Source organism: Capricornis sumatraensis, chromosome 6 (assembly GCF_032405125.1).
Source record: "Capricornis sumatraensis isolate serow.1 chromosome 6, serow.2, whole genome shotgun sequence".
Lineage (NCBI taxonomy): Eukaryota > Metazoa > Chordata > Mammalia > Artiodactyla > Bovidae > Capricornis > Capricornis sumatraensis.
In genome coordinates, this window is record NC_091074.1 from 46,787,563 (window position 1) to 47,057,749 (window position 270,187).

Genomic DNA, 270,187 nt, shown 5'->3' on the forward strand with positions numbered 1-270,187 from the left:
CCCTCAATCTTTTCCAGCATCAAGGTATTTTCTAATGAGTTAGCTTTTCACATCAGGGGGCCAAAGTATTGGAGCTTTGGCTTCAGCATCAGTCCTGCCAATGAATACACAGGGTTGATTTTCTTTAGGATTGATTGGTTTGATCTCCTTGCAGTCCCAGGGGACTCTCAAGAGTCTTCCCCAACACCACAGTTCAAAAGCATCAGTTTTTTGGCCCTCAGCCTTCTTTATGGTCCAACTCTCACATCCATACATGACTACTGGAAAACCCATAGCTTTGACTAGATGGACCTTTGTCAGCAAAGTGATGTCTCTGCTTTTTAATACATTATCTAGGTTTGTCATAGCGTTTCTTCCAAGGAGCAAGCATCTTTTAATTTCATGGCTGCAGTTACAATCTGCAGTGGTTTTGGAGACCAAGAAATGAAATTTGTCACTGTTTCCACTTTTTCCCCATCTATTTGCCATGAATGATGGGACCATATGCCATGATCTTAATTTTTTGAATGTTGAGTTTTAAGCTAGCTTTTTCATAAACTATTATCTTTCACCCTCATCAAGAGGCTCTTTAGTTCCCCCTCACTTTCTGCCATTAGTGTGGTATCAATTGCATATCTGAGGTTGTTGATATTTCTCCCAGCAACCTTGATTCCAGCTTGTGCTTCATCCAGCCCAGCATTTTGCATGATGTACTCTGCATATAGGGGCTTCCCTGATAACTTGGTTGGTAAAGCATCTGCTTGCAATGCAGAAGACCCTGGTTAGACTCCTGGGTTGGGAAGATCTGCTGGAGAAGGAATAGGCTACCACTCCAGTATTCTTAGGCTTCCCTTGTGGCTCAGCTGGTAAAGAATCCGCTTGCAATGTGGGAGACCTGGATTCAATCCCTGGGTTGTGAGGATCCCCTGGAGAAGGGAAAGGCTACCCGCTCCAGCCCAGCATTTTGAATGATGTACTCTGCATATAAGTTAAATAAGCAAGGTGACAATATACAGCCTTGACAACTCCTTTCTCAATTTGGAACCAGTCCATTGTTCCATGTCTGCTTCTAACTGTTGCTTCTTGACCTGTATACAGGTTTCTCAGGAGGCAAGTAAGGTGGTCTGGTATTCTCATCTCTTTAAGAATTTTCCACAGTTTGTTGCAATTCACACAGTCAAAGACTTTAGCATAGTTAATAAAAGAGATGTTTGGAATTCCCTTGCTTTTTCTGTGATCCAGTAGGTGTTGGAAATTTGATCTCTGGTTCCTCTGCCTTTTCTAAATCCAGCTTCTACATCTAGAAGTTCTCAGCTCATGTATCATTGAAACCTAGCTTGAAGGATTTTGAGCATTACCTTGCTAGTATGTGAAATGAGGGCAATTGTGTAGTAGTTTGAACCTTTTTAAGCATTGCCCTTCTTTGGGATTGGAATGAAAACTGACCTTTTCCAGTCCTGTGGCCACTGCTGAGTTTTCCAAATTTGCTGGCATATTTAGAGCAGCACTTTCACAGAATCGTCTTTTAGGATTTGAAATAGTTCAGCTGGAATTCACTAGCTTTGTTCATAGTAATACTTCCTAAGGCCCGCTTGACTTCACATTCCAGGATATCTGACTCTAGGTGAGTGACCACATCATCATGGTTATCTGGGTCATTAAGAACTATATTGTATAGTTCTTTTGTGTGTTTTTGCACAGAATCTCTTCTGCTTCTGTTAGGTCCTTGCCATTTCTGTATCTCTAATTTTCTTAAAGAGATTTCTAGTCTTTCCTATTCTACTGTTTTCCTCCATTTCTTTGCATTGTTCACTTAAGAAGGCTTTCTTATTTCTCCTTGCTATTCTCTCAAACTCTGCATTCAGTTGGGTATATATTTTCCTTTGTCCTTTGCCTTTCATTATTTGTAAGACCTCAGACAATCACTTTGCCTTCTTCCATTTCTTTTTCTTGGGGATGGTTTTAGTCACCACTTCCTGTACAATTTTACAAACCTCCATCCATAGTTCTTCAGGCATTCTGCCTACCAGACTTAGTCCCTTGAATCTATCTGTCACCTCTACTGTATGACATAAGGGATTTTTAGGTCATACCTCAGTGGCCTCGTGGTTTTCCCTACTTTCTTCAATATAAGTCTGAATTTTGCAGTAAGGAGCTCATGGTCTGAGCTACAGTCAGCTCCTGGTCTTATTTTTGCTGAATGTATACAACTTCTCCATCTTTAGCTACAAATAATAGAATCAATCTGATTTTGGTATTGACCATCTGGTGATGTCCATGTGTAGAGGCATCTCTTCTGTTGTTGGAAGAGGGTGTTTGCTATAACCAGTGTGTTCTCTTGGCAAAACTCCGTTAGCTTTTAACCTGCTTCATTTTGTACTCCAAGGCCAAACTTCCCTTTTACTCCAGGTATCTCTTGACTTCTTAATTTTGCATTCCAGTCCCCAGTGATGAAAAGGACGTATTTCTTTGGTGTTAGTTCTAGGAGGTCTTGTGATTCTTCGTAGAATCGTTCTAAATCTACTTCAGCTTCGACATTAGTGGTTGGGATATGGATTTGGATTCGGCAGGCATCAGTGGCCATGGGATCCAGGAGCGGCTCTGGGAGCTTGTCCAGTGCGTCCGGTGGGGGCTGGGTGGCTCACAGGATTGACACTGGCTGCCTTCTCACCCCTGCTCCTGGTTGAGCCCTGCGTTCTGGGCCTCCGTATGATTTGGCTCTGGTATCTGCATCCCTAGATGCTCCAGGAACTGGCAGTGCTGTGCATGGGTGTGACTGCTTGGTTCTGGCAGGCTCAGGGGGCAGCTGCGGGCCAGCTGGATGGCGGCAGTTTTCTGGAAGACAAACAGTAGCTCAGCGAGGTGTCCCAGGATAACCAAGAGGCCGGACAGTGGAACCGCTTCTGAGACGATGATTATTTCTGCACTTGAAGTCCAGGAAAGATTTCTATCAGGCTAAAGGATGAAATGTAGTTGCCACGAAGTGTGCATCGTTCAAGGTTCTCACACCGCAGTCTGCAGTTGATCATCAGAGGCTCACGCACAGTATGAAAGATTTGGGAGTTGGGCATAAGCCCTGGAAGGGCCCCCTCCATCCACCTGCAGGTAGTGCTGTGGGCTGTCTACCAGACCCGTCTGTGGTTCAGATGGACAAACATACACTTCTTAGTGCAAACTAGAATATCAAGCATGTGTCTTAGGAAAACAGATCTCAGTAAGTGTGAAGGTCATTGCCCATGCCCCTCATATACAACCATGAGCTCAAGCAGGAATATGAAGAGAGAGTCCACTTATAAGGGCAGCCAGTGTAGAGGAGAGGCCTATGTGCTCTCTGCTCCTGGGTGCCGTCGAACATTTCCTCCAGCCTTTCTCAGATCCCCTTCTGGGGGGGACTCCAGCAGGGCCTCTGCCTTGGCTCACTGGTGGCACGTTGACCAAAATTCAATGGCTGGTGAAGATTTATACACTCAAGGAGGACCAGCAGTGGGACAACCAGGGCACCAGCTATGTGGAGCTACTGAAGGACCTGTCCTCCTAGGCAGGGTTTGACAAAATGTGGTCCACTGGAGAGGGGAATGGCAAACCACTCCAGTATTCTTGCCTGGAGAACTCCAGAAACAGTATGAAAAGGCAAAAAAAAAAAAAAAAGATACCAGAAAGTGAGCCACCCAGGGAGGAAGGTGTCCAATATGTTACTGGAGAAGAGCTGAGAAATAGCTCCAGAAGGAATGTAGAAGCTGAGCCAAAGCGGAAATGATGCCAAGTTATGGTTGTGTCTGGTGGTGAAAGTAAAGTCCAATGCTGTAAAGAACAATATTACATTGGAACCTGGAATGTTAGGTCCATGAATCAAGGTAAATTGGATGTGGTCAAACAGGAGACAGCAAGAGTGAACATCAACATTTTAGGAATCAGTGAACTAAAATGGACTGGAATGGGTGAATTTAATTCAGATGACCATTATATCTACTACTGTGGACAAGAATCTCTTAGAAGGAATGGACTCAACAAGAGTCCAAAATGCAATACCTGGGTGCTTGATTCTACTTGTGTGTTAATAGTCCCATAAAAACTTTAATATTAAATCACCCAGTTATTAGTCAGTGCCTAGTCAGAAAAGCAGAAGTGCTCTAGGCAGTTCAGATAAAGGGAATAAAATCCAAAGAGGCCAAAATGGGCATATGTACCCAGAGCTCACAAGAGTCATAGTACTGAGGCTATGCTATTGGGACCCTTCTGTATTTGTTGATACTTCTAGGAGCTGAGAATTTGCACTCTTACTGAAGCTGAAAGAACATGGAAGCCCACAGTTCCACTGGTGTTACTGGAGTAGCCAGAACTTCTGGGGCTTATGGTTGCTTGTTTCCACTGATCCAGATGTAGCAAATGGTAAAGACACCTTCTCTCTTCTCTTGCCTAGTCTTTCTCTAGGCCTGTGTTTGGTGGAATCTCACTGGAAACTACCTGGCAAGGAAACCTAGAAAATCTAGTTTGCAGATTTCCAGCACCCTTCAATATAAAGAATGCTAAAAAGCGTGAATGAAACTAAAAATCAGCTTTCCCAAGGAGTGATATCATAATATTCACTTGATCATCTTCTTACTTTTAGAGCTCTCTTTTCTTGTAAATTGTGTTGTAATTCAGTGCCATCACTGAGCAACTGGATTTTCATCTCTCATGTACTTAAGCAGAAAAGAGATTCATTGGAAAGATAATTGGGTGCTAACAGAAGTGAGGGGAAAGCTGGAACTGGAAAACAGAAACTGATGGGGGTAGGGTAAGGGTAGGAACTCTGCTAGGCACTCCCGTCTAGAGGAATTCATTGTATCCATTTTTCATTTTAAAATCAAAGTTCAAGAAAAGATAATTAAGTTGATCAGTCTTTGAAAGGATGGCAACTTTATTGTTGTTGTTGTTCAGTCACCCAGTCATGTCTGCCTCTTTGCGACCCCATGGACTGCAGCACGCCAAGCCTCCCTGTCCCTCACCATCTCCCAAAGTTTGCCCAAGTTCGTGTCCATCCAGCTATCTTATCCTCTGACACCCTCTTCTCCTGCCCTCAATCTTTCTAAGCATCAGGGACTGTTCCAATGAGTCAGCTCTTGCATCAGATGACCAAAATACTGAAGTTTAAGCTTCAACATCAGTTCTTCCAACAAGTATTCAGGGTTGATTTTCCTTAAGATTGATTGGTTTGATCTCCTTGCTCTCCAGAGGACTTTCAGGAATCTTCTCCAGCACCACAAACTCAAAAAGATCAATTCTTTGGCACTCTGTCTTCTTTATGGTCCAGCTCTCACAACTGTACCTAACCACTGGGAAGACCATAGCCTTCACTATATGGACCTTTGTCGGCAGAGTAATGTCTCTGCTTTTCAATGCACTGTCTAGGTTTGTCATAGCTTTCCTGCCAAGAAGCAGTCATCTTCTGATTTTATGGCTGCAGTTACCATCTGCAGTGATTTTAGAGCCCAAGAAGGGGAAATCTGTCACTACTTCCACCTTTTCCCTTTCTATTTGCCATGAAGTAATGGGGCCACTTTCACTCTCCTCCTTCACCTTCATCGAGAGGCTCTTTAGTTTGTCTTTGCTTTAGTTCCTCCTTTGCAACTTCATTAGGAAAGATAATCTTCCCAAAGTAAAATAGGGACCTCTCACTCAGATACAGAAATGGCTCTTGGGCAGAAAATATAAATCAAACAGACATGGAGACAAATAATACCAGCTACACTTGCAGATCCCATTCCCAGGTATTTTCTCTAGTGTTTTCCCTATAGGCTGATTCTATTGTTGAGTCCTCTGGGATGATGATATCCATTTCACTTCCCTGAAAATCACAACCCTGTCTCTAATTAGAATTTTTTTCTTAGAAATTTTTGTTTGAATGCAAAAAGAAGTATTAGTGAACTTTTGCTTCTCTTTTTTGAACTGGTGAACCTTTATTCATATGCTTTTCATCTAGGACAGCTTCCCAAGTGACCCTCCCACACTTAGATTGTCCCTTCCTGTTTCCCTGAGAAGTGGATAAAAGGTCATGAGATTCTCTTCCCGTTCTGTCTACTCCTTTCCTTTCTTTCTTCCTTTCAAGAAATGTTTTCTGTGCCCACTCCATTCTTCTCTCTGGTTTAACCCTCCATAGTAAATATCATCATGACTTCCATTTGTTGGGTACCTACTGTGTTCCTGAGGCTTTATACATATTATTTCATTTAATTGACACAGGACCCCAGTGAAATTATCATTACATAGATAGAAAAATTAAGGCTCATAGAGTTTAAGTGGTTGATCCAAGGTCACAAATCTACTTAGTAGTGAAGCTCAACGTTGAGCCCAAGATTGCTTAATTCCAAAACTTACGTTTTTTTCATAGAACTGTGGGGCCTGTGCTGCCTCTCATATGGAGACACAGAAATTAGAAGAGGGGTTAGAAAGAAATTAGATACTCAGGTATCTTGCCAAGTCTTTGTTTTTAAAGAATGCTTTTAAACATAACAAAAGAATAGTTCATTATAAACAGGATGAAAATCAGGAAATCCCCATCTTTATCAGATTGATTTAATTTCAACCTTTCAAGATGAATTATACACAGTGACCCTTATATTTCCTGATACTTAGGAATTAGACTTCTGCTTGGTTTGGCTTGCCAATAGGAAATGGAAAAAAAAAAAAAAAGAAAGATTTCAAGAAATTATTCTGCAGTTTTATTCAGAGGCATGGTGCCTGCTCCCTGAGAAAAGGGTTTAGTCAGGTTTGGTTTAGAGGTAGTACTCTTTACTGATTAGGAGAAATTATTTGTGAACCAAATAGTATAAATAATCATTTACACTACTGATGTAAATGTACAGAACACATTATTCCAAGAACTATATTACCTGCAGTTGTGAAGGCAGCTACTTTCATTTAGGAACAGCTTGCCATTAACCATGTGCTTTAATCAGCTCTTTGGATTTCTATCAACTCTGAGGGACATGGAGTTCAGAGAAAGGGCTCACATTTACTGAGTATCTACAGTGTTCCAAGCTCATTCATAAATGCTTTAATTTTCTCATATCATTTGATATAGAATGCTATGAAGTAAGCAATATTATTATCCCTGTCTTCAAAGAAAGAAAAACTCAAGAGTTGAACTCTAAATTCTGGCTATTCCTTTGCTCTTTGGAGAGACTCAAAATACAGGGAGGTCAGGATTGTGTGAATTCATGGAAAGCTTGACTGGGTCCATCATCCTCCAACTCCCCGAGAAGAGTGAGCCAGGGCATAATTTAGAGTTATGGGGGCAGGGAAGGCAATGTGGAGGCCAGAGGAGAGTAGGAATGATGAGACTGACTCTAAATTTTGGTGCTCTGTTGTAATCTGCTATATCTACTTTATTCAGTAAGTTTAAGAAGGGTATTGCTAGATTCATAGACAAATATATTGTTAGATAATTTCTCTAAAGAATCCCAAAAGGTCAGCTTTAAGAAAGGACCATTGTAGGCTTTAGTCTCAGACCATCTCTTCTTCCTCTGTATTCTCCCAGGACCATTTTATCCATGTCCATAGCTACAAAAACCTTTTATAAACCAGTGACTCTCAAATCTATACCACAATCCAGACCTCTCCCCTAAATTTCTTTTCACATATCCAACTCCCTTGTGCAGATCTAACTTGGATGACCCACAGACCTCGAATGGAAATATCTCCCTGCTGCTCTTCTCTTGCTCCTTGTTTCACATTCCAGTGAATGACAGCTCTATCCACTCAGTTGTCCAAATGAGAAAACTAAGCAACTTCCTTGGCTTTATGTTTTCCCTTACTGCTCTTCATCCACTTCACTCTGAATCTAGTCAATAACTGAACCTGTCATCTCTGTCTTCCAGTTATCCCTGGAATCCACATACTTCTGTCTGTCGGGAGCTCAAGTGAGCCAGAGAACATTTAGCTGTCAGGTGTTGGAGTTGCTGATTAACGAGCTAAAAGTAATAGTCAAGTCTTTGATCATTTAACTACAATAGTACAAGGAAGAGGATAAAAGCAAACTAAGTGTTGACACCGTCCATTTCATTTTCTGCTGTGGAATTATGAACAGATGAAGTTGACTCACTGTTGAGTGAACCCCAAACAAGAGGCTCCTACAATTTTATGAACTGTGGAGCCAAAGGAGAGGAAGATGGAGAAGGGCTAGAAGTGGAAAAATACTGAGTATTGTGTTGGAATGGGGAAAGCATTTTCTAGGGTCCCTGATAAGGAGACCTCCTAGTGGAGATATCTGGACAAGGATACAGAGTATATAAGAGATGGCTGCAACTCCCTTTAGAGACTGCAGTGCATTGGCTAGTGTGGGAGAGAGGCTTTTCCCGGTGCGGCCTGCCTGGTAAAGCCTTTGTAATTGCCTATTGTAGGACCTGAAAAGCCACAGACAGAATTTTGGCAAGAAGCTGGACTCCTTGTTCCCTATTCCTTGTTCTGCAACCTTAGTCCAAGCCACTGTCTTCTCTTACCTCTGAAACAGCCTCCTTACTCATCTCCTTGAAGACAGGCTTGCCATCCTCCAGGTTGTTTTCCATAAAGCTGCCTAAAGTATCTTTGTAAAATAGAAATATCATCTAATCATTCCTATATCAGTCAGATTCTCTAAAGGAAATAGACTTTAATTGAGATGGTTCAGATGAAAACTTTCCATAGAAAAGTTTCTTACAAGAGATGTGAGCAAAATTAAGGAGACTAGGAACAGGGGAAGTCATATCCATCTTTAAGGCCTATAGGGTCAAGAAATAGTTACTCCGTGAGAGCTGGAGACCCAAGAGAGATAAATAGTCACTGACAGATACAGCAGTGAAGCAAGAGGGCATGAGGCATAGACAACTCATTGGCCAAACTGAACCAAAAGCCAGCAGGCAAGAGAAACTGGGTGGTGGACCCTGTGGGGATCAGCTTTCCATGGCAAGATCAAGGCAAAGAATAGGTTTTCATGTAAGGGAAGCAGAGAAGAACCAACACAATACCCCTGCTTAAACCTCACCAGTGTCTTCACTGTGCTTATAGGATAAAGTCCAAGATCCTTGATATGGTTCTAGCTGTTTCCTGATCTAGACTGGGTCTTCTTCACCAATTTTATCACATATTTCCCTCTCTTCCTGCTCTATACTTCACTCACGTCAACTTTGGGTCTTTCATATCCAGGCCTTTTAAGAACTATTCTCTCTTTCAGAAATATTTTCTCCACTCTACCTTTTTCTTCAGTTTCATTGAAATATAATTGACATACAACACTGTGTAAGTTAAAGTTGTACGGCATAATGATTTGACTTACATGCATTATGAAATGATTATTACAGTAAGTTTAGAACCTCTATCATTTCATAGAGATGCCAAACTTAAAGACAAAATTCCTTATAATTTAAATTCTTAGGATTTACTCTCTTAGCAACTTTCGTATATAAAATGCAATTACATTTATCATGTTGTATACTACAATCAGTCACTCTCACTTTAATCTAGATGCAGTGAGCTCACTTCTTCAATCTCATTAAATGTTACTTCCTGCAATAAGTCTATTCTTACGTGACCCTGATTAGGTTTAGTGGTTTCTCATGAATTCCCATATCCTACTTCCACATCAAAACCTTAAGTGAACTTCTTGTCACTCCCACTATACTGTAAGCTTTAGGGAGCACAGATTTTATCTATCATGTTCACCATTGTCTCCTTGGTGTGCCTGGTACTGGTAAGTACTTACTGAATGAATGAGCATTTATTAGATTTCATGTACTTGTCATTCACTACCTTTTCCATTGATTTCTTTTTGTATCTATTTTACGGAGAGAGTTTATTAGGAGAGGCTGCTAGATTTTATCAGTGTCTTTTCAGCAAGTGTTCATGTGGTCATATGGTTTTTCTCTTTAATTTTCTGTTGTAATAAATTATTGATTTTAGACCATACACTTGGATTCCTAAAAGTTTTACCATCTAGTAATAATACATGTAATTCATTTTATTAGATGCTAAATTTTGTTTGCTGATAACTTACTTAGAATTTTTATATCTAGATTCATTAGTGAAAGTGGCCTGAAAGTTTTGCTTTTTCATGCTCTTTAATTGGTTTCAGCAAAAGGATTATGCTGGCTTATAAAATAGAGGAGCTTAAATTGCATCAGAATTACCTGTTATTTAAGAGTTAGAGCACAGTTATGAAAAATCAATCCTTGTTTTATTTTTTTAATATAAATTTATTTATTTTAATTGGAGGTTAATTACTTTACAATATTGTATTGGTTTGTGATCCTTGTTTTAATGGCTTTAATAATCACCTGCATTAGTTTCCTATTGCTACTGTAACAAAGTAGCACAAAATTAGTAAAACAACACAAACTGATTCGCTCATAGTTATGGAGGTCGAATAAGCAAAATCAGCTTACTGGCTAAAGTCATTAGGGCTGCACCTCCTCTGAGGGCTCTAGAGAAGACTCTAGTTCCTTGTATTTTCCAGCTTCTAGAGACCACTTACATTTTTTTGCTCCTGGTCTTTTCTTGCATCTTCAAGCTAGTAGTGTAGCATCTTCAAATCTCTGCTTCCCAGTCACACTGTCTTCATTTATGGTCAGATCACCTTCTACCTCTATCTTATAAAGATACTTGTTATTACATTTGGGGCAACCTAGATAATTAAATAAAATGCTGAAGTTACACCTGCAAAAATCTCTTTGCTACAAAGGGTAATGTTCACAAATTCCAGGTAATAGAACCTGAGTATACTTGAGGGTCATTACTTATCCTACTACTCTTCTTATTATGTACAAACCCTTGGGATTGCAGGAGGAGAAGGGGACAACAGAGCATAAGATGGTTGGATGGCATCACCAACTCAATGGACATGAGTTTGAGTAAACTCCGGGAGTTGGCGATGGACAGGGAGGCCTGGCCTGCTGCAGTACATGGGGTCACAAAGAGTTGGACACAACTGAGTGACTGAACTGAACTGAGATTGCATCATTTGGACCAACCAGATAATGTAGGATAATCTCTTTATCTTCCAAACATAATCCTTTGACCATATAAAACAACTTGTTCACAGATTCAGGGACAAGCACACAGACCTCTTTGGGGGATCATTTTTCAGTCTACCATATTACCTTTCAAATCTTTCCTGTGGAAATTGGTCTTTTGATGTTTTATACTTCTTTAGATCCGGTCTAGCCATTTCCATTGTGGAAGGAAATAATCAATTTCTCTCTACTCCTAAAATTTGCTCCTGTAGATTTGTATAAAATATTCTCATAATTTTTATTTATTTTTAATTAATTTATTTATTTTAACTTGGGAATAATTACTTTATAATATTGCGATGGCCACAGGTAAATCCCTTTTCATTCCTCATCTGGTGTAATTTGTTTTTTTACAATGTTTTGCTAGAATTAGGTTTGTGAAGGATATTTTTATTGATATTTTCAAAGGAGTAGCTTTTAAATCAACATTTTTTTCTGCATTTTTTTCTGTTTAATCCTTCAATTTTAGGTTATATTTTATTTTCCTAGTTTGAGTACTCATTTGTTCTAATTTTTTTTATCAAGTTTTTAATTTTTCTTCACAATTTGGAAATGCTGCTAAAATGTTTATACATTTCTTGTCTTACTAAACAAATAAGCCTAACAACCATTCTCATAGTTAAAATTCATTATTAAAAGCAGCAGTTCTAATTCAGCAATGAAAAAATACCCTTGAGGTAGGCAAAGTCATTACTCCTAAACTAAGTGGGTCAAGATTGACTTCTGTTCCTTCTAATTTTTAAGATCATCTTTATATTATATATTTCTGATTTTATTGGATTATAATGAGTGTCTGGTTTGAAAAGCCTTTGTTGTTTTATTTTTTAATTTTTTCCACCAAATATTAATTTTTATAAATAAATAATGCTCAGGTAAAATACATGTTATCAATTCTAAATATATAGGTTCTATATGTATCTATTAAGTCATTTTATTTACATGTTTAATTTTCTGTATTATTTGTTATTCATTGTTTAGAAAATTAATTCTTGAAGAAGCATATTAATATACATGATAGTTATATTGCTATTAGTGCTTTCTTTGTTTATAACAGCTTTTGCTGCATGCAGATTTATTTATTTATTTTTGAATCCGCCATGTGTTCCCCATCCTGAACTTCCCTCCCACCTCCCTCCCCATCCCATCCCTCTGGGTCATCCCAGTGCACCAGCCCCAAGAACCCTGTCTCATGCATCAAACCTGGACTGGTGATTTGTTTCACATATGATAATATACATGTTTCAATGCCATTCTCCCAAATCATCCCACCCTCGCCCTCTCCCACAGAATCCAAAAGACTGTTCTATACATCTGTGTCTCTTTTGCTGTCTCGCATACAGGGTTATGTTTACCATCTTTCTAAATTCCATATATATGTGTTAGTATACTGTATTGGTGTTTTTCTTTCTGGCTTACTTCACTCTGTATAATCGGCTCCAGTTTCATCCATCTCATTAGAACTGATTCAAATGTATTCTTTTTAATGGCTGAGTAATACTCCATTGTGTATATGTACCACAGCTTTCTTATCCATTCGTCTGCTGATGGACATCTAAGTTGCTTTCATGTCTTGGCTATTATAAACAGTGCTGCGATGAACATTGGAGTACACGTGTCTCTTTCAATTCTGGTTTCCTCGGTGTGTATGCCCAGCAGTGGGATTGCTGGGTTATATGGTCAGTTTTAAGGAATCTCCACACTGTTCTCCATAGTGGCTGTACTAGTTTGCTTTCCCACCAACAGTGTAAGAGGGTTCCCTTTTCTCCACACCCACTCTAGCATTTATTGCTTGTAGACTTTTGGATAGCAGCCATTCTGACTGGTGTGAAATGGTACCTCATTGTGGTTTTGATTTGCATTTCTCTGATATTGAGTAATGTTAAGCATCTTTTCATGTGTTTGTTAACCATCCGTATGTCTTCTTTGGAGAAATGTCTGTTTAGTTCTTTGGCCCATTTTTTGATTGCATTGTTTATATTTCTGGAATTGAGCTGCAGGAGTTGGTTGTATATTTTTGAGATTAATTCTTTGTCAGTTACTTCATTTGTTATTTTCTCCCATTCTGAAGGCTGTCTTTTCACCTTGTTAATAGTTTCCTTTGTTGCGCAAATGCTTTTAAGTTTAATTGGGTCCCATTTGTTTATTTTTGCTTTTATTTCCAATACTCTGGGATGTGCATGCAGATTTATGAGAGTTGTATTTACTTTGTAAATTGTACCTTTTAAAATAACTTAATGCTCTTTTTCATGTGCAATTTTTTTCATCTTAAATTCAATTTTAACTAATATTAATATTGATATTCCTGCTTTCTTTTTTGCTTAAAATTACCTATTGTCTTTCTGTTTATTCATTTTCAAGCTTGATCATTTTGTTTTAAATGTTAATTGTAAGCACAGTATATCTCATTCCTTTAAACAGATCTAGTTTTATTTTTGATGTACAATATTATATTAGTTTCAGGTATGTAAGATATTCAGTATTTTTATACATTACAAAATGATAATCTGCCAGGGTCCAGCCCTGGTGGATCCAGGGTAATTCAAAGGGGAGACGGAGTAGGCATCCTGGGAAAGAACTTATTTAATTACAGATATAAAGAGAGATTAGAAAAGGATAGTGTAGTAGGAAATATCAGTGGAGAAAAAGATGCTGAATAACTTGGTTTATGTGGAACACCAATAAAACTCCAAGACAAGGAGTTTGCACCACCTATGTAGGCCACAGGTGTCTTTCTGTTCTCCCGAAGGAGAGGAGACACTGAGGCCTCCCCGGTCAGATCTTAGAAGCCCAGGCAAAATTAGCAGGCTTGGCGAGTATCCACGCTCCAGATGGGAATTCAGCCAGAAGGGGAAAGAAAGAACGACATGGGGGAATCAGTCTTTCCAGAAACTGATCCATTTTCTTTATTTTCAGGTTTGCTTATATACTTTTTGTTATACATAGGGATGAATACAGAGTCATGCAGGATCAGCAGACCTGACCTTTATCAAAATCAGGTGCTTCATATAAAAGTGTACAAAGGTCTTAGGGATTTTACATCATCTTCTGGCCATGAGGCCTGCTGACATTTTATGGCCCTTTCTGATAATGGTCAGTCAACCAGAAAACTTATTTTTTCCAAGGGTGATTTTTTCTTAAACTAGGTGCCACCCTCTGAAGGTACCAGATAAAGTTGCATTCCTATAGGGTGAGAGTGCAGGGGGTTATAATCAAGAAAAGGAATTTACTTAGCCTAAGGTTTAACATGATTAATATCAAAGGTTAATACTTATTTCTCCCATATGCTAGTTATATTCATTATAAGGGCAGGGAATATGGAGATTTAGCAGCACATATTGGCTCAACAAATGAAAAACCCTTCACCAATATAATTTCTAATCAACCCACTATACTATGCTAATAATTTTCTAATTTCTCAAAAGAATCTGTATTTAGAAAGTTTAAAGCATCTTGTGCCCCCCATGGTTGGGAGGCTATAAACAATCACATGTGGCCAGACGAACCTGCTCAGGCAGGCTAGAGAACCTTCAGAGGAGTTTGTAAGTTGAAACACTCTTGTCATGCCCAGGAATTTTTATTGACTGGAGCTGCAAGTTAACTCCTTCTCTGGGGGGAGGGGGGGGGCGGGGGAGGCAGCCCCCTGTAAAGTCAGAGGTGTAGGTGAGAGCATAAAACAGTAAAGTAGGCAGATTCTGGTTTTGGGGGTAGATGCTCGCGAACAGGGGGTCTCCTGAGGTTCGATCCCACCTTTGTATAATGCCGAGCCTCCTTCCTCATGACCTTTGCCATGGGCGGAGTTCCTCACGCTGGCTCCCGGCAATAATCATGAAAAGTCTAGTTACCATCTATCACCATGTGAAGTTATTAACAATATTATTGACTATGTTTCCAATTCTGTACATTATATCTTCATGATTTTCAATTTTATAACTAGAAGTTTGCACCTCTTAATCTCCCTCAACTATTTCACTCATCCTCCTACCCTTCTCCCCAAAATCACCAGTTTGTTTTCTCTATTTTTGAGTATGTTCTATTTTATGTTTCTTCATTTGTTTTGTTTTTTAGCTTCCACATATATGTAAGTAAGTAACCAAGTTAGACGTCTAACTCAATGAAAATATGAGCCAAGGCGTGTAGGGCCACCCATGACAGATGGGTCATGGTGGAGAGTCCTGACAAAATGTGATCCACTAGAGAAGGGAATGGCAAACCACTTCAGTATTCTCGCCTTGAGAACCCCATGAACAGCATGAAAAGACAATAAGATAGGACACCAAAAGATGAACACCCCAGGTTGGTAGGTGCCCAATATGCTATGGGAGATCAGTGGAGAAATAACTCCAGAAAGAATGAAGAGATGGAGCCAAGGCAAAAACAACACCCAGTTATGTGACAGGTGGTGGAAGTAAAGCCTGATGCTATAAAGAGCAATATTGCATAGCAACCTGAAATGTTACCTCCATGAATCAAGGCAAATTGGAAGTGGTCAAACAGGAGTTGGCAAGAGTGAACATTGACATTTTAGGAATCAGTGAACTAAAATTGATTGGAATGGGTGAATTTAACTCAGATGACCATTATATCTACTACTGTGGGCAAGAATCCCTTAGAAGAAATAGAGCAGCCATCACAGTCAACAAAAGGGTCTGAATTGCAGTACTTGGATGCAATCTCAAAAATGACAGAATGATCTCTGTTCATTTCCAAGGCAAACCATTCAATATCACAGTAATCCCAGTCTATGCCCCTACCAATAATGTTGAAGAAGCTGAAGTTGAATGGTTCTATGAAGACCGATAAGACCTTCTAGAACTAACACCCCAAAAAAGATGTCCTTTTCATTATAGGGGACTGGAATGCAAAAGTAGGAAGCCAAGAAATACCTGGAGTAACAGGCATAGTTGGCCTTGGAATACAAAATGAAGCAGGTCAAAGGCTATCAGAGTTTTGCCAAGAGAATGCACTGATCATAGCAAACAACTTCTTCCAACACAAAAGAAGACTCTACACATGGACATCACCAGATGGTCAGTACTGAAGCCAGATTGATTATATTCTTTGCAGCCAAAGATGGAGAAGCTCTATATAGTCAGCAAAAACAAGAACGGGAGCTGACTGTGGCTCAGATCATGATCACCTTATGCCAAATTCAGACTTAAATTGAAGAAAGTAGGGAAAACCACTAGACCTAAACTAAACAAACCATTTAGGTGTGACCTAAATCAAATCCCTTACAATTATACAGTGGAAGTGACAAATAGATTCAAGGGCTTAGATCTGATAGACAGAGTGCCTGAAGAACTATGGACAGAGGTTTGTGACATTGTACAAGAGGCAGTGATCAAGACCATCTCCAAGAAAAAGAAATGCAAAAAGGCAAAATAGTTGTCTGAAGAGGCCTTACAAATAGCTGAGAAAAGAAGAGAAGCTAAAGGCAAAGGAGAAAAGGAAAGATATACCCATTTGAATTCAGAGTTCCAAAGAATAGCAAGGAGAGATAAGAAAGCCTTCCTCTGTGATCAATGCAAAGAAATGAAAGAAAATAATAGAATGGGAAAGACTAGAGAACTCTTCAAGAAAACTAGAGATACCAAAGGAACATTTCATGCAATGATGGACACTATAAAGGACAGAAATGGTATGGACCTAACAGAAGCAGAAGATATTAAGAAGAGGTGGCAAAAATACAAAGAAGAACTATATAAAAAAAATCTTCATGACCCATATAATCACAATGGTGTGATTACTCAACTAGAGCCAGATATCCTGGAATGTGAAGTCAAGTGGGCCTTAAGAAGCATCACTATGAACAAAGCTAGTGGAGGTGATGGAATTCCAGCTGAGCTATATCAAATCCTGAAAGATGATGCTGTGAAAGTGCTGCACTCAATATGCCAGCAAATTTGGAAAACTCAGCAGTAGCCACAGGACTGGAAAAGATCAGTTTTCATCCCAATCCCAAAAAAAGGCAATGCCAAAGAATGTTCAAACTATTGCACATTTGCACTCATCTCACACACTAGCAAAGTAATGTTCAAAATTCTCCAAGCCAGGCTTCAAGAGTACTTGAACTGTGAACTTCCAGATGTTCAAGCTGGATTTAGAAAAGGCAGAGGAACCAGAGATCAAGCTGCCAACATCTGTTGGATCATTGAAAAAGCAAGAGAGTACCAGAAAAACATCTACCTCTGCTTTATCGACTATGCCAATGTCTTTGACCATGTTGATCACAACAAACTGTGGAAATTTCTTTAAGAGATGGGAATACCAGACCACCTGACCGGCCTCCTGAGAAATCTATATGCAGGTCAAGAGGCAACAGTTAGAACTGGACATAGGACAACAAACTGGTTCCAAATCGGGAAAGGAGTACATCAAGGCTGTGTTTAACATATATGCAGAGTACATCACGCAAAATGCTGGGCTGGATGAAACACAGGGTAGACTCAAGACTGCTGGGAGAAATATCAATAACCTCAGACATGCAGATGACACCACCCTTATGGCAGAAAGTGAAGAAGAACTAAAGAGCCTCTTGATGAAAGTGAAAGAGGAGAGTGAAAAAGTTGGCTTAATACTCAACATTCACAAAACGAAGATCATGGCATCTGGTCCCATCATTTGATGGCAAATGGAGAAACGATGGAAACAGTGACAAACTTTATTTTTTGGGGCTCCAAAGTCCCTGCAGATGGTGACTGCAGCCATGAAATTAAAACATGCTTGCTCCTTGGAAGAAAAGCTATGACCAACCTGCTGCTGCTGCTTCTAAGTCGCTTCAGTCATGTCCGACTCTGTGCGACCCCATAGATGGCAGCCCACCAGGCTCCCCTATCCCTGGGATTCTCCAGGCAAGAACATTGGAGTGGGTTGCCATTTCCTTCTCCAACCTAGACAGCATATTAAAAAGCAGAGACATTACTTTGCCAACAACGGTCCATCTAGTCAAAGCTATGGTTTTTCCAGTAGTCATGTATGGATGTGAGAATTGGACCATAAAGAAAGCTGAGGAATGGAGAATTGATGCTTTTGAACTGTGGTGTTGGAGAAGACTCTTGAGAGTACTTTGGACTGCAAGGAGATCCAACCAGTCAATCGTAAAGGAAATCTGTCCTGACAATTCATTGGAAGGACTGATGATGTAGCTGAAACTCCAATACTTTGGCCACATGATGTGAAGAACTGACTCACTGGAAAAGACCCTGATGCTGGGAAATATTGAAGGTGGGAGGATAAGGGGACAACAGAGGATGAGATGATTGGATGGCATCACTGACTCACTGGACATTAGTTTGAATAAGCTCCAGGAGTTGATGATGGACAGGAAAGCCTGGCATGCTGTGGTCCATGGGGTTGCAGAGAATCAGCACAACTGAGCAACTGAACTGAACTATGAGCACTTTTATGGAATATGAGATTTAAACCTTGACAAGGACTCTTGAGCATAGGACAAACTGGGTGACTCTAAGTTACCTTCTAGGGTGACTCTTTAACAGTTGGAAAGAATCATGACTAATGCCAAGTTTCCCAGAAGATAACAGAGTAGGGAATAAAGAGGCCAAGGAAATAGCCAAGCTGAAACAAATATGTTATGTGAAACCAAAGACTCTCAGATGATGATGTGCCAAATAAGGGCTCAGAGTACATGTCGTTTCTTCAGATATTAGGAATGCACTGGTTAAAAGGATATCAGGATCATTAAGAAGTTCAGTGGCAGGTCTTTTCTGCTTACTCAGGCTGTTGGTAGGAGATGCAGTCACAGAGCCAGGTTCATTCATGTCATGTGGATAATAGAGCCCTTGAAGTAGTAGAAGTCAGGTGGTAGTACTTGACTACTTAAAGCCAAAGTGTCATAGTTTTCACAGTGACCAGCAAAATCAGAGAGGCTGCCAAGAAAGCTTGATCTTCAGGAGGTTATTGAGATATTAATGGAGTTTGAGACCCCTATAGGCAAAATACACAGGCAGTTATTTTGGCAGGCACTCAAGAGAATTGTGCAACCAAAAAAAGAAAGGGAGGAGGCAATCATGGAATACATAGAAGTTGAACACAGAAGTCCTAGTAGAGTTATGGTACCTTGCTCAGTTCTTAGATCTAAACCAATTTTTGTACAGAGAACCCTTTGACTGAAAATGAAGCTAGGTCGTGAGTAGGAGGGACCCTGAAACATGATGGCAAGCATATACTAGAATGATTTTTTCAGTTCTTCCTTATGACCATTTACTCAGATGAGTGTATACTGGAGAAAAAGCAGTGCCCAGTTCCTTTGACCTAAAGAAAAGAGCTCTAGTAGTAGGAAAAGCCAAGTAGAAACTTTGGAAACTGCCTTCCCCTAGCTGGCCAACATATGAAGTCAAACACAGTATCACATCCTTGCGGCAGATGGGAGGGCAGTGCTGGTGGAAATTTGTGCCATTTGTAAAGACTTAAAGTCATAGCAGTGATGGTCCTTATAGTATCTCCATTTAATTTATAAGTCTGTTCCCTGTATAAACTGACTAGATTCGGAAGGATGACTGTAGCTACTGCAAGCTCAACCAAGTAATAGCCTACTAACATCTTCTGTGCCAGACATGGTATACTTACTAGAATAGATGGATAAGGCCTTCAGTAAATAGTATGCAAACAATTTGGTAAATGTATTCTTTTCTATTCTGATCAGGAACAGTATGATCTGGCATAAAAAACAGACTCATAGAATAATGGAACAAAATAGACAGCATGGAAATAAACCTAAACATATATTGTAACTAATTTTCAACAGGGCCACCAAGAACACACACTGGAAAAAGGATAATCTCCTCAGTAAATGGTATTGGGAAACGGGACAGCCACATGCAAAATAATGAAATTGGAACTATATTTTACACCATGTATAAAAGTCAACTCAAAATGCATTAAAGACTTAAGGATAAGACCTGAAATCAGTATCCTCCCAGAAGAAAAAACAAGTAAGCCAAACAATCAGCACCCACTTTTAAAAAATGGGTAAATGACGCAAATAGACATTTTTCTGAAGGAGGTGCACAAGTGATCAACAGATATATGAAAAAGGTGCCAAAAAATATACATGAAAATACAAATCAAAACTATAGTAAGATATCACCTCACACCTGTTAGGATGACTATTATTTAAAAATTAAAAAATAACAAATGCTGGTAAGGATGTGGACAAAAGGAAATCCTTTGTACAATGTTGGTGGGCTTGTGAAATAGTTCAGCCATTATGGGAAACAGTACAGCAACTTCTCAAAAAATTAAAAATAGAACTACAATATGATTCAGCAGTCCCAATATATATTGTTCGCTGGGTATATATTCAAAGAAAATGAAATTGTCTTGAAAAGGCATTTGTACTCTCATGTTTGTTGCAACATTATTCACAGTAGAAAAGACATGGAATAACCTAATTGACAGTGGATGAATGGGTGTAGAAAATATGGATGTGTATTCACATGTAAATACAAACATACACAAACACAGAGAATTCGAGGTTTGGGGTGGCACAAGCCACCCATCTCCTTTCATGGCCTTGCAATAAACTTTTCTCTGCTCCAAACTGACGTTTCATTTTGTTTAACCTCACTGTGCATCAGGCACAAGAACTTGCACAAACACAGAGAGAAACATTATTCAGCCATTAAAAAGAAGAGATCCTATCATTTATGGCAATATAGATGAACCTAGAGGAATTATGCTAAGTGTAATAAACCAGACATGGAAATAAAAACATTGCATGATCTTGCTTATATGTGAAATATGAAAAAAAAATTGAGCTTGCAGAAACAGAGAGTTGAGTGGTAGTTATCAGGAGAGAGGACGGGGGAAGTGGAGAGGTGTTGCTCAAGGGTACGAACTTTCAGTTATGAAATGAGTAAGTCCTGGAATTCTAATGTGGCATGGTTACTGTACTTAAAGTAAGGAAAACTTTAAATTTGTTTTTCAAAGACTCTTTCAAAGAAAAAGTTTGATCGTTGTTATTTTTGTAACAGTATCACATTGTTTTAATTATTATAGCTTTATTTTTTCACTGTATGTAATTGAATATTCATTCTGTATCATATCTAAGAATATCTATCTAAGATTTTTTTTAAATCTTTTTCATTTGTAATTTCTCTCTTGTGTATTTGTCTTGCTTAATAGTAAGAAACTTGAGAAGTTAAATTATCTGCATGATTGCTTAAAGCAGAGCTTGTCAAACCTTTTGACCTAGGACATATAGAACAATTGCATTTGCACAACAACCTGGAGTAAGCAAAAAAGGCATCTCAAATTCAGACTGATCTGGAGGGTTTGGGCTCTCAAAGAAAGGAATGCAAAGGGATAAAGCAGACGGGTTTCAATTTAACATAGGAAGGTGAGGGAGGGTAGGCTTCATTGAGAAGGTGTCATTTAAGCAAATTCATCAAGAATATTAAGAAGTAATCATACAGGTATCTGGGGGAAAACTGTTCCAGTGTGAGGAAACAGCAGAGACAAAGGTCACAAGGCTAGGGTGACACATTTGGCCTTGAGAAATAGCAAGAATTCCTTTGAGGAAGGAAGAGAGTAAAGGGACATGCTGTGGGTTTGTTTAAAGAGGTGACTGTGGCATGTTAGATAGGACCTTAAGGCTCAAAGAAAGGACTTGACTTTTTATTCAGAGACAAATGGGGAGCCACCACAGGCATTTAACAGAAGAGTGGCTTAATCTGAATAGACTGTAGGGTGTCTAGGGTCAAAACAGGGAGACTTGAAAAGAGGCTATAGCCATAATCCCATTAAGAGGTGAGGGTGATGTAGACCAGGTAAGAGCAATGGAAGTGGTAACAAATGATTAAATTCTGGATCTTATGAAGGTTGACTTGGGTCAGTTGCTTAACATCTCTGAACATTAGTTATAAATCAGTAACATGAAGATAAATAGTGCTGGGGTCCTTTAATGGACCGGGACCTGGCGGTCCAGAGTCCACGATAAGAAAGTGAAAGAGACAGCCAGAGAGAGAGAAAGAAAGAAAGACATGGGGACCCAAGCTCTGATGGAGCAAAGGTGCTTTAATGATTTTTATGTGTGTATATATAGGCTGTTGTATAAGAAATTTCTTTCGACAATGATAAAGATCAGAAAACCAAACGTATAGTAACCGTTACCAAGGGAACAAGAGATAATAATGGTCACAAGGTCAGGAGGCAATCCATATCTCAAGAAAAAGGGGGGCAAGACTAAGCAGTCTTGTTATAAAGAGAATGTTTACTAAAGGAGACCCAAGCCTGTCTCATACAATGACCTCAGTCCTGAGAGCTGCGTGCAGTTCTACTCACCTCCAACAGAGGCTGATAAGGAACAGAGGATTTATGAGAAACAGCATGTAGGAATCCTCCCGTTAAACATTCCCTGACAAAATAGTATCTACCTTTTATAGGTATTATGGGACTAAGCGAGATAGTACATGTAAGGTGTTTAATATGGTGCATGGCTCAAAGTAAGCAACAGGGCATGGAAGCAAAAAGTCTTATTAAAAGAATTCAGAAAATCATCTACTCATTCACTTATGCCCTCCAAAAGTACTAATTGAAATAAATATTTGTATTTTGAATGCAAGTTCAGATTTGAAGGGGTTATGGTTAAAATTCCTTGGGGAAGCCACTCAGATAAAACTGAGACTATAGAAACTTTTTTGAAGTATAAAGTACTTTGATGTTGGCTAGAAATGCCCAGTCACAATGACTGTAGGAGATTCCAACCATAAATCTTATTTACTAAAATGTCTCTTGAGGAGGACACACTTGTGAGTCTCTTTATTTTGCCACTCTCGCAAATTCATCTTTCTGCATCTATGAAGAATCAGATTACCCAATAAGAGCTTTTAAGTCAAGAGAAAACTGGAGGGGAGAATTAGTTATAGCTGAGTCAACATTTTGGGTTAAACTTTCAGCCTTTCTATCCTGACTGGCCTCAGTATTTTGGGTTCTATTGTTTAACTTCAGTAGAAGATCAACCTTTCAATAATCCTGGTTTGTATGTAATTGAAGAAGAGTGGGAACTAAGAGCTACAGACTTATGATGAAGCATTTACTACTTGGGCAAGCACATTGTTTTACTCACACCATACTCTGCTCAACAGACATTATGACAATAGGGGAGAAAACCTTTCAGATTAATTATTAAGAGATTATCCAGTTGGTCTTGAGTAATATGATTCTCTGAAATTCGTGCAGCAGAAATAAGTGGCTTTATATGCACTCAGCACCTATGTGTTTATTATGTCTCTACTATGTCTCCATGAGCAGGTATTGGGCACAGAGGATACAAAGAAGAATGAGACATTAGGAACTGCATCTAGGAGGGGCTGTCAATCTGAGAAGATACCCAGGGACCATACTGCCAGTTCTGCCCCGACTAGACCCCTGGTCCTCTGGCAGAGATGTCTGCCCCAGGAAGATGCCTAGAGATGGGGATCTCAGGCCTTTGAGCTGGATGCCTTTGGTGTGCCTCTCGAGGTCCAGTCTCCACTCTCCACAACCCTTCTGATGATTATAGAGGCTGACATTATGGGTTGCTCCCCTTGGTAACTTTGCCCAGATTAGTTTCAAACAAATACCTGTTTCTCTGTCATGTGACACAAGGACTGAGAGTTGATAACACCTCTGTGACTCAACTGTGGATATGGGGCACTAAAAATCTGTTCCACATATCTGTCTTCAAATCCAGGGCCCCTAGTTAAAGGATCAGTCGCTCTTGGGACATACAGGAAGAGAGTGACATCAGGGATTTTCGATCCTGGGCTCCCTCCTTAACCAAGTTTCTGTGCATTGGTGGATTCCCTGTACTGAACCCTCAGCTGCCACCTGACAATCCCTTCCTAGAGCTACACTTTCTGGGCCCAGCCCTTCTCCTCCTTCATGACCCTTCCAGCACAAAAAACAGCACTGTGCTTGGTTCCCCTTCACACTGCCCAGCCTTTTAAAACTGGTTCTTTTGTTAACCCTCCTTGGATTCCCTGTTTTTAGTGCCACGGTTTTCCTGCTAGGACCCATCTGACAGAGCCTTGTTACAGAGTTAGAGACTGCACTGATGCAGTTGTTCTCTGCAGGTGGATTAGGGTGCAGCAGAGATCTGGGTGCCCTGAGACAGAAGAAATTAAATTCCAAGCCAGGAAAGAGTCCATCTAGCTAGCAGCTTTACTGCAGCCTCTGGGGTCTATTTTTCCCTTCTCTCTGGTTCCACTCTGGGAATGTAAGTAAAAAAAAAAAAAGAAAGAAAGAAAGAAAGCTTGATATTTGAGAGAAGTCATTCACAATGCATTGGTGTCTGGACATTGATAAAGTTCAGAAGCACCTAGATGGGTCCAATGTTCAGCTAGGTGTTCTAGATAATGACCCTGGCAGGTAATTTTTTGGGAGATGTTGGGATAAAAGGGGTATAGGCACAGTGTCCAAGGTAGTCTCTCTGTGGAACATCAGAACCCTCAACCACTTCAGAGTCCTCAAACCATGTGTGAAGGGTTTGTGATGGTTGGGACCTGGCATCTCTGAAGCACATGAGGCTGGAGTCTCATGCCAGTGCTCTTTGCTCTACGGTGGCCCTTTCCTGCAGTTCTCTTTCTTTCTGCTATTCCATGATAGGTTAGTCTGACAACCTAGGCTGCTGGCTTTGCATTCACTCCCTTATACTGTACCACACTGTATACAACCGGCTATATTCCTTGTGTTCTGTGCTCAGTCATTCAGTCCTGTCTGACTCTTTGCAGCCCTATGGACTGTAAGCCCACCAGGCTCTTCTGTCCATGGAATTTTCCAGCCAAGAATATGTTGTAGCTAATTTATTTGTACATAATAGTTTGTATCTCTTAATCCCCTACCTCTACCTTGCCCTCGCCCACTTTCCTCTCTCCAGTGGTAATGATTAGTTTGTTCTCTGTAACTGTGAGTCTGTTTCTCTTTAAAAAAATTTTTTTTGCAGTTTGATTTACATTGTTGTTCATTTCTGCTATTCAACAAAGTTATTTGATTGTATATATGTGTGTGTATATATTATTTTTCATATTATTTTCCATTAGCTTATCACAAGATATTGAATATACTTCCTTGTGCTATACAGTAGTAGTTGGTTGTTTATCCATATTATATATAACAGTTTGTATCTACTAATCCAGACTCCCAGTACTTCTTGCCCTGTCACCCTCACCCTTGGCAACCACAGGTCTGTTCTCTATTATCTATGAGTCTGTTTCTAGATATGTTCATAGATATGTTCATTTGTGTCATATTTTAGACTCCATTACAAGTAATATTTTATGATATCTTTCTTTTTCTGACTTACTTCACTTAAGTAATCTTACTTATTTACTTCACTTAATGATAATTTCTGGGTCCATCCATGTTGCTGCAAATGTCGCTATTTTGTTCTTTTTATGGCTGAGTAATATTCCATTATATATATATATACACACAGAAATAAATACATACAATTGTATATGTAGATACACTACATCTTCTTTATCCCTTCATCTGTTGATAGACGTTTAGGTTGTTTCCATGTCTTGGTTATTGTAAAAAAAAAAAAAAGTGCTGCTATGAACAGAGGGGTGCATGCAACTTTTTGCATTATAGTTTTGTCTGAGTGTATGTCCAGGAATGGAAATCCTGGATCGTATGACGGCTGTATTTTTAGTTTTTTGAGGAGCCTCCATACTACTTTCCATAGTGGCTACACCAATTTTCATTCATAACAAGAGGGTAAGAGGGTTCCCATTTTATGGTGTCTTGTCTTATATTTAAGGCTTTAAGTCATTTTGAGTTTATTTTTATGTACGGTGTGAGGGTGTGTTCCAACTTCATTGATTTGCCTGTGGGTGTCCAACTTTTCCAAAACCACTTTTTGAAGAGACTGGGATTAGGGTGTTAAAGTCTCTTACCATTATTGTATTCCTGTCAGTTTCTCCCTTTTTGGCTGTTTTATTTGTTTATGTATTTGGATACTCCTACTTCCAGATATTCAAGCTGGTTTTAGAAAAGGCAGAGGAACAAGAAATCAAATTGCCAACATCTGCTGGATCATTGAAAAAGCAACAGAGTTCCAGAAAAATATCTATTTCTGCTTTATTGAGTATGCCAAAGCCTTTGACTGTGTGGATCACAACAAACTGTGGAAAATTCTGGAAGAGATGGGAATACCAGATCACATGACCTGCCTCTTGAGAGATCTGTATGTAGGTCAGGAAGCAACAGTTAGAACTGGACATGGAACAACAGACTAGTTCCAAATAGGAAAAGGAGTACGTCAAGGCTGTATATTGTCGCCCTGCTTATTTAACTTATATGCAGAGTACATCATGAGAACCGCTGGACTGGAAGAAGCACAGGCTGAAATCAAGATTGCTGGGAGAAATATCAATAACCTCAGATATGCAGATGACACCACCCTTATGGCAGAAAGTGAAGAGGAACTAAAAACTCTTGATGAAAGTGAAAGAGGAGAGTGAAAAAGTTGGCTTAAAGCCAACATTCAGAAAACGAAGATCATGGCATCTGGTTCCATCACTTCATGGGAAATAGATGGGGAAACAGTGGAAACAGTGTCAGACTTTATTTTTTGGGCTCCAAAATCACTGCAGATGGTAATTGCAGCCATGAAATTAAAAGATGCTTACCCCTTGGAAGGAAAGTTATGACCAACCTAGATAGCATATTCAAAAGCAGAGATGTTACTTTGCCAACAAAGGTCCATCTAGTCAAGGTTATGGTTTTTCCTGTGGTCATGTATGGATGTGAGAGTTGGACTGTAAAGAAGGCTGAGCGCCGAAGAATTGATGCTTTTGAACTGTGTTGTTGAAGAAGACTCTTGAGAGTCCCTTGGACTGCAAGGAGATGCAACCAGTCCATTCTGAAGGAGATCAACCCTGGGATTTCTTTGGAAGGAATGATGCTAAAGCTGAAACTCCAGTACTTTGGCCACCTCATGTGAAGAGTTGACTCATTGGAAATGACCCTGATGCTGGGAGGGATTGGGGGCAGGAGGAGAAGGGGACGACAGAGGATGAGATGGCTGGATGGCATCACGGACTCAATGGATGTGAGTCTGAGTGAACTCCGGGAGTTGGTGATGGACAGGGAGGCCTGGCGTGCTGTGATTCATGGGGTCTCAAAGAGTCGGACACAACTGAGCGACTGAACTGAACTAACTGAGCGACTGAACTGAACTGAACTGATGTTGGGTGTATACATGTTAGCGATATCCTCTACTTGTGTTGATCCTTTTGTCATCATAAATATAGTGTACTTCTGTATCTTTCTTTATAGCCTTTGTTTTAAAGTCCGTTTTGTCTGATGTGACTATTGTGACCCCTGGTTTGTTATCTTTTCCATTTGCATGAAATGTATTTTTTCTATCCCCTCACTTTCAATCTATGTGGATCCTTCACCCTTAAGTGGATGTCTTGTAAGCAGCATATTATGGGCTCTTGTTCTTTTATCCAATCTGCCACTCTATGTCATTTGATTAGAGCAGTTAGATCATTGGCATTTAAGGTAGTTACTGAGAGATATGTATTTGTTGCCATCTTAAACCTTGTTTGTCCATTAATTTTGTATTTCTTTTTTGTCCCTTTCTTTTTCTTTTTTCTCTTGTGGTTTTATAATTTTATTTTGTATTATGCTTCTGTTCTCTTCTTTCAGTTTTTGTGAATCTATTGTGCATTTTTGATTCACAGTTACTCCATTTTTCATGTATGTTAGGCTCCTCCGATATCTATTTGCTTTTAACTGGTAGTTATATAGGCTCAAACACATTCAGGGCATGGCAGGGGCAGTGTGGAATCTGCATTTTCTTACTCCCTTCACCTGCATTTTATGATGTTCTCTTTTACACATTCATATTTACCCTTTTGCTGTTTATTGTGGTTATCATTGCTTTCATAAAATATTTTTTATTAAAAAGATTTTTATACTGGTTTATATAAGTGATTTACTTTGGGAATTTTCTCTTTCCTAGATTCTTGCTTCTTTTTAATTTACAGAAGGCTTTTCAATATTTTTTAAGGATAGGTTTAGTATTATTGTATTCTTTTAGTTTTTAATTTCTGAGAAATTCTTTGTCTCTTCTTCTATTCTAAATGGTAATCTTGCTGGGTAGAGTATCCTAGGTTGCATATTTTTCCCTTTCCGAACTTTGAATATATCTTATCACTCCCTTCTGGCCTGCAATCTTTCTGTAGAGAAACCAGCAAATAGCCTTATGGAGGTTCCATTGTAATTACCTCTGTTTTTATCTTGCTGCCCTTAGAATTCTCTCTTTATCTTTAAATTTTGTCATTTTAATTATTATATGTCTTGGTGTAGTTCTGTTTCAGTTTAACTTACTTGGGACCCCTCTGCTTCTTGTAACTGGATATCTGTTTTCTTCTTTAAGTATGGGAATTTTTCAGCATAAATACATTTTTAATCTCCTTGACATCTAGAATGTGAAGTCAACTGGGCCTTTTAGAAAGCATCACTACGAACAAAGCTAGTGGAGGTGATGGAATTCCAGTTGAGCTATTTCAAATCCTGAAAGACGATGCTGTGAAAGTGCTGCACTCAATATGCCAGCAAATTTGGAAAACTCAGCAGTAGCCACAGAAATGGAAAAGGTCAGTTTTCATTCCAATCCCAAAGAAAGGCAATGCCAAAGAATGCTCAAACTACCACACAATTGCACTCATCTCACATGCTAGTAAAGTGATGCTCAAAATTCTCCAAGCCAGGCTTCAGCAATACGTGAACTGTGAACTTCCTGATGTTCAAGCTGGGTTTAGAAAAGGCAGAGGAACCAGAGATCAAATTGCCAACATCCCCTGGATCATGGAAAAAGCAAGAGAGTTCCAGAAAAACATCTATTTCTGCTTTATTGACTATGCCAAAGCCTTTGACTATGTGGGTCACAATAAACTGTGAAAGAGATGGGAATACCAGACCACCTGATCTGCCTCTTGAGAAACCTGTGTGCAGGTCAGGAAGCAACAGTTCGAACTGGACATAGAACAACAGACTGGTTCCAAATAGGAAAGGGAGTATGTCAAGGCTGTATATTGTCACCCTGCTTATTTAACTTATATAGAGAGTAAATCATGAGAAACGCTGGGCTGGAAGAAGCACAGGCTGCAATCCAGATTGCTGGGAGAAATATCAATAACCTCAGATATGTAGATGACACCCTTATGGCAGAAAGTGAAGAGGAGCTAAAAAGCCTCTTGATGAAAGTGAAAGAGGAGAGCAAAAAAGTTGGCTTAAAGCTCAACATTCAGAAAACGAAGATCATGGCATCTGGTTCCATCACTTCATGGGAAATAGATGGGGAAACAGTGGAAACGGTGTCAGACTTTACTTTTGGGGGCTCCAAAATCACTGCAAATAGTGAGTGCAGCCATGAAATTAAAAGACGTTTACTCTTTGGAAGGAAAGTTATGACCAACCTAGATAGCATATTCAAAAGCAGAGACATTACTTTACAAACAAAGGTCCGTCTAGTCAAGGCAATGGTTTTTCCAGTAGTCATGTATGGATGTGAGAGTTGGACTGTGAAGAAAGCTGAGCAACTGAAGAATTGATGTTTTTGAACTATGGTGTTGGAAAAGACTATTGAGAGTCCCTTGGAGTGCTAGGAGGTCCAACCAGTCCATCCTAAAGGAGACCAGTCCTGGGTGTTCATTGCAAGGACTGATGCTAAAGCTGAAACTCCCATTCTTTGGCCACATCATGTGGAGAGTTGACCATTGGAAAAGACCCTCATGCTGGGAGGGATTGGGGGCAGGAGGAGAAGGGGACGACAGAGGATGAGATGGCTGGATGGCATCACCGACTCTATGCACGTGAGTTTGAGTGAACTCCGGGAGTTGATGATGGACAGGGAGGCCCTGCGTGCTGCAATTCATGGAGTCGCAAAGAGTCAGACATGACTGAGCAACTGAACTAAACTGAACTCTTTATTCTCCTTCTGAGATATCTATTACGCATAGATTGGCAAACTTTATATTATTCCATTGGTCTTGTGTATTGCTTTTTTTTTTTTAATTTGACTTTCTATCTGCTGTTCCTAGCAGCAGCATCTTTTGGGATTTGAAATAGCTCATCTGGAATGCCTTCACTTTCACTAGTTTTGCTTGTAGTAATGCTTCCTAAGGCCCTCTTGACTTCACACTTCAGGATTTCTGGCTCTAGGTGAGTGATCACACCATCTGGTTATCCAGGTCATCAGGAGCTTTTTTGTACAGTTCTTCTGTGTATTTTGCCACTTCTTAATATCTTTTGCTTCTGTTAGGTCCATACGATTTCTGTTCCTTGTTGTGCCTATTGTTATTCCATTGAAAAGGGGGCATGCACACACCCACAAAGTCCACAGCTAAGGCCGGACCCACCCTAGCCAACGTTCCACTTCAGAGCTCATAGAGACAGAGCTAAGAAAGAGGCTGCTGCGGCAGGCCCTACCCCTCCCTTTGCACATAGTTTAGCAATGATACTTTGTTTCAAAGGCAGACCTGAGCTGCTTCTGTGTATACCTCCTCCTCCCTCATTTTTGGCCCATAGTACACCCACTTCTGGCTGTCTTCCAGCCACCAACCCCAGTCATCTCCCTGGGTCTGTCTTCTGAAACTGCCATTTCAGCACCCTGCCCACATACATACTAGCAGGCACACATCTTGGGCTGGGGATTGCAGCAAGGTAGCATGGATTCTCTCTGCCACTCTCTCTGTACTGCCTGCTGACAGCCGGCTGTTGCACTCTCTGAGCCTCTGAAGCTCCCTTTCTGTCCTGGCTGATCTTCCCACTGGTGTAAGGTCTTCCCAGAGTGTGGGAATCTTTCCTCTTTCACAGCTCCCTTCCCAGTGTGCAAGTCTGGTCCTAATTCCCTTCTTTTTTCTTTCACCCTACCATTAAATGAAGATCTTTCTCGCACTTCTGGGCATCTGGTATCTTTTGCCAGCGTTCAGTAAGGTATTCTGTGGAAATTTTTCCACATGTAGATGAATTTTTGATATATTTGTGGGGGGAGGTGAGTTCCACATCCTTCTATTACATCTTGATTCCTCCTTGTTTCTTTTTTGTTATGTTCATTAGTTTGTTTTATTTCTTAGATTCCACACGTAATATCAAACAGTGTTTGTCTTTCTCTGTCTTATTTCACTTAGCACAATATCCTCCAAGTCCACTCCATTCATGTTGTTGCAAATGGCAAAATGTCATTCTTTTTTTTGGGTAAGTAATATTCTGTTGTGTGTGTGTATACTGCACCTTTATCCATTCTTCCATCGGTGCAAGTTTAGGTTGCTTCCATATCTTGGCAGTTGTAGATAATGTGCTATGAACATTGGGGTGCATGTGTCTTTTCAGATTAATGTTTTCTTTTTTTCTTTTGGATATATACCCAGGAGTACAATTGCTGGCTCATGTGGTAGTTCTATTTTTAGCTTTTTGAGAAACCTCTATAGCATTTTTCACAGTGGTTGCACTAATTTATGTTTCCACCAACAGTATATGAGGATTCCCTTTTCTTCACATTCTCACCAACATTTATTACTTGTGTTCTTTTTGAAGATAATCATTCTGACAGGTGTGATGTGATTATCTCTTTGTAGTTTTAATTTGCATTCCTCTGATGATTAATAGTGGTTAGCATCTTTTCACTTGCCTGTTGACCATCTATATATCTTCTTTGGAAAAATGTCTATTCAGGTCTTCTGCCCATTTAAAAAATCAGATTGTTTTTGTTTTTGATATTGAGTTGTATGAGCTGTTTATGTATTTTGGATTTAACTTTTATTGGTCACCTCACTTGTGTATATTTTCTTCCATTCAGTAGGTTGTCTTTTTATTTTGTCAATGGTTTCCTTTGCTGTACAAAAATTTTTAAACTTAATTAGGTCCCATGTGTTATTTTTGCTTTTATGTCCTTTGCTTTACTAGACAGATCCAAAAGAGTATTGCTACAATTTATGTTATACAGTATTCTGTCTATGTTTTTCTTCTAGGAATTTTGTGATTTCTAGTTTTACGCATCTTTTTGTTACACAGTAACTGGCCCCTTTGGCTGGCCTCAAGAACTTTCTGGTAATGATGGTCAGGTTATATCCAATGAGCCACGTCTAGTATCTTGGCTTCCCTCCACTCCCTCCTCCCTAAGTCTGGTTTTGGGGTACTGGACCCCTGCTTAGTGCAATTTTCTAGTCAAAAAATCCAAAGTGATTTAGCCAGTGTTATAGGTTAGGAAATGGTGAAAGGGGCAGGACTGAGTGGTTGATTCTAAGAGGATAACCAGGGTCTCCTGTACACAAGGATTCTATGTAGCTAACCTGTGTAAAATAGCAGTAACATTTTTCTGTAAATCTAAAACTTTTAAAAAATAAAGTTAAAAAAAAAAAAAAGCAGCAACAACCACAACTGACAGTAATGAGTCCTCACTTTGTTGACCTCATCAGGTGCTTACTACAGCCAAGTTTGCAGCTGATGAATATATATTAAAATTAAAATCGAGAAAATTTACAGGTATGTATTAACATAAAGCACTAATAAATATTAAGATAGTTAAGCCTTTGAGATTCATATCTATAGAATTCCTCTCCAGCCATTTTTTAGCAAAGAATTTTGAGCCCTGAGTGGCACATTCCAGGGATACGTCTAAAAGAAAGAAACCATGAATTCTACCAGGTAGCTTAGCACCTACTAAAATAGAAATTCCCCAAAAAAGGACTCTCGCATACATGATAAGCTGTTCTAAACCTGGTCAAGAAAAAATGAACTATCCAGTTCTTGGAAATAAGGAAATTGGCAGACCTTTTGTAAAATATGACCTACTTTGGTATGAGACTCACTAGTGAATCAGGTTTTAATCACCAGTGAATAAACTTTCTGTACTAGGAAAACTGGAATGTGGCCATGAATGGGGACAGCCTCAGTGAGAAATGCTCTGCGTAGGTGCATAGAATAAGCAAACAATCGTAATGGGCAAGAGTAGAATGGATTCCACAGAGGTGATGAAGTTGTGCAAAGTACTGTCACCAACAATAGGAGATCTGAAATAAAAGGACTGCTGGCTATCACAGAAGCTGTATCCAAAGCCTGACTCTGGAACTCGATTTTATCTTCTCTCCTCTCATTTCTCACTATGCTCAGTCCAGCAACATTTTTAGGATGAGCCCTATATAATATAATAGTGTGTAAGTTTAAAATGTACAATATGATTATTTGACACATACATATTGTGAAAAGACTACCAAAATAAGCTTAGTTAACACATCCATCACCTCACATAATTACCTTTTTTTTTTTTTTTTTTGAGGTGGTGGTGGTGAGAGCCATTAAGGTCCACTCTCCTGGCAATTTTAAGTATATAACAAAGCACTGTTAACTATAGTCACTATGCTATACCTTGGATCCCCAGAACTTACTCATCTTGTAACTGGAAGTTTATACCCTTTGTCCAATATCTCCACATTCCCCTCACTCCCACTCCTCAGCCCCTGGCAACCACCATTCTACTGTTTCTACAAGTTCAAATTTTTTAGGGTCCACATATAAGTGATCTCATTCTGTATTTGTCTTTCTCTGACTCTTTTTTAAAACATGAAAACACAATGCACATCTAAAAAATGACATTAATTCTTTAATATTATTAAGTTATAATATTAATGTTATAGTTTATAGTGCAGATCCCCTTGTTTGTCTCAGACTTTTTTAACCTTTTGCTTATTTACATGAGGATCCAAACATTTCTCATATGTCTCTTAAGTCTCTCTGGTTTTCTGCAGTTCACCTTCTACTTTTTTCCCTTGCTATCTATTTGTTAAAGAAACAAGATTAGAATATTTTTTTAATTTTAAGGCTTTGAACACAGCAAAAGAGCATTCTGCCTGTTTGAATCATTGTCTTCTGTAAGAAATAACTAAAAATTTGCTAGTGGTTATGGACCTCATGTGAAAACTCTATCAGTTCAATTAAACTCTTCTTGTATGCCAGGCACAAGCAATCTGAAGTAAATCATGTTTGATCAGAATTATTTTAATTGAAACAATATACACAGAAGTGTAGTAATAAATATGTTCAGAAATAGCTCCAGTTTTCCACATTCTGCACACAGAATCTTTTAAAAATGTTTTTAATGTTATTGAAGTATAGTTGATTTACAGATTTGCATTAGTTTCTGCTGTACAACAAATTGATAGTTATACACATATATGTATATTTTTTTTCACATTATTTTCAATTAGTTTATCACGGGATATTAAGTATAGTTCCCTGCACTGTATGGTAGGATCTTGTTTATCCACCCTATATATAATAATTTGTGTCTGCTAATCTCAATCTCTTAATCTTTCCCTCCCCCAACCTCCCTCCCCCTTGACAGCCACAAGTCTGTTCTCTGTGTGAGTCTGTTTCTATTTCATAAATATGTTCATTTGTGTTGTATTTTATATTCCCGATATAACTGATATCATATGGTATTTCTCTTTCCCTTTCTGACTTCCTTCACTTAGTATGATAATCTCACGTTGCTGCAAATGGGATTATTTCATTCTTTTTATGGCTGAGTAATAGTCGTGTATATATTTACACACACACACCATATCTTTTTTATCCATTCATCTGTTAATGAATATTTAGGCTGTTTCCATATCTTTGCTGCTGTAAATAGTGCAGCTATGAACATAGGAGTGCATATATCTTTTCAAATTATAGTTTTCTCTGTGGGTCATGGGGAGGGAGGTGGGAGGGGCGTTCATGTTTGGGAACGCATGTACAAGTGTGGTGGATTCATGTCAATGTATGGCAAAACCAATAAAGTATTGTAAAGTAAAATAAAGTAAAAATAAAAATTAAAAACAACAACAACAACAACAAAAATAACAAAAAACAAATTATAGTTTTGTCTGGATATATGCCCAAAAATGGGATTGCTGAATCATATGGAAACTCTGTTTTTAGTTTTTTTGAGGAACCTCCACACTGTTTTCCATCATGGATACACCAACTCACATTCCTACCAACAGCATGAGGGTTCCTTTTTCTCCACATTCCCCTCAAGCATTTATTAGACTTTTTAAATGATGGCCATTCTGACTGATGTGAAATGGTACTTCACTGTAGTTTTTATTTGTATTTCTCTAATAATTAGCAATGATGAGCATCTTTTCATGTGCCTATTGGCCATCTGCATATAGAAAAATCTTTGATAACTCTGAGTCTACTTATTCAGTAATTCCTTCAACCACTTGACAATATTTAGACATGGGTTAGATTCTCTATTTATTGCAGTGTTCATATGTGCATAAGAAAATATTTGACCAGAAAAGGGCAGTATCAAGTGGACATCCAGGTGTGCAATTTGGGTAACAAGGTGGATGGTGGGGCCTGCCTGAAATTGAGGAATCCAGGAGGAAGTGTTGAAGTCAGGCAGAGTTGGAAAAGAGATGATACGTTGGCCGCAGAAGATAAGAAGAAGATAACTGTCAGTGGTTCTGTTCCTGCCCCATTTCTACCAGTGCTATTAAATCGAAGTTTTCTGAGAACCATGGTGCTTCTTCCCTAAAGAAAGAATTTGCAGATGGACCGGTTATTCTACCAACCCTTAGAAAGAATGACCTCTACATGGTTTAACCCTCAAGCAGCCACCCAGTTACTCCAAGTTAAAGGCTACTCCTTGGAAGGAATCACCAGGAAGAAAGTGGGTAGCAGAAGAGAGATGATCTTATCTAGCGCTTTCCTCTGATGCAGCCCCAGGATCTGATAAGGGACTCCAATATTTCAATTGTAACATTAGATAGATGTCCTGACCTTCCCCTGTATCTCCTGCCCTACCACATCTAGATCCTAAACCCAGGGTAGTCTTAGTTCCCCTTTTTTGATGGAGAATCTTAAACCCAGTGTCCAGGGCCTGACCATGGTCAAAGTCTCCTTCATTTCTTCTGCTAGGTAGTTTAACATGGCCATTACTAATATCATACTTTTGAAAAATTTGAAACAACTATATTAGCTTCAAATTGAAAAATTTGTAAGTAAAATATGTGTAAAATATAGAACAATCTGTTATGAAGCTTTGAAAGTAATAGTGTTATACATGGGGTAAGTTAAAGTAGCTGGATAAAGTGGAAAAGTTGGCTTAAAGCTCAACATTCAGAAAACGAAGATCATGGCATCTGGTCCCGTCACTTTATGGGAAATAGATGGGGAAACAGTGGAAACAGTGTCAGATTTTATTTTGGGGGGCTCCAAAATCACTGCACATGGTGATTGCAGGCATGAAATTAAAAGACACTTACTCCTTAGAAGAAAAGTTATGACCAACCTAGATAGCATATTCAAAAGCAGAGACGTTACTTTGCCAACTAAGCTCTGTCTAGTCAAGGCTGTTTTTCCTGTATGGATGTGAGAGTTGGACTGTGAAGAAAGCTGCGTGCCGAAGAATTGATGCTTTTAAACTGTGGTGTTGGAGAAGACTCTTGAGAGTCCCTTGGTCTGCAAGGAGATCCAACCAGTCCATTCTGAAGGAGATCAACCCTGGGATTTCTTTGGAAGGAATGATGCTAAAGCTGAAACTCCAGTACTTTGGCCACCTCATGGGAAGAGTTGACTCATTGGAAAAGACTGTGATGCTGGGAGGGATTGGGGGCAGGAGGAGAAGGGGACGACCGAGGATGAGATGGCTGGATGGCAACACCGACTCAATGGACATGAGTCTGAGTGAACTCCGGGAGTTGGTGATGGACAGGGAGGCCTGGCGTGCTGCAATTCACGGGATCGCAAAGAGTTGGACAGGACTGAGCGACTGAACTGAACTGAGCTGATGCTTGATAATGTGTTTCAGCAGCTCTTTGGAGTTTTATGGTCACATGGAATTGCCATTTAGTCATCTTTTTGTTGGAGGAGGCATGGCCTATTTGGATACATTTTGGATGCACTTCTGTCTTTCAATGATACATGCAGGTTTCAGTGTTACTAGATTAATTTTCAGATTATTTTGATAATCACAGTCAACTATGACCACTGATGTTTTCTTATCTCCAGGAAAGTTTCCTTACTGCTGCTGCTGCTGCTAAGTCGCTTCAGTCATGTCTGACTCTGTGCGACCCCATAGATGGCAGCCCACCGGGCTCTGCCGTCCCTGGGATTCTCCAGGCAAGAACACTGGAGTGGGGTGCCATTGCATTCTCCGTCCTTACTCACTGCCTTCCTCTAATTAAATGGAAGGCTGGTGACTATACTGTAAGGAAGCTAGTGAATATTTCTTAGGAGATAATAGTTTTGGGTGCTTAATTTTAAGTCATTGTTTGAATAAAGTTCCAGTCGTTTTTAGTAATTCTGACTCATGCTCCCAGTGGCCACAGTGATTGGCTTCTTATGCATGTGTGCTCAGTTGCTTCAGTCACGTCCAGCTCTTGGCTCCTTAGCCTCTGGAATTCTACAGGCAAGAGTACTGGAGTGCATTGCCATGCCCTCCTCCAGGGGATCTTCCCTACTTAGGGATCAAACCTGCCTCTCCTATGTCCCCTGCATTGGCAGGTAGATTCTTTATCACTAGTGTCACCTGGGAAGCCCAGAGAAACAGTATAACCAGAGAGAAAAAGGTGAGATATACTTACCTTAAGGAGACTTAAGTGAACAATGCAAAGAAATAGAAGAAAACAATAGAATGGGAAAGACTAGAGATCTCTTCAAGAAAATTGGAGATACCAAACGAACATTTCATGCAAAGATGGGCATGATGAAAGACCGAAACAGTGGGCCTTAGGAAGCGTTACTGCAAACAAAGCTAATGGAAGTGATGGAATAACAGCTGATGCTGTGAAAGTGCTGCACTCAATATGCCAGCAAATTTGGAAAACTCAGCATTAGTCACAGGACTAGAAAAGGCCAGTTTTCATTTCAGTCCTAAAGAAAGGCAATGCCAAAGAATGTTTAAACTACCATACAATTGTTCTCATTTCACATGCTAGCAAGGTAACACTCAAAATCCTTCAAGCTATGCTTCAGCAGTATGTGAAATGAGAACTTCCAGATGTAGAAGCTGGAATTAGAAAAGGCAGAGGAACCAGGGATCAAATTGCCAACATCCTCTGGATCATAGAAAAAACAAGGGAATTCCAGAAAAACATCTACTTCTGCTTCATTGACTATGCTAAAGCCTTTGACTGTGTAGATCACAATAAACTGTGAAAACTTCTTAAAGAGATGGAAATACAAGACCACCTTATGTGTATCCTGAGAAACCTGTGTACAGATCAAAAAGCAACAGTTAGAACCAGCCATGGAACAATGGACTGGTTCAAAATTGGGAAAGGAGTACATCAGTGCTGTACATTGTCACTCTGCTTATTTAACTCATATGCAGAGTACATCATGAGATATGCCAGGCTGGATGAACCACACTGGAATCAAGATTTTCAGGAGAAATATCAACAAACTCAGATGTGCAGGTGATACCACTCTAATGGCAGAAAGCAAAGAGGAACTAAAGAGCCTCTTGATAAAGGTGAAAGAGGAGAGTGAAAAAGTTGGCTTGAAACTCAACATTCAAAAAACCAAGATCATGGCATCCAGTCCCATCATGTCATGGCAAATAGAGTGGAAATAATGGAAACAGTGACAGACTTTATTTTCTTGGGCTCCAAAATCACTGCAGGTGGTAACTGCAGCCATGAAATTGAAAGATGCTTGCTCCTTGGAAGAAAAGCTATGACAAACCTAGACAGAGTATTAAAATCCAGACATTTTGCCATGAAAGGTAGGTCCTTATAGTCAAAGCTATGGTTTTTCCTGTAGTCATGTATGGATATGAGAGTTGGACCATAAAGAAGGTTGAGTACTGAAGAGTTGATGCTTTTGAACTGTGGTGCTGGAGAAGACTCCTGAGAGTTCCTTGGACAAAAAAGAAATCAAACCAGTCAATCCTAAAGGAAATCATTCCTGAATATTCATTGGAAGGACTGATTCTGAAGCTGAAGCTGCAATACTTTGGCCACTTGATGGGAAGAGTCAACTCATTGGAAAAGTCCCTGATGCTGGGAAAAATTGAAGGCAAAAATAAAAGGGGGAAGCAGAGGATAAATTGATTAAATAGCATCACTGACTCAATGGATATGAATTTGAGCAAACTTCAGGAGATAGATGGAGGACAGAGGAGCCTGGTGTGCTATAGTCCATGGGTCACAAATAGTCAGACATGACTTAGTGACTGAACAACAACAACAATGCTTATCTGAGGCAGAAACTGCTGGAACCATAAAATGGTAAAAACAAGTAACTGGTAATTTTGATGAATTTCTGGAGGCTATGTGGACTAATGGACTGGTGTGTAACGAGAAACTGGAGAAGAGAATGACCACCCACTCCAGTATTCTTGCCTGGAGAATCCCAGCAACGGAGGAGCTTGACAGGCTACAGTCCATGGGATCACAAATAGTGGGACATGACTGAGTTACTGAGCACACACACTTGTAATGAGAAACTATCGAAGGCCAGTACACTTTTGTGGCTTTTGCTTTCAGGAACAACATCAGGTTCTCAAAAAGATTCTTTGTGGCTCTGATAAGGTAAGGTAAAGAGTGACCATTGTGAAATATGCCCGGTATCTTCTCCATGACAACGACCCACTCTCCAGGTGAAAGTACATTGTCAGAGCCTTATAACAGCTGGGAAAGGCATTCTTTCTACAATACTTCAGTCTCCTTTAACTTTCCTGTCTCACCTAATTTGAGGAAAAAAGCATAATCAACAGGCATGAAGTCTTCAATAAAATAGACTCGGAAAGCAGAAACCAAGTAAAGAAGTGGAAAGTAGGATGGGAAAGCCATATCACTGAAGAAACACTTGTAAAGATCACAGCCTGAAGACATAGACCTACTAAAAGACTGAGATGCAATCAGATGATGGTAAAAGCTCCCCCTCCCCTATGCCACACTGATGGGACTGGACTGCACTGTAACAACCATGGACCACAGCTGAAAGAGATGAAAGGTACAAATTTTCTGAAGAGAAGTACTGAGGGAAGCCCAAAGTCAAGAGGTGAGAAAAAATAAAGACACTGCAGGCAAAGTCTCTGGCACCAGTGTCTATAGAAAATATTTAAAACATCTGAATTTCTAACCAGTTTAAAATTAATCCTCTAAAGGCAAGAAAAGACACAGTCTAAAGAGACAAATCAGCAGAATCAGACCCAGCTATGAAATACATATTGGAATTATCAGACAGTGAATTTAAATAACTATGATTATTATTAAGTGCTATAATGGAAAAGGTAGACTACATGCAAAAACAGGTGGAGGATACAACAAAGTGATACCTTCGATGGACTCATCAGTAGACTCAGCATGACTGACAAAAAAGAATCAGTGAGCTTGAATATATGTCAGTAGAAAATTCACAACCTGAAATGCAAACAGAAAAAAAGGAAGACAAGAAAATTGGAATATAACATTTAAGAGCTGTAGAACATCCCCAAAGGGGTAGTAGGCATATAATTAGAATGTCAGAGGGAGAAGAAAGTGAGAGGAAACAGAAGGATACGTACAGTAGCAATGATTAAGACTTTGCAAAATTAATGCCAGACAAACTACAGATCCAGGAAGCTCAGAGAACATCAAGAAGGAGAAATAATAAAATCAAACAACAACCCCAAACTCCCACTTCAGAACCCAAAACCAAAAAAGATAATCTTAAAATAATCTTTGGAAAAAAATAATACATTATCTAATAGGACAACAGGGATAAGAATTTTAATAGACTTTTTGTCAGAAACCATGCAAAGAAGAAGAAAGTGGAATGAAATATTTAAAGTGTTGGGGGAAATAAAATAAAACCCACCAACCCAGAATTCTATATCCACTGAACTTACTCTCCAAAACTAAGGGATAAATAAAGACTTTCTCAGACAAAATCAAAACAAAACACGAAACCCATAACAACAAGAGAATTCACCACCAGAAGAAATGTTTTAAAAATTCTGTAACTATCCCTTTCCTCCACCCTTCCCTCCTGGTAACGAGAAATGTGTTCTTTAAGTCTCTGAGTCTGTTTCTGTATTGTAAATAAGTCTGTTTCTGTTTTATAAATAAGTTCATTTGTATAATTTTTCTGCATATAAGCACTATCATGCAATATTTCTCTTTGTCTATCTGACTTCACTCAGTATGACAATTTCTAGGTTCATCCAGTGAACAATACCAAATGGTATTGTTTCATTCTTTTGAATGGCTGAGTCATATTCCATTGTATATATGTACCACAACTTCTTTTTCCATTCTTCTGTTGGTGAATAGTTAGGAAATTTGGGATTGACATGTGCACACTGCTATATTTAAAATTAATAACCAATAAAGACCTACTGTATTCTGAAAAAATGGAGAGGGGACAAGAGCATGCTGTAGATGTGATGAGGTTGGTCATGTGTTGATAATTCTTGAAGCTGATAGATTCCTGAGGATTTATTACACTAATCCTTCCACTTTTGTGTGTGTTTGAAATTTTCAATAATAAAAAAGCTTAAAAAAATAAAATAGAACATAGGCATGCCAAACTCAAAGGAGCCCATACCCCAAGCAATCAGTACTATATATTCTTACTAATGGTGATTTTAGTGAAATAAAATCTAGCATATTGAATTAATATTACTAATTTTTAAATTCTATTTTATATTGTGTTTTGATTTCAAAGTTGGTTTGGATTTTATAATGGTAACAATGTCATGAGATTAAGAAATTTTTATGTAGTATTAATTTTATATTGCTAAGCAAAATTATAATAAATTATTTTAACCAAAAAGAATGTTCTGTAGGCAGAAGAAAAATAAGGCAGCTCAGAAACCTGCTTTGTTAAAAAAAAAAAAAAGGAATAGAATCAGGGAATAAATAAAAGTAAAATAAAAATTTATTAATCTTAGTTGATTTAAGGTATAACTTTTTAAAGCAATAACAGTAACAAGGTAATAGATCATTCCGAGGAGGCAATGGCAACCCACTCCAGTACTCTTGCCTGAAGAATCCCATGGACGGGGAGCCTCATAGGCTGCAGTCCATGGGGTTGCGAAGAGTCGGACATGACTAAAGCGACTTAGCAGCAGCAGCAGCAGGTCATTATAGCATGTGGATAAATGAATGACAGCAGTGTCACAAAGGATGAGAGAGAGGAATTAGAAGTACTCTGTTTTACAGCATCTGCCCATGTGAAGTGGCATAGTGTTATCTGAAAGGGGCTTAGACTAGTTAAAAATTATGTTGTAAATTTCATTACAGTTTTTACACAGAATAATTGTTAACAGAGGAGATGTTAAATGGATCCATATAAAATGTTCTTTCAATTAAAACAAAAGAAGGCAAAAAAGATGGGAGCAAAGAAGAAACAAAAAATAAATGCAATGAATAGAAAACAGTTAAAAACATGGTAGGTATTAATATACCTATATCAATAATCACTTTAAACGTGAATCTTCTAAATATGCCAATTAAAAGAAAGACTATCAGAGTGAAAAAAGACCTAACTGTATGTTGTTTACAAGAAACCAACTTGGAAAATTCCAGAAAGCATCATTCTAACACTAGACATGCTCACTATGAAGATAGATGAGCCTAAAGGCTATCTCCCTGAAGACATCTATAATCTGGCGATCCTGAATGTCCTGGTCACTGTTGAAGAAGATTGCACCATCTTGGAGGAATCAGTAGTGAATCGTGGCAAAAAAAAAAAAAAATTGCTTAAAATATCATTCCCTGAAAAAAAAAGAATCCCACTTTAAAGATGAAGGCTTTATTAAGTTAATAGTAAAGGAACAGAGCAGCTCAAAATAAAGCTAAAGTATCTGTACTAATACCTGACAAAACAGACTTGGAAACAAGAAAGGTTATCAGGGTTAAAGAAGAGCATTGCATAATAATAAAGGCAGTACACAATGATAAATTTTCAGAGGAAACATAACAATATTAAATGTGTATGCAACTAACAAGAAGGTGCCAAAATATGTGACAAAACCTGATAGACAAATTCACTTTATTTAAACATGGCCTTCAATAGCCTCCTGTTAGTAATAAAAGCAGAAAAACAATAAGGATATAGAGCAACATTATCAATTACATCTAATTGATATTTATAGTACACTCCTCCCAATGACAGCAGAATACACATTCTTCTCAACCTCACATGTACACTCATCATGATAGGCCACATTCTGGCCTATAAACAAAACTTTAAGAGATGTAGAAAGATAAAAATCATACAAAGGATGTCCTTGTACCACAATGAAATAGAACTAGAAATAAGTAAGAGAAAGATAGCTGGAAAATTCACAAATATCTGGAAATTAAACAATGCATTTCTAAATAATCCATTGGTCAAATAACAGGTCTCAAGAGAAAATAAAAAATACTTTGAACTAAGTGAAAATGAAATACAACTTCTCAAAATTTGTGAGAAGCATCAACAGCAGAGACAAAGAGATGACCAACAGACACATGAAAAAAATGATCAGTGTCACTAATTATTAGGAAACTGCAAATCAAAACCACAATGAGGTATCACTTCACCTCTGCCAGAATGGCTGTTATCAAAAGTACAACAAATCATAGGTGTCGGCAAGGGTTTGGAGAGAAAGGAACCCTTGTGCACTGTTGGTAGGAATGTAAATTGGTGCATACTTTATGGAAAACAATATAGAAGTTTCTCAAAAAAATTAAAAATAGAAGTACTGCCGGGGTCCAGCCCCGGTGGATCCAGGGTGATTCGAAGGTGGGGACGGAGTCGGCGTCTTTGGAAAAATACATATTTAATCACAGATATAGAGAGATTAGAAATGGATAGTGTAGTCGGAAGATTAGTGGAGAAAAAGAGGCTGAATAACTTGGATTATGTGGAATAGCATCCATGCTCCAGATGGGAATTCAGCCAGAAAAACGGGAGCAAGAAAGAAGCGACATGGGGGAATCAGTCTTTCCGGAAACTGATCCAATTTCTTTATTTTTGGGTTTGCTTATATACCTTTTGTTACACATAGGGATGAATACAGAGTCACGCGGGGGTCAGCAGTCCTGACCTTTATCAAAATCAGGTGCTTCACATAAATGTATAAAGAAAGGTACATCATCATCTGGCCATGAGTGAGACCTGCTGACATTTTATGATCCTTTCTTTCTGATAACCAAAAAACTTATTTCTTCCAAGGGTGTTTTTTCTTAAACCAGGAACCACCCTCCAAATAAAGTTACATTCCTATAGGGTGAGGGTGTAGTGAGTTACAATCAAGAAAGGAATTTATTTAACCCAAGGTTAACAAGATTAATCTTAAAGGTTAATACTTATTTCTCCTATATGCTTAAAGGTTAATACTTATTTCTTCCTATATGCTAGTTATATTCATTATAAGTGTAGGGAACATGGAGATTTAGCAGCAAACATCAGCCCAACAAATGAAAATCCTTTCACCAATGCTCCTCTTAAGATCTGTTTAGTCTTAAGATATGATAAAGTTACATTCTTACATAGCAAGGACACAGTGATTTATAACAAAGTACAGTGATCTATTACAAAAGAGAAAATCCATTAACTCAAAAAGTCTAGTATTGCTAACATCAAAAACTACTATATTTCCTTTGCTATATTCCAAATACATTGATTAATATATTCCCAGGTGCCTAAGGATACAGAGGCCTGGCGGCAATCATTGACTCAACAAGAAGAAAAAGCCCTATGCTAAATAAGACTCAAAATACTCCAAAACTCTCTGTGCTGTTTATGGTTGAGAGGTAGTAAACAATCATGTGGCAGGAGTATGGATAATCCTGTCACACAAGCTAGTCTGTCAGCAGAGAGGTTTGACCTGAGACATCCTTGTCCCACCCAGAGCAGGGAATTAGCAGCAATTATTGACACAACAAATGAAAAAACCTTCACCAATATAATTCCTAACCAACCCATCATACTAATAATTTCTAACTCCCCAAAAGAATTTGCCTTTAGTAAGTCTAAAACATCTCATGCCTCTCAGGTTGGGAGGCTGTAAACAATCACATGTGGCCGGACGAACCTATACAGGTGGGCTAGATAACCTTCAGAGGAGTCTGTAAGCTGAAACACTCTTGTCACGCCCAAGAATTTTTATTGCCTTGGAGCTGCACGTTTACTACTTCTCTGAGAGAAATGGTTATGGGGGAGAGCCCCCCGTAAAGTCAGAGGTGTAGGTGAGAGCATAAAACAGACTCTGGTTTTGGGGTTAGATGCTTGGGAACAGGGGGTTTCCTGAGGCTTGATCACGCCTTTGCGTATGCCAAGCCTCCTTCCTCATGACCTTTGCCATGGGCGGAATTCCTCACGCTGGCCCCTGGCAAAGTACCATATGATACATCAATTCCACTTCTGGGTAAATATCAAAGAAAATGAAAACACTAACTCAAACACTATATGAACCCCTACTATGTTCCTTGCATTATTTACACAAGTCAAGATTTGAAAGCAACCTATGTGTCTGTCAATAGATGACTGGTTAAAGGAGATGTGGTATATATACACAATAGAATCTTACGCTGCCATTAAAAAAGAATAAAATCTTGCCATTTGCAACAACATGAATGGACCTACAGGGTATTATGCTTAGTGAAATAAGTCAAACAGAGGAAGACAAATATTATATGACTTCACTTACATTTGGAATCCCCCAAATCCCAAATGAATAAACATAATAAAGCAGAAACATACTCACGGAGAATAAACATGTGATTGCAAGAAAGGAGTTCAGTTCAGTTCAGTCGCTCAGCTGTGTCCGACTCTTTGCAACCCCATGGACTGCAGCACCCCAGGCCTCCCTGTCCATCACCAACTCCTGGAGTATACCCAAACTCATGTCCATTGAGTTGGTGATGCCATCCAACCATCTCATCCTGTCGTCCCCTGCTCCTCCTGCCCTCAATCTTTCCCAGCATCAGGGTCTTTTCAAATGAGTCAGCTCGTCGCATCAGGTGGCCAAAGTATTGGAGTTTCAGCTTCAGCATCAGTCCTTCCAATGAACACCCAGGACTGATCTCCATTAGGATGGACTGGTTGGATCTCCTTGCAGTCCAAGGGATGCCTAAGAGTCTTTTCCAACACCACAGTTCAAAAGCATCAATTTTTCTGTGCTCAGCTTTCTTTACAGTCCAACTCTCACATCCATACATGACTACTGGAAAAACCATACCCTTGACTAGATGGACCTTTGTTGGCAAAGACCTTACTTTGCTCTCTAGATTGGTCATAACTTTCCTTCCAAGGAGTAAGCATCTTTCAATTTCATGGCTTCAGTCACCATTTACAGTGATTTTGGAGCCCCCAAAAATGAAGTCTGACACTGTTTCCCCATCTACTTGTTATGAAGTGATAGGACCGATGCTATGATCTTAGTTTTCTGAATGTTGAGCTTTAAGCCAACTTTTTTGCTCTCCTCTTTCACTTTCATCAAGAGGCTTTTTAGTTCCTCTTCACTTTCTGCCATAAGGGTGGTGTCATCTGCATATCTGAGGTTATTGATATTTCTCCCAGCAATCTTAATTTCAGCTTGTGCTTCATCCAGCCCAGCACTCCTCATGATGTACTCTGCATATAAGTTAAATAAGCAGGGTGACAATATACAGCCTTGACATACTCCTTTCCCTATCTGGAACCAGTCTGTTGTTCCATGTCCAGTTATACTGTTGCTTCTTGACCTGCATACAGATTTCTTAAGAGGTAGGTCAGGTGGTCTGATATTCATAACTCTTTCAGAATTTTCCACAGTTTCTGGTGATCCACACAGTCAAAGGTTTGGGCATAGTCAATAAGCAGAAAAGGAGAGGGTGGAGGCAATGACTGAAATAGGTAAGAGAGTTTACAAAATACAAGCTTTCAGTTACAAAAGAAATGGGTCACAGGGATGAAATGTACAGCATGAGAAATACAGTGATATCATAATATCTTTGTATGGTGTCAGTAACTGGACTTATTGTAATGATCATTTTACAGTGTATAAAAATGTTGAGTCACTATGGTGTACATCTGAAGCTAATGTAATATTGTAAGTTAATTATACACCAATAAAAAGTAAAATAAGGTTTAACACTAAAACCATCTTGAAAATAAAAATCATAGCTGGAGGAACACAGATTCCAATCTTAAAGCTTACTACAGAGTTTCAGTAATCAAGACAGTGTGGTACTTACATAAGGATATACATATAGATAAATGAAATAGATTAGAGAGCCCAGAAGTAAACCCATGTGTCTATAGTCAACTGATTTTCTACAAGGATGCCAAGCACCTGTTGACTATTTGTAAGTCTTCTTTGGAAAAATGTCTGTCCATTATTAATTGGATTGTTTGGATTTTTGCTATTGGATTATGTGAATTCTTTATATGTTTTGGACATTAACCCCTTATCAGACCTATTATTTCCCAAAGTATTTAATCCATCTCAAGTTAATTTTTGTGAGTGGTAAAAGATAGTGGTCCAAATTAAGATCTTTCTTTTTTCTTAATATAAGCATTGGTTTCTATAACTTACCTCTTAGTGCTGCTTTTATTATACACCATATATGCTAGTATGTTGTATTTGCATTTCATTTGATTCAAGGTATTTTTTATTTCCCTTTTGATATTTCCTTAACTCTTGGCTGTTCAGGAGTGTATCATTTATTTAATTTCCACATTTTTTGAATTTTCCAGTCTTCTTAAATTTGCTTAGACATGTTTTATGACCTAACATTTGATCTATCCTAGAAAATATTCTGGGTGTACCTTAGAAGAATGTATATTCTGTTCTGTTCAATGTAATGTTTTCTATATGTCTGTTAGACATTCGGGCTAAAGTATAATTTAAATCCAAAGTTTCATTTTTGATTTTTGGTGTGGAATATTTGTCCATTCTTGAAAGTGGTGTATTGAAATTTCCCACCATTATTGTGTTTTTGTCTATTTTGCCCTTCAGATCTGTTATTATTTGTGCTATATATTTACATACTCTAATAATGGATGCATAATACATATATTTATTATTGTCACATCTTTTTATAATTTTTAAATTAATGAATTTATTTTTGGCTGTGCTGAGTCTTTGTTGCTGTATGCTGGCTTCCTCTAGTTATGGCAAGTGGCGGGTACTCTCTAATTGCAGTGCTCAAGTTTCTCATTGCAGCGGCATCTCTTATTGCCGAGCACAGGCTCTAGGGCATACTAGCTTCAGCAAATGCAGCACACAGGCTCAGTAGTTGCATTCTGCAACTTCATGCTGAAGGCTCTAGAGCAAGAGCTCAACAGTGGTGGTACACAGGTTTAGGTGCCCCGCAGCACGTGGGATCTTCGCAGACCAGGGATTGAACTCATGTCTTCTGCATTCGCAGGTAGATTCTTAACCACGGGACCGCCATGGAAGTCCTGGTACATCTTCTTACTTAATTAACCCTTTTATCATTATGTATGACCTCCTTTGTCTTTTGCTACTGTTTTTGGTCTAAAATCTATTTTGTCTGATATAAACAAAGCTATTCCTGCTCACGTTTGGTTTTGCTTTCTAGGAATATCTCTTGCCTTGCCTTCATTTTAAGCTTTGATGTGTCCTTAAAGCTGGAATGAATCTGTTGTAGGCAGTATATGACCAACTCTTAAGTCCATCACCCACTTTATACATTTTGATTGGAGAACTCAATCCATTTACTTTTAGAGTAATTGTTGATAGGTTAGAACTTACTAATGTCATCTTATTAATTTTTTTCTGGATGTGTTATACTTTCCTTGTTCATTTTTTCATATATTGCTACCTTCCTTTGTAAATTACTGATTTCTCATAGTGGTTGCCTATGCATCTGGTCCCATCACTTCATGGGAAATAGATGGGGAAACAGTGGAAACAGTGTCAGACTTTATTTTTGGGGGCGCCAAAATCACTGCAGATGGTGACTGCAGCCATGAAATTAAAAGACGCTTACTCCTTGGAAGAAAAGTTATGACCAACCTAGATAGTATATTCAAAAACAGAGACATTACTTTGCCGACTAAGGTCCGTCTAGTCAAGGCTATGGTTTTTCCTGTGGTTATGTATGGATGTGAGAGTTGGACTGTGAAGAAGGCTGAGCGCCGAAGAATTGATGCTTTTGAAGTGTGGTGTTGGAGAAGACTCTTGAGAGTCCCTTGGACTGCAAGGAGATCCAACCAGTCCATTCTGAAGGAGATCAACCCTGGGATTTCTTTGGAAGGAATGATGCTAAAGCTGAAACTCCAGTACTTTGGCCACCTCATGTGAAGAGTTGACTCATTGGAAAAGACCCTGATGCTGGGAGGGATTGGGGGCAGGAGGAGAAGGGGACGACAGAGGAAGAGATGGCTGGATGGCATCATGGACTTGATGGATGTGAATCTGAGTGAACTCCGGGAGTTGTTGATGGACAGGGAGGCCTGGTGTGCTGCGATTCATGGGGTCGCAAAGAGTCGGACATGACTGAGTGACTGAACTGAACTGAATTGATGCCTTGAATACCTTCTTATCTGTTTGTGAATTCACTATAGGTTTGTTTTATTGTTTATGGTTACCGTGAAACTTACATAAAACATAACACTCATAATGCTCTATTTTAAGATGTTAACAACTTAACTTAGATCACATATGTTTTTGATGTCACAACTTACCTCTTTTTATATTGTGTGTTCATTATCAGATTATTGTGGTTTTAGTTATTTTTAATACTCTTTTAAGCTTTATATTAAAGTTAAGTGGTTAGCGCTCCACCATATTATAGAATTCAGTTCAGTTCAGTCACTCAGTCGTGTCCGACTCTTTGTGACCCCATGAATCGCAGTACGCCAGGCCTCCCTGTACATCACCAACTCCCAGAGTCTACCCAAACTCATGTCAATTGAGTCGGTGATGCCATCCAGCCATCTCATCCTCTGTCATCCCCTTCTCCTCCTGCCCCCAATCCCTCCCAGCATCAGGGTCTTTTCAAATGAGTCAGTTCTTCTCATCAGGTGGCCAAAGTATTGGAGCTTCAGCTTCAGCATCAGTCCTTCCAGTGAATACCCAGGACTGATCTCCTTTAGGATGGACTGGTTGTATCTCCTTGCAGTCCAAGGGACTCTCAAGAGTCTTCTCCAAAACCACAGTTTAAAAGCATCAATTCTTCAGCACTCAGTTAAGGTATTCTAAATTTGTCTCTACTTTCCTTTACTATTGTGCTTTATATTTTCATAGCATTTATGTTACTAATTGGTGACCTATCACTTCTGCTTGAAGATCTCCTTTCAGCATTTCTTGTAAGATAGATCTAGTAGTAATGAATTCCCTTAACTTTTGTTTGTCTGAGAAAGTCTTTATTGCTCCTTCATTTCTGATGGGCAGCTTTATAGGTAAAGCATTTTTGGTTGGCAGCTTTTTTTCTTTCAGCACTTTGAATATATGATTCCACTTCCTCTGGTTGCAAGATCCATGCTGAAAAATCTGCTGATAGCCTTAGGGAGTTCCCTTGTAAGTCTCAAGCTCTTTTTCTTTTGCTGCTTTTAAGTTTCTCTGTTTTTGATATTTGAAAGTTTTATTATGCTGTATCTTGGAAGGGATCTCTTTAACTTAATTTTGTTTGATGACCTGTGAGCTTCATGAACTTAGATATCCAAATCTCTCCCCAGTTTGGAACGTTTTCAGCCATTATTTCCTTATAAAATCTTTCTGCCATCTTCTCCCTCTCTGTTTCTTCTGGAACTCCAGTAATCCACATATTAGTTCTTTAAATGGTATCCCATAAATCTTCATTCTTTTTTATTCTTTTTTCTTTATTCTCTTCTGTCTTCTGTCTCACATATTCGTTTTTTTTTTTTTTTTGCTTGATATCTGGTGCTACTGATGCTTTCTATTGTATTTCATTCACTGTATTCTTCAGCTCCAGAATTTCTGCTTGATTGTTGTTAATTATTTTTTATCTCTGTTGAACTCATTTTGTTTATACATTGTTTTCCTAATTTCATTGAATTTTCTTTCAGTGTTTTCTTGTAACCCATTGAGTTTCCTCAAAACGGCTATTTTAAATTATTTAAATTATAGATCTCCATGTCTTTTGGGTCAGTGACTAGAAGATTATTGTGATTCTTGATGGGATCATGTTTCCTTGATTTTTCATGTTCCTTAAAGTTGTGCATAGCTATCTTTGCATATGAAGTAGCAGCTGCTTCCTCCAGTCTTTACCCTCTGCCTTCAGCAAGATACTTTTTTTAACCCTGGTAAGGATTCTGAGGCTTTCTCAGGACTTCTGTGGATACACCTGCTCCATGGTTCTTGCTTCCTCTTATAGCAGAATTCTTAAGCTTGTATGCTTTCTCTCAATCCTATAACACGCTAGGCCAAGTGCTGACAACCTCCTTTTTGTTTTTCCAAAGGTGAAACTAAGTCTTAAATTTGTTATCTCCTGCTGAACCTCAGATCCAGATTGGCTTTATGTGCATGCTCATTAGCTGTCTGCCAAAGGTCACTCTCACTACTGCCCTTAGGAGAATACAGAGGGTTGAGGTAGAAGTGGGTATGGTTGAGGTTCATGGAATTCTGGGAATGCCTGTGGGCCAGTTAAAGGTATCCATGGGTGTGACATTCCCAGTGGCTCATGCGTGTGCTTTTTGATGGAGTTCACACTGCAATTAATAGGATCTTTGCCCCTTAAGCTCTCCAGTAGTCCTATATGCTATCCTCCCAGACTCTTTCCATCTCCCAGGCTTGCAGCTCATGATTAAGTACTCTGGATGAGGTGAGAGAGAAATGAGCCCCTTTGGCAATGTCCCACACAATTGGGGAAGCTGGGTGCTCACTCACAGACTCTCCTTTTCACCTACAGGATAAATCGTAGGCTAAGGAAGATCATTCCTGGCCCTGAGCTGTGCAACCTTGGGGGAGGGATGATGTGGGTAAAGTCAAGTTGTTCTTTTACCCAGTCCAATGTTTCAAACTCACTTTTTTTTCTTCTTGGCTCCAACAATTTCCTAGGACTTCTCTGGAAACCTGGGCTTCCACAAAGTCTTTTGCATCTGTGGGTAATTGTCTAAGACAGTCTTCTAGGGGTTCCCAGACTGAGGCAGAGAAGGACTGCAGCTGGTTCGTGAACGCTGCAGGGTCCAAAGCCAGGACCTAGGTTTGTATGCCTATTACCTGGAAGGTATGACTCCTCCTGGGTCTCCTGGTGTATAGTACTGGATCCATAGCTCTCACAAAGAACTTGTGTCTGTGGATAAATGCCAGATTACTGTTGGCAGTAGAAGGAGGGGACAAAAATAAGGGATGTCTTATTCCACTGTGATGCTGACATTGCTCTCCTCGAGCCATCTTTTCTTTTGGTTTTGTTATACTTTTATGATGCTGCTTAGCATACTGCAAAGCCCTCTCTAAAGACAGCTCTGCTGAGGAAAAAAATAAAAATTTGGACACAGATATTGATATAAGAAAAATTTCTAAAAACACCTTTTCTCTGACAACATTTGGAGAACAGGAGAAAAGAAAAAGGTTAATGAAAAGTGTCCATGCTGGAAACCTTGTGAATGAGGATGAAGAAGATACAGAGACACCAGGGCTAAGTGAATAAGCATTTGTCAGTTCCTCATTCCCAGAAGTGCTTAAGGAAAACTGGTCTTGCCTAAAGAAGAAAAGGGATTTCAGAAGAAATGTGATTTCTTAATCTGTAATTTATTTCACTTGTTGAGTTTGGCTAGGTCAGTGATTTTTGGTAAACCTGATCTGATGACTGATTTTGCACTAATATAGAGGGGATGAAGTAAATGTAATAGCATACCAAAAGCAGAGATATTACTTTGCCAACAAAGGTCTGTCTAGTCAAGGCTGTGGTTTTTCTAGTAGTCATGTATGGATGTGAGAATTGGACTGTGAAGAAAGCTGAACGCCAAAGAATTGATGCTTTTGAACTGTGGTGTTGGAGAAGACTCTTGAGAGTCCCTTGGACTGCAAGGAGATCCCACCAGTCCATTCTAAAAGAGATCTAGTCCTGGATGTTCTTTGGAAGGAATGATGCTAAGGCTGAAACTCCAGTACTTTGGCCACCTCATGCGAAGAGTTGACTCATTGGAAAAGACTGTGATGCTGGGAGGGATTGGGGGCAGGAGAAGAGGACGACAGAGGATGAGATGGCTGGATGGCATCACTGACTCGATGGACATGTGAGTTTGAGGCTTGGCGTGCTGCAATTCATGGGGTCGCAGAGTCGGACACGACTGAGCGACTGAACTGAACCGAACTGAACTGAAGTAGATGTAGAGAGGAATCTATACCCTGATGCAAGAAATAATTTCTTACCAGGTTCCCAGGAAGGATCGTCTGTTGCCAATTTAATTTTATCTCAAGCATGATCTTTACCTCAGGAGGCCAGCCTAAGATGAGACTTCTGAAATAAGCAGCACTCATTCTTGTTATTTCTCTGCCCTTCTCTTCAGGTAGCCATTGTCCTCAGGTTTCCTTCTGACTATGAGACCACCACACTCAAACGTTGCCTCTTGTCCCACACTAAGTCTTCCCTACCTCAACTGTCATGTGCACTTGACACATATTCATTGAAAGCATAATGTGCACAAGTTAGTAAATTCCTGGGGATATAGGAGAACATTCAGGAAAGGGGCTTATATGCTACTTATGGATACTTACAATGTTCCATGTTCCAATATAACTTACTAATCTATAAATGACACCATATTGTACCCTCCGAGGAGAATCAGCATTTTAAGAGGATCGCTAGAGATCCTAGAGGATCTCTAGAGAGATCCTCAGTCTCTAGAGATCCTCTTAAAACTCATCCTAAAAAGGATGATTTTCATAATACTGGAAATTTTAGTAGGCAACAGTCTCCTATGGGAGATATGCTGGGGCCATAAAGTATATTTCAAACCATACCAGGAAGAGAATTTTGTACACCAAGTCAGACTGTCAAGTGATCTCCACAAAATATGTAAAATTCTTGATAAAAATGTACTGACTAGCTAAGTAGAAAGATAATAAGATAAACAGAGAGAGATAGATAATAAATAAATGCACAGATAGTCTGGATAGTTTGCTGAAAATAACTTAGATGACATCTTGTCACACGTTGATATAGAGAATTATATTGTTAAACAGATATTAGAGAATTGGCAAGGTAAACAGGGAACACTGAAGATATGATGGAAATGGATATTAAAGAAAGTGACTATCACAGCTGGGACTGGGGAAATTAAGAAAAAAGTTAGGAAAGTAAATCTTAGAAGCTTGAAGGAGGAGCCTTTTGGGGCTACGACTCAGACTTCTGAGGAGGGATGCTGCTGTACAATGATTGGGGCTCCAGGCGTTTGAATGAGGGACTCCAGAGCTGGACTGAGACCTCTGAGGAAGGAACATGAGCTAGTTGGGGCTGGTGTCTCTGGAGAGGTGCAATGGACCTGGTTCTAGAAGTGCTGGGAAAATTGCAAACTAGAATCAGCTCTGGCTAACAGAAGGCATGACACTCAAGGTGAAGAGTCTTTGCTGGGGTGATGGGAGAGGGATGAGAAGCACACAGGAAGGAGTCAGATTCTTCCATTCACTCCAGCTTTCCAGTCTCCCTCTAGCACCTGTATTAAGGGAGCCTAACAGGGTCCAAATGGCAAAGAAGGACGTAATGGGGTTTGTAGAATTCTGTCCCCACCTTTATAGAGGCAAACAGAGGATAGATTTGAAGCTGAGGGATAGTAGCTTAATAACAAACACATATCTTATCTTAATTTTAGTGTTTTTCACAAAGCTTTAGTTTTTCAGAAATTATATTTTAAGAAGTTGCTTCTGGCTGATGTAACATTCAGTCTATCAGTCATTATCTTTCCATATGAAAATTAAACCTTTATTTATTGAAAAATATATCCAGTTATTAGGAGATGTTATTCCCTCTTAAGCAAAGTAAATATCATGTCCAGGGAGTTGCAACTTCATCATAAAGTTTGAAAGAGACCTTTTTTCCCATAGGGACATGATCAAGAATTTGAATTGCATAATAAGAATATAGAGATTTCTCAAAAATAGACAAATCAAAGCACTAGAATATATAAAAGTGAAATTTCCAAAAAAATGACTGTGCCAAAGATTTTGAGGACTCCTGTATACATCCTTAATGATCTTCTGGGTATATTTATGTGAGAGCAGGCAAAACACTACTTCAACAATGTAAATAACAGCATCAGTAGAAACTTACTGAGAGGTTACCACTTGCCAAGTATTATTCTAAATACTTAGCACAGCTTAACGTATTCAATTCTTACAATGACTTAGAAAACATCCCTATTTTACAGACTAATTGACTTGCCCAGGATCACACAGCTAGTTAGTGGCACAGCCAAGATGCAAACCCTGCAATCTGGTTCTAGGAATCATATGTTTAACTTCTATTCCATCACTCCTCCTATGAAGGAGCGATACTAAATTAACTAATTTAGTGAAAGAAACATATTCAACCTCTCTTTCAGTCATACATCACCTAATTAATGGACACAGAGACATGAGCTTGGACTCAGAATTCTGTAGTGGTTTCTGTGCAGTAGTCTGGTGCCACCATCTGGTTCCTATAGTAACACCAAGCACAGAAACATCCAGCACAAGCCTAAAGTGTGGGTAGAGATACTCACAAGTCATAGCATTACATAGAGATAACAAAACTTGCACAAAAAAAGAAACTACAAATCATTATTTCTAAAACAATGCGCAGAGTAAAAGAAGTCAAATTCAATACAGTACCTGTTGTGTGATCCCTATATGAAACATTAGGGGAGGCTGATCTAATCTATACAGACAGCACATCAGTGATTGCCCAGGCCTGGAATTACTGATTGAGAAGGGATACAAGGGAATATTTTGAGGTGATGGAATTGTTCTATATCTTGATCATCATGGTGGTTACATGAGTACAATCATTTGTCAAAACTCATGGAATTATATACTTAAAATAGATATAATTTACTTTATGTAAATTATACCTCAGTAAACTTGATAAGAAAACATTATTGCACATTATTTCCAGAGAAGGGATTTTTTTCATCCAAAAAATATTTATTAAGTACCTACTGTGTTCCAGCTCTCTTCTCTAAGTTTTATATCATCAGTGAACAAAACAGGTAAAGATCCCTGCCCCCATGGAGCATATATTCTAGCAAGTGGAAAGAAAAATAAACAACAAATAGGGAAAAATAAGAACATTATAAGACTAAATGGTTCAAAGTAGCATTTGACAATACTAGCTCCAAAGAAAATTGTTGATTTTTGATCTTGAGTAAAATACCTAATTCATTGACTCAATAAATATTTAATAAAAGACCTATCATGTGTTAGGCATTTCTAATAGCAACCACAGTTACAAAAATATGTTTGACATAATCCTTACTCAAAAAGAGTCTCCACAGAATTCAATTTGGAAAGGCAGTTTTGAACCTCAGTGTAGTAAAGACTGTGATAGCTGTAAGCACAGGGTTCTTTAAGACCTGTAACTGAGTCTTAGGTGAGAGAAGACTTCATAGAGGAAATAACTCTTAATCTAGAGCTACAGTGAATAGAAGTTATGGGCAAAACAGAAGGAAGAAACATCGAGTGGAACAGTGTATGCAGAGACTCACCGGAGAAGAAGATCGTGGCTTGGTATGGAAACTGAAAGGGAATCAGTATGATTGCAGCAAGTGGGTTGGAAAAGAGGAAGGCAGAAAGAAAGAGGTAAGAGAGGCACCAAAACCTTCTTGAAAACCTTCCAAGAATCTTGGAAGACCTGTAGAACAGGTTCATTGTTTTCCTGGAAGCCGAGAGAAAATCTGAAGCATTTTAAACAGAGAAAAGATATAAAAAGATTTATACTTTTTTTTTAAGTAAGCTTTTTTTTTTTTTAATACACACAAGCATTGGCATACAGTCCCACCACCTCAGACAAGCCCTAATGATATACTGATACTAATGGTTAAAAGTGATATACAGCCATGGTTTAAAGCCTTTTTAAACACTCAAACTATATAGGTTGATATAAAGTGAAAAATCATAGATCATCAACAGATTTCAGTTCAGTCCAGTCGCTCAGTCATGTCTGATTGTGATCCCATGGACTGCAGCACGCCAGTCTTCCCTGTCCATTACCAACTCCGGGAGCTTACTCAACTTCATGTCCATGAAGTCGGTGATGCCATCCAACCATCTCATCCTCTGTCATCGCCTTATCCTCCCACCTTCAATCTTTCCCAGCATCAGGGTCTTTTCCAATGAGTCAGTTCTTCGCATCAGGTGGCCAAAGGATCTGAGTTTCAGCTTCAGCATTAGTCTTTCCAATGAATATTCAGGACTGATTTCCTTTAGGATTGACTGGTTCAATATCCTTGCAGTTCAAGGGACTCTCAAGAATCTTCTCCAACACCACAGTTCAAAAGCATCGATTCTTCAGCACTCAGCTTTCTTTATAGTCCAACTCTCACATCCATACATGACTACTGGAAAACCCATAGCTTTGACTAGACGGACCTTTGTTGGCAAAGTAACGTCTCTGCTTTTAAATATTCTGTCTAGGTTGGTCATAGCTTTTCTTCCAAGGAGCAAGCATCTTTTAATTTCATGGCTGCATCTCCAGTGATTTTAGAAACCAAGAACATAAAGTCTGTCACTGTTTCCATTGATTCCCCATCTATTTGCCACCAAGTGATGGGACCAGATACCATGATCTTAATTTTCTGAATGTTGAGTTTTAAGCCAAGTTTTTCACTCTCCTCTTTTACTTTCATCAAGAGGTTCTTAGTTCTTCTTCACTTTCTGCCATAAGGGTGGTGTCATCTGCATATCTGAGGTTATTGATATTTCTCCCACCAATCTTGTTTCTAGCCTGTGCTTCATCCAGCCCAGTATTTCACTTGATGTACTCTGCATATAAGTTAAATAAGCAGGGTGACAATATACAGCCTTGACATACTCCTTTCCCGATTTGGAAGCAGTCTGTTTTTCCATGTCCAGTTCTAATTGTTGCTTCTTGGGCTGCATACAGATTTCTCAGGAGGCAGGTCAGGTGGTCTGGTATTCCCATCTATTTAAGAATCTTCAACAGTTTGTTGTGATCCACACAAAGACTTTAGTGTCGTCAATAAAGCAGAAGTAGATGTTTTTCTGGAACTCTCTTGCTTTTTTGATGATCCAGTGCATGTTGGTAATTTGATCTCCGGTTCCTCTGCCTATTCTAAATCCAACTTGGACATCAGGGAGTTCTCAGTTCATGTACTGTTGAAGCCTGGCTTGGAGAATTCTGAGCATTACTTTGTTAGCTTGTGAGATGAGTGCAATTGTGCAGTAGTTTGAACATTCTTTGGCATTGCCTCTCTTCAGGACTGGAATGAAAACTGACCTTTTCCAGTCCTGTGGCCACTGCTGAGTTTCCCAAATTTGCTGGCATGTTGAGAGCAGCACTTTACAGAATCATCTTTTTGGATTTGAAATAGCTCAGCTGAAATTCCATCACCTCCACTAGCTTTGTTTGTAGTGATGCTTCCTAAGGCCCATTTGACTTTGCATTCCAAGATGTCTGGTTCTAGGTTAGTGCTCACACCATCGTGGTTATCTGGGTCATGAAAATCTTTTGTATAGTTCTTCTGTGTATTCTTGCCACCTCTTAATATCTTCTGCTTCTGTTAGGTCCATACCATTTCTGTCCTTTATTGTACTCATCTTTGCATAAAATTTTCCCTTGGCATCTCTAATTTTCTTGAAGAGATCTCTAGTCTTTCCCATTCTATTGTTTTCCTCTATTTCTTTGCACTGAACACTGAGAAAGGCTTTCTTATCTCTCCTTGCTATTCTTTGGAACTCCGCATTCAGATGGATATATGTTTCCTTTTCTCCTTTCCCTTTAGCTTCTCTTCTTTTCTCAGCTATTCATAAGGCATCCTCAGATAACCGTTTTGCCTTTTTGCATTTCTTTTTCTTGGGGATGGTCTTGATCCCTGCATCTTCTACAATGTCACGAACCTCCGTCCATAGTTCTTCAGGCAGTCTGTCTATCAGATCTAATCCCTTGAATCTATTTGTCATTTCCACTGTATAATCGTGAGGGATTTGATTTAGGTCATACCTGAATGGTATAGTGGTTTTCCCTACTTTCTTCAATTTAGATTAAGACAACTTGAGATATATCAACCCAGCTATAAAGTGTTTGGCTTTAGATTCAAACAAATTAACTGTAAAAGAACAATTATAATATATCTGGGGATATTTGAGCCCTGGCATTTCAAATCTGATGATGTTAAAGTAGTAGTAATTTTTAATGTGATGTATAGCAATTATGTTTTTTAAAAAGAGCCTATATATCTAGAGCAGTGCTATTCAAGATGGTAACCACCAGCTACATGTAGCTATTTAAATTTAGATTTAGGTCAATTAAAATTTTAAAGTTAAAATGTTTAGTTTCTCAGGCACATCAGCCACATTTCAATGCTTGGTAGCCATGTATGATTAGCTATGTATTGGACAGTACATGTGTAGAATATTTCTATCATTGCCGACAGTTCTATTGGACAGCTCTGTCTTAGCCACAAATACTGAATTATTTACTAATTAAATAATATAATGTCTGGAACTTGCTTTAAAATAATCCAGTGTAGATAAAAGTAGAGTGGGTAGGAATATAAACAAATCGAACTGATCATTATTGAAGCTGGATCACGGGGAAGGAAGAAACGATCTATTCTTCCTACATATATGTATGTTTGAAATTTTCCATAGTAGAAAATTAATAGAGTCTCCATACTTCTGCCTTTACCACTCCAGCCCTTAGTACTTCTCGTAAGTAGCCATTTTATTTGGAATAGTTAGAAAAATAATAAAAATAATCTATACACACATATCACAACATTTTTTATACTTTATAATTAGCTTGCCTAAAAGGATGATATCATAGATACTGTTCAGTAGTTTGCATTTTTATTAAGCAAAATATTCTAGAAAACTTTCTATTTGTCACATACAAATCTGCTTTATTCTTTCTAAAGGCTATTCAATAATACACTGTACAGGTATATCGTAATCTATTACAATTTATTTAAGTAGTCATCCATGGACTAATGGGCTTCCCAGGTGGTGCTGTTAGGAAAGAACTCATCTGCCAATGCAGGAGACGTAAGAGACATGGGTTTGATCCCTTGGTTGGGAAGGGCCCCTGGAGGATGGCATGGCAACTCACTCCAGTATTCTTGATTGGAGAATCCCATGGACAGAGGAGCCTAGCAGGCTACAGTCTATAGGGTTTCAAGGAGTCAGACACAACTGAAGTGACTCAGCACACATGCACACACTCCATGGACAAATACGGACTACAGAATGGATTGGTTTGGTGGAGGTGAGGGGTGGAGCACTAGAGTAGGTGGGGAGGACCTGTAAGTGACTTACCTGAGAGAAATGGATTAGAATAAGGTAAATTCGGTGGGACAGAAAAAAGAGTTTAGATTAAAAAATATTTAAGAAGCAGGATTAAGAGAACTTGGTGATTTCTTGAATATGAATGAGGAAGTAGGAGAGGTCAGGGAGGACCCCAAGCTTTTTGACCTGGACAAGTGGTAGTAACAGTCTTTAAAGAAAGAAATTGAATCACTCTCACAGGAAAGAAAAGCTAATGAGCTTTGCTTTAGACATGTTCAGATTCAGCTGTCTGTAAGTCTTCACAGTTGCCTATATGCATCCTAAGGTCAGGAGAAGGTGGAGTGAAGCAGAGGTCTTCAGCATATACTTGGTGATGCAAGCCAAAAGAGTGAATTAAATCACCCAGCCTCTCTGAGATGCAGTTCCCTTCTAAAGCGTATGACAATGCTCCTCTCTCAGCCTCCAGCACATGCACGCAGAGAGGGTACCGTTCCCTTCTTAAAGGGTATGACAATGCTTCTCTCTCAGCCTCCAGCACATGCACGCAGAGAGGGTGCAGTTCCCTTCTTAAAGGGTATGACAATGCTCCTCTCTCAGCCTCCAGAGCATGTACGCAGAGAGGGTGCAGTTCCCTTCTTAAAGGGTATGACAATGCTCCTCTCTCAGCCTCCAGCGCGTGTACGCAGAGAGGGTAGAACCATTCTGGAGCCAACACTATGATTTACTGTTGTATGATGTGCCAGTGCTCACATGTGCATTATTTATGAACAGAGTGACAAGATTTGTGTTTTAGAAAGGTTACATGAAGGATGACTGAAATTTTGGAAGGTATAAATTATTATTCTAGTCACCTATGTGAGTAAGAATGAAAGCCTGAGCTAAGCATGGCAGTACACTTAGAAATGCTGCTGCTGCTGCTGCTGCAGTCGCTTCAGTCGTGTCTGACTCTGTGCGACCCCATAGAAGGCAGCCCCCCAGGCTCCCCCGTCCCTGGGATTCTCCAGGCAAGAACACTGGCATGGGTTGCCATTTCCTTCTCCAATGCATGAAAGTGAAAAGTGAAAGGGAAGAAGTGAGGAAACAGATTGAGGAAATGCTTATGCTAATTTCTCTTCCAAGTTGCAAGGCACATTGACTCACTCAGATGATCTCAGATAATAGATTGGAAAGATGGATGAGGAAATAAGAAATATGAAGCTAAGTATTCTCAGCAGGTTTTGTAGAGAAATAAATCATTATCAGGACATAATACAACTCATGCAATTTGATATTATTTCAATTGACTCATGGTTTCTATTCACTTATGATTTCCCCACCTCCTGGTTTTGGCTTTTTTCAGTTTTCTCCATGTTACTGTTTCTGTGTTTCTCAACCACTTGTGTCCTTCTGTCTATGTCTTACATTCAAATTCTCTAGAGAAAATCTGATTGGTTAAATAAATTGTTAGCCAATATAGCATCACCTTGTGAAGAAATCTTTTATGCCTTCTCATGGATGGCCTCTGAGCAGATTCCATTCCTTGTTCAGTGGAATGTTATGTATATCAGTACAAATACAGAGGATACATAATCTACTGATGTTCAGAAGAAATGTTTAATGTATTTAGGATGTTGCCTGGGAAGGCTGGTGGTGTCTTAAAGCCTAAGAAGCTTCACAGAAAGTGATGAATTTCTCAGTCTCTTTCTCACTCTTGCAGTCTTGGGTTTATCTCTCAAGGTAAAATCCAATTAAATAGGCCCACTGAGTCTGATGTACAAACCTGAATACTAATTTATCAACTTACAATGAGAAATTTTAAATTGTGGGGACTTAAATTACTAAGTCTATGTAACATATATTTTCTCCGGGTGGGAAGACTCATAGCTTCATTCATACAGGAAGAAAGGGAAAGACAAAGGGCACAATGTGCACGCCTATACCCCTACATTCTTTTTTTTTTTAAGTTTTTTTCTTACATTGCTTTCTTTTTAAATCATTTATTTATTAGTGGCTCAGCTGAGTCTTCACTGCTTGTACACGGGCTTTCTCTGGTTGTGGGGCATGGGTTTCTCACTGCGTTGGCTTCTCTTGCTGCAGAGCATGGGCTCTAGAGCACCCAGGCTCCAGTAGTCACAGTTCACAGGCTCTAGAGTGCTGTCTCGTTGGTTGTGGCACACAGGCTTAGTTGCTCTGTGGCATGTGGAACATTCTTGGACCAGGGATTGAACCCATGTCCCCTCCACTGGCAGGAGGGTTCTCAACCACTGGACCACCAGGGAAGTCCTACCCTAACTTTCTTAAGAGAAGTTTTAAGGAAGCCTCATCCAAAAACTTCTGCTTCTATTACACCGACTGGAACCATGTTTCATGACCTGTTTATCTACAAGGTCAGTAAGAAATATGGATTTTTGTTGGACAGATTGCCACCCTCAAATAAAGCAGGATTCTGGTTGGAAATAGGGGATAATTAATATTAAGTAGGCAAGCAACCATCATTCTCTTCATAAAGAGTAAATGAAACAAAGTAGAAAACATAGTACCCAGGAACTATGCAGTCTATAAAGGAGAAAAAGAGGAATTTTCCATATTGACAGTGAAAAGAACACTAAGCAAATAAAAACAAAGACAGGTATTACTACAGGAAACATAACAGATTTATGAGTCACAAAATGCTATAGGGACATTCTGAAAATATAGCAGTAATAGCATAATTTTTGAATCTCTCTTAATCCCCACATAGAACAGGGCAGGTAAATAGTGAACAAAAACCTCTTAGACAACACATAGAAAACTAGGTGACAGGTTATTCCCATGAACCTGAAATGTAACTAGCTATAAAATTCTTAAAAGAAAACATAGGAGAAAATCTTTTCAATCTTTGGGATAGATAAAGGTTTTTCAAATGGGTCACAAAAGGCACAAACCATAAAAGAAACCACTATGCCCTGTGCAGAAGTTGTATCTTCTATTTGAACTTTCTATCTGCATCTAATAAATGTTTAGATCTAGCTGGAATTCAGTGCATGTTAAATATGATGTCTGTGGTTCAAATGGTTAAGAACATTGATGAGGGTGAAAGAGGAGAGTGAAAAAGCTGGCTTCAAACTCAACATTCAAAAAATCAAAGATCATGGAATCTCCTACAATGCAGGAGACCAGCGTTCAATCCCTGGGCCAGGAAGATCCTCTGGAGAAGGGCAACGGCAGTCCACTCCAGTGTTCTTGCCTGGAGAATTCCATGGACAGAGAAGCCTGGTGGGCTACAGTCCATGGGGTTGCAAAGAGTCAGACACAACTGAGTGACTAACACACACACATACTACATAGAGTGGGAAAAATAAAACCCAGAGACATTCTGTGTGCTGAAAAGAATCTATAATATTGTGTACAATAAATGTTTAGGGAACTTGTTAGCCAATAGATCCTTAAAACCTTGTGGTTCTGTGTTACATACTATTTTAAAACAGCAAAATCCAATCAGATTGTATATATTAAATCACATAAAGATATTAGATCCTGATATCTTAGTTAATGGATTTGCATTTTATCTGCTAAGAATTTGAAACTTTCTTGAAAGACTAAGACTATTGTGACTTTCTGTGACCACGTCACACCCTTTTTTCTCAAGTTTCTCTGAAGTAAGTTGTATGCCTGTTCAAGGAGCTTGCCTTAGTCTCCCTGTTCTTAAAGCAATAGCACCACCCTGTGGTGAGATTAAAATGTTCAGTTACTAGGTCCTGTCCAACTCTTTGCTACCCCCATGAACTGCAGCACTCCAGGCTCCTCTGTCCTTCCACTATCTCCTGGTGTTTGCTCAAATTCATGTCAACTGAGTCGGTAATGCTATCTAACCATCTCAACCTCTGCCGCCCCCTTCTCCTTTTGCTTTCAATCTTTCCCAGCATGGGGATCTTTTCTAATAAGGCAACCTTGCATAAGGTGGCCAGTATATTGGAATTTCAGCTTCAGCATTAGTCCTTCCAGTGAATATTCAGGATTGATTTTCTTGAGGGTTGAGTGGTTTGATCTTGCCATCCAAGGAACTCTCAAGAGTCTTCTCCAGCATAATTCAAAAGCATCAATTCTTCGGTCCTCAACCTTCTTTATGGTCCAACTCTCACATCCATACATGGCTACTGGAAAAACCACAGTTTTGATTAGACTGATCTTTGTTGGCAAAGTGATGTATCTGCTTTGTAAAATGCTGTCTATGTTTGTCATAATTTTCCTCCCAAGGAGCAAGTATCTTTTAATTTCATGGTTGCAGTCACTGTCAGCAGTGATTTTGGAGCCCAAGAAAATAAAATCTATCACTACTTCCACTTTTTCCCCTTCCATTTGCCATGAAGTGATGGGACCAGATGCCATGATCTTCGTTTTTTGAATGTTGAGTTTCGAGCCAGCTTTTTCACTTTCCTGTTTCACCCTCATCAAGGAGCTCCTTAGTTCCTCTTCACTTTCTGCCATTAGAGTGGTTTTGTCTGCATATCTGAGGTTGTTGAAACTTCTGGCAATCTAGATTCCAGCTTGGGATTCATCCAGCTTGGCATTTTGAGTGATGTACTCTGCATGTAAGTTAAATAAGCAGATTATTCTATTATTCTAAACAATAAGATTATTCTGTCATTTTTGAAATTACACCAAGTACTGCATCTTGGACTCTTTTGTTGACCATTTCTTCTAGGGAATACTTATTAACGGTAGTAGATATAATGGTCATCTGAACTAAATTATTTCATTCTCGTCCATTTTAGTTCACTGATTCCTAAGGGACGACAGAGGATGAGATGGTTGGATGGCATCACTGACTGGATGGACATGAGTCTGAGTGAACTCCGGGAGCTGGTGATGGACAGGGAGGCCTGGCATGCTGCAGTTCATGGGGTCACAAAGAGTCGGACACAAATGAGCAAATGAACTGACTGAAGATGTCGATGTTCACTCTTGGCATCTCCTGCTTGACCACATCCAATTCACCTTGATTCATGGACCTAACATACCAGGTTGCAATGCAGTATTGTTCTTTACAGCATTGGACTTTACTTTCACCACCAGACACATCCGCTGAGCAGTTGATCCCACTTTGACCCAACTGCTTCATCTTTACTGGAGCTATTAGTAATTGCTCTCTGCTCTTCCCCAGTAACATATTGAACACCTTCCAACCTGGAGAGCTTATCTTCTGATGTCATATCTTTTTTTGCCTTTCATGCTGTCCATGGGGTTCTCTAGGCAAGAATACTGTAGTAGGTTGCCATTTCCTTCACCAGTAGACTACGTTTTGTCAGAACTCTTTGCTATGACCTGACTGTCTTGAGTCACCATGCACGGCATGACTCATAGCTTCATTGAGTCTTGCAAGCCTTCCTCACAGAAGTACATACAAATTTTTACAGCTGTTCTTTGTGTTTGCCAATTTATTTTTAAAATTTATTTATTTGTGTGAGTGTGAAGTGTGAACTTCCAGATGTTCAAGCTGGTTTTAGAAAAGGTAGAGGAACCAGAGATCAAATTGCCAACATCCCCTGGATCATGGAAAAAACAAGAGAGTTCCAGAAAAACATCTATTTCTGCTTTATTGACTATGCCAAAGCCTTTGACTGTGTGGGTCACAATAAACTGTGGAAAATTCTGAAAGAGATGGGAATACCAGACCACCTGACCTGCCTCTTGAGAAACCTATATGCAGGTCAGGAAGCAACAGAACTGGACATGGAACAACAGACTGGTTCCAAATAGGAAAAGGAGAACGTCAAGGCTGTATATTGTCACCCTGCTTATTTAACATATATGCAGAGTACATCATGAGAAACGCTGGGCTGGAAGAAGCACAAGCTGGAATCAAGATTGCCAGGAGAAATATCAATAAACTCAGATATGCAGATGACACCACCCTTATGGCATAAAGTGAAGAGGAACTAACAAGCCTCTTGACGAAAGTGAAAGAGGAGAGTGAAAAAGTTGGCTTAAAGCTCAACATTCAGAAAACGAAGATCACAGCATCTGATCCCATCACTTTATGGGAAATAGATGGGGAAACAGTGTCAGACTTTATTTTGGGGGGGCTCCAAAATCACTGCAGATGGTGATTGCAGCCATGAAATTAAAAGACGCTTACCCCTTGGAAGAAAAGTTATGACCAACCTAGACAACATATTCAAAAGAAGAGACATTACTTTGCCAACAAAGGTCCATCTAGTCAAGGCTATGGTTTTTCCAGTAGTCATGTATGGATGTGAGAGTTGGACTGTGAAGAAAGCTGAGTGCCGAAGAATCGATGCTTTTAAACTGTGGTGTTGGAGAAAACTCTTGAGAGTCCCTTGGACTGCAAGGAGATCCAACCAGTCCATTCTGAAGGAGATCAGCCCTGGGATTTCTTTGGAAGGAATGATGCTAAAGCTGAAACTCCAATACTTTGGACACCTCATGTGAAGAGTTGACTCATTGGAAAAGACTGATGCTGGGAGGGATTGGGGGTGGGAGGAGAAGGGGATAACAGAGGATGAGGTGCCTGGATGGCATCACTGACTCGATGGGCATGGGTCTGAGTGAACTCCGGGAGTTGGTGATGGACAGGGAGGCCTGGTGTGCTGCAATTCATGGGGTCACAAAGAGTCAGACACAACTGAGCGATTGAACTGAACTGAACTGAACTGAAGTGTGAAAGTCTCTCAGTTGTGTCTGACTCTTTGTGACCCCATGGACTGTAGCCTGCTCCGTTCCTCTGTCCATGGAACTCTCCAGGCAAGAATACTGGAGTGGATTGCCGTTTCCTTTTCCAGGGGAACTTCCCAACCCAGGAATTGAACCCGGGTCTCCTGCATTATGCAGATTCTTTACCATCGGAGCCACCAAGGAGTTGTTTTACAATGTGGTGTTGGATTCTGCCATGCATCAACATGAATCAGCATAGGTATACTTACGTCCCCTCCTTATTGAACCTCCTTTCCACATCCCACCCCATTTCACTCTAGATTGTCACAGAGCACTAGTTTGAACTCCCTGCCACATACAGCAAATTCCCACTGGCTATCTATTTTACATATGGTGATGTATATGTTTTAATGCTACTCTCTCAATTCATCCTACACTCTCCTTCCACCTACAATTTGTCCTACATTCTCCTTCCACCTCCATGTCCACAAGTCTCTTCTCTATGTCTGTGCCTCTATTGGTGTCCTGCAGATAGGTTCATCAGATCTTTTTTCTAGATTCCATATATGTGCATTAATATTTGTTAACGATATTTGTTTTTCTCTTTCTGACCTGCTTCATTCTGTACAACAGGCTCTAAGATCATCCACCTCACTAAAACTGACTTAAATTCATTCCTTTGTACGGCTGAGTAATATTCCATTGAATGTATGTACCACGACTTCTTTAGCCATTCATCTGTTGGTGGACATCTACATTGCTTCCATGTCCTAGCTATCGTAAATAGTGCTGCAATGAACACTGGGATACATGTGTCTTTTAGAATTGTAGTTTTCTCAGGTTTTCTCAGGTGGGATTGCTGGGTCATATGGTAGTTTTATTCCTAGTTTTTTTGGTTTTTTTTTTTTTTTTAAGAAATCTCTGTATTGTTCTGCATAGTGGCTGTATCCATTTATATTCCTACCAACAGTGCAAGAGGGCTTCCTTTTCTCCACATTCTCTCCAGCATTTATTGTTTGTAGATTTTTTGATGGCGGCCTTCCTGACTAGAGTGAGGTGAGACCTCATTGTACTTTTAATTTGCATTTCTCTAATAATTAGTGATGTTGAGCATCTTTTCATGTACCTATTGGCCATCTGTATATCTTCTTTGGAGAAATGTCTGTTTAGGTCTTCTGCTCAGTTTTTTATTAGGTTGTTCATTTTTCTGATGTTAACTGTATGAGCTGCTTATATATTTTGGACATTAATCCTTTGTCAGTTGCTTCATTTGCAATTATTTTCTCCTATTCTGAGTGTTGTCTTTTCATCCTGTTTGTGGTTTGCTTTGCTGTGTGAAAGCATTTATGTTTAATTAGTTCCCATTTGTTTATTTTTGCTTTTATTTCCATTATTGTAGGTGATGGGTCATAGAAGATCTTGCTATGATTTATGTTGAAGGGTGTTCTGCTCATGTTTTTTTCTAAGAGTTTTATAGTTTCTGATCTTACATTTAGGTCTTTAATCCATTTAGAGTTTATCTTTGTCAATGGTGTTAAGAAGTATTCTAATTTCATTCTTTTACATGTATTTACAGCTGTTCTTAACATGACAAATAACTCTTTAGCACTGTGATAAAGCTTTGGATGCCTTCTCAGATTAATATTTGTAAATACACAAAATACAGTACCTAGAATTACAAACAGAACTACTCATGTAAAAACAGTATGAGTAGTTATGTTTGTAATTCTAGGTACTATAATACTGTTGTATTTTTATACAAGAAGCCAGAATAGGAGACTCAGTTCAGTTCAGTTCAGTCGCTCAGTCATGTCCAATTCTTTGCGACCCATGAATTGCAGCACGCCAGGCCTCCTTGTCCATCACCAACTCCCAGAGTCCACCCAAACCCACGTCCATCAAGTCGGTGATGCCATCCAGCCATCTCATCCTCTGTCGTCCCCTTCTCCTCCTGCCCCCAATCCCTCCCAGCATCAGGGTCTTTTCCAATGAGTCAGCTCTTCACATGAGGTGGCCAAAGTACTGGAGTTTCAGCCTTAGCATCATTCCTTCCAAAGAACGCCCAGGACTGATCTCCTTTAGGATGGACTGGTTGGATCTCCTTACAGTCCAAGGGACTCTCAAGAGTCTTCTACAACACCACACTTGAGCAGCATCAACTCGTCGGCGCTCAGCTTTCTTCACAGTCCAACTCTCACATCCATACATGACTACTGGAAAAACCATAGCCTTGACTAGATGGACCTTTGTTGGCAAAGTAATGTCTCTGCTTTTTAATATGCTATCTAGGTTGGTCATAACTTTTCTTCCAAGAAGTGTCTTTTAATTTCATGGATGCAATCACCATCTGCAGTGATTTTGGAGCCCCAAAAAATAAAGTCTGACATTGTTTCTACTGTTTCTCCATCTATTTCCCATGAAGTGATGGGACCAGATGCCATGATCTTCGTTTTCTGAATGTTGAGCTTTAAGCCAACTTTTTCACTCTCCTCTTTCACTTTCATCAAGAGGCTTGTTAGTTCCTCTTCACTTTATGCCATAAGGGTGGTGTCATCTGCATATCTGAGGTTATTGATATTTCTCCTGGCAATCTTGATTCCAGCTCGTGCTTCTTCCAGCCCAGCGTTTCTCATGATGTACTCTGCATAGATGTTAAAGAAGCAGGGTGACAATACACAGCCTTGACGTACTCCTTTTCCTATTTGGAACCAGTCTGTTGTTCCATGTCCAGTTCTAACTGTTGCTTCCTGACCTGCATATAGGTTTCTCAAGAGGCAGGTCAGGTGGTCTGGTATTCCCATCTCTTTCAGAATTTTCCACAGTTTATTGTGACCCACACAGTCAAAGGCTTTGGCATAGTCAATAAAGCAGAAATAGATGTTTTTCTGGAACTCTCTTGCTTTTTCCATGATCCAGGGGATGTTGGCAATTTGATCTCTGGTTCCTCTACCTTTTCTAAAACCAACTTGAACATCTAGAATAGGAGACTAGGAACATGAAATTATTTTTCCTTCAGAAGTATCTCTTCTCTATTATTTTTGTAATTTTGGATTGTAATTTTAGTTGTGTTTGCAGGTAGGTCTTTAGGAATCATATAATGGTTTTTCCCTAATCTTTATGAATATTTATATGCTTTATAAGAATGAGCAGGATTGTAGTCTGAACTGTGAAAAAATTTTGGGTTTTATATCCAGGTCCTCTAAATACTTGAAATTTAGTTACCCTTGCCAAGAAGAAAGGATGGATTTCACAGGGTGCTTCTGAAGGGGTGGACTTGGAGAATAAGGGCTCACCCTGTGTGCCTTCATGAGACCCATGAAGTGAGGCAGACTGAGCAGCTGATGCTCTGATACAGCTCTGCTCGGTGATTCTGCTCAGAATTAATTTGTTGCTCACAGGGCTATTGAAGTAACTCTGGGTACCATTAGAGAGCATTGCGAGGACTCTGATGCCAGTCAGAGGGGGGGCTATTGGTCAGTTTCTTGGAGGTTCAGAGCCAAATGCTAATGTCACACAGGTGCAAACTCATAATGGAATCACAACACTTATTAATATATTTTCCTCTTATTTTAGAAAAAGCTGTATATATATATATATGTTTTGTGTGTGCCTATGTATATTCATGTGTGATTAGACGATGGTAACTAATCTTTTTTTGTTTGTGTCATTGAGTATATTTTTAGTGCCTGTTTTGTTAGGCATTGTGCTACTATGGCAGGTTTAAATTTTAGACCCCAACTAAGGATATATCAGAAAGGCGATAATTGTATTTAATCAAATTAAGTTAGAGTCTACTCCAAAAATACACATTACCTTTTTATCAGGAGGAAAATAAATTTTAAAAATCTCTATGCCCATATTGCTCAGTCATTATTGACCCTTTCTCTGTATCAGACATCTGGAGCCCCACTTCACATTCTCAAACTTTCAACTCCAATGGCTGTGACAAACAGGTTCCTGCAGGCTTCCTCTCTCTTAGTATGAAAGCACCTCCCTTCAAGCTGTGCCTACTTTTCCTCGCTTCCTGCCTCAGGGCTTTTCTGATTCCTTATTGTAAGTGCCCATAGGTGCCTGCTCAGCTCTCATATATACATGAAAGCAAGAGCGTTTTATGTCCAAACTGATTACAGGCAGGAGTAGAAGAATAAATGCTTCCTCCTCTTTCTCCTAGTCTTCACTGGGGGAACAATTCTGATTTGAACCCATGCCAGTAACCAGCTCAATAATACAACTTGATATTGATTTCTCCTCATTCTGTGCTGAACTCTTGTTCCATGGGATTACGTCTCAGATTATCTATGCCCCAGCTTTTGTCTCAAGCTGTCATCTCAAGGAAATACAGGCAAAGACCCACTCCCATCCAACTGAGTTATACAGAAGGTTCAATGGGTCTTATAAAAAACAAAGTAAATGGAGAAACCACTCCAGGCTTTGGTCCCCACTTTGCGCCACCAACTGAGATAGATATTCATTACTTGAGCTCAAATAGTCCTTTGGAAGTTTGCAAGTATGGAAGCATGCCCCTTTTGGTCACAGATCTGGGAATCAGGTACTAGCATGTAGTCTCACCTGGTCACTACACACCTGTGGAGATCCAACCTCCAGAAGAACAGTAGTTCCCCCATCTTAATAGAATATCCTCCATCCTTTCCTTAATTTGAGCAGAAATGTCCACTTCCTCTCCTACTTCATTCTGCTCCTATTTCATTCCCTATAAGAATACCCACTCCCCCCTCCCAAACCACTCATACCTAAAACAATCTCCTTGATGAGTTTAAGTTTTCACAAAACACAAGAAAAGCAACTTTGTTTTCAAACAACAGCTTTCTTCCTTAACTCCCAAGGAAGGGATGCACAAATGACCTTCTTGGAAAATGAAGAAGGCAAAAAAATAGGGGGGGAAAACTCACATGAATTAATACTGCAAAACAAATTTCAACATTTATATTTTGTCTCATTTGGATGTTAGAATTACCCAGTGAACTAGATCTTATTATTCCCCATTGAAGATGAGCAGATAGCTTGAAGTTTAGTAATTCTCCCCAGAGTCTCAAAGTGGTGAAGCACAAATTTGAATCTAGCTCTGTCTACCTTCCAAGTATTTTCCAGTATTAGTGCTGTGTTATCGGGATGAACAGTTTTGTTTTGATTTTTGGCCTTCAATCCTCAATTTCTGTTTTCTTTATCACAAAAAGAATCTTGCTTAATTGAATGTTCTTCTATTTGTCACTGCTATCTCTCATTTGTCTTATTTTATAGAATTAATCTTCATAAGAAGACTGCATTGACTAGACATATTTCAAAAAATTAACTTGTGTTGCTTTAGGTGTATCTTGACATACAAATATAAATAGAAAAGCACTCACAATCTGGACCAGCCATGGAATTGCTGCAGTTGTCACTCATCACAAGTGCCAAAACAGAATCTAGAAACCTCTCCCACAAGCAGGAGGAAGATTCCCTATAGGCATAGATTTCAACAGCTGGAAAATATAATTTTATGAACCTTTCCAGATCCTCCCTGAGTCTGACTGCTTTTAATGGACAGATGCAAGCTGTTTGGGAAGCTGGAGTCTTTTACCAGAGCAGCAGTGGGGTTGGATACCACTAATCCTAGAGTACTGGCTCTGGTTTAAGCATTGTGGTTTATGCAGGAGCTATGAACTGTGCTACGAGGCTTCAGGTAGGACTTTTCCTGGCTCTGAAGCTTCAATCACTATACAGTTGCCTCTAGGTGATCACTGTGGAGAAGCAGATATGCTCAGGAGCCTAAAGCCTTTACCAGGCCATCACCATCCCCATTTTTTATACAAGTAATACAGAAATATATTGTTATAAAAATTCAAACCATACTGAAATGTATGGGTAAAAAGTAACCACTGTAACAAATTGGTATATATACTAAACATTTTCCTACACATGTTTCATACACACATGCAGGTGTTTTACAAAGTAGAATTGAACCAATGACACTGAACTCTGCTTTTTTTACTTTAGAGTATAATTAATGGATTGTCGCCACTGTGGGTTCCTGGTTTCTAATCTCAACTGAAGAAAAGTTTGCAATTCTTTTTTTTACCCTGTTTCAATTCCTAAAATTATTTTTGTTCAACGAGGGATACCTCACTCCTCACTCCCATGGCTTCTCCAAAACCTTTGACTTTTTCCTCAAACCCTCACTGCCGTACTTAAGACCAATGGTCTCACCAAGAAAATAGAGACCATGATGATCTTTATTCATCTTTATTCATCATTCACTCATCTTTAGAAAAAAAAAAGTCCTTCAATCACTGCCTACCTACCATCACAACTGCAAGCTTACCTCAGGTGCATTCTCTTTCAGGCTCTCCTTCTTTGCAATAGAAGCATCATTCTTTTCCTTAAAATCTATCCCTCTACTTGTACATTCCCACACCAGGGATGGTGTGAGAGCTAAACAGTCTAAGTTCCAGTCTTGTTCTGCACTTCCTAGCTGTATGACCTCAGACAAGTTACCTAAGTTCTCTGATCCTAGGAAAGGGTCTGTGCTCATTGTCAGTGAATGATTTATAATGACACTAATCTAAAAGGTTTTTTTCTATTGTCCTCTAAGAACACTCGGTGGTGGACAGGGAAGCCTGGCATGCTGCAGTCCATGGGGGTTTCAAACAGTAGGACACAACTTAGCGGCTGAACTAAAAAACTGAAAGAACATTCACTGGTCCAGTCATTATTCTGTCTCTTCGCATAACATTTTCATCAATTTTGTTAATATATCATTTTCTTCATTTTAAAAAAATGCCTAGGTAAAAGACCAAGTAAATGCCACAAACATAGAATGTTGTACTAAATTGCTATGTAAATCAACATCTTTAAAATAAATTAGAAATCTTAGAAACTTTACAGGAAAACAGAAAAGAACCCAAAGAACCTAGACCTATATTTTCTTATCAGCCTGTCACTTATTGTTATTAAAACAACAACGAGGATGGAGGAATAACAGGAAATCTACTGTCAGGCAGTCGACTACTATTTCTGTAAAAGTTTTCCATTAAATGACTCCCAAAACTATAGCATGGGAATTTGAAAAGGACCCTTAAGAAGGTTCACCTAGTCCAAAGCACAGAGTAGCTCTTTCTAATATTGTTGCCATAGTTATGATCATAGGGAGAAAACTCCACATGCAATTCTATCTAGATGATTCTTTTCTTAAAATAGGATTTAAATTTCCTGAGGAAATCTGTTGTCTTGGGTGCTTCATTTTCAAAGAAAGAAACTTATGCTTGAGAAGTCTCCAGGGGAATGAACTTTAAAAAAAAAAAGAAAAAACTTTTTCTTATATTTAAGTTTGTTGTGTTGGCTAATCTCGTGGTAGGTTTCTGCTGTCCGTGACTTGTGATAGCTTAATCAGCACTCTAAGAAGTCTCATCTAAGGTGCTGCACTGCTGCTAAGTCTCTTCAGTCGTGTCTGACTCTGGGTGACCCCATAGACAGCAGCCCACCAGCCTCTGCCGTCCCTGGGATTCTCCAGGCAAGAACACTGGAGTGGGTTGCCATTTCCTTCTCCAGTGCATGAAAGTGAAAAGTGAAAGTGAAAAGTGAAAGTGAAGTCGCTCAGTCGTGTCCAACTCCTATCGACCCCATGGACTGCAGCCTACCAGGTTCCTCCATCCATGGGATTTTCCAGGCAAGAGTACTGGAGTGAGGTGCCATTGCCTTCTCCATCTAAGGTGTTAGAATCGTTGATAGTAGAGTCTACTGTTTAATGATTGGATTATCCAGAGGTTCACCTGCTATGGGATATTATGCAAAACTTGCCACATGCTTTTATGCATAACATTCCTCTCACCATGATGTTTCACCACTTTTCTGAGAACTGAGATTATTGCTATGTGCCTTTAAGCTTAAGGTGCTTTCTTTCATGTCACATCTCCCCATAGATTCCGGTAGGAAGTTGTGGTGCATAAATGAGTCTGGATGTCCTTAATGGAAGTAAAGTCTGGGAGCAGTTCCCTCACTCCTGTCCAGGATATGTGCTGCTGCCATCTAACCCCACCTGTGTCACCCTGGGCCAAGACACAGACTTCAGATGCCTTGTTTTCATAGCCACAGCCTAAGGGGAAAGCCTGCAATTAAACACACATCTAAGGGCTGACTGTAATCCTCTCCAGAGACCCCAGAGGACAGATACTATCTTCCTGCTGATACTATATTCCTGCTTTTCTCTGTCATGCTCCAAGGCACAAGATACCTGATTTTACAATACTCTAAAGTATATCTATGGGCCTCCCAGGTGGCTCAGTGGTAAAGAATCCGCCTGCCAATGCAGGATACATAGATTTGATCCCTGGGACAAGAATATCCCCTCGAGGAGGAAATGGAAACCCACTCCAGTATTCTTGTCGGGAGAATCCCATGAGGAGCTTGGCAGGCCACAGTTCATGGGGTCACAAAGAGGCAGACACGACTAAGCAGCTGAGCATGCACACGCACCCAGGGGACACTTCTAGAGTGTTTGGTTAATGGCCAGAAAAGCCTGCACTCATGAGTCTCCTGGGACTGCAACAAATAGAGAGACAGCTTTTGGTAGCCCACTATCCCAGGGCATATCACAAAAGATGGACAGAAGTACACCACTGCCCTGTGAGAAAGAGACCTATCTGCTTGTCCTGGAGCATGACCTAAGGGGAAGACCCCAGGCCTGGCACACAACTTGGGGCCCACTAAGATGCCCTCTGTGGAGGAAGTCTCTCCCTCTGCCTCACTCCAGGCCCACAGAGCCATATTTTTATACAAAGTATATGTGGTGTGCACATATTATATATCTTCTTTTCCCACAGAACCATTTTAACACATCTTAAAATACCATGGCTTATGCAACAACTATTATTTCCATTGTTTGGTTATTTTCAATTTTTTAATACTCTAATAGCATAGATCTATTGTGGAAACGAACATCCGTCCATAGTTCTTTAGGCACTCTATCTATCAGATCTAATACCTTAAACCTGTTTGTCACTTCCACTATATAATTGTAAGGGATTTGATTTAGGTCATATCCAAACGGTCTAGTGGATTTCCCTACTTTCTTCAACTTAAGTCTAAATTTTGCAATAAGGAGTTCATGATCTGAGCCACAGTCAGCTAAAACCATCCCCCAAAAAAGAAATGCAAAAAAGCAAAACAGCTGTCTGAGGAGGCCTTATGAATAGCTGAGAAAAGAAGAGAAGCTAAAGGCAAAGGAAAAAGGAAACATATATCCATCTGAATGCAGAGTTTCAAAGGATAGCAAGGAGAGATAAGAAAGTCTTCATCAGTGATCAATGCAAAGAAATAGAGGAAAACAATAGAATGGGAAAGCCTAGAGATTTCTTCAAGAAAATTAGATACCAAGAGAACATTTCATGCAAAGATGGGCACAATAAAGGACAGAAATGGTATGGACCTAACAGAAGCAGAAGATATTAAGAAAACGTGGCAAGAATACATAGAAGGACTACATAAAAAAGATTTTCATGACCCAGATAACCACGATGGTGTGAGCACTAACCTAGAAGCAGACATCCTGGAATGTGAAGTCAAGTGGGCCTTAGGAAGTATCTACAAACAAAGCTAGTGGAGGTGATGGAATTCCAGCTGAGCTGTTTCAAATCCTAAAAGGTGACACTGTGAAAGCACTGCACTCAATATGCCAGCAAATTTGGGAAACTCAGCAGGGGCCACAGGACTGGAAAAGGTCAGTTTTCATTCCAATCCCAAAGAAAGACAATGCCAAAGAATGTTCAAACTACAACACAATTACACTCATCCTCACACACTAGCAAAGTAATGCTCAATATTCTCCAAGCAAGGCTTCGATAGTACTTGAACTGAGAACTTTCAGATGTTAAAGCTGGATTTCAAAAAGGCAGAGGAACCAGAGATCAAATTGCCCACATCCACTGGATCATAGAAAAAGCAAGAGAATTCCAGAAGAACATCTACTTCTGCCTTATTAACTATGCCAAAGCCTTTGACTGTGTGGATCACAACAAACTGTGGAAAATTCTTGAAGAGATGGGAATACCAGACCATCTTACCTGCCTCCTGAGAAACCCATATGCAGGTCAAGAAGCAACAGTTAGTACCAGACATAGAACAACAGACTGGTTCCAAATCAGGAAAGGAGTATGTCTGGTTCCAAATCAGGAAAGGACTATGTCAAGGCTGTATATTGTCACCCTGCTTATTTAACTTATATGCAGTGTACATCATGTGAAATGCTGGACTGGATGAATCACAACCTGGAATCAAGATTGCTAGGAGAAATATCAATAACCTCAGATATACAGATGACACCACCTTATGGCAGAGAGTGAAAAGGAACTAAAGAGCCTCTTGATGAAAGTGAAAGAGGAGAGTGAAAAAACTGGAAAAGCCAACATTCAAGAAACTAAGATCATGGCATGCAGTCCCATCACTTCATGGCAAATAGATGGGGAAACAATGGAAACAGTGACAGACTTGATTTTCTTGGGCTCCAAAATCACTGCAGATGGTGACTGCAGCCATGAAATTAAAAGACACTTGCTCCTTAGAAGAAAAGCTGTGACAAACTTAGACAGCATATTAAAAGCAGAGATATTTCTTTACCAGCAAAGGTTCATACAGTCAAAACTATGGTTTTTCCAGTAGTCGTGTACTGATGTGAGAGTTGGACCATAAAGAAGGCTGAGCGCCAAAGAATTGATGCTTTCAAACTGTTGTGCTGGAGAAGACTCTTGAGAGTCCCTTGGACAGCAAGATTAAACTAGTCAATCCTAAAGGAAATTAATACAATGAATATTCATTGGAAGGACTGATGCCGAAATTCCAATATTTTTGCCACCTGATGCAAAGAACCAACTCATTGGAAAAGACCCTGACACTGGGAAAGATTGAGAACATGAGGAAAATGGGGTGACTGAGATGGCATCATTGACCCAATGGACATAAGTCTGAGCAAACGCTAGGAGTTGGTGAAGGACAGGGAAGTCTGGTGTGCTGCAGCCCATGGGGTCGCAGAGAGTCAGACATGACTTAGTGACTGAACAACAACAACAATTGCATGTAAATTATACCTTAATAAACCTGATTTTAAATAAAAATACTTTATAGTTGTGCTCCCTATTGCATCACTTAATGCCTGATATATGAATGAGCCAAGGTCCAGGTGGAAAAATGGAAACCGCACTAATTACTTGAAGAGGAGATTTAAGAGATTGGTTACATAGGTGTGAGAGACCTGAAGGAGTGAATAAACAGCACTGATGTAATAAAAAATGGTAACTGAAGGACCTGCTACCATCCCTAAAGCTGAAGGAACAAAATAGAACTGGCATCTTTGAGCTCAGAGCTCCAGGTGAAACCTCAGAGGAATGAGTGCCCCCAGGTTACTGTGGGTATCTCTGCAGAAACAGGAAGCGATTGGATTAAGAGGAAATTACTGTTACCAGGAGGAGGGGCCACTGCTGGGGCAATCCAGACAAGAAAAGGAAAAACAAGAAGGAGCAATCTTTTTTCTGTCTCTTTTCTGGTGGAAACTCTGAGGGACCACGCTAAGAAAGGAGAAATTTTGCTTCCAGAGCCCAGCCTCAGCATCAGAGAACAAATTAGAGAAAATTTGAATGCGAAACCCAAAGATAACACATAAATGAAACTTCTGGTTTATCCCACTTTTAATAATACTAAGATCAGGAACTTCAGATGGTTTCAGCCTAATCCTTCTATTATCAAATCCCAATCAATGTTTCATTAATGGTTTTAGCATTCACTGGTTATTGCTGCCTACATTCATTATTTCATTTGGGTTACAACACAGTAATTTTCTGATTTTAGCATTTTTGTGCACTTTTTATATGGAATTCTATAGAGAAGAATGTGAATAACTGTTAGGTTATCCTGAAATACAGTTTATACAGAAAAGGCAGGAAAAATAGTGATTATTATTAATTTTCAGTTGCTGACCTAGCATCCAAAGATGACCAATGAGTTGTGACTTTTGTTAGTATTAGACACTTGGAACTTTTGCTGATTATATTTAAAGTCTTTTTAATTCATCAGAAGCATTATTCTTTCTGATATTCTGATTGTTTTAATTTAGGTCGGTAGGAGCCTTCATAGTATTTTTTGTTTTCTATATTTTTATTTATTATGGATTATTCTTGCAAAACTGTCAAGAATGTCCAATTTAATTCTACCTCCTCCCACTTGATTCTAAATCTCTCAGATCTTGGAAGAAATTTGCAACTTACTTTTCACCTTTCTTCACTTAGCAAGGTGCTAATAAATACTTGAATTGTCCACTTCTGAGCCACCTTATACCTTATGGAAATATTTTTAAATGCCCTCTCAACAGTGCAAACAAATTTAAAATCCAATTTTAATTACAAAGTTTAATAAAGTTCTTTAACCAAATCTTCAAGTCCATTCTTGAAATCTTGAATATTTGTGTGCTCCTTAGGGGGTGAGGGGGTAGGAAATAACACTGCAAAAGGTAAATAGAATTGAATTATGCAATCTAGAGAGGAAGTACTTTAAGATTTTAAATCTGTGTATGTTCTTCTAAACTAAGAACATAAATATTTTTCCTAAAATGGATTCCGTTTAGCTCTTACCTTTGTAACAATGACCATCACTATGGAGTGTGGGAGCAACTAGAGAACAAAATATGGATTTGGGGACTCATCTTCTTAAGGAAGACCTACTCCAGTATTCTTGGGCTCCCCTTGTTGCTTAACTGGTAAATAATCTGCCTGCAATGTGGGAGACCTGGGCTTGATCCCTGGGTTGGGAAGATCCCCTGGAGAATGGAAAGACTACCCTATCCAGTATTCTGGCCTGGAAAATTCCATAGACTATAGTTCATGGGGTCGCAAATAGTCGGACATGACTCTCACTTTTGCTTTCACTAGATACTGGAGAGTTTTGATAAGACTGGGAGTAACTCCATCTTTGTTCATAAAATGTCAACTGAGTACCACCTGGTACGTAGCCAGGACTTCCCTGGTGGCTCAGACAGTAAAGAATTTGCATGAAATCTAAAGACCTGGGTCTGACACCTGGGTTGGGAAGGTCCCCTGGAGAAGGGAATGACAACCCACTCCTGTATTCTTGCTTGGGAAATTCCATGGACAGAGGAGCTGTTGGGCTACAGTCCATGGGGTCACAAAGAGCTGGACATAACTGAGGGATTAACACTTTCATTTGTTAGTGAATTCTTCCAGAAAGAGTTAGCAGTCTTTTGGTCTGCATTAATACTGTTCTTTCCTCATGTGTGGGTAAAGAAATAGGTAAATTACAGCATCTCCAACCAGATGCCCAGGTCAAAACTTGGGAAGATTTCCTAGGCTGCTTCTTCCCATGTAAGGTGTTATTGATATGACTTCTTTCAACCTATCTAGTCTTTGCCCTCTTTTCTTTCCTTCCACCACTGCAGTGATTTAGACTTTCAGTTTAACTGAACTAAGGTGTGTGTGTGCTCGGTCCTGTCCAACTCTTTGTGACCCTATAGACTGTAGACTGCCAGGAACCTCTGTCCATGAAAATTTCCAGGCATGAATACTGGAGCAGGTTGCCGTTTTCTACTCCAGGGGATCTTACCAACCCAGGGATCCAACTCATGTCCCCTATGTCTCCTGCATTGGCAGGTGGATTCTTTACCACTCTGCCACCTGGAAAGCCCTAAATGCCTCCAATCTTCACAGTTCAGTTTTTGAATTGCTATCAAAGTAATATTTCTAAATGTGGATCATTTCACAGCACTTGATTAAAATCCTTAAACTGCTCCTGTTTACCTTTGGGGGAAAAAAGCCAAATTTCTTAACATGGAATATGAGACCCTTCATGATCTGGCTTCTATAGAACTTCTGTCTTCCTCCTTCCTGCCTCTATGTCATCCCAAGCCCCCTCAAGTCACATACCCAATGCTCCAGCAAGAAATACTGGCAGAACTCATCACACTAGGCTCTAAGACCTTTCCACATTTGAACACAGCTGTTCCCTTTACTTAGAAACTTCTTCTTTATTCAAATAGTGAATAAAGATTTATCCTTCAAAGGCCAGCCCTGGTGTCATCACCTTTGGGAAGCCTTGCCTGATTTCCCTTAGCTGCCTCCACAAACTCACGTGGTTGCATCACCACAGTGATCACTACACTATATGGTATTTACTGTCTTTCATGGCATCCTCATGTATTTAATGTTTATCCCCAGTACACAGCACCATACTTGAGTATACCCTCAATGAACGTGTGCTGAGAAAATAAATGAATAACTGTGTAATCTTAACCCAGCATTTTCCAAACATTTTTTACAGAGTGGTTCTACCAACTCACTTAAACTACCACCAAAAGTATCATTGAGTTTCCTATTATTCCATATTTTCACTGTCACTTGATATTCTTAGACTTTAATTTAAAACATTGTATTGGGCCTGTGGTGGTATCTCATCCTAGTTTTTGTGTCTTTAATATGCTAATAGATATGGTTTTAAGACAAGCTTTTTCCCCCCAACACGTAATAGTTATTAAGATTTTCTGAAAGAGCGAATGCAAAGGCCCTATAATTAGACTTTTTCAAAGAATGGTGGGAAAGCCATTGACTCTGGAGCAAGATGCAGAACTGTAGTCAAGATCTTGGAATCAGAACCAACATTGATTTCAGCAGTGGTTCTCAAATTTTTGTATTCACATGAAAACCCAGTGTCCTTGTTAAAATTGAACATTCTTAGGTTGTATCACCCAGAAATTCTGATTCAGTAGTTCAGAGATTGAGCCCTAATATCTACATTTTAAAATAAGTTTCTCAAGTGATTCTGATGCAGTTGACTTTCAGTCCACAGAATAAAAAGCACTGTTTAGAGAATAGGTTTCTTCCTAAACGAGCATTTGTTGTTGTTGTTTTTGTTGTTGTTTAGTCACTAAGTCGTGTCTAACTCTTTGTGACTCTGCTGGCTGTAGCCCACCAGGCTCCTTTGTCCATGGGATTTCCCAGGCAAGAATACTGGAGTGAGTTGCCATTTCCTTTTCAAAGGAATCTTCCTGACCCAGGGATCAAACCTGCATCTCCTGCATTGGCAGGCAGATTCTTTATTGATGAACTACCAGGAACAAAATTAAAGTTCAGCCAACTTAGAGAAGTTTAAAATATACCCTGCAACAAGCGAAAACGTCTGATTGTATTGCAAAATCAAGAGTAATTATGGGGAAGTGGTATGGTGAAAGAGCATCGGTGTTGCTTTCAGAAGAGGTAGATTGGAGACTCAGGGTGCGTCATCTTAGGCAAATCCCTTAACCTTCCTGAGTTTCCATTTCTCACCTAAAATTAGTATTATATCTATTCTACCAATCTTGCAAACCTGTGTAATGGTTAAAATGATAGAGTGGCAAGGCCCATACAAAAGTAAGATCTAATCATTGTTAAAGTAATGATGATTTTTTTAATATATAATTTTATTTATGTATTTTACTAATTATTTTTGGTTGTGCTGGGTCTTCCTTGCTGTGCAGGCTTTTCTCTCATTGCAGCAAGCAGGGTCTACTCTTTGTTGCAGTGGGCAGGCTTCTTATTGAACTGGCTTATCTTGTTGCAGAGCACTAGGCTCTAGACACACAGGCTTCAGTAGTTGGATTTGTGGGCTCAGTAGTTGCAGTTCCTATTTACCAGGCTCTAGAAGACAATGGCACTCCACTCCAGTACTCTTGCTTGGAAAATCCCATGGATGGAGGAGCCTGGTAGGCTGCAGTCCATGAAGTCGCTAAGAGTCGGACACGACTGAGCAACTTCACTTTCAGTTTTCACTTTCATGCATTGGAGAAAGAAATGGCAACCCACTCCAGTGTTCTTGCCTGGAGAATCCCAGGGACGGCGGAGCCTGGTGGGCTGCCGTCTATGGGATCGCACAGAGCCGGACACGATTGAAGCGACCTAGCAGCAGCAGAGCACAGCTCAATAGTTGTAGCACAAGGCCTTAGTTGCTCCACAGCATGTGGCATCTTCTAGGACCAGAGATCAAAATTGTGCCCCCTGCACTGGCAGGTGGATTATTTACCGCCTACCCCGTGTAATTAATGCACCTGGTAATTCCAGGGAAGCAACCCTTCCTGAATTAAAGAACAATATTTAGCCTCAGGGGCATTTATTTCTTAGAATAACCTCAGCTGCTCTCTACGGAAAGGAAAACTGTAAAAACATTTTAAGTTTGCAAAAAAAAAAAAAAACTTGAGTGACAAGACCAGGGATTCAAATCAATTTTGAGACAAGACCAGGATTCTAATCTTACTAACCCATGTTACTTTTCATCATACATTACTCAAATACCTTTCTCATTCTTTATTATAATCCACAGAGCAAGTGATTCCGACACACACCTGAATCTGAGCACCTCTGCTCTACTGCATTAGATGTAATAGTGGGGTGCTAATCATTGTCTTTATCTTTTATTGTACTTATTTGAGAAAAAGCTTTATTGAGGTATTATCCACATGCAATACAATTCACCAAACTAAATTGTACAATTCAATGGTTTGAGTATAATCACAGAGTCGTGCAGCTATCTCCACTATCAATTTCACATTTTCATCACCCAGAAAGAATTTTCCTGACAGCAGTTATTCTCTATTCTCTCTTCCCCTCAGCCATTGCCAAACACTAATCTACTTTCTGTATGGATTTTCCATTTTAGACCTTTCACATAAAGGGAATCATAAAACATGTAGCCTTTCGTGATTGTCTTCTTTCACTTAGATTTTCAAGGCGTACGCTGTTTTAAAATTATCATTGTAACAACCGTAGATATAGTTTAGAAATAAAAGACGAAAAAACCCATAATCCCATTCTAATAGTCATTATCATACTTTTATTTTTTCCTCTCTATAGATGCATTTTCATTTTATTGGAAATCAGATGGAGAGCGACCCTCGCTCCCACCACGACCCCACGAGTCCCGCGCCACCGGACTCCAGGCCTCCCAAAGACCGGACCAAGACGAGCCATGGCAGGGGAAGAAGTGGCCCCGCCCCGCCCCGCCCCGCCCCGCCCCTCCGCGCCGGCGCCTCGCTGATGTCACTGCTCCGGGACGCAGACCCCCGCCCTCCTTCCCCGTCGCGGTTGCTTTGACAGAACGCGATGGCGGCGTCCGGGTCTGCCGGAGTACCGGCGACTGTGTCGGGAAAGCAAGAGTTTTACCAGCTTCTGAAGAACCTGATCAATCCAAGCTGTATGGTGCGGCGGCAGGCAGAGGAAATCTATGAAAATATCCCAGGTCTGTGTAAGACTACATTCCTCTTAGATGCCGTCAGAAATAGAAGAGCAGGTTATGAGGTGAGACAAATGGCTGCCGCCCTGCTACGACGGCTTTTGTCCTCTGGGTTTGAGGAAGTCTATCCAAATTTGCCTTCTGATGTTCAGAGGGACGTCAAGATTGAACTGATACTGGCTGTTAAGTTAGAAACACATGCTAGTATGAGGAAAAAACTTTGTGACATTTTTGCAGTCCTGGCCAGGAATTTGATAGATGAGGATGGCACTAACCACTGGCCTGAAGGTCTGAAGTTCCTTGTTGATTCAATCTACTCTAAAAATGTGGTTCTATGGGAAGTTGCACTTCACGTTTTCTGGCACTTTCCGGGGATTTTTGGGAACCAGGAGCGGCACGATTTGGATATCATCAAAAGGTTGTTGGACCAGTGTATTCAAGATCAAGAACATCCAGCAATCAGGACATTATCTGCTAGAGCTGCAGCTGCATTTGTACTTGCTAATGAGAATAATATTGGTCTTTTCAAAGACTTTGCAGACTTGCTTCCTGGAATCTTACAGGCTGTGAATGATTCATGCTACCAGGATGATGATTCAGTGCTAGAGTCCCTTGTCGAGATTGCAGATACTGTACCTAAATATTTGGGTCCTTATTTAGAAGATACTCTGCAACTGAGTCTAAAGTTATGTGGAGACTCTAGACTTAGTAATCTGCAACGCCAGCTGGCACTTGAAGTAATAGTGACCTTGTCTGAAACTGCCACCCCAATGTTGAAAAAACATACAAATATTATTGCACAGGCAGTTCCTCATATATTAGCAATGATGGTTGATCTACAAGATGACGAGGACTGGGTAAATGCTGATGAAATGGAAGAAGATGATTTTGACAGCAATGCAGTTGCTGCTGAGAGTGCATTAGACAGACTGGCTTGTGGGCTCGGTGGAAAACTTGTTTTACCAATGACTAAGGAGCATATCATGCAGATGCTGCAGAGCCCTGACTGGAAATACCGACATGCTGGATTAATGGCCTTATCTGCTATTGGAGAAGGATGCCATCAGCAAATGGAATCAATTTTAGATGAAACAGTTAACTCTGTTTTGCTTTTTCTTCAGGATCCTCATCCAAGGGTGAGGGCTGCAGCCTGTACTACACTTGGACAGATGGCTACAGATTTTGCACCTAACTTCCAAAAGAAATTCCATGAAACTGTGATTGCAGCTCTGTTGCGTACTATGGAAAATCAAGGTAATCAGCGTGTACAGTCACATGCAGCTTCTGCGCTTATTATTTTTATTGAAGACTGTCCCAAATCATTGCTGGTTCTATATTTGGATAGTATGGTAAGAAATCTACATTCCATCTTGGTGATTAAACTTCAAGAGTTGATTCGCAATGGAACTAAGTTGGCCTTAGAACAGCTTGTGACAACCATTGCCTCAGTTGCAGATACAATAGAAGAAAAATTTGTACCATACTATGATATATTTATGCCCTCACTAAAGCATACTGTTGAACTTGCTGTTCAAAAGGAACTCAAACTTCTGAAAGGAAAGACTATTGAATGCATTAGCCATGTTGGTCTTGCTGTTGGTAAGGAAAAATTTATGCAAGATGCATCAAATGTGATGCAGTTATTGTTGAAGACACAATCGGACTTAAATAATATGGAAGATGATGACCCTCAGACCTCTTACATGGTTTCAGCATGGGCTAGAATGTGTAAAATTCTTGGAAGTGATTTTCAACAGTACCTTCCACTGGTTATTGAGCCTCTTATTAAGACTGCTTCAGCTAAACCTGATGTTGCTCTCTTAGACACACAAGATGTGGAGAATATGAGTGATGATGATGGATGGCAATTTGTAAATCTTGGAGACCAGCAAAGTTTTGGAATTAAAACTTCAGGACTTGAAGCAAAAGCAACTGCTTGCCAGATGTTGGTTTATTATGCTAAGGAGTTAAGAGAAGGATTTATGGACTATACAGAACAAGTTGTAAAACTGATGGTTCCTTTACTGAAATTTTATTTCCATGACAATGTTCGAGTGGCAGCTGCAGAGTCCTTGCCTTTTCTCCTGGAATGTGCAAGAATTCGGGGGCCAGAGTATCTTGCACAGATGTGGCAATTCATATGTGATCCCTTAATCAAGGCTATTGGGACCGAACCTGATACAGATGTACTCTCAGAAATAATGAATTCTTTTGCAAAATCCATTGAAGTAATGGGAGATGGGTGCCTTAATGATGAACACTTGGAAGAACTGGGAGAAATACTGAAAGCAAAACTTGAAGGGCACTTTAAAAACCAAGAACTAAGACAGGTCAAAAGACAGGAAGAAAACTATGATCAACAGGTTGAAATGTCTCTGCAAGATGAGGATGAATGTGATGTTTATATTCTGACCAAAGTATCAGATATTTTGCACTCATTATTTAGTACTTACAAGGAAAAGATTTTACCGTGGTTTGAACAGCTACTTCCATTAATTGTAAATCTAATTTGTTCTAATAGGCCATGGCCAGACAGACAGTGGGGATTGTGCATATTTGATGATATCATAGAGCACTGCAGTCCAACTTCATTTAAATATGTTGAATATTTTCGGTGGCCAATGCTACTAAATATGCGTGACAACAACCCTGAAGTCAGGCAAGCTGCTGCTTATGGCCTGGGTGTTATGGCACAGTTTGGTGGAGATGATTATCGTTCTTTATGTTCAGAAGCTGTTCCGCTGCTGGTAAAAGTTATTAAGTGTGCAAATTCCAAAACCAAAAAAAATGTCATTGCTACAGAGAACTGTATCTCAGCAGTAGGGAAGATTTTGAGGTTTAAGCCTAACTGTGTAAATGTAGATGAAGTTCTTCCACACTGGTTGTCATGGCTTCCGCTGCATGAGGATAAAGAGGAAGCTATTCAGACTTTGAGTTTTCTCTGTGACTTAATTGAAAGTAACCACCCAGTTGTACTTGGTCCAAATAATTCCAATCTTCCAAAAATAATTAGTATAATTGCAGAAGGAAAAATTAACGAGACTATTAACTATGAAGATCCTTGTGCCAAACGCCTAGCTAATGTTGTACGTCAGGTACAGACTTCTGAAGAATTATGGTTGGAATGCATTTCCCATCTTGATGATGAGCAGCAGGAAGCCTTACAGGAATTGCTAAATTTTGCTTGAAGCACTTTAATATTACTTGAATATCATCCCCCATAAAAGTAACTCCAAGTAAGTGTTGTGAGTGGATTCCATTATGATTGAGAGAGCTGTTCTCTTCCTGCTAAGCAGTTTATATTCCTTCCCAGTGTTTCTCCATGATTAGTCAGTGTTATAGCCTCTGTTTACCTTGCATGTTTTATCAAATACAGACCTTGGTGATAACCTGTGCTTCTGTTGTCTTAAAATGTTTGTCACCTTTCCTCTATTTGATGTGAAGTATGTACATTGTTGCTATTTGTCTAAATTCCTGATGCTGGGCAAGCAATGTGCTTGGTGTCAGGGTGTCCTGCTGCCTAACACAAGATGTTAAGAGTGCACAAAGATGGGATAGAAGAACTTCCAGGACAAACTCTTTGGAATTGTGAGTGAAGAAGATAGTGGCAGGCTTATTCCTCCTTTATGATACTCCTAGATTTCATAGTAATGGGAGGATGCTGGTATTGGAAAAGTTTTGAGATACTGCAGTGGATGTGGGGAGTTTTCTCCATAATACATAAGAACTTTTTAATAATGTCCTCCTGAGGCTGAGACATATCCATATTCTGCTTCCCAAGGTGTCCAGCTGATAGTTAAGAGAACTTTAAAATCTTAGCCAGATCAGTCTGCCTATTTTAACTTATCCAGGACTCTTAAGGACCACAGTTACTGTAAAGGGTATCCTGGTACATCTAACATTGGTAGCATATAACATACTGTAATACAGTATTTGACAAAGAGTAAATGATTATTTGTGGGAGTCAATCACTGTTACGTGTTTGAGCAGAATATTGCATTGTGTATGTAAGCCATTTTTCCCTGCAAAGCAGTTCAACAAGAGAAGCCCTGATTCAAAATGAGGCTTAAATAGATTTCTATTTTGAAGAAACTCAGTTGTTTAGTAGCATTAAAGAGAGTTCAATTGTGATCATGAAAGGGAAGCAAAATTAATCTTTAAACGTGAAAAAGAAAACAGCTTTGAGATGACCAGTCATGTAGCAGTAAGTGTGAATTCTAAGAAAGCAGTTCTATAAATTTGGGGTAACTTATAATAATTACAATGTTGGTCTTTAATCTCAGGCTTTTTGTAGGGCAGAAAAAAAAAGCTTTCTACTCAGCAAATTATTGATCCAAAATTTAAGAACAAATAAATCTGTAATGGATTTCCTTGGGCTGTTATGAGTACTGTGTATGTATTTAGTGAGTATTTAAGACCTAGTAAGTGCTTAATAAATGGTAGCTGTTACTGCTGTTGGTGTTTGTACCTCCTCTGTGTTCTTTTTTATGGTCTGGAATTCCTTTTATATTAAAATCTCCCTGTTTCCCCTCCTACCAGTTCATGACCAGGCCATCTAGGCCACTGTGGACAGAGATACGAAATTGAGATTTTAAATATGCAATTCCTATACATTCCCTGTAGTTATTTATTGTTAATGAGGGGAAAGAAAGAAAAGGACATTGGTTGGGGTATAGTCATTATTTTAATAAGATTAAATTTAAAAGTATAGATGAATAAATAGAAAAACCCCACCACAAAGTATTAATAGAGGTTTTCTACAGATGGTGGGATTGAAAGGCAGTTTTTCTTCTCATTTATCTATATTTTTTAAAAGTTCAAGGACCTGATTCTACTTTCGTAATAGTTAAGATTGAAGTTAATTGGCCTCTCAGTGACATGTAGCTAACTTTCCTGCTACTCATCCAGGTGTCTATTAATATTCTTTATTTAAGAAGCTTTTGGTAAACATTTCTACCAATTCCATATATTCTTGTGCATGAAAAATTGGAAAACCTACCATATGACTTGGAATTAGGCACCTGGAGAATTTTGAAGACAAACCTAGATTTGAATTTTGGCAAGCTGCTTTTTTAACCTAAACAGTTTTCCATCAGTGAAATAAGCATAAGGCCTAGCTAATTGTGAGAATTAAAGAAGGTAATGAATATAAAGTGATCAGTGGCACAGGGTTCAATAAATGTAAGCTAATATTATCTGAGAGTCATGAAATATGGTTGGTGGCTAAAGAGAAGGAGGTGATATCTGATGGGATGGCTCCAGATTCTTAGGCTTTCACAAAGGAAAGGAAAGATGTCCAGTCAGACACATTTTTGGTTGCCAGTCCCTGAAGTAAGACTGGTCTGTCTTTGTTCCTGATTTAAGGTACATCTGTAGACCTGAGTTCGATTCCTTGGTTGGGAAGAAGGGAAAGGATACGCACTCCAATATTGTGGCCTGGAGAATTCCATGGACTGTATAGTCCATAGGGTCCCAAAGAGTCCACACAGCTAAGCGACTTTCACTCATGGGCTAAGGAGAGAGAATGCTGTAAATGCCTAATAAATTACAAATGTCTGATGAGGTAAGAGGAGATCTAGATAAACTAGATGATGGGTGTGTGTTTATGTGTGGGGGGTTGTCAATACCCTAAAACCTTAAAAGTGTCCCCATTTAACTCTTACCTAAGACTATCTAACATACTAGACACCTCCCAACCCGCAAGAAAAAAGAAAAAGCTTTTTAGTTTCGAATTTTATCAGAGCTTTAAAGGTCCACATTGATGGGAAGTAAAACAGACTTAAGAGTCAATATATCACAATCACTTTGTTACACATCTTTACTTTTAAAATGTTTACTTTCTAAAATTTTGAAAGTAATTTGACGTTTCAAGCAAGAGCAGAAAAAGGAATATGTGCATCTTTGAAAAAGAACCTGAGAAAATAGTATTATCTGCATTAAGGAATGGTTAGTTACTTTCTACTCATTTTTAATTTGAAATATTTGAAGACTAAGTCCCAAGGACTTTAAATGAGGTTCCATTCCCTTCCATGACTCTTCTTCAGTTCAGTTCAGTTCAGTTCAGTTCAGTCTCAGTCGTGTCCAACTCTTTGCGACCCCATGAATCGCAGCACGCCAGGCCTCCCTGTCCATCACCATCTCCCGGAGTTCACTCAGACTGACGTCCATCGAGTCAGTGATGTCATCCAGCCATCTCATCCTCTGTCGTCCCCTTCTCCTCCTGCCCCCAATCTCTCCCAGCATCACAGTCTTTTCCAATGAGTCAACTCTTCGCATGAGGTGGCCAAAGTACTGGAGCTTCAGCTTTAGCATCATTCCTTCCAAAGAAATCCCAGGGTTGATCTCCTTCAGAATGGACTCGTTGGCTCTCCTTGAAGTCCAAGGGACCCTCAAGAGTCTTCTCCAACACCACAGTTCAAAAGCATCAATTCTTCGGCGCTCAGCCTTCTCTTCACAGTCCAACTCTCACATCCATACATGACCACAGGAAAAACCATAGCCTTGACTAGACGGACCTTAGTCGGCAAAGTAATGTCTCTGCTTTTGAATATACAATCTAGGTTGGTCAAAACTTTTCTTCCAAGGAGTAAGCGTCTTTTAATTTCATGGCTGCAGTCACCATCTGCAGTGATTTTGGAGCCAAAGTCTGCCACTGTTTCCACTGTTTCCCCATCTATTTCCCATGAAGTGATGGGACCAGATGCCAGATGTCAAAAATTGAGAAGGTGGGGATGTCTTTTCACTTTAACGGAAAACATGGGATTAACTTCCAAAATAGGAACTGATGTTAAGACGGGGACAGGAGTTTTAGAAATTCGAGTTCTACACATCATCTCTTTTTCTTTTGCATGTGAACATTTGTTCCAATTGATCAAGTCCTTGAACCTTTCTAAACTTTACAAAATTCCAATTCTACGTTGAAAAACTAGCAGTCACGGGGGTGGAGGATGGGAGTGTGCAAAGGGAAACTTTTTACAATAGGATAGGATTTACATTCTATGTCTACTTACAATTCACTTTCCATCAACGAAACTTGTCTAGCAAGCGCCTGCAGGACTAATTTTAGCTTTTATTGCTAACAGGGGTCTCGCGGAACAAATACCCTTTTAGCACAGCCCACTTCTAAAACCCTTTCAGCCTCCCACTCAGGAGGTGGCGAGCAAAGCCCAGCGGCCGCTTTGCTTCTCTCTTCACTCCGCCCCTTCCAGTTGGCTACAAGCTGATGACATCATCGCTCCGCGCAACCTACCAGGCCTCAGGGCCTGAAGCTGAGACGAAGTCCTGGCTTTCACGTAGCGGTACGTGAAGTGGGGGTGGTAGTGTTCTACTACGCATGCTCACCGTCGACGGCGACGGTGCCTCTTTCTTTGCTTCTTTCCACAGCTCGCCCCAACCTGGAGAGCCGGGGCGGGGGGGTTGGGGGGGGGCGCTGAGTGCCCTCCCCCTTCTCTCCCGGCCCCTCCTCTTCCCCCCGCCCAGTAGGGCTTCTAACTGACAGTTGTCGCCAGGCCCCGTCCGCGCGCCACCTCCTCCTGCCTGGGTCCCCCGCAGGTAGAGAGGGGCGGGAGGGAGTGTGAGGGAGAGGAGGAGGAGCCCGAGCCGTGGTGGCCCAGCGTCTCGGCGCCCTCCGGGAAGGCTAGAGAAGAAGCCCACTTTTCTCCTCGCCCCCTCCCTGCCTTCAAGCCGGCCCGGGAGGGGGTGGGGCGCGGAGGCCAAGCCAGGCCTGGCGGGTTAAGAGCGGCCGGGCGGGGCGCGGAGGGGTGAGGCAGGCTAGGGCCGTGCGCGCGCGCCGCCGCCGGGGGGAGGGGAGAGGAGGGCACCTAGGCTCTCCTCTTCTCTCCCCCCTCCCCCGCGCCCCATGTAACCCCGCCCCGCCGGCGGCAAGCTCGAGACCCCCGCGCGCACCGAGCCGAGCCGGCGGCTGAGAAGAGCAAGGCCCGATGCGGCTGAGGCTGCGCGGCGTCCCTGAGCCCTGAGGAAGCGGTCCGCGCTCACGCGTGCCCCGGCGCCTCGAGCGGCCCCTGCCCACCGCCCAAGCTGGGCCTGCCGGAGGCATGAGCGTGCCCGGGAAGCCGGGGGAGATGAAGCCGGTCGGAGAAGAGGAGCGGCCGCCAGCGGCGGCCGAGGAAGAGGACGACGACGAGTTGGTGGCAGCGGCCCCGGCCTCACGGCCGGCCCGAAGGAGTGCCTCCTCTAGGGAGGACGCGGACGAAGACGAAGAGGAGGAGGAGATGGTGGTCGGGGGCGGTGGCTGCAAGGAGCAGGAGCTGACCTACGAGCTGCAGCAGGGCTACCGCATCCTGGGCGAGTTCCTGCAGGAGAAGCACCGAGGCCTCACCGCCCCATTCCTCCAGCCCTTGGGGGGCGTTGCCACGAGGGAAGAAGAGGCGGCCGAGGGGCCGCGCGGCGGAGCCCGGGGCAGTCGCGCCCTCCCGCAGCAGCCGGGTCAGGGCATGTGTCTGCTGAAGATGGAGAAGAAGTTCGCCAGCGGCCAGTACGGGGGCATCACCGAGTTCGTGGCGGACTTCAGGTTGATGCTGGAGACGTGCTACCGCCAGCATGGAGTAGACCACTGGATCTCCAAACAGGCCCAGAAGCTGGAGATGATGCTGGAGCAGAAGTTGGCGCTTCTTTCTCGGTGAGTGAGCCCAGTTCCCGGCGGGACTGATGGACTGACACAAACACACCCTCGCACGTGTCCGAGGATGGGTTGGGCCAGGGGCCGGGGGGCGTCGCTGATAGGTGCTGAGTCAGAACCCGGGAGGAGGAGCAGTGCTGGGCGGGGGCCCGCAGGGGTGTGGTGGGTGTGGGCCGAAAGAACCCCACGCCCAGACGGAAAAGAACCCGAGGAGAAAGCCGGGAACCGAGCGCTGAAGAGCAGGTAAAGTTTGTGGAAGTGAAAAGGTGCTCGTAGGAAGAATTATAGGAGTAGGGAGAGGAAAAGTTTTAGTGGGATGGAAGATGGCCTTGCAACTTTTATTAGACAATTTTGGCAAGAAAATTTTAAACGTTTTTGAAATGAAATATCATTAGAAATTTATGTTGGCTCGTGTAAAAGGTGGTTTCAAACTTAAGGTTATATCGTTTTACTACTCAGCTCGGTCATCGGAGTGTATAGTGTTATTAAATGGTTAACAGTTACTATGGCATATTCTTGGTTTTTTCTCTCAGCTTCCTCTGAGAGGACTGAATTTTTGTATCAACACAAAAATTTTAATACGCTTAGGGTGTTGGTGTTTATTCTCCCAGAAGTCATAGGGAGGTCAGGTGGCTCTACGTGGGTGGGAGGGTGAGTAGGTGTGTGTATGCTCTCGGTACACTCTAGGTGGGTGGGTGTGCTCAGTCGTGTCCGACTCTTTAAGACCCCATTGACTGTACCCCGCCTGGTCCTCTGTCCATGGGGATTCTCCAGGCAAGAATACTGGAGTGGGTTGCCCATGCCCTCCTCACACTCTAGGTATACTCCACCCGTATATCTACTCAATTATTTTTCCTTTGTAATAAGTGATAATGTAACACAGGAGGCTACCAAAATAAACATTAATTTATAATTCTGTGATTGATAGGAGCCAGTTGAATTTCTCTAGCGGAAATTCGTCAGGAATAAAAAAGTAATTGAAAGTTGCTGGAAATTGTGGTTGAAGTGATCCAGTTGTTTGACCCTTTCTTTACTAGTGGAAGTGAACTTGCAAGTCACTCTACCTTTTTGGCCTCAGTTTCCTCATCTATAAAATGAGGATAATGACAGTACCTAGTTAATGGGGTTGCTGTTTCTTAAATGCATTAATAAATGTAAAGTCGAATGTGCCAGTCCCATATAGTTAGCTCAAGATAAGTTTTAACTATTATGATACTAGTAGTGGTAGTTGAATAAAATGAATACTCTCATATCTGAAACTGGGACGTGTGCCAGTGCTTTTATCCAAAAGCTCCTGAAAAGTTGTGTTAACTTTTCTGTCCTTGATTTATAATTGTAATTTTAAAATAATCTTAACTGTTGCTGGCTTCCAATTATGCTGTTTTCAAGGCTACCAGTGACTTCTTTTACTGAAAACAATGGTTACTTAGTGCTCGACTCATTAGGGCGGCTCTGTTTAAACTAAGGAACCTCTTCTTGAATCTTTTCTTAATACTGAATTATTTGGTAATAGAATAATTCACAAATTTGTATATTACTTTTAATACTTTATTTAGTGGCATTTTATTTGTGTGGTGTGTTTGTTACCCTTGTCTTCACGGTGTTTTATAGTTATGACTCACATGAGAAACAGTCCATTCACATTATTTTTAAGTAGTAAAATATATTCCAAGTTGATGTCGCAAGATTTTAGATGTGGAAGAAGCCATAGAGTTTATCTAGTTTTGCAGATTAGAAACAGGGATTTAGAATGAGGCTGGATAATGATTGCATGAAAAGTGCTAAGAAGTTGCAAATAGGTTTGAATATAGGTGTTTTCAGAACCTTTGCGTATGTAAGTCCTGCAAAATAGCAGGGAGACCAGTTCTCTTTTACATAAATGTTAATTTCTGAATGTTTTGAATCATTCCTAATGACTAAAGTTCAAAATACTGTATTACCATATGATCTAATAGCGCCCATACTTAAAACATTCTTTTGTTTATAAACATAATAATGTATTTCTGACGTTCTTAGTCCAGGAGAGATAAAATTCTTGCAGTTTAGTAGTAAATAGTAATATGATGATCTCAAAGAGATAATTAAGGCTTTTTGAGTCCCTCACTTTTTTTGTATTTGATATGTACAAACATTTTGTAAATAATAGGTTCAACAAACCACAGTTGTAGATCTAGGAAATCATTTCTTTTTCTGTACTAGTCTAAAATCCAAGTCATTACTAAATAAATGCTTTGAATGGGCACCACTTCAAGAAAAGCATAGATTATAACTGTTTGGTATGCAGTTAGGATATATAGATGTTCCAGAACAATACTCTATAGACTGTCCGCATGAGTATGATTTTCAGCAAATAGATAATTCAGATACCTTATTTCTAAATAAGTGGTATATCATATTTTAGTAATAAAAAACACTTACATATTAAATTTGTTCTCTTTTGTCTTTTCATATGTATTTGTAAGATACTGAATTAACCCTTATTTTCAAATTTAAGGAGAATTTTACAGCTGCTTCATATATTACTGAGCAAGAAATGAGGTACATCAGATAGAGAGGGTGTCGCATTATTGCAGAGCAGTCCAGTGGCATGTACCTTGGGCAGATTGTATAACTTGAATCTCAGTGTTTTCATCTGTTCTTTGAAAGTATTGATTGCACAAATGTGTATCTGTCTGAACTAGACATTCAGATATCAAAAGAGGTTTTCTACTCTTTTAAGTGGTATATAGTTGAGTAGGGGAAAAGACACTTAAAAAGATTGATGATTCTACAATATAATGGAGTTAAAAGGTATAGAGAAGTTTATACTTGAACTATTTCTTAAACAAATTGAAGATTGCTTCTGGATTTTCTTAGAGGGTTTGAGAGAGACATTCCAGAATATTGAACTACAATGAATGCAAGGCATGGGATAGCAAGGTGTTTCTGGGAACTACAGGTACTTCCTATGGCTACAGTATGGTCTCCAGGGTAGTGTCTGCTTTTCAGCAGGTACGCGGGATGATCAACTGGGGAGAAGGAAGAAAATATTACAACTTTAGTATATTTTATTTTTATTTTATCCTGTTAACATTTCTAAGTTTTTTGGTTTGCGTCTTGTGTTTCTGATAACACTACATGTATATGATCTACAAATGACATTTAATCATATGTAATTATATTAGTAATATATAACAATGTTTTATATATATAATATTTGTGATAGAACTATGACTAAGAGTAGCATATCTAATCTCACAGTTACATATTTTAGAAAGGATCTCATTCATGTATTTGAGGCAACTGAGGGCTTCCCAGGTGGTGCTAGTGGTAAAGAATCCACCTGCCAGTGCAGGAGACGCCAGAGATATGGTTCAGTCCCTGGGCTGGGAAGATCCTCTGGAGTAGGAAATGGCAACCCACTCCAGTGTTCTTGCCTGGAAAATCCAATGGATAGAGGAGCCTGGTGGGCTACAGTCCATGGGGTCACAGAGAATGGGATTTAACTGAACACGCCCACACACCCAGGAGGGAAATAGCAATTAGCATTAAGGAACAGGGAGAAAATCATCGAATAAGTGGAAAGGAATAGAAAATACTTAATAGAAATTATGCCTAATAAGAATTTTTGCCTCTTCTGAATTTTAAATTATATTTTTGAATGCTTTTAAATTTAAACATATTTTTGAAAGCTTTAAGAATATTGCTATGTAGTTTTAATAAGTTGTAATTACAGAATAGGCATCACCCGTGACCCCAACAGAGCTGAACTTGAAGTTTTAGTTTTGGCCATTTAAAATAATATTTTGGTGAAAATAAGCTTGAACATGATATATCTTTGTTGATTTCTGAGTTAAGTTGCTGTTAAAGAGAGGCACATATAAGGGGTTATTTTAAAAAAAGGCTTTCTTAAATATAGGTAAAGATTACTTAGTTTTGTAATTGCTTTTTAGTTGGACGTGAAAATACAAAATCATCATTATGAAGCTTCAGAAATTTAAAAACCGGTTTCCAAGTACAAGTAGTAACTGAACTACATATGGATTTTGTACACTGATTTTAATCTCCTTAGTTAAATTTGAAATTTGTTGGCTTGCTTATTCTCAACTCAGATCAAAACCCAGAAATTAACTGGGGATTTTAACAAGGTGTTTCTTATTCCCTAGTAGTTCAACTCCCAGTGGAATGTGTAATTCTATCTTTTTTATGTAAATCTTTAAAAATTGAGTACCTTTGCTAATAGAATCTGGATTTACTTCTTGTTCAGAATTATAGAATGTTAGTGCTTGATACGCCATGCAATTCTATTTTTTATAGTTGCCATTCTTTAAAAAAAGTGCTATTTAAGAAGATTCAGAAAATGTTTTAAGTGCAGTGATGAAAGGATGGAGGAAGGATTTCAACTAACAAAATGTTTTTTGAGCTCCTGCTTTGTTCTGTGACTTAAGGGACAGTTCTTGGCCCAAGAGGTTTACATACAGTTATGGTAAAGGGTTAAAATATGTTGAAACTGATTTTCAGACTTGATCCATTGTCAAAACACCTGGAAGTCATGGGACTGTTTACAGTGCATCCTGAGATATCGATATATTTAGTTGTATGATTTTTTGCTAGGGGATAAAAAAGGTTTAAAAGAAATTATGGAAGGAAACCCTTAATGATGAGATTCTGCCTAGCTCCTCAGATTTTTCTCCCTACAAACTGGGCAAACATAATCATTTTTGGATTTTTGGTGGTATATGTTGGTTTTGATGCAGTTTAAAATCTGCATCTAACTTTACCCTGCATGCTGCTGCTAAGTCACTTCAGTCATGTCCGACTGTGTGCAACCCCATAGACGGCAGCCCACCAGGCTCCCCCGTCCCTGGGATTCTCCAGGCAAGAACACTGGAGTGGGTTGCCATTTCCTTCTCCAATGCACGAAAGTGAAAAGTCAAAGTGAAGTCGCTCAGTCGTGTCCGACCGTCAGTGACCCCATGGACTGCAGCCTACCAGGCTTTTCCATCCATGGGATTTTCCAGGCACGAGTACTGGAGTGGGGTGCCATTGCCTTCTCCGTTACACTGCATAGACCCTCCATATATTTCATTGTTCTGTTGCTCAGTCGTATCTGACTCTTTGGGACCCTATGGATTGCAGCACGGCAGGCTTCCCTGTCCTTCACCATCTTCCGAAGTTTGCTCAAACTGATGTTCATTGAGTCAATGATGCCATGCCACCATCTCTTCCTCTGTCGTCCCCTTTTCCTCCTGCCCTCAATCTTTCTCAGCATCAGGGTGTTTTCCAATGAGTCAGCTCTTCTCATCAGGTGGCTATAGTATTGGAGCTTCAGCTTCAGCATCAGTCCTTCCAATGAGTATTCAGAGTTGATTTCCTTTAGGATTGATTGATTTGATCTCCTTGCAGTCCAAGGGATTCTCAAGAGTCTTCTCCAACATCACAATTCAAATGCATGTACTTGGTTCTTTCCTATCTGGGGTTCTGAAACTGCAGATTCAACCAGCTGAATCCAACTGAGGACTGTGTAGTGCTGTAGTATTTACTGTTGAAAAAGACCTGTGTTTAAGTGGACTCAAGCAGTTAAAACATCTTTTGTTCAAGGATTAACTATATATTCTAAGGGTGCATTCTTTGAGGACTACTGTGATGAGCTTTATTATAGAGTTTTATGAAAGTACAGGGGAGGGATCAACTACTGGAAGGAGGTGGGAAAGCTGGGATTGAAAAAACTACTTCATTAGATTTTGTTTTAGAGGTCATAATTTTGAAAGGTGAGTAGTCTATTGATAGGTGAAGTTTAAGAGTTCATGAGACAATTATTTGACCTATCCTATGATGGGTAGTTTGTGAAGCTTTGTGGTTACAATGATAAACATGACTTTATCCCTAACTTCAAGGTGGTAAGTAAACAAACAATTACATGTATGGAGGCAGGAGAGGGCATATTGCAGAGGAGTGGTTTATATCCAGTGGTTGGTTAGAATGATGAGATCTTGTAGTGGCAGATAAGTCTAGAAAGATAAGCTGGGACTAATTATGGAGGATTCGTTCAAAAAGACCCTGATGCTGGGAAAGATTGATGGCAAAAGGAGAGGGGGGTGACAGAGGGTGAGATAGTTAGATAGTATCACGGACTCAGTGGGCAAGAATTTGAGCAAACTCAGGGAGATAGTGAAGGACAGGGAAGCCTGGTGTGCTGCAGTCCATGGGGTCACAAAGAGGCAGACACGACTTAGCGACTGAACAACAGCAACAGTAATTACGGAGGGCCTTGATTGCTTGCTAAGGAATTTATAATGTAGGCAGTGTGGGTTCATCACAATTTTTAGCTAAGGGAGTGACATGATTGTACTATTATTTTGAGGTTTGAGGGCTAAAATGGAAGAAGAGAGAATGAAGGAACCCTATTAAAAGGCTCTTGAGTTAATACCATCAAAAAATAATAAGCAGTAGAAATAAATAGGCAGATAAAGCTATAAGAGTAAATTCTGCAAGTAAAAGTAGTACAGTAGCAAGCTACTGGATGTGGGTGTGATGGAGAGGATGATGTCCAAAATAGAATAAATTTGAGCCCAAGTGGTGGTGATGCTGAGGGAATGTGGAAGGAGGCATGCATTTGAAGATAGGCAGCTGAGAATTATTAGAAGGCTGAATATGGAGCCCAGCAGAGTGGCTGGTGCTAGATTAGAGGTGTTTAATTAGGAATTAACCTGCAAAAGGAGAATGGTTGAAGAAATAGGAGGGAAGGCCCAGGATAGAGTCTAGTAAAAATACAAGGGGATCCAAGACAGAACCTTGTGTAAGGATTTGTCTTCAATTTGGAAAGATTAGAAAAATATGATTAAAGTGTGTATAATGTATATTAAAAGTTGAAATGCTTAATTGAGAAAAGGCAGTTAATAAAGCTGAAAAGTTTATTCTGGAGTAAATAAGGGCTTCCCTGGTGTCTCAGTGGTAAAGAATCTGCCTGCCAACGCAAGATAACACAAGTTTAGTCACTGGTCCAGGAAGATCCCACATGCCATGAAGCAGCTAATAAGCCTGCGCACCAAAAAAACAAAAAAAAACATTGTGGAATAAATAAAAAGTATCAGTTGGAATATAGTAAAGTTACAGGCTTTAGTATTTTAGGAGATTTTGTTTCATTTGAAAATGATTTAAATCTAATACAGTAAAAAAAAAAAAAGCCCTAATAGACTGTAAGGTGTTTTGCCTCAAAGTTTGTTTCTCATTGTATTTGTGCCCTTGTAATTATTTTTATTTCTAAGAAAAAAATTAGAGCAAGGAAAAGAAATCACATTTTTGGAGAGAAGATTATGTTCTTTTTGTATTTGTGTTTTAGCCCTCAGATGATCTCTAGGTTCTCTCCACAAGAGTAGAGAACAAATAATAGCTGTTTTCATTTCCAGGGAGCTTCCACAATAATATGAATCTTTAAAATGTATTTTAAATTACTTGAAGAGGTTGTTCTTCTTTTTTAATGGGAAGCACTAATAAACCCCAGTGGTGGTATTATCTTATAACCAAGCTCTTTGTTACATCATCTTCCACTGGGGACCAGTGAATGTTCCACAATTAATTGTGCTTAAAATCAAGATATTAAATATATACACTTTGGGAAAAAAAACTTATGAAAACCAATAAAGTGTTAATAGTGGTTATTCATTTTACTTTTAAATTTTTCTATATGTCAGATTTTCTGTTTTAGTTAGTAAAAGATTATATTTAAAGGAAATTAGAATCTACAACTTTGAGAAAGAATTGGGTTAAAAATATGTATTATCAAAGTTGTAAGACAGTACAGTCATGTTAGATGCTGTAAGTGGGTGGTGTAACTGTGGGTGATTAATTTTCCCATCCACTTTGTATTTTTTATTTTTTTTACAATATATGCATGCATGCTTAGTTGCTTCAGTCATGTCTAATTCTGCAATCCCCTGGACTGCTGCCTGCCAGGCTCCTCTGTCCATGGAATTCGCCAGGCAAGAATATTGGAGTGGGTTGCCATGCCCTCAACCAGGAGATCTTCCAGACCCAGGGATCAAACCTGTGTCTCTTAGGTCTCCTGCACTGGCAGGCAGGTTATTTTACCACTAGCACCACCTGGGAAACCCTGATCATGTGTTATTGTTGTTACTTTTTATAATATCATTCAAAATATAAAATCTTCAGATTTTGTAGGTATGGTTTGAAATGCTTGAAATAGCTAGTATTAAGAACTCATTTCAAGCTTTCATATTTAAAGGTTTTGAGTAGAGCCATCTGAATGTTCAGTTCAGTTCAGTCCAGTCACTCAGTCATGTCCAGCTCTTTGTGACCCCATGAACCACAGCACGCCAGGCCTCCCTGTCCATCACCAACTCCCAGAGTTCATCCAAACCCATGTCCATCGAGTCGGTCCAACCATCTCATCCTCTGTCGTCCCCTTCTCCTCCTGCCCTCAAATCAGGGTCTTTTCAAATGAGTCAGCTCTTTGCATCAGGTGGCCAAAGTATTGGAGTTTCAGCTTCAACATCAGTCCTTCCAATGAACACCCAGGACTGATCTCCTTTAGGATGGACTGGTTGGATCTACTTGCAGTCCAAGGGACTCTCAAGAGTCTTCTCCAACACCACAGTTCAAAAGCATCAATTCTTCGGCGCTCAGCTTTCTTTATAGTTCAATTCTAACATCCATACATGACTACTGGAAAAACCATAGCCTTGACTAGACGGATGTTTGTTGATAAAGTAATGTCTCTGCTTTTGAATATGCTATCTAGGTTGGTCATAAGTTTCCTTCCAAGGAGTAAGCATCTTTTAATTTCATGGCTGCAAATGATGAATGTACCTTCAGACAAAAATAACTCTTCTGATAGCTTGTTTTATATCTCTTCAATGGTAGTATATCTGGAAATTCAAGCTTGTTCATTTCTCTCTAGGCATCCCTCTAAAAGAGAAAAAAAGATGAGAATACAAATTGAGATAAACTAGTTTAAGGTAAAACTATTTACCTCTTGTTCTACCTTGTAAGTACTACTTTACTAATATTGCTCTTTTGTGGAAGTTTAAGCCTTCTAAGTTAGAATCAGTGAAAAAAACTTTGCCCTTAAGTTAGAATCAGTGAAAAAAACTATGCCAAGATAAAATTGCATAAAGTCTTTGAACTGACTATTTAGCACATGAAGTGTTTTGGAGAGCTTCTCTTTCCAAAAGATATCCCCCTTTTTCCTTCAGATATGTTTGAAGGACATATCCTTCAGATATGTCTCATCTGCTAGACATAAGGTTTCTTTCAAATGGTAACATGCCGGTTTATAATTACTACAGTTTAAGTTTGCAAAAGCTTTAAAGGTAAATAGTTTTGTTTCAGTTCTACAATTTATACTAGCCTAGTACATTGACCTTTATGGTAATGATGTATGTATATTTTCAGTTTTTTATGGTTGAGATTAGAAAGAAAATCTCTCTTACAAAATGTGCATGCAAGTAGAATATTGGAATTACTTTCCCTGCAGCATTTCACGTTTTATGTTCTTAAACTTGTTTTCAATTTCAGTGGTACCTTACTTAACAAATGCAGTAAGGTACACCAAGATTCTGCTAAAAATAGAATTCCTAGCGAATTCAGGGTCTGTTCTTGTGTCTTCATAAAATAAGGACAAATCCATTTCATTTGGCGCTAAGGAAAGAAGCAGATCATCTCAAAAACTTACATTACATAGAATCGTTTCCCCATAGACATAAATGTGAACTGTTTCCATGTTCACCCACGAGCCCAATTTTTAACATATCAGTTACTAAAATTGGAAGATAAAAATATTAAAATATAATCAGTAAACAAAATAGAACATATAAAACATATTTTATATCTATCTTCAAATACTTGTGCTTGAGGAAAAGCAGGTTTAAATTTGACTCTTCCCACAGATAAGCTCATTTTCTGTCTTCCTCACTTTCTACTTTGTTGCTACCTTATATGCAAATTTTCCCTCTGTCTGGTCAGTCTCTATCCTTTCTTAACCTTCTTTGTCTTCCTTCAGAGCATTTATTGAAACGTAATATATAATATGATTTAATTATATATCTTTTTCTCCTGTCTCACTAGAATATAAAATCTATGCAGGCAGGGACTTTTTCTGCTTGGCTTGTTGCTATTGACTTCTATAAATTTTTATTAAAAATTAAGTAGTAGGAAGCTATAAGTTGTACTGGTCATTTTAAAAGGTTTTGGGGCTATGCCTCTCAATGTTTCCTAAATAACCATAGTTTGAATTGTGTTAAAGGCAGAGACCTTGGCCCCAGAATAGCATACTTAAATCTGTTAACCCAGTATCTTAGGGTGGGGATAAGGAAGCTACATTTTTAATAAACTCCTAAATGATTTTTATGCAAAATAAAGTTTCAGGACTGATACTTCAGGATATAGTAACAATGTTTCATGATTGATTTCACCTCAGAATTTAATATTTCTTTCATTGAAGTATTTTTTTTAAATTATTCTTTTACACTTGTCAACCTTTAGGCAGAATGAAGGGATGGTAGGAAAGAATTAAGAAGCAGATTTCATATAGTCGTGTTCCTGTGAAATACATACAGCTTGAAGAAGTGGTAACAAGTGAGGGATAGTGTTGGGGAAGGGGTGGGGACACATGATATTGGTGTTTGCATTTCTATTCCTTTGAAAAAAGAATGGAGAGACCTTGAAAGTCACATGTTTACCATAGAATATTACACAGATCAATCTCTAAATTAGAATTAAAATACTCTGAGTAATTCCTGTTACATAGGGCTAATGTGTTAAATAATACCAGAATTTTAAAAAGCTTGAAATTAAAGATCCAAGATTCTGTTCCTGTCACTTTTATGCATTTAAGCCTATTTGTATGATCTTACATCATAAATCAGCTGTGGATAATAATGGTATTCCTTATGTTCCTTATTTGATTTGGGGGAACAATGAAAAGAGATCTAGGTTAGCTCTCATAGCTTTGCTCTGCACTATATCAGGCAAAGTGATGTACTAGTTGACCTCATAGTCTTTTGTTTTTTAAATTTTATGTTTTTCTTTTATAGTTAAGTTTGAGTTCCAAGCCTTTATAATATTTTAAAATTAGAGTTCTAAACCATCCCTACCCCGTAATGTATGCAAAAGTGTGTGTGGTAGTGTGGACTGGTGCCTACATTTTATCTAGGGAAAGGGTACAAAACTTTTTATTAGGTCAGCAGAGGAGCATGGACCCAAAATAAGTTAAGAACCGTAATTTTAAGACACAGAATTAACAAACATTCAATAAGTTATGATGATGTTTGCTTTAAAGTAGAGAAAATTCCAATTAAATGAAGGAAGAATTAGGCTTTTAACAGAAATAACAGAATTTGAATAGTACCTGAAGATAGTCTTACATTATGCCCATGTTTATACTCTTTGGTGTTCAGAGAGACTTTTTACTAAGTAGTAGTTTTGCTCTGCATTAAATTAAGAGGAAAAATGTTTTAGAAATAGCCCCCTTGGTATTCTGGACTCTGAAAGTTAATATATGACTTACTGCACTGAAGATATCTTAACTTTGGAAGTAAAGTGAGTTTAATTCTGGTTTTGACACCGACACTTCTGTTGAACTAGACATTGACTTTCTCTGGAATTCAATTTCCAGTTGTTGCCATTAACTTCATCAAATTCAGAGCAATTTCAAAACATCAGGAGTGTCTTCTTTTCTACTTCTCTTCTTTTTTCTATGTCTAGTGAAATCCTAATTATATCTGAGGCTCAGCTCCGATTTTACCTCTTCTATGAAGTCTGATACAGAATTGTTTTTTCACTGCATTCTGTGATTCTTTGCTTTGCATTTGGTTATAGCATTAAAAATTCTGTGGTAGTTATGTGTCTGTCTGTATTGTGATATTAATTGTTTGGTAATTCTTCAGTTAATGAAATAAATGAGCTTATCAAAATCAAATAAATACTCAGTTATATCAAGTCAGAATTGCTGCTTTTTATAAAATATTCAGCAAAGTTGTTATCTCCTAAGGAGAGTTACACAGTTTCTTCTGCCTTGTTTCAGCTTGGGTTAGGTATATTCCTCTGTTCTTAGCCCACTTTTTGTATTCATATGATTTGTATTGAAGATTTTGAATATCATGATATTGAAGCTATCTGTTTGCCCCCCCCAAGTTTAAGATTTTTTGATGCTTTTGTACTTCTAGAAACCAGCTCTTCAAGGGCAGAGAAACTTAGCATATATTAATTGAGTTCAGATACCATATCCTCTCTTAAAGGATGGATACAATAAATAAAAGCATAATAGAAGGTAGTGTATGGTTAATGTAGAAAGATGGGTAATGTTCCTTATGGTCAAAATATATTTACAATGCTTATTATTTGATCAACAGTGTAGAGGGGTTCAAGATGAAAATGAAAAGACAGAAGCTGATAAACTAAATTGATGTGAAGGTCATTCCAGTCAACAAGAATAGCATACTCACAAGTTCAGAGGCAGGAGAGTCACTATATGTAGTTAGGGAATGGTCAGTAGTTTAGTTTGGCTAGAGTGCTAGTTATATATAGAAAAGTAATGACAGCTGTGACTGGAAGGGCCAGATTATGGAGCCAGAGCTTAAAGGGTCTAATATGCTGTGCTAATAGAAAGTTTGATATTCCTTGTTAGTGAGTTATTAAGTTAAAAGCTTTTAAGCTAGAGAATTACAAGAGACATATAGATGGGATGAATTAGAAGAGAAAACTAACATCAGTTTGATGTTTTGCCATCCCTTAATTTTAAGCTTAGTTAATAGATTTTAATTTTACATTTGACTTTGCTTCTTTTAGCAGATTTGGTGAAGGATTAAATAGAAATGTATCTGTTTACATTATATAAAAGGATTTTTTATTAAAGCAAAAATCTTAGAATAATGCTATAAAGAAGAGACAATGTTTTCTTTTGCTAAATAACTTGGATAATGTGCCATGTTTAAATATCTAGATAATTTAAGTTGGACTTAATTTTGTTTCTATAAGTGGATAATTTCAGTCTTCCAGTTCTCGGGGGAAAAAACTATGTTAAATACAGAATTTTGCCTATTTAAATTACTATATCTTCCAAGTTATTTTCTACAACTTTGTTTACCAGTCACCAAAAAAAAAAAATGAATAGGACAAATATAATTATTATATTGCAAGTACATATTGACAGTATCAGTTAGTTATGCTTAATTTGTCAGCTTGATTTTTATAGACCCAAACCTATATTTGTATCTGATAAGTACTTATAAGAACATAATCTTAAACATCATAACAAGCTAAATAAAAGGTTTTTTAAAAAAAATTAATGTTAAACACGACATTATTTCATGGTGAGCCAGAGAGCACTGAACAAGTATGAGAACCATTAATATCCTCCGGTTTATCTGAATCCCTGATAATGATACAACTGCCTGTATATTAATAACTTCCTCTACTTACTAATTCCATGGTAGGGAATTTGGTTGGTAATGAAATTGAAATCAACTGTTATTTCTAAAGATTTTTTGGCAAGTGTGTAAATGATAGGATAACTATTTTTAATTTTTTCAGTTCAGTCAGTCAGTCATATCCGACTCTTTGCGACCCCATGGACTGCAGCATGCCAGGTCTTCCTGTCTATCACGAAGTCCTGGAGTTCACTCAAACTCATGTCCATTGAGTCGGTGATGCTATCCAACCGTCTCATCCTCTGTCGTCCTCTTCTTCCGCTTTCAGTCTTTCCCAGCATCAGGGTCTTTTCCAATGAATCAGTTCTTTGCATTAGATAGCCCAAATATTGGAGTTTCAGCTTACCATCAGTCCTTCCAATGAATGTATATTCAGGACTGATTTCCTTTAGGATGGACTGGTTGGATCTCCTTGCAGTCCAAGGTACTCGCAAGTGACTCCTCCACCACAATTCAAAAGCATGAATTCTTCGACGTGCTTCTTTCTTTATAGTCCAACTCTCACATCCATACGTGACTACTGGAAAAACCTTAGCTTTGACTAGATGGATCTTTGTTGGCAAAGTAGTGTCTCTGCTTTTTAATATGCTATCTAAGTTGGTAATAACTTTTTTTTTCAAGGAGCAAGTGTCTTTTGATTTAATGGCTGCAGTCACCATCTACAGTGATTTTGGAAGCCCCCCAAATAAAGTTTGTCACTGTTTCCATTCTTCCCCTCATCTGTTTGCCATGAAGTGATGGGACCGGATGCGTGACCTTAGTTTTCTGCATGTTGAGTTTTAAGCCAAATTTTTCACTCTCTTCTTTCACTTTTATCAACAGGATCTTAGTAGTTCTTTGCTTTCTGCCATAAGGGTGGTATCATCTGTGTATCTGAGGTTATTGGTGTTTCTCTTGGAAATCTTGATTCCAGCTTCATCCAGCCTGGCATTTCACATGATGTATTCTGCATATAAGTTAAGTAAGCAGAGTGACAATATACAGCCTCGACGTACTCCTTCCCTGATTTGGAACCAGTCTGTTGTTCCACGTCCAGTTCTAATTGTTGCTTCCTGACGTACATACAGATTTCTCAGCAGGCAGGTCAGGTGGTCTAGTATTCCCACCTCTTTCAGAATTTTCCACAGTTTGTTGTGATCCACACAGTCAAAGGCTTTGGTGTAGTCAATAAAGCAGAAGTAGATGTTCTTCTGGAACTCTCTTGCTTTTCGATGATGCAACGGATGTTGGCAGTTTGATCTCTGGTTCCTCTGCCTTTTCAAAATCCAGCTTGAACATCTGGAAGTCCACGGTTCACGTACTGTTGAAGCCTGGCTTGGAGAATTTTGAGCATTACTTTGTTAGCTTGTGAGATGAGTGTAATTGCGCAACAGTTCGAACATTGTTTGGTATTGCCTTTCTTTGGGATTGGAATGAAAACTGACCTTTTCCAGTCCTGTGGCTACTGCTGCGTTTTCCAAATTTGCCGGCATACTGAGTGCAGCACTTTCACAGAATCACCTTTTAGAATTTGAAATAGCTCAACTGGAATTCCATCATCTCCACTAACTTTGTTCGTAGTGATGCTTCCTAAGACCCACTTGACTTCGCATTCCAGGATATCTGGCTCTAGGTGAGAGATCACACTATCTTGATTATCTGAGTCATGAAGATCTTTTTTGTATAGTTCTTCTGTGTTTTCTTGCCACCTCTTCTTAATATCTTCTGCTTCTGGTAGGTCTGTGTCATTTCTGTCCTTTATTGAGCCCATCTTTGCATAATTTGTTCCTTTGGTATCTCTAGTTTTCTTGAAGAGATCTCTAGTCTTTCCCATTCTATTGTTTTCCTCTATTTCTTTGCATTGATCACCGAGGAAGGCTTTCTTATCTCTTCTTGCTATTCTTTGGAAATCTGCATTCAGATGGATATATCTTTCCTTTTCTCCTTTGCCTTTGCTTCTCTTTCCACAGCTATCAGTAAGGCCTCCTCAGACAACCATTTTGCCTTTTTGCATTTGTTTTTATTGGGGATGGTCTTGATCCCTGCCTCTTCTACAATGTCACGAACCTCCGTCCATAGTTCTTCAGGCACTCTGTCTATCAGATATGAGCCCTTGAACCTATTTGTCACTTCCACTGTATAATTGTAAGGGACTTGATTTAGGTCATACCTGAATGGTGTAGTGGTTTTCCTTACTTTCTTCAATTTAAGTCTGAATTTGGTAATAAGGAGTTCATGATCTGATCTACAGTCAGCTCCCGGTCTTGTTTTTGCTGACTGTATAGAGCTTCTCCATCTTTGGCTGCAAAGAATATAATCAATCTGATTTTGATACTCACCATCTGGTGATGTCCATGTGTAGAGTCTTCTCTTGTGTTGTTGGAAGAGGGTGTTTGCTATGACTAGTGCGTTCTCTTGGCAAAACTCTCTTGGCCTTTGACCTGCTTCATTTTGTACTGCAAGGCCAAATTTCAAATTTGCCTGTTACTCCAGGTATTTCTTGACTTCCTACTTTTGCATTTCAGTCCCCTGTAATGAAAAGGACATCTTTTTTAGGTGTTAGTTCTAGAAGGTCTTGTAGGTCTTCATAGAACTGTTCAGCTTTAGCTTCTTCAACATTACTGGTAGGGGCATAGACTTGGATTACTGTGATACTGAATGGTTTGCCTTGGAGACAGACAGAGATCGTTCTCTCATTTTTGAGATTGCATCCAAGTCCTGCATTTTGGACTCTCTTGTTGACTGTGAGGGTTACTCCATTTCTTATAAGGGATTCTTTCCCACAGTAGTAGATATAATGGTCATCTGAGTTAAATTCACCCATTTCAGTTCATTTGAGTTCGCTGATTCCTAAAATGTTGATGTTCACTCTTGCCATCTCCTGTTTGACCACTTCCAGTTTGCCTTGATTCATGGACCTAACATTCCAGGTTCCTATGCAATATTGCTCTTTACAGCATCAGACCTTACTTCCATCACTAGTCATATCCACAACTGGGTGGTGGTTTTGCTTTGGCTCTGTCTCTTCATTCTTTCTGGAGTTATTTCTCCACGGATCTCCAGTAGCATATTGGGCACCTGCTGACCTGGGGAGTTCATCTTTCAATGAACTCTCTTTTTGCGTTTTCATACTGTTCATGGAGTTCTCAAGGCAAGAATACTGAAATGGTTTGCCCTTCTCCAGTGGACCATGTTTTGTCAGAACTCGCCACCATGACCTGCCCGTTGGGTGGCCCTATACAATATGGCTCATAGTTTCATTGAGTTAGACAAAGCTGTGGTCCATGTGATCAGATTGGTTAGTTTTCTGTGATTGTGGTGTTTCAGTCTGCCTGCCCTCTGATGAAGAAGGATAAGAGGTTATGGAAGCTTCCTGATGGGAAAGACTGACTGAGGGGGAAACTGGTCTTGTTCTGATGGGCAGGGCCAGGCTCAGTACATCTTTAATTCAATTTTCTGTGGATGGGTGGGGCTGTTATTTACCTGGGGCTAAACTATGATGGGGGCTTCTCTGGTGGCTCAGCCCCTTCCAAAGTGGCTCAGAAGGTAAAGCATCTGCCTGCAAGGCAGGAGACCCGGGTTTGATACCTGGGTCAGGAAGATCCCCTGGAGAAGGAAATGGCAACCCACTCCAGTACTCTTGGGTAGAAAATTCCATGGATGGAGAAGCCTGGTGGGCTACAGTCCATGGGGTCGCAAAGAGTTGGACTTGACTGAGCAACTTCACTTTACTTCAAACTATGGTGAAGGTAATGAAGATAATGGTGACCTCCTTCAAAAGGTCCCATGCACCCACTGCTGCACTCAGTGCCTCCAACTCTGCAGCAGACCACCACCGAATTGGCATGCGAATCCTTTTTTACGAATAGTTACAAAATCACCTATCCCATCAGATGTCACTTGTTAGTCATCTTTATCTCATGTATATATGTATCATTTACTCACACAAAAAGTTCAGTACAAAATTTTAATTTACCATATGTAGTTTATGTATTTTGCCATGTATTCTGCTTATCACTTAACTAGATTTGATTTTACTTGTTGTTTGATTGTTATGTGTGTATATTGTTGCATGTCAGATTATCGGATAGCAACAGTAGGACCTTTTCCTTTAGCGATGGTTTTGTTTTGCTTTGTTTTGTTTGACTCTGTAGTTTTTTCTTCTAAGGTTATTTTTTCATCATGTGAATTAGCCATCTTGTGCTTTGTTTGCTGCTGCCGCTAAGTCACTTCAGTCGTGTCCGACTCTGTGCGACCCCATAGACGGCAGCCCACCAGGCTCCCCCATCCCTGGGATTCTCCAGACAAGAACACTGGAGTGGGTTGCCATTTCCTTCTCCAATGCATGAAAGTGAAAAGTGAAAGTGAAGTCACTCAGTCGTGTCCTACTCTTTGCGACCCCATGAACTGCAGTCCACTAGGCTCCTCCATCTACGGAATTTTCCAGACAAGAGTACTGGAGTGGGGTGCCATCGCCTTCTCCGTGTGCTTTGTTTGGCTACCAACAAAAAAATGCAAACTGCTTTTCACTAAAAATTGGCATAACTTATTAAGAAATAGGTTGAAGCCGTCAATGATGGTATGATGAATTTGTGAAATAATAAGAATATACGTTAAAACTATTTTTAAACGTTTTCAGTCACACAAGTTAGTTGCTAATGTTTTCATTACTGTATAGCTATACTTTTAAACAATACGTGTGATTAATTTGCCAGTTTACAACAAGGAGTAGCAGCAACCTGCCTTGGCTGCATTATGCCAGTAATGCCACTCTGTTTGAAAGGCTTTATCTATATTAAATTATTAATCCCCATAACTCTTGAAGTAATTAATGATTTACATAATGTATTTTACAAATGAAGAAGTGAGACACAGGAAAATTAGTTTACCAAGCTAATTAATGGCAGAACCTGGATTTGAATCTGTTTAGCTCCAGAGCCCAGGTGCTTAATCACAGTGCTTACTGCTTATGATCTAGAGCTGTAGAGACTGAGAGAAAGAAGCCTTTCTACCTGAAAGAGAAACTGGAGAGAATAGGATCATTGCAGATTTCAGGGTGGAGGGAGCATTTAGATACTTGTGGTGGTGAGATCAACAATATGTGTTTGCAGTATAAATTATTAAAAACTAAGCATATAAAGTATAACTACTGTGATAATCTAAAGGAAATAGTGTAACTGATGTACACTGACTTTGCTTAACAATTCAGTAGTGTTTGTTTTGTCAGTAGTTTATTAATTTAAAAAATAATATATACATCTTGGTGGCAAAAAATTAAATGGTAGAAGTATTACAGTAAAAATATCTCCTCTTCATTTGCCTGGTCCCCTACTAAAATAGGTTAATACTGTCACTAGTTTCTTGTACTCATTCGGATGTTTCGGGGTTTTTTTTTTTTTTTTTCTGTTTGTGTGAAGTTTTACCATTTTTTTCTTATTGAGGTATAACTTCATTTACAATATTAGTTTCAGGTGTACAACATACTGATTGAAAATTTTTATACATTATACCCCATTTAAAGCTATTATAAAATATAAGCTATATTTCCTATGTTGTATAATATATCCTTGCAGCTTATTTATTTTATGCCTAGTAGTTGGCATCTATTTAATCCCCTGCCCCTATGATTGCCTCTCCCTACTTCCCTGTCTCCACTGGTAAATATGTTTGTTTTCTATGAGTCTGCTTTGTTTGTTTTCTTCATTTATTTTTTAGATTCCACATATAAGTGATATCATACAGTATTTGTCTTTCTCTGTGTGACTTATTTCACTAAGCATAATACCCTTCAGGTCCATCTGTGTTGTTGCAGATGGTAAAATTTATTCTTTTTTATGGCTCAGTACTATTCTGTTGTGTATATTTTATACACATACACACAAACCACATCTTTTTTAATCCACTCATCTGTTGATGTTTTCTTAGGTTGCTGTCATATTTTGGCAATTGTAAATAGTGCTACTATGAACATTGGGATGCATGTATCTTTTTAAATTAGTGTTTTCGTTTTCTTTGAATATATACCCAGGAGTGGAATTGCTAGATCATATGGTTGTTCTATTTTTAGTCTTTTGAGGAGTCTCTGTACTTGTGCCAGTTGACATTCCCACCAGCAGTAGGTAAGGGTTCCCTTTTCTCAGTATCCTTGCCAGTATTTGTTATTTATGGTCTTATTGATAATAGCCATTCTGACAGATATAAGATGATATCGCATTGTGATTTTGATTTCCATTTCTCTGATGATTAGCAGTGTTGAACATCTTTTCATGTGCCTGTTGGTCATCTGTATGTGTTATTTGGAAAAATGTCTTATCAGGGCTTCCACCCATTTTTAAATTAGTATTTGTATTTTGATACTGAGCTGTATGAGCTGTTTGTATATTTTGAAGAGTACTCTCTTGTTATTCGCATTGTTTGCAAGTATTTTTCCCCAGCGTAGGTTGTCTTTTCACTTTATTGGTGGTTTTCTTTGTTGTGCAAAAGCTTTTGGTTTAGTAAGATGTCACTTTAAAATTTTTGCTTTTGTTTCCTTTGCTTTAGTAAAGGAAATACTGCTATAGGAAAGGAAATATTTAAAAAACATTACTATGAATTATGTCAAAGAGTGCTCTTCTTATGTTTTCTTCTGGTAGTTTTATGGTTTTCCATCTTACATTTAGTTTTTTAGTCCATTTTGAGTTTACTTTTGTATATAAGAAAATAATCTAATTTCATTATTTTACTCCATTTGTTGAAGAGACTCCCTTTCTCCATTGCATATTCTTGCCTGCTTTGTAACAGATTAATTAACCATGGGGAGGGGGGTGTTCAGTTCTATTGCATTGGTCTGTGTGTCTGCTTTTGTACTAGTATTGTATTGTTTTCATTATTGTAGCTTTGTAGTAAAGTCGGGAAACCTGATACCTTCATCTGTCTTCTTTTCTCAAGATTGCTTTGTCTCTTCAGTGTCTTTTGTGTTTCCATACACGTTTTCAAATTCTTTATTCTGGTTCTGTGAAAAATACTATTGGTATTTTGATAGGGATTGCATTGACTCTGTAGGTTTTCTCGGGTAGAATAGTTATTTTAACAATATTAATTCTTCCGTTCACTGAACATGGAGTATCTTTCCATCTGTTTATCATTTTTAGTTTCTTTCATTAGTCTTATAATGTACACTGTACCAAGTACAGATCTTTTATTTCCTTAGATTTATTCCTAGATATTTTTCCTAGATATTTTATTCTTTTTGCTTTGATGGTAAATGGGATTTTTAAAAAATTTCTCTTTCTGATAGTTAATTGTTCGTGTATGGAAACTCAACAGATTACTATATATTAATTTTGTATTCTGTAGCTTTACTGAATTCATTGATAAGCTTTAGTAGTTTTTTGGTGGTGTCTTTACAATTTTATATGTATAGTATCATGTCATATGCCAACAGTGACAGTTTTACTTCTTCCTTTCCAATTTTGATTTCTTTTCATTTTCTGGTTGCTGTGATAAGGATTTCCAGTACTGTGTTGAACAAAAGTTAGCTATTCCAAATTTTAGCATGTTCAGAATTGAACTTCAGGAACTTCTCTGGTGATCCAGTAGCTAAGAATCTGTGCTCCCAGTGCCAGGGGTCTGGGTTCAATCCCTGGTCAGGGAACTAGATCCTGCCTGCAGAAAGTAAAAAGGATCCTGAATGCCATAGTGAAGATCAAAGATCCTGAGTGCCACAACTGAGACAGGGCACAGCCAAATAAATAAAGTATTGAAATTAAAAAAAACACACTCACCTTCGGGTTTGTTTTTTTCTTTTCTAAGCCTATTCTGCCTGTTCTTGCGTTCTGAGCAAATGATTCCACTGTCTGTGAAGCTGCTCTGACCAAAAAACTAGCTCTTTTCATTGATTCTTCCTTTTTACTTATTTCTCATTTTAAGTATATCAACAATTTCTGAGTTTTCTTCCTCTGAAGTATATATATATATATTTTTTAATTATATGATATTTATTTATTTATTTATTTTACTTTATTTTACTTTACAATACTGTATTGGTTTTGCCACACATTGACATGAATCCACCACGGGTGTACATGCGTTCCCAAACATGAACCCCCCTCCCACCTCCCTCCCCATAACATCTCTCTGGGTCATCCCCGTGCACCAGCCACAAGCATGCTGTATCCTGCATCAAACATAGACTGGCGATTCGATTCTTTCATGATAGTATACGTGTTTCAATGCCATTCTCCCAAATCATCCCACCCTCTCCCTCTCCCTCTGAGTCCAAAAGTCCACTATACACATCTGTGTCTTTTTTGCTGTCTTGCATACAGGGTTATCATTGCCATCTTTCTAAATTCCATATATATGTGTTAGTATACTGTATTGGTATTTTTCTTTCTGGCTTACTTCACTCTGTATAATCGGCTCCAGTTTCATCCATCTCATCAGAACTGATTCAAATGTATTCTTTTTAACGGCTGAGTAATACTCTATTGTGTATATGTACCACAGCTTTCTTATCCATTCATCTGCTGATGGACATCTAGGTTGTTTCCATGTCCTGGCTATTATAAACAGTGCTGCGATGAACATTGGGGTACATGTGTCTCTTTCAATTCTGGTTTCCTCGGTGTGTATGCCCAGCAGTGGGATTCCTTAAAAATTGCAAGTAGAACTGAAGTATATTTTAAATCTTGCCCATTTCTCTTCACTTTCTCCCCTTAAGTACAGACTATTATTTCTTGACTGGAATACTGCTGTAGTTTGCTGATTTGTTTTTCCTGCTTCTGCTTTTTTCTCTTAGAGTCCATTTTCTACTCAGTAGCCAGGGTAAACTTCAAAAAAAAAATGCGCATTGAGAAGTCAGTACCTTGCATCAGGCACTTCATTTGCACTGAGGCTATAGTGAGGAGTTTGGCTTACTGTTCTTTATATACCTGCCAAGCCATTTCTCACCTCACCTCATCTTTATAAAACTTGCTCTTTCTTTTACCTAGAACACTCTTATCCCCAAAGTTTTCTTCGTTTTTTTTGGTTTGCTTTTTTTGTTTGCTTGTTTTCATCGTGGCTGGCGACTCCTGTCATTTCCTTGGAGAAATCATTCTTGACTGTCTTTCACAGAACTTACAGTGTCTTATAGTTAGGACTTATGTGTATGTATTTGTTTACTCACTTTTTGTGTATCTTCTTACTAGCTTGTAAGCTCAGCAAGGAGGAATTTTGCCTGTAAGTGTTGATGCCAGCACCTAACTCAATATCTGTGAGAACTTAGTATTGAAAAAAGAAATAAATAAATGAGTCTGATCAAGCATTGAAGTTGAAGTTGAGCTTTATTTTTTATCTCACATCCAGCTATTTGTCACAGGATTATTTTTTTCCATTGCTTTGATACACCATTTTGTAATATTAATATATTTAAATATTTGGATCTACTTTTGGACTCTTTTCACTATACTGTTGGTATGTTTTAACTCTTCATCTTCTGGCATTAAAATTCTTTATTACTGTGACTTTTAAAATCCATTTTAATATCTAATCAGATGAGTCCTCTGTCAAATGATTTTTTCTTAGTTTTCCATAAATGAAATTTTTATGTTCTTATTTTTACATAAGGTACTTTTTATATTTTTTTATAGTATTGTGAAATCAACATTTTAACCACTCATTTTTTGGTCAGTTGGCAGAAGAAATAAGTGAGAGATGGAGAGATTAGCTAAGATGACAGAGTAGAAAGACCCCAAGCTCACCTCATCTCACAAGCACACCAAAATCATAACTATTTGCAGAATAGCCATCAGTGAAAAAGACCAGAACCACAATGAGATGGAGTTGAATGATTATTGTCAAAGATAGAGAAGTATCCAAGGAGGGAGAGATTTGGCTTGGGTTTTGAAGAAACAAGGTTACCAGATGGTGAGGGGAAGAAAGAACAGAGAAACTGGTGCAGAGGTGCAGTACCAAGCAGCATATCTGAATGGAAAAATGCAAGAGAGCAGTGAAGTACCTGGAAGACAAAGACCATTGTCTTCTGAATCCCCAGCTCCCAAAGCAGAGCCTGGGACCCAGTAGTGCTCAATAAATGTTTATGGAATAAAGGAGAGACAATACAGCCAGATAGTCCTGTAACACACGCTAAACCTTGCAAAACCCAGAGGGCAGGGTAAAACAACTGAAGATTTTTTAAATCAGAAGAAAAATAATATTCAGAAATGAAAATTTTAAATACTTGTTTTTAGTTACGTGACCTGGTGGAGGTGTTAGCTAACCCTCTGGTAATCATTTTGCAAAATATGTGTGTATCAAATCAACATATCATACACCTTAAACTTACATAGTGGTTTGTGTCAGTTATATCTCCATAAAGGAGGGAAAATAAAATGCTCCTTTTTGAATTAAAAGTATATGAGAGAACAATAGGAATTACTAGTTTGTGGGGAGTAAGAATGACATCCTTCCCATTCTTGAAATGAACAATAGAGAAGTTGGTAGCATTACTTATTTTATATAAACACCATGATATCCACTTTCTACATCTTCCTAATTTCATTTAAGTCTTCAGCTCTTGTCAGGTCCCTACATCTCTTTTTTATTATCTGTTATTTCAGGTAGGTAAAGGCAAGACTCACCCTAGCTTTCCCAGCTTTTTTCTTTGTGTCTTTGTCACATCTGAAAGTATTCTGAATTTACAGTATCCCACTTTAAATCCTCATCAATACTTGGCAGATATTTAGAGGAGTTAGCCAAGAAAAGGAAGCCAAAGTATCTGTCTGCCCACTTTGCAGACTTGTCACAGATTTAGTGTTGTCTAGGGAAAATGAACATAACCAGTCTTTGAAAGATAGTGACCTAGGGAGCCCTCTGTTCTACAGCCCTCTGTTCTCAGCCCTCTGTGCTGAGAACTCTTGATTGCTTCTGTGTGATAAGGAATAGCTGTAAAGTTAGTAAAATGTTCAACAGGGCAGTCCTAACTTATGGAAAATGCATATCAGAGCTATCAAGGTTGGTAAGGCACTTCTCAGCATCCTTCCTATGTAAATAAAAACTTGACATTTACCTTTGTGCCTTCCTTAAATTAGAAAGGCAAAGTCAAGAAACGGAAATTTATTGAGTGAAATGATTGGTTTTCAGTGGTGGTCTTTGATGCCTCTTTGGGGGAGGGGTGTTATCGTCAATTTTTTTGATGTCCGCTTCAGGTATGAGCAAAAATTCTGAGATATTTTTTAACTTACAAAGTTATTTCTAATTATTCCCTTATTGAAGTTGCCCTCTTGAATTTTACTAATGAATGTCTTCTTGTTTAATCCTTGGCTTTTACTTAGTACTTTCTCTATCTACCTGGAGGATTAAGTAGTTTAGATCACTTGATATTAAAACTTTTCTCTTTGTTGGTTATTGTGCTATTTCTTGTCTTAAGAATAACTTATCTTTTGAATCTTCCTCCTCTTTTGCTATGTTTTTCTTTATAATTATGGATGATCCCTAATGTTATGCTTCTAGATCATGTTTCCCTATATTTGTTCCTCTGTGGAGAGATTGTTTTTTATGACTTTATTGCTAAGACTTCCACATCTGTATCTTCAGCCTTTCCTTTTGTTTTAGTTTCCTATTTCTGTCCATAGAACTTTCACAGCTGTTTGTGTAACTGTTATGTGAAAATGTTAAAAACTGAATGTGTTTCTAACCCAGGTCTTCCCAGATTTCCTGTTTTTCTTTTCAACTCTCAACTTTTTTTTTCCAATGGTGTCACCATTGTTTCAACCTGATATGCAAACTGTCAGCATGTCCTTGAGGAATCCCTGTTGCTCAGTAAATATTTTGAATGAATGAATTTGAATACTATGAATGAATATTTTTCTTGTTAATTTGTATTGCTACTCCACTCTTGCCTATCTATCTGAAACTATTCTTTCTGCAAAGTCCATGTTAAGGTCTTGACAGAAGGGTAATTGGATGGTATAGAGAAGTTGAGTGAATAAGAAATGAAAAATTATCATTTGAATTAAGTAGGAGGTCATTTGGGAAGAGGAATTTCAGTGGAGTAGGTGTAGGCAAATGATAGTTTGAAGTGTGAAAAGTGAAATGGACCAAGAGTTTAGATGTGGTACTTCTTGAGGGGAATGGTTTGTATTTAATAAAAACTTGGACATGTTTATATGCTAAAGGCAACTAGCAGGGACAGGCTGAAAATGCAGGAAATAATTAATGAAATACAAACTCTGAAAACCTACTCCTGGATTAGTTTTTGGTAAGCACTTTTTTCACTGCAACTTAAAATCCAGATAAATTTTGTTTGGATTCAGATAATTTTATTTTTTGAGAAACAGAAAGTTAATGGAACTCTTTCTTTAAAACTACCATTTTCTCTGTGAAATTAGTAGTAAGCAAAGTCAGCTACTATGTGATAATGAATAGTGAGGTGAAGCTTTTGAATAATGGTGACATTTGAAGTTGCTGTTATGGAGAACCAAAGAGGGAGTTGACTTCCTTCAGAGCAGTCATCTTAGGTGAGTCCAGTTTAGGTTACAGTTAGACAGTAGACTACAAAGTGGTGATTTTTTTTTTTTTTTCCTACCGTCCTTAGTAGTGAAGATATAGGAGTGAAGGACCTTTCAGCTGAGATGCAAGAGAGAGAGAGGGTGCCTGAGACAGAAAGATATATTGGTCAAGGGAGATGAGATAAAAGAAGAGGTGAGTCATGGGACTTCTCTGGCAGTCCAGTAGTTAAGACTCTGCACTTCCACTGCAAGGGGTACGGGTTCTGTCACTGGGGAGCTACAATCTCGCATGCTGCAGTGTGTGGCCAAAACAAAAACATGAAAAAGAGAGGTTTAGTCATATATGATGGATCAGTGGATCCCAACTAGTTATCTACATGAGGCTGAACTATGTTAGAGTAAATAGAGCAAATAAAGAACTCAAGGAACTGGAGGGTTGGATAAAGAGGAGTTAAAAATGCACAGGGAATAAGAGTAACAACTGGGAGAATAGAAAGTAAAGAAGATCAATTAGGAAACAGATTTAACAGTCTGTGATAAATGTGTGTGTGTGTGTGGATGAAGATTTCTTTGTTCTGAAAACTGGGGTATCAGATATATACCTGCAATGAGAGAAGTGGTCTCCAAATTTTTATGGTCTGGCTCCTCAAGCAGAAAAAGTTTCCAGGTTTCCAATATGTACCCCAATTGTATGCATATTTATTTACAAATTATATATGGATTCTCCTGAACAGTTGTGCTGTATATATTGTAAAACATTATATATAACACATTAAACAAGATAATTGAAATAATAGATTAAGCATATTTCATTTTTTAAAAAAATACCAATATGAAGTTATTTGGGGTAGGATGTTTTGATATTTCATTAGTTTTTCAAAATCTTGTTTTAATCCTTGACTCTAGAGCTATTTGAAAGGTTTGTTTTAAGTTGGGGTTCTTTTGGTACTTGATTTCAAAGACTGTTGTAGTTTGGAGTGGGTAGCCTGCCCCTTCTCCAGGGGATCTTCTAGACCCAGGAATTAAACCAGGGTCTCCCGCGTTGCAGGCAGATTCTTTACCAACTGAGCTATCAAGGAAGCTCATTTCAGAGTTCATAAAGATACACAAATACAGATGGAAAAAGTGCATGACAGGTTAAGCTAACTGCATAATGATTCTTATCTATCACACATGCAAAAGGTTTTGTTCAAATCCACCAGAAAAAGTTCTGCCTTCCCTAATATCAGTCAGTTGCTATTGAAAACCAGTACTGAACTGTTGTGCTGGATAGTCTTCATTCAGTCAGTTCAGTTCAGTCGCTCAGCTGTGTCCAACTCTTTGAGACCCCATGAACCACAGCACGCCAGGCTTCCCTGTCCATTACCAACTCGCGGAGTTTACCCAAACCCATGTCCACTGAGTTGGTGATGCCATCCAACCATCTCATCCTCTGTTGTCCCCTTCTCCTCCTGCCCTCAATCTTTCCCAGCGTCAGGGTCTTTTCAAGTGAGTCAGCTCTTCGCATCAGGTGGCCAGAGTATTGGAGTTTCAGCTTCAACATCAGTCCTACCAATGAACACCTAGGACTGATCTCCTTTAGGATGGACTGGTTGGATCTCCTTGCAGTCTAAGGGACTCTCAAGAGTCTTCTCCAACACCACAGTTCAAAAGCATCAATTCTTCGGCGCTCAGCTTTCTTTATAGTCCAACTCTCACATCCATACATGACTACTGGAAAAACCATAGCCTTGACTAGACCTTTGTTGGCAAAGTAATGTCTCTGCTTTTTAATATGCTGTCTAGGTTGGTCTTAACTTTCCTTCCAAGGAGTAAGCGTCTTTTCATTTCATGGCTGCAGGCACCATCTGCAGTGATTTTGGAGCCCCCCAAAATAAAGTCTGACACTGTTTCTACTGTTTCCCGATCTATTTCCCATGAAGTGATGGGACCGGATGTCATGATCTTAATTTTCTGAATGTTGAGCTGTAAGCCAACTTTTTCACTCTCCTCTTTCACTTTCATCAAGTGGCTCTTTAGTTCTTCTTCACTTTCTGCCATAAGGGTGGTGTTATCTGCATGTCTGAGGTTATTGATACTTCTCCTGGCAATCTTGATTCCAGCTTGTGCTTCATCCAGCCCAGCGTTTCTCATGTACTCTGCATATAAGGTAAATAAGCAGGATGACAATATACAGCCTTGATGTACTCCTTTTCCTATTTGGAACCAGTCTGTTGTTCCATGTCCAGTTCTAACTGTTGCTTCCTGACCTGCATACATTAGCCCCCTTCAAATCTATTCTCTACCCTTTGCACTATGCTGTGTGTCCTGGGAGGCTGATCTCTAAGGACTCCTTCAGTTAGTCTGCCTTGTTCTCTGGCTTCTGATTGGATTCAGTGAATTGGAGGCACTGACAGAGAGATAGAAATATTTACCTAACAGCTTCTTTTTTGCTGTGTTGCAGGTTGTCAGTGACTGTACATCATCATGTGTAAGCTCCCTCCTACAATGGCAGCTTCTTGGTTCCAGTAACTACTCCCTCCCCTCCCCTGATGAATCTAGAGTGATAAAATGCTCTATGGCTGGTCCACGAGTGCTTCTCCATCCCTTCCTAGTTTCCCTGAAGCTTAGCTGCACATTTGTAAATAGATTCTTCATTAAATATCACCTCCTTTTGAGTATTCTCTCTTCCTTGTCAGGACCCTGAGGGCTGTATTGCGTTTAAAATTTTTTAAGTAAATGGGTTTAAAAGAGGTTGAAACTCTCCATTTAGAATATTTTTAAGCAAATTAGATGATTCTGTTTCCAACTTTAAAGTATACAGATAAAAAATTTTATAGGTGTCACTTTTACATTGTTTTAGTAACATAAAGTCATGTAATAGTGGAAACCTTTCCAAATATCTGTATTTAGTAGAGGGTCAGTGTTAGTCCATATGTTAACATTAAATAAAACTTAATGTCAGCTCATTTCCATCTTAATATATATTTTAGTCATTTTAAACAAAATTGAACCTCTGAATTCTGAAATTTGGACTGTATCAACACCACAGAAAAGACCTTTCACACTTTGTGAGTGGCTGGTGCACGGGGATGACTCAGAGAGATGTTATGGTGAGGGAGGTGGGAGGGGGGTTCATATTTGGGAACGCATGTGCACCCGTGGTGGATTCATGTCAATGTATGGCAAAACCAATACAGTATTATAAAGTAAAATAAAGTAAAAATAAAAATTTAATTAAAAAAAAGTCAATGAATCAACTATAATTGTTGCTTAGCTTTTACTTACAGTTAGCAATCTGTTATTTTCAAACTACTACCAGACTGATTTCATAGAATAATTTTCCTAGTAGGAAGGAAAAAGCTTCAGTTTTAGAAAAGGGGAGTTATTTTTTGTATAACGTGAAGGTTGATTAATTATCTAACAGTTCTTATTTGGAAGTGAGACTTATTTTCATCTTATAATATTGCCTTTTATTCTCTGATGAATGAAAATGAAAACTACTAGTTAGTAAGAGATGTTTGATAAAGATTCTTTTACTGTGAACAACAGAATAAATGACTGGAATTTTTCAACTTTATGTGTGTAAATTTAAAATAATATATAGTTTGGCTTGTATCCTTTCAAATGCCATGTACATATAGTATTTGAGGCTCTGAAGGTAATGGCCATTAACAAAACAAAGTCCTTATCCTTCTGGAGCTTTCATTCTGGTAAGGAGATGAATAATTACCAAGTAAATAGATAATTATATCATGTAGTATATGATGAGTAGCATGAAGAAAAAGAAAGTGGAGTAAGGGAATAGAGAATGACAGGGAATCTGTTGCTGGTTGTGGTGGTCAAGAAAGCACTCTCATATATGGTGACATTTTAATAGAGATTTGAATGAAGTGATAATGCCTAGCCCTACAAATATCTAGGGGAAAAGTGCCTTACAGGAGAGAGATCCAGTGCAAAGCGAATGTTGCTGTGACTGAGAATCATAAGGAGACATTCGTGACCAGAACACAAAAAGCTAAAGGCAGAGTCATAGAAGATAGGGTCTGCAGAGGTAAATGAGAACCATATCATACTAGCTCTTGTAGGTCATCGAAACTTAGTGTTGTATTTTAAGTATAACTGGAAGGCTTTAGAGGAGACAGCAGGGCATTGACTTACTCTAATTACCTTTTTAAAAGGATTACTTGGTTTGTTGCCTAAAGGATAGACTGTAGAGAAGTCTGAGTAGAAGCCAGGGGACTGTCACAAAGAGACTGCAGTAATCTAGGTAAGAGTTTGAACATGTACACAAACACACACTACAAACTACTGGATGCCATATGTATGTTTACATATGCATATCTACCATAGAAGGCTCAGTTGTGTCCGACTCTTTGCGACCCCAGGAATCGCAGCACGCCAGGCCTCCCTGTCCATCACCAATTCCTGGAGTTCATTCAGACTCCTGTCCATCGAGTCAGTGATGTCATCCAGCCATCTCATCCTGGGTCGTCCCCTTCTCCTCCTGCCCCCAATCCCTCCCAGCATCAGAGTCTTTTCCAATGAGTCAACTCTTCGCATGAGGTGGCCAAAGTACTGGAGCTTCAGCTTTAACATCATTCCTTCCAAAGAAATCCCAGGGCTGATCTCCTTCAGAATGGACTGGTTGTATCTCCTTGCAGTCCAAGGGACTCTCAAGAGTCTTCTCCAACACCACAGTTCAAAAGCATCAATTCTTCAGCGCTCAGCCTTCTTCACAGTCCAACTCTCACATCCATACATGACCACTGGAAAAACCATAGCCTTGACTAGACAGACCTTAGTCGGCAAAGTAATGTCTCTGCTTTTGAATATACTATCTAGGTTGGTCATAACTTTTCTTCCAAGGAGTAAGCGTCTTTTAATTTCATGGCTGCAGTCACCATCTGCAGTGATTTTGGAGCCCCCCAAAATAAAGTCTGACACTGTTTCTACTGTTTCCCCATCTATTTCCCATGAAGTGATGGGATCAGATGCCATGATCTTCGTTTTCTGAATGTTGAGCTTTAAGCCAACTTTTTCACTCTCCTCTTTCACTTTCATCAAGAAAAGGTCAGTTTTATCTGGCTTTTTAGCTCCTCTTCACTTTCTGCCGTAAGGGTGGTGTCATCTGCATATCTGAGGTTATTGATATTTCTCCTGGCAATCTTGATTCCAGCTTGTGTTTCTTCCAGTCCAATGTTTCTCTTGATGAACTCTGCATATAAGTGTACCCTGCAATAAGCAGGGTGACAATATACAGCCTTGATGTACTCCTTTTCCTATTTGGAACCAGTCTGTTGTTCCATGTCCAGTTCTAACTGTTGCTTCCTGACCTGCATATAGGTTTCTCAAGAGGCAGGTTAGGTGGTCTGGTATTCCCATCTCTTTCAGAATTTTCCACAGTTTGTTGTGATCCACACAGTCAAAGGCTTTGGCATAGTCAATAAAGCAGAAATAGATGTTTTTCTGGAACTCTCTTGCTTTTTCGATGATCCAGCGGATGTTGGCAATTTGATCTCTGGTTCCTCTGCCTTTTCTAAAACCAGCATGAACGTCAGGGAGTTCACGGTTCACGTATTGCTGAAGTCTGGCTTGGAGAATTTTGAGCATTACTTTACTAGCATATAAGATGAGTGCAATTGTGCGGCAGTTTGAGCATTCTTTGGCATTGCCTTTCTTTGGGATTGGAATGAAAACTGACCGTTTCCAGTCCTGTGGCCACTGCTGAGTTTTCCAAATTTGCTGGCATATTGAGTGCAGCACTTTCACAGCGTCCTCTTTCAGGATTTGAAACAGCTCAACTGGAATTCCATCACCTCCACTAGCTTTGTTCGTAGTGAAGCTTTCTAAGGCCCACTTGACTTCACATTCCAAGATGTCTGTCTCTAGATGAGTGATCACATCATCATGATTATCTGGGTCGTGAAGATCTTTTTTGTACGGTTCTTCCGTGTATTCTTGCCACCTCTTGTTAATATCTTCTGCTTCTATTAGGTCCCTACCATTTCTGTCCTTTATCGAGCCCATCTTTGCATGAAATGTTCCCTTGGTATCTCTAATTACTGGAGTGGATTGCCATTTCCTTCTCCAGGGGATCTTCCTGACCTAGGGATCGAACCCAGGTCTCCCACATTGTAGACAGACGCTTAACCGCCTGAGCCACTAGGGAAGTCCTGGTGTACATATGCATATACTTGTATATAATTCCTTTGGGTTAAAAAAATATGTTTTGTCCAGAAATTTCTTTTTTACATTCAGCAATGTAATAAGGACATCTTTTATAGTGAGTACATACAAATTTACCTATTGCTTTTAATAAATGATATTCTGTGGTGTGATGTGCATGCTCACTCATGTCCAACTTTTTGTGACCCCATGGACTATAGTCTACCAGGCTTCTCTCTCCATGAAATTTTCCAGGCAAGAATACTGGAGTGGGTTGCCATTTCCTTCTCCAGTGTGATGTATGTAACTTTATTTGATCTCATACTGAAAGAAGTTTGTTTCCATGTTGTTCTTTTGAATAAAAGACAATATTGTGTGTGTGTATTATTGCTCACAGTCATGGATATATGTCTGTAGGCTAAATTACTAGAAGCATGATTGGTCAAAAGATATGTGCACATTAAATCTTAATGATTATTACCAAAGTGACTTCCGAGAAGGTTGTGACAGTTTTACATACCCACTCACGTTGGATAAGAATTTTTTCCTTAGACCCTTTTATCTTTACGTATTGATACAAGACAAACAGTTTTCTTTGTATTTGAATTATGAACGATAAATATCAAAGCTTATAAATTCTTATTTCTGATGAGTATAAAGGATATTAATTTCTCTTTGAGAAAATAATATTTAAAAAAAGTAGTTTGAAACTTCATCTTCTGTACTTAAATGACTGAAGTTAAAGGGTAAAATTTAGTTTCTGACTTGTTTACATGACAGTTTAAGCATATGACTTAATGTTTCCCTTAACTCTTCTTCTCCCCCGTGCTCCATGCCCTGTGACTTCTGACATGTCTTCATCTTTTAGTGTAATACTGTCCATGAATGTCCTTTTCCATTAGTATTGACAAGGAGATAAATAAAATTATAGAACTAGTCAGTCTGCCAATGTGAACACTCTACTAAAATGAACCCAGATATACCCATTCTGTATCTGTTATTGCCAGTTTATTTTCCTTGGGCCCACATTCCTTACTCCCAGCCCAGTTAACTATTATACAGATGTATGCTGTTGTGATTAAAAGATCACAGCCTGAAATAGTATGGATAGATTAGCTCAAGTTCTTTAGCAACACTGGAAAACCAGTTTAAAAGTTTATGCCCTGCCGAAAGCTGTATTAATTAAAATGTTATCTCCTCATAGTAAACAAAACACGTAACAGTGCCACAGTTCAGTAGACCCTTGCAATCATACTATTCATGGGACCTAGATGGCTTGAGAGTAAGACTGTTATAAAGTTATTCTGACTTAGAGTAATAAACCACTGTCAATATAATCCAAGACATACAGGAGTTTATTTCATGCCATAAAATCTTGTTTTGGTGATCCTTTAGCTTATTTTGTATTAAAGAAAGCTGTGCCTGTAGGACAGTAGGGAAATATAACTACAGGGTCGACTTCTATTCTAATTGATGTACATTCCTTTCCAGCATAATGAATGGTTGCTTTTAAGATTGGTTTGATTTTACCATTGTAGAAACAACCTGTCCAAAGCTTTCAGAGGCTCTGGCATGTTTTGCAAAGATACAACAGCAGTTATTTTCCCTAATGCTTTTCACAATTAATTCATAAATTCAGAAGTCAGTTTTTGGTCTAGGCTTAAAAATTTATAAGATTAATTTAGTGTTTCTTTAGTGTAAATAGTTTTTATTCAATTATGGGTAATTAATCAAACTGCTGAGAAACTTTTTCATCATTATCTTTAAGTGTTAGGTTAATATTGTATTACTAAATATAGGGTAAGGAAGATATTTATGGTGATGTTGAAGAACTCTAGATTAAGTTCTTTATATAGTTTAGTCAGAAAGTTTCTAAATTTACAATTATATATCATAATGCTTACCACTTAATATTTATATATTATAATGCTTCATTTGTTTATAATTACTTCAACATGTTTATGTATCATAAATTTTCTCTCCCAAAATGTTTTATTATTATTATATACGTTCCCATACCAATGATAAGTAGTATGAAATCTATAAAGAGATGTAAAGATGTGCTACATTTAATTTTACAAATTTTTTTCATTAAAGAGATCTTTAATTCTTAATTTAGTGCTTCAGTTTTATATTTTTTAATGTAGGGAAGACACTATCCCTTAGACTGATTTTATGACATGAGTAAGGAAAATTAGAAATTATGTAGCAAGGATAAAAATCTGAAACATAGCTAAGCACGGTTTAACTAAGTTTTATGTAGTTAACAGAAAGGATTCTTCTTAAGATGCTGGTTGAGGGGGTTTATTGCTTACCCAGAAGATTTGACCTGTGAATGACTTATTCTTCTCCAAGGCACTTGAGAGAAAAGACAACGATAGCAGTTACATCTAGAGGCTATTATGGATTGGAGGATGAGAAGGGAACTGCATGTACTTCAACAAGGCGTCGGTCAACACCACGAAGTTTGGCAGGCTTGACAAGTGGAGTTTTTGAATCTGTAATGGTTCAAGTTTTGAGACAGGAAGAACAGCTGAGAGCAAAAGAAGAAAAAAGGTAAATGTTAAAAAAAAACCCACAAAAACAGTTAAGTTTCATGTTGTTTAAATTTTTAAGAACTACATTTCAGAGAGTAGCTGTGTAACTTTTGTGTGCCCATATCAAATTTCTGGGCCCATTTTAGTAGTGTTTCCAAAATGCATTCTCACCTAAATATGAGTTAATACTGAAATAGCAAACTCAAATTTGTTTCAAAGTACAGTTTTAAATGTTAAACCAAATTATTTAAAAACTATACTAAAATAATTTTTATGAAAGATTTCAGGTTGCTTTCTATACTTCTGGAAGTAGTCTCAATTGAATTATAAATTTTAAATGAGAAAAATTTTGAATAGATTTGTAGAACTTTAGAATAGAAGCACAAACCTTTAACATTTAAAATTAGGAGAACCTCTGGAGATAATGTAGTTCAAAATGACATATAAGTTCACTTATGCCAGTTCCTTCACTGGTATTAATTTCCTGAATAATTACGCTTACTCTGGACTCATCAGGAAAGAATGTTGTGCTCAATTAGTATTAACTTTTAGGGTCAGGGAGTACAGAGATTGATGACCTATCTATAAGGTTTTTTTAAATAGCAAGAGTAGGGCCCAGAGAGGTAAGTGATTACTCAGAAAAGACTGATAATTTTTATATTAAATCTTATCCCAAACTATATTAGCAGTTGCTGATGTAATAGAGAACTACTAATGCTAGTCAAAGTCAATTTATAATATATTGTAATAATGAATTTAGCTTGCTTTGTAGGATTAAAATTCACCCTGAGGCTTTCAGTACCACCATACTTTTTAATAATAGTCAGTAGTTGAGAACCCAGAGTGTTCTAAAATAAAAAATAAAAAAAATAAACAAAACCCACTTCTTTTCCTTGTATAGAGCCTCATAAAACTACTCCTGCTATAGAAAAGGGGGTTGTATGGAAGGGGCTAAAGATTAATCTGACAGTAGTATGTAATAGGTTAGTGTAGAGAGAAATTGAAGAAAAGGAAGGCTTATAGGAAGAAGGCTGTAAGGAGTCTAGTGCTCCACTACTGATGACCAGAAATAGAAAGAAGGTCAGATTGTTCTGGAAACAATCAGCAGGACTTAGTACCTTCCTTGATATAGGGGGAACATAGGAAGAGACAGAGAGGAGACTGGAGATAGTTGTAATAGTAGCAATAAGAAGAAAATAAAAAAGAATAGTTAATGTTTACCGTGCAGGGCTATTTGCCAGGTTCAGACTGAAGCAACTTAGCAGCAGCAGCACCTCTAAGTACCTCATATGTATTCAGTATTTGTCCTGAATCAGATAGAGTAACTTTCCCAAAGTCAGGCAGTTTTTGAATGGTAAATTTAAGATTTGAACCAGAGCATTGTGGTTATAGTTTGTACTCCTGAGAAGTATGCTGTCCCTATGACCTAAAAATGACGGAACCATCAAAGACAATAAAAGAACTTGAGTCAGTGGTGTGGAGACAGATCCCGTGAACTGCAGTCTTTAATAAGTTGTTTGAAGTGATGAGGGAAACATTTAAGCAAGTAAGTAGGAATGGCTAGTAAGAATCTGGAAATATGAGAATCCTTTTCTTTTCTCCAGTTTTATATATGTATGTGTGTGTGTCCTGTGCGTAACATCAAATAAACATGGGTGAATTAAGACATGGGGGAAAAACCCTCCTTTAAATGTCTAGTAACTATGATAATTTAATATGAATTAAGCTTGCTCTTTGGGTAAAGCATTAACCTTTTCTTTTTTAACTAGGGATATTTTAAGCATGGAACAAAGAATAAAATCAAAGGCCTTGGTACCCACTACTCAGCAGTTTTTTTTTTTAATAGTTTTAAGTTTTGTTATTTATTATTCTTAAGTTGGAGAAGGCAGTGGCAACCCACTCCAGTTCTCTAGCCTGGAAAATCCCATGGATGGAGGAGCCTGGTAGGCTGCAGTCCATGAGGTCGCTAAGAGTCGGACACAACTAAGCGACTTTGCTTTCACTTTTCATTTCATGATTGGAGAAGGAAATGGCAACCCACTCCAGTGTTCTTGCCTGGAGAATCCCAGGGATGGGGGAGCCTGGTGGGCTGCGGTCTCTGGGGTCGCACAGAGTCGGACACGACTGAAGCGACTTAGAAGCAGCAGCAGCATTCATAAGTTACTTTTGCATCTTTGCTAAAAATCAGTTGAACATATATTTGTGAGTTTTTCTGGACTTTCTGTTCTTACATCTATAGGTCCATCCTTAAGTTATGTTGACTTGATGACTATGGCTTTATAATAAGCTTTGAAATTTGGTAGTGTGAATATTCCAACTTTGTATTTTGTTTCTTTTCCCCCTAAAATTTTTAGGCTACCCTAGGATCTTTGCATATCTGTATAATTTTAGAATCATACTGGAAATCCTTCCAAAAATAAAAACACCTGAGGGAATTTTGATTGAGATTGCATGGAAGTTTTGCTAATCTTTTTTTAATGTAGTGTCTAATCCAGGGAACTTTTTTATTTCAGAGTTTGTATTTTTTCAGTTCCAGAAGTTACATTTGTTTTTTTAATATCTTCATGTCTTATTGTGTTCCTTTTAATGTCCTTTTCTGCTAGCTCCATCATCTTTGTCTTTGCTAAGCCAATTGACCAATTTTTCTCCTTGTTGTAAGTAACATTTTTCTGCTTCTTGACATGTCCAGTAATTTTTTTATTAGAAATTGTATGTTGTGAATGTTACCTTGTTGAGTATTTAGATTTGTATTTACCTTCTTAAAAGAGGACTGAGCTTTGTTCTTCCAGGAAGTTAAGTTCCTTGTGGATCAGTTTGATGATCCTTTCAACTCCAGGCTAAGTTACTTGTGGATCAGTTTGATGATCCTTTCAACTCCAACTTTAAGCTCTTATAGGATGGGTCTAGAATAACCTTCACTCCAGTTCAGCCCTGCTACTAAAGTCTAATGAGCTTTCCTGGTGGCTCAGCAGTAAAGAATCCTCCTTCTATTAAGGAGACACTGGAGACAGAGGTTTGGTTCCTGGTTCTGAAAGATCCCATGGAGAAGGAAATGGCAATCCATTCCAGTATTATTTCTGGAAAAATCCCATGAACAGAGGAGCCTGGCAGGCTACAATCCATAGGGTCGCAAAGAGTTGGACACGACTGAGTGACTAAGCACAGGCTAAGATCTGACCTCTCTGGAGTCTCCACCAAATGCCCCCAAGTGATGACTGAGAACTCCGGACTTCCTCTGGTCTCTCTATTGTGTCTATGGACTCCTTGATCTTACAATTTTCTAGTCATTCTTGTCCTACTTTGTACCCTTGTATAGATTTCTGAAGCTCTTTTCTGCATAGCTTCCTTGTTTTTAGAATTATCTCACAACTTCTAGGTGCCTTACTCCCCTAATGCTGATTTTCATCTCATCTCAACTTAACTCCACTGGACCATTTGGATTTCTGCTGTCTCTGCTCATGGTCTGGAAATTAATTGCTTTTAGTTAGGAGGTCAGTCAATTGTAGGGATCACCTCATTTATTTCACTTCTTGGGGATCACAGTCTTGTACTGTTTGATGTTCAGTGTCTGAAAACATTTGTTTCATGCATCTTATTCAATTTGTAATTGTTTACAGAGTGAGGGTAAGATTGGTTCAGTTACTGCATCATGACCAGGAAAAGGAGGTCATTTCTGGGCATTTTTTATGTATATATTAATAGATAATATATAGCATTGTTTTGTATGTCTTTAACCTTTATATAAATGGCAGTCTTTTGTTTTCAGTCAACATTATGTGTCTTGAGATTTAGCTGTGTTGAATTATTTCATTGTATTTTATTTCCAGTGCTAGTGTATAATATTCCATTATTTGACTGTATTACAGTTTATCTATCTGATAAGATACACATTTTGGATTAGTTCTAGAGTTGCATTATATAGAATGCTACAGTAAACATTCATGTACTTGTCTTATTTAAGGATGGGGATGAGGATATGGATAAATAGATCTGTGGGTGTGTATCCATTCTACTTTGTTTTTAATTTTATTTTTCTTCTTTATGTTTTGACTCACTTAACCTATTTTCCCAACTCTCCCCTTTCTCCTCTGGCAACCACCAATCTGTTCTCTCTCTCTTTTTTTTTTTCAGACTCTACATACAAGAAAGATCATACAGTTTTATCATTCGCTGTCTGACTTTTTTTTTTCACTTAGCGTAATGTCCTCAAAATCCATCCATGCTGTCAGAAGTGGCAATATTTCCTTCTGTTTTGTAGCTATATAGTACTCCATTGTGTGTGAATACCACAATTTCTTTATCCATTCACCCATTGATGGATACTTAGGTTGTTTTTATATCTCGGCTGTTGTGTATAATACTGCAGTAAATATGGGGATACATATTTTCAAGTTAGTGTTTTCATTTTCTTCAGATAAATCCTCAGAGGTGGAATTGCTGGGTTATATTGTAGTTTTATTTTTAATTTTTTGGGGAGCTTCCATACTGTTTTTCATAGTGGTTGCACCAGTTTATATTACCATCAACAGTGCTCAAAGGTTCCCTTGTATCCACATCCTAACCAATGATTTGTTTTTTTGTGTGTGTTTTTGATAGAGGTCATTCTGACAGGTATGAGGTGATATCTCATTGTGGTTTTCATTTGCATTTCCCTCATAATTAGTGATGTTGAGCATTTTCTCATGTACCTGTAGACCCTCTGTGTCTTTGGAAAAATGTACATTCAGATCTGTCCATTTTTTAATCAAATTGTTTTCTACTATTGGATTGTATAAATTTTTAAATATATTTTGGATTTTAGCCTCTTACCAGATACATGATTTGCAGATATTTTCTCCCATTAATAGCTTGCCTTTTCATTTTGTTGATGACTTCCTTTGCTGTAGAGAGCTTTTTACATGTAGCTGTCCAGTTTCCCCAACACCATTTATTGAAGAGATTGCGATTTCCACACTGTATATTCTTGTCTCCTTTGTCATAAAATAGTTGATATATATACATGGGTTTATTTCTGGGCTGTCTGTTCTTTTCCATTGATCTGTGAGTCTGTCTTTATGCCAGTAACCAACTGTCTTGATTACTATAGCTTTGTAATATCACTTGAAGTCAGGGAGCATGATGCATCCAGCTTTGTTTGGTCTTTCACCTTCTAGGTAATTCATTCTTTTCCATTCAATTCTATATTCATTCTGCCTTTAATCTTATGGTCATGGCAAGTTCTTTAGTGCTTTAAAGAGTGTTGCTACACTAATAACTACACTAATATGTTCTTAAAGTTGTTGTAAGGAAGTTATATTGATAAAGTAGTTACCATCATATTAGTTTTGTATAAAGCAGTTAATTAATTATGACAGTAAAGTGTCTTATTATATATATTTAAAGAGTAAATTTAATATACCTATTTTCCTTCCCAAGAACACATGAATATTTAAACTTTTTAACTCTAGATACTCCCCCTCAGTCTTAAGTGCCATCATTGTTCAATATTTTAGTTCTTTCTGGTTCTTAACTGCCCAACTGTTGCCACAGCTCTAGTTTTTAATCTAAGATTCTCTCCTTTCTCATACTTTCTTCATAAGTGATTTCATTCATTCTCATACCACCTATATATAGAAGACTTATAGATAGATATCTCTTGCTCAAACTTCTCTAAATTTGAAGCCTAATTGCATACTTAATATATTCTCTGGATGTAATATCTATCAGTGATGATATCAGTGTATCTCATCTGTCAGGAAATAGGTGGCACATTCAAAATGGGGTAATTCAAAGAGGGTTTATTTCCAAAGAAGTTGGAATATAGCTGAACATTAAGACATGAAGCTGAGATACATTTGTTAGGTTACTCCTTTCTGCCCATGGATACTGTCAGTAAACATCATAGAAGTCTCCCCACTCCACTGCTGTCATGTCTAAGTCAGAGTCTCCCAAAGAGCCCAAACAGCTGTGGCAGCTCTTCATCGGAGGACTGAGCTTTGAAACAACCAGTGAGAGTCTGAGAAGCCATTTTGAGCAATGGAAAGCGCTCACAGATTGTGTGGTAATGAGGGATCCAAACACCAAGCACTGCAGAGGCTTCAGGTTTGTCACATATGCCTATGCAGGAGGTGGATGCAGCCTCACACCTTGTGTGAGGTCACACAAGGCGGTTGGAAGAATTGTGGAAGCAAAGAGGACCGTCTCAAGAGAAGATTCTCAAATACCCGGTGCCCTCTTAACTGTAAAAAAAATTTTTATTGATGACCTTAACGACACTGAAGAACATCACCTGAGAGATTATTTTGAACAGTACGGGAAATTTGAAGTGATTGAAATCATGACTGATTGAGGCAGTGGCAAAAAGAGAGGCTTTGCTTTTGTAACCTTTGATGACCATAACTCCATAGACAAGATTGTCATTCAGAAATACCACACTGTGAATGGCCACAACTGTGAATTAAGAAAAGCTCTAAGTAAGTAAGAGATAGCTAGTGCTTCATCCACCAAAGAGGTCTAAGTGGTTCTGGAAACTTCAGTGGTGGATGTGGAGGTGGTTTTGGTGGGAACGACAACTTTGGTCATGGAGGAAGCTTTAGTGGTTGAGGTGGCTTTGGTGGTGGATATCGTGGCTGTGAGAATGGCTATAACAGATTTGGTAATGATGGAAGCAATTTTGGAGATGATGGAAGCTACAGTGATTTTGGCAATTGCAGCAATCAGTCTTCAAATTTTGGACCTACAAAAGGTGGAAACTTTGGAGGCAGAAGTTCTGTCCCCTATGGCAGTAGAGGCCAGTACTTCACCAAACCATGAAACCAAGGTCACTTTGGTGGTTCCAGTAGTAGCAGTAGCTATGGCAGTGATGGAATGTTTTAATTACTGGAAACAAAACTTAGCAGGAGTGGAGAGCCAGAGAAGTGACAGGGAAACTACAGCTTACAACAGATTTGTGAACTCAGCCTAACAGAGTGGTAGCAGGGCCTATGCTACAAAGAAGACATGTTTTAGACAATGCAAGTTGAGGACTGTACTTGTGATTAATTGTGTAACAGCTAATTTTAATTTCTGTTCTGTGGAAAGTGTAAAGCATTTCAACAAAGTGTTCTAATGTAGTTTGTTGTTGGGTTTTTTTTTTGCACCCATGCTGTTGATTGCTAAATGTAATAGTCTGATCATGACTCTGAATAAATGTGTCTTAAAAAAAAAAAAAGATATAAAGCTGTTAGTAAACAAGGGGAATTAGGTACTGGTACCGTGAAAGTGAAGTCGCTTAGTCGTGTCCAACTGTTTGTGACCCCATGGACTGTAGCCTACCAGGCTCTTCCCTCCGTGGGATTCTCCAGGCAAGAGTACTGGAGTGGGTGCCGTTAGGAGTACAAAGAAGAGACTATTGAGATGATACCTTCTGTTAAAGGACACAACTCCCCCCACAAAACTTTTAAGTCCATTTATAAAAGTTTTATTCCACTTACATGAACTTAATACACACGTTCTTAACAGTTATGCTTATATTGTTCATGAAATTTTAACAGGACATTAAACAGAGCTAGTCATCATCTCAAGTTATTTCCCTGTTATTATTTGTATAGCACATGCGTGTTAGGCAAATACCAAAAACTTCACAAAGAGGAGGCCAAGGGAATACTTTACCCTACTTTCCTATCTTGCCAGGACACTCTTGACTAAACCTAAGGAAAGCTAGCGGATGAGGTTGCCTACTGATACAGATAAAACTATACAGTAGAGAATAGTTCTGGAGGCAAACAAAAGATATATGCCATAGATCTCTTCTTCAAAATGATTACATCAAAAATTAATTATGAAAGCCTAATGCTTACACCTAGATCTTGATCTCACTGTCGTGCTCCCTATCTTTGTGAATGCCACCACCATCTGTTAGATTACTTAAGTTAGAAATCTGAGATTCATACAGGACATCTTCCTTTCCCTTATACACAAATCAAAATTCAGTCCCAAATATTGATGTTTTATTTCCTAAATCTCTCTTTAATCTGCTTCCCTCTGTCTTCTCTGTTTCCATCCAGTTCCTTAATCTCTCACTTAGACAACTGTAATCTTCTCTTAATTAGTGAAACTGTGTTCATGCTTACCCTCATTCTATTCTGTTTTTCACATTAAAGGTAGAATTTTGTTGTTGTTCAGTAGGTAAGTCATATCCAACTCTTTGCGACCCCATAGACTGCAGCATGCCTGGCTTCCCTGTCCTTCACTGTCTCCAGAATTTGCTCAGATTCATGTCTAAAAAGTAGAATGAACTTTTCCCAATGCAGATTTGATCATGCCTCTTCCCTGTTCCCATTACTTTCTACCTCCTCAAAACAAAGCAGGTACACACAAGAACTTTAATGGCTTAATATAGTTTATAAGACCCTGCTTTCAGCTTTTGGCCTCATCCTATCTCTCTAACCCCATTTTACACCCTTTATCCCACATTCTTGCTATCCTTGCCACGCTAGCCTCCCTTTTCTCTCTTCTGTGCCAAGAGATTGTTAACTTTATGTGCATCCAAATTTAGAGTTTACATTAAAAACATATGAAATGTATCAAGAATAGTTAGACCTTTTATCTTAACCTTTGTTTTCTAAATTTTCTAACATAAGCATGATTTTCTTTTATAGTTGAAAATGCAGTAAGTATTAAAATTTATAAAGTGCCACGTAACTAGTGGGATAAGCAGAGTTTTTTGTTTTTGTTATTTTTTTTATGTCTTGGGCCTTTCCCAAGATTTTTTGGTGGGAAAAAAAGGAAGGAAATTATGATATGTCTTCAGAAGGAAAATATGACATTTCATCAGCAACATGTAATGTGATTCATAGGAGTGCTAAACAAAGCCTCCCTCCCTGTGTACAATTATTCTGCCGGCTATCATGATATTATCAATCTGTCAATCTAATTATCCTGTTGAGAGTTAGTCAGAGACTAGCTGAGAATATGGCTACTGAAAAATTCGGTCTGAAAGGGACTTTGAAAACATCATAAAGAAAGGTCAGATTGGAAGACAGGGAAGGTTGCAGAGGTTACTGTAGTTGTACTTAAAAACTTGGGCGTAGCTTTCTCTTTTTCGTTGTTTTTTGATTAAAACTTCTGGTATAAGAAGTGGGAAAATAATGTTCTCCTCCTGTTCATTAGCTTTAAACAACTTTTTATTCAATATATTGGAAATTCAAGTTGCCAGCAAACTGAATAATTCTAGTCCATATTATGGTAATATGGCAATACTTCAGTTAACTGACAGGTATCTAATAATTTTTAGGTGATCATCTGGGCAGACACAGACCTAAAAGTAAACTATTTTTAAAAATCTTTAAGTCCAACGGTTAGGTCTCTGATTTGTGATCTATTTCAGTTAAAGGAAGGGAGTCTTTACTCTGTATTTTATTTTTGTACAGTAGGTAGTTTCCCTTGCTTGTACATTGTAGGCCATAAAAACCATGGTTTTTTAGATCAGATTACAAAAATCCTGACATTCCTATACTATTATCTTTATTTACCTAGATACATTGGAAACCAATACAAAGGAGATGGCAGATGATATGTATTTAAACAGAGAGAAATAAACATTGAGTAAGGGTTGGATATGGACAGGAAAGGCTGGCGTGCTGCAGTCCATGGGGTCGCAAAGTCGGACATGACTGAGCAACTGAACTGAACTGAACTGAGGGGTTGGTAGTCTGGCCTTCTCCAGGTAAATGCTAATAGGGTAGCAGCCAGTCTTGGAGCTGATTAGTGTAAGAGAGGCACTGTTGATTTAGAAGACAGGAGCACTATAAGTCAAAGAGGAAAATGGAACGAAAGGGCTGGTTAATGTGTAGTTGCTGGAATAGTCTTTAAGCTACTCGTGACCACTGCATTTTGTTAATAATGATGACGTTGAATCATTAAGGAAAGATTAAACTATATTTTGTGTTCCTTGTTTATTAAGCCAGGATGTATGTAATACATTTTTGATAACTTTTTTAAAAAATTGTTAAAATTGAAAGCTAGCTTTCCTCAAGCAAATTTCAGTTAATCCAAAATATGATAGTATTAGGTAGCAGTTTTAATCAAATAGCCGTGTTAAAAATATTGTACCACTGCACCATTCTTTTCTTTGCAAAATGATTTGGATTACCAGAAGTAGTGTGCATGTAAGTTGTATAAACTTATTGGTATTTTATTGATGTGGAAATTGCTGAAGTTAAAAGTAAAAATGTTTTCTGCATTTTTGTGATTTAGAAATTATGACTTACATTTGATTTATTTTCAAATTCTTAATAACCTAAAGTAACAATGACTTAATGAAGTAGACATTTGTCATTTGTGACAACCCCACAGTTTTGAACAGTTGCCCTACATTTTGGTAATTTCCCATGTTATAAGCCCTAACTTAACAAAGCAGTTCAGCACAGTTCAGTCGCTTGGTTGTATCCAACTCTGCGTCCCTATGGACTGTAGCACACCAGGCTTCCCTGTCCATCACCAACTCCCAGAGCTTGCTCAAACTCATGTCCATCGAGTTGGTGATGTCATCCAGCCATCTCATCCTCTGTCATCCCCTTCTCCTCCTTCCTTCCTGACTTCGCAAAGCAGTTGCCAGGAAATCTGTATTCTCATACCCACTCACAACTAAGGTAAGAAGGTCCATGACCAGTCATACTCTTCTCACTTGAAATTGCTTGGGACCAACATGAGGTGGCAGTCTTAGGCAAGGAAGTTTATCTTTTGATAGAGGTGGTGGTGGGAGCTTCTAGTTGTTCTAGGTTGCTAGTATCAGAAGTACCAAATAATAGTGGCAGTCTAATTTTTCCTGGAGAAGTTGTCAAAGTGTAGTTGCAGTTCATATCTGTTAAGTTTGGTTTGTAACAACAAACCCTTAACAGAGCTTAATTCCTTTTCTACTTAGCTGGAAGAGATTCTTTTGTTTGTAGCTAAGTAAAAAGCTTGACTAAAATTGCTTTTCCTAAAATATAATATTTTATATTGAAAATGTAAATGAATGTCTTGCTTTCCTTTTTCATTCAACCAGCTTAAACATTATGTTATAATGGTTTTTCAGTTAATGGATTATTTGGCATTACAGCTCCTGTATATGTTTCTTACTAGATTGTAAAGTGTGTGGCCCATACTTTCACCTCTTTGTATTCTTATACATGATAGGCATTAGATAAAATTTATAAAACTACTAAAGTTAGGATACTTTAAAACATATAATAACTTTTTTGTAAAGCTATTTCCTCATGAGTGATGTTCCTGCCAAGTTATATATGATCAAAATAACCTTAGGCACAGCTTCTATTAGTATTTTACGTAGTAACAGATTAATGTTCTCTAAGCCAGTAAGGAACAATCAAGAACTTGTCCAGGAAAAAAAAAATTTGTTCATTTTGTAGTGTTAACCTTTATTTACAGTTTTATTGAGAAATGATTGATATATATCACTGTATAAGTTTAAGATATACAGCATGATGGTTTGATTTACATAAATGATTACCAAAGTAGGTTTAATTATATCGATCATCTCATATGGATGTAATGAAAAGATGAAAATTCTCCTTGTGATGAGAACTATTAGGATCTACTCTGTTTAACTTTCCTTTTTCCATTAGTGAATGTGGTTTTTGTAAGTATCCTCAGGCAGTCTTATAGCATCCCCCAAATACTGAAGGGTTACTTTTTGAGCTAACATTTTAGAAACATGTAGCACTGTATCTGATTTTAGTATAACACCTCAGAACAATTTTTTAAATTGAGGATAACTTTGAAAGCTGTTGTTTTTTTTTTTAATCTGTCCTTGTGAGCACACTGGTTTGCTTCAGCATTTTTTAATATAGTGTTTTTTAAATGTTTTACTTATATTTTAAGTGGGTTTTTTTTTATTGGCATATTATAGATATTGACTCTAGAGGTCTTTGGCAAGCTCCCATTCCATATGTACCACACTGCTGAGGACAGGATGGAGACTCACAGTTCCAATTCTAAAGGATTATTCCACATTATGCTGGCCTGTACCAGACCAGGCTTTCTCTTCCTCCTACCTCTTCAGTACTCATGGTTTGAATTTAGAATCCATCATTGTCTCCTAAAAGGTTTAGTTCGTAGGAAACATAAGCAGGAGTAGCAGCCCTTGAATAACTTCAGGCAATGTCCATATTTGGCTGTATCATAACACTACTATGTCACGGCCTTTCCAGGTACCTGATCCTGCAGAATGCATGAATTATTGCCTAAATTTTCTTCTTCCCAGAGTAAGCCAGTTGGTGCTAACTTCAACCTACCAATGGCAGACTATTTATATTGCTGATCTTACACTAATACACTGTGTAAGCCTAAAGAAATTATCTCATTGTCCTTCTATGTCCTTAATGTCCCCATCTGTAAGTTGAATAGTATCTGAAATTGCCATATCTCTAGCCTTTATTGGCCAAACGTTGCTAACACTGTTTTAGGCAAAAACAAGTCCATAAAAGTGTTTTGTCTGCTCCAACTCCTCGTTTCATTTTCTTCCCTGAGTACTAGTTATTACTCTTTCACCTATACAAAAACAGAGCATAATTGATTGTGACATGGTTGACCAAAATCAGTTTCAGTGCCAAGTATACTAAATGCACTTTTTGATGGTTGATATTCGAACAGATACAATTTCCTATACCAAACCTTTAAATTCTTGAGTTACATTTCATGAGAAATAAATTGAAAACCTTTTCTTTAGTTAACAGAACATTGAATAAATGATTACTCTTCTCAGTATATATTAACTGTAGAGAAACTCAGTTTCATGTTGATACAAAATATACATAAATCTAACATGGTAAGATATACAGTATAAGTCTTTTTCATTTTGACTCTTTTATAGCTCCTGGCTAATATTCTTTAGCTTTTAAAAAGTTGATTTATGAAATTTTTTTAAATTTCATTGGCTGTATAGTTTAAAAGTCACATAGTACTACTGAGGCTTTTAATGAAAGACAGCAACCCTTACTTCAGGTCATCTTCAAATTCATGACTCAGAGACATCTACCTTTAGCTTTTTAGGTAATTTTTCTAGTAATTATTTCCATATTTCTTAATATATGCTTATGTTGCTATTAAGAGTTCTTGAGTTTTTAGCTTGGCATTATCTGTTGACATCCATCTGTGGAAGTGAAGATTTATTTCACTTATAAGTATTTCTGCTTATTTGCAAGTTACGTGCTCTTTTTCTGTTAATATGGATATTTTCTGCCTCATCTTTTTTATGTATTATCGATTAATAATTCAGCTCTATCTCATTTTTTACCCCAAACTAGACATTATTGTTACTGTTTTTTGTAAGAATGTTTATTTACCTACATGGTTCACAGTTGATTTGTTCTTCAATCCTTCTTTCATCTTAGAACTTCTATGATCATCTTTTTCCTGAAGTATATACTATAGAAGTATTTTCTCTGTATCTTTAAATTTAGATAGTTTCTGTTACTGTCCTCAAGTTCACTAATCTTTTCTTCTGCTATGTCTTAATTTGCCATTAGTCCCATTCAGTATATTTTCATCTCAGACATTGTAGTTTTCATCTCTGAAAGTCTGACTTGAATCTGTTTTATATCTTCCATGTCACTACTTAATTTTTCATGTCTCTACTTAACTTTTTGACTATATGGATTACAGTTTCAGTTACTACTTTAATGACCTTATTTGCTAATCCTACCATTTGTTTCATTTATGGGTCTATTTTGATTGATTATTTATCTCATTATGGATCATGTGTTTGTACTTTGTTGTATGCCTAGTACTTTTGGTTTGGATGCCAAACATTGTGAGTTTTATCTTGGAGGGTGCCAGATATGTTTATATTTCTATAGGTCTTCTAGAGCTTTTTTTCTGAAACGCCGGTAATTATTTTGAAACAGTTTGGTCATTTTGGATCTTTTATGATTTGTTAGTTGAGTTCAGAGCAATACTCCGTCTAGGGCTAATTGTTCTCTACTGCCTGTGCAAGACTATGCAAAGGATGCTGTCTTAACATCTTTTGAATTTTTCCAGCGTGGCTTGTGGGAATAAACACTTTATTTTCTAATCTTTGGGGTATTTTTCCCTCACCTAGTTTTGGGTTATTACCTTGCATGCATACACTAGTCATTGCTCTGAAGTTGAGGAGGACTCTGTAAAAATTTGCTGTTCTCATTTTATGTGCAGCTTTTTCTTCTTGAGTTTTATCTCTTGTAGACTCTGCTGCCTTGGTTTGGTATCTCTGGATTCTTGGCTTCTCATCTCGTGGAGTCTGCTAGACTCTTATCTGGGTTTCCCTTCCTGCATCATGGCCTGAAAATTCTTTGAAAGTAACAAATTGCAGTAGTTTTTGGTCTCACCTTCTGTTTCCCATCTCTCTGAGATCACTGTCCTTTGCTTGATACTTAAATTCTTACAAACCATTGTTTTATGTATTTTGTCAGGATTTTTATGATTGGTTCAGGTAGGAAAGTAAATTTGACTCCTTGTTACTTCGTCAGGTGGAAACAGATGTTTTAGAAGTTTTTACTTTAGAATGAGTTGTGATTTTTATCTAAATGAAAATAACTTTAATTTATCCTTATCCATGAATGATAGTTATTGTTTTGCATTTATTTTGTTGCTATTGAGAAATCTCTCAATCTTTTTGTCATTTTTGTATATGGAATCTGTTTTTTCTTCTCTTCTGACTGCTTGCAAGATTTTTTTTTCCTTTGATGTTTTACTGCTTTATTATGATATGCCCAAAGGTGGTTCTCTTAATTTATTTTCGGGCCTTTTAAATTGGGGATTTGTGTCCTTCATTATTTCTAGGAAATTCTTAGCCATTATCTCTTCAAATTTTGCTGTCATCACCACACTCCTACCCCACTTCTGTATTCTTATTTTCTAGCACTCCAGTTGATTGTTAGACTTTTATTTTTTGTGTTTTATTTTTGGTTTGTATTTTCTTATTTTTAGAAGTTCTTTTTTAAAACAAATCTTTCTGAATCATTCTGATAAATTCTTATTACTCATTATTTTTAATTCCCTCTTTTACTTCTTTAAAATGCCCATTTTATATTTTGTTTCATTAACTGAAATTTTTGAGATGAATTCTTGTGAAGGCTTTAGGACCCCAGTTTTTCTATGTAGAGAAGATTTTGAAGTGTGTAGTTTCTTCAGTAAATACAGGTTTATTCAGATTTTCATTCTTGTGTCAGTTTTGTTAATTTGTGTTCTTCAAAAAACTTGTTTATTCATTAAAATTGTCTCGGCATAAAATTTCTTACAGTAAACATTGTAGTAGCTATATCTGTAGAATCTATAGGATTAAATTATAGAATCTATAAATTCATTTTCATTTCTGGTATTGGTTTTTTGTGTGTATGTTTTGTTTTCCTCATCAGTCTTATCATGCGTTTGTTAATTTGAATAACATTTTTGAAGAACAAACATTTGAATTTAATTATTTTTGTTTGTTTTATATCATTAATTTTTGCTATTTCCTTTCAACTTTGGGACTTTTGATTTGCTGTTTTTTTCTAGTTTTTTATTTTCTTTTAATGAATATGAATATTTTATTTTCAACTTTTCCTTCTTTTCTAAATATACATTCTTTTAAATGCCCCTCCAAGTACTGCTTTAGTTAACATGTATCCCACCAGTTTTCATTGCTATATGTTTTTCCTTCCATATTTCTGGTTCTACTAATTTGTATGTTTAAAGTCTGTTACTTTAGTCCCTACCTTGAACTTTCACATGCCTCATTAACTTATTAAAGCCTAATCAGTATTTTTACCATCTTCCTGATTAATACAAGGACCTTGAAACACTATTAAATTTAATCATCTCTCACACAGCTTATTTGCTATTGTTATAATATATTTTAATTTTATCTTGTCTTCTTTTTAAACTCCACAAAGCACTTTTATCATTATTTTATGCCCTATCTGTATAGATTAACCTATATATTTCCAATTTCTCACTCTTTTCCCATCTCTAATCATCAGTCCAGTATCAATGACCTTTTTTCCACTTGAGGTAAATCCTTTAGCATTTCCTTTGGCTGAGGTTCTGTTCATCACAAATATGACATTTTTGTTTGAATATATCTTTATTTTTGTCATTTTTGAAAGATACTTTTGCTCTGAATGGAAATTTACATTGATAGTTATTTTTTAAGTACATTAAAGATATTCCATTGTCTTCTGGCTTCCATGATTTCTGTTAAGTGTAAATCTTTTAAGTTCTTAGTTTCCATATTTACTCATTTTCTTCAGTTCTTTTTCATACTACCTTGCTATTTTAAAATAATCTCCTCTTTACCGATGTTTTCCATTTCTTTTCACCAGACCTATTTTCCACCTCCTAAATTTCCCATATCTGTAGTTTTTTTAGAAGTCATACTTTTTTTTCCTGAGCCTCACAATAACTTCTTTCCTTTTATATTTTGGTTTTTTTTTTTTTAAACTCGTTCCTTGTCATTGTATCTGTGTGGGAGTTCCTTAAGATCCAGTTACAAAGTGCATTGCCTTAGAGATTTAATTTTTTCTGTTCAAGTCATGAAACTACATTTTGACATGAAACTATGTTAAACTTTTCTGAGCACCCAGGAAATGTGAATGTGGGCAATAAATCCACATTAGTCAGCTTACAGTTATAAATTCTTAGAAGAGATTTTATTTTTTTCCATCCACCACTCCTGTTGTGAAGACAGTTTTCCTTTCAGGCCTTTAGTTGGGGCCAGAAGAAGGGACTGCTATTGCTAGTACACCTTTCTGCTAATTCTGTGGGCTTTTGGAATCTCAGCTTTGTACTAGGGAAGCCAAATTCTACCATCCCACCACCACCCCCATTCAATGAAAAACTGAAACTCCTCAAAACCATAAGCACTTTTGGAAAAAAAATTTTTTTGCTAAAATGTCTAACATTGTTTGGATATTTAGATGTAATTAATATACTTAAATGCCAAATCACACATTTTATATGTTTCTCTATTAACTTCTTTAATGAACCAGGCTACTTGATCAGATAATTTGTTTTATCAGTAATAGCAAGGTAGTTATAGTGTGACCTCTCAGCCAGAAATGTAAAAGTAGGCTTTTTTGATAAAATGAGAAGTCCCAATACTGCTAAAATAGTGTTCTTACTGTGTTTTAACAGATTATAATATGATTTTAGGCTATTTTTTAACAGAAAAATACCCAATGTCAGACATTATACCTCAGTGTTCATTTAGAGTTCATGAATTAGTCACATCTTTATATATCTATTCTAGAGGAAGAGTTCACTCTTGAAAATTCAGAAATAAGAGAAGTTATTACATTTTCCCCTCTTTGTTGTCATATTGTAATGTCTCTCCTAAAACCTTATATGCTCCAGTTTTTTTAAATACAGATTTATTGTATCACACACCATAGAATTTACGTATTTAAATATAAAATTCTTTTGTTTTTTGTATATTCACAGAGTTGTACACACATACTACAGTCAATTTTAGAACATTTCGTCATCTAAGACAGAAAGACTATTAAGATACTTCCCATTTTCCACACCTTTTCAATCCTAGGAAACCTCTGATCTACTTTCTGTCTCTGTACATTTCTGGACATTTCATATAAGTGGAATTATACAATATGTGATATTTTGTGGGTGACTTCTTTCATGTAGTATTATGTTTCAGAGTTCATCCATATTGTAACATGTATCAGCACTGTATATTTTTTATTGCCAAATAATATTGCATTGTATGGATATGCCACTTCTTATTAATCCATTGGACAGTTGATGGACATTTCATGTTTCTACTCTTTGGCCATTTTGAGTAATTCTACTATGATCATTCATGTACAGGTTTTTGATATTTTCATTTCTCTTGGACATGTACCAAGAAGTAGGATTCCTGGGTCACATGTTTAACTTTTTGAGGAACTGTTAGATTGCCTTCCAAAGCATCTGTACCTTTTACAGTGTGTGAGGTTTCCAGTTTCTCCACATTTCTCACCAATAATTGTTATTATCTCTCTTACAATAATCATCTTAGTAGGCATGAATTGGTATCCTATTTTGGTTTTTGATTTACATTTCTTGAATGCATAATGATGTTGAGCTTTTTATTCGCTTATTATTCATTTGTATGTCTTCATTGGAGAAATTTTTCTTTGTCCATTTTTAGTTGGGCTATTTTATCCTTTTTTATTATTCTATGTGTTCTTTCATGTTCTAATTACAGATCTCTTAACTAGATACATGATTTTGAAAAAATTTTCTCCCATTCTGTCGTCGTCTTTTCACTTGATGATGTCCTTTTAAAGCACAAAAAGCTTTAGTTTTGATGATGTCCACTTCATCATTTTTCCTTTTGTCACTGTGCTTTTGGTGCCATATCTAAAACACATTGCCTAATGCAAAATCACAAGACTTCTTTTTATCTAATTTAATTTTTTATTTAAGAAAATTTAAAGCAGTGCCCATAAAGAAAAATTTTTGTTTGTTTTTACAGTTTCAACATGAGGAAATTTTTAAGGGGAAAAAAATACTCATAATCTCACTGACCTAGGAGCCATTTATGTTTGGAATATTGTCATTTCCTTATTTAGTATATACATATACTTACTATTGATACTGTTTGTTTAAGTGCTGTGTTCTGATATTTTTTGTGTTTATAGATGATATTCATAATTTTAATTTAAAGGCTATATAACATAGCCAGCTAATTTTCCAGCTGTGTAATACAACTTCTTTATAGTTCTTTTTTTTTTATATAGAACTCCAGTTAACACTGACAGACATGTAACTTTTGCTTCTATTGAATTATCTTCCTCGTATAACTCTTTAGGCATGGAATTATGGGATTAAAGGATGTAAACATCTTTATAGTTCTTATATGACATTGTATTGCTTCTAGAAAACATTAAACTGTCCTTTTGTTTGCTGCTAAGTCACTTCAGTCGTGTCCGACTCTGTGTGACCCCATAGACGGCAGCCCACCAGGCTCTGCCATCCCTGGGATTCTCCAGGCAAGAACCCTGGAGTGGGTTGCCATTTCCTTCTCCAGTTCATGAAAGTGAAAAGTGAAAGTGAAGTCACTCAGTCGTGTCTGACTCTTAGCGACCCCATGGACTACAGCCTACCATGCTCCTCCATCCATGGATTTTCCAGGCAAGAGTACTGGAGTGGGTTGCCATTGTGCTTTTGTTTAGTAAACAGTTAAAATTTTTGTCCGTTTATTTTGAAGTTGATGGACTTGTGATTTGAATTTTACTTTTGAGTGGCAATGTCAGTGATAATCCTCCATCCGTAAAACTCAGTATCAAGTTGTATGTGTATTTCTTCATCTGAAATAAAAAAAAGAAAAAAAAAAGTACATCTAAACTGGAAATCCTTGTTGTCTGAAGATAAATATGTCATACTTAAAATTGAGTATTTCATGATATCTTCTATTTTAAATAGTAATAATATCATTTGTTAAATTTTTTTAGGCTTCGGGAGCAGGAAAGAAAAGAAGCAGAAGAAGCTAGTCAAAAGGAAATAGAAGAATGGGAAAGAAAACTTCTAGCTCAAGCAGCTCCAACTTGTATGGAGACCATGTGGGAAATTCCAGCTATTGGGCATTTCCTTTGTTTAGCCCAGCAAATTTTAAATTTGCCAGAAATAGTCTTTTACGAATTGGAACGTTGTCTTCTGATGCCTCAATGTAATGCTTTTCTATCTAAAATAATGACTTCTCTATTAAGTCCTCCCCATCGCAGACCTACCTTACATCGAAGACCTACTTTGCCTTATAGGACCTGGGAAGCAGCACTGAGACAGAAAGTGCAGCAGTGGTACACAGCTGTAGGGCAGACAGAAAATCCTGACAACTGTGCTGAAAAACTTGGGTTGTGTCCTCAGTTTTTTAAAGTTCTTGGAGAAGTTAATCCATTGGAAGAAAAACCTTTTCATGAGCTACCTTTCTACCAAAAAGTGTGGATACTTAAGGGTCTTTGTGACTTTGTGTATGAAACACAAAAGGAAGTTCAAGATGCTGTACTTGGGCAACCTATTCATGAATGCAGGGAAGTCATTCTTGGTTATGATTATTTGGAGAATGCTTATGTACATTTTCCACAGTTCTGTGGTGCAGATGTACGGATTTACAAACAAAGACCTTTTCAGGCCCCAGAATTTCCAATTCCACCCATTAAAATACAAAGAGTACCTCGGATTAAACTGGAGAAATTGAAGTGTGACTATGTGAGTGCAAGTAATGGAGAGCATAGGTGTAGCAGAGAAGGCCTGCCCTCTGCTTTCAGAAAAGAGCAGGAAATTAATTTTGATCCAGCCTGCTGCCCTGCTAAAACGAACTTAGATAATCATGACATCTCTGTTGAAACGGAAGTGAAGTCTAACTGTGAAATTAGAATTCGCAGGCCCTGTGAAATGAATATAACTGATTGTTGTAAAGAAAACTTAGAGAAACCAGGAAGTCCAGGGGAGGTTACTAGCTTTGGAGAGCCTCTCAGTCCAGGTGAAATAAGGTTTATAGAAAATCAGGAAAAATATGGTGAAGCTTCCAGAGTAAAGCTTGAACCCAGTCCGTTAAAAGAAAATGCTCTGAAATCTTGCCAGATACATGTAAATGGAAGCCACAGTGATCATCCAGACATTAACTGCCACAAAGTTGTAAGGGATATTCTATTAGAACAGTCACTGCAGAGCCACAAGAAACTTAAACTAACTAAAATGAGGGCAAAAAAGAAGAAAAAGAAAAAAAAGAAATTGAAAGATATTTTGAATGAAAACTTACAGAGAAAGCGCGAAAGTCTTCATTCCCTTGCATTCAAGTCTTACAAACCTGAGATCCAAAATAAGTTACTGATCATCAAAAAGAAAGCAAAACACAAGAAGCACAAATCTGGTAAGCTGACACAAATGGGCAACGATTACATTTTAGCATATTTCAAGTAGTTCTTTCAATTAGGCATCATGGAAGGCTCTGATTGACAAAATGAAATATATTTTGTGTGTGTGTGTGTGAATGTCAAGTTTTATATTAGTCCCCATAATTAAAACCCAGAGCAGAAGAGGTTTTACATACTAGCAACAACAAAATACCAATGTAATACATTTGAATTTAATTCTCAGTTGAAAATCTTTGAACATTCTCTGGACCAGTTTCTCCATAAGTGATCCTTGCCATCCTTTTTAAGAAGTGTTTTTTCCCCCAGCTTAAGGGCAGTTCCATGCAGTGGACAAAGCACTGAGATAAGACTTCCTAAGACTAAAGTTCATAGCAACTAGCTTCTTAAACCAAGGCAAGTTAGATTATTTTTCTGGGTCCTAGTTTTTTCCCACATTATATATTTTTAGCACTCTGGAAAGTTCTCTTAGTATATATTTTCATATCCAGAAAAAAATGTTGTCTATAAGGAAAAAATTACATGAACTTAACTTATGGGCTTCCCTGGTCGCTCAGATAGTAAAGCGTCTGCCTTCAATGCTGGAGACCCAGGTTCAGTCTCGGTCAAGAAGAGCCCCTGGAGAAGGAAATGGCAACCGACTCCAGTACTCTCGCCTGGGAAATTCCATGGACAGAGGAGCCTGGTAGGCTATAGTCCATTGGGTTGCAAAGAGTCGGACACGACTGAGCGACTACTTTACTTTAATAACTTATGAAGCTTATTTGTTTTAAGGATTTGTAAGTTTGTCTTACACCAAATTTAAGTACTCACTGTATTTGTCACAAGCCTGTTTGAACGTTAACAACAAGAAAATCTTACGAATAAAGTTTTCAGTGAGTGATTGCGCTGCATTTTAAGTTAGTCAGGTGCCTTTGCTTTTCCTGTTGTTTGCCATTTAATCAATTTCTGTCTCAGTTACCAATAGGATGGATGAGATAAAAGCTTCTTTTAATTAACCCTAAGAAAATGTTGCCTGATTGGGAAAAGCTTGAATGTTTTACTGAAACAGGTTGTGGTTTATCATCATTTGTGGGTTTCAGTTTTTACTCTTTCCCTCAGTAACAAAGATAATTAAGATTTGACAGTAACTTAATGAGTTGGCAAATGAGGGAAGTGAACTTTGTTTAGTTGATATAGTTGCTGTTATACCTTAGTTGTTTAAATCACTAAATACAATTAAATATATTAAAATGTGTATGTAATATATAATTGATAAAGAAATAGTATAAAATTTACCATCAAGAACAGGCTTAATTCGTTGAACTAAAAATTGCAGAGTGATCCACAATGATCTATATGATAAAAAGGTGCAGTTTTTTTTTTAAGGTAACTCTCAGCAATAAATCCATTAAATTTTACAAGCAATCCATTAGGCTATATAAATTTATTTTGACTGATTTGCCAAGTTCTCTTTGAAATGTTAGCCTCTAAAATAGTAAGTAATATTTTTAAATTTAAAAACTTTTTTCAATTCTAAAGTATGTAGTTGTATTAATACCATTGTCACCTAAAACCTTTTAAGTGTTCATTTATGACCTACTATTCATGTGTTCAAATGTAATTATGACTTATTTATGATGGTTTATAGAATACATATTGATGGTAGCTCCTATACAGACTGCCAATTGCAGAAGAAAAACATTAGCTCCTGAGGACTGAATTAAAAGAAGTTTATATTGTAAACACACAGAGTGTTGCTACAGTTTTTAAATGAAAGTTCGGAGTGTGTGTAGGTCAGATATAAAATTTGTGGGAGTTGCATGTCCAGTTCTAGACATGTATATGAAAAAAACTCGAAAGCAAATTCAGTGAGTACTTGTGCATGCTCTCAGAGCCTGTTGTTGGGAAGAAAAGGCTTTCAGCATGAAGTAGAAGAAAATATGCACTTGCCTATATACTTTTTCTTTTTTTCTTCAGAGCAAATTTTAGAAAGTCAGTTTTCCATGACAAAAATACTAGGATCTGGCTAATATACTTTTCCTCTCCCTTGTTAGTACTGAGTAAGCATAGACCAATTATTTTGCTTCATTGGACACTAAACTTCTTACTATCATAACAGTATTATATAAAATGATATAACAACAAAACATTTGTTTTACATCATTCTGTATATTTGTCTTTCTGATACTTTGCCCTGAGCTTTTTTTTTTTATTATTAGATATTCAACTTCAGGGCCTTTTATATTATAGTTAGTTTTGGGCATATCCTAATGCAGTGTTTTCTTTCTTACTCTTTAAAAGTGAGCCTCATGGTCATATGTTTGGGAACTATTCCTCTTATAGATTCACATTTTGCATTAATACAGGCCCACAATGCAGCTTACAAAACTTTGTACCAGATATTTCAGAAATTTTCAGATTTTAGAAGGGTATGCATGTAATGTTTATTAAATAACATCCCCAATGGACCTTAGGGCAACCCTGTAATCAAATGTATAATTTCAAAAGGAAAATGTATGGATAGTCTAAATGAGATGAAGACTATAAAGAACCTCATAACACTTTATCATGTTTTGATAGAAGTTGTTTTTAAAATTTTAGTTTTCAGAAACTTTTGGACTTCAGAATTACACATATATGATTCAAAGCTGGTGTATTAAGGACTCCAGAAAATCTTGAAGAAAACTGTTTAGTTTTGTTTAACCTAGTACTTTTCAAGTTTACTTGAATACAGAACTGCCGGGGTCCAGCCCCATTGGATCCAGGGAATTCAAAGTGGGGACAGAGTCGGCGAGGAAAAACTTATTTATTTAGAAATATAAAGAGAGGTTAGGAAAGAATAGTGTAGTAGAAAATTTAGAGGAGGAAAGAGGCTGTATTCCTTTGTTTACATAGAAAGCCAATAAAGCCCTGAGACAAGGGACTTGAACTGTCTACGTAGGGCCACAGGCGCCCGCTTGAATAGCAGAGGGTGCCCCGCCTCGGGCGCTCTCTCACATGGGTCTTAGAAGCCCAGGCAAATAAGTAGACACGGCTAGCCTCTAAGCCCCAGATGGGAATCAGCCAGAAAATAGAGTAAGAAAGAAAAGAAGACACGGGGGAACCAGTCTTTCCAGTGACTGGTCCATCTTTTATTGTCCAGAAAAGCTTTTTATACTTTTGGTTGTACATAGAGATCAATGGATAATACAAAATTATGCAGTGTCAGCAGCCCTGACTCTTACCGAGACCGGGCTTTCTCTCTGCATACCTAGCTGTATACACAAGTCTTAGGTGATTTGCATCATCTTCTGGCCAGGAGGCCTATTATCATTTTATGGCCCTTTTCTGATAAGGGTCTGTCAACCAGAAAACTTATTTGCCTTAAAAGTGTTGTTCTTTCCAAAGTCTGGTGCCACTCTCAGAAAGCACTAAATAAAGTTACATTCTTATATAGCAAGGACACAACAATTTATAACAAGGAAAGAGGAGTACAGTGATTTATAACAAAGAGAAAGTTCACTAACTCAAAAGTCTAGTGTTGCTAACATCAAAACTACTATATTCCTTTTTCTATATCCCAGTTACATTGATTAATATCCTCCAGGTGCCTAAAAGATAAAGAATATGGAGGCCTGGCAGCAGTCATTGACTCAGCAGTGAAAACCCATCACCAGTATAATTTTTAGCTCTTTAGAAAAGGCTCTATATCTTTAAGATGTTTTAAGCTTCATGCCTCTCACGGTTGGGGGGCTGTAAACAATCACAAGTTGTAAAAGTCTTTAACTGTCAGGCAAGTTAGAGAACCATCAGAGGGATTTGAGCTGAGACACTCCTTTCATATGCAGGAGACCAGTTGGAGCTCTAAGTTAACTTTTTCCAGAGAAAGGTGGTCGAGGATAGCCCCCTGTAATGTCAGAAGAGTATAGTATAGCAGACAGTAAACAGACAGATTTGGGTTTCAGGGTAGATGCTCAGGCAGAGGACCCCTTGAGACCTGACTCACCTTGCCCCGTCAGGTCTCTCCGCATGACCTTGTCATGGGTGGGATCTCCCGTGCTGGCTACCGGCACAGAACTTTTTTTCAAGTAATAATCTGTAGAACAGCAGTCCCCAAGCTTTTTTTGGCACCAGGGAAGACACTTTTTCCATGGACGAGGGTGGGAGTAGCTGGGGAGGGTGATGGGTCACGTGGTAATGGGGGGCGGGCCAGTGGCAGAGGAAGCTTTGCTCACTTGCCACTCGCTGTACAGCCCAGTTCCTACCAAGCCAAGACCCAGTACCAGTCCCTGCATCAGTTCCAATCTGAGGCCCAGGGGTTGGGGACCCTTGCTGTAGAATATGCTTTGGGATAAGCTGTGTCATCCATGGCTGATTTATGAACCTCTACTTAGGGTGGACTAAATGTGGTTGGTCTGGATTTATGTAGTCAGCCTGGTCCATTTTCTGTTGATTACACGTACCTGAAATTTTGGTGGACTCCTCAGGTCAGTAAAACCTTCTTATTGTAATGGCAGATGATTTTTAGTAGAAGGCGCAAAGACAAATTGGGTGAAAATGATTTGCTGATTTAAGTGCACTGAGGCAGTTTTGTGACCCATAAACATTTTAGTCTATTTTCAGAATTAGACTTTTCTTTCTGCTTTTTTAAAATATAATTTTGTTTTTAATTTGTTTATGTGTGGCTGTGCTGGGTCTTGATTGTCGTGCAGGCTTTTCTCTAGTTGCAGCAAGAGGCTACTCTCTAGTGGCAGTGCACTGACTTCTCATTGCACTGGCTTCTCTAGTTACAGAGTACAGGCTTTAGGGCACATGGGCTCAATAGTTGTGGTGCATAGGCTTAGTTGCTCCGCAATATGTGGAATCTTCCCAGACCAGGGATTGAACCTGTGTCTCCTCCACTGACAGGTGGATTGTTTACCACTGAGCCATCAGGGGAGCCCTCTTTCTGCCTTGTAAATTTTGAATTTATTTTCAATTATTTAAACCTGTTCCTTATTCTTAGAAACATTACAGAATATAAAAACATTGTCATTTTCCCAATTGTGCATACTTATAGCACCAGATACTTCTCCTTCATAATACTTATTTATAAAATTTATTCCTAATAGTTGCATTTATTTCTAGGTTATTTTGATGCTTGTCTCCCCTCATTTCTATAACATCCTTGAGAATAGAAGGATTATTTTTGGTTTTGCTCCCTAATAGCACAATAACTGACACATTGCATAAGAATCTGTTGAATAAATAAATGAACACACATAGTATGATTCTCCAAGATATATTAATAACTAAGATTTACCATTTAACATGTATTTTCATATTCTTTCAAAGCGTTTTTATTTTTGAGTAGGATTATACTATACATACTATTTTGCAGTCTGCTTTTTTCCCTACATGGCAGTTTACCATGAACATCTTTGTGCAATAAATAGATCTCTGTACCATCATTTTAAATGAGTGCCTAGGATTCTGTTATATGTATTGTGTAGTTCATTTAACTAGCTTCCTTAATGGACATTTCAGTTGTTTTCAGTAACATACTATTGTAGATTGTATAGAGCAAATAGAGTTGACTGAAATGAGTTATAAATTTTAAAAATGAGAAGATTTTTTTAATAAAACCTGAAAAAATAAACAGAAATGATTCACAATACACTGACTGTTATGTAAAAGCTTGTGGTATTTTTAAGTTATTTCAACTAGTTTGGTTTGGAAGGTTTTTTCCCTACTTACATGGTCATTATTTTCAATCAAATCATTTTGTGTAGTTCATCTAAACCAACTAAAATAAACAGGATAAGTATTGTTATTTTCTTATTATTGAAGAAATTAAGATTCAAAATTAGTAAATAGCCTCATTTAATAATTGTTAGGTATACAGTAAAGACCATACAATCAAAGGTCAGAGAGGATAAATCAATGTATTCTATAGTATGATTTTATAGAGGATGAAGGACTTTGAAGAATAAGGGGGTTGGGTAGATGAAAGTGGTTAATAAGTGAGCAAAACCACGGAGGTATAAATAAGCAAAGTTTCACTGAGAAAAAGTAGAGTAATTAAGAGAAGAACCTAAGGAAAAAGTTGAAAAGTTGATGGTTTAGAAGGCATTTGAATGATGGAAATATGCCATTTGGGGATGATCTCTTTCTGGGTTTGTGGTGCTGTTTTAGATAATTGAATCAGGAATACAGTCTGGGAAATGAGGTTGAAATAAAATATATCAAATGTATAAAAAAGTAATGAGCTGCTTATAGGGAATGACTGAGAAAGTAATGTAATCTACAATATTTGATTATATTGAATAATCAGATAAACCCAGGCCTGTATTTTTGAAACAGTTGTATAATTCTGTGTTAATATTACTATAGATATGTGTCTTTATGGAGAAAATTCTTAGAGAACCAATTCAAGATGCCAAGATACTAGAGTGAAAGAATTGATTATATTCCATGGCCTTTTATTTTAATACCTTCTACTTACCCTACCCCCCAAAACCCAGTACTCTTATAATGCCTACTGTGTACCAGGCACTATTCTAAGCCTTTTAAGTCTCATCTAAGTCTTAGAATAAATAAATAAAAGTAAAATGCCAACTTAAAAAATATATATATATTAGCCAAGATATGGACATTTAGTAAATAAAAATCATATTTAGACTTTCTGTGACTTTACAGTCTAACAGGCACTTGCCAGAATTGCTGATAATACAAATGCCCTTGGGTTTCTAATTTTAACAGTGATCAGTGTCTTAGTATTCATTCACATCAGAATCCCTAAAATGAAAGTACTGAGATAGAAGTATGTGTGTTGACTAGTTTTTCAACTATTAACTGTTGAAGTTAATAGGAATATGTAACTTGCCCTCTATATAACTTGTTTTTTAGTCGTTTCCAGCTCTGTGACCCTGTGGACTGTGTAGCCTGCCAGCTTCTCTGTCCATTGGTTTCCCAGGCGAGAATACTGGAGTGGGTTGCCCTGGAGCAAAAACAGATTACTAAATAAAGGCTGTGTGGTTTTATAGTATTCCATTGTCCATTTTAAAAGCAATAATTAATGAACAATAACAGTTAATTTTTATTGATGAATATAGAAAACTTTGTATTCATATTGTTCCGTTGAGGACAAAGATATTAAGTAATAGTGAATATGCAAATCTTATAACCCTAATTAAAGGAATGTTCTGAAACCAGTCAAATACAAATTACATCCCTGCAGAAAGCCTGAAAAAATGCAGTGTTGTACCATAAAAAGAGCACAGCTTTGAAGTGAGACATATCTAGTACGAATATGTGCTTCAGTGCATGTTAGTTATAAGTTCTGTTAATTTATTTACCTGATTATAGCCTGTTTATTTCTCTGTGAAAAATGAGCTAATACTTATCTTGCTGTAATTTCACAAAAATTAATGGAATAGTGAATACATGGTACCTAGCATGGTGTCTGGCACATGGTAGGAATCAGTAAATGGTAACTATCATTTTTAAGAGGTTAGAATTACATAATGGAAAAAGCATGAACTTTGGAATTAAGAGGCCCTGGCTGTGGGGATTACTTATTATAGTGTAACACTTAAGTAAGTTAAAAAACCTTTTGATCTTCATTTATCCCACATTAAAATGGAGGTTTTGCCTACCTTGGAAGGTTTCTTTAAGAATTAACTGAGATAACTTATATATCACCTTACTAAGTGTCTGACACATAGTAAGTGCTCAATAAATATTAGTTTCCTTCCTAGGTCATGTTGTGAAACTCTTTGACAAATTGTGTAAATTATTTACATTCTATTATAAAGTAGACTCAGAATTGTAAACAGTTACCTGCCTCCCTTTCCCTATCCCCAGACTGAACATTTCTGATGAAGAGTAGGATTCTTACATTTAAGCATCTTAACTTGTATACAAAATGAATAATGGAATTTTTGTTGTCAGTAATTCCCAATCTAGTAAGGAAGAGAAACATGTAAACAGATAATTGTAACACTGTATGGTAAGTGTTACATTAATTGATATATGTACAAAGTTGAGTGGTAACAGAGAACATCAGAACAAGAATAATTAAAATGAAGGAGTAAGTTAATAAATTGAAGAAGGTTGAAAAATAATTAACATTTTGTTTAAACTCTTATCACACGTATCTAAGGCAGATGAGAACCACTAACATGTGTTGATGATTTACCCTGTGCCTAATAGTAGTCTAAGCTCTTAGCATGCTTTAATTTGTATAATTCTCACAAAGTTGGAAATATTATTCCTGTTTTAGTGAAGCTGCACAAGGGAATAAAATAATTCGCTCAAGGTCTTGCAGCTTGTAAGTGGTTAGAGCTGAAATTCCAATCCAGGTAGTTTAGTTCCAAAACTCCCAATACTAATTCCAGTTTCTTAATAACATTTAAGTTATCTAAATGACATGATGAAAGGAGGTTCCCAGTAATCACCTCAGCTGCTTAATTTATTCAAATAGAGTGGTTGTTAGAGTTAATTGAGAATTTATTACGTAAGTTTGGTGTTTCTGTGGCAATAATATCAAATTGATTGGAAATATAAAAAATGTCCTCTGTTGTGCTTGTAAATAAGTAAATACAAAATCAAATTATTTTTAAAAAGCTAGTTAGAGGCGTTCTGAGGGGTGGGGAATAGGAATGAGGAAGGATTTCATTTCCTTCAAACTGTCTTAAGTCAGCAAGCAATTAAATCTTTTCCTGTAAACTTTCGATAATAGTAAAGATAGCATGTCTCAGAGGAGAGACATTTTGGTGTTCAGATCCATCAGTCCACTTGAGAGTTTCCTATTGCACCCGGTTTAGAAATCAGTTATTAGCTGTATTATATAGTAAGATAGTGCTCAGTCATGTCCAGCTCTTTGTGGTCCCCATGGACTGTAGCCTGCCAGGCTCCTCTGTCCATGGGATTTTCAAGGCAAGAATACTGGAGTAGATTACCACTTCCTACTCCAGGGGATCTTCTGGACCCAGGGATTGAACCCACATCCCTTGCATCTCCTGCATTGACAGGTGGATTCTTTAGCAGTAGCACCACCTGGGAATCACTTCTCGGATATTGCTAAAGCAGCTCACCCACTTACCTATTTTTGTATAAATTTAGTTCTAATATTTGTACTGTGTGAGCACATAAGCAAATAAGAGTAATGAGAAAAGAAAATATATGTTAGGTTCTTAAATTTAATTAAAAGCAAAAGTCAGTAGCAGGTTGTTACCTATTAAAACAAAACACTAAAACCCTTGTGAATCTCAGCAGTTGAAAATTTGCAGTAGTTCAAGTGTGGTATACTTGGATTCTATTGAGTCAAAGTTAGAAATGATTCAAATTACAGTTCTGTGATCTGATTTTACAAATACAAAAGAAAATACAACTATATTGTAAACTAGAATATGCTTATGACTTGAATAAAATGTGCTATCAGATTGATTGTTTTCATGTAAAATCATCATATCTATTAAGAAAATATTTAGAAAAGAACAGTAGGAATTATTTAGTATAGCAATTTTCTCTTGAAAAAATAGTAGTTTTTAAACTGATTTTAGCATACAAATGATTGTGAGCTAAAATTAATTTTTTATTCCCTTACATTGTAAACTTTTGGAGGGCAGGGTTTCCATTTTATAATTCTTTGTTGTCCCCATAAATTGTACTGTATCTCCTGTTAAAATAATTTATTAATTGATTTTGCCAATTATAAATGGGGAAAAACATTTACTTTAATATGTTCCTTAAAATAAGATAGAGGCTGTATGTATGCAAGTATTTCTTTAGTCTGCTTAAATACATATTGTAGATTATATATATTTTATGCTATAAACTGAAATTCTTTAAGAATATGGATTTATTTTTCCCTGTGGTTTCTGATTGCACAAATGATGAGGTGCACTTTAAAGGGAAATGTTTACCTTGTTTTAAAACTGGTTATTGAATACTGCTAACAGCAGCCCATTAGGGGAGTGCAGAGCTAAAGAGATAGAAGGAAAATCTTGTTTCCTAAGCTACTGAGAGGATTTTCACATTAGGTTGAATAAAGACCATAGTCTTCAGAATATAGTTCTGTACAAGTTCCTGACTACAGAAGTCGTTGTTAAAGGTAAGGTTTTTTTTCCCTTATGTAACCTCATTTTAAGTTGTGAGTTACATTTTAACTAAGCAGTAGTAATATGACTTTTTATTTTCCAAATCTTATTGTAATTAATTCTGGTACCGTGCAACACATTAGAGATTATAATAGTTTGGCTGTTAAGAAAACACCATTTGTTAATATGTCTGTTATGGGTAGTTACAGTTTGATGTTTGCTTTTGCTGGGGCTTGTTTTGATTCATCATTTTTATTTGACTCACTAGAAGCCATCTGTTAGTTATAATTTAACTTTCAAGGTTCTATGTAATTTGCTTTTTGTTAATGAAATGCTATAAACAGCATTATGAAGCTTTTCTCTTTTAATCTTGAAAGGAAAAAAATCCATATCTAAAAAAGCAATCACAAAGAAGAGGAAAACTGTCACAAAGTCACCTACTGTACCAGAATTTCAGGTAAATGTTTCAATTTTGTCTCAAAAGTTTTTCAGTTTAATTTTTTATATCTGTGTTTACATTGTTCCTCAAGAGACTGGCCAAGTTCCACCATAACACACAATACTTCAATGAAATATTTCCAACTATGACTTTTTCCCTGCAAGTGCAGACATAGCAATGATTTAATCTGCTAGTATTTCAGAAATTTTTACCTCTCTTTTTGTCTTGATATTAAAAAAATCTGTGGTTTGTTTATGCTATGCTATCTTATAGAAGTGGTTTAATAGAAATATGTTAAACTGTTAACTACAGTGTAGCATATAGTGTGTGTGTGTATATACATATATACACATACACACATATATATAAATGTGTTAAATGAAAGTCTTCCAAGAACAAACTCTAGTTTGTACATGCTAATATTGCCTAGGTAATCTATTTTAATTTATTTGGGCACTGTAGAAATGATAGATTTATTAACTTAAAAAACAGTTTTTTTTTAACACAGCTATATATGAACTTCAGAGAGACTATTAACTGAATGGTTTTTAAACATTTCTGCAAAAAGAAAAAAAGTACTTTTATGTTCTGCTGTGTGATTATGTGAAGAGTTTTCTGTTTGAAGCTGATACTGGAATAAGCAAAGAAGTTTACCTTAATTAAATAATATTTTTATTTTCTACTTTATAAAAGATGAGAGTTTTCTACAACAAATGACTTTCTAAAAATTTTCTTGTAGTAGTGTGTCCTATCTGTTTCTGGTTTAGGTTATAAAACTAACAATTCCAAAAAATATAAGTATGTTAAAATGTAACAAAAAAGAAAATAAAGGAGTAATAACTATGAAAATATTGATAATATGTAATATGAGTTTAACAATTACATATATCCAAAAATGTAGACACATCCTTTTTTTTTTTTAAGTAAAATTTCTATTTTAGAAGTGTTTTTTTAAATGGAAGTTAATAACTGGTCAAATTTAATACTTTTAAATGAACAATAAAGAAAAGAGATATGTTTTTCTCTTAGTATTTTAGAATATTTTTAATGACATCCTTAGGATGAATAATTTCTACAGAATCCTTTTATATAAAGTAACCCTGGTTTCAGCATATTCTGTAAAAAGGAAAAAAAATATTTACTGTTTGTTTAGAGACCTTTCTACCATTGCTTGTGTGCCTTATTTAATGCTACAAGAGTATATGGTTATTCATTCTTCCACTGATTTCGTGCTTCTCCCACTTATTTTTTTTCCTTAATACCTCAAAGTATTCATCCTGGGAATATGAATCTCAAGACAAATCTGGTCCATTGTTGATATTTGCCTTCATCCCTATAGTTAATGGATGATTTTTATATGTAGTAAGTAACACTGTATAAAGTAATTGTTTTTTTTAATTGAAGGTGGTACTCATTAGTGAGGCATGAAAATTAATTTAGTATATTACATGGCCAGCGTTTCTTTTATAAGCTAACACAGTTAAAATAGAAATTTTAAGAGTGTGTCAAATATAGTAAAGGTAATGTTATTTCATAAAACTTTGGTTTCCATTGTGTGTGTTTACTGACATGCAGTGTAAAATGTATTTTTGACCATGAGTTCTGGGCAAAAAAGTATGAAAAATACTGTCTTAAGTGATGCTTTTAGTTAGTTACTGACCATTTGCTTACCACTCAGAAACTGAAGGTCAAAAGTACATGTTTTGCTGAATTGAACTGTTTAAAATAAACAACATCCTCTTCCTGGTTCTTAAGGTTTTCTGGAAAGAGGGCAGGCCTGTGTGTTGGGGGTGGGTGGGGCTAGGGATGGGGAAATAGACTTATGAGAACAGGTGTTTTTATTCCTAATTTATAATTTAAATACCATGGTAGTATTGAGAAAGAAAATTGACAGCCATCTCCCAAGAAATAGGTCATTTGCTTCAAATAAGCAAAGAATAGGAGATAATATTGGTCACTAGTAAACTTTGTTGTTACATGCAGAACTTACAGTTTTGCCTTTCAGAATAATTCTGTGATAGTTTCTTTAACTATTTGAAAGTCTTCCACATGTAAGAAGACTGGTTATTATAAAACAAAGAAGTGAATTTATTTCCTTCTCAAAAAGCTCTAACAATATGACATTTAGTACTTCAGAAACATGTCCAGGGATTAAATTGCATGAAGTTTTTTTCTTTTTTTTTAAGGTTCTGGTGAATTGAAAAAGTAAATCCTGTCTTTGACTTCAACTACTTTTTAATTTGATAGTTGTTGATTTTTTTTTAGCTAGTTGAAATGGGTAAGCCTGTTTGTTTCAGGAAGAATCCATGTTTATTCGTATAAACAAGTGATACCTATACTTCAGGACAAGATAGTAATCTCCCACTCCTGTTTAAAGTATACACTGTAAACAGTCAAAGGCCTGTTGTATTTATATTTGTGTGTATATTATAATGAGACTGACCATATCTGTACCAGTTTTTCCTAGGAGTTATATCAGTGGTTCTCAAATGTTCAATGGCATAAAAAGAAACTTATACTTTGATTAAAAATGAAAAATCCTGGGTTTCATCCTCTAATGGTCCATCCTTGATTCAGAGAGTCTAGATAGATATTAGTAATCTGGACAGTGCTTAAGCATGTAGATTCTGGAACCAGGCTACTTGGGTTAGAATGCCATTTTAGCACTAACTCTGTAACTTACTTAACTGCTCAAAGCTTCTAATTTCTCATATGTACAATGGGGTAATAATAATAGTCCCCACCTCACAAGGTTGTTATCAGGATTAAGTGATAGAACTTAATGTTTTATTATCTTATTTTTTAAATAAGCATGTCAGATGCTTCAGACAGTACTGTACTTGTGAGTAGGAAAATAATTAATTATTGGTTAAAGAGCATCTATTACTGACCTTTACCACTTTCCCCAGCAACTTAAGAGCTTGGAATAAATCTCAGATTTGGTCAGATTTCATCATTAAGCCTACAAGTATTTGAAAAGTGAAAAACCAAGTGGTAGTATTTGCATCATTATATTAGAGGGAAAACCTGTGCTTAGCCCTTGTTACTGTAGTGCTATTGGGAGTTATACATTTGGCATATAGGGGACGTTGCCATGTTTTTACTTAGCAATAGTTTCAAAAAGTCAGGAAATATTTTTAGTCTTCAGCATGTGGGTGATTTAAGCTTTTGTGTCAAATTTAACAATTTTACTGATTACTTTGTTAAATTGACTGTTTTTTTGTTTTTCTATATCCAGTTTTGTAGTACAAGGAAGACTGTTAGATTGAAAAGTGAATATTGATTTTCTTAATAAAGTTAACTTTTACCAAGAATATTAATGTTTAATATTTGAAAGAGAAGCCTAATATTATGTGAATTTTCTTTTTGTGCACAGTTATAACAGAGTCATAGAAAGTATTCCTAAAACGTGGTTTGTCAAGTCTCAAGATACAGTTTTAAAATAATTTAAGAACCTTATGTCATGTGTGCTTGCTCCTATTCCATGTGTGTGATTTATTCTAAAGGCTTCTTTGCAGAGAAAATCCAGAACCCAGGTGTTGACTAAGATTTATATAAAAGTATTGTTTTTTAGCATAAGCATAAACTCAATGATCCTTAACATACCTCTGAAAAAAACACTGTTGCTCCATTTAACCAATGGAGAAACTAAGGGATATGAAATAAAGTACTAACCTCAATGTGACAATTTGGGATTAAAATTAGAATTTAACTGCCTCACAGAGTTAAGGACCTTTTGATTGTATTGTTGTCTTGAATTGCTGCCTCTTAAAATGAGTATTTTCAGCTTCAGCTTTTTATTTCACTTTTAACATCATGGAATTTTACTTCCCCCTGAATTTTTTTTCTGTTTTTATATATTGTGCCTTGAGAGAAAGATTTTTATTCATATAGTGGTATAAAAATATTTTGATTTATTAATCAGACTTGTCATGTTGCTCATGATATCTTTATTTGCAGGTTTTGAAGTAATCATTATTGCGAATATGATGATCCTAAGAAGTGAGAAGGAGTGTTCTGTCCTAATAATTTTAACAGATGTCAATATAATTTTAGTTCAAGTATAATATAGATTTTAAATTTATACCATGCATTTAGTTTTTTGCTTATAACTTTATAATGTGATAAATTATTGGAATGTTTTATTAGAATGGTAGTGAGCATGGTCCATTTTATTTGGACCTATTCATTTTGACTTCTCTGCATTTCCCTTTGCTTTTTAATGTAATTTACCATATTGTTTTACTTTTGTATGCTATCTTACTTACATTCTTTTTGGAGCAAATAAAGTAAATATCTCTCAAACTTATGGAATTTATACCTGAAGGACATAGTATGTGGCTTAAAATAGTGATTTACTTTGTAATTTTTCTGAGATGTGTTTATGGAGTTCTTTTGATCTCTACAGGACCTCCCCTTCTCCACCATATACACTTATTTCTGTAGACTATATACACAGATTTTTGCTTCTTGAGTTGGAGAGAGGGCCTTTTAATACTTAAATTTAATAGATATGAAAGCTTAGATATAAATTAATTCCTAAAACTATAATGTGGTGCTCAGTCGTTCAGTTCTGTCTGACTCTTTGCGAGACTGTAGCCCACCAGGCTCCTCTGTCCATGGGATTTTACAGACAGTGCTGAAGTGGGTTGCCATTCCCTTCTCCAGGGCATCTTCCCCACTGAGGAATAGTACCTGCATCTCTTATGGCTCCTGCACCGGCAGGCGAATTCTTTACCACTGGCGCCACCTGTGAAGCTCAAAACTATAATACACGTTCAAATTATTGTTAGATTTTTTTTTTTAATTTGTTTTATTTTGCTTAGAGAGAACCCTTAAAGAATATGATGTAAGAGGAAGAGGAGTCCTAGGTTCCATGGTATTCCTCTATGAGTGTGTCATCTTTGGTCACTTAATCTCTGTTAAACTAGCTTGTGTGTGAATTGGAGATACCCCTCTTTAGCCTTGGCCAAGGTTTGGACCAAATTACTTTTTTTTTTTCTTTTGGTCCCTTTCAGCTCTAAAATTTATGATTTTGTGACTGTCACGAGTTGCACCAAGTGAAAGATTAATTTGAAGGAGAGTTTAACAGCCTTGAAGAGGTTCTTCCTAGGAGATAAAACTCTTCTTGTTAACCTCTGCAGTATGACTGAAAACCTTCTCTTTGAGTGTTGGCAGTGTGTCCTGACTGTAATACAAGCTGCTGTGGAGCTTTCTTTCACCTTTTGAGGCACTAAGCCCTAGATTTTTTTTTTCCCCAAATTTAAGGTAATGAGAAGGAGGTCTTAATAAGGTTTTTTGCTTTGTTCAAAAAAATTCATGTTCTTATTAAAGTCAACTTTTCTTATTGGATTGATTCTATTTTTAAAAGCATCATTTGCAATTAAGCTGAGTGTAAAGCCCACACACACACAAAAAGGCCACACAGACACACACCTTACTTTGTAAAGAGAAGAGTGTGTAAATGACAGAATTGACATAAATATTTTCCCTTAAAATATAACCTCAAAATGATAATCATGACAAAAAAAATTATTTTTCCCTCAAAATATAACCTCAAAATGATAAGTAACAAATTTACAATATGTTCTCATACAAGAATTTTCTAATAACTTGACTCTATATTTGGAGTATATGTATATTACATACATATGTAGAGGGAGGTATATATTAGTACTTAAAGAGTATAAATTGTTAGGTATTAAGTCGCTTTAAGATAGGTTCAAAGTAAATATTGCTAAAAATATTTTAACTCTCAAATTCAATAAAACTTATGTTTGAATCATGGCATTTAAGGAACATTTGTGCATTAACATTGAACATTTGTGCTTTTAATTCAGTATTCCATCCCCTATTTGAAGATAATCTTTTTAAATTTTGTACTCATTTAGCTCCATACTACCAAATGTTTCTGTGACCATGCAGATTTGTAATTCATAATCATTTAGTACATAATTGCCCAAAAATGTGAGATTTGCAGCCCATACCTGGGAACTTGTTACAAATGTAGAATCTTAGGTCCCACCTCAGACCTACTAAATCAAAAACCTCATTTTAACAAGATTCCCAAGTGACTCCTACGCACATTGAAGTTTGAGAAGCACTGATTTAATACAGCTTGATAACTAGTAAAGTATTTTTTTTAATATATAGCTCTTACAGTATAGAAATAATTCCTAGTTTTACTTCAAAACTACGTTATCTGTTTCCTTAAATGAAATAGAAATATTTTCTGATCTCATGACTAATTGCTAATTAAAAGATCTTAAATATTTTAGGATGTGTTCAGGTATAGGGGTATATATTTTTATTGTTACTGTGAGTTTCTACAAAGTACAAAGAAAATGTACCTTTACTCCATGTATAATGAGACAGCTAAGTGAAAATGCAAGTGAAAATTGCTCTGAGCTTTGCCTTATGTACAAATGAGAAATCCATGCCATGTCATTAACTAGTACACCAAGTTCAATGAATGGGGTGTAACCATTTGCAAGTTCCATGGCAAATTTGACATGGTAGTCATAATAGCATTTTATACAAGTTTAGTTCCCCTTGAATACTTACTAGAAACCTGGTGTAGGGCCAACACAGTTCTGAGGCTTTATTTATATGATAGAAGTTGAAGACATTATCTATTTCTAAAGGCACTTACGTAATTAGCCACTTTACTACTTAACCATCAGCATTTCTTCCATAATTCTAGATTTGGCAAATGGAAATGTGTATAATGTGTCAGCAGCAATATCCTACTATTTAGTTGTTCTACTGGTGTTTTGTACTCTGAAATTGTTAATTTGGGTTACCTAAATACATGTTTCCCCTGCTTTGTCAGTTCTGTGAGTTTGAAATTATGTAGATGTTTCTAATCATTGTTAATACTGAGTATAATTTATATTATCTGTGATAATTCTTTCTTAGTCTATTCGGTTGAACCGTATTGTCTTTTTTGTAACCAAAGGCATATCAACATTTCATATGGTTCAACTTAAAGTGTGGAGGCTCCTAGTCTCCCATTTTTGTCACATAGTAGTCACTAGGAATGATCTTGTTGTAATTCTCTTTTGCTTTGTGTTTTTGTCCATTTTCTTTTAAAAGAAAATATGCCTTTTAGGAAAACAGTGCCCTTACCAAAAATTAATGAATGTAAAATACATGAAACTAATAAAAAATTAATAATGAATTAATAGCTTTATAAGTATAGTATTTTTTCATTTATACAGTATATACATTATAAGACTTTCATTAAATCTAAAACTTTTCCCCTGTATGTGATTGCAGTTCTGTTTTAGAAATCTTCTATTTCTTTTACACAACAGATTTTTTTAAATGTAAGTTTAAATTATTTTAGAAAAAAAGTTGAATATTATCAAACTGATTGAAACATGCAGTATAATTTTACAAGATCTAAAATGTAGTTACTAATATTTTTGTTATGTTGCTGATGCTTCACTGTTTATAAATATTTAGCAGTTAAGCCAAACTTGTTGGATTATCAATTAATAACTAAAGACCAATTGTTTTGACCATTTGCCAATATTACCAAAGTGAAATAAGGTAAACCACACAGGTATGAAAGGCAATAGATGCTATCTTTGGATCTGGTTTTATTAAAGACTACTAAGATCATATAAAGAATGTATACTTAATTTCATTAACTTCTTTCAGTATATTCATATAGTTGGAGTCCCTCTTTATTAGCAGTCCCAACAGCAGTGATACAATTTGTTAAGTTATATAGTTAGCAACCAAAGCAAAAGTAAAGCAATTGTTCTCCAGGGTGCACTTATTCACCTGCTCGGAGACTGCTTGATGAAACACTTCATAAAGGTGATCCAGTAACTTGTGAAATCTAGGGTGAGTTTCCAGATCTTTGTCATTCTGGGCTGAAAGTTAAGAATGTTTAAAAAAAAAAAAACAAAAAAAACCTGGATTATAAAACAAACTGAAAGATGGGTACGTGGGATGAAACCACCAATGTTGAAATTTCAGCTAATTTTATACTAAGCCTGAAGTTCATACATCATAACAAGTAAATATCTTTTAAAATATCAACTGTGGAGCTTTCTTTGCATTTTACTGTTACAAAGACAAATAATTGTGAATTCAATGTGTGTTAAAACAACTTCTGTTACCACATTTTGGGTGTTTTATATTATGTGTTATCAAGCTGTGTTTTTGTGTTTTATTTTAGCTTATTTGCACTAATCTTGATGAACTCAGGGAATTAATCACAAAAATCGAGAATGAACTCAAAGATCTGGAAAACAATAGAAAAAAATCGGTAGGTGTTGATCCAAAAGTTCTGTCTATTATTGTCAGCATTAAAATTTATTCCTGCTTTTTCTAAAGCCTTTTTAAATCTTGTTGTCCTGAATTACATATAAATTTGCTTGAAAAATAGAAAGATGTTTCTTTTATTTTTCCTATGTGGTCTAGTTTTCACTTTTAATAGACAAACATGGTGCTGGGGCAAGTACATTAATTTTGTTTGCCTGGTTTCTATCAGGTTTAGTTTTATGTATTTCCCAATATACTGGTTAGTTGTTTTCTGACTGGTAGTTTTGGGGTAGTACTTACCTTACAGATATTCTTAATTAATAATATATGCTTTTAATGGATTAGCTCTGACATACATAACATGTAAATTATTTAATCTTGCCCCAGATGTTTTTGATACATGCTTAACAGTAAATCTTAAGAACCTTTAGCATCTAAAGGTCTTCTTTTAACTTTGACTATACTAAATTCACAATTAATCTTTACCTTCGCTTTTAACTGTTCTTGAGAGAATAGAGTATAAAGGGCTTTATTTTTATTCACCCAGCACTTGGTAAAACACTCAATTATGTTATTTATTAAATTAGTAATACCCTTTTAACTGACACTTATAGTTCTATTATATCATAGATTTGAAACACAAACACCAATAAATAAATGGAGAAGGCTTTAAGCATTGAAAAAAAAATCAGTCACTATTTTTAAAAATCTCTTTATTTTATGCCTCAGGAATGCCATGAAACCACATTTAGGAACTTGTTCAGAACCTGTTAATCTAGAATTATGTATGATAATAAGGTTAGAGGTACAGCAAGCTTCATTCATATCAGCAGATTTGTAATACTCATTTTATATGTTGTTCAGAAAGGACGTATTGGTAGCACTCTGAAGGAAGGAAATTAAAGTACTGTGAGATCATTTAATACAGAGGTAAAACAGCCTTAAGCATTTCAGAAGTATCTCACATGATACCCCTGAAACTATTGGCTATAATCTAAGAGATGAGATAATATGAGGACAGCTATCAAAAGCATTAACAAAGCATCATGTTCAGTACACTTTTGTGTACAATATATAATCTGAGAATGCAGAAAACTTTATTTTAGGATTATTTCCATTAAAAATGGTTTAGATCATTATAAGACTATGAGAGGTTATCTGTTTTGTTTTGCTTTGTTTTGTTTTGAATATGTCAGCAATCTCTTGGTGTGGAATGGACCCTACATGTTGTTTTAAAACAACCTCTGTGATATATTTCTCAAACTATATTAAAATATTTTTTCCTCAACCAGTGTTTTTTTTAATGTATTTTATGTGTATGTTTTTAAAGGATTGATTTTATTATTTAATAGGAAAAATATTTTGATCAAGATATTTAAAGTTTTTTTTTCAGAAGCCATTTATTTTTAGTGACTTGTCCATACTTCATGACTCTAAACAGAATTCTGTTAAGTAAATTTGTTATTTGTTTTTTATTAGCTACAGTTAAACAGTAACATTCATCTTAATTTGTTCTCATATTATAAATTAGGATTTTGTTTTTAATGGATAGTTCAAAGCATAATAGGCTTATGTGCTTACTTACGGTATGTAGTGTAAGACAAAAAGACTTTTGCAAGCATCCTAGAGTTTTTCTATAAGCCATCCACCTCATTTCCATTGGTAGTATAAGGGATAAGCATATTGCCTTCCTTCATGAAAGTAATTATAAGGGTAAAAGAAAATATAAATTACAAATATTTGACTCTATAGTACTTGGGGGTATGTTTATCAGAAAATTTTAGGTTATGTATAGGTTTTAATTGTTTAGATTTTGTGTCTCTAAATTTTTGACTTGTCCATAACCCTTGGTATTTGCATATTAGTTTTAAAATATGTTTTCTGCTTTTCAAGAAATAGAAATTCTTTGAACTTTACTTATTGGGAATAATTGAGATTACCAGTATACAGGCTACTTGCCCTAAAATAAACTGACTAAAATATTGTTTTCATGAATAACTTATCTTAATAAAATGTCCAGGAATAAAGGAATAGTAAAAGTTTGCATCTCAGTGTCATTCCTTATTTTTTACAAAAGCTGATACTGAGTATGATAAATTTTATTGAACTTTTATGTTGGTATTGAATACTAGTTTGTCATCATTTGGGAGTAGGGGTTCCACTTAACTGAATTTTCTAGAAAACCTAAACATTCAGTACTAAAATCCTTACTTTAATCATTTAATGAAAAAGATTTCCCTGCCTCCTGGTACTATACTGAACATAATTGAACCCTTTTCTTGAAAACTCAGGGATCATTATGAATATCCATAATTGTACTGATACCCTAAAAATCTATTGATGTCAGTAACTCTATTAAACATTCACAGATAGGCCTTTAGGTTATATGTTTTGAAGGTTTTTGTTTGTTTGCTTGCTTTTGTTCTGTCTCTTCATTGTCAGTCTGTCATTTCTTGTGTGTGTCCATTTACTTGCCCTAACTGATGGTTGCAGAGCAAGTAGCCATATTGTCAAAATTGGGCTCATGGTAAGGACCTGAGAGATTTTATTAATAATGAAATGTATGAACTTGGTGGTAGTGATAACCATTTTGTTTATTCCTTGCATAGTGAGCTTCCTTCACCATTGCCAGACAAATGAAGTTATTAATATTGTTCTTCGTAAGAGGATATCACTGTGAAAAATAATGTCAAAACAACTCTGTTGTTCATCATCAACTTTCATATCCATAATAATGGCTTCAATAACAAAGAAGATATATATTCCATATAAACTTTTGGTTGTCATAAATGTCATTACTAAAGATAGAAATTATATATGTGATAGAGGGTTTTAACACGGATTCATTTAAACACCTGGTTGTTTTGGGAACCTTCTCTACAGGGCATTTCAAGATGTTTTTCTTACCAAAGCAACAAGGAAGAATTACCCCACTTCCTCATCCAGGTCAACGTTCCATTAAAAAAGCTTTCTTAATCTCTTGGAGGTTTTGCCATTGAACTGCTCATTGTACTGGAAGAGTTAGTCTTCTAAAATCTGGATTGTTTACTCATTATTGCAGGACAATTAATTCTACTTATGATTTATAGTGTGAAGAGAGAAATAAGTGATTTAATTTTCCTGAGTTTAGTTCACTTTATCCCATTACTTCATTTAAAGGTTTATTCAAAGAGGAATCAATGTCCTTTACATCTTCCAGTGCCATACAAATTACCTACCTGAGTTTTGTTTAAAGTGAGACATCTGACAGAGCTAAATCGAATTATATAATTTGACAAAATCCTTTAATTTTTGTCTGTCTCATTATTATTTAGATGATAGGGGTTTTTTTTTAGTGCTCTAAAGAAGACATCGTGATATTTTATTGTTTTTATCTTTGTGGGTTTAATCAAGAGATAAAAGTTGTACTTTGGAAATTTATTAGTTTTCCAGAAAGACAGTTTTACACCTAAGATATTGATAAATTTTCCTGATCCTATATTTGAAATTTGTTAAACATTTTTGCTGTATAAATAATCAAACTTGATAGATTTTTGTAAGACTAATACAGAAATGGTTATTATGTTTCTTAATTTTTCATGTGACCCTAATCTCTAATATTTGCATAATTTCCTTATGTTTTATATTATTGTTTAGATCTTAAAGAGTTTTCAGTCTTTTTGATAATGAAAAGTCAGTGTAGAGATGGGGTGTATGGAAGAGTGAACATTTGGCAGAAAACAAAAAGATAAAAGAAACCTTGTCTGGACTACAACATGATAAATAATAGTCATCAATATAAACAAACTAAACTTTAAAATATAATACCATATCTTTCTAATATACCTTTTAGCAGTTAAGCACTTCAGCACTGAGCAGGTTTTAAGACTTCAGATATTTCCAGATTTCATATTCAGTATGTAATAAAAGCTATAAAACTGTCTGTACTCTTTGGTCCCGTAGTCATAGTTAGTATTTAACTTTTATCCTCCCCATTTTGCACACTATTCCCCATCCCCCCAAAAGTAATTTACACAATATTATGTTCAATATCTCTCTCATAGTAGAGAGAGCAATAATATTAACAGTGGTATGTCATAAGGCTGGTAAAATAAAATATTTGTAGATCATTGTTACTATATGGAAGTATTTGTAAAATTGTTAACTTTTAAAAACATTCAAAAATATATACACAATAATTACAGTATGTCAAAAGGCATAGTTTTTTTGTAAGACATGTTTTAAGAGAATTAGAAAGAAATTACAAGTCATGAACAAAATTAATCTTTACTATGTTCTTGAAATAATTTAAATTCATAATAATAAGACTGCTCTTGCTTAACAAAAGGCTGTGCATTAACTAGATCAAACATTAGAGAAATCAGAAGCTTAGATCAAAGATGATTACACCCTAGTTTTTGTCAGAGTTTTGTAAAAGCCAGTGGTTATCAATGAGGAATGACTTTGCACCCCCACTATGAAACTTTGGCAATGTCTGAAGATATATTTGATTGACATAGTTGAAGAGGTGGTACTGGCGCTTAATGGATAGAGGCCAGTAGTGCTACTAAAAATATTCTACATTGTATAATCTTATAATGCACATGATAGCCCCCCACAACAAAGAATTATCTGGCCTCAAGTACCAGTCATGCAGAGATTGCAGTAATATCTAAATTATCCTTAAATAAGTTTTTGACCATTACATCATTGTATATCTTATTTTCTTATTCTAGATCTTTTGATAAAGGTTAACAAAACTGAAAAAACTCGGCTGTGGGGAAAAAGATGCTTTGCTGTTAAATAGTCATATTTAAAGCTTTCAAAAAGTTAAAATAGCCTTTTGGAGACCCTGTATAATAAATAAGTTCTTTTACCTGTCATATTCTAGTCTTATTCAATAGGCACATACTTCCTCATTGTGGTCTGTGTACTGTACATAACACCAAGGAACTTGGTAGATATTCAGAGACTGAAAGTCTTTATCCTCAAGGAATTCACTTTAGAGCTTAAGCTTTTTCTCCCCAGTCCTGAGGATAAATCTTTAATCAGTATTGGTTGGGCTGATTCCTGTCCTTTTATAAAAGACTTGATCTTTGATTTTCAAGCCATTTAAATTCAGGAGCCACTACTTCTAGACACTTGCTTCACTCACTTAAAGACATGTTTATGTATTATTTGGGAGTAAGGGTGGAAGGGTAGATAACATATGGACTTTCTGAAGAATCAGATCTTAACTGACATACTCAAAATAATAGTAAGGAAGGAGAACTAGATGACTAGAAACATGAACCAGAACAGTAGCTGGCTAGTAAGACAAAGCTTCAATTGACTGTAGTCACCAAATTATCTGAGAATGCATTATCTTCATTTGTCTATGGTAGGTCTCACTTTGGGCCTTTTTTTTTTTTTTTTTGACATTTAATAACTACCCTGCTCAACTGAGAACGGGATATTAAGTCCTATTAATAGTGCTCACTGTTTCCATTACTGAAATTTGGCATAGTCTGTATCCCATCAGGGAAACTTTCTTAAAAGTAATATTTGAACCTATTTTCTCCCAATAGTTCCAATTAAAAGGGAAAATTTTTTATATTTTTTACATCAGCCAGAGTATTAATACTGTGTCTTCTCAGCAAGGAGTGAACTTCAAGGAAGAATTGAACTAGGTGACAGATCCTTCTATAGTTAGAGATTCATGGTGCAGCTTTTATAATTTGCCTTAAACTCTTTTGAATTACAAATCATACACACTTACTCAAATATAAGTAAGTTTAAATGCCAAATATTTTTCAAAGCCGCAAGTAAATTTGTATTATTTTCTATTTAATTTATCTATTAGTTCTATTTAACTCTACTGCCTTTCACTGACAAGAGTTCTGACAAATTGAATTTAAATCCATGAGGTGCTTGAGACCAAAAATAAACTTTGCATCATTCTATTTATTTATATTACAGAAGAAATCAAAATTTAAAGATAGAATAGTTTAATACCTTTTGTGAATTAGGGAAGAATATCATCCAAACAATAGAGAAGATTAAACACTAATAAAACTTCCCTACCATGTTATACTCTGTAGATACGAAGGTAAAAGTGATACATTATATATTAAAGGAAAATTAATCCAGATCTTCCAAAGAATAAAAAAGAGTCTAAATAGAAGACAGAGTCCACATATGGATCTCTAGCACTTTAAAATAGAAAACAAACAAACAAATATATATATATCCTTGTATGGAACCAGTTTCTTTTAATGAAGATATGATGCTAACTAGTTGTAGCAAGTGCTTTTAATTAGGACAAAAGTATTTTAAGGCAGATTTAGTTGCATGAAATACTGATAGACAATTTAAAAAACAAGATTTTAGGGTCCAAAACTAACAGTAATCAATAACCATTTAATATAGGAATATAGGTTATAGCCCTGTAAACCCTAGCAACACTGCTTTAAAATATGAAACAATGGCTTGTTCATAATGATGAACAAGTCAGTAAGAGTTAAATTATATTCATTGTGTGCTCAGAAAATCTGGAAGACATGTATTTTAGGAATGATTATCAATTTTTAGAAATCTTTTCAGCTAAGTAGAAAATCTCAGCTAAGAAATTTACTTCTGTGGTTCGAATACTTATTGTGGACCTACTGTGTACTGAGTATTGTAATGGAGCCTGAGAAAGTGAAAATAAGTAGAATACTGACCCTACTTTTAGTATATCCCCAGTCATAATTTCATTTACAAGGAACTTTTTATGCTCTGATGTTACAGTGTAGCATTACTTAGTGATTCAGATTGTGCTGTGAATTGCATGAGAATCCACCTTTCTGATAACAGGTGTAGATTTGATTAAATGTTATTAACCTCTTTGCTACCACCAGTTTACTAAAAAGGGTCAGATTCAGATACTACTTAGTAGTTAATTTCTAGTCCAGGATTTTTTCTTCTTTATGAATGGAAGTGGTTACATACCATCAGTTATATCCATATGGTTAGATTTTCTTCCCCAGTAATAATGACTATTTCACTGGGAATGTGATCTGTCCACTGTCTCTACAAAGTCAAATGACACTGAAATTTCCAGTATTATCACTGATGTAGTTTCCAGTATTATCACTGATGTATCACTGTTGTTTATCATCATGCTTTCTAGTTAAATGCTCATTTAGAAATACAATGGAAACATTGTATGTGCTGTGCAGTGTTGGTATCTTTAAATGCTTTTGTTTCCTATTGAATTAGTATTAAGAGAAAGTAGGTAAGAGTACCTAAAGAGAAAATACTAGTATATGATAGACTAGTTCATATTAAGACCTCTGGTAGTGTTAAAATACTTTTTTTTTTAACTTCTTCCATACTAATATTCAAACACTTCACTATATTGTCTAACTAGTACTTTTTCAAGAGACTGTATACCACCATGATGACTGTGGTATTTTACCCCCAAATCTGTGAATATGCAAAAATATATTAATACAGTGGTAGTTTCTTTAGGTGAGCAATAAGCAAAAAAAGTAAATACTTGTTACCTTTTCATTTACTATTACTTAGATTAAGGAGAATGTGAAATAATTAAATTATTAAAATGCTTAATTCCAGTTAATTTATGCTATGTTTTTATCCATTTCCATTAAATTATTTGCAACCTAACTTTGGATATTCCTAATGTTTTTAAATAAGACATCTTTATATATAAATCCATCTGACTTTTCTAAAAGCTATTTGAATTTTATTAGAAAAGCATGATGTATTATTATATAATACCTTTCCACCATATGATTTATGTTGGTGACAAGAACCAAGCCTATAACAAAAAATGCTCTGTTTTATGATCCCTGTTTCTGTGCTCCAGCAACACATGTAAGTAGAAGCATGTAGAAAGAGAGCATTTATGCCTTTTTCATATACATTATGTTTTTGTACTCTTCTTTTTAATAAAAATTATATTTTTATCAATAATACCATTTCAATTTTAAAAATATTTACGTATTTATACATGATAATCTTTTTCTGCATACAACAGTTGATATCGATTTTGTTTAGAAATCGGTGTAAGAAAATCTAAAAGTAACAGAGTGAATTGTATAAATCAATTACTTTCACCTAATATTCAGAGTATCTAAACTTATTAAATGTGCAAAAGATCCATAGTGATAAGACATTTAATAAATCTAGGATTTATTTGTTTTCCTCTTTTCTTCCTTCTAGATGTTCAGTGTCCCCAGCATCAGTAGATTGCCAATTCCCTCTCCTCGCAACACCCCAGCCAGTATTAATGCTGGTCTGTCATACCCATCCCAGATTACTGCAGCAGAATGGAGTTTTTCTTTAGTTGTAAGGTAAGTTTCCCTCCCCACTCATTTCACACAAACAGACTTAGCTTTCCATTTTACAATATTGTGTAGTTTTGTAAGTTTTTTCAGAGTATCTTTTCTCTTGTGGTTCCTTAGGTTATTAACATATCACATTATAAAGCTTATAAAACTGCATAATATAATAAAGCACTTATCTTGTGACCATAGATGAACTCCTTGTTGTAGTAATCCCTATCAGGTTATAAAAACTTTAGTATTTGACAGTTGAGCCATCTCATGGAAAGGGAGCTGGCAATCTACAGCTGCTGTGGACATTGGATGAGAAAATATTGAAAGGTAAGCCTCAAATTTAGATCATACTGTATACTTTTGGTTCCGTGGTGTGTGCTTGAATTCATACTTCATGTTAAACTTTATAGTAAATTTATAAAAGAAAGATATATCACTCTCTTCTTTTTAAAGAGACCATCAGTAAATATTTGGATTATTAAGTTCATGTAACATATTGGGATTATTTTGGAAACATTTTTTATTCCTGAAAATAGAATTCTAATTATTAAAAATAGTTCATTTATCCCCATATTGACATACCTGTTTATAAAGAAAAGTCAGGACTAAACTTATATATGTAAAGCTTATAAAATGTATTTTTTATTATAGAAACAGTTATAACACTGTTCCACAAATAACCATTTACTCCTTAATCTTCCTACCTACCATCTTTTTTTTTTCTGTTCTTTCTTTTTTTTTTTTTAAGTTGGAGGCTAATTACTTTACAATATTGTGGTGGGTTTTGCCATACATTCACGTGAATCAGCCATGGGTGTACATGTGTTCCCCATCCTGAACCTCCATCCCACCTCCCTCCCCATCCCATCCCTCTGGGTCATCCCAGTGCACCAGACCTGAGCACCCTGTCTCATGTATCGAACCTGGACTGGCAGTCTGTTTCACATATGATAATATACATGTTTCAATGCTATTCTCTCAAATCATCCCACCCTCGCCTTCTCCCACAGAATCCAAAAATCTTTTCTTTACATCTGTGTCTCTTTAGCTGTCTCGCATATAGGGTCACCGTTACCATCTTTCTAAATTCCATATATATGCATTAATATACCGTATTGGTGTTTTTCTTTCTGACTTAATTTGCTCTGTATAATAGGCTCCAGTTTCATCCACCTCATTAGAACTGATTCAAATGCATTCTTTCTAATGGCTGAGTAATATTCCATTGTGTATATGTACCACAGCTTTCTTATCCATTCGTCTGCCAATGGACATCTAGGCTGCTTTCGTGTCCTGGCTATTGTAAACAGTGTTGTGATGAACATTGGGGTACCTGTGTCTCTTTCAGTTCTGGTTTCTTCAGCGTGTATGCCCAGCAGTGGGATTGCTGGGTCATATGGCAGTTCTGTTTCCAGTTTTTTTAAGGAATCTCCACAGTGTTCTCCATAGTGGCTGTACTAGTTTGCATTCCCACCAGTGGTGTAAGAGGGTTCCTTTTTCTCTGTATCCTCTCTAGCATTTATTGTTTGTAGACTTTTTGATAGCAGCCATTCTGACCTGCGTGAGATAGTATCTCATTGTGGTTTTGATTTGCATTTCCCTGATAATGAGTGATGTTGAGCATCTTTTCATGTGTTTGTTAGACATCTGTATGTCTTCTTTGGAGAAATGTCTCTTTAGTTCTTTGGCCCATTTTTTGATTGGGTTGCTTAATTTTCTGGAATTGAGCTGCAAGAGTTGCTTGTATATTTTTGAGATTAACTCTTTGTCAGTACTTCATTTGCTATTATTTTTTCCCATTCTGAGACTGTCTTTACACTTTGCTTATAGTTTCCTTCGTTGTGCAAAAGCTTTTAAGTTTAATTAGAACCCATTTGTTTATTTTTGCTTTTATTTCCATTACTCTGAGAGGTGGGTCATAGAGATTCCTGCTATGATTTACATCAGAAAGTGTTTTGCCTGTTTATCTCCAGGAGTTTTATAGTTTCTGGTCTCACATTTAGATCTTTAATCCATTTTGAGTTTATTTTTCTGTGTGCTGTTAGAAACTGTTCTCAGTTCAGTTCAGGTCAGATGCTCAGAAGTATTGGAGGTTCAGCTTCAACATCAGTCCTACCAGTGAGTAGGACTCTCAAGAGTCTTCTCCAACACCACAGTTCAAAAATATCAAATCTTCGGCACTCAGCTTTCTTTCTCACATCCATACATGACCGCTGAAAAACCATAGCCTTGACTAGACTGACCTTTGTTGACAAAGTAATGTTTCTGCTTTTTAATATGCTGTCTAGGTTGGTCATATGGAGAAGGCGATGGCACCCCACTCCAGTACTCTTGCCTGGAGAATACCATGGATGGAGGAGGATGGTAGGCTGCAGTCCATGGGGTCGCTAGGAGTTGGACACGACTGAGCAACTTAACTTTCACTTTTCACTTTCATGCATTGGAGAAGGAAATGGCAACCCACTCCAGTGTTCTTGCCTGGAGAATCCCAGGGACGGGGGAGCCTGGTGGGCTGCCGTATATGGGGTCGCACAGTCAGGCACGACCAAAGTGACTTAGCAGGTTGGTCATAAGTTTCCTTCCAAGGAGTAAGTGTCTTTTAATTTCATGGCTGCAATCACCATCTGCAGTGATTTTGGAGACCAAAAAAATAAAGTCAGCCACTGTTTCCACTGTTTCCCCATCTATTTCCCATGAAGTGATGGAACCGGATGCCATGATCTTCGTTTTCTGAATGTTGAGCTTTAATCCAACTTTTTCACTCCTCTTTCATTTTCATCAAGAGGCGCTTTAGTTTTTCTTCACTTTCTGCCATAAGGGTGGTGTCATCTGCATATCTGAGGTTATTGATATTTCTCCTGGCAATCTTGATTCCAGCTTGTGCTTCATCCAGCCCAGTGTTTCTCATGATGTACTCTGCATATAAGTTAAATAAGCAGGGTGACAATATACAGCCTTGACATGTTCCTTTTCCTATTTGGAACCAGTCTGTTGTTCCATGTCCAGTTCTAACTATTGCTTCTTGACCTGCATAAAGGTTTCTCAAGAGGCAGGTCAGGTGGTCTGGAATTCCCATCTCTTTCTGAATTTTCCACAGTTTATTGTGATCCACACAGTCAAAGGCTTTGACATAGTCAATAAAGCAGAAATAGATATTTTTCTGGAACTCTCTTGCTTTTTTGATGATCCAGCAGATGTTGGCAATTTGATCTCTAGTTCCTCTGCCTTTTCTAAAACCATCTTGAACATCTGGAAGTTCACAGTTCATGTATTGCTGAAGCCTGGCTTGGGGAATTTTAAGCATTACTTTACTAGCGTGTGAGATGAGTGCAGTTGTGTAGTAGTTTGAGCATTCTTTGGCATTGCCTTTCTTTGGGATTGGATTGAAAACTGACTTTTTCCAGTCCTGTGGCCACTGCTAACTTTTCCAAATTTGCTGTCATATTTGGTGCAGAACTTTCACAGCATCATTTCTTTCAGGATTTGAAATAGCTCAACTGGAATTCCATCACCTCCACTAGCTTTGTTCGTAGTGATGCTGTCTAAGGCCCATTTGACTTCACATTCCAGGATATCTGGCTCTAGGTGAGTGATCACAGCATCGTGATTATCTGGGTCATGAAGATCTTTTTTGTACAGTTCTTCCATGTATTCTCGCCACCTCTTCTTAATATCTTCGGCTTCTGTTAGGTCCATACCATTTCTGTCCTTTATTGAGCCCATCTTTGCATGAAATGTTTCCTTGGTATCTCTAATTTTCTTGAAGAGATCTCTAGTCTTTCGCTTTCTATTGTTTTCCTCTATTTCTTTGCATTGGTCACTGAGGAAGGCTTTCTTATCTCTCCTTGCTATTCTTTGGAACTCTGCATTCAGATGCTTATATCTTTCCTTGTCTCCTTTGCTTTCCACTTCTCTTCTTTTCACAGCTATTTGTAAGGCCTCCCCAGACAGCCATTTTGCTTTTTGCATTTCTTTTTCTTGGGAATGGTCTTGATTCCTGCCTCCTGTACAATGTCACGAACCTCTGTCCATAGTTCATCAGGCACTCTGTCTATCAGATCTAGTCCCTTAAATCTATTTCTCACTTCCACCGTATAGTCATAAGAGATTTGATTTAGGTCATAACCAAGTGATCTAGTGGTTTTCTCCACTTCCTTCAATTTGAGTCTGAGTTTGGCAATAAGGAGTTAATGATCTGAGCCACAGTCAGCTCCCGGTCTTGTTTTTGCTGACTGCATAGAGCTTTTCCATCTATGGCTGCAAAGAATATAATCAGTCTGATTTCAGTACTGACCATCTGGTGATGTCCATGTGTAGAGTCTTCTCTTGTGTTGTTTGAAGAGGCTGTTTGCTATGACCAGTACATTCTCTTGGCAGAACTCTTATTAGCCTTTGCCTGCGTTATTCTGTACTCCAAGGCCAAATTTGTCTTACTCCAGGTATTTCTTGACTTCCTACTTTTGCATTCCAGTCCCCTATAATGCAAAGGACATCTTTTTTGGGTGTTAGTTCTATAAAGTGTTCTAGTTTCATTCTTTTACGTGTGGTTGACCAGTTTCCCCAGCACCACTTGTTAAAGAGAGTATCTTTTCTCCATTGTATATTCTTGCCTCATTTGTCAAAGATAAGGTGTCCATAGGTGTGTGGATTTATCTCTGGGCTTTCTATTTTGTTCCATTGATCTATTTTTCTGTTTTTGTGCCAGTACCATACTGTCTTGATGATTGTACCTTTGTAGTATAGCCTGAAGTCAGGCAGGTTGATTCTTCCAGTTCCATTCTTCTTTCTCAAGATTGCTTTGGCTATTCGAGGTTTTTTGTATTTCCATGCAAATTTTGAAATTATTTGTTCTAGTTCTCTGAAAAATACTCTTGGTAGCTTGATAGGGATTGCATTGAATCTGTAGATTTTTTGGGTAGTATACTTATTTTCACTATGTTGATTCTTCTGCTCTGTGAACATGGTATATTTCTCCATCTATTTGTGTAATCTTTGATTTCTTTCATCAGTGTTTTATAGTTTTCTATATATGTCTTTTGTTTCTTTAGGTAGTAGATTTATTCCTAAGTATTTTATTCTTTTTGTTGCAATGGTGAATGGAATTGTTTCTTTAATTTCTCTTTCTGTTTTCTCATTGTTAGTGTATAGGAATGCAAGAGATTTCTGTGTATTAATTTTATATCCTGCAACTTTACTATATTCATTGATTAGCTCTAGTAATTTTCTGGTGGAGTCTTTAGGATTTTCTATGTAGAGGATCATGTCATCTGCAAACAGTGAAAGTTTTACTTCTTCTTTTCCAATTTGGATTCATTTCTTTTTTTTCTCTGATTGCTGTGGCTAAAACTTCCCAAACTATGATGAATAGTAGTGGTGAGACTGGGCATCCTTATCTTGTTCCTGACTTTAGGGGAAATGCTTTCAATTTTTCACCATTGAGTATAATGTTTGTGGTGGGTTTATCATATATGGCTTTTATCATGTTGAGGTATGTTCCTTCTATGCCTGCTTTCTGGAGAGTTTTTATTGTAAATTGATGTTGAATTTTGTCAGAGGCTTTTTTTTTTTCCATTGTTAAAAATGAAGAACCTTATTTTATTTTATTTTATTTTATTTTTTAGTAGTTTGTATTTGGTTCTCTTGGTTTTTCTTTTTTTTTTTTTTAATTTGAAAATCTTTAATTCTTACATGAGTTCCCAAACATGAACCCCCCTCCCACCTCCCTCCCCATAACATCTCTGTGGGTCATCCCCATGCACCAGCCCCAAGCATGCTGTATCCTGCGTCAGACATAGACTGGCGATTCAATTCTTACATGATAGTATACATGATAGAATGCCATTCTCCCAAATCATCCCACCCTCTCCCTCTCCCTCTGAGTCCAAAAGTCCATTATACACAGCTGTGTCTTTTTTCCTGTCTTGTATACAGGGTCGTCATTGCCATCTTTCTAAATTCCATTATATGTGTTAGTACACTGTATTGGTGTTTTTCTTTCTGGCTTACTTCACTCTGTATAATCGGCTCCAGTTTCATCCATCTCATCAGAACTGATTCAAGTGAATTCTTTTTAACGGCTGAGTAATACTCCATTGTGTATATGTACCACAGCTTTCTTATCCATTCATCTGCTGATGGACATCTAGGTTGTTTCCATGTCCTGGCTATTATAAACAGTGCTGCGATGAACATTGGGGTACATGTGTCTCTTTCAATTCTGGTTTCCTCGGTGTGTATGCCCAGCAGTGGGATTGCTGGGTCATAAGGTAGTTCTATTTGCAATTTTTTTAAGGAATCTCCACACTGTTCTCCATAGTGGCTGTACTAGTTTGCATTCCCACCAACAGTGTAGGAGGGTTCCCTTTTCTCCACACCCTCTCCAGCATTTATTGCTTGCAGATTTTTGGATCGCAGCCATTCTGACTGGTGTGAAGTGGTACCTCATTGTGGTTTTGATTTGCATTTCTCTAATAATGAGTGATGTTGAGCATCTTTTCATGTGTTTGTTAGCCATCCGTATGTCTTCTTTGGAGAAATGTCTATTTAGTTCTTTGGCCCATTTTTTGATTGGGTCATTTATTTTTCTGGAAGTCAGAGGCTTTTTCTCTGAGATAATCATATGGTTTTTATCTTTCAATTTGTTAATGTGACGTGTCACATTGATTGATTTGTGAATATTGACGAAACCTGCATCCCTGAGATAAAGCCCACTTGGTCATGATGTTGATCTTTTTAATGTGTTGTTGGATTCTGTTTGCTAGAATTTTGTTAAGGATGTTTGCATCCATGTTCATCAGTGATACTGACCTGTAGTTTTCTTTTTTCATGGCAGCTTTGTCTGGTTTTGGTATTAGGGTGATGGTAGCCTCATAGAATGAGTTGGGAAGTTTACCTTCCTCTGCAATTTTCTGGAAGAGTTTGAGTAGGATAGGTGTTAGCTCATCTCTAAATTTTTGTCTACCTACCATCTTTATCTTTTGTTCTGTATTGATCAGTGCAGATGAAGATTGTAAGAGCCTTTCTGATTTTCATTGTAGCCATATCCTCTCATGTATTTGGAGATGGGGAGCTTGCTGTTTTCCTTGTTTTTTAATTCACTTTTAAACTTTAGATCACCATAGTTTTAAGTACTATTTTAGTTAAAGTAAATTTTAGAGATTTTAATATTTGCATCACAGAGATATGTAAATATAGGAATTACACAATACAGTCTGTTCTTTAGGGACTGTCTATATGTAAGCCAGGAGAAGTGGCTTTGTCCAGTGAAAGGAAAGTGGATTTTAGCATTCAGGAGATCTAAAGTTTTAAAGTCTTCTCCCACCTACATGTACTTCTCTGTTTACCTTTGACATTTTCCATCTGTAAAATTATGTCTGCTAAGTTCCCCTTTAGCTTTAAAAATTTCATCCTAGAAGCATGATAGTTTTTCCTTTCTCTGTGTATATAAAGTTGGTCAGTCAGAAGTTCAGGAAATACTTATTTAATTTTAAATGGATTTTTATTTTATATTAGATCTAAGTTAAGTCAGATTATTACCATTTGGCTAACTTTATTTAAAAATTCATAAGTTCTCTACATTAGTTTCATTGTATACTGTGATACTCTTGAGATCAGCACTGGGTAGAAAAGAACATACTGTTTTAAATCCATTTGGGTTATATTGACCAAAGAAGATAATAAATGAAACAAGCAGTGTGAGTTTCTCTTTTACTGTCAAGTGATTAAAGTATACAGCTGCATCAAACACCAGTCCCAGAGCAGTACGTCTGAATTTTTTTTTAAACATGTCCCACCTCTTGATCGATAACACACATACCCCCTGGCAGATATAGGGATGCCCTTTTGTTGAGGTCATTATAGCCTTTATATGTATCTTCTTCTAGTCAAACATTTTATCAGCCTTTACTTTCTGTAATTTGTGTTATGAAAATAATAAACTTTTTTTGAAATACAGAGTGATTAAATAGGCATTTTCAAATATAAATTAGGAGCCATACCATCACTACCCCAAGTTGCAAATATGTAGACTAAAGAAAGGGAAGAAGGCCAAAGAAACATATATATAAAGTTAAAAGGCCTTAGACATTTACAAACAGGTCAGTGGGTGAAACAGAGTTATACAAAAGTTAGAACTCTGTTCTCTGATGAATATGTATGACCCCGTCCCTGTGTGCTGTTAGTTCAGTCATATATTTTCTGGGCATTAGATTTATTAAAATTTAGTAACCAAAATTAAAAGGTAAAGTCCTCCTAATATGTTTCAAATTCTTTCCTGTAAAAATTAATATTGTAATTTAGTCAAGACAAACAGCTAATAAATGTCTTGAAATAGTATCCAGTTACACAGTCTCCACTTCATGTGCCTCAACTACCTAGTCCTGAACATCCTGCAGTTCTGTTAATTCTGTCTCCCCTACTCTGCCACCACTGTGCTAACTTATACAGCAGCCATACTGCCTAGGTTGACTCAAATCTGTCATTCTTCTTCATATTAACTTCCAGTTAATAACTGGGGGAAGGCATGGCTGTCCACTCCAGTATTCTTGCCTAGAGAATCTCATGGACAAGAGGAGCCTGGTGGGCTATACAGTTCATAGGGTCGCAAAGAATCTGACATAACTGATGTGACTTAGCTTGCACACACAATAAGGAATTCAGCACGCTGGCACCCTGTAGTCTTTTAACACTTTTCCACTTAATTATACCAGGAAGAGCATATTCTCCCCCGCTTCATTCCTTATATCTTTCCTCTTTCTGCTCTCCTTAACTTCAGTTGAGTTTAGTTCAGTTGCTCAGTCGTGTCCGACTCTTTGTGACCCCATGGACTTAAGGACAACAGGCCTCCATGTCCATCACCAACTCGGAGAGCTTTCTCAAACTCATGTCCATCAAGTTGGTGATGCCATCCAACCATCTCCTCCTCTGCCGTCCCCTTCTCCTCCTGCCTTCAATCTTTCCCAGCATCAGGGTCTTTTCTAATTAGTCAGTTCTTCGAATCAGGTGGCCAAAGTATTGGAGTTTCAGCTTCAGCATCAGTCCTTCCAATGAATATTCAGGACTGATTTCCTTTAGAACTGACTGATTTGATCTCCTTGCAGTCCAAGGGACTCTCAAGAGTCCTCTCCAACACCACAGTTCAAAAGCATAAATTCTTCAGCACTTTTCAGCTTTCTTTATGGTCCAACTCTTAACACCAACTCTCACATCCATACATGACTACTGGAAAAACCACAGCTTTGACTAGACAGACCTTTGTTGGCAAAGGAATGTCTCAGCTTTTTAATATGCTGTCTAGGTTGGTCGTAGCTTTTCTTCCAAGGAGCAAGCATCTTTTAATTTCACGGCTGCAGTCACCGTCTGCAGTGATTTTGGAGCCCCCCAAAATAGTCTCTCACTGTTTCCCCATCTATTTGCCATGAAGTGATGGGACCAAATGCCATGATCTTAGTTTTCTGAATGTTGAGTTTTAAGCCAACTTTTTCATTCTCCTCTTTGATTTTCATCAAGAGGCTCTTTAGTTCCTCTTTGCTTTCTGCCATAAGGGTGAGTGTTTTCTGTGTATCTGAGGTTAATTTATATTTATCCCGGCAATCATGATTCCAGCTTGTGCTTCATCCAGCCTGGCATTTTGTATGATGCACTCTGCATGTAAGTTAAATAAGCAGGGTGAAATACACAGCTTTGAGGTACTCCTTTCCCAATTTGGAACCAGTCTGTTGTTCCATGTCCGATTCTAACTGTTGCTTCTTGACCTGTATACAGATTTCTCAGGAGTCAGGTTAGGAGTTAGGTTGTCTGGTATTCCCATCTCTTGAAGAATTTTCCATCATTTGTTGTGATCTATACAGTCAAAGGCTTTGGCGTAGTTAATAAAACAGAAGTAGATGTTTTTCTGGAGCTCTCTTGCTTTATCGATGATTCAACGGTTGTTGGCAATTTGATCTCTGGTTCCTCTGCCTTTTCTAAATCTGGCTTGAACATCTGGAAGTTCACAGTTCATGTAGTGTTGAAGCCTGGCTTGGAGAATTTTGAGCATTACTTTGCTAGCATGTGAGATGAGTGCAATTGTGCAGTAGTTTGAATATTCTTTGGCATTGCCTTTCTTTGGGATTGGAATGAAAACGGACCTTTTCCAGTCCTGTCGCCACTGCTGAGTTTTCCAAATGTGTTGGCATATTGAGTGCAGCACTTTAACAGCATCATCTTCCTGGTGGCTCAGCTGGTTAAGAATCTGCCTGCAATGCAGAAGACCTGGGTTCAATCCCTGGGTTGGGAAGATCCCCTGGAGAAGGGAACAGCTACCCTCTCTAGTATCCTGGCCTGTATAATTCCATGGACTGTATAATCCATAGGGTCACAAAGAGTTGAACATGACTGAGTGACTTTCCCTCTTTAGCTTAAGAAAAGTTTATTTCCACAGTCACCATTTCACTTTTGAACCAAATAGAAGTTGAGATGTAGAAAAAGGAATGTTGTTAATACGCCTTGTTAAAGGGAATAGTCTTCTCCATCTACCTAGTTTCTATTTTTTATTGAAACAAAATCTTAACCTCATTCCAAAAAGAATTTAGGGTGACTATCATCTGCCTTTTCATCTTCCTCAGATAGCTTTCCATAGGTTAAAAGTTTTTTTTTGCTAAGTTTTATTGTTCATAGTCTAGTAGTTTTACTTTCATGGGTTAGAATAAGTGCTTTATACTACCTCATAACATTCCTTTGAGAAAAATAACCTGAGGTATAACTTGTTGTTAGTTGGGTCCTTTTAGAAAGCTTTTTGAGAAGATGTCTGTTCAGGTTAGTATATTATATGAAATAAAAATTAACTTTTCTTGAAATTTTTCACTTATTATAATTTGTTGTGCTGCTAAGAAGACACAAATAAAGTTGGGAATTTTATGCACGGATTAGTATATGCTTTACTCTGCTGCTGCTGCCAAGTCACTTCCTCGTGTCCGACTCTGTGTGACCCATAGACGGCAGCCCACCAGGCTCCCCCGAACCTGGGATTCTCCAAGCAAGAACACTGGAGTGGGTTGCCATTTCCTTCTCCAATGCATGAAAGTAAAAAGTGAAAATGAAGTCGCTCAGTTGTGTCCAAATCTTAGTGACCCCATGGACTGCAGCCTACCAGGCTCCTCTGTCCTGCAGGCAAGAGTACTGGAGAGGGATGCTATTGCCTTCTCCTATGCTTTACTATAGGGAGTGGTTATTTTTCTGCCTTAATATTCTGCCTGTATGCAGATGTAACTCAGAGTTCCTGTGGGATGAAATCTAGTTTTATGCAGGTTAAATGCGATCTGTAACATTTACTTGTATGTTTTTGTTATAAAAGAAGTAAAATGAGTGGACTGTGTGGTGTGTAAATTATATCTCAAAGCTGTTTACCAAATAAAAATTACAACATGGTTATATAACAGTAAATGATAATAGTGATAGTGGTGGTGATGTTGATAGATGTGGAGAAGTTGCTTACCTAAAGATATAACTTCTATAATCTTATTGTTTCTATGGTATGCAAATGATTTTATGGGTACAGTGAAATATATCTTTAATAGAGGTTTTTATAACCTGTGTCAGACTGAATTTATGTGATACAGTTTTTAAGAGGTAGTGATACAGTTAGTTCTAGAACTTGGACTAAACCAACAGGCAGATCTGGGTTTAAGTCAGAGAACCTTTAAACAAGTCATTTAATCTCCCTGACCCTTAGTTTCATCATTTGTTAAGTAAGACTAAAAATGCACACACCTTAGAAGGTTTTTGAAACTGCTATTTCATGTACACACTCATGCTCACTCAATCTCTCTCTCCCTTTTTCTCTCCATGTATGAATGAAATACTTAGGATAATACTTAGCAAATGGGAAGGGGGGTGTCAAATTATTATCCCTTAATATAGCATAAAAATAATGGAAATGGTGACCACTTGTTTGCTTTTCTGTGCTGAAAACATTTTTAAATAAAATAATTGTAAAATTTCCTAAGGAAGTTTGTTAAGAGGAGTGCTTTTGGACATGATAACAATTTGGGTTTTTCTCTTTCTTTTTTTTCCCCAGCCTTTTGAAAAAAATCACAAAAGCATTACAGAAATGAGCCATATAATTTACATAATTATATGAATGTTTGTATCTTTACATACATTTTTGTGATTTATTGAATATTTATAATTGACCCAATTAAAAGCTTTAAAAAACTTTTTATGTCCTAGTTTGATTCAATGCATTTTAGATTTCTCCTGTATAGTTGAAAATCTTTAAAGTATATCGAAGAAGATTTGTTAAAGGATATTTTTCTCCTTTGTGCAACCTTCTGAAGAAGAGATATGTACTTATTTAATGGGTATCAGCATTTTGTTTTTGTTTTTTTTTTTACTCAGAAAATAAGTCTTGGTGTTGACTTTTAGATTAAATCTAAAGGATTTACTTTTCAAATTGTGTTTTTAGGGCAAATGGTATCATCGGAGGCAAGCTGTAAAAGAATTGCATAGTACATTGATACGTCTTTTAAACGAATTGCTGCCATGGGAACCAAAGTTAATGAAAGCTTTTCAAAGAAACAGGTAAATCAAGCTTTATTATCTGTTTCACTTAGTTTAACACTCTTACTTTATGATTATGGAAGATGTCCTGGAATTACTAGTGTCCCGTTGATTTGTAGTTCAGATATTTTTGATCCTGCTTCCTAAGTCCTGACAAGGTAATGTTAATTAAACAAAATCCCTACTGTGTGGTTTATATTTTTTTTCCCCTAGTTTATTCCATTGTGGTAAAATGCACAAATAAAATTCACCATCTTAACTAGTTTTAAGTGTATGGTTCAGTGATACATTTAATACCACTTTTTTTTAACATTCATAATGTTGTGTTTCTCTCAGCCCATCATTCATCTACAGAACTCTCCTTCTTGTGAAACTGAAGCTCTGTACCTTCCTTCCCCCATCCCCTAGCAACCACCATTGTACTTTCTGTGTCTATGATTTTGACTACTCTAAGTTCAGTTCAGTTCAGTCACTCAGTCGTGTCCCACTCTTTGCGACCCCATGAATTGCAGCACGCCAGGCCTTCCTGTCCATCACCAACTCCAAGAGCACACTCAAACTCACGTCCATCCAGTCGGTGATGCCATCCTGCCATCTCACCCTCTGTCGTCCCCTTCTCCTCCTGCCCCCAATCCCTCCCAGCATCAGGGTCTTTTCTAATGAGTCAGCTATTCGCAAGAGGTGGCCAAAGTACTGGAGTTTCAGCTTTAGCATCAGTCCTTCCAAAGAACACCCAGGACTGATCTCCTTTAGAATAGACTGATTGGATCTCTTTGCAGTCCAAGGGACTCTTAAGAGTCTTCTCCAACACCACAGTTCAAAAGCATCAATTCTTCGGCCCTCAGCTTTCTTCACAGTCCAACTCTCACATCCATACGTGACTACTGGAAAAACCGTGGCCTTAACTTGATGGGCCTTTGTTGGCAAAGTAATGTCTCTGCTTTTGAATATGCTATCTAGGTTGGTCATAACTTTCCTTCCAAGGAGTAAGCGTCTTTTAATTTCATGGCTGCAGTCACCATCTGCAGTGATTTTGGAGCCCCCCAAAAATAAAGTCATCCACTATTTCTACTGTTTCCCCATCTTTTTCCCATGAAGTGATGGGACCAGATGCCATGATCTTCGTTTTCTGAATGTTGAGCTTTAAGCCAACTTTTTCACTCTCCTCTTTCACTTTCATCAAGAGGTGCTTTAGTTCTTCTTCACTTTCTGCCATAAGGGTGGTGTCACCTGCAGGTATGACCTAAATCAAATCCCTTATGATTATACAGTGGAAGTGAGAAATAGATTTAAGGGACTAGATCTGATAGATAGAGTGCCTGATGAACTATGGATGGAGGTTTGTGACATTGTACAGGAGACAGGGATCAAGACCATCCCCATGGAAAAGAAATGCAAAAAGCAAAATGGCTGTCTGGGGAGGCCTTACAAATAGCTGTGAAAAGAAGAGAAGTGAAAAGCAAAGGAGACAAGGAAAGATAAAAGCATCTGAATGCAGAGTTCCAAAGAATAGCAAGGAGAGATAAGAAAGCCTTCCTCAGCGATCAATGCAAAGAAATAGAGGAAAACAACAGAATGGGAAAGACTCTTCAAGAAAATTAGAGATACGAAGGGACTATTTCATGCAAAGATGGGCTCGATAAAGGACGGAAATGGTATGGACCTAACAGAAGCAGAAGATATTAAGAAGAGGTGGCAAGAATACACAGAAGAACTGTATAAAAAAGATCTTCATGACCAAGATAATCACAATGGTGTGATCACTCATCTAGAGCCAGACATCCTGGAATGTGAAGTCAAGTGGGCCTTTGAAAGCATCACTCTAAGTACATCATATAATATAAAATATTTGTCTTTTCGTGACTGTCTTTATTTCAATTAGCATAATATTTTCAAAGTTCATCTATTTTGTAGAGTTTACTTCCTTTTAAAGACTGAATGTAAAGGAAAAAAAAGACTCATTTGAAAAGACCCTGACGCTGGGAAAGATTGAAGGCGGGAGGAGAAGGGGACAAAAGAGGATGAGATTGTTAGATGGCATCACCAACTCAATGGACATGAGTTTTAGTAAAGTCCAGAAGTTGGTAATGGACAGGGATGCCTGGCAATCTGCAGTCCATGGGCTCACAAAGAGTCAGACACAACTGAACAACTGAATTGTATATTGCATTTTATGCATATACCACATTTTACTTATTCATTCATCTGTAATGGGCATTTGGGAGGCTTTTCATGTTTTAGTTATTATGAATAATGCTGCTGTGAACATAGGTGTACAAATATCTAAGACCATGGTTTCAAATGTTGGGGATGTATACCTAGAAGTGGACTGTGGTAATTCTACTTCTAATTTTTTTCTAAATGAAACAAAGATGAATGTTTTTAATGATAGAAGGTACATTTCACAAAGAAGGTAGACATCATAAACCTGATTTTTTAAGGAACTATCATATTGTTTTCTATAGTGTCTGTACAAGTCTACATTCCCATCATAAGTGTATGAGAGCTCCAGTTTCTCCACATCCTCACCAGCATTTGTTATTTTGTTTTTTTTAATAGCCATCCTAATGAGTATAATGTGATATATCACTGTAGTTTGGATTTCCACTTCCCTAATAATGAATGAAATTGAGTACATTTTTTTAAGTGCTTATTGGCAATTTATGTATCTTTGGAGAAACGTCTAGAGATTTTGTTGTTGTTGTTGATTGAATCTCCTTACTAGTTACGTCTATTCAGACAAACTCAAATGTCAGATATGATAAGTGCTGTGAAGAAAAATGAAGCTGGTTAAAGGGAATAAGATATATTTATTTTGCATATAAATTACAATATATAAAATAGATAGGCAGTGGAAAGTTGCTGCGTGATGTGGGGGACTCAAGTCAGGTGCTCTGTGACAATTAGAGGTGTGGGATGAGGTGGGAGGGAGGTTCACGAGGGAAGGAACTTACATACACCTATGGCTGATTCATGTTAATGTAAGGCAGAAGCCAACACAATATTGTAAAGCAATTATCCTATACTTAAAATGTTTTACATGTATTTTATTCAAGTATAGTTGATTTACAATGTTGTGTTGATTTCTGCTATACAGCAAAGTGACTCATCTATATACTGTATTCTTTTTCATCTTTTTCATAATGGTTTATCACAGGATATTGAATATAGTTCACTGTGCTATACAGAAAAACAAAAAGGAAATACTTGTTTTGGACTTCCCTGGTGGTCCAGTGGTCAAAAATCCATCTGCCACTGTGGGGGACACAGGTTTGACCCCTGGTCCAGGAAAATTTCACTTGCTTTGAAACAGTGAAGCCCATGGGCCACAACTATTGAAGCCACCATGCTCTAGGCCCCATGTGTTGCGAGTACTGAAGCCTGCACACCCTAGAGCCCATGCTTCTCAACAAGAGAAGCCACTGCAATGAGAAGCCCCCACTCACAACTAGAGAAAGCCCAAGTGTGCCAACAAAGTCCCAACACAGCCAAAAATAAATAAATACTTTTTAAAAAAGAAAGAAATGCTTGGCTTAGATGGGATAATGATTGCTTTTTTACAGGATGTTGGATAAAGTTTCCTTGATGAGTTGGTGTTTGAAAAGAGACCTGAAGGAAATAGGGAAGAGAACCATGTGGATATCTAAGATACAGAAGCTCTAAGGTTGAAAGCATGTTTGACATTAATAGGAAATGCAAAGGGGTGAGAATAAGGAGAGCTGAGTGAATGAAGAGGAAAGTGGTAAGAGTCGAGAGTCAGAGAAATACAGAGAAAGGTAGCCAGATCATGTCTTTTCAGAGAAATACAGAGAAAGTTAGCCAGATCATGTCTTTTCCAGAGAAATACAGAGAAAGTTAGCCAGATCATGTCTGTTTCTGAATAGACGTAACTAGTAAGGAGATTCAATCAACAACAACAAAATCTCTAGACGTTTCTCCAAAGATACATAAATTGCCAATAAGCACTTAAAAAATGTACTCAATTTCATTCATTATTAGGGAAGTGGAAATCCAAACTACAGTGATATACCACATTATACTCATTAGGATGGCTATTAAAAAAAAAGCAGAAAATAATGTCTTTTCAGCAGAAGCAGGGCCTCAGAGGATGAGATGGTTAAATAGCATCACCAACTCGTGGACATGAATTTGAGCAAACTCTGGGAGATAGTGGAGGACAGAGGAGCCTGGCATGCTACAGTCCATAGGTAGCAAAGAGTTGGAAATAACTAAATGACTGAACAACAACACAGCCAGACCATATAGGAATTTAAGGAGTTTGGCTTTTACTCTGAGACAAGAAGCCTTTGAAGGGTTTTAAACAGAGGAATTACATGGCCTGACTTTTTTTAAAGTACTCCCTTCTGCCTGCTTGGTTGAGATTAGAGTGGGACAAAGATACAGGCAGGAAATCAGTTACACTTAGCAATAGTCTAGGTGAAAAATGATAGTGGCTTGGACGACAATAGTAGCAATGCAGACAGCAAAGAGTGGTTGAATTCTGGAAATATCTTGAAAGTAGGATTGGTAGAATTTCCTTAAGACTTGCATATGGAGTGTCAGAAAAAAATGAGGAGAAAAAGGTGGTGCCAATATTTCTATCTAAACAGCTAAAATAATGAAATTGCCATTAGTTGAGATGGAGGAAACAGAATTTTGGGGAGGGGATGGATTGAGGAGTTAGGATTTCAACATGTTATGTTTGATATCCCTTTCAGCCATCTAATTGGAGATACTGAATAAGCAGTTTAGTATATGAGTTGCAATTCAAGGGAGTAAACCAGACTAAAGGTATAAATTCGGGTGTTGTCAGGATATAGATTATACTTATGCTATGAAATAATATAAATCACCTAGTGTATGAGCACAGAGAGACTGAACCCTGGGACATTCCAGCATTTAGATGTGGAGATGGTAGGACTCAGCAGAAGAGACTGAGGAGGAGTATTCAGCAAGATAGGAGCATAACCAAGAGAAATAGTGATGTCTTAGAAACAGGTTAAAAAAAAAAAGAGGTTTCAAAAAGGAAACTGCTCATGATGAACTGAGGAAAATGAGAGTAAAAGTCTTAAAGGTCTTTTGAAGAGAATGAGGGGTGAGGAGTTTTTCTATAAAAGTAGAGCAGAGAAATAGGGCAGTACCTGGAAGGACAAGTTGGAGTCAAGAGAGTGCTTAAATTTTGTTTTTGTCCTTGTTTGTTTTTCTTCCTGGGAGAAATAACATGTTTGTATACTGGTGGAAATGATCAAATAGAGAGGCAGAAATGGATCAGACAATGGAAGGTACTTTGGAGATTCTTGACTAGTTGAGGGAGGATGCATAAGTTGGAGGGGTTAGCTTAGAGAATATGAGGAGGTTAGATGGAGAATATGAGTGCAGATGAAAGTCTTAAGTTGCAGACAAGGTGTGAGCATATGAAAGTTCTTGTCTGATTGCTTCTTCCATTTTCTGTCAAATAGAGAGCAAAGTCTTTAGCCAAGGTGAAAAGACGACTGAAAAGGGAGAAACTTTATACTACCCGCCTTTAGATAGTTCTAAAAGGAAATTAAATTTAGTTATCCTTTGATAATCCAGTCTATTATCTATTAGCTCTCATCTGCTCTGTAAAACCCTTAAGCAATCATTGAAACGTAAATAAATTGAAAGTAATTATTAACTAACATTTGTTAAGTATTTATGTGCCACACATAACTATGAGTTAAGTATCTTTGTATCTTTGTACACATACGTAAACTGATGCTTAGAAAGTTTAAGGAACTTGTCTGAAGTCTTACAACTGTTAAGTGACAGAGGTGAGATTTAAACTCCGGTATGCACAGATAGGGATTTGTAGCAAAAGTAAATTAGAGAATGTATGTTCAGATTTTTTTAAACCAGCAAAATAAAGATTAAAATAGAACAGAGAAACTCAATTGAAAGCGAATGAATAATAAAGGATTTCTAAAATACCATGCAATCACTTGGAAATGTTTCTATCTCTTGCAGTCTCATAGAAACATAAGTACTATGTTTTTATGTGAAAAGGATCACTTTTCAGCTTTGTGAAAAATCACTTTCCAGCTTTGTTTCCCTATACTTAATTTTAAAAAAAAATTCTAATGAGACCCAAGGTTTAGATAGGATTGCTTTCAGTATTAAATGAAGGATTATTTTTGTTTATTACTCTTTGTAGGAGTCAAAAATAATAAATTTTGTTTCTTAGAATTTTTTGATTAACACTTTTAAGTGACCTTTTAAATAGTATTATAATCAATTTTAAGACTATCTCAAGTCTATTTCTGTCAGTGCAGCTAGAAAACAAAAGTTAATCTTTTTCACATTTTCACACTTAATAGGTCTCCCAGTAGCCTTTAAAATGATAGTGGGTGGTATGTGCAAATACTTTACAGATACAATCTTTAAGCTTCCTATGCCTACACCCTGTGTAGTGTCTTCTTGAACAATCATCATTGGCATCTTACACACACTTGATTAAAATATAGGTTTAGTGACTTAATTGAAAATACTGAAATAAATAGTTTGAAATGTTGAGTTACTTTAGCTTCCAAGAGATTAACACATATGTATTTTTATGCTGAATATTTTATTTCAGGAGTCGCCTAAAGAAAGACTATGATGATTTTAGAAGACAGCCTGATCATGATAAATTTGCTAGAGAACTGTGGACTAGTGAAGAAGGTGAAGGAGATCCTGGAAGAGAAACCTCTAAAGTAGAAATCAGTAGCAAGTCTATAGACACCACAGAACCTCTAGATATCCTGGAGAAGGATCATTTTGATTCAGGTGGGCATTCAAACTTTCTTTAAATCAACACTACAAGCACAAAGAGAAATTTTAGTATCTTTTGTGGAGATAGAAGATAGTCTGGTTAATGAGGTTTATTGATTGGGGAAATCTATTATGTTTGAAGGTGTGTTAATATCTTATTAAAGGTTCTTTGGAGTCATTATTACTGTTCTGGGAGTTTCTGGAACCAGTACCTGACTCCAAACTAGGCATGTTATTGCTCAGTACAGACCACACATCGTTAATATACAATCCCTTCGAAATAGGTGTATCCTCTTCCTTTTATTGTTTTTATTTTTGAAACAGTATATCTGATGTTTGCTTAAATGGAACTTGGCAAGTCCCTAATAATTGTGAAGAGTTTTTTGTTTTTGTTTTTTATGTTGATGACCTAATGTGACTAGAATGGACACCTCATTCTTATAAGGAGGCTGGATAAGATTATCTTTAATTCCTTTCAGTTTGTCAGATTATATTATTCTATAAATCCAGTTAAATAACTTTCCTTAGTTATCTGATAGGTATGAAAATTTGTGCTTAGAAATGTATTAACCTATTACATTTCATGTCTTTGGTGAATTGAAAAGGTGTAACTTCTCATCAGCCCAGTTTAACCAGATATGAACATAAATTTTTTACTGTAGGAATAATTGAACAGCAGAAAAAAACTGAATGTTTTTTATTCTTTACAGTCTCTCTCTAAAAAGAAAAAAAAATAGGGAGAAACATCTCTCTTTGATATGAAGATTTCTCTGTCTAGAAGAAGAAAAGTAATCTAGTAGAGTACTAGTCTACTCTAAATTCTGAGCCCTAATTGCTGGCTTGAGTATCTCAAGTTGTAAAGTTTCCTTTTACACTTGCATTGGCAGCAGAATCTGACCAAAAATAATTTTCTCACTAATAATATGTTGTTCTTGGGAATGGTTACAACATCAGGATAACCATGTCAATGGTCTCCTTACCTTAATTTCCATCAGTGGTACTGAGACTTTTGAATCACACTACAGTTTTTCTAATAAATTGCTGGATCAGAGATTGACTTTCTGTTTTTATAATTGATCTTATCATTGCTATTCAGTTGTTGTTTTATATAAACAAAACGCTTGTTTTTATCATTTTCAGATGATATGAAATTGTCAGAAATAGATTTTCCTATGGCCAGAAGTAAGTTGTTGAAAAAGGAATTGCCTTCTAAAGATGTACTGAAGACACTGCCTAAAACACTTAAACGACAGTCCAAGCAAATTAGTTACCTGGATGATAGCACAAAAGAGCTTTCCCCAAGGAAGAAAGCAAAGTTAAGCACAAATGAGACAGTGGTTGAGAATGCAGAAGGTGATGTGCAGATGGACTGTTTGAATGAATCAAAGCATACAGAGCCACTGTGTCCAGAGTCGTTTGCCTCATTGGATTCAACACCAGTGTCTACTCTCCAGAAAGGGACCAAACCTATTCAGGCCTTGCTTGCAAAGAATATTGGGAACAAAGTGACCTTAACAAATCAACTGCCCCCTTCCACAGGTAGAAGTGCCCCTGCTGTGGAAAAACCAGTGATATCTCCTCCAGAAGCAAGCCCCATAAAGCCAGCATTGACCTGCCACACCAGTACAAAAGGTCCTTTACAGATGGTATACAAAATGCCCTGTGGTCAGTGGTTGCCCATAGATCTTCATAACAGCTCTGTAAAGATTCAGATGCAACCTATGCTAGATCCTAAATCAGGAGAAAAAGTTATGCAACAGGTTCTCATTCTGCCTAAGAATTTTGTGATTCACCACAAGGAAGGGAAAGCAGTTGCAAAAGAAATACCACCACTTCAACAAAAAGGTACAGAACAACATGGTTCACCTTTCCCACAGACAGCAAATGTAAACTCTTCTTTACCATCAGTTCTTGTCAACCCAACAGGAACTGTTTCTACACAACTACCTAATACAGCTCTCAACAAGACAGTTATCCCTTCATCAAATGTGAGTAGTGCTAGACCACAGTCTTTGACACCTGTAACCTCCATAAGTAATTTGCTAGCACCACCAGTTAAGACTAGCCAGAGTGAGGCAGGAAAAGTCAAGAACACAGTTTCAGCTGCTGCATTCCCGCAGCCCATTGCTTCACCCACCATTTCCTCAATAGTTCAGCCTCAGTTATCAGCAACAACACTAAATGGATCTACAAATTCCGGTAGTTCCCTCAACTGTTTTGCACAACAAACTGCTGATTCTTCTGAAGCAAAGCAAGAACTGAAAACTGTGTGTATAAGAGATTCACAGTCAATTCTTGTTAGGACACGAGGTGGAAACACTGGAGTTGTAAAAGTACAGACCAATCCAGATCAGAATTCACCCAACAGTTTATCTTCAAGTTCAGTTTTTACTATTGCTCCTCAGCTTCAGGCATTTCTGGTACCAAAATCAACAACTTCATCATCATCTGCTTTTTCGTCAGTGGCTGGAACAACTGCTACATCTAGTCTCCCATCTTTTGGCCAAGCACCTACTTCTGTTTCCATTCCAGCTGGCTTTAATCCATCCACAGGGAAAAATCTTAAATTTACATTAAGCCAACCTTCCTGCAGTGGTAATTTGGGCCATATGATAGATAAAACTTCACCCATGCCCTCCTCTCCCTTAAAGTCCTCTGTTTCTTCTAGCCCTCTATTATCATCAACAGCAAATAGTTCGGTAAGTGTAATTAACGTATCAACAGGAAATTTTGGACAAACCAGTTCAAATGTTGTTCGTACACCAGCTAAACATCAACAAGTAGATTATGTCACAAAAAGTTACCCTGTTACAAGATCAGAAGCAACAGCAGCAGCAAATGGAGATACTATCAGTGGGACTCCAGTGCAGAAACTTATGCTGGTGTCAGCTCCATCTGTTCTTTCTTCTGGCAGTGGAACTTCGATTAATGTGGCACCAGCACCAACATCTCCAGGTGTTTCTGCCCAGAAATTAGTTTTTATAAATGCTGCAATTCCCAGTGGCACTTCAACCCCAGCTATTGTAGCAGAACCATTAAAACAAGCTCTTCCTTCTCCATTGAGTAAAACATATGTTAAGTCTCCAGAACAGCCCCAGATAGTACTAATTCCATCTACAGTGGGAACACCAATAAAAATAAATTCATCGCCAACTGTGTCTCAGATAAAAGATGTGAAAATTGGGCTAAACATAGGCCAAGCAATTGTTAATACTTCAGGCAGTGTGCCAGCTCTACCGTCAATTAACATACTGCAAAATGTAACCTCAAAAGGAGAAGAAAAAAGTAGCAAGGGCTATGTTTTACCATTGTCAACAAGTGGCAGTTCAATTCCAGTAAGCTCAAATTTTATGAGTCAAAATATTACTCCTGTTAATGAATCAGTGGTTTCTGCTTCAAGAACAGTAAACATGTTTTCAGGAACAGGAGCAAATGTATCTTTGGGTTCTGTTTCAGTGACCTCAACCTCTGCCTCAGTTGGGACACGACCTCCTGTTTTAGTCAGTGGAAATGATACCTCTTCAAGAATTATGCCTAGTTTGTCAAACAGACTTTGCACGTCAAATCTCGGAAACACTGTGGCTATATCAACTGTGAAAACAGGACATCTTGCATCATCTGTTCTGATTTCAACTACACAACCAACAGTGTCTCCGAAATGTCTAACATCAGCTTTGCAAATCCCTGTTACTGTTGCTTTGCCTACACCTGTGACTGTGTCCCCTAAAATAATCAACACAGTTGCACAAGCAGCAACAGTACCAGGAGCCACACGTTCTGTATCTCTTTCTAAAAGACAATCTCGGACTTCGGTCCAGATTCAGTCACCAGGGGTTTCAACTACAGTGCCAACAAATATAAACACAAATAAACCTCAAACTGAATTGCCATCCCTTTCACCAAATCCAGGTAAAATAATTAACATTTCCAATTTTGCTTCTCTCCCAAACCAGCAAATGTCCCCTGCTTTCTTAAAACCAACCCCTAGTTACAGTCCTACTCCAGGTGTCACTGCCATTCACACTGCTACAGCACCATCAAATGTAACTAGTATAATAGGGAGTCAGCTCAGTGAACCTTGTATCCAGCAAAAAATAGTCATCAATACCAGTACACCTTTGGCACCTGGTACTCAGATCATGATTAATGGAGCCCGGTTTATTGTTCCACCACAAGGTCTTGGAGCTGGCAGCCATGTTCTTCTTATATCTGCTAATCCAAAATATGGACCTCCCTTAGTTCTTAGTAGTGGCCAAGGCGCTCAGCCTACACCAGTAGATAACCTGGCCCAGAAGATCACACTAGCATCAAATAATTCTTTAAGTGGGCAACCTGTAAAACATTGTCTTAAAAGCTCTACAAAAATTGTAAACTCTCTTGGGAATGCAAATTCTCTATCCACAGTACCTGCAGCACCACAAATCATAAACCCAACTGCTAAAGTTTCTGTTCCACCTCCTGTACCAACAGTGTCACTGACTTCAGTAATTAAGTCTCCTCCAGCAACTCTTTTGGCTAAGACATCTTTGGTTTCTGCCATTTGTTCTAGTAATCCTCCACTGCCAAGTAACACTTCAGTATTTCATTTGGACACATCAGTCAAAAAACTATTGGTCAGCCCAGAAGGAGCCATTTTGAATACCATAAATACTCCAGCATCTAAGGTTCCTTCAGTCTCTCCATCACTCTCTCAGATTGTATCTGCCAGTCGAAATCCTGCCTCTGTCTTCCCTGCTCTTCAGTCATCTGGCTTAGAGAAGCCTGACACAGCTGCATCTTGAATTTAGACTAAACGAGCCAGTTTTTAAATAATGGGGCATTGTTTTGACTCCCATAAAGATTTTAACTGTTTATTATACTGTTGAAAACATACTATACATAGTTTGTGTGTGTGTTAATGTATCTTTTCATTAGCTTGCAACAAGGCTTTGATTTTCTTGGGGAGGAAAAAATCTGTTCCATTTCGCTCATTGGTATGAGTATGTTTTCAAAGGTTATTTGTTTAAAATAGACAGGATTTACCTGTCTGTATGACATTGAACAGTCAAGTTTGACTAGTTTGGAATAAGCTAGGGTTTTGCACACTTGCATCGACATGTTTCTTGAATTTGGACTGTTGCAGCGTGTATCTCTGATACAATATTCTGTGTCTTTAGTGGAATAATATTTTTGTTTCTGTAAAAAAATAGATATATATATATTTATGCATTGTGAAAATGCAGTCCATTGTGTAAAATTGTACATATCCCTAAATCCTTAACAACCTGTACTAAACTATATGTACAAAGAACTATGCTGTCTTATTTATGTTTTGTTTACATAATGTATAGTTTTTTAAGTATTTTAGTAATTTTGGACCAGTGAACTGTTAGCATCAATGCAGAAGAATCTGCATGTAATAAACTGAGTTGCTGTATTTCCTTTGTTTGAATACCATTTTTGAAGTGCGTTCTTGTTCTGTTGAAAGATAACGTGATATAAAATGAGGACAGATCTTTACGAAAAGGAATTTTAAGCTAGGAAATTTGAATCACTAACAGCATTTTTACAAGGCTTTACAATTTACAAACTTTGTTTCCACATATCTCATTTGACTTCCACAGTAATCTTGAAAGTTTAAGTGGTGTGTCCTAGGTCACTCAGCTAGTGGATGGTATGTGCTGTGCTAAGTTGCTTCAGTCATGTCCAACTCTTTGCGACCCCATGGACTTAAGACCTCCAGGCTCCTCTGTCCATGGAATTCTCCAGGCAAAAACACTGAGTGGGTTGCCATTTCCTTCTTCAAGTGGATGTTATATTCAGTATTTGAACCTAATGCTTTAAATCCTTTTTGTATAACTTTACATGACTTCTGCTTTAAAATTTCACTCTGGATTTCATTGTTTTAACTTTTTTTTTCTTAATCCATCACCAAATTCTACATTGATCAGAGTAAGTAATCTTAAGCCAAATATGTTTTTTCAACTTTTTAAATAATTTTAGATTCAGAAGTTGCAATGATAATACGAGAAGTTTCAGGTACCCTTCATCTAATTTCCCCCAATACATTTATTGAGGGGTTGGTTCATAGTGATTTTCCAAAATGATATTTAAAAGCATTAATTTTTTTTAGTTTAAAATGATGAATGTGAGCACCTTTTTAAATTATTTATGAATACTCTCCTTTTTTGCATATTTTTCAGTACAGAGCAGTTACTTAAATTTCATGGTAAAGCAGTGTTTATGGGTCAGCTTACTCTTGGGGTTTAACGTTATGGTATTTCAGATTTGTCTCATCTTAAATAAAAGGTAGATTTTATACTTAATGTTTGTATCCATTATCTTATTTGGGATAATGATTGTATACTCATCCACATTCCATTTGTGGTGATATTATTAAACCTCATCACCTGGAGTTGATAGTCCAAGGTTGAAAATAGTACGGAAGAGTAGGCCTGAAGACTTCTTTTGAAACTACATTGAAATTTATTAGTTACCAAAATGAAGAGGGCAGTGAGAATATTCCTGGAAAGTTCTTAAAGTCTCTCAAAAGCCTGTATTCATACTTACAGGCAGTAACTTTGCTAATCATGTCTATGTTGTACTCTAGTCACCTTCCCCATTTCCTTGTCAGTTTAGAAACTGGTTGGATTTCAGGGAGAAGTGGGTGATACTTGAATACACTGCATTGATTTACCTACTCAACTTTTTAAATCTAAAACAGTTCATCTTTTGTCTGAGAAGAATTCTGTAGATCACTTCCAGAAACTACTTAAATTACTTGTGACTCATTTTATTCCCAGTGAAGGCTCTCACTTATTAACCACTAATACTTTTCTGACTCCTAAATCAAAATCTTAATATGACTGTCAAAGCTCTGTGTAGTATGGTGAACCTTTAAGTCCCTCCTCCCTACTTAGGGATCTTCAGTCTGTGCCTGCTTCACTCTCCAGCTTCATTTTAATTGACCCTCCTCCTTGCTTTCTGTACTATAGTTTTCTTTTAGTTCCTAGAAAGTTCAAGACTTCATGGTCTTCCCAGATGTTCTCTTTGACTTAATGTTTCATTATATATGCTCTCATTTATCTCCTTATGCCAGCCAGCATCATGTTATTGCAGTCACTCAGATTGAGGTTATAGAGTGAGAAGTACTTGGAACTCCTTCAAAGCTGTAATAAGATTATTTGTATGCAATTATTTAAGGCCTGTCTTCCTTAAAAAGAGAGAGACCTTGTTAGTCTTCATCATTGTCACCCCAGCAGTTGTCACACGGTAGGTATTCAATATGCATTTGTTGAACAAATGAGGAATCTAGTTAGCTTATACTATTTAAGGTCTAGTTTACTTTTTGAAAAGTAATACCCCATTTTTACTAAAAATGTGGTGAAATTAATGGATTTATATAATCAAAAAGTCCAATTCTTTTTCCTCTGCCTCCAGTTTGGTAAGTTGTGGATTTCTGGAATCTTGGCCAAAGAGTTCAAAGTCAAATTCCCCAGTTCTTTGTGTTCAGTGTTATCATTTAGTATTCTTTAAAGGTCATCCATTAAAGTGTCCATGTAAAGGAAGAAAAATCGCCACAATGCTACCTGCAGGACTTCATGATCCTAAGAGTATGTTTCCACATTTAGTATAGAATTAATAAGCCATTTGGATGTCAGTGTTCAGTATCATTTTAAATGCTAAGTTAAAACATGCTGAAATAACATTCCTCTTTCTCATGTATTAGCTCTTTTCTCTCATTCCTTATGACTTTTCCTACCAAAAAATTTTCCTTTGTGATTTAGTATATATATAAAATACTAAGTGGCTGTTTAGATCTCTGTTTTCATTCCAGGGCTCTAATTTTATAGGTGTGTTTAATACATAATTGACATCAATAGTTTTATGATCAAAGCAGTGATGGCTATAACATACACTAAGATAAATGAAAATGTTTACGATCTAATTTGTCATTGACATAGAGTGAATTAAGATATAGTTAATATTAAAAGCTTGAGAAGGTGGCAGGATCTGAAAGTGATCTAAAAAATATGATGGGGAGTTTAGTTATTAAAAATTATACTGTTCTGTAATACAGAAATGATGTACAACTTACCTTTTTTCCAGAAGTTGTTTTGCCATCACTTGAACCTGAAGCCTCATTGTTGCTATTAGGCTGTCATCTGCCCCAGGTATTTTTCCTCATTTTGTCAAAAAGCATTTATATATATCATGGTGCTTGATGCTTGGTTGTTTACTAACAAGAAAGCTGAAGGGGATGGTATGGTTCAAGTTCTTATAATTTAACTTGGAGACAGACTCTGAAAATCTATAATTAAATCTATAGTTAAAAATAATATATGAAGTGCTAGAGAGCCGAAACTATATGTGTTCTTATGTATAATATTGTTTTGATGGGGGCGGTGTTAAGTCTTCATTGAGGCATGCAGGCTCTTAGTGGCAGCATGCAGGATCTCGTTCCCTGACCAGGGATTGAACCAGGCCCCCTGCATTGGGAACATGGAGTCTTAACTACTGGACCATTAGGGAAGTCCTTTTAATATCATTCTTAATATATATAGTTATCAACATAAGTTGAAGGCATAATTTTCAATGTAAAATCAAATCTGAAGAGTTGTATAAACTCATTTACACGTTTATTGAGAACCATATAACAGAAAAGAGGCTGTAGTAACAACATAGATAAGTTTCCATCCCTGTCCTACAAAAAGCAAAAGAATATAACAAAAGTTAATGTCAGAGTAATAAAGAGCTAAGAGTTTAGTAGGGAGCTGCCAGAGGTTTTATACACAAGGTGGTTGTATTGAGATAAAAGAGTATGTTTAGAATTCAAGACACAGAAAATCACGAGGAAGTTAACACTACTGTATATTTGAAAGTGCCTAAGAGAGTAGATCTGAAAAGTTCTCACCACAAGAAGAAAAAATCATAACTGTATAGTGAATGTTAACTTGATGTGGTTATATGTCAATTGTACTTCAATTTTTAAAAAGGAAAAGTGCAAGGAACATGGAACAGAACCTTTGGGTTTGAATAGAATAATACAGGTTAAGAGGATTAATGAAGAAGGATTAAAAATTAACGTGTTGGGTGAAAGAGGGCTGAAAAATATGCTGAAAGTAATTAGGAAGCTAAGGAAGCTTTGAAAGCAAAAGTAATGTGAGTGAAGATAGTTAAATTACCATTCATGATTCCTGTGAGATTTAGGTGAGATAATGCCTGCCACATAGTAAATGTTAATAAATTTGGAAAACCCAGCAGTGGCCACAGGACTGGAAAAGTTCAGTTTTCATTCTAATCCCCAAGAAAGGCAATGTCAAAGAATGTCCAAACTACCACACAATTGCACTCATCTTCACATGCCAGCAAAGTAATGCTAAAAATTCTCCAAGCCACGTTCCAATAGTACGTGAACATGAACTTCCAGATGTTCAAGCTGTTTGAGAAAAGGCAGAGGAACCAGATATCAAATTGCCAACATCATTGGATCATCAAAAAAAGCAAGAGTTCCAGAAAAACATGTACTTCTGCTTTATTGACTATGCCAAAGACTTTGTGGATCAAAAACAAACTGTGGAAAATTCTTAAAGAGAATTGGGGAATTCAAGATGGAAATTGGGAATTCCAGACTACCTTACCTGCCTCCTGAGAAATCTATGTGGGTCAACAAGCAAGTTAGAATTAGACATGGAACAGCAGACTGGTTCCAAATTGGGAAAGGAGTACGTCAAGGCTGTATATTGTCACCCTGCTTATTTAACTTACATGCAGAGTACATCACTGTGAAATGCTGGACTGGGTGAAGCACAAGCTGGAATCAAGATTGCAGGGAGAAATATCAATAACCTCAGATACACAGATAACACCACCCTTTTGGCAGAAAGCGAAGCACTAAAGAGCCTCTTGATGAAAGTGAAAGAGGAGAATGAAAAATTTGGCTTAAAACTCAACATTCAGGAAAACTAAGATCATGGCATCTGGTCCCATCACTTCATGGCAAATAGATGGGGAAACAATGACAGGCTTTATTTTCTTGGGCTCCAAAATCACTGCAGATGGTGACTGCAGCCATGAAATTAAAAGACACTTGCTCCTTGGAAGAAAAGCTATGACCAACCTAGTCAGCATATTAAAAGGCAGAGACGTTACTTTGCCGACAAAGATTCATATGGTCAAAGCTATAGTTTTTCTAGTAGTCATGTGTGGATGTGAGAGTTAGAAAGCTGAGTGCTGAAGAATTCATGCTTTTGAAGTGTGGTGTTGGAGAAGACTCTTGAGAGTCCTTTGGACTGCAAGAAGATCAAACCAGTCAGTCCTAAAGAAAATCAGTCCTAAATATTCATTGAAAGGACTGATGCTGAAGCTGAAACTCCAAACTTTGGCCACCTGATGCGAAGAACTGACTCATTGGAAAAGACCCTGCTGCTTGGAAAGATTGAAGGCAGGAGGAGAAGGGGATGGCAGAGGAGGAGATGGTTGGGTGGTATCATGGACTCTACGGACATAAGTTTGAGCAAGCTCAAGGAGTTGGTGATGGACAAGGAAGCCTGGCATGCTGCAGTCCATGGTGTCGCAAAGAGTCAGACACGGCTGAGCAACAGCTGAGAGAGAGGAAGACCGATTGACTACTAGGTGAGTTGAGCAGGTGATGTGAGGACCTGATAGCTCCCAGTAATGGTAGCAAAAGAGTGAATGTGAACGTGAAGTCACTCAGTCGTGTCTGACTCTTTGCAACCCCGTGGACTGTAGCCCACCAGGCTCCTCCGTCCATGGGATTCTCCAGGCAAGAATACTGGAGTGGGTTGCCATTTCCTTCTCCAGGGGATCTTCCTGACCCAGGGATCGAACCCAGGTCTCCCGCACTGTGGGCGGACGCTTTAACCTGTTCAGGGTGAGAGCTTAACCTTCCATCTTCCTTGGGGGCCTGATGATTCAGAATCTCCTGATACTCTTCTATCTCTGTCCAGGGATACATGTGGAACAATGTGGGCAACTTAGGAAAAGCTGGATTTAAACTGCTCCAGCCAGTTTTGTCTGTTTTGATTATTTTATCTTCTTAGCTCAGTAACTGCCAGACAACTTCCTTTTTTTTTTTTTTAACTTTTTATTTTGTTTTGAGTTATAACCGGTTAACAATGTGGTAATAGTTTCAGGTGAACAGCAAAGCCATACAAAGTCATATGTATCCATTCTCCCCCAAGACCCCGCTCCCATCCAGGCCCCACATAACATTGAACAGAGTTCCATTATATGTGGAATCTAAAATGATACAAATGAACGTACAAAATAGGAAGAGACTCACAGACTTAGAGAAGGAACTTATGGTTGCTGGTGGGAGGGTTGGAGAGGGAAGGATAGTTAGGAAGTTTGGGATGGACTTGTACCTTCAGCTGCTAAACAAGTTTTTTGAGCTTTTTTTCTCATGGGAGACAATCCAGCTTTGATAAAAGGAAGTGCTTCTTTCCAGCTCTTTCTCAAGGCCATACTTTCTAGGGATTATCCTTCTGATGTATATGACTAATATTTTTGTGGACTTTGGGACATTTCTCAATTTATATGCAGTAAATTCTCTCGATTATTTTCTGCAAATTTGTGTCACACATTCTTAATTCTTAACATAGTTCAGACACTATTTGAAGTTTTAGCTGAAGTTTTTGGACCTCACTTTCAAACTGTTTTCAGACTGCAAAGACTTTGTCTACTTTGGAGAGCATTCATTTGAACTGTAAGTGATTTGTTTACTTAATTTTCTTCACTTTTAAAATAGTCATAGGTTTTTCTTCAAACCTTTTTAAGGAAACATTTGTCAGAGTCAGTGGATTCCTTTAAACTGACTTCTGATTGACAGTCCAGAGAGTTCTCAAGTTTCTGCCTTTCTCTTTATCTAATTTCAAGTTGCCATCAATGATGTAATCTCTAGAGAAATCAGGCAAACTTACTGTCTTTAGTGCACTTGCAGAGATTTTAATGGGCCCTCTTTACCGTGGAAAGCCTCTTTCCTTTGTGTTTTCAAGTTGCCAAGCATTTTTTCCTGTTCTTTTATTTTCCACTCTTCCTCCATCTCACCCATAGCTTCTTGGGATAGCAGTTTTAGGCTTTCTTTAAAATAAGTATTTTCAAACCATCCATGATCTCCCTTTGAAGTTGTTCTGTGTCCTTCTGAAATGCTTTTAATATGCTCTGGGACAGTCGCTTGAGATTAAGGGATTTTGAAGCAACTTTTAAGTGACCTGGGTCTCCTGCATTGCAGGCAGATTCTTTACCGTCTGAGCTACCAGGGAAGCCCTTAAGTGACTGTCCTTAAAATCAAGCCATGGAATGAGAGTTTAGGGGGCTCACTTTTGTTCTTTTGGGAGAAGATCTACAATGTTCTCAAATGACGAGTGGACCTGTCCAGATATTTATAAGTACTACCAAACTCTGTGTGTGTAATTTCAGAGAACTGGTCTCTACTGGAGGTGACTTGAGCACTTCATTGGTTTGTGTAATCAGTCTGGTCTTTTCACTGACTAACGAGCTAAAAGTCTTTTGGCTAGCTTTTTTTTCATCTTTATAGTATAATCTCCTCAGGAAACCCATGGAGACTTGCACCTTGTCTCAAAAATGAGAAAACAGCTTCTGAGGGCTGGTGCAGGGTGAGTGGATGAGGGAAGAGCAGAACTGTCTAACTTTGCTCTGCTCACTGCACAAATAGTGATACTATCTGTCCAGTGCATTTGGATAAGTGGAAAACACTGATTGCAGCCAGAGGAGGTCACCCATGAGCTCTGACTACTCTAATCTTAACCCAGTTCTGCAGGAAGCCTCTGAGATCAAAGCAGCTCCATGCCATTATGTATTCTCTGCACATGAGCTGGACAGGCATAATGGTAGGGCACACTGCAGTAGAGGATCATGCCCACAGCCCAGGGTGAGGCTCATTCTCTTGAATTATAATTGTGTTCAACAGGGTGGAAGCCTAATCCTGGTTGCAAAGATCACAGAGACCTCTCTCCCCTGGAAGCTTCTGGTTTGTGTTTGGTCAGTTCATGTGGGCAGGGGCAGAGCCCTGAAGGTCCTCAAAAAGGTATTAAGTAACAGCCTTGGGTTTCAGTATCAAATTTGGCAATGTGTTAACAGTTCATGGATTTTCTTTGGGGCCAATTTACCCCCATTTAATCAAAGCATTCCTAGATGGGGGAAGCTTTCCTCCAGTAATGACTCAGTGACCCAGGCTCCTCCCATGTGACTCTGCTATCTTCAACTCATGGCTCCCAGAGTTGTCAGCTGATCTCCAGTCCAGAGATTCATTTTCAAAAGTGTAGCTGCCTCTGTGAAGGAAGCAGTTTCTTCTTTTGACTGGCACTTTCTATTCCTTTAAATGGAATCTCACTCTTCTAGCCTCTCTCTGGCAAACAGTGAAGCTTGTCCATCGCCTGGAACACTACCTTGAAGAATGCTGTGAACAGAGCCTTTGTCCATGAGGAAAAGAGAGAACTCAATGAATGATGGTCTGGGGATCTTGAAGGAGTCCAGGGCTCAAGCCATAGGTTCTTTTTTATTATTATTATTCTTTGCCAAGTTGTGGTGCAGGGTGTAGGTAATAGTAGTGGCCAGTGAGTGGCGATGAAGTCTCTGCAGAAGATAGAACATTTGTGGGAAGGTGAGGTCAGGGGTGACTTTAGCCCAGAGTAGGGAGTGAGCAGCCAAAGAAGTTTGAGGAGGTCATGTGCACAGTGGGTAGGGGGATGGGGTTGCTGATCACTGAACTAAGGTTGTCAGAGCCCAGTTGTGATAAAGAGGACATTTGAACAGTAGGTTCCATAGGAGTTCTATGTCAGGGGGAGGCAGACAGTTAGAAGCTTGGGCACAGGGTTTGGACACCTGAGCAGGATAAGGAGGGTTCCAGTTAGGGAGCTGGTTGGTGGTAGTCCACAGCAAGATGTCAGGATCTGAGCAGACTGGACGGCATCTCTTGAGGGGGCATGGAATGGCATGGCAGATTGATGGTAGAATGCTTACATGCTAAGGTGATTAATGCAATAAGTTGGTAATTTGAGATTAACAGAAGTCACTATCCAACTAGCGGGGTAAATGGCTTTGAAAATATGAAAAGAGTTTAGAATGAAAAAGGTTACATCTAAAACTTTGTAGTTGATTTAGAATTGGAGTTATCAGTGTGAACCCATGATTTTATATATATATATATATATATAATATATGTAGTGTAAATGTGCTCACTTTTTTAATTGATTTTTTTGTTGTTTTAAGAGTTCTTTATATAAACCACATACAAGTCCCTTATCAGTTATATCATTTGCAGATATTTTCTCCCAGTGCTGTGTCTTCTCTTTTTTGATTGTTTCCATCATTTGAAGCACGATGCTTTTCATTTTGATGAATTCCATTTACCAACATCACTTGTGGTTTCCTATCATATCTAAGAGACCATTACCAAATCTAACTTTGCAAAAATTTATTCTTTTTCTCCTAAGAAAAACAAGAAGTCTTAACTAAAGAGTAGTCTTAACTCTTATACTTAGCTCTATGAATTTTTTTATTAGCTAATTTTTATAATGATGTGAGATAGGACTCCAACGTTATTCTTTTGTCAAAACAATTTTTTGACATTCCTACTGGGACTTTATTAATAGCAGGAAGATTGTTTACAGCAGGGGTGGAAGTCTGAGACTTACAGTAAGTCTCAGACCCCTACCCCTACCATCAGTGACACACAATGATAAGCAGTTGTGGTTGGGCACAGGGATACAGGTTCTTCTGTAGAAGTGGAGGACTGACGCTCAGACAGATGAGGATTAGGAGCTAGCCAAATCCTAATTAAGTTTTCCTTCTCAGAATATATTTGTTTGAAAAGGGGAGAGAGGGTTTATTTTAAGTGGTAAGACTGGACAGAATCAGGAAAGATGGGATGTCTTTTAGTACTTTGTGGAATGATGTGTTTTTTTTCAGTGTGTGTACTAAATATCTTGACTCAGTGTCCCCCCGCCCCATGCAAGCTTGTCTTCAGTGAAAATGATGCAGTTTTGCCACACTGGCATTTCCACGGACACAAGATGGTGGTAGGTGGTTTACTGACTCAGCATTAGACACATAGTCGCAGAGTGAGAAAGTCGTCTCTTTCTCTTACAAGCCTTCTAATTATGTCAATTCTTGCCAATCTTCCTCTTTAATAATGAGGGCAGGTCTCAAGTTGACGGCCTGCTGTGATCATCAGTATCTTTCTAGGTTCCAATGAAAGTAATTTGCTTTCATTATCTTCTTTTTTATCTTTATTCCCTACTTACAAAAAGTGATACTGATTTTCCATTTAGAGTGGTGATATAAGTTAAGCCAAAAAACTTTAAATGAGCTTGATCAGAAGAAAAACATTAGACAGATAATAATATGTAGATGTCACATAAATTGCAATGTTGCTATACAAATAAAGACACCATTCCAGAATTTCTGATCCTTTATGATTTCTTCTGTATGTTCTTTTGAGAGGAATTTGGGAACCCAAACAATCTAAATTGCCTTTGGGACATTGAAGGCAAGGTATCAGCCAAACTAGCGTAGCTTTTACTTAAGTCCTTACACCACCTTTTGATTTAACAGGAAATCCTTGTCATTAATTATGATAGCATTGAGCATTGAAGTGAAATGTAATTAGAACTGCACGAACTGTATTACTAAAAATACAGGATCTCTGCAGTGTGTTATTTTTGCACCATGGAATTGTAGAACACAAAGAGACATGACTGATTCCTAATCAGATGAATCTGACTGTAATTTGTTAGGTCATTCAGCTCTTGATCTTAAACCTGTAAAGGTATCATTTTGAGTACTCCATAACACAGACTAACCTGCAACTGTTCTGTTAGAGTTCATGTTGGTCAAGAGGCTGCTTCTTCAAAAATCAGAATAGTAGTTTTTAGCCACATTTTTAACTTAAATCCAGTGGTCCCAGAACACACACTTGAATGCTCTCCCTCAGAAAATAACATTGTAGATGTATTATTACTGGCACAGATAGTATCAATCCATTACAATGTTTATTGACAAAGCTTTACCCATTTTAATATTTCTCATCATTTCCTCAATCAGTTGCCCTACAAAGAATTTGACACTCAGCTTATTAGTAGAGATGATCATATACACTGTTTCTACAGGATTCTGAAGCAGAGCATTGCATGTCCACATCAAATTCAAGCAAAAGCATGCGGGAAATCATTTCAGCACCTCTCAAGGCCTCGCTGGCTCTCATGGAGAATAAGGTGGTGGTGACTGTTCTGCGGGCAGTTTCTCATAAGCAGGTGGAGCATTGGGAATCTGTGAGGATGAGAAAGGAGAGCATGGGCTTGACAACAGCACACATGGTTCTGGAAGAGGGATTAAGTCATAATAGTTAGCAGCATGCTTATACTTTTGCTCTGGGTTGAAACTTGTTCGTTTGACTGCCCGTATCTAATTTCCACCCAATGAGGTAATTAATGTTAAATTACACAAGTGTGTATGTTGAAGCATTTGGACGGTGGTGGGGGGATAACAGCAGAGAAAAAAGGCTAAGTGGCTTCCCCAAAATTTCCTTGGATTATCTTTATCAGTAGAAGCCCCAAGTCCTAATTTACAAATTTTTCAGACCTGTTACAGACACTGATCACACAGCATCTTTACCACAAGCGTAAATCCTGATAGCTGTGTCTAAAGGCAGTTGCTTCTATCAACAGAGCACAATTCTATCAGGCCCTCATTTAATGCTCACAACAACCTCAGGAATATTTCTGTTGTTTTTATGTTACAGGTCAGGAAACTGGGGCACAAGGAGGTTAAATCACTTGATGAATGTCTTACAAGTGGCCAGTCATAGAGCTAAGAGTCAAATATAGTAATTTGGCTCTGGAGCCAGTGCTCTCAAAAGCTATAATTACTGCATCTATACCGGGACTGTCCAGTAGAAATAGAGTACCACATAGTGGTTTTAAAATTCCTAGTAGCTGCATTTTTAAAAATTAAGAGAAACAAAATTAATTTCACTAATATATTTTATTTAACCCCACTTTCATGTTGAAGTGAGATATTATCACTTCAATCTATAGTCAGTATAAAACTCATTAGTGGATTTTTATGTTATTTTCCTCATACTGAGTTGTTGAAATCTAGTATGTATTCCAGGATGTCTTAATTCAAAGTACTGCATCTCAGGTTTCAATAACCGCATGTGACTAGTAGCTACAGTGCAACTATTGGACAGTGCAACTCTATACAATTAATAATAGGCACTTTTTTCCTCTGTTAGTTATGTCTATGTTCAGGACAAAAGCAATTATACTAAACAACATGAGACAAGAAGACATTGTATCCAGAACCAAGTTCTTCCTTTGGGCCTTACAGGTAGATGTTTCTTTATTGACCCAGGAAACTCTGGATACGAGAGGACACAATTTAAGAAAACCTCTGTGAATTCCCTTGTTTTTAATCTTACTATTTACTTTTTATTATGGTAAAATATACCATATAAAATTTAAACCATTTTTTAGTCAGTAGCATTAAATATATTCACATTGCCCTTGCTTTTTAAATGGCAATATTTTATTCATTAGAGTTAAAAGTAGGCATATACAGAAACACCAGGATGCAGGATCTCAACCTACCACAGGTTCACAATTGTTCTCTTGAAAAGGCAATTTGCTGTCCTGTTGACCAAGCCACTCATGTGAACATCCTCCTGTTAGGGTACTTTGAGTACCAGCATGAATGTTTTTGTCCTGAAATGTGAATTCATGAAGGTCAATGGATGAGAAAAAATAATTGAGTGCATTAAAGAAAAGGAGAAGGAAGCTGACATTTTAAGAATGAGTTTTAATCTTGGCCCTGCCACTTATCCTCAGTGTATCCTCAGGTAGTCACTTAATCTCTCTGAATTTCAGTGTTTTCATCAGTAATATTAAAATAATGTTACCTACCTCTCAGAACTAGGCTTCCCCCGTGGTTCAGTGGCAAAGAACCCCACCTGCCAGTGCAGGAGATGGGGAGTCAGGAAGATCCCTTGGAGGAGGAAATGACAACCCACTCCAGTATCCTTCCCTGGAAAACTCCCATGGACAGAGGAGCCTGGCAGGCTACAGTCTATGGGATCACAAAGAGTTGGACATGACTGAGCACAAGAAAACACCTAATACTGTGCCTGACATCTATTAGTTGGTCAATGAATATTTTTGAAAGGAAGAAAAAGAGTGAAATACAAAACTGGATCTCAGAGAATGATTACAAGAGGAGTAGATCAGAGCTAGAGACGCAGCAGGTGGTTTCGCAGTGAGGAGAAACATAGGAACAGCTTGATAGCAGGGACACTGTCTATTTCTGCCTTCCCCATAATGACACAGAGAAGGCAATGCCACCCCACTCCAGGACTCTTGCCTGGAGAATCCCATGGATGGAGGAGCCTGGTAGGTTGCAGTCCATGGGGTCACGGGGAGTCAGACACAACAGAGCGACTTCACTTTCACATTTTACTTTCATGCATTGGAGAAGGCAATGGCAACCCACTCCAGTACTCTTGCCTAGAGAATCCCAGGGACGGTGGAGCCTGGTGGGCTGCCGTCCATGGAGTCGCACAGAGTCGGACACGACTGAAGCGACTTAGCAGCAGCAGCAGCATAATGACAGCAATATATCTGAAACACTGAATGCTTGTGTTGTGATAAAAATACTGTGGTTGTAATGCTGAGCTTCCAAGTCGCATCACAACAATGACAAGTCAGCCTAAGGCTGTTGTGCACTTTGAATTATTGGGGGAAGGGGTGGGTAAAAGCTTATAGTTTGGTTATTTGCATAGGTTGAGGGGGTGATGCTCTCCATCCCTAGAATAGAATGAGAACAGTTTGTGCAAGACGTACCAAAACAGGGACTGCAGAGGCACTCTGCCCAAATGAAGTGGAGTATTTCATTACTGGTGTTGTTTTAAATTGCTGGCACATTGTGATCATAAAAAGCAGACTTTTAGTTGTTCTTACCATTAAATTCTCCACAATAGTCATTCTCAAACTTTAGAATGCAGCAGTGTCTCCTGGGGGTCTTGTTAAACACAGATTGCTGGGCTCACACCCAGAATTTCTGACATAGTAGGTATAGGGTGAAGCCCTATAAATTTGCATTTCTGGCAAGTTCCCAAGTGATACTGATACTGCTGGTCCAGGGCTCTCCAGGCAACACACTTCCTTATTGCCTGTGCCTGGCATGACCCCACTACGATCTGACCCTTAGAGGAAGGAGGAGGTCAGGTGGGGGCCATAGAAAAGGAGGGAGTATGTGTCTCTTCTAAAGGGACAAACCACTGCATAGCTGCCAAGTTTTGCCAGATCTTTCGATTTTTTTTTCAAAAAAATAAACTAGAAATTAAGATTTTTACATAAAATGTTACTTTTAAATGTTTGCACCTAATTCCGTTTTTTTTAAGTTACAGACCCAAACATTATCTGTGAACCAAATCCACCAGTAGGGCATGAGCAGCTCTCTGGGGTTCTGGCTGGAACTGGAACAGCGAGGCTGGGCCAGGTTTCAGTGCCTCCTCCGCAGGCTGGCCTGTAGACTGTGGTTGATTATTGGCGTTACTGGGTTGAAAGAGAATGGCATCCGGACGGGTCTCCCAGGGAGGAGAAGTGTTTGGATCATCAATTGGATGAGACCAGACATGGTTGGGGCTGGTACCTATAGAGTCTGCTGGCTGTAAAGAAGTTTTCCTAAACTCTCCTCTGAAATCATTATTGACACTACCTTTTGGAAGTATATAAGCACAAGGATCCCAGTCTTGACGAGAGGATCCAAGGAGGTTCGGCTCCCCTCCACAGCTCCCAGTGATATACCTCCAGTAAGGTGCTTAGTGGGCTGCCTGCGTAGCTCAGCTGGTAAAGAATCTGCCTGCTAGGCAGGAGACCCTGGATCAATCCCTGGGTCGAAAAGTTCCCATGGGAAAGGGATAGGCTAACCACTCCAGTATTCTTGGGCTTCCCTGGTGGCTCAGAGTAAAGAATCTGACTGCAATGCAGGAGACCTGGGTTCCATTCCTGGGTTGGGAAGATCCCCTGGAGGAGGGCATGGCAACCCACTCCAGTATTCTTGCCTGGAGAATCCCCATGGACAGAGGAGCCTGGCGGGCTATAGTCTGAGGTTTGAGGTTGCAAAGACTCAGACGTGATTGAGCAGCTAAGCACAGCATAGCACAGCACAAGGTATGTTAATGTTAATGCATTCTCTCCCTTTATCTTGATTATTGGTTTTATTCCTTATTTTTTTAATCCTCACCTACCATAGGTTAAGAGCTTGATTCACTTCCCCAGTTCATTGCCAATTCTGTGTATTTGCATCAAACTTCAGTGTGTGTGTTCAAACAGGGTCCTAGGTCCCACCACCAGAGATGGTCCCAGACTCTACATTTTAGCAAGAACCCTAGGTTATTTGAGTGCAGGGGGCCCTGACTTACATTGAGAAACATGACACTGAAAGATGTGAGTGTAAACTGAGCTGTCAGGAGAACTTTTGAATTTTTCCTCAAGAATCAGAAGTGTTATGTCCTCAACTTAGAAGTGAAAGAATAAAATTCATAAATATGAAAGCCAGCTTCCAATGCCTTATAAATCATTTTTTTGTAGAAACGCATTTCTGCAAAAAGCATTCTTTCCTTTCAAAAGATGTTTTTCAGGTCTAAGAGGAATTGTTGGGCAAGGAAGAAATTTTAGGAGACCTTACTTCCAACCAACCTTTCTACCGTTCTGTGGTCAATGAAAGTGGAAAAATAAACATATTTCAAAGCTTGGTGAAAGTTGGTTAAAAGTGGTACCTGAAGCTTGCATTAATCGTCATTTATGTTTTTCTGTTTTATAATGAAAACAGAATCACCAAAGAGAGACAGGGAGGTAATTATGTAATTAAATACCGTATTTAATGCACTACTTTACATAATTTTGCCTACATTTCTTAGACTGCTGGTCCCCAACCTGGCTTTTCAGTAGATATGAAAGTCTCAAAACAAGATTTTAATATTAATTTTAAAAATAAATTACTCCAGTTTTAAACATCAGATGGAACCAGGGAATTTAAACACAGTTTTTAAATCTCATAAAAATTCCAGAAACTCTGCAAGTCACTGGTCAAGAGCTGGAGGAGTGGAGGATGGCAGGTTGAACAGCCAGGCAAATGTTCAGTGTTGGAGGCCATGGCTCAGACTGTCATTCTTGCATTGAACACGTTTAATATAAGAGAGTGTTGAACCAGAATAGAGGGAGAAAGGTTGTTTTTTTGTCTGGGTAGCATCAAGCTAGCAATTATGGACAGTCTTCCTTGCAGTCCAAGGGACTCTCAAGAGTCTTCTCCAATACCACAGTTCAAACCATCAATTCTTCGGCACTCAGCTTACTTCATAGTCCAACTCTCACATCCATACATGACTACTGGAAAAACCATAGCCTTGACTAGACAGACCTTTGTTGGCAAAGTAATGTCTCTGCTTTTCAATATGCTATCTAGGTTGGTCATAACTTTCCTTCCAAGGAGTGAGTGTCTTTTAATTTCATGGCTGCAATCACCATCTGCAGTGATTTTGGAACCCCCAAATATAAAGTAAGCCACTGTTTCCCCATCTATTTGCCATGAAGTGATGGGACCAGATGCCATGATCTTAGTTTTCTGAATGTTGAGCTTTAAGCCAACTTTTTCACCCTGCAGTCCATCCTAAAGGACATCAGTCCTAGGTGTTCATTGGAAGGAATGAGGCTGAGGCTGAGGCTGAAACTCCAATACTTTGGCCACCTCATGCAAAGAGTTGACTCACTGGAAAAGACCTGATGCTGGGAAGGATTGGGGGCAGGAGGAGAAGGGGACGACCCAGGATGAGATGGCTGGATGGCATCATCGACTGGATGGACAGGAGTTTGAGTGAACTCCAGGAATTGGTGATGGACAGGGAGGCCTGGCGTGCTGAGATTCATGGGGTTGCAAAGAGTCGGACATGACTAAGCAACTGAACTGAACTGAAGGAACAGATACCAACATATTGAATTTGTAGAGCTTTTATTCCTTGAACGACTAATCATAGTTTTTTTTTAATATGTAAACATAGAATTAATTTTTTTAATTATAGAAGAAAGCATATATTACATAAAAAGTGACATGCATCATGTTATGTCATCTGTGTCTAGGTGTATAATAGAGCAAATGAGACTCAGAGAAATGAAAATCTAAGGCCACCAGTAAGTCAACAGCAGAGTGAGACCAAATCCTTATGCCATACAATTGGGTGACTGCTGTGTGCCAGGCATCATGCTAGGCTCTGGAAGTAAAAGGGGAATAAAAAATACTCTCCGCATCAGCTCCAAATGGGATAAAGAGAAGGGTTGGAAGAAGCAAAAAGTAACAAATTATAAGGCAATGTCATAACCCTGTTCTAGAGGTACACATGAAGTGTATAGTAGAGAGCAAAGAGTTATATTCCCTAACCTCTCAACACAAGGCTTTGCTATGGTTGGAGTCTTATTCAGACTCAAGAACTTCTCCTTCCCATAAATGCCACCACACTGGAGGGCTGCTGCTTGGTGATTGTGTCTCCCCACGTTCACCCTTTCATGATTTATATCTGGGACACCATGGCAAGGTGGGCATTAGGAAAAGGGTTACATGGGACTTCCCAAACTTTCCAGCAAGGAGAAGAATTTGAAGCTACCATTTTCACCTTCCCCTTCACTCAGCTTATTTAACTTCTATGCAAAGTACATCATGAGAAATGCTGGACTGGAAGAAACACAAGCTGGAATCAAGATTGCCAGGAGAAATATCAATAACCTCCGATATCCAGATGACACCACCCTTATGGCAGAAAGTGAAGAGGAACTAAAAAGCCTCTTGATGAAAGTGAAAGTGGAGAGTGAAAAAGTTGGCTTAAAGCTCAACATTCAGAAAACTAAAATCATGGCATCTGGTCCCATCACTTCATGGGAAATAGATGAGGAAACAGTGAAAACAGTCAGACTTTATTTTGGGGGGCTCCAAAATCACTGCAGATGGTGATTGCAGCCATGAAATTAAAAGACACTTACTCCTTGGAAGAAAACTTATGACCAACCTAGATAGCATATTCAAAAGCAGAGACATTATTTGCCAACTAAGGTCCATCTAGTCAAGGCTATGGTTTTTCCTGTGGTCATGTATGGATGTGAGAGTTGGACTGTAAAGAAGGCTGAGCGCTGAAGAATTGATGCTTTTGAACTGTGGTGTTGGAGAAAACTCTTGAGAATCCCTTGGACTTCAAGGAGATCCAACCAGTCCATTCTGAAGGAGATCAGCCCTGCAAATGATGCTAAAGTTGAAGCTCCAGTACTTTGGCCACCTCATGCGAAGAGTTGACTCATTGGAAAAGACTCTGATTCTGGGAGGGATTGGGGGCAGGAGGAGAAGGGGACGACCCAGGATGAGATGGCTGGATGGCATCACTGACTCGATGGACGTGAGTCTGAGTGAACTCAGGGAGTTGGTGATGGACAGGGAGGCCTGGTGTGCTGCGATTCATGGGGTCGCAAAGAGTTGGACATGACTGAGCGACTGAACTGAACTGAACTGAACTTCTCCTTCTCAGACTGCCAGGCTCTAGCCCTCCACCCAGACCAGCCCTCCTCTCCACCACAAAGCCACTTTCTCTGAATGAAGTGTTGCTAAATGAGGAAGGGGACTTTCCAACATCTTTTGTAAAGATAAAAAATTTTCCCCATTATATATCAACCTCAGAAGCTTTCAGATCTGTAATAAAGAGAGAGGAGAAAGAAAAATTGCAACTCTCCTTCTATCCTGTTGCTCACTGTGGAAAATGCCTTTGGATGCTTAAGTTCTAAACTGATACCTGTCTTTGAAGCAAAGTTTCTGAAACCTGTGGTCTTTACAGGTTAGTGACTCTGTTGATGTTGCTTGTTTGTGAAGGATCCTGGTACCCCAAGACTGGACATTGTCATTTGTTAACTTCCTGCTTGTATGGGTAAAGGAGCAAAAATCCTAATAAAACCACATCAAGCATCAAAGGAGGGAGGAGCCTGTTAAAAACCTGGCGGTGCTTTGTGCTGCTGAGGGGTGGACAGTTTCCTGCCCTGATGGCTACATGGGTCCTGGCTATGCTGGACTGCTTGCTAATAGAGTTAGAAGAACTTAGAATTCCCAGGAACCCTGGAAAGAAACGGGTGAAGAGGTAGGGTAAGAAGAATGGGCCACTAAGTGGAGTAACAGAGCCAGTGGGAATCCCCAGAAGGATTGGTAAGACCTGGAGCGCCTCATGTACTTCTGTTCAACTGCACAAGAGGACCATGAAGCCTTCCCCCTTGCCCCCAAAGCCATCAGCTACATAGGCAGGCCCTCGAGTTTGCTGTGAGTGGAATCAGAAAGATGGGCCAAGTTCCTGGTTGGGATTCATGCCTGGGCAGAGGCAAAGGAAGAGTTATAAGATGTACAGCGTAGAGAGAGATGCATCAGAACCATGAATCAGTGCTGGAGGTGATCATGAGACCGTCATTCCACTCCCCAGAACTTCAGAGAAAGGAGAAGGGAAGTCCTGGAACTGGAGAGACTCAGCAGGGATAACTTTACTGACCTTTAAGCTTCGGTATCCACTTCGTCTTCTGCAGTACCAGCAGCTGAGAAGTAGTAGAATTCCCAGAATCACTGTCAGGATGCCAATCCCTGCAGCCCTGGCCCGAGAGACAGACAAGTCCACCTTTGTATGGAAACCTTGCTCCAGATTATGATGAAACATGTGTCAGTCTTCTCTCTTCACAGGGGCTTTGCGATCAGAGCAGCATCTCCCAGTCCCCAAGGAGTATTATTCCACCCCACCCCACACCAGGCACCTGTGGGCCTCCAGCATGCATATACAGAGACAGAACTGTCTCTAGGAGCCTCTCAGGTGTGTGTCCACAGCAGCAGTGCTGACTGTCATGGGCCCCAGCACCCAGGCTCCAAGTGCAGCAGGTGCAGTGGCAGCTGACCCTTCTGTGGACTGAGTTATCTTTCCATCAGGGCTAGTTTAAAACATTTTCCCCAACTGTCAGTCCACAAAAAAGAAACGGAAATTAACTTTGACTTAATGTCTGCTGTAAGCTGGGTACCATGATAACCATTCTGTATTCATTAGATTATTTAATTCTCACAACAACCCTGCCAAGCACTATGGTGAGCACCCTGCTATTGGCCCTGTCACAACAATCCTCAGGGGTAGGTATGACATTCATTTCACATCTGACATCCCCAAGACTTTAGGCTGGTAAAATGCCCAAGGTTGCACAACCAGAGAGTGGCAGAACCAGCATTCACAGCGACTGGCCTGAGGTACCCAGCCAGTGCCTTTTTGACCACATCACCCCTTCCTGGAATGGAGCTATTACAAGGGCATTCAGCGGGTTCTCATGACTGAAGGCAGATGATTCCATTCCCAGCATGCCTGTGCTCTCATTCTCCCTCCTAGGTCTGTGGTCACCCCCTTGGGCATCTTGACACACACAGAGCTCTGTTTGAACTCTTCACACCACAGTCACATTGCACTCACACACAGGAAGTGAGAGCCCAAAATGCTGGGATGTGCCAGACACACCATAAGAACCCATTGCCCAGCAAGGCAGGGCTCCTCAGATGTCACCCAAATACCTCCTGCAAGGGAGTTGCCTGAGATGCATGTTAAAGTACAGATCCTGGGCCCCTGACCCCAAGACCTACTGAGTCAGCCTCTTGGGCAGCAGTGCCTAGGAAGCTGCATTTTCACGAGCTCCATAGGTGGCTTGTGCCGCCTCAACTGAGAACTTCTCAACTGTGGTTTCACAGAGATAGAGTCTGTTGAGTCATCATGCAAATCCTGAAAAATATACTACCTAATACCATGTGCAGTTGCACCCCTCAAGAGTATATTTTTGCTGTTGGGACTTTTTTTTTCAGAAGATCTCACCACCACAACCCATTTGACCATGCAGGGATATTAGAGAATCCCACTAGGGTCTTCCGAAGAAATACTCCAGCCTGAATTCCTCTTCGATGCCTTTGACAGGTTCTCCATCTCTCTTGCCCCTGCTAGTTCACTCCAGTAAAGCAATTCAACAGTTCTTTCCCAAGACAGCAGGTTTGCAGGAAGTTCTGAGCAGATCACTTAAGAGATGGTCCAAATAAAACCCAGATTCCTCATTTGTCCTGATGGAGTCTCCACTCAGAGTGGGGCCCCTCCTACCACCACCACCCCTTGCCCACTATCACCTTGCAGAGTATGTCCTGTGGCTTATGTCCCCATCACAGCACTTATACCTGATGAAATTACTCCCATGCCTAACTCTCCCAGTAGGTTGTAAGATTTTTTTCAAAGGAGAGAATAGCATCTTGAGCTGGTGTACATTGCTTAGCACTTAGAAATGTTTAATCATGCAAATACTTATTTTTAAATAATTCATAATACAAAACACCTTTCTTTAGGGTAAAGCATTGATGCAAAGGTTATGACCACCCTTTTCACCTTGGACTCAGTCAGCAGGTGGAGGGACGCACCTGCCCTTCAACCTCACTGTCTTTTGGCAACTTGCCTCTGTTCTATCTGCAAACCACCTCTGGGAGCCCAAGTGGAGTAGTCAGGCAAGGCTTGAGGACAGAGGCATCATGCTCTCAGACAGGATTTTCAGCCTGGGAACCCACAGTAAAGGCCTCATAGCCAAGAATGCAACAAAAATGGCAAGATCCAGGTTTTTGCCTTCCCTCCCTCTTTGCCTCTTTGGCCTCAGAGAAACCTGAGACCTTTCGTAGGACCTCAGGGTCTCCTTACCTCATTGCCAGGTTTATTTCTGGAGAAATAAACACTAGAGAGATTTACGGACCGACATGTGCTGGTGGAAGCCAAAGACTGTGTCAGCAAACGGCAAACTGTAACCCCGCTGGGTCTGATTTTGAACTTACTCTTCAGTCGTGACATAAGAGTGGCTGTGCCCTTTCCTGGGGGAACCATAGAAGAAGTGAACCTCTTCTCTTGGCATCTTGTAGGGTCAGGCCACGGGACACCTAGCAGCAGGGACACACAGGTGTCATTTCATGCATCCAGAGTGTTCTTACCATCTCAAAAACACCCACAAAGACATTCTCGCTAGGTGACCGAAAATGACATCCAAACCCTCTGTTTTCTCTCTCTGCAAGGACTCGTACTTGTTTCTTTCACAGATGTCAAGTGGGAATTGCTCAGGCTTTTAACCCCTTTCTACCAACTGAAATTTAAGTTCAAAGAAGAAACCACAAACAAAAGGAAAAAACTTTCAAACTGAGTTGTGATTTGGGAATTAATTTGACTCTATACCACAAACTTGTAGAGAAATAAACAAAAAGCATTTTACTTCATTGCTTACTTTCCCTGGCTCAAGACAGATTAGTAAGAGGAGTTATTTCTCTCCAGAGGTATTATTTTATATCAATCCTTGGACAAATAAAAGGCTATGATGATATAATGGGCATGTGCCTCAGCACAGCATCCTTCAAGTCCATTTTCCAACAAAGGAAACTGTCCCCAAAATATGAAATTTTAAACTATGATACAAACAAGTAAAAAGCTCATAAACTTTAGTGGTCATTATTAGAGTGTGCTTATTAAAAACCAACAATGATTTCTCTTCTCTCCTTGCTATTGTGTGTTTTTCATTCCTTTTATTGTTCTTGTGAATGGCATAGGTCTGATCCCCATAGAGTTATATTAATGAGCCCGTTTAAAACAGCTGAATAGAAGTGGAAAAGGGGAGTGGAGAGTTCACCCCATGAACCCTTTCCTTGGGGCATTTCATGTGTCATTTGCGCTTCCCAGTTGTAAAGAAGTCACACTTGACCTTACTGATCATCTCAGGTGAATTATGTGGGGATGAACTCTGCTCAAAATGACAGACACAAAACGAATTCTGCATTAAGTTGGTTTCTGTAAATCTATACCTCCAGTTTCGAGCCTTGGCAAACAGTGGCGGGACAGCAAATGTACTTCATCCTACCTGAGCCAAGAAAAGTGGTTCTTAAGGGACTAGATATAGCTGTTCATGAGCCAGTTACAGCCTGAATAACTGCTTTTCCTGGTTCTCTGCTTTGCTTCTGGGCAGTCTAGAGGTAGGACCTAGGAGGAGACTTTGTGAACCCTTAAAAGTCAGAGAATTGTGAATATTGAGGAGAATTCTGCCGACATCCAGGTATCAAGGAGGCTGGAGGAGTCCACTGGAATCTGCCAAACCCTGTTCTGTTCTGAAAGAGTGGGTGAAAAGGCATTGCTCTTACCTGCCTTCCTGGGACCAACTCCGTCTGCTGGCTGCTGTTTCTGTGAAGATTGCTTCTCTGGCTCTTAACCTTTTTCATTTTTTTCCCCCTGGTCTCGAGTCCCATGTTAATCACGAGTTTAGATTTCTGATGGGGTCGTTTGTGATTGCTTAATTAGCGTGAAAGAAACCAACTTCATTCCTCTCCTCAAAAAGTCATGGCTCACTGTGGCCTCTTTTTTCCTTAATCCCAGGTTTCACCTTAGGGGAGTCATTAGTTTTAATGCTGATCGCTCATCTGTAGGATTGCCAGTTAAAATATAGGCTTTCCAGTTACATTTGAATTTCAGATAAGCAATGAATAGATTTTAGTATAACTGTGTCCCATGAAATATTTTCAGTGCAAAAAATTATTTGCTGTTTACTTGAAATTCAGTTGTAATGGGGTACCCCCTACCCGCCCTCACCTTCACCTCAAAGTGTGGGTGGGCCTTTGGTCTCAGGCCTGAAGGTCGTCTAGGAGCACGACTTCCTGATCAAGAAGAGGAATTAGAGGATCCCTGAAACTTCCTGAGCTAAGCTCCCAGGTCTTTTGTGACACCCTCAGAGACGACTGTCCCTTGGGAAGAATGGGTTTCTTGCATTGGCAAGGAGCAGAGAAACTTTCCTGTTTGAAGGTGGATATGACCTACCTAGAATTTAATTGAAACCAGGGCTAATTCAACCTACATAGCCTGCTCTGAGAGTCAAATGTGTACAGCCCAGAAGCATTTCAGTGGGACAGAATTATTGCTCACCAGCTCTCTGTCAGAGAAGGCAATGGCACCCCACTGCAGTACTCTTGCCTGGAAAATCCCATGGATGGAGGAGCCTGGTGGGCTGCCATCTATGGGGTCACACAGAGTCGGACACGACTGAGCAACTTCACTTTCACTTTTCGCTTTGATGCATTGGAGAAGGAAATGGCAAGCTACTCCAGTGTTCTTGCCTGGAGAATCCCAGGGACGGGGGAGCCTGGTGGGCTGCCATCTATGGGGTCACACAGAATTGGAAACGACTGAAGCGACTTAGCAGCAGCAGCAGTAGCACCAGCTCTCTGTAACCATTGTAAACAAGCAAAAACTAAACAAAACACCCACCAGAATTAAGGAATGTGAGAGTTCTCATCAGCCAAGCACTTAGATTAAATGACCACTAAGGTTCCCCTTTATGGCTTCCTTGGTAGTTCAGACAGTAAAGAATTTGCCTGCAATGCAGGGTACCTGGGTTCGATCCCTGGGTTGGGAAGATCTCTTGGAGAATGGAATGGCAACCCATTCCAGTACTCTTGCCTAGAGAATTTCCATGGACAGAAGAGCCTGGTGGGCTGCAGTCCATGGGGTCACAAAGAGTTGGACATGACTGATTGACTAACATGACTACAACACGAGGTCCCCTTCCCCACCTTGCAGATCTTATGGTTCTTTCCAGTTCCCATTGGACTGTCTCATGTGAGGGCATTATCATCACTGGATAATCATCAGTGGAAATGATGTGGGAGAAATGAAACAGCATGAGTGAGGTTGATCTTTATTAGGTGAGATCCTTGTTCTCTCCTTCCCGAAAAGGAGAAAAAATGCAAACAGATCTGAGTGACAAGAAGGAGTCAGCCATTCACAGATGGACAGTGATTCATACAGAAGAACCAGTGCAAAGGCCCCACAGCAGAGAAAGAATCAGACTTGGTCTGGACTCCCAGAACTGAGGCTGATTTAGGAGATTTCATAAGAAAATCAGGAAGGATACAAGCCTTTGGTGTCAAGGGATTTGAGGAGAGCAGCTTTAACCTGAGACTCATGTTTATGGCCCAATAACTCCCAGGAAGGCCTAGTGGTGTGTGCTAGTCTAGAAAGAAAAATGCAGTTCTTTTATTTACTTTATTATTTTTTAAATTTTAATGTATACTTTATTTTTTAGAACAGCTTTAGATTTACAGAAAAATATGAAGATAATACATAGATATCCCACACCCAGTTCCCCTATTATTAACATCTTAAATTAGTTACAATAATGAACCAGTAACTACAGCCATATCTTACTGAGATACCCTTAGTTTTTCACCTACGCCATTTTTCTGTTCTAGAATCCTACAGGACATGTTAACTAAAGGGTGCAGTTCTGAGCCTAGAGACTGATACATGCTAAGCTGGACTCAGCTAACATGGCCCCCTGGATGATGAGCACCCAGACCAGAAAGGAGGAAGGTACTAACCTGGATCTCCGGGCAAAGGGAAGCTCCTGGGTCTCGCTCAAGTCCCTCAGTGATGTGAGCTAATCCGGGGGCCCTGAGTGTGCCCGGGCACCGTTCCAGGGTGGAAACTGCAAGGCAGCTGGCATTGTCTGCTCCCCCAGAAGAGGCTCTGGGACCAGGCCCAGCTCACTGGGGATACTGTGACCTGTCTTGGCACTTCCCCTCCAGCTACTCTGCTTTTTGGAGCTCAGCAAGGGAGCCCTGATCAGATCTTACAGGGGCATCTCTTTAGGTCTTTGAGTGGCTTTGCAGCCTCTGGGGTACCCAGTCCTGTTCGGGTGAAGCACTCATGAAGAGCTGGGGTGGCTTCTTTAAATAAGTCACCAGGGACCCTCAGCCTCAAATCCTACACATCCCGTTTCCTGAAAGTGCCCCCAGCAGTTCCCTTTGCCTCAGGCTCCTAGTCACTGTCCTGGGACTGGCCTAGGCCCCAGGTTCTGCCCCAGAGCCAGTCCATCCCAGCCCAGGCTCCACTTGCCCTCACCCTACCCACATCCGCCCTAGTGATTTCTCTTCTTCCCTGGCATAACATTCTTCCCTGGTGCAACATCTACCTACCACCACCACCAACAGGCTCACAGTTGGGGCTCTAAAGTCCAAACTGCCTGCATTTCCTCTCTTCGGTCTGTGTGACCTTGGATAAATCATAAATCTCTTAGAACGTCATTGTATGCGTCTAAAAAAAGAGAGTTATTAATAGTATCTACTCTCTAGATTGGTTGTAAAAGTTAAAGGAGATAAGGCTTACCACCTGCTTGGCACAGAATGAATTTAAGGATAGTGTGAGCTGTTACTACAAGGTTGCGCTACCCAGTACCCCTTTGGCCCAGTTCAGACCTGCCTTGAGTGTGGGCGTGACACTGCACTTCCTGTGCCCCAGACTGGGGATTAGAGTTTAGCACCTGGCCGGTCACTGACTTGTTCTCTGCTGCCACCTGGTGGGCCTTGGTCCCCTTGCACCCAGGCCCCAAGAAGATGAAGCGGCTGGGACTCTGATCTTTTCAAAACCCTCTCATTCACAGTGCTCAGGAACCAGAGTCCTGTTCACTTTTCCTTCTTGGGGATTAGAACCTTCTTCAGTGCCCCACAAGACTGTGAGCTCTTGCTCTCTTACCACACCTCGACAGAAAATGCTAGAATATTATGAAAGACATGTTTGTAAATGGGAGTTGTTGGTGCTGCCCTTTTGTAGGAGAAGCTAAACAAACAGAACTTGCTTATCAGAAAGTGGAGAAGACAGGTAGACATCTCTGCCGTTATTGAAGCAGGCCACAGACAGTACTCTTTCCCTACCCCTGGTGGAGTCCTGGGACTCAGTCAGAATGGCCTTGAATCCCAGCTCCCATTATTACCTGTGTGACCTTCGGCAAGTTTCTTAAGTTCTTGGAGCTTCGGCAGCCCCATCTACAAAATGGGAATTAATCATTATTACAGAATTGCTGTGAGATTTAAATGAGATAAAATACGTAAAATCATCCAGTGCAATGCCTGGCAAATTACTAAAACTTGAGAAAGGCTGATGCCTCCAGGAATCTCCTGTGGATGTGCAAATAGCCTTAAGAGGATGGGATAGCAGCATAAGCCTGTGAACTAATAATGCTCAGCTGTGGCTTGATAATTGCTCAGTGCTAATCAGTGAACAAGTTATACTGCCTGTGGCATAAAGGGCCGTTGGTCGGAGATATTCTGAGGGTGGAAGTGGCAGTGGTGAGGTCCAGACGGGAGCAGAACGAAGGTACCTACACAGGGGCGCCTAACAGGACACCCACCCTCTCCCCTCCCCCCCCACCCCCGCCCCGGGCCTTCTCCCTCAGGCACTCTAGAGCAAAAGTCAACTTCTGCGGGTCTCAGGCTGGACTCTCACGAGGCTCCGTCAGTTCCTCAATCCAACAGGTAAGTTGTTCGGGGAGAACTAGCGTCAGTCCCGAGGCTTGCACAGAGCTGGTTTTGTGTGAGAACAATGGCCCAGTTCCTGAGGCTGTTCAGGTGCAGAGAAAAGAGCATTAATAAATCAGAAATGGGATTTAATAATCCCTTGGCCACTTCTGACCAGTCAGTATCAAGAGGGATGGGCTTGCAGGACTGATTGGAATGATTTTTGGGGTGGAATGCTATGTTTACCGCCATGTCAGATAATACTGGAGCCACCCCAGACTCCTGCCCAGGAAATAGCAGGGGTGGGGGTTCTTCTCGGGGACAGGAGGCACATGAGAAGTCTCTTAAAGGAAGATGAGTTTCTTCTGAGTCTGGAAAGGTGAGCAGGGGGTCGCCAGACATGAGATGGGGAGGGCGTGCTCAGTGCAGAGGATAAGTAAACGTTTGCGAGTCCCGACTTGGGAGCCAGGTTGGGAAGGTGACATCCACGTGGAGGGAGGGTACACAGGTGTGGGACGGCCTGGCGGGTTTGGGGGACTGCTCAAAGTTCTGTATGGTTGGAGTTCAAAGTACAGAAAAGGAGTGTAGTCCTGAGGTTCTGAAACTCAAAGTGTGTGAACACCATGCCGAAGCTTTTGACCCTTGTTGGCTGGTTGCATTGAGTCACAGAAAGGTTGTAAGTGGGGAAGAAAACACTGAGGCTGACCAGACTCAGGGTCAGTCTGTTTTCCAGTGCCATGGTATTTGATCTACCTCCTGGGTGGCTGTGAGGATCACATGTGCTGTCGTTGTGCGTGGAAACATTTTGTGAACCGTAAATCATATTGATGTGAAACCTAGAAGCAGCAGTTTGCCCTTAAATGTCGGGCGGTGTATTGGTGACATGGAGGGATGAATAGGAGAAAGCCTGGGTTTTGGATTCTGGTTCTGAGTCAGATGCTGGCTCCGGCCTGGACTGACTGTGGTCCTCAGGTATGCAAGGTTCTTGGCACTAGTCTGCTCATCTACAGAATGCGAACAGAGTGTCTGTCTCTCTGGGGGGGCTGTCAGGCTCATGTGCCTGGTGTGCAGTGAACTCTTGCATTAGTCAGGGTTCTTTGCTTGCTGGCAACACAAACTTGACTCTGGCTACTTAAGGATATGAGAAAATTAATGGAAGGTTATAGAAGTGATCCACATAATTTAAAAAAATAAAAAAACTAAGCATACCAGATCTTAAGAAGGAATAGAGCGGAGTTCTACCTGGACACAGGTGGTAGGAATTAACTAATAGATGAGCCTTCAGGTGGTTGTTATCAGGAAGAAATCAGCTCTGACTAGTTCTTCCTTGTTTAAGTATGAGATTTAAATTGATTGGAGGATCTTGCTTGGGGTCTCATACCAAATCCTTGTTCAGGCATGGACTAACTGTGGAGGCAGGGATGCTTAATACCCCATCAAGGCTGATAAAACAGAGAAGGAGAACTTTTCAGAGGGAATCTGGTTTTTTGTTACCAATATAAGAAGGAAGGGACGCAGGAAAGACGAAGACAGACCTTGGCAACGTTTGGCAAATGATGGCTGTCACAAGGCTCCCCAAGGGAGGATTTATCCCTGAGAAGTCTCCCTAGTGTTTTCTGTTTCCTAATTGGCACTGTAAGAGGAAATCCTGTGAACGGAGACTTTGGAAGGCTGCCAGATATCCCGTTTGTACTCCCTTCCTACCACTTACTCTGTGGTGTTGACATGTGTGTTCATCTCTGATGTGTCCATGGATTCCCAAGCCCCTTGGGGGTAGGATTCACGTATCTCCATATCTCTAGTGCCTGCTACAGAGCCTGGCCCATGAGGGAACCTCAGTGAACTGAACTCTTGCCCCATCTCATCCCCAGTGAAGTTTTTAGGAGGTACGGTCATCAGAGAAAAATGGGATAATATTTCAACATTAAGGACAACACAGCTGTCTGCTTCAGCATATTTTTATCTTTTAACTTTTGAAAGAAATCCTCCTTTCCCTGCACAACTACCATCTCCTAGAGTCTGGTATCTCTCTTGGCAGGTATTGCCCTGAAGACTTGGTAGAGGTTTAGTGATGGGAAAGGGTCTTAATCACTGTTCACAGCTCTTCAGCAGTGCCTGCCATGTACAGAGGAGTGCTCAGAAGAGAAAAGGGCTCTAGAGTGTAGCTTTGAGGGTCCCTGGGTGCTGCCATATTGAGGAAGGATAGCCATGATCTCCAAGCCTCCCTCTTCCCTTTTAGTATCAAAGAGCTAAAAGGGTTAAGAAAGTTTTTGCAAATAATAAACATTTGAAGTATTAGCTGCCATCTTCCTCTATGTCTCTGGAAACACTTTTTCCAGATTTCTTTCCATGGCCACAAAATCTACAATCTCACGAGAAATTCTGGCTTCTAAGGGCTGACATTTTGATGTTCCCATAGTTTTTTGTTTTTTTAAGATTTATTTACTATTTATGACTGTTCTGATTCTTCACTGCTATGCATAGGCTTTCCCTAGTTCCAGCAAACGGGGGCTGCTCTTCATTGCAGTGTGTGGGCCTCTCATTATAGTGGCTTCTCTTGTTGCAGAGCATGGGCGGCTGCTGCTGCTGCTGCTAAGTCGCGTCAGTTGTGTCCGACTCTGTGCGACCCCATAGACGGCAGCCCACCAGGCTCCCCCATCCCTGGGATTCCCCACGCAAGAACACTGGAGTGGGTTGCCATTTCCTTCTCCAATGCATGAAAGTGAAAAGTGAAAGGGAAGTCGCTCAGTCATGTCTGACTCAGTGACTTCATGGACTGGAGCCTACCAGGCTCCTCTGTGCATGGGATTTTCCAGGCAAGAGTACTGGAGTGGGGTGCCATTGCCTTCTCCGGCAGAGCATGGGCACTTAGGTTCAAAGGCTCAGTAGTTCTGGTTCCCTGGCTCTGGAGCACAGGCTCAATGTTTGTGGCCCACGGGCTTAGCTGTCTCAAGGCATGTGGGATCGGAACCCATGTCTCCTGCATTGTGAAGTGGATTCTTAACCACTGGACCACCAGGGAAGCCCCATAGTTCTTATATTTTGAGAGAGTGACCATTTATAATGAACTTTTGGCTGTGTTTCAGTAAGTGAAGGTCATTTGGCTCACCCGTAAGACATGCTCCATTCTGCCTTCCTGCTGGTCTCCCAGAATGCCTGGAAATAACCCCAGACCTTAGACAGATAAAAACACTAACTGTCTCTGTGTAAAAGGAGTATTTTCTGTGTGTGAAGCGAAAAAGAACAAACTCAATGGGGAGTTAAGCAATTTCATTTCATCCAACGGGGGTGAGATCCTGGGATTTCAAGAACAATGTTGGGATAACAGGGAAGAGGCGGAACTTGAAATTGCTGAAGGTCAGAGTCGTGCTTTATACCTTCTTTGAACTGTTTCTGTGGAGATGATGGGTGGATATGCTGTCTATGTCAGATTTTTTTAATTGTTAAAGAATTCAATACTGATTTTCTTTTACAAAGAAGTTTCTACATAGCATTTTTAATTGTTATGTTAAAAATAATCTGGTTAACTTGAGTTATCATCTGAAGGGGAGGTCCCCAGCTCTGGGCTTTTTTTTTTTTTTTTTTTTTTTTTAGCACAGTCATGGATTGGATAAATCCATCATTTCTAACATTCTGCTGGTAAACAAGCCAAAACCTCAGTAGACTGACCTTGTGAGTCAAATCATCCAGTTGCCTTATCTCTGTGTTACCTTCCTGTGTGTTATACCTGAGCTTATTTGACTGGACCAGCCCAGTGTCCATTTGTCAGTTAGTTTAGGGGAGCTTCAGGGGCCCAAGTCAGGCACTCTGTTTTAAAGAGGCAGTGCTTGCTAAGTCGCTTCAGTCATGTCTGACTCTTTGCGACCCCATGGACTGCAGCCCACCAGGCTCCTCTGTTCGTGGGATTCTCCAGGCAAGAGTATAGGGGATTTTCCCAGCCCAGGAATCAAACTAGCATCTTCTGCATTGGCAGGCGTGTTCTTTACCACTAGCGCCACCTGGGAACCCCTAAAAGAGGCAGTAGTGGCCCCCAAGACCAATGTGGGACCAGTGTCATGTGCTGCTGGCTTTCAAGATTAGGGCTGAATTTGACCAAGAGAATAGAGATTTCATATTGCCAATTAGTGTGCATGCAGGTTTATGCAGCTCTTTGGGGATCAAAAGAAGATAGCTCACCCAGGGTTTTAAGGAGACTGCCTGAGAGCATTAGGCTGTGATGGGATCAGGGGCTTGCACCCCCAGAAATTGTGTTTCTTGATGTTTCTTTGTATTTTTCTAGAGGTATTTAGTAAAATTTTTGTAATATTTCAGCCAGTATCAGCTCTACCAAGAGAAACCAAAGAATTTTAATGAAGTGTCAGAATAGCTCTTGCAATCAGTAGGATAACAACACATAGTAAAGTCAGAGGACCCCAGGGGAAAAGAAGAGTCCCAGAGGAGAGGCTGGCACTCAGGGCCCAAGCAGCTCTCTGCCCAGAGTTTCCTTCCAAGTCTAAATTCATGAGTTCAGGTTTTTCCAGTGTATCTTATTGGCCTGAAAGGTTGGAAAACACTGATCTAAACAAATTTAAACAGATTGATTTTGTTTAACTATAACTCTCTGGACATCCTTAGTTTTCTGATGCACATTATGAGTCTTCAGGGAAAGCCATTGTCCAGTGGAGTTTCTCAAGGCATCTTGTCACAAAGTTGGATCTCCGTGGTGCTCCAAGAACACCTTGGGCTGTGTCGCCACGAAGGGTCATTATCAGTCCAACTTCTCATGTGATTGGCCTTTCCCTTCAGGTAGTTAACAAAGAGCCTAAATGAGTCCCTTTCCACGAAGAGTTCAGCCCATAAATGTATATTAAATGTATTTTTACTGCGTGTCAGAAGCTGAGTGAAGTGATTAATGCAGGTTATCTCATTTTCTCCTTGAAGCCCCACAGCACTGCTGTCAGATGGGTGTTACTATTACTTCCACTTAACACGGGAGACTGAGGCCTGTGGAGGCTGGGTAACTAGATGTCACTAGATAGTAACTGGCAGAGTGGAGATGGCCGAACTCCCATACTTAAATATGGGGCTTCCCTCAGAGGAAAACTGCCCAGTAATTAAACACAGTCCACCATAGGAAATGTTGAGACTGATTACCCTTCCCCAGAGTCATTTACTTAGAACATGTGTCCAGGAACCGTCTATGTGGATTATTCTTTGACTTTCTCAAGGGCAGAGACTTTTGCATTATCAATTGCTGGCACAAAGCAAAGGCTCACAGATATTTCTTTCTTTTTGTAAAATTGATGTGTAGTTGGTATACCGCAGCTATTTCTTGGATGAGTGAATGAAATAATGAAGAGATGACTTTACAACAGATTTTGATGATCTGTTATTTCCTAATTGAAAATTGCCCAGATTCTTTCATCTAATCAATCAATATTTGTTGAGCACCTATGATATGCCAAGGACTCCTTAGTCACCAGAAAATCTGAGTTGCTTTTTCCCTTGCTGAATCTGATATGTCATACGAGAGCTATGTGAGGAGTGTGCCCTTCTCAGACTATACGTGGACAAGTGAGACAGACACCCCTTTCTTTCTTTTCTTTTTTTAATTGGAGGATAATTGCTCTACAGCATTCTGTTGGCCTCCTGCCATATATCAACATGAATCAGCCACCGGTACACATATGCACCCTCCCTCCTGAAACCCCCTCCCTGCTCCCACCCTATCCTACCCGCTCTAGGTTGTCACAGAGCACCTGGTTGAGCTCCCTGAGACATCCCTTTCTTGTATGAATTCCTCAGTATTATAAATCTTATTGGTTGCTTGAGGAGATGGGTTCTGTGCTAGTGGTTAAGAGTTGGAAGGATAATGCCTCAAAAGAAAGAACTGCATGGACCATTAACATTCACAGGCTGGGAAACACAGAAGGTATTTAATGAATGCTTATTAGAGAAATGCATGCAGACATTCAGGATTGAGTCCTGTTCTGGGCCCCAAAGCCAGAGATGGAATGATCACCTTTAAGTAGCTTGTCACGGTCACTGCCTGCTAGATAACCTTCCCTGGGGCCCATGGTGTGGCCATTTTGTGCTCTTTAGAGGGCACTGATTGAAATGTGAAAAGTTAACATGAGAATCTACCCATGTCAAGAAATTCTACTTGGGCCTTTCCCATGAGGGATGAATGAATTGTTGTCATTCAGTCGCTAAGTCATGTCTGATTCTATGACCCCATGGACTGCAGCACGCCAGACTTCCCTGTCCTTTACTATCTCCCAGAGTTTGTTCAAACTCCATCCATTGAGTCGATTATGCCATCCAACATCTCATCCCCTGTCTCCCCCTTCTCCTCCTACATTCAATTTTTCCCAGCATCAGGGTCTTTTCCAATGAGTTGGCTCTTCACATCAGGTGGCCAAAGTATTGGAGCTTCAGCTTCAGTATTATTTCTTCCAATGAATATTCAGGGTTGATTTCCTTTAAGATTGTCAGGTTTGATCTTCTTACTGTCCAAGGGACTCTCAAGAGTCTTCTCCAGCACCACAGTTTGAAAGCATCAATTCTTCAGCACTCAGCCTTTTTTAATGGTCCAACTCTCACATCCAACATGACTACTGGAAAAACTATAGCTTTGACTAGATAGACTTTTGTTGGCAAAATGATGTCTCTGCTTTTCAATATGCTATCTAGATTTGTCATAGCCCTTCTTTCAAGGAGCAAGCATCTTGTAATTGCTGCAGTCACTTTAATCATAGCTGCAGTCACTGTTCTGCAGTAATTTTGGAGCCCAGGAAAATAAAATCTGTCACTGCTTCCACTTTTTCCCGTTCTATTTGCCATGAAGTGACGGGACTGAATGCCATGATCTTAGTTTTTTTGAAGGTTGGATTTTAAGCCAGCTTCCTCACTCTCCTCCTTAACCTTCATCAAGAATTCCTCTTTCCTTTCTGCCATTAGGGTCGTATCATCTGCATACCTGAGGTTGTTGATACTTCTGGCAATCTTGATTCCAGCCTGTGATTCATCCAGCCTGGTATTTCACATGATGTACTCTGCATATAAGTTAAATAAGTAGGGCGGCAATATACAGCCTTGATGTGCTCCTTTCCCAATTTTGAACCAGTCTGTTGTTCCATCTCTGGTTCTAACTTTTGCTTCTTAACCTGCATACAGATTTCTCAGGATATAGGGTTCAAGTTCCATGTCTGCTATTTATTACCCATGTAACCTTGGATTAGTTATCCGACCTTTCTTAGTCTCAATTTGTTCAACCATAAAGTGGGAACAGTATTTTTTTTTAAAGATTATTCTTATTTAAGTTCTTCCAGATTGCAAAGAGAAACCCATAGAGGACCTCAGATGAGGTGGAGAAGTGTGTTGTTATTTGGACAAGGTGTCTCCAAGGCTGAGCTGGCCGCTACTTCATGGAGGCTAGGGGAGGCCCCATTTTCATTAAGGAGGTGGCTGTAGCTTCAGTGACTTGTCAGCCAAAGGCCCCCACTGCTCCTTCTGGTACTTCTTGTTACCTCCCAATCATGCTTGCAGTCCTTACCTGAAGGATCTGACAGAGCCAGTTTGTCATTGTCCAGAATGGAGCACTCCCATAGGGCAGTGTTTTTGCACCAGGCCACCTCATATCCAGAGCTCTCTTTGGCTCAGGAAGGGTTTCCTGGTCTTGCTAGCTGGAGTCGTCATCCCTGAGGAGCAGCAGAGTCATCTGGAGAGAACAGCTGAAGGCCAGTTTGGTTTCCAGTGTGTATTAGTTTCCTAGTGCTACTCTCGGAGAAGGCGATGGCACCCACTCCAGTGCCCTTGCCTGGAAAATCCCATGGGCGGAGGAGCCTCGTGGGCTGCGGTCCATGGGGTCATGAAGAGTCGGACACAACTGAGCGACTGCACTTTTACTTTTCACTTTCATGCATTGGAGAAGGAAATGGCAACCCACTGCAGTGTTCTTGCCTGGAGAACCCCAGGGACGGGGGAGCCTGGTGGGCTGCTGTCTATGGGGTCGCACAGAGTCGGACACGACTGAAGTGACTTAGCAGCAGCAGCAGCAGTGCTACTTTAAGAAAGTACCATAAGCTGGGAGCCCTAAACAATAGGAATGTACTGTCTCACAGTTCTGGAGGCTACAAGTCTGAAGTCACAGTATCAGAGGGCCATCCTCCCTCTGAACCCTGGAGGGGAGAATCCTTCCAGCCTCTGGTGTTTGCTGGCAATCTTCTGCACTCTTCAACTTGTAGAAGCATCTATGCAGTCTCTGCCTGCACTGTCACCTGTCTCCTCTGTGTCTCCATCTTCACGTGGTCGTGGGCCCTCTCTGTGTGTCCAGTCATGTCAGATTAAAGGCTCACCCTGCTCTGATTGGGCCCCGTCTTAATTAATACACCTACAACAGCTTCATTTTCAAGTGAGGTCACATTCTGAGATACTAGGAGTCAGGACTTCACTGTATCTTTTCAGGGGACCCATTCACTCATAACAGAATTTCACAGACTGCCCAGAATCTACCCAGCAAGTTCATGGTGACTGTTACATGAGATGATAATATATAGTTTCTACCATGATGTCACATAAAATAAAAGTGTTTCCCCAGGTTCAGTGATTCTCAAATTCTATGTCAGCAACAGACCCTGGGGACAGGTTAGAAAAGTATATTCTCAGTGCCCCCTCCAGGCATGGCAAATCAGAAACTTGGGTGGGACCCAGAAATGTGTGTTCTAACAGGTCCTGCAGGTGATTCTAACATAAGCCAAAGTTTGAGAAAAGTTTTTTTTGTTTTTTTTTTTTTTTTTAACATTCAGTTCTCTGGCATGGGCAGAAGTATAGGCTGACAGAGAGAAGTTTGAGCCCACTCACAGCTTCCCAGGAAAGCTTTCTGAACAGCCCCAGGCCCAGTCCTGCCAGTCCTTAGAGGCCTGTTGCTATCCCTCCCTGGCCATGGGCCAGCTCATCCCACCATGGTCTCACATGTTGACACCCTCACATGTTGGGCCACATCTGATCTGTTACGATTATGCCTTAGTGGGAATGTTCTCCACTTCACAGTCTGGGGGTAGTAGCTCTAAGGATAGGGGCACCCCCACCCTCCCACCTGGCATAAGCATGCTCCTCTCTCTCACTGCCCTCTGCAGAAAGAGTTGGCTGGTCTGAACGATCTGAAGGTAATGAATGGTCTCTTCTGAGACACAGAGAGATGAGATGACCCACCAGGTCACACAAAGGTGTGTGACAGAACCAGACCCAACACTAGCACTACCAGTACCAACTCAAAAGTTATTTCCACTAATGTGGCAAATTCCACCCCTGCCATTGGGTTTGCTGGTCCTGGGACATCACTCAGGCAAATGCCTAAACCATCACACAGGTTCTGAACTAAGCAATCCCGTTACCTTTGGCAGAAGATGACCAAACAGAAGGAGACTGTGTTTTGGCACCAGAGTCCCTGGCAGGAAGGACCCAAGCTGTCTTTGTCTCTGCAGACATGTTCTGCTCTGAAGGAAGGCAGGCGAGTCTCTGAAAGATCAACCCAACAGGTCTTTCCCATTGTTTCCCATTCCCCGTACCTCTGCCACACAGGGCAACCCGTGCCCTCCTGCTCCATTTTGGTTCTCCTGAGCAGAGAACTTTGAGGTTCAAATCTCCAGCCTTGGGATTTCTCTGTTTTGGCTGCTGCTGCTGCTAAGTCACTTCAGTCGTGTCTGACTCTGTGCGATCCCATAGACGGCAGCCCACCAGGCTCCCCCGTCCCTGGGATTCTCCAGGCAAGAACACTGGAATGGGTTGCCATTTCCTTCTCCAGTGTATGAAAGTGAAAAGTGAAAGTGAAGTCTCTCAGTCGTGTCTGACTGTCAGCGACCCCATGGACTGCAGCCTTCCAGGCTCCTCTGTCCATGGGATTTTCCAGGCAGGAGTACTGGAGTGGGGTGCCATTGCCTTCTCCACTGTTTTGGCTAATGAGGCACAAAAACAGACGGGACAGCCATGAATCATAAACTTCTCCTCCCTCCCCTTCTCCAGGCTTCATCAAGCTAGAGGTGCAGGCAAGACCAACTGGTGGCAAGCTCCGGCAGAGAGCTGGGTCTGCAGTTGCTGCTGGTCCGTTGCTCTGAGGCTGAGTCTTCCTGGTGTGTCTGAAACCTTCCCCATCCCCAATTCTCACCGGGTCTCTGGTGGTCCCTGGTTCATAGCCTCAGTAATGTTGCTGCTTCCTGTGGTCAGAGGTCTCCTTTACATGGCTTCTGATGCTTTTTTCTCTCCTCTGGTCTTGAGTGAGACTGCCACCTGGAAAGCCAAATGCCTAGCTTCTGGCTGGACAGGATGTCATCTTGTGGGCAGGTTTGGGCCTTCCTCTTTCCTCTCTCCTCACCCAGGAGAGGGCAGGCTCCCACCCCAGGCAGAAGCAAAACCCCTCATCCATCCCTGGGCCAAGTCACTGTACACCAGCTTCCCTGCTTCCTGGGAGCTCCCTCCTTCCCTTTCCCTCACAGTTCTGAGTCATCCTTCCTTCCAGCCAAGATATTCTGTTAAAAGCACACATTATGTGTGTGTGTCTGTGCAGGAATGTGAAATAATTTTACCTTTAAGTATTCCTTTTCTAACATTCTTCTTTTCCTAGACCTGAATTTGTTTTGTTTTAATAAATTTAAAAAGAATTATTTGTTTCCTTTTGGTTGCTGCCTGCAGGCTCTGTCTGGTTGTAGGGAGTGGGGGCTACCCTTTGTTGCGACGCACAGGCTCTAGGCGTGCAGGCTTGCAGCACACGAGTTCAGTAGTTGGCAGCACACGGACTTAGTTACTCCGAGGTATGTGGAATCTTCCTGGATCAGGGATCAAATCCATGTTCCCTTCACTGGCAGGCGGATTCTTATCTACCACCAGAGAAATCCTAGATGAATTTCTTCCCTGGATGATTCCTTCTCTCTCAAGAACTTCTTTTAACATTTCTTTAAGGCAGCTCTCCTAGCAACAGATTCAATTTTTGTTTGCCTTAGACAAAGTTTTTACTTCTCCTTCACCTTTGAAGAATAATTTCACAGGATACAGAACTCTAAGTTGGTGTTTTTTCCTCTTAACACTTTGAGTATTTCACACCACTCTCTTGCTTGCATGATTTCTGAGGAGAAGCTGGATATAATTCTTCCTGACTGCTCTATAGGTAAGGTGTTTTTTTCTCTGACTTTTTTGGGAGATTTTTTTCTTTTATCTTTTCGTTTCTGTAGTTTGGATATGATATGCTTAGGTGTAGTTTTTGTTTTCGTTTATCTTGCTTGGTGTTCTCTGTACTTCCCGTATCTGTGGTTTGGTGTCTTGACATTAATTTGAGGAAATTCTCTGTCATTATTTCTTCAAATATTTATTTCTTCCTCTTTCTTCTCCTTCCGGTGATACTTTTAAAAATCAAAGATCTTTTTCCTTTAAACTTTTGCACTGATGAGGTTCCTACATGTCCAACCTGGAAAAGATTGCTGGGCTTATAAGTACTGTTTCAGCCTCATTTGCCAGTACACATAGTGTAACCACTGGACCTTCGCCGTATGAATGCATTTTGGACACCAGATGGAATGTGGTTACACTGCTCTTCTTCCAACAGGATCTTACAGGAAACCAGCTCCCTCCCCACATTTCAGTGCCCTCCCTGGCGCTGCGTCTTTACACTTCTTCCTCTTATATTTGTGTCCACTCTGCTGGCCTGCTTCTGCCCCATGTCAGTTCAGAAGCAAACTCAAGCTCTCTTTCTGTGGTTTGCACCAAAAAATCCACTGAAACCACTCTAGCTAATGGTGGAGATGCATAGCTGAGATGTTAAGCAGTGTACTGAGGCCTGAAGCATGTTAAAAAATAAGATGGACTGATGTGGATAGAAGAATGCACAGATGAGTAGATGTGATAAGATGTTAGTTGAAAAATCTAGGTATATGGCTAGTTGCTTTCATTTTTTTTTCTTTTTTTAGCTTAACTATATATTTGAAAATTTCCACAATAAAATTTTTGGGGAAAGATTCATTACACCCAGCATTTTGTGATTTTTTTTTTTTTGTAACTTGAATGAAGAAGGAAGGGGTTGAAAGAAATGACATGTGTGTGTGTGCTAAGTTGCTTCAGTGGTATCCAAATCTTTACAACCCTATGGACCATAGCCCACCAGGCTCCTCAATCCATGGGATTCTCCAGGCAAGAATACTGGAGTGGGTTACCACTCCCTTTTCCAGGGAATCTGCTGGACCCAAGGATCGAACTCAAGTCTCCTATGTCTCCTGCTTTGCAGGTGGATTCTTTACTGCTGAGCCATCAACAGGCATTCAGCCTTCTGCAACTTGCTCATTTTTTCCCCTCACTGTCTTCAAAACTAACAGAATTCTGCCCCTCTTCCAAGCAGGAAAGTCCCATCCACCCCTTAAAGCCCTCTGGAACCTCACTCTCAAGCTATGTAGAGTCACTGAAGAAACAATGCTTTGCCTGAAAGGCATCTACAAACATCTCTCTCCTGTGAAGAATTCTCAAGCCCGCATCAGACCACCTCAGCTCCAAAGTTAAAGGTCTCAGGGCCTCTGACTTCTCCTAAATCTTACTCTTCTTCTGTCTATCATAGCAGCCTGGAATTTACAGTTTTGTCACTTTCATGGAACTGTCAGGCTTTGGAGGAAGTCTAAGACACCATAGAGCTGTAACTCCAACAATCCCTTTATTTCAGTGGAATCTATGTTACCTTCCTGTGGCTGTTGTAACAAATTATCACAGACTCAGTGGCTTAAAAGAACAGGAACTTACTCTCTCACAGATCTGGAGGCCTGAAGTTCAGAGTCCATTTCACTGAGTCAAAGTCAAGGTGTTGGCCAGGTCCCTCTCCCTCTTGGAAGCCCCAGGGGCAAATGTTTTCCTTGTTGCTTCCAGCCTCCGGTGACCGCTGGCTTTCCGCGACTCGTGGCTTCATCTCTCTCATGCCACCTTCTGTGGTCACTCTGCCTTCTGTCTTCCATCTGTGGTCAGATCTCCCTTTGCTCTCCTCTTGTAAAGATATTTGTGATTGTATTAATGTTTAGGGCTCTCCTCGTTCATCCAGGATAATCTGCTCATCTCAAATTCCTTAATCTAATAACATCTACAAATACCCTTTTTTTCCATAGACATTTACAGGTTCCAGGGATTAGAAACAGGATGTCTTTGGCAGAGGTGGGGTGGTCACAAGACTATACACTTTTTTTTTTTCATTCTATTTAATTGGCTGCTCCGGGTCTTAGTTGCAGCATGTGGGATCTAATTCCCTGACCAGGGCCCCTGCTTCAGAAGGGAGGAATTTTAGCCACTGGACCACCAGGAAAGTCCCATGACTATATACATTTAAACTCACTATCTTCTGACCTACAAGGCCAATATTATTATCTCAATTTTAAAGATGAGAAAACTGAGATTCAGGAGGTCATTATCAAAGATCACAGTTAGCAAAGAAGTAGAGCATTGCATTGAACTCAGTTTTGTGACCTTGAATTTAGCAGCCTTACCTGGTACAGGATGAATCTGAGCCAAAAGCCACTAACAAAGAACAATCATTAACAAATACCATAGTCAGAGCTGTCTTTACACTTGTATGTTAACCACTGGTCTGTAGTGAAATCGCCTTCAAGCTTAACTTCTCCTCACTAAGAGGTGGAGTCCTGAAACTGCAAAATACTTGCACACAGGTCTTTCCTGGCTGTATTGTGCTTGACTTACTGATCATTCTTTATGTGTATTAAAATATTTGGACATGAGAAAGACAAAACTTAAATTCTTACTTAAATGCATGTTTACCTTTCACTCAAACCCTGGTTTGGGGATGAGGAGGTGGATTCCTAACCACTAGACTGCCAGGAAATTCCCCACACCTTATTTTTGATCAATTATTCTGCATGTATAACCACAGACAAGCCACTTCCAGCCCCTCCTTCCATCTGTAAGTATGGGTAGATTTGGTAGAGAAGCTTGGAATAGATGGTCTCCGAAGGTCCTTCCAACTCTATCATGCTTTGATCCAATTGTGAAACTACAAACAGGGCCAGGTATGTCAGATAATATCAATCTCTGTGTATTGGTGTGTGTTCTTCATGTCCTGTGACCCGTTGCCAATCACATCATGTTTGTTTAGAGAAGCCCTGGCAGGCAGCACTCACAATGAAGCGTTCATCCATGTTTGTCCAGTCTTGAAAAACTGGATCCCAATCCCTGAAAAAAAAAAAAAAAACAGAAAGTCTACACCCAAACTCTAATACCTGTGATCAAGACAGAAACTTCAGCCTGAGAAAAAAAGCACAGCAAAACAAAAGTTTCCCAAAGAAATATGTCTGGATTTTTTTTTTTTTAATGTTATTATTTAGCTTGGGCTGTGTTGGGTCTTCATTCCTGCATGGGCTTTGCTCTAGTTGTGGTGAGTGGGGGCTGCCCTCTAGCTGGTGGCTTCTCTTGTTGCGGTGCACTGGCTGCATAGTTGTGGCTCCCCGGTACCAGACACCAGGCCCAGAAGTTATGGTGCACAGGCTTAGTTGCTCTTTGGCATGTGGGATCTTCCTGGATCAGGGATCAAACCTACATCGGTTGCACTGGCAGACAGATTCTTTACTACTGAGACACCAGGGAAGCCCTCTGAATTCTATATCATTTGAAAATAGTCCCCAAGCAATTTCTTATCTAAAAAAAAAAAAAAAAACTATCGCAAAATTATGTAAAAACTTTGCATAGAAGGAACCAGTACAATGTTTTATCCAGTGGCATTACATGATGGTGATTATTATATTTGATTGATTGGGTCTCTGGAAAACTCTCTCCTATGCAGAACATTGGGTACTAATTGTAGTTGACTGAGATGGTGCTGTGTCCAGGATTGGCAAGAACCCCTGTGGTTGGACTCTTGGGCTGCTTCCAGGCAGGGTGTGAACTGGTGTGATTTTCAGGACAGTAATTTGGTAGTATGTCTCCAAAGCCCTAAGAATGTGCTTCCCTTTTTGTTGCTGATAAAGACATGGACAGATGTTTGGCCAGGACTCCTCGCCCCCACATCCTCAGTCTTCTGCAGCTGCAGGTGCAGGAGGGAGGTGTGCTCTGGGATCACTCCACACAAGCCTTGGCCTTTGTACTGGTTTTTGGTCCCAGACCACTGCACAGACTCTCCAGGCCTACTAAGCTAGGCTGGAGCTTATGGGAGCCACAATGCTCATTTTGTACCTTTGCGCTAACACTTATCCCTATACTGACCACCTTCACCTTTGTCCCCAAGGCCCATCTCCTAATTTTGGTCCTAAAGGATTCAGTACCTAAGAGCAGGAGGAAACAAGGAAAGACAAGCCCAAAAGAAAGAGAATATTCCTTCCTAAATTCTTGAGAAAAACTGACTACAGATGGCCAACTCCTAGACCTTTCCAGGGCCTGTGACAGTGACAGGTCCCAATAACAGGCAGTCCCACATCCATTATGTTATCTCAGCTTGAAAAAAGACCCCAAAGGCCTCTGCCCTTCACTTTCTTCATGGAGTAGCGTCCTTATCTTCTGAGAAGCCCGCATGTGGGAGTTTTCATGCTCTTACAGAGCCTGTCCTCCTGGCTTGGCTGGTTGGTCCAGGAGGAGGTACCTGGTGGGGAAGTGCTGATGTCCCTGTCTCCTCTGAGGCTCAGCAGTGTCCCTGCCCTTCCCATGGTTGGGTTACATGCCCTTCTTTTGATTACCTGAGATATACTCCAGTGTTCTTCCAACTGATTCCCTTTTTGCTTAAAGTAATCTGAAATGCATTTCTAATACAGCAGCCTGGGGCCTAAAGAACAGAGGCCCCTAAAGTAGAGCCTAGATGGAGCAGCCCCACATGGACACCAGAGGGTTACATCTGTCATCACCCAGAGCCTTACTTCTTAGCACCATGTCCTGATAGGATTTTTCTGGATCTGTGTCAGCCATCCCCCTCCTGCTCTTCCTTTCCAAGGGGCCTTGCAGGGGAAGCTTTGCATTCTCCCTGATAGTAGGAGCGTGTAGAACCTTAGCAAGTCTGTGTTCTAAGATTTTAACCTCAGGATATAATTGGAAATACACACACATATTTAACCATGAAAGCTTAAGGTTACATTGTTCATAACTGTAAAAAAAAATAATTGGAAATAGTCTAAATGTCTAATAATGGTTAAAAGAATTATGGTCCATCCTTGTACTAGGATACTTCACAGCTATTAAAAATGTTATCTTGAAGAACATACTTAATGACATGGAAAAGTGCTAATAACATAATATGTGAAAATCAAGATATAAAATTTAGTATACTTTATAATCTCAATTATATTAACTACTACTATGGATTCATAGTCAAAGGCCAAAAAGAACCACACAAATGCTATTAACTACTTTTTTCTAGTAATATATAAATTCTTTGCTGTCTTTTCATGTATAGGCTTAAATATCTTTATTTTCTTCATGATATATCTTAGGTGTATCTATGTTGATAATGCATTTCTTTAAAAAAAATTACTTATTTATTTTTGGCTGTTCAGGGTCTTCGTTGCCACTCTCAGGCTTTCTCTAGTTGCCGTGCCCAGGCTTCTCACTGCAGTGGCTGCTTCTTGTTGTGGGGCATATGGGCTCTAGGCACATGCGCTTCGGTAGCTGTGGCATATAGACCCCATGCTCCACGGCATGTGGGAGCTTCCTGGAGCAGGGATTAAACCCGTATCCCCTGCATTGGTGGGCAGACTCTTAGCCACTAGACCACCAGGGACGTCCTGGTAACGCATTTCTGTAGTGTGAGTCAGGGTGTTATGTTTAAACTCTTTATAACATTTAGCATAGCTTTGAGTTAATAAAAAAATAACTTTTAGAATGGTTAGGATGATGACAGCTTCAGAGCTGTACTGCAAATATAATTTTCTTTAAAAAATATAAAGAACCAAAAAAAGAAGCACACAAAAATAACTTTATATCTTCATTATGTTTTCTCTGTTTTCTCAATTGTCTATGGTGAGAATGTTTTACTTTTTAAATATAGTATTAGGTTGGTGTAAAAGTAATTGTGGTTTCAAGCTGTGAATTTTAAATCATTATAACTTGGCTCAAACACATCTTTAATCAAAATAGGCCCACTACAATCAACACATTTTTGCCAACGAGAAATAATTTTGTTTATTCCTATAGCATAAAAATCCACACTTCAGAATTTAGTGAACTTCTGTAAAGAATTTTCTGCCTCTTGCTAATTGTGGAAACATTTTCCTGCAAAAAGTTGTCAAGATGCTGGAAGAACTGGCAGTCAGTTGGTGAGAAGTCAGGAGAATATGGCAGATGAGGCAAAATGTTGTAGCCCAGTTCATTCAACTTTTGAAGTGTTGGTTGTGTAATGAGTGGTTAGGTGTCATGGTGAAGAATTGGGCCTGTTCTATTGGCCAATGCCAGCTGCAGGCATTGCAGTTTTCAGTGTATCTCCTCAATTTGCTGAGCATACTTCTCAGATGTAATGGCTTTGCTGGGATTCAGAAAACTGTAGTGGATCAGACGGGCTGCAGACCACCAAACCGTGACTATGACCTTTCTCTGATGTGAGTTTGGCTTTGGGAAGCACTTTGGAACTTCTTTGTCCAACCACTGAGCCAGTCGTCACTAGTTACCCTATATAATCCACTTTTTGTCACATGTCACAGTCTGATTGAGATATGGTTTGTTGTTGCATTGAATAAGAGAAGATGACACTTCAAAATGACAATTTTTAAAAATTTGAAATCAGCTCATGAGGCACCCGCTTACTGAGCTTCCTCACCTTTCTGCGGCTGCTGCTAAGTCTCTTCAGTCATGTCCGACTCTGTGCGACCCCATAGATGGCAGCCCACCAGGCTCCACCGTCCCTGGGATTCTCCAGGCAAGAACACTGGAGTGGGTTGCCATTTCCTTCTCCAATGCATGAAAGTGAAAAGTGAAAGTGAAGTCCCTCAGTCATGTCCGACCCTCAGCGACCCCACGGAATGCAGCCCACCAGGCTCCTCTGTCCATGGGATTTTCCGGGCAAGAGTGCTGGAATGGGGTGCCATTGCCTTCTCCCCTCGCCTTTCTAACTTGCTTCAAATGCCAAACAACAGTAGAATGATTGATGTTGAGTTCCTTGGCAACTTCTTGAGTGGTTGTAAGAGGATCAGCTTCAGTGATCCTCACAGTGGGTCCTTGTTACCTTCTGGTGGCCAGCCACTGTTCATCTTCAAGGCTCTTGTCTCCTTTGCAAAACTTCTTGAACCACCACTGCACTGTACATTCACTAGCAGCTCCTGGGCCACATCTGATGTTGATCTTGCAAGTTGTCTGTGCTGTTTTATGACCCATTTTGAACTCAAATAAGAAAATCACTCTAATTTGCTTTTTGTCTAACATCATTTCTGTAGTCTAAAATAAATATAATAAAATACATAGCAAGTAATAAGTCAAAGCAAAAGACATAGTGAAAAACACACATTAAAATGATGTATAACATAACCGTATATAAGAATGTATTCCAATATCAAACAGCAAAGTTCAACAATGTGAAACCACAATTACTTTTGCACTAACCTAATATTATACTTAAGTATATTATTTTTCATTAAATTAGAATATCTTTTCCTATAGAAAAATTTTATTTTTCTCTCTGATGTTTGCTCTAAGCCTTTAGCAGACAGCTATGTAGCCACCAGGAACTAACCATAGAATTCTCTCCAAAGCACCTGTTCTCAGATCACTTGTGTCCCTGAAATGCTGCACCTGGCTGGCTCAGGGGGCTGCCACTCCACCCCCAAAGCAGGATTAATTCTTTAGTAGCTGGTAGTTTTTAACACCAAACTAGTAACCAGTCTTTCTCATGATCTTTCTGCAATCCCAAAACTACCCCAGGTAATTTGGTAATTCAGCAGATCCTGTTAGCTGCCTTTTTCCAGCTCTTGTTCAGTCAAGGTAGGGAGCCTACAGACTCCTGGGTTCCACAGAGGGGGCAGCAATTAAGGAGCCCAAGTCTGAGATTCAGGACAGACTTTTGCTCGTAGTTACAAATGTGCAGTTATAACAAGAAACACAAAGGTCAAGGATCAAAGGTTCCTGGCCTCCCTGTGCTGACTCTGCGGGCTTGGACAAGCCTCTATTCGAAGCTCTTTGCCACCTGTCCACAGGCACAGACGATGATGCAGGCGAAACACAATCTCGGACACATTTCCTGACCCAGACTGTCTGTTCTATTCATTCCATACAGTGTGACTAATAAGAGTGAACCCTTGTCATGTACCAGACACAGTTCTAAATGTTTTATATATGCTAACTCATTTCATCTTTAAGGCAACCCTGCATGGTGGGTTCTGTCATCATCACTACAGCACCATCATCATCTATTTTCAGTAGATGGGAAAGCTGGGGCACAGGAAGGCCAAATGCATGGACCTGGGGCTTATAGGGACAGGGACTCCAACCCCGCTGAACTGGTCATAGAATCTGGGCCATTAACTCTCTTCTCTGTTGCCTCTCTGTGACATGAGTTCTGTCATCCTATCTTCTGCCTTCCTTCCAAGCCTGGCCAGAGGCGGTCAGTCAAACACTGTGACTCACCAGCAAAACAGCAAGGAGACTGAATCACCCCTTCCCTGCCCTTTAGCCGCCTCAGGGACCCCTGCCCCACCATTCTCCTCCTCCAATTATGCAAAGAGGGCAGCCGCCAGGACAAGTCAATGGGCCCCCTCTTCTGAAGTGAGCAAGCACTATAATTCTTTACTGGTTTGGGGAAAAAGAAGAAATGCAGCATCCATCACTTAATGAACACACTCTGCACGTACACACACGTAAGTTAACTCATTGATTTTCAACACCCCCCACCTTTTTTTTTATCATGCTAAGTGGTTTTATTAGAGAAAGCTGAGATTATAGCAGACTCAAGAATTGGCATTGGGGCCCTTCTTGCCAAAGGTGGGCGCAACATTGCAAAGCCCTGATTGTACTATGTAGTGCCCCTTGGCCCGGCCAGTGTTCTTTGTCTCTTTTGGCTACCTTGGAAGTCTGACCTCTTACTTTACCAGCACAGGCTGGGGAACCATGGACCTTACCTCCAAGCATGTGGCCAGCTACTTCTAGAGTGCTCAGAGCGTCACCCCTCATTGGCCTAGGGTAGCCTCATCCTCTAGGGATGTGCCTGTCAGGAGCAGGACTTGATCTTCTGGAGCAACACTTTCCAACAAAGCTAAATGAGCCTTGATCTGGGCGAGCGACTCGGCCAGTCACGTGGAGAGTGTGTAGCTCCTGGGTGTGGACAAAGAGCTGCATGTTGCTGACTAGATCACAGACACTGCTGCCACTGTCTTGAAGTTGAGAAAGCATAACCTGTGTTACTAAACTGGGGTAAAATTACTTTACAATCCATATACATATATCCCCTACCTCTTCAGCCACCCTACTCCCCACCATCCCACCCTTCTAGGTCATCACAGACCACCAAGCTGAGCTTCATTCACATGGTGAGTGAAGTGAAGTGAAAGTCACTCAGTCGTATACGACTCTTTGCAACCCCATGGACTATACAGTTCCTGGAATTCTCCAGGCCAGAATACTAGAGTGGGTAGCCTTTCCCTTCTCCAGGGGATCTTCCCAACCCAGGGATCAAATCCAGGTCTCCCACATTGCAGGTGGATTCTTTACCAGCTGAGCCACAAGGGAAGCCCAAGAAGACTGGAGTGGGTAGCCTATCCCTTCTCCAGCATATCTTCCTGACCCAGGAGTCGAACTGGGGTCTCCTGCATTCCGGGTGGATTCTTTACCAATTGAGCTATCAGGGAAGCCCCCCAAATGATGTAGATTTATGTTAATACACACAAAAAGTGCCTATACTATATATATATATTTTATTCTTTTTTTATTTTGCCTATACTATATTGTTAAGTGAAATATGTATGTTATAGAATAATTCCATTTTTGTTAAAAAGCAGCATATATATATGTATTTATATATCTAAAAATATATAACATGCTAAATTTTGATGATGAATAAGTATGGCTTCTGTGATAAGAATTTTATATTTTAAATCTGTTTTTGAAGCCTCCAAGAATCTCTGCTTGGCTTCCAAAGGCATGCATGCCCTTGACCTTCCCCTGGTCCTTACAGAACCTGTTAACAATGAGATTTATCAGGATGCAGTTACACCCAGCCAGGGAGGGAAACCATGCCAGCCTTCCCTCTCCCAACTCAGCCCAGCCTCATTTTTATCACCACTGGTAAAGCAGGCTTTGCCCATGGTTCTTAAAACTACATTAGGCTCGGTGCAAGGAGTGGAAATGAGAAATTGGCTTTTCAATGGCTTGGTCCTAAAACAGGTGGCGATGATGGAAAGATATTCCCTGGAATTTTCCAGGTCCCAGATTATGGCCCAGTGTACTTTTAAGTCATTGGATGACAGCATTTACAGAAACTCCTGCTATGAAATACTGCTTTTAAACTCTCCCCTCAGCTGCCCAGTCTCAGAAATGGTACATTTCTAACATTGTGTATTTAATGGGGCATTTAAACTGACACTACTCTAAGAAAACAGCATGGTCTTGGTCCTCTCCCCAGACACTGGATATTTCACTCCCATAATTATGGGATACTACTGGTATTTCCATTGCCCCAGGAACTGGGTTTTTAAACTCATAGCAGAAACTGTCTCAAAAGAGTTTTTCTCCAAAGGTGTGCCACTAGAAACAGACGTTTCCATCTCCTCTTGTTTCAGTCTTTCCCTCTGATACTTTTCCTCCCTTAATTCTACCACCTTTAAGAGAGACACTCAGATTCTGGTTTTCTGTTACATTTCACTGGATTGCCATACACTGTCTTGGTTGGAGTCCCTTGGACAAATCCTTTCCCAGGGCCCAAGACCCACCCCATGACCCCAACAAGTACGTACCCCTTTATAATGAGAACTGGTTTTGATGGTCAGCTGGCGCCCTGAAAGACTGAAAGCTGTAGCCTTCAGGGTCAAGCTGGGTAATAACCCTTGGTTATAAGACAGGAGTTTTGGTTTAGCCATCACTGAATGCTGTATGTGTGTGTGTGTGTGCGCGTGCACGCGTATATATATATACTTCCCAGGTGGCCCTAGTGGTAAAGAACCACCTGCCAATGAAGGAGACATAAGAGATGTGGGTTCAGTCCCTGGGTCAGGAAGATCCTCTGGAGGAGGGCATGGCAACCCACTCTAGAATTCTTGCCTGGAGAATCCTGGACAGAGGAGCCTGGTGGGCTACAGTCCATAAAGCTGCAAAGAGTTGGACATGACTGAAGTAAATTAGCACAGCATATTTATGTATATATATGGTTTATCACAGGATAGTGAATATACTTCTCTGTGCTATACAGTAGGACCTTGTTTATCCATTCTATACACAAAAGCTTACATCTGCTAACTCCAGCTTCCCACTCTATCCCTCCACCCCCTCCCTCTTGACAACCACCAGTCTCTTCTCTGTTTGTGACTGTGTCTGTTTTGTAGATAGGTTCATTTGCATCATATTTTAGCTTCCACATATAAATGATACCATATGACATTTGTCTTTCTGACTTCACTTCGTATGACAATCTCTAGTTGCATCTATATTGATGCATATCTCATTATTTCATTCTTTTTTTTTTATAGCTGAGTAGTAGTCCATTGTGGGAGAAGGAAATGGCAACCCACTCCAGTGTTCTTGCCTGGAGAATCCCAGGGACAGAGGAGCCTGGTGGACTGCCATCTCTGGGGTCGCACAGAGTCGGACACGACTGAAGCAACTTAGCAGCAGCCGCCGCCGTCCATTATATATACACCACATCTTCTTTACCCATTCCTCTGTTGATGGACATTTAGGTTGCTTCCATGTCTTGGCTATTGTGAATAGTGCTGCTGTTAACATAGGGGGTGACTGTCTCTTTTTGAGTTACAGTTTTGTCTGGATATATGCCTAAGAATAGGATTGTTGGATAATATGGTAATTCTATTAACTAATTATTACCTGATTTTGTTAGTTTTCTGAGGAACCTCCATACTGTTTTCAACAGTGGCTGCACCACCTTACAGCCCCACCAACAGTGTAGGAGGGTTCCCTTTTCTCTGCACCCTCTCCAGCATTTGTTATTTGTAGTCTTTTTGATGATGGCCATTCTGACTGGTGTGAGGTGGCACGTCATTGTAGTTTTGATTTGCATTTCTCTAATTAGTGATGTGGAGCATCTTTTCATGTGCCTCTGGGCTGTCTGTATTTTTTTTTTTTTAAGGATTTTTTTTAAAGATGGTTGACTTGTGTTTAGATAGGCAGTCCCTGAACCTCTGGCCACTTTTAGTAACAGGAAAAACTACACAATTGGCCTCATGAAAAGAGAGGGGCCAAGAGCCATCTCCCCAGGTGGTCTAGGGAAAGTGAATGACCAGTATCCCACCTCAACACTGCTGTTGCACCTACCGAGATGCTTGAACTCTCATCCTTTCTTTAGCGTTAGCTCTTGTGAGCTCTGTCTGCACTGGGGGGAGAATGTCCCCTTGGCTCTCTCCACTTGCTCAGTACCTCCCTCCACCTTTTATTGCCAGATCTCCAGAGGTCCTACCTTGTGGGTCTGAGTTTCCAGTTAACTGTCCACTCCTTACAGGCAAATGCACCTGCTTTTAGTGCCATCTCTGGAATCAGACAAATGGGTCCTTTTTTATTGCTATCTCTGGAACTAGACAAATGGTCCTTAATCAAAAATGACACACAAGGCTCCTGTGTCCTCCTTCCTAAATGCTTCAAAAAGAAGTAAAACCAAGTTATCAAAACTCAGTCATGTACCCTGAGTATAATGTCTTTCCTTAAATCTTCCCTTTTCACTCAAATCCAACACAGCCTCAGGCCAATAATAAAGTCTTGGGCTAATACATTGAGTAAGTAACTGTGTTTTGTTTTTTATCCCCATGGAAAAGAAATGCATAAAAGCAAAATGGGTGTCTAGGGAGGCCTTACAAATAGCTGTGAAAAGAAGAGAGGTGAAAAGGAAAGATATAAGCATCTGAATGCAGAGTTCCAAAGAATAGCAATAAGAGATAAGAAAGCCTTCTTCAACAATCAATGCAAAGAAATAGAGGAAAAGAACAGAATGGGAAAGACTAGAGATCTCTTCAAGAAAATTAGAGATACCAAGGTAACATTTCATGCAAAGATGGGCTCGATAAAGGACAGAAATGGTATGGACCTAACAGAAGCAGAAGATATTAAGAAGAGGTGGCAAGAATACACAGAAGAACTGTACAAAAAAGATTTTCACAACCCAGATAATCATGATGATGTGATCACTAATCTAGAGCCAGACATCTTGGAATGTGAAGTCAAGTGGGCCTTAGGAAGCATCACTATGAACAAAGCTAGTGGAGGTGATAGAATTCCAGTTGACCTGTCTCAAATCCTGAAAGATGATGCTATGGAAGTGCTTCACTCAATATGCCAGCAAATTTGGAAAACTCAGCAGTGGCCAGAGGACTGGAAAGGGTCAGTTTTCATTCCAATCCCAAAGAAAGGCAATGCCAAAGAATGCTCAAACTACCGCACAATTGCACTCATCTCACATGCTAGTAAAGTAATGCTCAAAATTCTCCAAGCCAGACTTCAGCAATACGTGAACTGTGAACTCCCTGATGTTCAAGCTGGTTTTAGAAAAGGCAGAGGAACCAGAGATCAAATTGCCAACATCCACTGGATCATGGAAAAAGCAAGAGGGTTCCAGAAAAACATCTATTTCTGCTTTACTGACTATGCTAAAGCCTTTGATTGTGTGGATCACAAGAAACTGTGGAAAATTCTGAAAGAGATGGGAATACCAGACCACCTGACCTGCCTCTTGAGAAATCTGTATGCAGGTCAGGAAGCAACAGTTAGAACTGGACATGGAACAACAGACTGGTTCCAGATAGGAAAAGGAGTGCGTCAAGGCTGTATATTGTCACCCTGCTTATTTAACTTCTATGCAGAGTACATCAAGAGAAACGCTGGACTGGAAGAAACACAAGTTGGAATCAAGATTGCCGGGAGGAATATCAATAACCTCAGATATGCAGATGACACCACCCTTATGGCAGAAAGTGAAGAGGAGCTAAAAAGCCTCTTGATGAAAGTGAAAGAGGAGAGTGAAAAAGTTGGCTTAAAGCTCAACATTCAGAAAACGAAGATCATGGCATCCGGTCCCATCACTTCATGGGAAATAGATGGGGAAACAGTGGAAACAGTGTCAGACTTTTTTTTTTGGGCTCCAAAATCAGTGCTGATGGTGACTGCAGCCATGAAATTAAAAGACGCTTACTCCTTGGAAGAAAAGTTATGACCAACCTAGATAGCATATTCAAAAGCAGAGACGTTACTTTGCCGACTAAGGTCCGTCTAAGGCAATGGTTTTTCCTGTGGTCATGTATGGATGTGAGAGTTGGACTGTGAAGAAGGCTGAGTGCCAAAGAATTGATGCTTTTGAAGTGTGGTGTTGGAGAAGACTCTTGAGAGTCCCTTGGACTGCAAGGAGATCTAACCAGTCCATTCTAAAGGAGATCAGCCCTGGGATTTCTTTGGAAGGACTGATGCTAAAGCTGAAGCTCCAGTACTTTGGCCACCTCATGTGAAGAGTAGACTCATTGGAAAAGACTCTGATACTGGGAGGGATTGTGGGCAGGAGGAGAAGGGGACAACAGAGGATGAGATGGCTGGATGGCATCACCGACTCGATGGACGTGAGTTTGAGTGAACTCCGGGAGATGGTTATGGACAGGGAGGCCTGGCGTGCTGCGAGTCATGGAGTCGCAAAGAGTCGGACACGACTGAGTGGCTGAACTGAACACACACACACACACACACACTCACACACACTCACACTCCCCCACCTCTGCCCCAGGCCATTGTGTCTTCATCGTCTTAGAAAATGCACACATGTCAGACAGCACAACTTCTTACCAATCCCTTCACTTTCCCATAAACTAGAAAAGATCCCCTGACCTAAAGTGGGGTCAAAATGATGGAAGGGAAGTGATGAAGTTCGTGGGTTTCAGATGGCTTGGGGCTCTGCTTCCCTGGCAAGACCTCTGAGTGAGAAAGCACTGCAGAGGTGTCTCTGGCAGGCAAGGGCCTTTGATGACTTCCTAAGGGCATGAGAAAGCAGGATGACTCCTTTGCCTTCAACTGGCTGACTGGGAGCAGAAATATCACCCAACTGAAGGTGCCAGAAAGGCAGGAACTCTAATATCTCAGCAAGGGTTGGCAAAGACAAACTGCGGGGCCCTGACACAGCTCCTGTTTAGTGAGCTTTCTTTCCAGTATTCCTAGGAACTGGGCACTTGACACAGAAATTGAGTTGAGATGCAGAAAAATAAAGCAAATGTCATGTCTTGCTTCCTGAGTCTGGGCTGATACACCCTGCACCACACTATCTAGTGTTCTTCCAGGAAAGCAGGTTGTCCCAGTGTCACAGGCAAGGAGCTGAAGAAAGAATGAGGATGGAGAACAAGATGTGGGTTGTCCAAGTTTCTCAGGAGCATGATTTTGGGGTGTCCTCTTCCTGTTGTTCTGGCCAGGCCGGACACCTGCTTTGGAGTCACCGTCTCAGGGAGCATATTTCTCTCTTGCCCTCAACCTAACACCTTGGCTAGACTTAGAGCCCCACTTTCTCTCCCTCCCTCAGGCAGAGACTATTTTTCTGTATGTAAGAATCGTGGTGGTCTGAACACTGGAAGACACCTTGCCTCTGGGGCCTTGCTTGTGGCTGTTTGCTCCTTGGTATTTGTAACCAGATTTGCATGCATCCGCAACCACAGAGGCACGCAGACGGCAGTCACCGGTGACATCACCTTAAATGTCCCAAGTGTCCATACAAGAGCATTTTGAAAGAAAAGGTGTAGAAATTATCCCTGCAACATTTCATGGCCACTAGAGGGAGGACAGGCGACATATCACCAGTTAAAATCAGCAAATGGTTCTCAGCTTCACTCACCCATCATTCTGTTAGTACCCAGAACTGGTTAGACAATGGGGACATAAAAATGAGTAGAATGCTCCCTGTGCTCACTGGCAGTAAACTTCATGCCAAAAATACTGATAATCGTATTTAGCACATATAAAACTGCTGTCTTAATAAACTTAATGTAAGCTTGTTTTGTGCTAAGAAAGTTATATCAGGTTTCTTTTAATCCTGGTACAGACATCTGTGTACAAAGGAGTTTTGTTTTTCCAAGGTATGTCTAAGGCCAAGTGTGACAAATAATATATTTGGTTTTTTACCCCCTGGTTCCTGGCACATAGCTCTTTAAAAATGCTTGGAATCTCCATAGCAATAATAGTCTTCTGTATACTAGTGAGATGATTGGCCCCTAAATAACTTCAGGATGGGGACTGGTCTCCCAATGATTATTAGAACTTTCACCCCACCCCCAACCACCAGCAAGAGGAAAGGGGCTGGAGATTGAGTTAACCACCAGTGGGCAACAATTTTTTTTTTAAATTGGGGTGTAAGTGCCTTACCATGTTGTTGGTTTCTACAGAAGTGAATCAGCTATAAGTATACTATATCCACTCCCACGTAAACCTCCCTCCTCCCTCCATCCCACCCCTGTGGGTCATCATGGAGCACTGAGCTAAGCTCCTTATACTAAACAGCAGGTTCCCACTAGCTATCTGTTTTACACATGGCAGTACACATGTATCCATCCCAATATTCTAATTCATCCCGCCTTTCCCTTCCCTCACTTGGTATTCATATGTTTGTTAAAGAAGTTATATATGTCAAGTTAAGGAATTGAGCACTTTTCTACCTATGGGAAGATGCAAGAGTCTGGTCTTACTGACATCATTCCTGTGATATGCAATCAGCCATCTGAGATCAGTATCTTGTGTTATATCCTGAGTTTCCTCAGGGCTCACCACAGAGTGTGGCTGCAGTCTGATGGCTACTACGTGGCAGGAATTCTTTCCTTCCTGAGTTCCATCAAGGCTCACCAGCTCACCATCCATGGTGGCTGCAATCACTGATGACTGTGACATCCTTTGTTTACTGTTATAACAGGAAATATTCCATTTCTCACTTCACTCTGTATGACAGATTCTAGGTCCATCCACATATCTACAGATGACCCAATCTTGTTCCTTTTTACGGCTGAGTGATATTCCACTGTATATATGCACCACGTCTTCTTTATCCCTTCCTCTGTTGATGGACATTTAGGTTGCCTCCACGTCCTAGCATTTACAGGACACTATGTCCTGTAAAGAGTGTTGCAGTGAACATTGAAGTGCACATGTCTTTTTGAATTATGGTTTTCTCAGGGTATATGTCCACTAGTCGGACTGCTGGGTCATTGTTGTTGTTCAGCCACTTGGCCCTGTCCGATTCTTTGTGACCCCATGGACTGTAGCACACCTGACTTCCCTGACCTTCACTATCTCCCAGAGTTTGCTCAAACTCATGCCCTTTGAATTGGTGATGCCATCCAACCATTTTGTCCTGTCATCCTCTTCATTTCCTGCCTTCAATCTTTCCCAGCATCAGTGTCTTTTCCACTGAGTTGGCTCTTCGCATCAGGTACCAACAAGTTGGAGCTTCAGTATCAGTTCTTCCACTGGATGTTCAGGGTTGATTTCTTTTTCGATTGACTGGTTTAATCTCCTTGCTGTTCAAGGGACTCTCAAGAGTCTTTTTTAGCACCACAGTTTGAAGGCATCAGTTCTTCAGTGCTCAGCCCTCTTTATGATCCAACTCTCACATCCATATATGACTACTGGAAAAACCATAGCTTTGACTATAAGGACCTTTGTTGGCAAAGTCATGTCTCTGCTTTTTAATACACTGTCTAGGTTTGTCATAGCTTTTCTTCTAAGGAGCAAGCATCTTTTAATTTCATGGCTGCAGTCACAGTCTGCAGTGATTTTGGAGCCCAAGAAAATCAAGTCTGTCACTGTTTCCATTGTTTCCCCATCTATTTGCCATGAAGTGATAGGACTGAATGCCATGATCTTCATTTTTTGAATGCTGAGTTTTAAGCCAGCTTTTTCACTCTCCTCTTTCATTTTCATCAAGAGGCTTTTTAGTTTCTCTTTGCTTTCTGCCATTAAATGGTGTCATGTTCATATCTGAGGCTATTGATATTTCTCCTGGCAATCTTGATTCCAACCTGAGCTTCATCCAGCCCAGCAAATCACATGATGTACTCTGCATATGTTAAATAAGTAGGGTGACAATATATAGTCTTGATGTACTCCTTTCCCAATTTTGAACCAGTTTATTGTTCCATCTCTGGTTCTAAGTATTGCTTCTTTACCTGCATACAGGTTTCTCAGGAGGCAGGTAATATGGTCAGGTATTCCCATCTCTTTAAGAATTCTTCCACAGTTTGTTGTGATCACATAGTCAAAGGCATTAGCATAGTCAATGAAGCAGAAGTAGATGTTTTTCTGGATCTCTTTTGCTTTTTCTATGATCCAGCAGATGTTGGCAATTTGATCTCTGGTTCCTCTGCCTTTTCTAAATCCAGCTTGTATATCTGGAAATTCTCGGTTCATGTTCTGTTGAAGCCTAGCTTGAAGGATTCTGAGCATTACCTTGGTAGCATGTGAGATGAGTGCAATTGTGCAGTAGTTTGAACATTCTTTGGCATTGTCCTTCTTTGGGTTTGGAATGAAAAATTACCTTTTCCAGTCCTGTAGCCACTGCTGAGTTTTCCAAATTTGCTGGCATATTGAGTGCAGCACTTCAGCAGTGTCATCTTTTAGGATTTGAAATAGCTCTGCTGGAATTCTATCACCTCCACCAGCTCTGTTCGTAGTGGTGCTTCCTAAGGCCCAGTTGACTTCACATTCCAGGATGTCTGGCTGTAGGTGAGTGATCACACTATCATGGTTATCTGGGTCAATAAGACCTTTCTGTACAGTTCTGTGTATTCTTGCTATCTCTTCTTCTTATCTTCTGCTTCTGTTAGGCCCATACCATTTCTGTCCTTTATTGTGCCCATCTTTGCATGAAATGTTCCCTTGGTATCTCTAATTTTCTTGAAGAGGTCTCTAGTCTTTCTCATTCTATTGTTTTCCTCTATTTCTTTGCACTGTTCACTTAAGAAGGCTTTCTTATCTCTCCTTGCTATTCTTTGGAACTCTGCAGGAAGATGGGTATATCTTTCCCTTTCTCCTTTGCCTTTGGCTTCTCTTCTCTCAGCCTTTCATTAGGCTTCTTCAGACAACCATTTTGCCTTGTTGCATTTTTTTTCCTTGGAGATGGTTTTGGTCACTGCCTCCCGTACAATAAGTAACCTCCATTCTGTTTTCCATAGTGGCTGTATTAATTTACATCCCCACCTCAAGGGCAATAATTTAATCCAACTTGACTATATAATAAAACCTCCACAAAACTGCTAAATGATGGGGTTTGGGCAGCATCTGGGTTGGTAAACATACTGAAGTGCTGGGAGGGGATTCTCCTAGAGAGAGCAGGAAGCTTCAACGCCTTTCCCCATAGATTGCCTTATGCATCTCTTCCATTTGGCAGCTCTTGAGTTGTATCTTTTATTTAAAAAATCAGTGAATTTAAATAAAGTATTTTCCTGACTTGTGTAAACCACTCTAGTGAGTTGCCAAACCTGAAGTGGGGGTCATGAGAATCTCAATTTTGAGCCAGTCAGCCAGAAGTTCAGGTGGCAGTCTGGGACCCATGACCTACGGTGGGCATGATGTGGGACGGAGCCCTTAACCTGGGGGGGTCTCTCCTAACTCTGGGCAGTTAGTGTCAGAGCTGAACAGAATTGCTGGACACCCAGCTGGTATCCAGGGAATTGTAGAAGCAGTCACTGTTAGGAAAAACACCATGCATTTGGTTAGAAGTATTGGGAGTAAAGGAGATCAGTCCTGGGTGTTCATTGGAAGGACTGATGCTGAAGCTTAAACTCCAATACTTTGGCCACCTCATGTGAAAAGTTGACTCACTGGAAAAGACTCTGATGCTGGGAGGGACTGGGGGCAGGAGGAGAAGGGGACGACAGAGGATGAGATGGCTGGATTGGCATCACCGACTCGATGGACATGAGTTTGAGTGAACTCTGGGAGTTGGTGATGGACAGGGAGGCCTGGCGTGCTGTGATTCATGGGGTCGCAAAGAGTCGGACGCAACTGAACTGACTGACTGATTGGGAGTAAAAACAGCTCGTCTTGTTTCAATGTAGCTGAATCAAAATGTTTATTTATTTTCAACTTGAATGGCTGTAAATGTAGCTAAGCAGACTGTGCCTGATAACCAGTAGTCACTCAATAAATTGTAGTACCTCTCTGTACTGAGCATCAACTTTGTGCTACTGCTGCTGTTGCTAAGTTGCTTCAGTCATGTCCAGCTCTGTGCAGCCCCATAGATGGCAGCCCACCAGGCTCCCCATCCCTGGGATTCTCCAGGAAAGAACACTGGAGTGGGTTGCCATTTCCTTCTCCAGTTCATGAAAGTGAAGACGCTCAGTCGTGTCCGACTCTTAGTGACTCCATGGACTGCTAGGCTAAGGGAATTAACAAAATTCTTCATTAAAGTAAGAAATAAGATAAGGCTTAGAAATAGTTATGTTAGGTTGGGTTAGCAAAAACGAAGCCCATGTGCCTCCATTTACCTTATTTCCCTTTTGACAGCACATTACTAATCAATTAACAGATTTCTTCCCCTTGGAGCCTGAACATAGCCTCAGAAGCCTTCTATCTGTCAGAGATTTAGCCCATTTGCCATTCTCATTCCTCAGTTAAGTTCAGTTCAGGCACTCAGTCTTTGAGACCCCATGAACCACAGCACGCCAGGCCTCCCTGTCCATCACCAACTCCCAGAGTTTACCCAAATCCATGTCCATTGAGTCGGTGATGCCATCCAACCATATTATCCTCTGTTGTCCCCTTCTCCTCCTGCCCTCAATCTTTCCCAGCATCAGGGTCTTTTCCAATCAGTCAGTTCTTCGCATCAGGTGGCCAAAGTATTGGAGTTTCAGCTTCAACATCAGTCCTACCAATGAACACCCAGGACTGATCTCCGTTAGGATGGACTGGTTGGATCTCCTTGAAGTCCAAGGGACTCTCAAGAGTCTTCTCCAACACCACAGTTCAAAAGCATCAATTCTTCTGTGCTCAGCTTTCATTATAGTCCAACTCTCACATCCATACATGACTACTGGAAAAACCGTAGCCTTGACTAGATGGGCCTTTGTTGACAAAGTAATGTCTCTGCTTTTTAATATGCTGTCTAGGTTGGTCATAACTTTCCTTCCAAGGAGTAAGCGTCTTTTAGTTTCATGACTGCAATCACCATCTGCAGTGATTTTGGAGCCCAGAAAAATAAAGTCAGCACTGTTTCCACTGTTTCCCCATCTATTTCCCATGAAGTGATGGGACCAGATGCCATGATCTTCGTTTTCTGAATGGTGAGCTTTAAGCCAACTTTTTCACTTTCCTCTTTCACTTTCATCAAGAGGCTCTTTAGTTCTTCTTCACTTTCTGCCATAAGGGTGGTGTCATCTGCATATCTGAAGTTATTGATATTTCTCCTGGCAATCTTGATTTCAGCTTATGCTTCATCCAGCCCAGCGTTTCTCATGATGTACTGTGCATATAAGTTAAAGAAGCAGGGTGACAATATACAGCCTTGACGTACTCCTTTCCTATTTGGAATCAGTCTGTTGTTCCATGTCCAGATCTAACTGTTGCTTGCTGACCTACATACAGGTTTCTCAAGAGGCAGGTCAGGTGGTCTGGTATTCCCATCTCTTTCAGAATTTTCCACAGTTTATTGTGATCCACACCGTCAAGTGCTTTGGCATAGTCAATAAAGCAGAAAAATATTCTCATTCCTAGGCTAGGAGAAAGAGACTGAGTCCAGAGAGTCTTTTTCTTTTTTTTAATCTCAGGGTAGGGATGTACGACTTTGAGGTAAGTCATTAAATTCCTCTGAGCATCTATTAATATTTACTCATCTGTACAATGGAGACCATAACTTCGCCTATAGACCACTGAAGGTTTAAATGGTGCGAGGGGTGGGAACGTGCGTGAAAGGTTAAAAGAGCAAGGTACTCCCAAGAGGGTAGCAAGAGCACCCAGAATTCACTGAAACAAAAATAGCATCTTTGCCAAGTGATAAAGCTCCATTAAGGCCTATTTAGAACATAAAAAGACACTGTTTCAAAAGGATTTCCTTCTTATTAATAGAGAAGGAAAGGAGAAGAGGAAGCAAAATAGAAACGGAATAAGGAAAGAGGACACGAATTGGAGACAGAGGCTTAGCTTCAGGTCTCAGTTCTGCCTCTGACAGAACATGGAGTTGGAAGATATTACTCAGCTTCCTTGGGCCCCTCATTGCTCACTCAGTGAACGGAAGAAGCAGTGTCTCCCTCTCAGGGTTATTGGAAACCTGAAGTGAGTCCATTCCTGTGTCAAGGCCTGGCCCTGAGCCAGGCACACAGGACCGGCTTGGTGAACTCCCCTACCTGATAAGCAGAAAGAACCACAGCTTGGAGCCAGCTCAGTGCCACAAGCATAGAGAATGTTAGGTTTTACTTGTTACCATTCATCCATCAATTCATCTTCTCTCCCTCCCTTCCTTCCTTCCTACTTCTACAAGTGCACCTACTTGAAGCTGAGCAAGGAGAATCCGTGCAACATTATTGAACAATTCATGGGGGTAAAGAAGACCCTTTGCATGATGTGATTTGAACATTTCCCCAGCATCCCAACTGCCCTGCAGTTTTACCCCCTTTAAGTTTTTGGGGCTCTCTTTAAGGAATTTTGCTTACAACTCTGACGTTTGAACTCCAGAGGGGGCAGTGGCAATTCAAGGCAGCTGCAGGCTAGAAGGATGGGTACCATCAGTGCTGCCCTGTGGATGCCCTATGTGGCAGGCACGGGGGACAGGTCCCTGCCTTTAAGAAATTATTACAGCGAGCCAAGAGCTTTAGAATGACTTGTCTGGTGCTTCAGCCTCCTGAGTCCGCCTCACGCTTTCAGGGCCAGTGCAGTGTGACCTTGCCTTCCTATGAGCTCTGACAGCATTTTAACTCTTGCTCCCGTCGGCACTTCTCAGCATTTGGACACACAATGTAATCACATCTGTGCATAGGCATGGCTTCACTTCTTGCCTTTCTTACTTCCTCCGCTCTAGGTTCCTGGCAGTGACTCAGAGTCTGTCAAACCACTCATTCTTGCCTTTAAAAAGCTCTCCCTGACTATTCCATGGTCATTCTTTCTGCCCTCATTAGATCTGGGGTCCCTCATTGTTCCCTTGACAGCAGAGGCTTCTCTGCTCCACTTAGGATCCCAGAGCAGGCTGCTTCACTCACTTGTCTTTCCCCTTTCCTGGTCTGTAAGTTCTATCAGGGCAGGGAAGTTTCTTGGGTCCTGCTATATCCTGCGCACCTAAAACAGGGTCTGGAATGTAGGGGATGCTTAAATAGCTCAATGGGAACTGTATCTTTTATTTAGTTATTTATAGTATTGTTTTAGTTCCATATGGGAAACTATCTTCTAACCTTTTCAACCTTCTCCTACACAGATTAGAGTGTATAGCCTAGTGCTCTGTGCTCAAAAAATCCATGATGAATGAATGAGTGAGAGAATGAATGAATGAATGGCTTATAAAATAGCCATATCCCTTAGGGTTTCAGCCAAGTCTATAAATAATAAGGGATGATGCACTAATATTCTCTAGGTCCTTCCCAGAACTTCTTACCACTTTTTCCTTATCCTTCTCAGTATCCTTGAAAATTGACCTCTATAAGACTGTATCAAGGGTCCTTGTGCCCTCTGGTTGGGTTCGGTCAATGGGAGCCACCAATGGATTAGAGGGAGGAGAAGAGTGAAGTGTACGTAGAGTTGGTCCTCCTTATTTGTAGATTCTACAGCTGCAGATTTGCCTACTTGGTAGTTTATTTATAATCTCCAAATCAATGCTTGTGGTACCTAACCACGCTCAGAATGGTTTAAAAATAAAAAGTTTGTTGCCCAATGTGCTCATTCCCAGCTGAGGTCAGGCAAGGCAACTGCTCTGCCTTTTTGTTTCAGCTTTCACACGTGAACAAGCATCCATTTCACAGTCCGTTAACACCATGTTTTTGCAGGTCTGTGCTTTTTTGCTGGTGATTTCACTGTTTTAAATGGCCTGCAAGCATACTGCGGAAGTGCCGTGTAGTGTTCCTTATGGAAAAAATATGTATGTGTGTTACATAAGCTGCGTTCAGGTGCTCATGGCTGTGAGTTCAAGGTTAATGAATCAACGATTTATATGCCAGGTGACTCAGTCAGTGATAAAGAATTTGCCTGTCAATGCGGGAGACCTGGGTTTGATCCCTGGGTCGGGGAAGATCCCCTGGAGAAGGAAATGGCAACCCATTCCAGTATTGCCTGGAGAATTCCATGGATATATTGAGGAGCCTGGCGGGCTACAGTCATGGGGTCGCAAAAAGTCAGACAGGACCTGGTGACTAAACAACAACGACAACAATTCTTCTTTGAAAGAAACAAACATTAAACAAGGATATGTGTTGACTGGTTGATGCAAATGTTGTGGCAGGACCCTAACTCTGGATCGTGCCTGGGAACGAAGTTTCGGTGCTCACTAATTCAGTATTAGCAGCTACTTCGTAGAGCATAACTGCCTTGAATAATGAGAATCAACCACTGGAGCGACACTGGTGGTTTTAGACTTCTGGTAGCAGCTGCCTCGCCTTGGCCCTTGAGGTGCCTGGGGTGGAGACACGTCCCCACAGCAGCTAGCCCTAGAGTGCCTCACTGTCCCTTGCTGAATTCCCTGCATCCTGCCCACACCTTGGTAAACAGTCCCCTATTAAATTCCCTTCATATCACATCTAAGTGTACCATCCTCACCAATACTTGATGGAAAATCCCAGATGTTTTCTTTTTAGCACCTAGACATTCACAGCGGCATGGCCCCCACTTCTACCCCTAGTCTGGAGTGGATCTTCACCCACAACAGCCCCTGTTTCCCCACGTCACCCTGCCTGCAAGGTCCTACCTCTCGGGCAGTGCTACTGAGTGGAATTCCCTGACCAGCATCCCTTGGGAGCTTGCTAGAAATGCAAATTGCTGGCCCTCCTAGATCTATTGGGGAGAGCCCTGGAATCTGATTTTAATAAGACCTCCAGATGATTCTATGCACACTCAAGTTTGAGACCCACTTCCTGGAGAACTGGGAGTGGGGAGTGCTGCTTCTAGGACCCCTGCCAGGGCCTCTGACTCCCACCTACCTGGCTTTCCAAGGCTTCCCAACCCTTGTTTCTCAAGGTTGAAGCACAGTTAGGAAGACACACAAGCTGGGGTGCAGAATCCTTTGAACCCCATGTGGTGGCTGTTTCTTAGCTGGCAGAGCATGATTCCTTACAGGACAAATATAACAATCCTGGGAGCTCAGCCCTGAAACCTCAGGTATCTCTGAGCCACAGCCACAGGGCAAGAGGGAAGACAAGTGATGTGGCTCCAGATAAGCTATGCCAAGAATGCCACTTTGGCAAATTAATTATTTTGAGCTGAAGCAACTGAGAAACAGCAAATGCAAGAGTTCTCTGCCCTTCCCTCTTTACAAAGCAGGGCCTAAATTTCCCTCTTGAAGGTGCCAATAATTTTTACCACTTCTTGTACTAGGATGGGGAGAATGATACTTATCATTGTAGGTGGAAGGCTGGCACCAAGATATGTCTGCATAAATAGACCTTACTAAAACAGCCCTACCTTCTACCTCCTAGCCGTTTCCTCCATGCATTTCCTAGTCACTTGCCCATAGTTTATTGCCCCTGGAATAGGGGCAAACCTCTTTCCTTTTTCTAGTTACTTCTCCACTATTTATCACTTTGTTAAAATAATAGATAAGTCTAGCTACTTTTTTGAGTTTTCACTGGTTCTCTGTGAAGCCCCTGTGCATATAAAATTTGTATGCCTTTTCTTCTGGCAGTTTTTTTTTTGTTGTTGTTATGGTTTTGGGGGTGCTTTTGTTTTGTTTTTATATTTTGGCTGGCATGTGGAATAGTTTCCTGATGAGGGATCAAACCCTGGCCTCTGCAGTTAAAGTACCCAATCCTAACCACTAGGCCCCCAGGGGACTCCCTCTCCTGTCAGTTAATTTGCAGGTCCCAGTGGCTAAACTTGAGAATTGAGGAAAAAGTTTCCCCTCTTCCTGCCTGCTTCAGTGGCAAGAACTGCCAGGTGGCATGGCCCTTTGGTATTGAAAGAGGAAAAGATTTTCATCCCACTTATAAAACACTTCTCTGTGGGGAATGGAATCTCTTCTGTCACTGTTATTTTCTATAATCTCCCTTATTTCAAAATGCAGATTTGAGGCAGCTTATATATATATGTATATATATATATATATATATATATATATATATATATATATATGGAGAAGGAAATGACAACCCACTCCAGTATTCTTGCCTGGAGAATTCCATGGACAGAGGAGCCTGGTGGGCTACAGTCCATGGGGTCGCAAAGAGTCGGACAAGACTAAGTGACTTTCACTCACTCACTCACTTAATATATATATTAATAAGGCTAAAAAATAGACATCATTGGGGTTTGCAAATTGTTCACTTCAAACATTCTTAAAATGGTTGGCTGCTTTGCTGGAATGCTAGCAACCAAAGGTTCCAGTGTTCAAGCATATGAAAGCTTCTGCTAGTCACCTGTGCTGGAAATAGCATCTAAAGTAAAGACTTTAGAAAAGCTTAGTGACTTTGAAATTATCCTTCAGGTTCTGCACACTCTGTTGTTCTTGGCTATTAAAAAAGAAAGCATATTTGTTACTGAAATGTAGTTAACATCTTACCACTGAATTATGTATGTCACTTAGATAAATATAATTGCTGTAAATGTCTATATGGTCTTGGATTCAGTTTTTATTTTGAAATGGGAGCTTTTTTGTTTACAGGATCATCAAAAACTAAAAAATGTTTCTGTAAGGCAATGAGTTTCTTTAAACAATAACAAAAACGCCTTGTTGACTCACTATGTAATCAAAATCTCCCTACTTTGTTATCTGACTACTTCAGGCCACTTGTAAAGAAAAATTCCTTTGCAAATCATTTTAGATGTAGTGTTATAACTTTTTCTCAATTTTTTGTTTTATTTTTTAAATTTATTTTTTAATTGGAGGACAGTTGCTTTACAATGTTGTGTTGGTTTCTGCTGTACAACAACACAAATCAGCCATAATTATATTATACCTCTATCATCTCCCTCTTGATCCGCCCTGCCCTGCCCCCACCTCACTCTTCTAGATCGTCACAAAGCACATGGCTGGGCTCCCTGTGTTATGTGGCAGCTTCTCACCAGCCATCTATTTCACACGTGGTAGTGTCTTTAAGTCTATGTTACTTTTTCTTTCGTCCCACTCTCTTCTTCCCCCATTGTGTCCACAAATCCACTCTCTATATATGTGTCTCCATTCTTTCCCTGCAAATAGGTTCCAAAATAACATTTTTTAAGATTCTATATATATGCATTAATATACAATATTTTTCTGATTTACTTCACTCTGTATAGCAGGCTCTACATTGATCCACCTCATAGAACTGACTCAAATTTGCTCTTTTTTCTATGGCTGAATAATATCCCATTGTGTGAATGCACCACATCTTCTTTACCCATTCATCTGTCAGTGGACATCTAGGTTGCTTCCCTGTCATAGCTATCAATTTTTCATTTTGAAATAAAATTTTTATATGTGTAGAATATGCGAAAAGGAAAGACATTCATTCTTTTCCTTTTTTAATATATTCTTTTTATTTTTTTATAATTTTTTAAAGTGCTTATTTGGGCTTTGGGTCCTAGTTGCAGCAAGCATGATCTTTGCTGCATCATGCAGGATCTTTCCTTGTGGTGCACGGACTCTAGCTGTGGTACATGGGCTCCAGAGCACTTGGGCTCAGTAGCTGTGGCGCACAGGCTTAGCTGCTCTGCATGTGGGACCTTAGTTCCCAGACCAGGGAGTGAACCCCATGTCCTCTGCATTGCAAGGCAGATTCTTAACCACTGGACCGGCAAGGAAATCCATTTCATGTTCTTTTTAAAATGACTCATAGTTATAATACCTAGTTTCCCAACTGCCAGGCCTTGATATTGTAATTCCGACTGCCAGTGATGCAACAAGTAGACTGATTTTAAATAAGAAGGGAAGTGTGAGAGGGTTTGACCACAAAAGTTTTAAAAGCCCTTGTTAAGTGGCCCTGAGCAGATTAACTCTCACTGTTGGAGAGCATTTCTCAGTATTATTTGCATGCTCTTTTATTTTTCTCTCTATGACCTAAGAGAAAGAAAAACTGTATTGATAATAGCTCTTTAAATAGTGATTTATTCACTTATAGCCTGTCAGAATAAATTAAGAGAACACTTGTCCAAGGGAAAAAACAGTAAATGCAGAAACAAGGGATGAAAAAAACTAAAGAAGGGAAACAAGAAGTGGCTCAGGGCTAAGAAAATACACAGTGCATGCCATAGGTGCTGTGTTATTGCTAAAGGTGAGCCTCAGATTTGGCTCTGAGTTTCAGAGGAGAACAAAGGAAAAAACAAATCAATTAAAAGATTCACTATGTCCACAAAATGGAAACAAACATTCCAGGAGCTTTGCTTGATACCGGCAAAGAGGGAACACTGGGGGAATCTTTGGGAAACCTCATTAGGGAAAGACCTAAGGGTTTGAGCAGTTCCTTCCTCACTGATTTGGGAATGAGGTGGGCTTCCCTGGTGGCTCAAATGGTAAAGAATCCGCCTGCAGTGTGGGAGATCTGGGTTCGATCCCTGGGTCAGGAAGATCCCCTAGAGAAGGGAATGGCAACCTACTGTAGAATTCTTGCCTGGAGAATCCCATGGACAGGGGAGCGCAGCGGGCTACAGTATAGCGAGAATTCCTAATAATGTCCTTTCACAGCCTTGAGAAATTCCACAGAAATAGCACCTGGCAAAACAGCATATATTAAGAAAATGTATTAATAATTATCTTTCATGTTTTTCTTAAGAATAATCTCCTTGCTACAACCCCCAAGGCCAGACCCAGAAGGGAGAATGACTGGGATCAGGAAAGCATGGTCCTGTGGTCGGTGTCAGGCATGAACGCTGCCTACGCACTTGCTGCTTGTTCCCGAGACTAGCCCCAAAGGGAACGGCCTGGGATAAAAACGAGGAGATCTGGACTATGTCAGTGTAGTGTCTCGGGAAAGCTAAGATCAAAAAAAGTCCTGTAGTCTGCAATTAGGAATAAAAGCTGGACTCAGAGTGGACTCTGCACCTCAGTCCAATAGAGGCTGCAGGTCCCCTGACCCATTGCACCAGGTTTCGTGTTTTGTCTTCATTCTCACTGTTCGCTCCCGGACCATTAGGGCAACACTACAGTCCATGGGGTTGCAAAGAGTCAGACACAACTAAGCAACTAGCACTTCTCCACTTATTTCTGATCCAAAGCCCTGGTCTTCTCAGGGGACCCAACCTTGTGCCTCATTCCTTCTCTATTCTCTCTAAACCCCATACTTCCTCTTGGGAGCCTACAAGCTAGAACACAGCCAGAAGGATAGGGTTGACTTACTTGGGGAGTTACCTTGACTTTGGGGTGTAGTGTTTGTTATCACTGCTCACAGAGTTGTGGACTTTGAACTCTGCACATTAGAATCATTCTGGCAACTTTCCAAAATTATGTAATTGCCTGGGCACCACTCAGATGAACTGGACATAGGCCTCTAGGATTGAGCCTAGAATTCATATATATTTTAAATCTTCCAGCTAATTTTTATGTATAGCCAGTTGAGTAGAGACACAGACAACTGGATATACTTGGAAGTCTACAAACCTGAGTGTGTATCAGTCCCCTGAAGAGCTTGTTAAGCATAAAAATTGCTCAGTCACAGTATGCCTCCTAATCCTCCCAGCCTCCGACTCTGAAGGCTGAGGAATTCTACATTTTTAACAAGAACCCTAGGTAATTATGAGGCAGCCTATTCACAGATTCACAGCAGCTTAAAGGAGGAACACCCTGGGGTCTAGTCTGCTCTGACAGCAGGCTGTGTGACCTTGGGCCTGTGAATAAGTACTCTAGTTTTGGTCCTCATTGGTAAAATGGTTATAGAAATAATCTGCTATACCTACGTCTATTAATACCTAGCTCCATCAGTCAGGGACTGGGGCATTTTAATTTTTGTACCGCCCCCCCAAACCTACATCAATTCCTGGCACACAGTAGGCACTCAAATAAATTGAAGATGTGCTCCTATGTAGGAAAGCAGATTTTAAAGGACTGAGTATGTCTGTGGCCACCAGGTATGCATTTTTATTGGGTGGGTAGGTGTGTGCACTGGGGGGCTGATATATGTACAGAAGACTAGATTGAAATTCTGGAAATCTAGGTCTCTAGGTTCATTTATTTAAGCCTAGGTGTGTGAACTTAGGGATGGGTGGAAAGGTGCCCTTTGGCCTGGTTTCGCCTATCTTATGTCAAAATTTGCATGGATTTAAATGTAATCCTACAGCCGCTGCTGACATAGGCACTCCTGCAAGAACTGAACTTGCAAAAGACATGTTACAATTCAACGATTTTATAACATCTGTGGCTCTGAAATAAACCTGTTAAAAAACAGCATGGGTTTTATTGGACAAGTATAATAGGACAGTTTATTGAAGCATGAAAATTTCTTATTGATTTAAGACAGTGTCTACAAATACTGTCCTCTGAACAGTGACCAAACTGTGAATGTTTTTACGTGAAATGCCCAATTAGTGTACAAAAACTACACTATGTGCCAAGTCAGGGGAGTGGGCAGAGCAAGAGACGAGCCAGGAGCCAGATCTGGGCTCTAGTTCTGCCCGAGGACTCACTGTGTACCTTGGGCAAGTTGACTCTCCTCCCTGGGATTCCTCTTCTGTAAAATGAATTTTTGGATGATTATCTTGAGGGTCCCTTCTTTCCCCTCAGGATATGGCTATCTGCTTGCAAGACTGAAGCACTGAAAGTCTTCTCCATTCATTCTGTCTGCTTAGAATCACCCCATGTGATCAGAGTAAACCAAGTGGGTCCCTCCTTCCCTTTCGGCCATCAACCTGCATTCAAACTGACACCTCTATAAACCAGTCCACACTATTCACTCTTAGAAAGGTGATACTCAAGAAGTCTACCAATAATTTCCAATGTAAATAAACTTGATAGTCTTTATTTCTTTAATACTCCATATTAAACCAGAATTCTAGCTACACACAACCACTTTCAAACAACAAAAGTTTTGTTTGGGGGTGGAGGTGAGGAGAGGCTCTTTCATTCTGTGGTTAATAGTTCAGGCTCTGAGTCTTGAAAAATAATTACAGTTCCCTAAATCTGCATGTAAAACCAGAAATGTCCAACAGCAACATACATATGACTTATTGATAAAACCAGACTTTTCTTTCTGCTCTTCTTCCTATTGGTATAGGCAGATCTTGATTATTGTGCTTCACTTTATTGCACTTCAGAGAGTGCACTTATACAGATTGAAGGTTTGTAGCAATCCTATGTCAAAGCAACTGTTTTGACACCATTTTTTTCAAAACATTTGTTCACTTCGTGTCTCTGTGTCACATTTTGGTAATTCTTGCAATATTTCAAACTTTTTCATTCTTACTTGTTATGATCTATGATCAGTGATGTTACTGTTGGAAAAAGAACACCATTCACTGAAGGCTCAGATTGTTTTTAACAATATTTTTAAACATATATGTAATACATGTACATTTTTATATCTAATGCTGTTATTGTTCAGTCACTAAGTTGTGTCTGATTCTTTTTGACCCCATCAACTTTAGCATGCCAGGCCTCCCTATCCTTCATTAACTCCCTGAGTTTGCTCAAACTCATGTCCATTGAGTCAGTGATGCCACCCAACCATCTCATCCTCTCTCACCCCTTTCTCTTCCTGCCCTCAATCTTTCCCAACAAAAGGGTCTTTTCCAATGAGTCAGCTCTTTGCATCAGGTGGCAAAAGCATTAGAGCTTCAGCACCAGTCTTTCCAGTGATTATTCAGGGTTCATTTCATTTAGGATTGACTAGTTTGATCTCCTTGCTGTCCAAGGGACTCTCAAGAGTCTTCTTCAACACCACAGTTGGAAAGCATCAGTTCTTTGGCACTCAGCCTTCTTTATGGTCCAACTCTCACATCCATATATGACTACTGGATATAAGGGCCTTTTGTTGGCAAAG

The 270,187-nt window shown here is 39.0% G+C and overlaps 3 protein-coding genes and 3 pseudogenes across 5 annotated transcripts; 5 read left to right on the forward strand and 1 right to left on the reverse strand.

The window, feature by feature from the left end:
• Positions 1-2,718: 2,718 nt before the first annotated feature.
• Positions 2,719-3,528, forward strand: LOC138080704 (testican-3-like; annotated as a pseudogene).
• A 73-nt stretch (positions 3,529-3,601) lies between these two features.
• Positions 3,602-35,541, forward strand: LOC138080706 (craniofacial development protein 2 pseudogene; annotated as a pseudogene).
• Positions 35,542-84,092: 48,551 nt separating this feature from the next.
• Positions 84,093-88,625, forward strand: RANBP6 (RAN binding protein 6). 3 transcript variants are annotated; one of them, XM_068974177.1, is made up of 2 exons: positions 84,093-84,287; positions 85,344-88,625. In XM_068974177.1, exons 1-2 carry the CDS (start codon positions 84,093-84,095, stop codon positions 87,408-87,410), a joined length of 2,262 nt encoding a protein of 753 aa, XP_068830278.1. In that variant the 3' UTR covers positions 87,411-88,625. The 3 variants fall into 3 exon arrangements, with proteins under 3 accessions (XP_068830278.1, XP_068830279.1, XP_068830277.1); XM_068974178.1 differs by having other exon boundaries at positions 84,093-84,228; positions 85,344-85,414; XM_068974176.1 differs by having other exon boundaries at positions 84,093-88,625.
• Positions 88,626-92,276: 3,651 nt separating this feature from the next.
• Positions 92,277-199,978, forward strand: BRD10 (bromodomain containing 10). Its single transcript, XM_068974240.1, has 8 exons — positions 92,277-92,860; positions 127,239-127,439; positions 146,848-148,265; positions 158,687-158,766; positions 166,940-167,029; positions 187,768-187,883; positions 194,455-194,645; positions 195,771-199,978. Exons 1-8 carry the CDS (start codon positions 92,277-92,279, stop codon positions 199,409-199,411), a joined length of 6,321 nt encoding a protein of 2,106 aa, XP_068830341.1. The 3' UTR covers positions 199,412-199,978.
• On the forward strand, positions 133,329-134,275 carry LOC138081419 (heterogeneous nuclear ribonucleoprotein A1-like; annotated as a pseudogene).
• Positions 199,979-210,851: 10,873 nt separating the features above from the next.
• MLANA (melan-A) lies at positions 210,852-221,623 on the reverse strand. Its single transcript, XM_068973530.1, has 4 exons — positions 221,547-221,623; positions 219,214-219,310; positions 212,243-212,356; positions 210,852-210,920 (listed from the first exon to the last, which is right to left on the reverse strand). Exons 1-4 carry the CDS (start codon positions 221,621-221,623, stop codon positions 210,852-210,854), a joined length of 357 nt encoding a protein of 118 aa, XP_068829631.1.
• Positions 221,624-270,187: the final 48,564 nt, after the last annotated feature.

Bases quoted from the DNA above. Each gene is read 5' to 3' on its own strand.
- MLANA (XM_068973530.1), bottom strand. From the start codon at position 221,623: ATGCCAAGAGAAGAGGTTCACTTCTTCTATGGTTCCCCCAGGAAAGGG. The intron at 219,311-221,546 runs GTAAGTTCAAAA...CTCTCGGGCCAG, and splicing joins TCTTATGTCACGACTGAAGA to GGCTGCAGGGATTGGCATCC. The intron at 212,357-219,213 runs GTCAGTAAAGTT...TTCACATTTCAG, and splicing joins GTGGATACCGAAGCTTAAAG to GACAAAAACATTCATGCTGG.
- BRD10 (XM_068974240.1), top strand. From the start codon at position 92,277: ATGAGCGTGCCCGGGAAGCCGGGGGAGATGAAGCCGGTCGGAGAAGAG. The intron at 92,861-127,238 runs GTGAGTGAGCCC...TTCTTCTCCAAG, and splicing joins AAGTTGGCGCTTCTTTCTCG to GCACTTGAGAGAAAAGACAA. The intron at 148,266-158,686 runs GTAAGCTGACAC...TAATCTTGAAAG, and splicing joins ACACAAGAAGCACAAATCTG to GAAAAAAATCCATATCTAAA.
- RANBP6 (XM_068974176.1), top strand. From the start codon at position 84,093: ATGGCGGCGTCCGGGTCTGCCGGAGTACCGGCGACTGTGTCGGGAAAG.